The sequence below is a fragment of the Stigmatopora argus genome, chromosome 19 (genome assembly GCF_051989625.1).
Source record: "Stigmatopora argus isolate UIUO_Sarg chromosome 19, RoL_Sarg_1.0, whole genome shotgun sequence".
NCBI lineage: Eukaryota > Metazoa > Chordata > Actinopteri > Syngnathiformes > Syngnathidae > Stigmatopora > Stigmatopora argus.
In genome coordinates this window covers 2,328,095-2,609,670 of record NC_135405.1, presented here as the reverse complement: position 1 = coordinate 2,609,670, position 281,576 = coordinate 2,328,095, and the positions used below count along the sequence as shown (strand labels likewise).

Genomic DNA, 281,576 nt, shown 5'->3' with positions numbered 1-281,576 from the left:
ATCTCATTCCTCTACCACACCTGAATCAAATGATGAACTCATCAGCAAGCTTTCCAGAAGCTTGATTCTGATCCCGTTTATTTGATTTAGGTGTGTTGGTGGAGGGAGATATGGAAAACAGACCGAATACCGGCTCTCGAGGACCGGAGTTGGCAACCCTTGCAATAGAGATTCAACCCAGTTAACTCACTAACCTCAACATGACCTTTGAAAGAATGGACATACTACTGTGACCAAAGCCTTGTCCTCCGATCTCTTACCAACACATCCCTACTTCTATTCTTGAGCAGCAAAATGGCTTCTGGGAAAAAAAAAAGTGCTGTTTCTGTGTTCAATTTTACAGTGTCATCTATATCTGGAGAGTAGTTTCTACCTGTGACTTGAATTGGGATGCTCCTGTTGCCCCATAATTGTTACTTCCCAGACCAGACCAGTAAAATGGCAAAGCTCTGATATAATGTGGCAAGAAAGAAAAATTGAACCCAGCTATTCAATGCACATTACAATCACTGTATTTTCTCGCATATAAGCCATATTTGTCGCTCCAAAAATGATGACTAAGTCTAGGGTAAGGCTTTTATGGTCATAAATTAGACTTGACATGCACGAAATTGCAAGGTGTCAAAGACGAAACACAATAACGCAAGACAATGCAGCCGATACGGTCATCTATTTCTGACTGGCCAGACATGAGTAGATAGATGTGTTCGTAGTGTTTACCATGTCAGCACATCCCAATAGTTGTAAAGGCTGATCGAATGTCTTGTGGTCGATCAATAAATGATCAGCCTTCATACCTGAGTAATGTGGATCTCATGCTATTATTGAACCCACAGACTTGGTCAAAAATAGACCGCTACAGACACACTTCCTGGATGCACTGCTCCTGTGAATTTCTTTTTGAATTTGTCTATGTGCAGGCAACACCCTTTCGGACCACAAAAAGAAAAGATTTGGAAGGTTTAGCTGCATGATTGTACATTTGTTGTTATGAAATAAAACAAAATTCTGCTTTGATTTCTTTTTTCCATTTGATTTCTTGTTCGAAAGTGACAACTATTGCAGTAATATGAACCATTGAAAGAATCAAGATATTTCGACATTAGAAGCAATATGGCTGCCACAACATCTTAAACTTCTGGTAAGAAAATTGTAATTTCTGTCCTCAAAAAGCATCAGGTTCTTATCAATATAGATTTATTTCTTTTTTCAAATTGAATAATTTGCTATTTTTCATTTACAAAGAGAGGCATATTAACTTTTTTATGATATTGACCCGAATAATGTGCAATCCAGCAGAATATCCTTTCGATTAATACAGTATCTCAGAAATACCACGTGCGATGATTTTTCTTCAGATTTTCCCTTCAAAGTAACACATTTGTACTCCCAATTCAAACCATGAATATGGAGGTGAAAATTGTGAATCAGGAGGTGTCTTATACGCGAGAAATTGTAAAATTCAACAATTTTAAGGCAATTTTAATGATGCGGCTTATACGCGGGGTGGCTTATATGTGAGAAAATACGGTGTTATCTTCATCCTTTTTAAGAGTTCGGGAATTCAGTAAGAGTGAGAAAAAATACTTTGTATGTATGTGTATTGGTGTTTACTGAACAATAAATGTTGACGAAAGACAATAGAGCAGTCTGGCACTTCAGCTGATTTATTCTGGACTCAGATTTTAATAATGTACAGCGATAGAACGTGTGACGCAAATTGACATCTCTGGTATGGGCATCTGGACCCGATGCAATAGGCAATGACCTTGATAGGAGACATTTATCAGAAGCTGGAATTCATGTGGCCCTAGTAAAGGACCTTGTGTGGCAACTTGGCATCAACAGGCCTCTCTTTCAAAATGAACGCATAAACTTAAATAGCAAGAAACATTTCATAATAGTTGTACCTCCACTCACGAAATTAATTGGTTCCCCGTACCTTTTTCGTAAATTGAAAATTTCGTAAGTAGAGCAGTACTTTATATGTAAAATCTCTAATTCGTTCCACCGTTCTCACGCAAATACCAACTAAATTCTTTAAAATTGGTCAGTGTCCCAATTTTGTAAGAAAGATGTGAGAAAATTATAATATAATGATTTATTAATGTCTTGAAATGAATAACAAGCATACAAAATATATCCATGTTGAAACGCAGAGGAACAAAAGGAAACTAACGGTATGCAACAGAGAGAGCGAGCATACAAACCCCCTTCCCTTCAAAATATTTTGAAAATGACGCGCACAAATGTCCTCACAATACGATAACGCCCGACCACTTGCCAGCTTGTCAGGGTGCCTCTGTCTTGTGTCTTTGATATCCTTATTAGCCAGGCGGTGCCCCTCTTCCACCTCCTCCTCGCTACTGAGTTCCCGCAACAAATGTTCACTCTCCTGGAGCTCGATTAAATTCTGTGTCATGAGTTCAATTATTTCGCGCTTAATATTGATTGTCAACGTTCGCCTTTTCTTTGCACAACTCTTCATTCCACCTGTTTGCTTTGTATCCATTGTTGTTCACTCTGTATTATGCATTGACTAACGGGGAAAAACACGGGAAAATGCAACGCTCCGCCCAGTGCTCGTAGAAATCTGTTATACACGAAAGAGATGCGGCAAAAAAGACGGTGCGCTACAATGATAAACAGCCTCTCATGTCTTGGCCACCTGGCTTTCACACATCTCGAAATTTTTCTTGTATCTAGAGATAATTATTTGCTAGAAATTTTACTCGTATCTCTAAATGCTCGTATGTAGGGGTGCTCGTATGTAGAGGTACCACTGTAATTTTGTAAGTAGATGTATGACTGTGTTTTTACGAACTGCACCTCCCACAATGATTATCGACCAAACGGCATGATTCCTCTTTACGATGTGGCTCCCGCTGTGAATAAATTATTTTTTTCTGTTTGTAATATAAACATATATTAGTAACTGGAAACCATTGTAATTTTGGCTGTTTTTTTAAATTATCTGGACTGGTTTTCTGTGTGTGATTAGCCTGGAAGCTCTCTCCAATCTGGCAACCTTGACTGTAATTTTATGCGCCTTCAGAGAAAGGCACCTCTCTCAGTGTACAAGAAGGGTATAAATTCATGAGAGCTCCATCTCCTATTGAGTAGATAATCTAACAGGAGACTAACATCACTTTTAACTAACAAGAAAAAAGTTTACATATTCTTCTTTAACCTTCAAGAACAGCACCGGAAGGGGTATGTCAGAAAATTTGATGTCATTGGATGTTTGTTTATTTATTATTTGTAATCATGACTGTCTGTTGTAGTGCCTTGTTGACCATTTTTAAGTTTAATTCATTTCTTAATTTGTGTTTTGCCCTTATGGCGATTTGTCATTTAAAAAAGACAAAACCTTACCACTTATGACGTGTGTCAGTGGGAACTTAAATTGACTAAGTGACTACACTCATGGAGTGTAACGTAATCACGATGGACCATTTTGCATAAGTAACACATTTAGCATTTCCATTGGAAAGTTTTGTGTAACAGTTTCTGCTGTCAAAGTTATTCAATGTATTGTACCGAGATGCAAACTATTGGATAAAATAGCATTATTTGTGGTATCTTGTGGCCCCTACTTGGTCTCACCCTGCAATGCTCTACCTACCCCTAGGACAGCTCCTTTTACAGTAGTATTTATACATCCCCTGAAGCATTGGGAAAGTATTGCCATCTGTTAAGTTTTTCTGACTGTCTCCAAGGAGCTTTTTCAGCTGAATGCGTTTTACTTTTTCCAATTTTAACTGTTGTACTGTTCCGCACAACCATTGATTTCTTCTCTAACACCAGAGGAAGACAGTCGTAGTAAGGCAGGTCCGCCCTTCTTTGAACATTACTCTGCTCACTCCATTTGACCCAAGAGTGCCAAATCCCATGTCTTTTTTTGTAAACAAAATCCCCCTTTGGAAGTTTAAAACAGGAAAATCAACCCTAATTAAAAACGGGAACAAAAAGTCACCAAGCCAAATTCAACGTTTAACGGCACCTCGTCATGTTTCACAAAGATTTAATGTTAAAACTTTTTATTTGACACCTTAAACACTGAAATCGGAAGAGGCAAAATTTAATTTTAGAAACACACCAAATCCCAAGTTTGGAATAAAATAGAGTGCTGGTATTTTTTTGTTTGTTAAATAAAGAAATAAAACATGTTGCCTTTTATCTTTCAAGTTCCTTTTGAATGGAAATCTTTGTTTCACGGGCTAGCACAATAACACAAAATGTATCTGTGTTTTGTGCTGTCACATATTGTACAACATATTTCAAACCCCTTAAAACCTGATCACACATCAGATAACAAAACAAAGAATACAAATCTGCCCACATTTGTCAATCTCTTTATTGGACTCTCATTCATTTCTTTTAAATACACACAATCATGGCATCAATAATTTAAATGCAGTGGATCCATCCAAAAATGAATAAAATAAAAAAGGAGAATTTTGTCGCAGAGACTTAGTTTATGTTAATTGGTAATACCCTTCTCACTGAGGCCTGAGATGAGATGTATTTGTCATTTCACCACTAGTGCGAGTATTACTTCAACAATGACTATTCAGTCTACCATCAACAAAGAAGTCTTCATCCCCTGTAATGAACGGTTGCTGGTGGCTGTTGAAGTACGCAGAAGAAAAAAGAAAAGGATGTCTTTCCTTTCTTCTGGATCCAAAGGAAACTATTCAACATTCATTTGTGTTTCAGGTACAAATATCATTATTCGAGTTGATGTATAAGGTGTGGCATTCGCCAGTTTTGGCTGGATTGATCACAAAAATTTCCAAATCATTCCTAAATAGCAATGTAGGGTTTGAAAATAACCAGACACAAAACAAATGTTGTGTTCGTTCTTAAAAATGGGCACCAAAAATAGACCTGTCTCTCATTAGAGAGAGACTGCTTTATGGACTTGTAGAATTCATGCAAGTTTTTGCCGTGTTTTAATTTTCCCTTTTCAAAACAGTTTGATTGGTTTAGATCAGGTCCGAAGGATACCCAATTCCTCTATCAATATGGATCCTCCCTCCTATGCACAGGGACATTTAACATTTGATTAAGAATGATCTTAATTCTAACAATTAAAGAAATACTACAGTATTAGTACAGTCAATGAATAGTAGTAACATGATAGGCAGCATGAAAGACAAGACAAAGAAACACACACACACACATCACTGGGCAGTATTTACAATACATCTCTTGATGATTTTAAATTACAAAGATCTGTTTGCAGATTTTTATTTTTTAACGGGCTACCATGCCATTGGATTTTTTTTTTAACCAAACTATATTTCAATGTCAAACATATATAAAATATTATATCTGAGACAATATAATGTCATAAAAAGAACATAGGTCCTGCTGCTATATGAATAACAGCAATTAGCAGAAGTTCCAAATTGACGCGACGGTTGCAGTCCCTTGCCGTGAACGTACACATTTGGAGCCATCTTAACAAATGGACATTCATATGAACGCTTTACTCACCAGAGATGTCTTCATCTTTTTTTTGGATAAGTCGTCAACCTCCGGTACCCAGGTGCGGAGCCGAAATCCAGCCCGTTAAAAGGGTCCTTGAATGCAGTGGCCATAGTCTTCCTAAATATTGGCTCAGCCCCTGAATTCCTTGGGTATATTGACTCCCAAGCTCGAAAGACCAATAAATGTTAAGTTCACCAATAAGCATTCCCAAATGCACGCACAAATAGGAGGAAAAGACAGTCTTCTACAATTTTGACTTGCAAGGAGAACGACCGTTGAGGCAACGTCCCAACTGCGTTCTGAACTCATGTCTTTTCTGTTTTTTTTATTAAGGTCAAGGGCCCTGATTATAATGTAGTATGTCTCAACTCTAAGGGGGAGGGGCGGAAACACAAGTGAGACGTAAATAGTCAAAAGTCAAAACAGATGGAGGTCCGGAAGTCTTATGGAGTGTCTGTGGTGGATGCGGCTGTATCTCAAGGTGTTCTGGATCTTCCTTGTTTGTCCACTCCAAGCAGTCCAAGACGTTTTGGATTCTCTTGGTTTAGTCTAACTGAGGTTAGCAGGAGCAAAGCACCTACTTCATTGCAAGCAAATATAGCAAAGTAAGTTTAATGTAAAGCAAATGAATAATTATATGAAATAAAATCCTACTATCCAAATAAATAAGTTGGCTCCAAAGACATCATGAGAATTTTGTACCAAAAAAACTGAAGAAAATTTCGGGTGCGCGTTATACACGAATGCCGGTGAAATCTGCCCTCCGCTGGTGAGAAAGTTCCCTCTGCAACCATTATAATGGGAGTCGTAAAACCTGTCTTTGTCCGGCAGATGGCGATAATCTACCTTCTTTTATAAAAGCCAGCTCTCTCCAAATAGCCTTTGACAAGTTTATAGTGTATTTTTTAAATATTAAAAAAAGGTCCTCCACTAACGTTTCCCTGGAGCAACAAGTCCGCCCAGGGAGCGCTATTCTCGCTCAAGAAGAATGGAATCAATTGTTTGGTGAATCTGATGATGATGAATCAGACTTTGAAAAATTTTAAATATTAAACTTTAAGAATTTGAGAATTGTGTTCATATTGGTAGTAGTTTGTTTTACCAGGTTTCCGTACCATGTGTTGTGAATAAATGTTATGTCATGCTGATGTGTTCAGCATTTGCCAGTTACCAGTACTGGTGCAACCCTTGGTGTGAGCTGAGAAAAACTGAAAAAAAAAATCATACCATTTTTTTAGTTTAAAAATTATGGGTGCACGTAGTACTCGAATAAATATGGTGTATTTATTTGCTTTGTTGAAATTAAAGAAATCAAATTTTTGATATTAGTTTTATTTTGAGGATTCGACCAAAAAAATTCAATGTGCATAATTTGGCCCTTCACCATCTGCGAATGGTTTTCCACATTTTATTATCTCCCGGGTTGCAACCAAACTTGCAGCAGTCGTGGAGTTTTTAGAGGTGCAATCCAGTTCTTAAATCTATTTTTGTGCTCCTCTTATTTCTCCGTAACTAATACGATTGCACTTTTTCTCTTTCGCAACTGAGTACTCAGCTGCAAATGTAGCATGCACTACCTGGAAATGTCTTTCCACATTAATCTTTTTGTTATTTGACTTCTTGCTACAAAGCAAAAATTCAAGCAATTCCTCTCTATTGGGAATGAATGTATAAATGATTCCGTCCAAGTAATGTTGAATCCTGTGTTTTCCTCAGTTATTTTCCTCTTTTCCCGTTGGAATCCATGGCCCATCAGACATTCGCCGATTAGTTTACAACCTGCCTAGAATCCCGCCCTGCTAATAGAAAGGTCTATCGCAGGTTATGTTGGGAGAGAGTCAATGGGAAAGCAACTCAGTCATGACAATTTCAAAATAAAGTAATGGATACAAGAAACGTATTCACGTTTTGTGACGTGACATTTCGTAATTTGAATTTTGTCAAAAGATTTGAGATCAAAGTGTTTCGTATCCTGAATATGTTTATATAAGCATTCGTAAGTAGAGGTATCACTGTATGTTTTTAAATTTCCTAATGTATTGTAATTAGTGGGAGGCCCAGTGGTGGGAGTGGATAGTGCGTCGGCCTCACAGCATGTTGACTGAGGTGCAGATGCTATTTCTGTTATTAGAGCTCAATCAAGTGGATATATAACGCAACAGTCAACATGAATCGGACGTCTACCACCGTCAATGGCATCTTATTGATAACGTGTTTAATTTGGGACAATAATAGTATAAAAGAGGCAGGTTTGTCTATACCAGGGGTGGGCAAACTTTTTGACTTGCGGGTCAGAATGGATACTAAAATTTGACAGCATTTGGACACGCAATGTAATTTATCAAACCTGGGGATCGAAATATAAGAAAAAAGACACAATTGAAGGTGAAAATTTATTTTCAAATCTACTTTCAACATTAAGAACATATTATTATTCAATGAAAGAAAGTAGTCTTTAAATTGAGTGATGAGTCTATCGACGAAACGTCCGGTCGACGAAACGTCCGGACGACGAAACGTCCGGTCGCCGAAACGTCCGGACGACGAAACGTCCGGTCGACGAAACGTCCGGTCGACGAAACGTCCGGTCGACGAAACGTCTGTCGACGAAACGTCTGGTTACGCCGATTCAGGGAGTCCCCTGCCTCTGGCCCGGAGTCAGCTGGGATAGTCTCCAGCACCCTCCACGACCCTAATGAGGATATAGCGGTTCAGAAAATGAGATGAAATGAGATTGTAATTAGTTTTCATCATGAAACGATTGTTTATGCGATCTGTTCAGTGACCAACACGAGGCCAGAGCAGCTTCTCATTTCAAAAGTCAAGCACTTTAGTGGCTCCTTGGCCTTTACAAGGACGTCACAGTGGGTGGTGGAGAAGCTACAGCAGGTCAACGGCATTAATCCCAGCAAGGTCAAAATTTTATTTTGATTTCATGGAGACTTTATAAAATATGACTTTTAAGATCGCCAAGAGTAATTGCTTGTTAACAGGTTGTCTACTTTCCAGGACAGCCCCGAATTTGACCTGGTTTTTATCAATGCTGTGGATCAGTGGGTGGCCAACTCTGCGGCAGAAAAGTGCATCCTTATCCACATTTTACATAGTGCCTGCCAAAACTACTGGAGGAGGAGGACAGGAAGTCTGTACAACGTGAACCGCAAGAGTTCACTCAAGGTTGAGGCTGTCAATCCAAGTCATTCTTCACCAACATCTTCATCAGGAAGGATGCAGACACGATGTAAAAACTTAGTGACACCCAGACCACCAGAGTTCGTGAATTGCGCTGTCAAACTCACAAGAGGTATTAAAACTTCTCTTAACATATCTGTGTGCAAATATTTCAGTCTAACATTACTGCTTTAGGGTAGCCTGGTGGCGCAAGTGTTTAGCGCCTCGGCCTCACAGCTCTGGGGTCGTGGGTTCAAATCCAGGTCATGTCCATCTGTGTTGAGTTTGCATGTTCTCCCCCTGCGATCCTAATGAGGATAAAGCAAATGCGATGAGAAATAATTCAGTCTAGCATTACCTCTTTTATTGTAGCTGTGAACGAAATGGAAAACAGAAAATGCTATAACAATTAGCCAGATTACACATTAAACGCAAAACTAATATCTACAAAACCTGGTTATGGCAGGACCTTGTTAGACTTTGGTGTTGATTTCATGAACGGTGGCGATGATGGAATTTATTTCCAATGCTTGAGTAAAAGTAAGAAGTAGGACTTCAAATTGGTGTCCACAAAAAGAAGAACAACAAAAACCCGAGCAGCTATTTGAAAGGCCTTCAGCTAATAAAATGTGTGACTCCTGAGAAAGTATAATCTAATATCGTGACTTTCAGTTTTTATTTGCAAATTAGTCCACTGAAAAACTGTGAACATATTGTTTGGGACAGGACATCATTTTCTTTACCTTGAGAGCTTTTCATTGCTGGGGTAAGATACTAGTTACCTTGTGATGTTAACCTAAATTATTTCTAAATTCCATCATCAGAGTGGTGGCATTTTTTTTAATCATTAGTAAAATGCCCTAGAAGTAATCTTGTATTCTTAAAAAAATATATATCACGTTGGAAATGCATGGAATTCATTTTTTTAATTATTATACTCTCTTTATTGCCCATAGACAGTCAGTGAAACAATTCAAATACGATGATTTGCCCTTATAGTTATGCTCACTGAATCTCTGGTATTAAACGTGTGTTTTTTTTTGGTTAGATTCCTCCAACATGACTTTGTTCATCTATCGGTGCAAAGCTCTCTTGAAGAATATGAAGAATAAGATGGGTGCAAGCGAGAGGAGGCCAAAGAATAGAGGTAATTTATACACCCACAAAAACAACCAGTTTTTCATTTTATTTTAGACTAGAGGAATTTTTTGGGATGTTTTTTGTTTTGTTTTGTGTCTTGGCTATCGTTTATTCTCCTCTTTCCAGATAAAAGGCACTATTGTGTACTGTGGTAGGGTGATCACATGAGTAGTTGATTGAATCCTTTGTTGATTTTGGGGAGGGTGAAACAACACAATTGAAAACAATAGCTGCCTTTTATTGAGGCAATCATTGTACTGAAATTGAAAGGGAGCTTGGTGCACCATCAACAGCACAAAATAAATAATGGGTATGGTGTCACGGAGTCAAGTCAACCTCAACAACCACCTTCAAAATTTAATCAGTAATTTACTACAGCAGTGTGACTTTTGTTGAAAAGTTAATTATGGATTTCTGATTTTTTTTGTCTTTTATTTTAATTTTGGCTGAATTTTGCCAGTCCAGATAATTGTTTGTGAGTTTTTTCTCCCATTTTTATATCGATTTGGTGATCGGGTAGACATTCAATTTTTTTTTTAAAGAGAAATTAAAAATAAACATTGTAGTTACAACTTTACACCATCATGTAGCGGCAGACCATTAGGCACAACAATTAGCTCATAGGCAAACACCTTAATGATGTGAAAGCTATCTCAAACTAGTATACTATAATGTTGCTCATAAAAACACCAATATCTACAAATAACCAAAAACAAATCTAAGGCTGGAGCAGTGCCTAAAAAATCCATTATTGCATTAAAATAAAGGTTATCCCATCAGCTATGCCAAAATGATGTCATACATCTGACCCCTACCTGAATTGAAGTGTTTGGAAAATAAAAAGTTCTTCTAAAAATTTAATTCACACAACATAACATTTTTCCTAAAATGTTTCATAATTTTTTATTATTTGTTTGCCCTGCGATTGGCTGGCCACCTATTTAGTGTTCCCCAGCTGGTCAGCTGGGATGGGCTCCAGCATCCCCCGCAACCCTTGTGAGTATAAGCGCTTCAGAAAACGAACGAATTATTATTTGTTTTGTAGCCACTCAGCTAAAAATGCTTTTGGGAGAACGTGGGGATAAACAGACTGAAGCTGAAGACAAGACTGTTATGCTGGTCCACACAACCAAGCAGCTTGCTGACATTGCACATAAGGTAATTACTGCATGAGGTTTCAGAAATACATTTATATTAATGTATTTCCATGAACATTTTGATGAGGTCTTTCCAATGTGATATACAAAAGTCTCAATAATTGTCTTAAAATGTATTATTGGGATTCATTGGGATCAAATCGAATCGTGACTTTAATCGTGATACAAATTGTATCGCCAGAAATGAAGCGATACCCCAGGTTGAAACTATACATGAATCGAGTCAATTAACGAGTACGCTAATTAAAGATGGTCATTTAAACCAGAGAAGAACAATTCAGGTTATCCATGAAAACAAGTATGTAAGAGAGAATCTTGAAACATGGATAGTGGTTGTTGTGAGACAGCCAAGTGAATGCTTTTATTGCCAGTATGAGATAGAATGAGAGTGATGAAATGAGAGCCCAGTAGAGGGTAGCAATGTTCGAAAGTGAGAATCAATGCATCCGTGACAATATTTTCAAAATAAAATAATGGATAAGGAAATGCATTTACTTTTGGGGGATTTCGTAACTTGGATCTCTTTCGTATCTCGAGTCACTCATTTGCATATAAAAAAATCTTAACCTCAAAATTTTGTATCTAGAGGCATTCGTAAGTAGAGGTATGACTGTACGCATAGACGCATACACTAATACCTTGAAATATGAGCTTAAGGCGCTCCGGTACCAAGCTCGTATGTCAATTTACTTGTATCTCAAATCAGTTTTTCCCATAGAAAATAACAAAATACAAATGAATCCGTTCCCAACCTCTGAAAAAAACACCCAAAATATGATATCACAATCGAAAAACATGTTTTTAATTGTTGTAATTCTCCACCTATGCTCACAAAGTAACAAATACCGATCTAGTGGTTATGATCTGCAATAAAATGTGACATTTTTCTGTACAGTATTGCATGGAGCTCTTACCTTTGAGACAGGCGGTAGCAGCTTGACACGTTCGATTCGCTACACTTTTGTGACACTACGTAACATGACAAACTTTAAATTTAAATTAAATGAACTTCGGTTACTATACACACGCTTAAAAATGATGTAACCTTGTGCTATAACTGAGGCAAAGGTGTTAATGTATTCCGCCACAGCTTTAGACTGGGAATTTTCCTTGTATCTCAAATTTCTCATATGTTTGGACACTTGTATGTCAAGGTATTACTGTATACGCATATGCATATACATATATACGCATATACATACAGTAAACCCTCGAATATCGCAGTTAATGTAGACCAGACATGAAAGACTGCGAAGTAGTATCACCACCATTATTACTACCACAATACAGTAATACCTTGACATACGAGTGCCCCGACATACGCGGAATTCGAGGTACGAGTAAAATTCCGAGCAAATATTTACCTTGAGATACGAGACACATTTTGAGATAGGAGCATTTGAGACAGCCAGGTGGCCAGGCCGAGAGAGGCTGCTTATTATTTCAGCACACTGTCTTTCTCCCAGCATCTCCCTTGTGCAAAGATCTGTACGAGCACCGGGCGGAGCGTTGCATTTTTTTCGTTTTTTTGCGTTAGTCAGTGCAGAATTAAGTGAAACACAATGGATCCAAAGCAAGCTGGTGCAATGAAGGTGTGAGGTTCACCCTTTAGGCATTCCCAAATGCACACACAAATATAACAGACATCTGACTCATGACCGGTGTCTTGCAAGAGAGAATCGATCCACACGCGCCTTCGGACGATCCTTCTCCCGAATCGACGCCTCTCTTGCTTATTTATTACATAAGATTCACAACATGCATCTCAGTTCTCAAAACAATTGAAGGTCTGCCGGATCTTCCCGAGGGAGCTCGTGTGAGCCAGACATGAAGAAGTCGATGTTTCTCATAGCATTTGGAAGTCCTCCGTATCTTCCCAAGCCAGCTTGATGTGAACCACACTTTCAGAAGTCCAGCTGCAGAGGGGAGTGACCTTCAGGTTGTTTAGGTTCACTTAGGAGCGAGTAGTTGCAGTTGTATTAAAATGACCTTTTTAATGTTAATAACCCTAAATAAAGCAAAGCGTTCTTCATTGCAAGCAAATATATAATAATGTACTATTAATAACCCTAACGAAGGGTAGTGCGAAGAAAAGGCGTATGATGACAATTGATATTTAGCACGAAATAATGGAAAACATGAGTAGTGCACGCGTGACTGTGCTTACTCGTCAATACGTGTGGAGAAGCAGGAAGTTTGCCCCGAAAGCTGCCGTGGAACACATGAACCTCTTTGACTTGGGTATTGCACAAGAAGGTTTAAATTTAGTGTAAAGTAAGATTAAAACTTTTTTTGTGTGTATAGAAATCTAAGTTCATTTAAGTTAAATTTTAAGTTTATGTTACATTACGAGTGCATCCGTCAAGTCTGTCTCTCTCTCTCTCCCTCTATCTTTCTCTCTCCCATCCGCGAACTCCCCGTTGTATTGAATAATGCCTCATTTTATAATTGAATATCATAACCACTAGTTTTTTGTTACTCTGATAGTAGATGGTGAATTACAACCAATAAAAATATGTTTTCCGTTGTAATATCCTGTTTTGGGTGCTTTTTTTCAGAGGTTGGGAACAAATTAATTTTTATTTAGATAATTTCTAAGGGAAACATTGATTTGAGATACGAGTAAATCGACATACAAGCTCAGTCCCGGAACGCATTAAGCTCGTATCTCAAGGTATGACTGTACAGTCGTACCTCTACTTACGAAATTAATTGGTTCCAGTACTTTTTTCATGAGTTGAACATTTTGTAAGTAGAGCAGTACTTTATATGTAAATTCTCTAATTCATTCCACGGTTCTCACACAACTACCAACAAAACCCTTTAACATTGGTCAAAGTGTCCCATTTTTTATGAAAGATGTGAGAAAAACACAAAAATGAGAGAAAATGATAAGAAAATGATTTATTAATGTCTTAAAATGAATAACAAGCATACAAAATCTATCCATGTTGAAACGCAGGTGAACAAGAGGCAGCCAATGGTATGCACCATAGAGGGAGCACACAAATTCACGAACACGTGAACACACATCATAAATGCAACACTAAGAATTCAAACTGCAACATTAACAACATTAATCAACAGCATTAACGTTTTGTGATTTCTTTGAAATTTAATTTTTCACCCATTTTATTAGTGGTTCTTACCTGTTTGGATTTAATTAGCCCTTCTGCAGTGCTTGTTTACAGACATTTTGAGAAAAAATGATCGTAAGACAATTGCCTTTTACGACTTTTAAAAATATTTCTAAAATGCACAAGACAAACATTGTCAAAGTGAGCGATCGCACGACTCGTGAACACTTTTTCAGGGGTTTTTTTTCCACAAAGTCGGAAAGTTCATACAATTTCTCCCCCGTTTTTTTTTCTGATTTGTGCCGTTGGAATGGTGGCTGCTTCTTCCTCAGCCGCCTTCTCGTTGAATTCCTCGTGTATTTCCAAGCATTGCATTTATTCCTGCTCCGTTGAGAGTTTGTTTTGGTGCCCCTCGACCAACACGTCAACGTCCTCCTTACTGAACAAGAGCCTCCACGGCGTAATGTCACCCGGGCTCACATTTCTCCAAAATAATCCCTCTTTGCTGCTCCTCTAAGACATCCAATTCGCCGATTAAGTTTTAGTCTCAAATAAGCGCCACAGCGTAAGGTCGCGCGGGACTCGCATTTCTGATAAAAAATCACCCTCACACTAACTTGCCAAATACTCCCAAAATTTCTTTTATGCGTATACAAGTAGGGGGGCCCGGCTTTGCCGGTCCCACCTGCATGTTTATAACCAAAAGATAGTTGTTGCGCTATAAAAAAAAATCTCTCTTGAAAATTGGGTTAGATGAGAAGGAACGTTTCAGTTACACGGATAGCACAGCAAACATGTATACAATTATGTACAGGTATACAGAAGCAGGAGTTTGCCTTTTAGGAAAAAGTAAGGAAAACTGACAGTCAATTTCAAAAGAAAGGATGACGAATTTTACCTATTTAAGCAATGTTTGGGTGTTCACTGCAGTGTGCACTGAAGAAGATATGGATTTTTCAAATCTGCAGAGTGTAATGCTTAAAACTACCACAAGAGAGTAGCAAGTTAACATATTTCTTCATATCACTTTATCAGTTGTTGCACAAAGGCAGTCCATGGCAATGGAGAAAAATGCAACAGAAAGCATTTCAGCAGGTGAAAGAACTGTTACACTCATCACACCTGCTCGTGCATTTTGACCCAGACAAAGACATCATCTTATCCTGTGATGCTTCACCATATGGTGTGGGAGCTGTCCTTTCCCACCGCATGGAGAATGGAACTGAAAAGCCTATTGGATATGTGTCACATACACTTACAGCAGCTGAAAAAGGCTACTCACAGCTCGAGAAGGAAGAGCTAGCTGTGGTTTTTGCTGTAAAACGTTTTCATCAGTACCTGTATGGCCGTGGTTTTACTATTTTTACAGACCATAAGCCCCTATTATGTCTATTTGGTGAGACGAAAGGTATCTCAGCCATGGCTTCAGCACGTGTACAGCGCTGGGCATTAACATTGTCACCGTACCAGTATCGCATAGTCTACAAGTCAGGGAGTGAAAATTCAAATGCTGATGCTTTCAGCCGTCCGCCCCTTCCTGACACTCCAAGTCTGTGTAGTCTACCCCTAGAGACTGTGTTTCTGTTAGACAGAATGTCAACCTCACCTGTGACAGCCAAACAAATAAAATTGTGGACTGATAGAGACCCAGTTTTGTCACAGGTTAAAGGCTGGTTGACGCAGGGCTGGCCCGCAGCAGTTGAGCAGGAAGAGCTTAAACCTTATGCTAAGTGGCAACAAGAGCTCAGTGTTCAGGATGGCTGCATCCTGTGGGGATCCCGAGTCATTGTCCCGCCCCCAGGAAGAACACAGATCATAGTCCTACATGAAGCTCATCCAGGGGTTTCCCGTATGAAAAGCCTCGCCAGATCTTTTGTGTGGTGGCCTGGTTTGGATGCTGTCTTAGAAGAAAATGTAAAAGCATGGTCACAATATCAGATGAACCAAAAGATGCCAACAGCAGCTCCACTCCACCCATGGGAGTGGCCTCGTCGTCCATGGTCCAGACTCCATCTGGATTTTGGTGGAAAATTTATGGATCACATGTTCCTGGTGTTAGTGGACTCACATTCTAAATGGGTCGAAGCACACATTATGTCAAAAATCACAGCTTCAGAAACTGCTGACACACTCAGAAGCATTTTTGCCACACACGGTCTGCCCGTTACCGTTATCACTGATAATGGGCCTACTTTCACCAGTGATGTTTTCAATGAATTGGTGGAGAAAAATGGAATCCGCCACATTTGTACTGCACCTTATCACCCCGCCTCAAACGGCTTAGCAGAATGTGCAGTTGAGACACTGAAAGCAGGCCTGAAAAAAATGTCAGGACATTCAGTGAAAGTGAAGCTTTCACGTTTCCTGTTCCAGTACCGGCTTACTCCTCACTCAACCACTGGTTTATCCCCAGCTGAGATGCTGATAGGGAGGAGACCCAAATCTCATCTAGATCTGCTTCATCCAGATGTGGGAGCCAGATGATCAGAAAGCTAGGAGCGACCGGCATGCTAGAGAACAGCTGTTTAAACCAGGAGACAGTGTTTATGTGAAAAACTTTGGCAGTGGCTCACCATGTCTGCCAGGTGTAATTCACCTTAGTTCTGGTCCTGTGTCTGTTATTGTGGATCTACAGGATGGCAGACTGATTCAAAGGCACCCTGACCACATGTGTATCCGCACTGAAGGAGAGGGGAAGGAGCCTCAGATTGTTTCACACGACAACAGTAAGAACAATTCTACGGACTGTATGGTTGTACCAGTTGTACCAGAGCACACTGATGAGCTGCCAGTGCAAGCTGGTCCACCTTCACCAGCCCCAAATCCTTCCAACGATCCACTGTCTACTCCCAAAACTGTGAGCACTACTGCAGAACTGAGAAGGTCAAAGAGGCACCACAAGCCTCCTGATAGACTGCGTTTCTAAATTAAGAAATGCCTATGACGTGTTTACAAAAATGTTGTTTTGAGTTTAAAAACACACAAAAATGACAACACAGTCAGTTTAAATGTTTCATATCTTAGAGATATTTGTTCCTGGTGAAGTGGCAATCTGTTGCTAAGAGTAAGAGTTGTATTTAGCACTTTTAAACAATGACTAAAATGCTATATGTTTATGTGAGTTGAGTCTTGTTATATATTTCAACTTTAGGGAGGTTATAGACTGTGATTGTGTCACAGTAAGAATGTACCCCGGAACATTCTGTGTTTGCCACAGTTTCTCCACGTCAACGTTATGATGAAACGCATTGGTAGATTCCCGCCACTGATTGTAAATTACCAAGGGCTTTATTTACTAAAATGTTCAGAAAATGTTACCGTGCATTATTTATTCAGGTCATAACAGTCAGTAACAGAGGGTCAGTCCGAGAACAGTAGATAAATAAATTAGAGTGGTGGCAGGCGTAAGGCAAAATCTAGGAAGCAGGTAGGGGTCATGTAACGGGCGATCGGAGGGCAGGTAGACAAATCAAAGAACAGCAAGCAGGCAGATAAACTGAAAACAGGCAGGTCCGAATAACAGGTAGGCAGTTAGGTGGTAACAGGCTGGAAAGATGGATGTGATTTATGACAATCTGGCAAGTGAGAAGTGGCTGCAGAGGCTTATATATGGAATCTGATGCTTGATGAGGGATTAACACCAGGTGAACAAGGCAGCACAGCTGACTTGCATGACTTGATTGCTGGACAATGGTAGAGCAGTGTAGAGGAATACTTACAGCCCCGCCTCAGGCCGTTACAATGCTTGTGGGGTATTGCAGGGGTTGATAAAATCACAGAAAAATAGGAAAAGTCACAAAGATTACAGCGTGCAATGATCTGAACTACGTGATAAATAGACACTAAATGAGTGCGGAGAGGAGCAAGGTTGAGATGCTGTAAAATGTATTGTAACATCGACAAAGACGTCACTACCTTTGTAAGGATTTTAATCAATTATTTGTAATTCGAAAACACAACACGACCACTGTACGCCGTAGCCGACACAAACATACATTCATTTATATTCTGTATCATCACAAAGGTCGCGGGGAGTGCTGCGTTGGTGGCCAGCCAATCACAGGAGGCAGACGACAATTCTCATACAGTGGTACCTCGACATACGAGTGGCCCGACATACGAGCAATTCGAGATACGAGTAAAATTTCGGGCCAATATTTATCTTGAGATACGAGACAAATTTTGATATGCAAGCAGACAGCGGACGCGAGATGCTGCTCATAAGAACATCATGGGCACTGTCTCTCTCCCCACAACTCCCTCGTGTAATGTCTCTGGTCGCAACTCCCTCTTTGTAATGTCTCTGCGTTGCATTTTTTCAGTGGTTTTTGCCCGTTAGTCAGTGCGAATTGCGTATATACTTCTCGTTGGCAAGTGGTCGTGCGTTATCCTATTGGTTATCCTATTGTGAGGACATTTGTGTGCATCATTTTGGGAATATTTTGAAGGGAATACAAACTCAAACAACCCTCGATATTGACTGAAAGTCAGTGTGGAGGTGTTACACCCTGCATTCGATCTTGACACACAGGGGGAAATAATCAGAACAGCGACATGTTGTTGTTACTTCAATCCAAACTTTTACTGTAATCAATTAACACAAAAACCCATAACATACAATTCAACCCATATATATACATTATCAACACGTTAGAACCCAAAACATAATGTACAATTACACCTATATATATAAATATATATATATTCAACACTTTAGAACCCAAAACACAATGCACACACACACTCGTTCAACACACGGTCATAACTTGTCATATCTTTTCCCATTACAACTTCCAGTAGTCCTACTATTATTCAACAGGGCAAACAATGCAATATCAACAATATAACATCCTTTCTATGACCGTTATAGACACTGTCAACGATAATGGTGGCCGAAGGTAGCGTGCTAAATGCTATTCCATGTGCGTGCCCCGAGACTCTCACATTCACGCCCGTAATTCAAAAGTAAATAAACATTAATAACCATTATCTCTTTTCTCACACGCTAAACAGTGTATATTACAAACCCCAAACTCAAACAGCCTTTACAACAAACAGCATACCTTGACACACAGGGGGAAATAATCAGAACAGCGACATGTTGTTGTTACTTCAATCCAAACTTTTACTGTAATGATTCAACACACCTCCCGTGCTTCAAGCTATTTGCTAAGACATCAATAATCGAATACCGATCTACTTTAACATGCCCCACACTTGCCATGTGGATCCAAGGATCACCAATCGAACACCGATACACACATTCAATCCAAACTCGTCATAGCTTCTTTACATGCAATCGTTAATAAATCAAACACTCTAGCATGTCACACTAATAAATCAAACACTAGTATGTCACACTAATAGATCAAACACTCTAGTATGTCACACTCTCCCCCACAAAAATAAATGTCGTCCCGACATCAGTATATTCCAAATATCTTCCCCTTGTTGGTTGTAATGTTGAACAGTCTAGCGAACTTGTCATTTCACATCCTCTTCTGTAAACTGATACTCATGAAAACTCCAGGCGGCAAGGGCCACAGTTCAAATATAATCCACAACTCGTACGGTTCACGTTCACTGGATGGAAACTGTAATCACAGTCGTAACAGTCCATGTTCGCATAATACATGCCACCCTTGTAGGCTCAAGCCTGTTGGAGTCCATACATAAAGGGTGGTTGAATGTAATATGGCTGCAGGTGTACTAACCAAGGAACCACTCCTGGTGCAGGGTAAGCAGGTACCAGCTGATGTGGTGACTGAGTACTATAACAGGAGGGGACACCAAGCTGATCATAGGTCGTTCGTCGTGGTGGATGTCTCTCCCTTCTTGGCCGTTCATAAGTCAACGCCTCAGGTTCATTCACAGTGGTTGGCGGAGAGGTCTCTGATAAATGATCATCACGAGGATCTTCAACAGCCAGATTTGTTCCCTCACCAGGCAGGTCCTCCCGCTGATAGTCATCTTCTCGTTGTACTGGTCCGGAAGCAGGGCCCTTCACTCCGAGTCTCCGATTCGCTGACAGTGGCCTGTGCTTAGACTCCATCCCTTGGGCATCTCCCTCATTTAGCACCTGGAGGGGCTTGTAGTGAAAGTCATCTTCGTAACCACTGTCTTGGTCTGTCTCTTGAAGATGAGATACCGGCTGCTGTTTATTTCTCTCCATACTCTTGTCAATTTTTCCTCCTTCTGGTGTCAGGTTTTTTATCAGGATGCGCTCTCCTGGTTGTAGCACGGAGCTCCTCACTTTGGTGTCATAGTGCTTTTTACCTCGTTCTGCAGCGTTTCGTACACTCACGGTGGCAATGGTGTACGCCTCCTCCATCCCTTGTCTCCCTTTCTCCACTTTGGCCTTGTATAACTCCAGTTCATCGCGATAGGCGCGGGCTGCACGGGCGTCTACGAGCAGCTTCAAATTCTCCTGCTGGAGCCTCTTTATTTCTTCCTCCATGTTTTCCTGCTGGTGTCTGTTGTCCAGCAGTTGTTCATTCCTCTCTTCTAGCTCTTGTCTAAGTCGTCTGATCTTTGCCTTTGAATCGGCAGGTTCCACCATCAGGTGTTGCTGAGTTCCCACCTGCTGCTGCTGCATGCTGGGAGGATTGACGATGGCCAGTGGACTGGGTGTGCCACAAAGCACACGAACCACACCTTCCCTTTCCTGAGTTAGCTCTGCTATAGTCTCTTCTTTTAGTGGTCTGCCTCCTCGGATTTTACATCCAGCTTGGAAATGTTCTCCACTCCCACACCGATAACAATGTGTGCACTTCACATCTCGCCCTCCCTGCTGACAAGCAAAACACCTTCTTGGGACATAAGCAGGGCGGCTAGTGTTCCAGGGGGGTGCTGGGGGCTTGCTGTAGTAATTTTGTTTTGCAAAAGGTGGCTGGGGCTCCCTAACTGGTCTTCTAACTGAAGGTGGGAGGTAGGACTGAGGCTGAAACATAGCCTGCTGTAGTGTCTTTCTGATCTGAGCTATCTCTGCACTGAGATCTTTAAGAGAAGCAACACTTGCCTTAAGTTCAGTCAACTCCGCTCGTACCTCACGGGACACTTTTGGTTTTTCTTCTCCAGGGCAATTGGTAGGTCGTAGTTCTTCTAAGTGCACCTTGCTAATATGTGTCGCTGCCTGTGGGGTACTAAACTTCTTTTTATTTCTCCTTTCTGTTTCATTAGCACAGGCTACATTTAACCGCTCTAGCAAAAGCTCATCTGAAGTCTTACAGTTCAGCAAGAGAGGCTGCATATCTACTCTAACACTGTCACTCTGGAGACCAGTGAGTATCGTGTGCAAGCACATACGCTGGACTAAACTTGGGTTGTACTGGATTCCTGATTCTGATTCTCGAGATGCAAACAGTACCTTCTGCCTAAGAACTAAGACTCGCATTAAGAAACTTTGAGGAGTCTCTTTGATATGCTGCACTTCTGAAGCTAACTGCACATAGAGGTCGGTAGCACTCCTTTCCTGAAAATGAGCGCGTAGGATGCGTTTGAGTGTGGGAAGAGTGAGGTTAGGTTTCTCTTCCAAATAATTACGTAGCTGCAAACTGGGGGAGATAGCTCTGATAACTGCATCAATAATTTCCACATCTAGGTAACCCCTATTCAGTCCATTTTCAATTTGATGAACAAGGCTGGAGAATGTCAGCTTGTCCCTTTGGCCTGGTTCACCTATCTGGCCAGCAATTTTGAAGTCCTTGCGCCAGTATGAGCTTGGCTGGGGCTGGGGAGACACACCCCCTTGAGGGTCCGCAGCATCTGGTAGCTGGGGCAAAGTTATTGGAGTCTCTTCCAATCTTGATCCTTGCTTTTCGTTTTCATCTATTTTGACTTCATGCTTCATATCTGATATTTTATCTTTCAGTTTCAACAATTCAGACATGCCTTCATCCTCTACTTCCTCTAGTTCTTCTCTTTCTAGGTACTTTACAATGTGAGCCACTAATGATAGACGTGATTTCCGTTTAACACTTCTTAATATGTTAAGAAAATCACATATTTCCAGTAGGTTATTTTCCGTCAGGTTGTTCCATGTTCCTACCACCTCTTCGAGTAACTGTTCCATTTTGTTGACGATCTAGGAGCTCTGTTGACTGTACAGGAGTGAACTCTGAACTGGCACGTCTTTACTGTCCATCTGATGATCTCGTAGGCCTCAGATGACAAGTACTCAACCGCCAACTTCCAGTTCTTCTTAAACAGCAACACCTCCTCTCACTGCCATCGGCCTGGTTTTGTGGGGGGATTTAGCTGGCTCAGAATTCAGTGAGCAGGTCTTGGACACTGGACATCTGAACAGCAATCCCAGCGGTGCCTCCAAAATGTTACACCCTGCATTCGATCTTGACACACAGGGGGAAATAATCAGAACAGCGACATGTTGTTGTTACTTCAATCCAAACTTTTACTGTAATCAATTAACACAAAAACCCATAACATACAATTCAACCCATATATATACATTATCAACACGTTAGAACCCAAAACATAATGTACAATTACACCTATATATATAAATATATATATATTCAACACTTTAGAACCCAAAACACAATGCACACACACACTCGTTCAACACACGGTCATAACTTGTCATATCTTTTCCCATTACAACTTCCAGTAGTCCTACTATTATTCAACAGGGCAAACAATGCAATATCAACAATATAACATCCTTTCTATGACCGTTATAGACACTGTCAACGATAATGGTGGCCGAAGGTAGCGTGCTAAATGCTATTCCATGTGCGTGCCCCGAGACTCTCACATTCACGCCCGTAATTCAAAAGTAAATAAACATTAATAACCATTATCTCTTTTCTCACACGCTAAACAGTGTATATTACAAACCCCAAACTCAAACAGCCTTTACAACAAACAGCATACCTTGACACACAGGGGGAAATAATCAGAACAGCGACATGTTGTTGTTACTTCAATCCAAACTTTTACTGTAATGATTCAACACACCTCCCGTGCTTCAAGCTATTTGCTAAGACATCAATAATCGAATACCGATCTACTTTAACATGCCCCACACTTGCCATGTGGATCCAAGGATCACCAATCGAACACCGATACACACATTCAATCCAAACTCGTCATAGCTTCTTTACATGCAATCGTTAATAAATCAAACACTCTAGCATGTCACACTAATAGATCAAACACTCTAGTATGTCACAGAGGCGGGGCAAAAAGAGCCAACCCGGGAGAAGAAAGGTATCAAAATGTCAAACAAAATTAGAATTAAGTTTAGTGTTAGGTTCGATTAAACTTATTTTTGAGTGTGTCTGCATCGTAATCCAAGTTCATTTAAATTTGTTTATGTTGTGTTACGAGTGCGTTGCCGTGCAAAAAGCCCCCTCCCCTCCATCCCTCTCTCTGTCCGTCTCTCTCTCTCCCCCACTTCGAAATCTGTATAATTGTAGTACTATTAAACACATTTTATTAATATTAAACAACTAGTTATGTGTTACTTTGTTAATAGATGGAGAATTTGAACAAATAAAACATTTTTTCCAATCCGATATCCTGTTTTTGGTGTTTTTTCAGAGGGTTGGAACAAATTAATTTGTCTTTAGTTCATTTCAATGGGAAACGTTCATTTGAGTTACGAGAAAATCGACATACGAGCTCAGTCCCGGAACGAATTAAGGTCGTATCTCGAGGTACCACTGTACTTAGGCGGAATTTAGAGTGCTCAATCAGCCTACCATGCGCTGTGAACCTATAAGAATGACAAAAATTGAGTCAGCTTTATCACTTTGGGTTACAAAGCCATTCCTAAAAAAGGTTTTAAAGTCGCCCATTCAAAGCTAAGACTGTCATCTGATTTGCTGAGGCATGCAATTTTTCAAAAACCATTCAGTGTTGCTGAGTTTTAAAAATCTTTAAAGGAAGAGAGGGTCAACATATATCCACCCAGGTGTGAAAGACTTGTTTTCAATTCAAGTGGTTTATTTCATTTGTTAATGCTGATGAATTTAAACCAGCTATTAAGTTTTGGAAGCAATTAGTTTCCACAGCTAGCCAGGTAGTTTGGAATAGTATCTTTTCTCGGTCTGGAATTTTCACCTGTTTGACGATTTCTTATGTAAATATGGGAAAAATTTGCAAACAAATTAGAATTTGAAAAAGGGCAGTTACTCTTCAGGGCACTATTGTACATGTAATTTCCTTATTCTTCTATTTCAGGTTGGCTTGATACATGCAAAATAGATTCAGATGGACCCTTACAGGATGATATGATGACTTCATAACATATGCCTAATTACCTAATTAAAACATTTAGTTTCTTTATATTTTAACTTTATGTATTAAAAATTACACCTTAAAAACGTGTTGTTTGCACTGAAGGGGTCTATGATCCTCATATATATATATATATATATATATATATATATATATATATATATATATATATATATATAATTATTATCATTATTATTATTTTTATTATTATTTTATTATTTTTTTTTGTCCATCAGATAAACTTGTTGTTGTTGTGTATCGTTGTGGAATTGTCTTCTCTATGAAACATGTCACCCCTGCACACTAATACATCTGTGAAACATTGTGTATTCATGGTGAGTAGTGTTTGTGTCTCTGTGATATATGTCTTGTCTAGTATTTGAGTACAGTATGTTGCACAGTGACCATAAACCAATGGTCCAATTTGACTACATATGAGTGTACAAAGTAAAAAAATAAATATATGTTCTAATAATTGTATGTTTGCAATTATTGATTTTGAAAAGCAAACATACTTCTGATTCACAACATGGTTTTACAGCTAATTGTATGGTAAATGTTTTGTTTGAAATACAGTGCGCGTATATGACATACATCTGACGTATTCAGCATCTGTAACCAGTGCAGTCTGTAAACAATATAAGAACATTTATATGAATTGAGCAGGCATATTTTTCTGCCCCTTATTTTATAATCTTATAGTCAGTTACTAATGAGCGAAATTAGATTAGAAAAAATCAAGTTTACTCATCCCGTACTCGGGAAATTCAATGTCGCAGTAGCAAGAAGGTGAGAGCACAGACACAGGAAAAGACATTGTGTGTGTGTGTATATATATATATATATATATATATATATATATATATATATATATATATATATATATATATATATATATATATATATGTATATGTATATGTATATATATATATGTATATATATGTAGACATATATATGTAGACATGTATATGTAGACATGTATATGTAGACATGTATATGTAGACATGTATATGTAGACATATATATGTAGACAAATATATGTAGACAAATATATGTAGACATATATGTGTATGTATGTGTATGTATGTGTATGTATACGTGTACGTATACGTGTGCGTGTGCGTGTGCATGTGCGTGTGCATATGTATATGTACATATATGGACCGTGCATTTCACACCTGGGCCTTCAGTAGTGCTACGTGTGAATCAATCCAACCCTCAATAAGTATTTTATGTCTATAAAACCTTTACCGCAGCTACAGCTGCGACACATAAAAAGAATCAATAATAACCTCAAAAATTTAAATATTATTTCGGAAAATAGACACATTTTACTCAACAAAAATTCTTTTTTTTTGATACACAAAATTCATCCTCCTTTCTTTCCTCAAGAAGATTTCAATTACTCTGTCGTACAGATTACATGTGCGTTTCAGGTCCATCAAGAAGTTATTTCCTATCGCCATCAAAGCTAATGCTGAAAGTCTAGTCTGTCCTGTTGTATTTCTGGCATAAGTTTTGATTCTATTTAGGGCTGAAAATGTCCGTTCGACAGAAGCAGTGGACACGGGGATGGTCACTGCCAAACACACTAATGTGTACAGCTGCCCCGTGCTCTCACTCAGATTTTTCTGCTGAAGGAAGTCAAGGAGATCAGTGGGAGATTTTCCTGCAAAATCATCAATGGCATACATTACAATCAGTTCTGTTCTTAGCCGAGGCAGATCGAAAAGTGTTCCGTGGCTCTGCGTTAAGGTGGAAAAGGCTGCATGTGGGAAAGTTTCCTGGTATTCCCGAAACATCTGCGAGTCGAGGAGGGAGAGAAACATCAGTCTTTCGTGGTCTTGAAATCTGGTCCACGTCTGGCAAATAATATTGTCCAGAATCCTGTCGTGAAGTTGTTGGTAGTGCACGCGAGAATCTTGCGCTTGACCTCTTCATGCGCTTGGAGCACCCGCACTGCGTTCAGTGGCCTCGTAGATTTCCTCATATCGGCTCCTCTCACGTTCAACTGTGTCACAAAACTCCTTTACTCTTGGAAGACAAAGCTGTAGATCCAGTTTGTTGTTCTGTAGTATTGAAAAAATGCTCAAAAATGCCATTAAATGTGTGAAGCAAAAAACAAAATTCAAAATCATCCAGACGTGCTTTAAATCCATCAGCACACCGCACAAACTCCTCGTCGTACTCGTCATGCATGATGCTCCAGGATGTGATGAAACAGTTCCTTTAGAGCCGCTCTCTTCTCAAATACTGTATTGACCACCCTGGATGCGTACTGCCACTGTGTTGGTGCCACACGGGGCAGACGCCGCTGGCAGATTTCGTCCAGCAGCTGTGTGCGTCGAGGGGATCTCGAAAAAAATGCAGCAAAGCCATTCAGGTGAGCAAAAAATATCTTGCATTTGTTACACCCTGCATTCGATCTTGACACACAGGGGGAAATAATCAGAACAGCGAGATGTTGTTGTTACTTCAATCCAACTTTTACTGTAATCATTAACACAAAAACCCATAACATACAATTAAACCCATATATATACATTATCAACACGTTAGAACCCAAAACATAATGTACAATTACACCTATATATATATAAATATATATATTAGCAACACTTTAGAACCCAAAACACAATGCACACACACACTCGTTCAACTCACGGTCATAACTTGTTATATCTTTTCCCCTTACAACTTCCAGCAGTCCTACTATTATTCAACAGGGCAAACAATGCAATATCAATAATATAAAATCCTTTCTATGACCGTTATAGACACTGTCAACGATAATGGTGGCCGAAGGTAGCGTGCTAAATGCTATTCCATGTGCGTGACCCGAGAATCTCACATTCACGCCCGTAATTCAAAAGTAAATAAACATTAATAACCATTATCTCTTTTCTCACACGCTAAACAGTGTATATTACAAACCCCAAACTCAAACAGCCTTTACAACAAACAGCATACCTTGACACACAGGGGGAAATAATCAGAACAGCGAGATGTTGTTGTTACTTCAATCCAACTTTTACTGTAATGATTCAGCACACCTCCCGTGCCTCAAGCTATTTGCTAAGACATCAATAATCGAATACCGATCTTCTTTAACATGCCCCACACTTGCCATGTGGATCCAAGGATCACCAATCGAACACCGATACACACATTCAATCCAAACTCGTCATAGCTTCTTTACATGCAATCGTTAATAAATCAAACACTCTAGCATGTCACACTAATAAATCAAACACTAGTATGTCACACTAATAGATCAAACACTCTAGTATGTCACACTCTCCCCCACAAAAACAAATGTCGTCCCGACATCAGCATATTCCAAATATCTTCCCCTTGTTGGTTGTAATGCTGAACAGTCTAGCGAACTTGTCATTTCACATCCTCTTCTGTAAGCTGATACTCATGAAAACTCCAGGCGGCAAGGGCCACAGTTCAAATATAATCCACAACTCGTACGGTCCACGTTCACTGGATGGAAACTGTAATCACAGTCGTAACAGTCCATGTTCGCATAATACATGCCACCCTTGTAGGCTCAAGCCTGTTGGAGTCCATACATAAAGGGTGGTTGAATGTAATATGGCTGCAGGTGTACTAACCAAGGAACCACTCCTGGTGCAGGGTAAGCAGGTAGCAGCTGATGTGGTGACTGAGTACTATAACAGGAGGGGACACCAAGCTGATCATAGGTCGTTCGTCGTGGTGGATGTCTCTCCCTTCTTGGCCGTTCATAAGTCAACGCCTCAGGTTCATTCACACCGGTTGGCGGAGAGGTCTCTGATAAATGATCATCACGAGGATCTTCAACAGCCAGATTTGTTCCCTCACCAGGCAGGTCCTCCCGCTGATAGTCATCTTCTCGTTGTACTGGTCCGGAAGCAGGGCCCTTCACTTCGAGTCTCTGATTCGCTAGCAGTGGCCTGTGCTTAGACTCCATCCCTTGGGCATCTCTCTCATTTAGCACCTGGAGGGGCTCATAGTGAAAGTCATCTTCGTAACCACTGTCTTGGTCTGTCTCTTGAAGATGAGATACCGGCTGCTGTTTATTTCTCTCCATACTCTTGTCAATTTTTCCTCCTTCTGGTGTCAGGTTTTTTATCAGGATGCGCTCTCCTGGTTGTAGCACGGAGCTCCTCACTTTGGTGTCATAGTGCTTTTTACCTCGTTCTGCAGCTTTTCGTACACTCACGGTGGCAATGGTGTACGCCTCCTCCATCCCTTGTCTTCCTTTCTCCACTTTGGCCTTGTATAACTCCAGCTTGTCAGCTTTGATTGCGCGTTCTCTCAGCGCATCCAGTTCATCACGATAGGCGCGGGCTGCACGGGCGTCTACGAGCAGCTTCAAATTCTCCTGCTGGAGCCTCTTTATTTCTTCCTCCATGTTTTCCTGCTGGTGTCTGTTGTCCAGCAGTTGTTCATTCCTCTCTTCTAGCTCTTGTCTAAGTCGTCTGATCTTTGCCTTTGAATCGGCAGGATCCACCATCAGGTGTTGCTGAGTTCCCACCTGCTGCTGTTGCATGCTGGGAGGATTGACGATGGCCAGTGGACTGGGTGTGCCACAAAGCACACGAACCACACCTTCCCTTTCCTGAGTTAGCTCTGCTATAGTCTCTTCTTTTAGTGGTCTGCCTCCTCGGATTTTACATCCAGCTTGGAAATGTTCTCCACTCCCACACCGATAACAATGTGTGCACTTCACATCTCGACCTCCCTGCTGACAAGCAAAACACCTTCTTGGGACATAAGCAGGGCGGCTAGTGTTCCAGGGGGGTGCTGGGGGCTTGCTGTAGTAATTTTGTTTTGCAAAAGGTGGCTGGGGCTCCCTAACTGGTCTTCTAACTGAAGGTGGGAGGTAGGACTGAGGCTGAAACATAGCCTGCTGTAGTGTCTCTCTGATCTGAGCTATCTCTGCACTGAGATCTTTAAGAGAAGCAACACTTGCCTTAAGTTCAGTCAACTCCGCTCGTACCTCACGGGACACTTTTGGTTTTTCTTCTCCAGGGCAATTGGTAGGTCGTAGTTCTTCTGAGTGCACCTTGCTAATATGTGTCGCTGCCTGTGGGGTACTAAACTTCTTTTTATTTCTCCTTTCTGTTTCATTAGCACAGGCTACATTTAACCGCTCTAGCAAAAGCTCATCTGAAGTCTTACAGTTCAGCAAGAGAGGCTGCATATCTACTCTAACACTGTCACTCTGGAGACCAGTGAGTATCGTGTGCAAGCACATACGCTGGACTAAACTTGGGTCATACTGGAGTCCTGATTCTGATTCTCGAGATGCAAACAGTACCTTCTGCCTAAGAACTAAGACTCGCATTAAGAAACTTTGAGGAGTCTCTTTGATATGCTGCACTTCTGAAGCTAACTGCACATAGAGGTCGGTAGCACTCCTTTCCTGAAAATGAGCGCGTAGGATGCGTTTGAGTGTGGGAAGAGTGAGGTTAGGTTTCTCTTCCAAATAATTACGTAGCTGCAAACTGGGGGAGATAGCTCTGATAACTGCATCAATAATTTCCACATCTAAGTAACCCCTATTCAGTCCATTTTCAATTTGATGAACAAGGCTGGAGAATGTCAGCTTGTCCCTCTGGCCTGGTTCACCTATTTGGCCGGCAATTTTGAAGTCCTTGCGCCAGTATGAGCTTGGCTGGGGCTGGGGAGACACACCCCCTTGAGGGTCCGCAGCATCTGGTAGCTGGGGCAAAGTTATTGGAGTCTCTTCCAATCTTGATCCTTGCTTTTCGTTTTCATCTCTTTTGACTTCATGCTTCATATCTGATATTTTATCTTTCAGTTTCAACAATTCAGACATGCCTTCATCCTGCAGTTCCTCTAGTTCTTCTCTTTCTAGGTACTTTACAATGTGAGCCACTAATGATAGACGCGATTTCCGTTTAACACTTCTTAATATGTTAAGAAAATCACATATTTCCAGTAGGTTATTTTCCGTCAGGTTGTTCAATGTTCCTACCACCTCTTCGAGTAACTGTTCCATTTTGTTGACGATCTAGGAGCTCTGTTGACTGTACAGGAGTGAACTCTGAACTGGCACGTCTTTACTGTCCCTCTGATGATCTCGTAGGCCTCAGATGACAAGTACTCAACCGCCAACTTCCAGTTCTTCTTAAACAGCAACACCTCCTCTCACTGCCATCTGCCTGGTTTGTAGTGTTTGGGGGGATTTAGCTGGCTCAGAATTCAGTGAGCAGATCTTGGACACTGGACATCTGAACAGCAATCCCAGCGGTGCCTCCAAAATGTTACACCCTGCATTCGATCTTGACACACAGGGGGAAATAATCAGAACATTCTTTAAGCTTTGAGCCCCCCTGAGTCAGTACTAAATTGAGCCGATGGGCATAGCAGTGTATGAATAAAGCTAATGGTGCTCTCTCCCTAACTTTAGCTTGCACCCCATTTAATCCAGAAGACATGACCACTGCACCGTCATAACACTGCCACAACTTTACCCAGACATCCATTTTCCACCAAAAATTGAATGATGAGACCTGCAATGTCATCGGCTCACTTCCCACTGGTAATATTTTCCAATCTGACGAACCGCTCCTTGTCACCTTTGCCCGTGACGTAAAGCAGAACCAGTGCGAGCTGTGCTGCATTACTCGCGTCTGTCGTCTCGTCCATATATATGTATATACAGACGCTCCCCTACTTACGAACATACGACTTACGAACAACGGTACATACGAACATGTCTGCAAATTGCGTTTATGTCGAAAAATGTTCGCAAGTTCGATTTTGTATTTTTTCCGAGTAGTGCTTCTTTCCGCCGCTAATACGCCTGGCGCTGTGAGGGCTCAGCTCACCCAGCATCTACCTTCTTCGTTGCAATGCGGAAGTGCGTGAACGTATCTCCAGTGCGCAAAGAACCTTTTTCATTTGTATCATTAAATATCTCGTGCATCCATTATTGAATATGGTTGGTAAAAAGCGAAAGGCTTTTATTGAGGGAGTTGCAAGGAAGAGGCAAGCCATTTCATTTGAAACGAGTGGCAATAATAACGAAGCTTGATGCGAGTGAGAGTGGTGAGCGTTGCACATATACAACTTGAATCGTTCGACCGTCAGTACCATTTATAAACAGAAAGATCGAGCAGCAGGACCCAAATATTGAACGTTGCACAAAGTTTGCAAATCAATTGAATGATGCCATACAGTGCTACCGCATCATTTATGATGAAAAAAGAAGAAAACTGTGCAATCGTCGTTAGATCGCTTCTTTCGGCCAGTTTCTAATACATAAATCTCTCTCTCTATATATACAGTACTGTACATATTCTCTCCATTTTATTAAATGTTTTTTCAGTACAAACCAATGTGTGTTACTTATACAAGCCTTAAACATACAAATACACTTATATAAACCTTCAATATACTTATATAGGCCTTAAACATAAATTATAATACAAAATATAGCACTGAATCAACTTACAAACAAATTCAACTTATGAACAATCGCTCGGAACCTAACTCGTTCGTAAGTAGGGGAGCGTCTGTATATATATATATATATATATATATATATATATATATATATATATATATATATATATATATATATATATGAAGCTTGAAATGTGGCGAAAGGTGAAAAGTTTAAGGGGGCTAAATACTTTTGCTAAGCAATGCATTAATGCACGTTTCCATCTATCTGTTTTTCACAGAATAAGAAGAAGCAAGCGGTTGAATCACATGATACAGCTTGACATCATCAGTCAGTTTTCCAAAAGAATTGGATTGAGCAAATTTACGTTGTAACTTCTATCTTTCATATAATTTCCCAAAATAGTTAATCTTGATTGAATGTCATTTTATATCTCATGCATCCCTGTTATCGACTAATCATGATAAGGTTTGTTTTTTAAAGCTTCTTCACAAAACAGTGTCTCCTTGATCACTAGTTACTCCTCCAGTTTACAAACAGTTCATTTCTATTGCTGAGGAAAAAAGCCACCACTGGTACAGATTTGGAACCCTCTTACAAATGAGTATGTCAAATATTGTGATTATTTAAGTAATCGTGTGACAAAATACTTACCATTGCTCTTTTAGATGAGGTGATCAAGCTTTTGATAATTTATTACCTATTATTAATAAATATGTAGCTCACAACCAGAGATGTGATGGTTTATTTTTCAATAACTTTGAAACAAAAAAAATACAATTTTGCAATGACCAGTATGTATTTAATCATCTTTATAGGTGAGATTTATACCTCTTAGTATCCCGTCATACTCATGCCAATTATATACAGTAGATTTATCTTCTTCCATATGAAAAAACAATGAACAAAGATAAATCAACACCCAAAATGTGCCTTTCTTCCAGGCACCCACTACCAAGTTCCCTTAGGATTTGACAGGCTCTGGTCCCATCAGTAATGCAAATGCAAAACTTCTTATTCATGTCTGTCCATCAAAATCATTGTAACACACTGGAAGCGGCACAACTCTGTGCTGATGAGCTGCCTAATTAAATCACTCAGAGGGGGAACGTTATCAGACTGCTGTCAGAGCTTCCTGTGGCCAAACCCTCCCGCTACTTCCAGAGAGAAACAGTGTTCAACTTTGTCTGGAGTGTGTAGGGTCAATGATGCCAAATATGATGTCCTAGTGGTCATAAGATAAGGTTGTCAATTCGACTCAGGATCTATGCATGTTCAGGTATGGTCAAATGTTCTTTTTTTCTTTCTTTCTTTCGTCGAATAATAATAATGATGTTTATTCATTCATTCATTTTCTGAAATGTTTATCATCACAAGGGTCACAGGGGGTGCTGGAGCCTATCCCAGCTAACTACGGGCACCAGGAGGGGGGACACCCATATATCTATCTATCCATCCATCCATCCATCTATCCATCCGTCCGTCCGTCCGTCAACTATATTGCCACAGCAATCACTACTACTATTCTGTCGCTAGAGGGCAGTCGCTTGTCAGTTGGGAAACTAATGTTAATACGCCGGCACTAAATCATTATAAAGGCACGTCTTTATTCATATGGTCGTAAAAGGGATATACTAATTTGATGCCCTCTTAATGAATTTTAAAACCAGCACTAAGATAAAGTTTAGCCAAGGAAAAACAAAAAAAATCAAAGGCAAACCAAATCTGACAATGTTAAAGGTCAGAATTTTAGTTCAACGTTGTGTAGACATCTACAGTTGTGAGTATACTGGCCAGACGATGCCTCTATGCTATCAACTTGGTCTTGTCCATCCAATTAATTCTTACCCACGACCAGTCTCATTTCCCCCGACATGGCAGGACAGGGCCAGCCGTGATGGATTTGACATTAACGGGAAATGAAGCTGGGGAGATGTGACGCCCCAGTCCAATAGTGGCATTTGTCACTGGCCTGGTCATGCAGATTGGTCCAGCCCTGCTCAATGACTAAGATTAATGATGACGGTGGCCTTGTCTTTGTCTCCCTGTGTGGCCTCCCTGACTACAGCTCAGTCTCCCTGTACAACCAGTGTCACATTAACTTTTCATCAAAAAAGTATAAAATTCAAGTTGGTATGCAAATATCGGTTAATCTGCAACTTTGTTTTAATTTTAGGATGACACCATGATGTAGGATTAAGTTAATTTATACTAAATATTGGTTCAAGTGAACTATATCGCTAAAAGATGGGTCATATGCGGTATGTTTTGTCTATTTGCTTAGTTGTACGTGTTCTGGTAGGCCAGGTTTGTAATAAAGAAATGGAATAACATTAAGCATCATGCACCAGTGCACAGAAAATGGCTTCTGCCTGATAGATGAGGTAGCTGGGGCATGCTCAGATGGATGTGGGATTGGGCCGCTTGTATAAGACTTCAGGGATGCACCACATTCCCCTGGTCATCCATCATTGGGTGACACATCCACCTACATCTCCACCACACATACATACAGATGTAATCTTCTGATTGATCAGCAATTTACTAATTCAAAAACAGTGCACGCTCAGTCCTTCAGTCTCTCTGTTGGACGTTCTGTTCTATTTAATGTGCATAGATGCATGTGCAATTTAATAGACATTTAGGTGAAAGCTTATAATCTAAATTCAGATGAATTTTCATTCATTTTCTCTACCGCTTTTCCTCAGAAGCGTTGTGGGGGGTGCTTGTGCCTATCCCTGTTAATTATGGTCACTAGGCAGAAGGAGACGAACAACCTATGAGCAATTTTGAGTGTTCAACCAGCCTACCATGCATCTTGGATGTAGGAGGAAACTGACATGACACTTATGAGGATAAGCAGTTCAGAAAAGGAATGAGTGAAAAGTTACTGACAAAAAATTGAAAATTTGAGTTGTTCTTACTTAAGATCTTTATTTAGCACAACTTTTGGGAAGTTTTATTTCTTCACTCCAGGAACAGCTGAACTTCCTTCTACACCATCAAGAAATCATAAGTTTGTTGCAGTTAATCCACAATTCTAAACACTCCTACAAGGCATCACGACCCCTTACAGGCTTACATAATTTGGAATGGTTTGCTGTATGCTTGAAGAACAAGAACCAAGCAGAGTGGGTGGCTTTTAGTTTTTATGCTGCTCACCTCGGGAAAAAAATACCTTAATATGTGACTGGAGTTGCCAACCAATCTGGGATTTCCGGCGTTTACCCGGAAATGCAACGCAAACTCCGGGACTCCGGACAACCTCCATAAACTCCGGAAATCCCAAAAAATTGTTACTTATTTTTTTGGGAAGTAACCATTTCAGAAAAGTACCAAATTTCAAATTTAAATGACTCAAAATTCACACCAGCGCTACGGCTTCCGCCATCTTGATTCAACTGCACTGTAAACCGGAAGAATTCGGTAACACGAGTGCATTGTGAATCATTCGAGTTACAAGTTCGGACGAATGATTCATCTTGTGCGACTTCAGCTTGGCAATTGATTCGGAATTGATTACATAGGTAGCCTCTATCGCGTTAACATTTACATTTTCGTTTTTGTTCATAAGGGAAGTAAATATTATTAAGGCTGACTAATCCAGCAGTCTTTTGTTTCAAAATAAATCCTATAATTTCTGGGGCTGTTCTAAAGGAAATACGCGTACACAGCACTGGTAAGTCTTATGAATATGCCTGCTCGGGTTAAGCACAAAATGGATGGCAATTAGGATGAAACTTCTAATCAGACACTCGCCGAAGTTTATTAGTTCGTATTTGACGAAATATCCCACGTTGAAGCCGTCTCCAAAAGGATCGACATTTTTTTTCTATAGTTTGCAAATGCACAATATTTCAATTAATGTAAAAACATGATAGTAGCAGTTTGATTTAAATTGTCCAATGTTTTTTTAATTTTTTTTTTTTTTACATTTTATATTGATTTTGCGTGAATCACATTCACTCCGGAAAAACTCCGGAAATGGGACAAGGGTAATCCTGAAATGGGGTCGACAGAAGTTGGCAGCTCTGAGTTCTGTGACGTGTGTGGTCAAATGGTTAGCTCCTTAAAATCTAGTTTTAAAAAGCTGTTGCTTACTACTTACTATTCATAACTGTTGCTATTTTCAAATAACCAATGTTTGATTATTGATCATTATACATTTGAATTTAATTCTATTTTATGTTTTGTTTTAAATTCTCTTGCCGATTTTAAAGTTATGTAAAACACATTAAAATACTTGAAGTGTGTTATTCTGCAATGACTTTGTCAAGCTCCTCCAAACGGATATCGAGGTATTCCCAGGCCAGCCAGGAGACGCTCTAACACAGTGTACTTAGGTGAACTCAATGGGCGATCTCAAGGACAAGTCACACAGGGGAAAATCCCCAACAAAACATGACAGAATCCATACCTTACTTACACTTTCATGCATATTTGTAAACCACTCATGCATTTGCCTACATCCCAGATGCTGTTGGAGTCATCTGCTCAGCAAACACCCTACTGCGAGGAGTCAATATCTCTCTCTTGTTAATCCACAACCACCAATCCACACTCACCCACATGCTTGTACCAGAGACCCCAAAAAACAAGTTGGAAGAACAGCGGGAAAGGGGTAAATGTAAACAATGATTCTTGCTATAGATGCCCAAGGGATTGAGTCTTAATGTGGCTGGGGTGGTGGTGTGAAGAATTCCCTCTGCATCCCCCGGGCATATAAATGTTGATTAAACATGTGTTCAGCCATGGATATTAAGTAATTGGACGAAGAGAAAAATGTCAAGTGTTTTTTTAAAACGAGTTTTATACAGTGGGTTATAGTGTGTAATTAGTGGAAGGCAGCATGGCTTCATGATGTGTGACCTCGTCTTGATTATGAGGTATGTTTTTGTTCATTTTCTGTAGCAATACTGTAACAGATATTTTTTTCTTTTTGTGCCTAATCTTGATCCAATGATGTCAAACTCCTTTTGCTTCAAGGGCCAGACTCATGGGAATTAGATCTTATGTGGATCAGACTAATTTATTTAGAGCAAATTAAGTAAAATCACAGGCTGCCATTGACAGCCTTAGACGTCTAATTCATTTCGACCGAGTAGTGACAAATGAACATTCCTTCATTCGTCCCTCCTAGTCAAAAATGACCTTGAAAGATAAGCACTCACAGCCAGTCCACCCTCTTTGAGTGACTAGGATGTCTACTGAATACCGTGTCACTGTTTTAAAATTTTTGGGCATTTTGAGTCGTTTACACTTCCTTGGTAACTTCATGAAATTTTGGAGCATTTTTGGCCCATTCCTTGTTAACATAGTGGCTACCATTGACGTCAGTGGACGTCCAATCCATCTTGGGTGCGAGGGAGTGAATGAATCTGATTGTAGACACAAACGTGAGCTAAATACAGTGGTACACATACTCGATTACGTAATAAATCATAAATCTTCAGTTTTCTGGTGCCAAAGTCTAAATTTGGGCATGTGAATCTCTTTCTACACAGTATGAATGGGCTAAAACCTGCCTGAAGGTCAGAAAAATCTCTGCATGTCTCTCTTTGGATTATCAGTTTCCCTGATTTTTTTTCTTCATGCCTTCTTTAGCTGCTCACAATGTCCTTGTCTACAACTGTCATATCTATTGGTGTTCTCAATTATTTTTTTTTCATTTCAGTATCTGATTGAGACAAATGGACAGGGCAGTGCAACACCTGTGGTCCATTAGGTGCGCGTAGTATTTAAGGACCCCTGTCACCGTCAGCTGGTTTCAGACTGTTCCCTTGTTTTTGTCAGTTTCTTGCCAAACCACATTTCAAAAGCATGCATTTTAGACTGGTTGAACTCTCTAAATCGCCCCTATGTGTGAGTATGTGTGTGAATGGTGGTCTGTCTCCTTGTGCCCTGCTGGCCACCAATTCAGGGTGTTTCCTGCCTGTTGCCTCTAGTTAATTGGGATAGGCTTCAGCACCCCCGCAGTCCTTGTGATAATAATCGGGACAGAAAATAAATGAATGGATGGATGTTTTTTTACTTCCTGGTACCAAAGAATGTAGGGTGGCAGAAGCGGTAGATAAGACAAAAACAGTGGTTGATATTTTCTGGCTAATCTTAAACAGTACTGTGATAATGGGCTGATTTTGCCAGCCTATCGGGACTGAACAAGGAAGATAAATTTGGTTGGGTTGTGGGGGGTGCTGGAGCCCATACCAGCTGACTCCGGACCAGAGGCGGGGGACACCCTGAATCGGTGGCCAGCCGATCGCAGGGCACAAGGATTCGGAGAGCCATGCATAGGGTTGGATAAGGTCACACCCATACCTAGGGGCAATTTAGAGTATCCAATCAGCCTACCATGCATGTATTTTGGAATTTGGGAGGAAACCGGACTACCCGGAGGAAACGCATGCAGGCCCGGGGAGAACATGCAAACTCCACACATATGGACATGACCTGGATTTGAACCCAGGACCCCAGAGCTGTGAGGCCGACGCGCTAACCACTCGCTCCACTGGGCCGCCTACTTTTCACCAATTATGCCAAAAGAGAGGAGTTCTCATTTCGTATCCAGTTGGGAAAGGCGTAAACAATTGAAGCGCACCAAGATGGCAGCACAATCTTCTGCATTCCAAAGTGGTGGCGAGGGTTTGACCTCGGCGGTCATCTATAATCCTTATAAAGCGTGATTTATGGATGGGTGTGTGTGTATGTTAAGATTCTAATACTATGTTTGTCCAAACCGTGCAACGTAGAGAGTTGAATTTTTTTCATGGTGGCCAGAAATGGCTGACGGATTGATGTGATTGAATTTCTTCACCTTCTCTAACTGTGTAAACTCAATCTTTTATTTGTTAAACACCCATTTTTCAAAAGATATTTTTTTTTAATAGCGCAACAATTGTCTTTTGGTTCTAAACAAGCAGGGGGCCCGGCTTCGCCTGCCTGTATTCATTAAAACACATTGTCCTTTTATAAATAAGCAAAACTTACAAAACTTTAGGACCCAACAGCAAACTGGCTATCACAGTGTTACTACCACTTCACCAAAATGACTAGAATAAAATAAGGCCAAAGAAGTGAAAAGGCAACTTTATTGGCAAAGAGGGAAAAAACTAATTTTAGTCCAGCAGATGAACAGTAGCTGCAAATGTGGATCTCTACTCTGAATTCAAAATTATTATGCAAATTGTATTTTTCTATGATCTTTCTATATGTTAATGCAAATGACAGTCAGTATAATTTTCAGTGACTAATCGTTAAAGTATAAATTGAATGCTATTAAACAAACCTCCCAATGATTATGGTATTTTTTTTCAAAAGTATAAAAGGTAAAATGCACTGTTCCAAATTATTAATCACAACCAAGTTTCAAAACATTTTATATATTGTAAAGAACTGAAAGTGGTAATTTGTTGAGTTTCCAACAGTAAAAGGTCATATTTACTGAAATCAAAAGCTATTTTAATCAAAAACATCTTAAGAGGTCAAGTTACACTTTAACATAGGACCCCTTGTTTGACAGCAGTTTCACAATTCTTGCATTCATTGAACTTGTGATTTCTCCTGGAATTTCTTTGCATGATGTCAGACTAGCCACCAGAGCTGCTGTTTTGATGTGAACTGCCTCCCACCCTCTTAGGTAGTTTGCTTGTGGATGCTTCAATGGTTCTCAATACAGTGAAGGTCAGTGGAGGATGAGGGCCACAACATGAGTTTCTTTCCTTTTATGCCTAAAAACAACCAATGCTGCAGAGGTATTCCTTGCAGCATGAAATGGTGCATTGTCATGCATGAAAATGAATTAGTTTCAGAGAGTACGGTTCTTCTTTTAGTACCATGGAAGAAAGTGGTCGGTCAGATACTCCACATACTCCTCAGAGGTCATTTTCACACCTTCAGGGATCCTAAATGGGCCAACCAGCTCTTTCCCAGTGATTCCAGCCCAAAACTTGACTCTGCCAATTCCTTGCTGATGTCACAGCCTTGTTGGGACAGGGTGGCCATCCACCAACTATCCCCTAATCCATGCATCTAAACCATCCAGGGTTGTACAGCTTTCATCAGTGAACATCACTGTTTGAATATTGACTTCATGTATTTCTGGGCTCACTGCAACCTTTACTGCTTGTGTGCATTCTTTTGGGTTGGCCAAATAGGAGGTCTATGCTTAAATGCAAGCCCCTGGAGGATCCTGCAACTTGATGTCGTGGGGCTCCACTGGCACTAACACCTCCAAATATCCGTTTGCTTCTTTGTAATGGCATTTTAGCACCTGCTCTCCCTATCCAATGTATTTGTCAGAAACCTTCCTCATTATGCATTTATCTGCACGAACCCGTGTGTGCCCTGAATAAGATTAATTTTTTTTATCAGTACGGTGATCATTCTTAAGTTTTTGTGAAATTTCTAGGGTTTTCATTCCTTGTCAACGGCATTCAACTATTCTACACTTTTCAGCAGCAGAGAGATCCTTTTTCTTTCTGATGTTGCTTGAAAATATAATCGGACATAGGCCCTGTCGTCACTATCACAACACAAAAAAACACAAAAAGCCTACTTGTCATCACACGCAGAAACTGCGTGTGACGAAATTGATGGTGCTTCTCCATAAGCTACGTTTACTCGGCAAAAGACCTAAATAAGTGTTAGTTACGGACTTGTAATTTGGCATTCTGCTGTTGTGGATACAGGTCGCTTACCTCTCGCTTACCTCTCAAATATTGGACTTCTTCAGTAGTTTTTCCTTTATTTGGGCTCACCTAGCAAACTAATTATTACAAGTGTCTGAGATTGATTTCAGTAATCCAAAGAGGGCTGAAACACAATAAAATCCATTACTAGTTTAATTGAAAAACACAAAAATATATCTTTAAGGCACTTAAATACAATTTGCATAATACGTTGGAACAGTGTATTTAACAAAGCATAATCAGTATATCTAGTTATTCATGTTCAGAACCACTTATCCTGCTGGAGCCTATCCCAGCTAACATCAGGCACCAGGCGGGGGACACCTTGAATTGGTGGACAGTCAATTGAAGGGTGCAAGGAGACAGACAACCATTCACACTCACCCTCATACCTAGGGGCAATTTTGAGTGCTCAACCCGTCAACCCTGCATGATTTTGGGATGTGGGAGGAAACCGGAGTACCTGGAGAAAACCCATGCAAACTCCACACAGTGAGGACCGACCTGCAATCGAACCCTCGACTCCAGAACTGTGAGATCGACGCACTAACCACTCGGTCGCCGGGCCGCCATAAAAAGTATAAATATGGATTTAAAAGTTCAAACAACCTTAACGATATTTATTCACTCCTTTAATCTGATCACGAGTAAACCCTGAAAATTATAGCCGTACCATTCAACTCATACTTTAATATGCAATATATGGTTAAAACGAAACAAAAACAATCAATGCAAGGAAATTATGCCTTTTTTTTACTGGACAGAGCATGAAATGCATTGTCATATTGATAACCTTCATTTGTCATTCATGTATTTCTGACAGTACAGCTTTGCTATAATGCTTTCAATGCGAAGCCTGAGCATTTTGTATTACTCCCAGACAAGACAGTCCAATCTAATGAGCATCATCTCCATCTTGGGAAGCTAACTGAGGCCCCCAGCTCCCTTTTGTGTGGCTGGACATGTGTCCAACTAAATGATGAATGACCCTGCTTCTCCTTATATAATTGGCTCCACGCTGCTTGGACTGGCTGCATGTCTGCTGGTCGGCCACCTCTATCTGTCAATCACCAACCTGCTGCCACCTGCTTGTACCTCTGATAGCTATGCTAATGCACAGCCTCTGAGTCTCATTAGGTGATCCTTTGCTGGTCCAAGCTAATCCATTAAATTTGTGACAGTAATAATCTCTCCACAAACACAGGGTTCCCCGTGTACTAAACGTTATTTGACCGTTCCTGTCAAATTGCTCTTTGCTAGGCACAGAAGTGAGGTGATGGATGAACCCTGTCTGGGTTTATTCATTCATTGGGCAGAGCCTTGTGCCTGTATGCGTGGGAAATGGTGAGGGGATATTTGAAATGTTGGGAAGATATGCTTTAATAATATTTTGAAGTTAATTTTGAGAACTTAAATCTGAATGCATTTTTCAAATCTTTTCATTACAATTTTCCTTTGACATTATTTTCTTTGGTATAAATTACATAAGTATTATAATTTGTTTGTGATGTCACTATAAATATACAGTGCCGTGAAAAAGTATTTGCGCCCTTTCTGATTACTGTGTTTTTTGCATATTTATCAAACACACACACACAGGTTTCAGACAATCAAATCAATTTTTGTATGGCAGAGAGACAACCCAAGGAAAAATTAAATGCAGTTTGAAAAGGATGATTTTATTTACCAAAGCAGAAAAAAATGACAAACGTGGCTGGCCCTCTGTGAAAAAGTAATTGCCCCCCTTTGTTAAATCACAAAATAACTGTGACTAATTACAATTGTAGGAAAGCTGAATTTAATTTCACAGGCCACACCCATATCTGATTACCACCATATGAGTGGAATCAAGAAAACACTTAAATAGAATGTGTTACAAAGCCTCTCCGAAGGCTTTGGGGCTCCAGTGAACCACTGCAAAACTTCCGCGGAGCGGTCGGCCACCTAAAATTACTCTAAGAATGTGATGACGACTCATCTAGGAGGTCACAAAAGAAAAGAAAAACATCAAAAGAACTGCAGGCTTCACTCGCATCAGTTAAGGTCAATCTTCAAGACTCAACTATAAGAAAAACACAGGCCAAAACTCAGTGGCGGTCTGTGCATTTTGGGGTAGCGCCTTCTGCTATCGGAATCAATCCAACCCTCAAAAACTATTTTATGGCTATAAAACCTCTACAGCAGCTACAGCTGTGACACAAAAAATCATCAATAATAACCTCATACAATTGAAATATTATTTAGGAATATAGCCATATTTTACTCACCAAAAATCCTTTTTAACTGTACACAATATCCATCCTCCTTTCTTTCCTCCTTCTTTTCTATCGACATCGAAGCTAATGCCTGTCGTGTTTCTGACATAGTCCGTCTTGAAAATGGCTTTAAATCAACACAACAATATATTTGCTTGTGCAGCTTGCTCCAAATACAGTTTGGTAGCTCTCGTAGTTAGCGCACTGAAAGTGGCGCACACACCCTTTTCCCGGCTGTAACAGGCTTGCTAGCTTCGGAGTTGACCGCCCTTTCTTAATGATGTCCATTTTTTCGGAAAACTCCGTCTGGAAAATAGCTTTGTGAGCAAATCTGCAACCAAATCCATTTGTTTTCCTCCGTCGGCCATTGTGGACGGAGTTTGCAATCTCTGGCTGCCTCACTCTGGCTTTGGCCCGCCTACTCTATAGCTAGCCAATAATAGTTGGTGAAAGCAATGACGTATCCCCAAGCCAGCAAAATGGCAATACCTGCGAAAAAGCATAGTGGTGTTGCCAACTCTGATTGGTTAAAAGCAACAGTCTTGTTTAATGCAGCAGAGCCCGCAGAACTGATTGTGAAGGCTTTGAGGCAGATTTCTGATCCTGGCAACAAATAATGGCTGAAATGTGATTGGTTAAATGCTTCAATATGAAAACACACATCTGGAAGCAGTGCAACCAGGGGGAAAAGCAATGAAAGGAAGCTAACAGACCATTTGGAATAATAAGTATTGATGGACAAAATATAATATATGATTCAGATATTTCTTAGGCCAGCAGAGAAGGCCTTGAAGGCCCCGACGGCCCGCCACTGCCAAAACTCGCATCCATGGCAGAGTTCTAAGGCGAAAACCATTGTTGGCCAAAAAGAATACAAAGGCTTTTCTTACGTTTGCCCCCCCAAAAAATGATGATCCGCCACACTTTTAGAAGAACATTCTGTAGACTGATGAGTCAAAAGTTGAACTTATTGGAAGGTGTGCAGCCCATTACATTTGACAAAAAATGGTCCAACATTCCATCAAAAGAACACTGTACCAACAGTGAAGAATGGTGGAGGCAGTAAGATGGTCTCAGACTACTTTGCTGCCTCAGGACGAGGACGACTTGCTGTAATCGATAGAAGAATGAATTTTGCCTGCTACCAGCAAATTTTGAAGGAGCGCATTCAGCCCTCAGTTTGTGCACTCAAACTCACACACCAGCAGGTCCACCTCTGAATGACTAAAAAATTCTTTACGGTTTTGGAGTGGTCAAAGTCAGTCTGAATTGAAATCTTATTGAAATGCTGTGGTGTGATCTGAAACTAATATTGCAGAATTTATACAATTCTTCACAGAAGAGTGGTGTTGGGTCTGTAAAAACAGCTTCAGGAGCAGGTTAAGAAAGAGAGATACATTTAATAGGAAATAGGTTTATTACAAGACTGCAGGATAGAGAGAGAGCTCTAACAGTGGAGAACCACTCAGCCTGGTGTCCTTTGCAACTCACTCTCTCTCCAATGAACAGTGGGTCAGTCTTTATATAGGAAAACAGAGTATAGTATAGTTTCTATGACAACGACCAAACTCTGGGCAAAGTCTGATTAATCAGTGTCATGTCTCCACGACAACAACCAAACTTTGGGCAAAGTCTGATTAATTAGTGGAAAGTCTCCATGACAACGACCAAACTTTGGGCAAAGTCTGATTAATCAGTGGCAACTCTCCATGACAACAACCAAACTTTGGGAAAAGTCTGATGAATCGTTGTCAAGTTTCTATGATTACGATGTTTCTATACTTACAAAAACTGATACAATATGAACAAGCAATTGCCAAGCGTCTTTGTCATCTTATCTTACAATTCCCTCCTGTTGTGAGTATAAAAACATCGGAACCTCGTTTGTTAGCAACGCTACTTTTGAACGAAATTCTTCACAAATTACTTTGAACTGGAGTTTAGACAGACCAGAAGGGGTCGAAAACCTTCACGCAGTTGAGGGAAAATTGCTCCCTTGACCTCCCACCTGGGATGATCGCCTCATGGTCTGGCGTCTCAGAATAGGAAAGACATATTAATCAGTGTCAGAAAGTAGCGCCACATCAGGGTCAGATTGGGATATGGATTGTTGCATGCATATGAGTTAGCATTAGCTGGGTTTCAACATCCATGGTACGTTCGACTGTGGCATTAATGGTACGTTTGATCAAAGCTGAGAAGCAGGGTAAACAACAGGTTAGGATAACAAGCACGAGAGCAATAACAGTTACAAACGGTACTAGGGATTTCAAAAGAGTCTGTGTCCATGATCCGTGATGAGAATAATGTTGCAGTTCATGACAAAGCTGTTGGTAGCAATCTGAAGTTCCAACTCCATTTTGTGGGTGATGGATCTGGCTTGGTCAAAAAGATATTCGGAAGCGGTGCTCGGTGTGGTTTCTGCCTTAGCTTAGCAGCTAGACCCGCCCGGCATCCACACTTTTGCTTTCTTTCCCTTCGCTGCCTCCGTCGTGCTCTGAGTGGGCTGACTATCCACGGAGATCCCGGAGGTCTGAAGATGTCCTCGGGGATATTGTAGGTCCGTTGGTAGTCTGTTGTGATGGATATATCGCATCTCCCCCCGAGAGTAATTAAATCCTGGCGACTGTAGAAAAAGTTTGCCTCACAGATGTTAGTAAATAACGATAAGATTGAGAAAATAAAACACCAACCTGGAGAGCAAAGAGCCGCTGCACCCGTGCCCGCCGCCATCTTGGAACACATGATAATAAGGCAGGTATCTAAGTTTATATTTTAACGACCGACCGCAAAACCTTCGATCAGGCTTAACTAGTATTGTGAGGTGCTGACATGTAAACGCTATGGTCAGAGCTTGTACCTACGGTAAGATGGCAGCGCCCTGAGCGAGCAATGGCAGACACAAGTATCCGTGTACTCACGTCTGGCCAGTCAGAGCACGTTTAACTACAGTAAGATGGCCGTGCCTCGAGCGAGCAGTGACGGAAACGTGAGTTTTTTCACCTTTTATGCAAGATACGGTTTATTTTTTCCTTGAATTATATTCATAGACGTCAAAATAGCGTTAGCGTTTTATCTGTTTATCTTTTCTTTATATTGAAATAAATTTATTTTGAAATAAAATGTCTTCCATCATTTTGTCGTGATGTCATCATGTCATCGTCGCCAACTTGCAGTTTCATGTATGTCGTGTTTTTATGCGCATATAAGTTGTACCCTCAATTCAGTCATCATTGTTTTGTCCGACAAAAGCGTCTTATATGAGAGTAAATACGGTAAGTCAGGCGAGTGAACCTCTACACCACGAGACAGCTCGTTTCTTTTTCTCTTTTTTTTTTTTTGCACATCTGCAAAGAATGTCCTAGAATAAAGTGCAAATGCAAATCCACTACATTAAGGCAGTGGCGCTCTCATTGACAGAGTGTGTGCAAGGAGCATTCACTCGTTGGATTAGGAGTTTTGTTTGCACTGACCATGCGCACTTTGCACTCAGCACAGAGTTTGAGTATGAAGTGTAGACGCGAAGTGTGGCAGACCCTCAAGTGACACCATGAAAAAATATTTAACAGGGACGAGAAGACAGGTGGAGAGAGACAGAGATAAAGAGACAAACGAAAATCTCCCGAAAGCTAAGACAAGGAAATATGACGAAGCGTATGTAGCGCTTGGCTTCACTACGACTACGGTGGGAGACGAGGAAAGATCGGTGTGCTTACTGTATCTAAAAATGTTGGTAGTGGACAGTATGAAGCCCAATAAATTAAGACGTCATTTAAATACATTAAACCCCAATCACGCTGATAAGCCGCTTGAGTTTCATCCTGCTTCGTGACTGCTACTTCAGTAAACCAGCTAGCGTTGTTTGCATCATATAAGGTGGCGTACCAAATTGCTCTGTGCAAAAAAAAAAAACACCATAGCAAAGGACCTGATACTACCTGAAGCATTAGACAGTTCTCTATCATGCTGGATGATGCAAGGGCTGCAAAAATAAAAACTATCCCTCTGTCCAATGACACTGGCTAGACATGAATGACATTACTGGCCTAACCCTAACCCCCTAACCCCCTAACCCCCTAACACCCTAACCCCTAACCCTAACCCTAACCCTATACCCCCTCTTAAAGAACAGCTAGTAGATAAACTCAAAGACAAACGTTTGGCCTTGCAATTTGATGAAGCAACTGACAGCAACAAAGACTGTTTGTTTATTGCTTATGTACATTTTGACATGACAAATTCCCTGTGTGAGAGAAACAGCCACAGTTGAAGAGCTCTTCAAAATGCTAGACTGCTTCCTGACTGAGAATGGGTTAAAGAGGGAGAACTACCTTGGTGTTTGCAGTGATGGTGCACAGACCATGGCAGGGATGAAAAAAGGACTTCGGGCTCTCATCAAGATGGCCTAATGCTGAGTGGACACTGTGTTATACACAGGGAAGCACTGGCATCAAGGCACTTTTCCTCTGAATTAAGTGAGGTTACGACTGACATTGTAGACGTAGTCAATTTATTAAAGACCAGACCACTAGAAACAAGAGTCTTTTCTGCTATGTGCTGTTTCACAGTGAGGCAAGGTGGCTGTCACGAGGAAAAGTGTTGACCTGAGTTTTTGAGCACAGAGAGGAGATTCAAATGTTTTTAGAGCAGGAGCACGAGTATGAATTTGCAAGCAAGTTTAATGATGAGAACTTTCTAATAAAACTGGCCTACCTGAGTGACATTTTTGGAAAGCGCAAAGAACTAAATCTACAGCTTCAGGGGAAAGATCAACATCTCCCTTGGGTCACAGACAAGATCAGCTCTTTTCACTCAAAAGCTTGCAATGTGACTTGATGAAGGAAATACTGAGTCATTTGAGAACGTGCAGGAATTTGTTAACACTACTGACTATGATTCAACCTCAGTGAGTCCATATTTTAAGCAGAATATTTCATCACTGATGGGATTCTTTGCAAAGTACTTCCCTGAAAACAGTTCCCAGTATGACTGGGTGAGAGATCATTTTAATACCCCAGCTCCAACTGGTTTCAGCTCTGCGGAGGAGATGCAGTTTATAGACATCACATCTGACTCCACATTGAGACTAAGTTTCACATCCCAGACACTGAATGAATTCTGGCTGAATGTGGAGTAGCAATACCCACTCTTAGGACAAAGAGCTGTGCACATTCTTCTTCCATTTTCAACTTCTTACTTGTGTGAGACTGGCTTCTCTGCTGTTGCTGCTCTGAAAAGCAAATACAGGTCCCAGCTACACATTGAGCAGGAGCTGAGAACTGCTGTATTCTGCTTCAAACCCTGCTTCGAAAAGCTGTGGCTTGCATAATGTGCTCATTGTAGCCATTAATTCAGACCTCATCTTTGATTTAAAAGATCAGGAAAAATCAGTATTTTACATATTTTTTGTTTTGCAGGTCAAAGTTTTTTTTAATATTGTGCTCCTAAGTTAATGTTGGTGATCAGTTTGACTGCATTATTATTTATTGACCTTATGTAATTTTATTTTTTAGTATCATATGGTTTGACATGGTCAGTCAAAAAATGTTTGTAGTGTAATTAAGGATTTAATTTAATTTTTGAATATCAGATGTACTTTAAATCTTTTGTGTTACCGTTAATAAAGCTGTTCTTTGTTGTGAGTTGGTCCATATTTGTTTTTTTATTCTCTTATACGTTAATAAGGTTATGTAGAGGTGTACTTATAACAATTTTATAGACAAATGATACTATGCACGAGATGACAGAAAATAATTATGAAGCACTGTCTTAAGGTCATGGTGATGTGCAAAGTATAGTATATGGAGCTGCCAAAAAAAGCTGGACAATAGTGCTACCAAAACTGTCAGGTTAAAAACCTGGGTGGACATGTGTCACTTTAATTCTGAAACAGAGGGAAGTGCGGCAAGTTCTATGTCAAGAGTGCCTGTCAGAATTCTCTTCACTTCCCCTCTAATTTGAAAGAAAATATTTATGTCCAGAGCCAGATTCAGCTGCAGGGGGTGAAGAGGCAGCCTGACCAAAAACACTTCTCTAAGTAAATTCAAGGCAATAGGACACTTTGTGTCTAAGATAGTGAAACACTCACTCAATGAGACAACACTGACATACTAGAATGGCAAAAACAAAAGATTACATTTAGAAATCTTCTAAATAGGGCAATAATCAATGAATTAAAGTAATAGGTATGGAGTACTTTTTGTTTTTGTCTTTTGTAATTTGGAGTTCTGGTGTTTTCAATGGAATATGATATGATGCAGAAGAAAACGGACGAGTTTGGAAGATTTTGTCAAACAAAGTCTAATATTGATGGTAATTCATACAGTCCACACCAGCACTCCATTTACAGTACACTGCCACACTCAGAACACAGGACAAAGAAAATTGCACATACAGTGGTACCTCAACGTAATAATGTGTTCCAGAAGTGGTTTGATCACGTGCATTTTTTATAACTATAGTCACATTTTCCATCTAAATGTCCAGATCTATTGTACAGTCCGAATAATACACCTTTAACCTTTTAAAAATTATTAAATTATATACTAATTTTGAATGAGGGCAGCCCGGCGGCTTGAGTGGTTAGCACGTCAGCCTGACAGCTCTGGGGTCCTGGGTTCAAATCCAGGTCGGTCCACCTATGTGGGGTTTGCATGTTCTCCTCGGGCCTGCATGGGTTTTCTCCGGGCACACCGGTTTCCTCCCACATTCCAAAGACTTGCATGGTAGGTTGATTGGGCACTCTAAATTGCAGCTAGGTACGAATGTGAGTGTGAATGGTTGTCCGTCTCCTTGTGCCCTGCGATCGGTTGTCCACCGATTCACGGTGTCACCCGCCTCTGGCCCGAAGACAGCTGGGATAGGCTCCAGCATCCCCCGCAATCCCAGTGAGGATACTCACTCTAAATAGCCCCGAGGTATAGGTGTGAGTGCGAATGGTTGTCCATCTCCTTGTGCCCTGCGATCGGCTGGCCACCGATTCAGGCTGTACCCTGCCTATGGCCCAAAATTAGCTGGGATAGGCTACAGCACCCCCCGCAATCCCAGTGAGGATATATATATATATATATATATATATATATATATATATATATTGAATATCTATATCTATATCGAGATATCGATATCGATATCTACATCTAGTTTACATAATTCTGATCAAAGTAGCTAGTGTGATTGACTCTGGAAGAGCAAGTGAACGCAGCATTTGCGAAAGGCTTAGGTATCAACATTACACGGCTATATTTAGATTTACAGAGCCCTGTGTGCCAATGTCGCCCTGACACGTTTGCAATGTTGATGTGACTTAAAAGGGACAGGCACACTGCACACAAAACATTTGTGTAGACATTTTTCCGCAAACAAAATAAGGAACTAGGCCGGGGTGTTTTCTTATTTACGACGCTAAGTGATGGACTCTGAGTTTCTGAAGAAAAGGAATGGTTGCGTTTTCTTGTTGTTGGAAAAAAGCTTTTGTGTGAATTGCTGGGATCGGACGAACTTAACTTCATTGTTTGCAGAGAACGCACATTGCACAATAGGACCCTTGGCAACTTTTCTAGTGAAGTCTCTTGAGTTTGTATAGCAACATCAGGGCTTCGGAGGTCATCTGTCCAGTTTGAACAGATGTGACCTCTGTCCATGGTGCTGACTGACCAGTAAAACAATGATTTAGGGAAGCAATAATTCGGTCTATTTCCTATGTAATGCTGATTAATGAATGTTGTTTAATGTCGGCTTTTCTCCAATGAACGTAGTTTCCTATTCAAACAACAATAAATTAACAAACCAATGGTGATAAACACATAACTTTCATGTTGTAGTAGCACCTCTGGTCAGTTTCTTGTGCTGTCCATTGAAAAATCTGCCAGTAGTGAATAGACAAAATTCCACAGAAAAGCTTAGACAAGTCAGTGTGTGAGGTTAACTCATATTCTGCCATTGACGGCAATAGGCGTCTAATCCATTTTCATCGGGCGATTGGCAGTTAAAGAGCCCATTCATTCACTGTGCTTGTCAACAGTACATTTCAATCAGAGGTTCCACTTTAAATGGATTGGTCGTCTGGCAACTGCACTTGAGTTTGAGTTAGATTTATTGGATAAAGGGACTATACAAATTAATGAACATATACGTGTAAATATGTAAGATTATAGCCACAGGTTAATTCCCTAAAGGGACTATACAAATTTATGAACATATACATGTAAATATGTAAGATTATAGCCACAGGTTAATTCCCTTTGTGAAATTAATAGCCCACCCCTGCTTTAATATTAAACCTCTTTTTGAAGTACATTCTTAGACCACAAAATTTTGAGAGGGAGTGAATCCGGCGATGAATTGTCCGTTCAACGAAATGTCCAGCGGCGAATCCGGCGACCAAACGTCCGTTCGATGAAACGTCCGTTCGACGAACTGTCCGTTCGACCAAGTGTCCGTCGACCAAGTGTCCGTCGACCAAGTGTCCGTCGACCAAGTGTCCGTCGACCAAGTGTCCGTCGACCAAGTGTCCGTCGACGAAACGTCCGGTCACGGTTTTCCCTAGTCAGGTTTTATTTTGTGATTTGATTTTTAGGTCCGTGTTATTTTCTAAGATACTGCCTACGTTATTAAGTTTTGGTATGAGCACTATTTCCTTCATCCTCGCCGGCTTGCACACGATTGGGTCCTATTCCTTGTAACCTCGCCTCGACGTCTCCCCAAAGACGTAACAGGTCCAAAACAAAGGTTTGAGATGCGTACTTGTGATAGTGGTCCGTGCTCGTCAGCGTGGTCAAGGTCCTTGGAACAACGCAAGAGGTAGGAGTTCAGGCAAGGCAGACAAGGAGGTAACGCGAGGAGGCATTTAACAGTGAACTGATTACAACGATCCAGTGCCGTGGTCCAGGTCTGGGTGGCTTAACTAGGTCCGTGATTGTGATGAGCCGCACCTGCCACTGCTTAGCTCATCAGGTGCTGGACCTGTAATTTGCTGACAGACGCAACCACCCACCATTCTGGTCCTGAGGCTGACAGTTTCGGTCCTGGTCTATTTTGACTATTGTGGACGTGTTGTGGTACACATGTATTAGCCTCAACGCACATGTACCCTCAGACATCTCGCTTGTGTTCCCACCCATCCTTTTAGAATTGAGACGTCCATGTAATCAGGGCCCTCGAATGTACAATAACAACAGAAAACACGTATAAAGTCAGAACGGAATTGGGAAGCTGTTGCAACAGCCGTTCTCCTTGCAAATTAAAATCCAGAAAACAGTCTTTGTTTCTGTATGAGCGGGAATTTGTGAATGTCTAATGGCGAACCTAACAGTGATCAACACAGCTCAAAAGATCATCAGCTGCCCCCTTCCTCACATGTCCGTCATCTACACTTTCCATTTCACAAGAAGGGAAAAAAGCATCACAAAAGACAATGCACATCCTGGCTTCCACCTCTTCAACCTGCTGCCCTCTGGCAGGCGCTTCCGGAGACCTGGACCGTTTCTTCCCATCACCTTACTCAACTTGAGTTCTGCACCAGGGACCTAATCCAGGCTCAATTAAGGACTGTCACTGCACTATACATAAAGAGCCATAACACTGCCAAATGCATATCGATAAGTAATGTTCTCAGACTTGTACTACAGTCTTAGCAATGCAAATTTATATTTTGCACTTTGATACTTACACTAAAACCCCATAGCTATCACATGTACTGCTAACCACAAAACACAAGTCACTTTTTTCCTCTGTCATATTCTGTTGCCTTCAGTGACACGTGTCACTTCAGCAGCTGATTAAACCAACGAGGTGGGCGGGATCAGCACACCTGCAGCTGATTGACACATCTGGCATTTAAGGACTCCTGCCACAGCCGGTGGATTGTCGAAATATTGCCTGCCTTGCCCTTGCTCACCGCCCTGTTTGTCCAACTCCTCGCTGTGACTTTTGATGTTTGTATTTTGTGTTCTTTTGTATTTTGAAAACGTTAGTTTATTCGCCGACTTGGTCATGCTGTTTTTGTTTAATAAATTTGAGTTTTTTTGTGCATTGACTCCTTCGTTCCGTAGTTGTTGTGGCTCCATCTTAACATCCTCATGTCCTTTTTCGTGCATATATAAATGCTTTTATGACTACTACTTATTTATTTGTGAACTTTATGGTGAATCTTTTATGATTGCATTTGTATAATGACAATAAAGGTATTCAATTCAAGTGTGATCTTGAATGGTTGTCCATCTCCATGTGCCCTGCCCGCGGATGGCTGGCCACCGATTCATGGTTTCCCTCGCCTGGTGCCCCTAGTTAGCTGGGATAGGTGACCCTTGTGAGGATAAGCAGTTCAGAAAATGAATGAATGACTGAAGAGTATATTTTTTTCCAGGTTGCTGTGATAAATCTCATGGTATTATTGAGCTGAATATCATCCATCTATTATCTCACCTCATTTTCTGAAGCGCTTTATCCTCACTAGGGTCGCAGGGGGTGCTGGAGCCTATCCCAGCTGATTCCAGGCCAGAGGCGGGGGACACCCTGAATCGGTGGCCAGCCGATCGCAGGACCCATCTATTTTAATGCATTGTTTATTGGGAGCATTTTCTTTGCAGAGGAACCATGAAAAATTGCATTCGCATAATCAGAAGCAAAAACAGGTATCCACTTACCACAAGTAGATGATCACAACTATGATGAATACAAATATAGGAAAACAGTTGTAACAAAATTTAACCAAGTATCCAAATTGACAGACACGATCAGAAAAAAGCTTTGGTAGCAAAATCTGATCAGGGAGCAAAATTTGACAGAACACTGCATGTTTTTGCTTACTTGAAAGTAAATTTGCAATCCAATACATGACACACAAAATATTTTGGAGGAAAATATAAAATACGTAATCTGTCATTACTAAACTCCGGCAAATTCATTTAAACTCTATTCCTGTTTTCATTTTCAAATGATGATCAAATACAATAAAACTGCCAATTGCATACTTGAGAATGAAACATTACACACAAACTCAACTTCTTTCTATTTTGAATGGTTGTAATTGTAACTGTATATCTTCACCTTTGCATAGGAAAGATATATATATATATATATATATATATATATATATATATATATATATATATATATATATATATATATATATATATATATATATATATATATATCTCAATGTTGATTTTTGCATTGGCCAGTTCAAAGTTTATGGCACCGGGGAATTTCAGTAAAGCATCACGTGGAGGGAACAAAGCATAACAGATGCCTCTTGAGCTTGCAAAGCCAACTATAGAAATTATTCCATATGGCAGAGGGACATACTGGACCTCATATTAACAAAAATCACTGCTTGTTTGTTGTATTTATAGTTAAGTTTCTAAACTTACTTGCTGACGCTGAGATATCATTGGTTTTATGGCAACGTGGCTGGAGAGTGTGAATAAACTTTCTCCTTCCTTACTTCTCGTGTCGTCTTTCCTCTTTTTTTATTTATTTATTTATTTTTGTGTTGAGTTCATTGATGACCTTGGATATAGTCTACTCTTTCCACTCCACTCTGTCACACACGCTGTTTGAATGGCTCAAATGGACTGTTATAATCGAGTTCTAATGGAAACAAACCAATTGTCTCGCCCTCCTCACATGCTTCCGGCTCATGTAGCCTCCGATTGGCCTGGCCTGATGCTGGTAATCAGCACACAGGAAACCTATATTTGCGTGAGGGAAAGGAGGAGCGAGAAGCGTGGGCCAGAACGCCAAATATTTAAGCGTGCCAGAACGCCATACAGTAATCCCTCGAACATCGCGGTTAATGTAGACCAGACATGGCTGCGATAATCCAAAAAATCGCAAAGTAGAGTCACCCCTATTATAGCTACCTTTTTTTCTTCTTCAGTGCTGAGTCCTAATAGCAAGCGGAAGACAAGGGAGTGGCTTCCACTTATGAGTTTCAGCAAGGATTTTCACATTTTTATGAGTTAAAAAAATCAAAAAAATCTTCAATGCTTAGTCATTTTAATGTACTTTAAAAATATATTATTATTAAAAATAATTATTTGCAGAAAAAAATCACGAAGAAGTGAATTTGCGATAAGTGAAGTCGCGATAATCGTTGGAAGACTGTATATTCGAGTGGGCCAGGTAAGGCAAGGTGGGATTCTCCTTATGCTCCCTCTGGCCAGTCTGGGCATGAATGATGGGGTAGCTTTCATGTTTTACAAAGTATACACGTCTTCATAGTTTGTGTTAGGTTCATCCAATTGTACGTTTATCCTTAGGTTTTTTCAATTCAGCTTTCAATAAAAAAGGCATCTGTAGTCACATCCCATTTAATTCTTGCAAGAAGAGAATACATCCGGCAGCTCGCCCCACCCAAGATTATTCTAAAGAGCGGCATTATGTCCTGCCCATTTAAGGCTTCAAATCAAAACAATTACAAGGTTATCGATTCCATTTGCGTAAGCAAGAAACAAAACAATTCTATAATCAAACAAACCTAGCGTCATACTAGCGTCACAAATTAAAACAATATGCTTGATAGCCATCCGCTGACCCAACAACAATTTAAGCGTCCTTCACCGATCTTCATTGCGAACTCGCATCTTCCAGTAATCAGTCCTCGGAGCAAGAACTCAGTGGATTGTTTTATGTCCTTTCGAACTTGTATCTCTCGCTGGACCCAGCTGTCCTGGAGAGCGACCTTGGCGTAAGCGTTTGTCTTCGTTGAAAGCGATCAACACATATAACTATATTGTTTAATATAGTTACACATTTAGGATGAGCATTACTATTCCTAATAAGCAAATATATTGATTAATATAGTAAGCATGTATATTATAAGGCTTTATATTCATTGCAAACACATTTATAATAATGATTACCCCAACAGTTTGGAATATAAATATCGTATAACTAATGAATGAGCACCAGTCATTTCTAAATGTGTTGATTCCTGGAATAGCAGTGTTTTACTACTCTTCCGACTTGGCTTGCACATGCGGACGTGAAAATGCCTTTTTACAGTTGAGCTTGAATTTGTTTCACAATTTTTTTTTTCCCAGATAACAAATAACCAAGTGAATGTTTCTACCCATGTCTTGTTCCTTCCCCAGTCAAGTACAGTGGTAACTTGACTTTTTGCACGGCAACGCGCTCGTAACATAACAAACTAATTGAAATGAACTTGTATTACGATGCAGACACACTAAAAAATAAGTTTAATCTAACCTTATACTAAACTTAATTCTAATTTTGTTTTCAATTTTATACCTTTCTTCTCCCGTATTGGCTCTATTTGCCCCGCCTCCACCCTGAGTTTCAGATGCAACCTATCGAGGGTTTATTGCTTTTGTCTTCCCTTGAAAATATTCCGAAAATGATCCACACAAATGTCCTCACAATAGGATAACGCACGACCACTTGCCAACGAGAAGTAGCATAATACTCCTCTCGAATTAGCGATCGCTCCGCCATTCGCACTGGCTAACGGAAAAAAACCACTGAAAAAATGCAACGCTCCGCCAAGTGCTCGTAGAGACATTACACGAGGGAGTTGTGACCAGAGAGACATTACACGAGGGAGTTGCGACCAGAAAGACAGTGCCCATGATGTTCTTATTAGCAGCCTCTCGCGTCCGCTGTATGCTTGTATATCAAAATGTGTCTCGTATGTGAAGATAAATATTTTCCAGAAATTTTACTCGTATCTCAAATTGCTCGTATGTTGGGGCACTCGTATGCTGAGGTACTACTGTAAGGTGAAATAACTGTCCTACATATCAACCAGGATGTTAGCCGTGACTCGGACAAAGGAAGGGAGAATGAAAACAGCAATAATTCATTCATTCATTTTCAGAACTGCTTTATCCTCATTAGGGTCGCGGGGGATGCTGGAGCCTATCCCAGCTGTCTTCGGGCCAGAGGCGGGTGACACCGTGAATCAGTGGACAACCGATCGCAGGGCACAAGGAGACGGACAACCATTCACACTCACATTCGTACCTAGCTGCAATTTAGAGTGCCCAATCAACCTACCATGCATGTTTTTGGAATGTGGGAAGAAACCGTAGTTCCCGGAGAAAATCCACGCAGGCCTAGGGAAAACATGCAAACTCAACACAGTTGGGCCGACCTGGATTCGAAACCAGGACCCCAGACCTGTGAGGCCGACGTGCTAACACTCAGCCGCCGGGCCATAACAGCAATAATACAAGTCTAAAACGGAAAAGAAATTGTATGATTGTTCAAAATTAGTCATACACGGAACGTTACAGCTCGAATAAGAACGTTTTGCCATGGTTAATAAACTAGAGCATATCAACAAAGGATGACAACAACATTAATCATGTAGTTATGTCCTCTTTACAAACTATGGTAATAATATTAGTGGTAATACTAAAATATATATATCTATCATATGATGTTTTTTGGCGGGGAGAAAAAAATATGGTCTGAATATATTTCTTCTCTTTTTAAAACGTTATGCTGTATGCATGCATTGCCTTCATTGAAATGGACAAGTAAATAGATTTTTATCTTGATTTTAAAAAGTACAAATTTCCCTAGCCGTGTAATTTTTATTACTGACAAAATAGACACACAAGCAGCCAAAATAACGCAATATGATTCCATTTCAGAGAAAAGTATACACTTTGGGAATCACGTGATGCTTCTGCGTTCAGCTCTGACCTATATATCATGAAGACAGGAGCACGTTTCCGGCACCTTTCAGAACGCATTTATCTTGTGCAGAAGCGTACCAATTAGTCTTGCTGGCGCAAAAGATATGAGAAACACAGGGAAGTGTTACGTGGCATTTGTCCTTTAATAATGCTGCCTTTATGATAATTCGACAGTGTCTAGCTATTCGTTTTCATTCAAACATTTACTGCAAGAATTACGTTTTACCTATATAACTGACATTTTAACCCTGAGATTATTTAGTTCGAATATGCGAGCAATAAGGTATTTAAAGCCTACGTAGCCTACATATATTTATATATTTGGTGAATATGATGATTTGTAGTAGTATTTTTTTCAGTTGGTTAGTGGTGCAGTTTGTATGATATAAACTGTATAATCGACACAACAATATGAAAACAAAAATAATTGTAGATGGATCTCAGAGCAATGCAGCCCGTTTATAAAACTATAGTGATAGTAATATCTCACAGCCCTAATTTATTTTGCTTGATTCAACGTTATACAGATGAAAAATAAATACCAACCATTGCGACTACTAAATATGTCAGTATCGACAATACAAGTTAGAATATTGAAACATTAATAATAATTAGAACAATAATTAAGTTTGTCAATACAATATAATATAACATTATTAATATGATATATGATATATGATATGATATGATAATTATAATATAATATATTTAATGTTCTTGTTCATTTGTTTTGGAAATCCAATAAAACTATCCTTCCTTTAAATGTATAATCGTGGTGATTTATTTGGATTATGCTTAATTAAATAGCTATGCATTCAAATTTATATGGACATATATACTGTATAATTGCAGAGCCTTGATGGAAGGTTCTGGGTTTCGCTCTCTTTGCCAATACAAACCACAGATGTTTGTTACAGTTTGAAAGCCATGAATTAGCTCCTTCGTGCATTTTAAGCATTTACTATTTATTTATTTATTTATTTATATTTCCGTCCTGTAAACTGGGAGCCATACAACGACGAATAAAAAAAGCACGTATACTAAAGGGCAAAAACAAAGTGAAAACGAAATATTTTATTCCGTGCAAAAACACCATATACTTGCATTCATTCACACGCGCACATTCACGCGCACACACACACACACGCACGCACGCACACACGCACGCACACACGCATGCACACACGCATGCACACACGCACGCACGCACACACGCACACACACACGCATGCACACACGCATGCACACACGCACGCACGCACACACGCACACACACACGCACACACACGCACACAGACACGCACACACACACGCACACACACACACACAGACACGCACACACACACGCACACACACACACACACACACACACACACACACACACACACACACACACACACACACACACACACACACACACACACACACACACTGGCCGCCCCATCCATCATTGCTGTCACGATCAATCTAATAGCAGACAACAGCAATTCCGTCTACTATCGAACCGAAGGTGGATACGTGACCTGCTCCGACAACTAATTTTGTTTTCCCCCTTTACAATACTCCCACACGACACCTCTATCTTAAACTCTTTCCAAAGTTCTCCGTCACATCAACACACAATGCGTTTGTCATTTTTTCTTTATTTTGTGTCCATTTGGTTTAGCTTCCAACTTTACACTTTGTGTTTTCGGCAATAAAAAATCAGTTACATATTATCCAAATTGAATGATCATTTTATGAATTTATTTCGGTGGCTCATACACAGAAAATCATGATAAGAAAATAAAAATAAAACGCTGCGATTGGCTGGCCACCAATTCAAGGTGTCCCCCATCTGTCGCCCCTAGATAGCTGGGGATAAGCGGTAAGGAAAAACAATGAATGAATGAAAAATACACGTCTTGAAAATTTCATTAGTCAAGGTTGGTGGGTGATGCATGGTGAAGTCACAAGAGCAGTCATTGTAAAAAACGCCAGGAAAAAGCACAAATATGGAGCACAACAAATATTATACATATTTTCAAATATATTCCACAGTGTTTTTAATTTGTGTGGGTGCGTTGTGTACTACTGTATGCCTTGATATTAATTGTTTGGACGGATGTTGCAAATATTTTGGGATCAAAGCTTCACATATTCGATTAAGAAAAAAAAATAAAAAGGTGCCTGTGATCCACGGCGGTATAAAACTAAATACATGAATAAATAAATAATTTAAAATGAAATTAAGGGGGGAATGTGTAACCGCGTATGTTCTAAATGTCTTGATCCCGCCCATATAAAGCAGCCAAAAAGCCACGTGTTTTTGCGCTCCTGCGTATCCCGTCATTTCATACTAAAGTCTCTTAACTGCATTCAAAGAAAGTAGCAGTAACAGGTTTTCCCACACGCAATCCTCTTCATCCGCGTGCGTGGCTGTCACAGGGCAACAATGATGAAGTTGGGGCGCCAGGGGTGTTCAAGTGGATATGCACCGACGGCCTTGAGCTCCACAGGCTGAATGAAGAAGATCCCTGAGCCAATCATATAGGCCTGGACGGACAAAAAACCAAACAAACAAACAAACAAACAACTAGATGAAGTAAGACACGCCATAGTTAAAAATTGGAATCACAATAAAATGAAAACGAATATGTGGACAAATACTGTGTGTGAGTGTGTGTGTGTATACACAGTAATACCTTGACAAACAGGTGTCCCAACATGTGAGAAATTTGAGATACGAGGAAATTTTGCCTTGAGTTACGAGACATATTTGAGATAGGGGCATAGAGATGGTTCCCGATGCGATGAGTATGCGACAGGCTGCAAGTTCCGACTCGAAAGCCACAGTGGAATACATTGACATCTTTTCCTCGGTTATTGCACAAGAAGGTTTAATTAAGTGTAATGTAAAATTAAAACATTTTTCAAGTGTGTGTGTGTGTGTGTTTGTGTGTGTATAGTTATCATTTAAGGTAAATTTAAAGCGCTTTGCCGTCTGTCAAGCCTCTCTCCTGTCCTTGCTCTCTCTCATCCGTCCACTCCGCTACCATCTGTCTGTACTGAATAATGTCACATTTTAGTATTGTAGATCATAACCACTAGATAGGTATATATTACTTTGTGTGTAGGTGGTGAATTAGTATAAATAAAAATATGTTTTACAATTGTAATATCTTGTTTTTGGAGTTTTTTTTCTGTGGGTGGGAACTGATCAATTTGTATTTATAATTATTTTCTATGGGCAAATTTGTTAATTGACATACTATATATATATACATAACATTTAACCAGTATGGCAATATATGATTGAGTCTGCATTATAGCCTCTTGTCTTATGAACAGCACTGACATATGAGCTGCAAAAGACATATATATATATATATATATATATATATATATATATATATATATATATATATATATATATATATATACACACCAAATTCGGCAACATGAGAGCACATTCAATGAAAGTTTATTTGAAATGGATTGTCGATGCTATGGATCAGGTGCCGAAGGATCTAATCATCCAGTCGTTTAAGGGATGCAGACTGACCAACGCTCTCGACGGCTCCGAGTATTGCCAGATCCATTGTTTCAGGTAGGACGATTAGCAACTTCTCCAGCAAGCACGAGCCAATGCCGGCGACAATGAACGTGGACTCACTCAGAAACTCTACGCTGAGGCAGATGGTGATGTGACTGATGAGGACAGCTACAACAGTGATGTGTCACTTGATTTTCACCAGTGAATTTGTAATTACTTACCAGTAATCACGTTGTATTTGTGCCTTTTCTATAATCCTAATAAAGCGTGATTTATGGGTGTATGAGTGTGTGTGTATGTTAAGATTCTCTCGCTACGTTTGTCCAAACCGTACAACGTAGAGTTGAAATTTTTGTTATATATATATTGCAGCTCATGTGTCAGTGCTGTTCATAAGACAAGAGGCTATTATGCAGACTCAATCATATATTGCTGGTTAAATGTTATGGATTTGGTTCTATTACACAAGTGTACTATATTTTGCAGTCTTAAGGAAATGGTGGTATGTGCTCTCACTGCAGATGAAATTGGGGGAGGAAATTATACCAGGCTTTATTGAACTACATTGTAACTACCCACTCATCATTGAATAGTAATAGTAATTAAATTAAATTTCCACCAAATACATATCATACCATATTTATTCTGGCTGAAATGCCATGTCGATCTTTCTTTATTCTTTTGTCCCCTACGTAAAACATAATGATACTGTTTGAGCTCAATTAGAAACATTCGTGGGATTATCAAACACGGAATGAGGCAGCTGGCAAAAATTGGTCTACTGGATAAATAATGAAGCAAATGAATCTTCTATTTACATATAAAGAGCTCTATTAATCAAGGTAAGTGTCATTACAGCATGGCTCATTGAGCAGAGGAGTGTGGGTGTTAAATAAAATTCTCTGTGCATGGATGCCTTTGGCAGCCAATATGTCTTGATTTGAGAGCTGTCAGCAGCAGTAGGAAGCTGATAGGGGGTGAAGGAACAGGGAAGTGGGGGCGGATTAGCCTTTTTCTTAATCAGATTGTAGGATGAGAAAGATGGATAGAAAGAGGGATGTGGATGAAGGCGTGGTAGTGAAGGAATGTATTGCAATCACATTGCTTTAATTTATCAGTCACAAAGATCATTCCTAAGGTGGTGTTTAAAAAAAGGCATAAAAATTACTTTTAGGTAACCTGCTTTCATGCTATCACCTTTACCTGATAAAAAAAAACTCCATAAAACACCTATTAAAAAAACAAAGAAGTATCTGTTCCAATCACTCTATCAGAGAAAAATCTGAGTTGTAGAAAAAACTGGAAACTCAAGAGAGCCATGACATTATGTTCTTCACAAGTGTATGTAAACTTTTGACCACAACTGTAATAACGTTGTGGGAAGTTCCATTCCAAATTATCTTACAAATTTGGCAAAGACACTTTGATGAGTATTCTTCAAAACTGCTTGCCACAATTCTTAAAAAGTATTACAGGAATACTCAGTAAAGAAAGAGAAATTATGTAGAGTAGTGTACCTATCTCACCTTGTTGTTTGGACTGGCCTTAGTGGTATGGCTTTACATGTAGTGCCACTGTCCATCCATTCCCATGTTCACACCCATGCCGCCCATTGGACCTGAAAAAAGGGTGTGTGAAGTATTAATTTCCTCCAAAATAAATAAAAAAACACGCAGGGCAGGCTGATAGAACACTCTAATATGAGCGTGAATGGTTGTCCGACTCCCCGTGCCCTGTGATTGGCTAGCCACCAATTCAGGGTGTCCCCTGCCTTGTGCCTGAAGTCAGCTGGGATAGGCTCCAGCACCCTCTGCGACCCTTGTGGGGATAAGTACCTATGATAAGTGGTTGGGCAAATGAATGAATGAACATTCTTTGGTTACAGGAAGGTAACTTACCTCCCGGTCGGAGACTCATGTGCTGTTGTCCATCAAGGACAAAGCCTCCCATTGGCTGGCCGTCTGGACTGTAAGGTGTACCCTGACTCACTGAAAAAGGAATCAAGTAAAATAAACAAGTGAAACGGGAGTCACTGTTGGCTGTTTTGTACATTAATATACATAGCCACCATAACTTTCTATGATTCTACTCCAACTCCAGGAGTGTTCTATTGGTGTTTTGAGTCACACAGTCTCTGCAGCTGTCTGCAATCAGCCAATAATCCTCTAATAATATATTTAGGTTTTATCAGTAACCTTGTTACACACAGCAATTAACTCATTTAAAAAATGAATATTCCTATATTTTCGTTATTAATAACACAATTGTTACCCATGTGTTAACCCTTATATAATCCAAATATCTTGAGTTTGAGTTTGATTTATTTAATAAGGGACAACACATATTAATGAGCATATTCATGTCAATGAACATATATTATATGTAAGATTGTAGCCGAGGGTTAATTTCTATCTTTAGTCCCTTATGTAGGCTGAAGATAAACAATGACACATTCTAGACATACACACACACAGTCACACACACACAGTCACACACACACACACACACACACACACACGCACACACACGCACACACACGCACACACACGCACACACACACACACGCACACACACGCACGCACGCACGCACGCACGCACGCACGCGCGCACGCGCAAGTAGCACAGTTTTAGACACCATTGTGATCGCATTTTTTTTCGTCTAAAAGCTAGGGTTTAAAATGATTGGCGAATAGGTTCACAGAAGGGAGTTAACATATGTTAATTTGTATTGAGTTCCAGGTATGTGCGACGTGGACAGAGAAGGTCCTTTGGCTGAAAGCATTATCTTTGACGGGAACTACACAATCACCTCTAGAACCAGCCCTTGGATTTTTTGGGGACAAAAGCTTGCAGTGGAGGAGGATTGTGATGGAAGTTTTTGTAAACTAAGGTGGCATCTGCATATTTAACGGTAGTGTCGCAGTTCAGACGTTTGTGTTTTTTTAACATCTGACAGTAAATAAAACTTTGATGAGAACGACTTTATAGTTGTAATATAGGTGACGTAGTTTTAAATTAGAAGATTTTCAGCTAGTGTGCCTTGAGATTTTCTCAATGCAAAATGGTAGGCTGATTGGACACTCTAAATTGCCCCTAGGTATGGGTGTGAGTGTGCATGGTTGTCAGTCTCCTTGTGCCCTGCGATCGGCTGGCCACCGATTCAGGGTGTCCCCCGCCTCTGGCCCGGAGTCAGCTGGGATAAAGGATAAGGATAAGGCGGTTCAGAAAATGAGATGAGATGAGATAAGAAAACAGAAAATATTTTATTTTCAACCCTTGTTTTTGATTCAATTAATTTGTTATATTTCATGCACTCATTTTAATTGCCTTCCTATAATTTGTATTTAGCTGGAAGGCATTTTGAACTGCTTTGTGTACAAAATGTCCTGCCAAGCTTGTCTTTGCCTTTTAATCCAATTTAACTACAATAAAACGTATCAAACGTCTTATTTGATATCAATTTTAATACAGTTATTTTCCTTTATGATTAAATTTAAAATAAGATTCAATTTCACCTGCTCTATTGGACTGGTCAATCATAGGCTGGACTATTCTCCTCCTTGCATTGATGAACCTGGAAATGAAAGATATGCCATGTAAATAACAAAGGCACATTTTTTTCTGTCCATAAACATTACCAAATTAAATTTATGAGAACATCGAACAGAATCAGAGTCAATTCCTCATTTACAGGTTTACTGTAATCAAAGCTATCAGAATTAGAATTTTTCAGGATAATTCAGGATCTCCCTTAACATGTCACCATTTTAGAATATTTGCAAAGCCATGCCGGCGGCCCAGCGGTTGAGTGGTTAGCGCGTCTGCCTCACAGTTCTGGGATCCTGGGTTAAAATCCAGGTCGGTCCACCTGTGTGGAGTTTGCCTGTTCTCCCCGGGCCTGTGTGGGTTTTCTCCATGTACTCCGGTTTCCTCCCACATTCCAAAAACATCTATGGTAGGTATGAATGCTTGTTTGTCTCCTTGTGGCTTGCAATTGGCTGGCCACAAATTCAGGGTGTCCCCTGCCTCGTGCCCGAAGTCTGCTTGAATAGGCTCCAGCACCCCCTGTGCCCCTTGTGAGGATAAAGCAGTTAACAAAATGAATGAATGAATGAATGAATGCAAACCCATGTCAGAAATAAAATAATTGACTTCCCAAGATAGCATCAAGTGCTTATGAAGAGTGTATTGCTTAAAAAAATCTATTGATTCAGCTCTGTAGCCACAGGCTACAATGAGACTAACTGGTATGCCAATATTTTGTCATGAAGAGCCTAAGGCAAAATAGTGAGCCTGAATCAGTGACATCTCCATTACATCTTTCAAAGTATGTATGTTAGTATTCAAGTCAGTGGTCACAAAACAAACAGTTCTACAAAACTATATAGAAAATAAAATAACAAAACAATTAAATAGATTGTAAATGCAAGCAATGTATGCACGGTCCTTAACATGAAACAACAAATTATAAATACGGTAATATGGCATTTTATCTTCTGAGCTACTTATGGTCGCGTGTGTACTTGGAGACTAACCCAGCTATCTATCGGCAGTCGGAAGGGTAGAACCTGAATCGGTTGCAAACCAATTGCAAGGCTCCAACAAACAACCATTGACATACTACACACTCAGACCTCAGACTATTTGAAGTGTTCAATCAACCTACCATGGATGTTTTGGGATATGGGGAGAAACTATAGTATGTGGAGAAAACCCATAGTCATGGAAAAAAACAAACTCCACACAAGAAGAAAACCTTTGAACTCAGAACTGAGAGGCGGCCGTGCAAAGCACTCCTCCACAATGCTTCAAAGTCGGGCTGGACGATATGACAAAAATGATTATCACGATACAAAAAAACTATCAGTCGATATTGATAATTATCACAATAACTAACACATCTTTTTTGCTTCAAATTTGAAACTTCAAACATCTATGAATAAATAAATAAATTACTTTCCTCCTTATTTAAATATGAAAGTAACTACCGTATTTTCTCGCATATAAGCCGCTCCCGCACCCTTAAAATTGCCTTAAAATCGTTGAATTTTACAATTTCTCGCGTATAAGCCGCCCCTGGATACATAATTTTCACCTCCATATTCATGGTTTTAATAGGGAGTACAAATGTGTTATTTTGAAGGGAAAATCTTAAGAAATATCATCGCACGTGGTATTTCTAAAAATAGTGTCTGAATCGAAAGCACATTATTAGAGTCAATATCATAAGGAAGTTAGTAATTCATCTAGTAATGGTTGTTTTCTTACTGCAAAACAGAAACTCTCTCATCTCAATTTTTGAACCGCTTTTTCCTCCCTCATTAGGCTCCCGGGGGGTGCTGAAGCCTATCCCAGCTGACTCCGGTGGGGGACACCCTGAATCGGTGGCCAGCCGATTGCAGGACACAAGGAGACGGACAACCATGCACACTCACCCAAACTTAGGGGCGATTTAGAGTGTCCAATCAGCCTACCATGCATGTTTTTGGAATGTGGGAGGAAACCGAAGTACCCGGAGGAAACCCACGCAGGCCCGGGGAGAACATGCAAACTCCACACAGATGGACATGACCTGGATTTGAACCAAGGACCCCGGAGCTGTGAGGCCGACACGCTAACCACTCGCCCCACCGGGCCGACCCCAAAACACAAAATCTCCAAACAAATATTAAATGTTAATTTGCCGAAATCCACTGGTGAAAAAGAGTATAGCAACTGTAAGTCTTGTGCGCTGTAAGATATGCTGACTCACTACAGACGCTCCCCTACTTACGAACGCAATTGGTTCCGAGCGATTGTTCATAAGTTGAATTTGTTTGTAAGTTGATTCAGTGCTATATTTTGTATTATAATTTATGTTTAAGGCCGATATAAGTATATTGAAGGTTTATATAAGTGCATTTGTATGTTTAAGGCTTGTATAAGTAACACGCATTGGTTTGTACTGAAAAAAAAAACATTTAATAAAATGGAGAGAATATGTACAGTACTGTAGAGAGAGAGATTTATGTATTAGAAACTGGCCAAAAGAAGCGACCTAATGACGATTGCACAGTTTTCCTCTTTTTTTCATCATAAATGATGCGGTAGCACTGTATGGCATCATTCAATTGATTTGCAAACTTTGTGCAACGTTCAATATTTGGGTCCTGCTGCTCGATCTTTCTGTTTATAAATGGTACTGACGGTCGAACGATTCAATGCCCGTGAAACGCTCACCACTCTCACGCGCATCAAGCTTCGTTATTATTGCCACTCGTTTCAAATGAAATGGCTTGCCTCTTCCTTGCAACTCCCTCAATAGAAAGCCTTTAGCTTTTTACCAACCATATTCAGTATTGGATGCATGAGATATTTAATGATACAAATGAAAAAGGTTCTTTGCACACTGGAGATACATTCACGCACTTCCGCATTGCAACGAAGAAGAAGGTAGATGCTGGGTGAGCTGAGCTCTCACAGCGCCATGCGTCGGTATTAGCGGCGGAAAGAAGTACTACTCCGAAAAAGGCGCGAAATACAAAATTGGACTTGCGAACATTTTTGGACTTAAACGCAATTTGCAGACATGTTCGTATGTACCGTTGTTCGTAAGTTGAATGTTCGTAAGTAGGGGAGCGTCTGTATTTGCAATTGCTTGTTAGTATTGCATCAGTTTGGTGTGAGTAATGAAAAATGTCGTGTCATGTTGAGACATCAGCTCTACAGTTGTTTGGGCGTATCAGCCCACACCCTGTTTCTGTTATCTTCTCTGTACAGCATCATGTTTTCACATATAAATAGATGCACAAATCTTTCGGAGAGAGTTGCCGCGAATAGGCTGTGCGTTCGCAGCCGTTCGAGCTCTCCCCATCCTGTAGTCTGGTAATAAACTTATCTCCTTGAAATTGGTCTCCCTCTTTCTTAACCTGCTCCTGAAGTTGTTTTACAGATCTATCATGCGCATATAAGCCATACCCTTCATTCTGTCATCATTTTTTTAAAGTTAGAAATACGGTATGTTGCCTTACTTTATAAGAAAAGAGAATCTATTCATATTACTATTTCTGAGAATGTGTGTGCCTTAGTGTGTTTGTCCAATAACATCGGACAAAATGGATACAACACCGTACATCCGATTTGAATGTGGTTTTAAACAAACAATTGCAAAAGTACGGCTCTAGGATGTATCCGTGCTCGACTTTTTAATTTGGGCCCCAGTTTAAAAAAAAATCTATTATTTCTGTGAATGTGTGTGCGTTAGTATGTTTGTTCGTTAACATCGGACAAAATGGAGACAACACTGTACATCCGATTTGAATGCGGTTTTGAACAAACAATTGCAAATGTACGGCTCTAGGATGTTACCATGCTCGATTTTTGAATATGGGCCCGTTTTTAAAAAAATTGATTTTTCGCAATGAGGAGAAACCGGAAGCGTTCATCAATTGCATCGCAGACGTGCCCAAGAGACGGTCTGTGAAAGCCGCTATAGCTAACATGCTAAAACACGTTTCCTCGTCATCCTCTTCTTCTCATGAGCGTTGGTCCGGAACTAGTGTTCATCTTGAAACAGCGCCCCTGTTCTCTGTGGTGGTCGGGTGGTTTAATTACAGTTAAAAATTATGGAATTTTTATTGAATGTTTTTAATATTATCGTTGACAAAGAAATTTCACGATAATTATCGTTATTGTTTTATCGCCTAGCGCTACTTCAATGATAAGTAATATCTATAAAAAAATAAGGCAGTAGTGTGTTTTGTTTTAAATACATTTCATTAAGATAAATAATTTATACTGTGGGCGACCTGGTGGTCTAGTAGTTAACACGTCAGCCTCACAGTTCTGGGGTGGAGGGTTCGAGCCTAGGTCAGTCCTCACTGTTTGAAGTTTGCATGTGCTCCTCGGGCTCGCGTGGGTTTTCTGTGGGTACTCCGGTTTCCTCCCTCATCCCAAAAACATGCATGCTAGTCTGGTTGAACACTCTAAATTACTTCTAGGTTTGAGTGTGAGCGTGTATGGTTGTTTGTCTCCTTGTGCCCTGTGATTGGCTGGGCACCAATTCTGGGTGTCTCCAACTGGTGCCCATCGTCAGCTGGGATAGGCTCCAGCACACCCCACAACCCTTGTGATGATAAGTGGTTCGGAAATGTATGAACAATTTATTGTTGTGCACTAAAGCCGCTTTGTGAACGCCCAATTCCATAGTACGTGTTTTAACGTGCTCATGTTAGCCGCGGTCGTACAGCTAGATTTTCTTAGTGTTTGCATATTGTCCATGTCTTGTTTACTTTGGTCTATCACCAAAAATGTTGGCCCATAAATGATTTAAAGGTTACAAGGACATTTGCAACACTAATATACTAAAACCTACTATTGGGAAACACCCTTTGAAAGAAGCTTGTAGGCCTGGTCAATAAAATAGAAAACAAGTGTCTGTCTACATATAATTGGTACATTTAATTGGTCTGGATAATGTGAATTTGGCAAACATGCTAATTCATTCATTCATCTTCCATACCACCCATCCTCAAAAGGATTGCGGGGGTTGCTGGAGCTTAACCCAGCGGTCATCGGGCGAAAGGCAGACTACACCCTAGACTGGTCACCAGTCAGTCCTAGGGCACACAGAGAGACAAACGACCATCCGTACTCCCAATCAAACGGTCACAGGCCAGAATCGAGCCCGCGCCTGCCCGCACCCAAGTCAAGCTAGTGAACCTCTATGTCACGAGCTCCAAACATGGAAATCTGTTTTGAATATTGTTCTCTTCAAAGTAGGTAATAACAATAAATATGGGTAGCACAAAACTGACTTTAGAGGTTATTACCAGTTGTTGACTTGGAGAATGGTGAGGCCTGTGTCTTGTGCAAGTTGTTTCTTCTGTTCCTCTGATGGATACGGATGCTGTGGGAATTAAGAAAAAGACCGATGGAACTTGGAATTTTTTCAGGAGTGGTAAAACTCCCTAATTCAAGATGCGATTGTGCAAATGAATCATCCCACCAAAACCATGGACTGCCGATATATATTTGGCCCCATTAACACTTCAGGGTAAAAGCGTGTGGCTTTCTGTGACATTATTTGACATTGCTTGACAAATGATCTGGTGGGATGTAAAGAGACACAATAGTATCTTTTGTTTGGGACCCTGGTAAGCCCAGCCCCCCTGTATCTCTTACCCCACCTCTCCCCCAAATTCTAGCCTGGTCGTTTTTGTCGTTATTCTGTGTGTGTATGGTGTGTGGGCGTGTGTTATTAAGGGAGGAGGGTGGCAGATGGCAGACAGAGGTGACCCATGTACTGGGAACAGGGTCGTGGGCTAGTTGTCATTCTGCTGATGTCAGACCATCAGCTGGCTCCTGTTGTCATCAGTGAAGGATGACCTTCCAAAAACTAAATTTTCAATTACTTTTAAGGTAAGGGGCCTAAGGCATTGGAGGAATTGGTCAGCAAATCAATGTTTTTTTGTGCTCCATAAGGCTGATGTTGACAAATCAAATGTATTTGGAATCTTGTTTTTTTTAGCAATAATAAAAAGGACATTCAACTTACATGCCTGCTGCCATCAACAGAATAGAACATTGTGTGGGAAATGAAATGTCTAGACAACGCCACTAACAGGCTTCTGCATGTGCCTGACAATATGAAAATACTGTACCTCTTAACTTGATAGTGGATGAGTGTGGGTAAAAATATCGATAAATCAATGCATTGCAATTACAGTGGACCCCCTATTTGCAATTCAGCATTCGCATATTTTTAAATAAAAAATAACTCATACATGCGCTTAAGCCAAATGCTCACTCTCATTTTTCGGAATTATTCACCCGCGGATGTAGGGCTAGAGTTCCAGGGTAATGTTGTATCTGAGGGAAACCCTCCAGGCCCATAGCATGACGACCAGTGTGTATTTTGGCTTTATGGGTTCATTATATATGTAGTATGCCACGGAAACCGCCCTCCCTGTTGCAGTGTGCCGCGCAGGTTCAAGTCCTGAGGTGTTAGAGGGGAACAGATCAGGCCCTCACGGGTTGCAACCGTTTTGCCGCTGGCGACAAGATCTGGTATACATTAAAAGCCCAGGCTAGCAGCCTAGTCTATACTATCCTGTCTGAAGGCGTCAGAAGGAAGGTTTCCTAAGCTTATAATCCATCAGTAGTGGACCGTCAGGGCCTGCAAGGCCTTCTCTGCTGGCCTAAAAAAATATCTGAATCACAGACTGATGTTAATTATGTTTTGTCCATGAATCCTTAAATAATTCAAAATTGTCTGTCAGCTTCCTTTCATTGCTTTTCCCCTGGTTGCACTGCTTCCAGATGTGTGTTTTCATATTTAAGCATCTAACCAATCACATTTCAGTTATTATTTGTTGCCAGGGTCAGAAATCTGCCTTGAGGCCTTCAAAATCAGTTCTGCAGGCTCTGCTGCATAAAACAAGCTGCCATTGTTGGCTTTTATTGATGCGTAGACCGTGTTGTTTTACCTTGTTTTGTCGCCGGACTTTTGGTCGCCGGACGTTTGGTCGCCGGTTGTTTGGGTCCAGGCGACCAAACGTCCACGACCAAACGTCCACGACCAAACGTCCGGCGACCAAAAGTCCGGCGACCAAACATCCGGTCACGAGCCCACTCTGAGTACGACGCAGGCGGCGAAGGGAAAGAAAGCAAAAGCGCGGATGCCGGGCGGGCCTAGCTGCTAAGCTACGGAAACAACCGCACAGAGCACTGCTTCCGAGTATCTTCTTGACCAACGCCAGATCCATCACCCAGAATATGGACGATTTGGAACTTCAGCTTGCTACCAACAGCTTTGTCAGGAACTGCAACATTATTCTCATCACTGAAACGTGGCTACACCCGCAAATCCATGACTCTGCGGTATCGCTAGCTAGCCGCACGCTACACCGACACAATCAATCAACAGAATCTGGGAAAAGCAGGGGGGGTATCATTGCGTGTACATACACGACTCGTGCTGCAACAGTAGGATCATTAACACTCACTGTTCCCCTGATTTAGAGCTCTTGGCAGTACGGTGCAGGCCCTTCTTTCTACCAAAAGAGCTAACGATTGTCATTGTAATGGCTGTTTACATCCCACCGGATGCTAACGTTAGCACGGCACTTAGCCTCCTGCTCACAACTGTAAACAAACAGCAGCTTGACCACCCCGATGGAGTCTTTATTGTCGCCGGTGACTTCAACAAAGCATGTTTAAAGACTGTTCTGCCTAAGTTTATCCAGTACGCAGTGTCACACCAGAGGAGATAAAAGTCTCTTATTCTAACATCAAACATGCTTATAGAGCCACACCTCTCCCTCACCTTGCTGGATCCGACCATCTCTGCCTGTCCCTCACCTCCTAATGCACCCCATTCCGGAGGCTAACAAGGCCACAAATAAAGATAATAAAAACATGGCCTGAGGACGCCCTTTCTCAGCTGCAGGACTGCTTTTCCCGCACCATTTGGGAACTTTTTGAACACCACAACCTCCAGGACTACACAGACACAAAAACTGCACGGAGACTGTCACTGTTAATAAACATATCCGGGTTTTTCCAAACCAAAAACCCTGGATGACCAGTGAGACACAGGCACTCATCAAATGCCGTAACACCGACTTCAGGTCAGGGGACAAGGTACAATACAGGGCTGCCAGAGCAGACTTGAAGAGAGGCATTAAAAAGGCCAAGGCAGCATATACAAGGAAAATTGAGGAGCACTTCACAGAAAATAACCCAAAGAAGATGTGGCAGGGAATACGACACATTACCAATTACAATGACAATAATGTGTCTGTTAACACAGATGCCTCACTAGCGGAGGAACTGAACCGTTTCTTTGCCCTCTTTGAGACTGACAAATCAGATTCAGTCTCAACACATCCACCACCACCCTGCAGCAGTACACTGAAGCTTCAGGAACATGAAGTGAGACAGGTACTGCGGACTTTGAACACCAGGAAGGCTGCTGGCCCTGACGGAGTACCTGGGAAGGTGCTCAAAGCCTGTGCTGACCAGCTAACTGGGGTTTTTACAAATATTTTCAATTGTTCTCTGCAACAATTCATCATCCCATCCTGCCTGAAATCTGCCACCATTATCCCTGTCCTTAAAAAGCCAACCATTGACAGCCTGAATGATTATCGGCCTGTTGCACTTACGCCTGTGATCATGAGGTGCTTTGAAAAGTTGGTCTCCAGCCACATCAGGGATACAATCCCTCCCTCAGTTGACCCTCACCAGTTTGCTTATAGAGCAAATAGGTCCACTGAGGACGCCATCGCCGTAGCTCTACACATAGCACTGAGCCACCTGGAGCACCATGGGAACTACGTGAGGATGCTTTTCATTGACTATAGCTCAGCCTTCAACACTATAATACCGTCATTCCAGCTAACAAATTCTCCCACCTTGGACTATCCTCTTCCATCTGCTGCTGGATTAAGAACTTCTTAACCAACTGTCCTCAAACTGTTAGACTTGGTCCCCACCTCTCTTCCTCTATCACACTGAGCACTGGCTCCCCTCAAGGCTGAGCAAATATAGTATTTGTAAACTAATATTGTATTGTAATATACTAGTATTTGTATATACAATACTAGTATTTGTATTTAATCATTAAACGCTGTTTTCGGCTGGATTTGACCGAATTTGAGAGCATTTTGAGCCGTTTGGCGAATGGACGTATATAGACGTTTTTTTGCCTTATCGCGACATAATCGCGACATTCTACTGAGGAATTCACTTCCCTGGGCTCAGTTCTAATGTCCAAAGAGCTCCAGTATTTGTATTTAATCATTAAACGCTGTTTTCGGCTGGATTTGACCGAATTTGAGAGCATTTTAAGCCGTTTGGCGAATGGACATATATAGACGTTTTTTTGCCTTATTGCGACATCATCGCGACGTTTTACCAAGGAATTCACTTCCCTGGGCTCGGTTCTAATGTCCAAAGAGCTCCAGTATTTGTATTTAATCATTAAATGCTGTTTTAGGATGGATTTGACCCGATTGGTGTCATTTCACGGCTCAGTTCTGCTACATCTGCCCGCCCAAGAGTGCTTATTCCCGGGCTGACATGCCCGCCCAAGAGTGCTTATTCCCGGGGTGCCATGCACGCCCAAGAGTGCTTATTCCCAGGCTGCCATTGACGGTAGACTAATAAATTGAGAGTGATGAGCGGCAAAGGGAAATGAATCATTGATTTTTACTATAATTTGGACAACGCTGGCGGCGGGCCGGATTAAAAATCCTAACGGGCCGTATATGGCCCGCGGGCCAAGGTTGAAAAACTTGTACACACACGATCCGGGGGCGAGGCGAGCGCGCGAATCCCGTTTCGGCGAAACCTCCGTTCGGCAGAACGTCCATTCGGCGACCTGTCCGTCTGTCAAACATCCGTCGGCGAAACGTCTTTAGGCGAATCATCCGAGTACCGATTTTTTTACTGGGAAAACGCACTTTGTGGAGTAGCACCACCAATATCGTTATGTGCAGCTCTGTATGATGACAATAAAGGCTTTTGATTTTATTTTATTTGAAAATGAATTGTCCTCCACTTGCAGTCCAGTAACTACGTAGCGGTATAACTACGAAGCGGTATCCCTGGCTCTGAGGAACACAGCAAATTGTATTGCTGGGGAGTGCTTGTTATTTGCCAAAGATCCATATGGTATTTGGATAAATACTGGATTTGTACATCTGACTTGCCTAACCAAGTCAGAAAAGCGACACCAAAGCACTGGCATACAAGCAACGGTGGTTTCCAAAACTTTTGGGGAAACCAGAGTGGATCTACAGTTAAGCGAGCAAGTACATGGGAATAACCATAACCTGACGGAAAATTGGGAAATATCAATAACACTAATAGACTGTCATTTTTGGGGGGCAAGCAGGAACTTTCATTTCGGGGAATGACTGAAACGCACGGCTAATCTGTGCGACAGAGTGCAGTTGAAATCTTCTTGAGGAACAAAAATTGGATGAAATGAGTACCGCTGGACGAGGGTGTCTTATACAACACCTACTTTCAGATATCTTGTAAAGAAGTTGGGGTTAGTACGCCTGAGCCACCCATTTGTAATTTGTTTTGACTTTTCTGAGCCGCTATGGGCCATTGATTGCAGGCTTCATATTTGATTAGCCTTTGGATCAGGAGACTTGTTTTTCTGGTTATTGCCAGGTTATTACAGCCGGTTACTCAGACTATCATGTTAAAACGCTATCTATGCCAGAGCCAGCTCAACGCCATACAAGAACCATCGGATTTGTTTTAGGACTAACCTGTGCTGAAGAGAAATAAGGTTTGCACACGAGAATCCTTTTGTCTGGCAAACGGGTTTTGCCGCTCACCATGAAAGGCAACAGCACAACAATATTTAGTGATATTAATATTCATTCATCCATTAATGTTTTGAGGCGCATATCATCACAGATAAAACCCATGCTGGCCCAGGGAGAACATGCAAACTCCTCACAGTGAGGACCCACCTGGGATCAAACCCTCGACCCCAGAACTTTGAGGCCGATGCACTAACCACTCATCCGCCAGGCTGCCCGAAGTAAAACTTAATGATTTGATATTATATAATAAATATTTTAGGACCCACTTCTCTCTGTAAGAGAGCACAGAAAATTGACAACTCTAGCAGGTTGACAGTCCTTAAATGTGTCTGCTTAGAGCATTGAGAACTTATGTGAATTATTTTCAAGTCTCATCTTGCCAAGTGTAAAATAGTACATACCGTATTTTCCCACATAAGCCGCCCCCGCGTATAAGCCGCACCCTTACAACTGCTTTCTCAATAGCTTCCTTTAAGGATCTTCAGAATGGGTGACAAAAGCATCAGACTATAGCAGAGGACCTCCTCCTACCTTGTTACCGACCAGAGGACTCACACAGCAACATCTGACAAAACATCATCCAACTCCATTCACAACCTCAACAACTCATGAATGCTTGAACGCTTTGGTGTTGCAATGGGCTTTTCAAGAACCAAAGTCTCCTCACACACTATTCATTGGCACATCCTACCAATGGCACACACTTTTGCTTAACAAATCACCGATGAAGGAGGATGGAGGATAGCAAGAGGATAATTCAATTAAGTTCTTATCTTTTTTCATCTGTAAAATCTAATGGCAGACTTTGGAAAGGAAGGGATTTTCTGAGTACAGGATCTTTGTAGGCCTGTTATAAACCACAAAAATTAGGAGTTTATGACACAATTGTAAGTGTGAAGTATAAAGAAAGATGTAAGAAGAAAGCATTTGCTCTATCTTATACCTTAAAAAGTAAAAAAGAAAGACATTGTGCTTTATTCTTTCTCTCAGGTTGTTATATCTGCACAAAGTACGCACATTTTCCAAACTACTTATCCTCACGAGGTTTGCGGCCGGTGCTGGAGCCTATCCCAGCTAACTACAGGCAAAAGGCGGGGGAGAACCCTGAATTGGTGGCCACCCAATTGCAGGGCACAGGAAGACAGACAACCATATATGCTCACACTCTACCTAGAGGCAATTGAGAGTGTTCAACCAGCCTACCGTGAATGTTGTTGTTGATGTTGTTCATTCATGCATTTTCCATACTGCTTATCCTTACAAGGCTCGTGGGGGCAATGGTGCCTATCCTACTCTGGACCAGGTGAGGTACACCATGAATTGGTGGCCAGCCAATCGCAGGGCACAATCATTCACTCTTACATTTGTACATAGGGGCAATTCAGAGTGTTTAACCAGTGTGAACATGCAAACTCCCTACAGGAAGGTTTGGACCTGAGATGAAACTCTTGATCTCAGAATTGTGGGGCCGACACGCTAACCACACACCCATCAGAGTCAAGTATACAATCGTGCTCCGAAATACACACAGACCTTTTCTTTAACCTAGAATGGATCAAAGATGAACAACAAATGAAATATGTCCAGAGCCCACGACTAACTACCTTTACATAGAAATAATTTCACTGCATAACAAAATAGTCATGACTCAATAGTAATCAATACTGAACTTTTATCATTAACTCTAACCATTAGCTTGGTGGGTACAGTAGCTCACTCATTTATGTTAATGGATTTTAAAGATTCTATACTTTATTTTAGTGTCTATCATAGTTCTATATTGACTATCAATTTTAGCCAGGGTATTCTTAACTTTGGAAAAGATTGACAAGCAGGCACTTTTGCTGTGTGAAGTATGACCCATCACTGTGAAAAGGTATGCAGCTCAATCTGTGCATGAGCCATGTCCATTGGCTGAAGGACGAATCATTTTGATGATTTTTTTTTAATGAACATGAAATCTTGGAGGGAGTGCAGCTGAGACGGCTCTCATCACCACTGAAGGGTGTCAAATTGAAGCATATATGCGGCACATGTTTGAAGTGTCCAAGCTCAGTGTATAACTGAATGAGAAGCTATCACAGCTCACTTATGTTTGTCAAGGCTGTCATCTTCACACATGAAAAGAACCTGATGAGCCTGATGATCATTAAAATAATCAGATTTGCGTGTACTAAATAACTAAATAAATAAATAAAGTAGCACACATCCTACGATGTCAGTATTGCGCTGGGCACATTGCAATGTCACGGAGCAAACAAGAAATCCTTCAGGCCCAAAGGAAACCGACAAATCTTACTGTCATGCGAGCTACCAATTGTATCCTAGCGATCACACCCTTGGAAGCCTGAGAGTTTTCTCATGAAAGATAATGAAGGGATGAGGTTTACTTGGCTTGCTACAGTATTCATTGGACCTAACTAAAACATGGAAATACAGATAAAATTCTTACTGTAAGGTGCTGAAACAGCCATGCTCTCATTATATTTGTAGCAACTTTAGGGAAGATGCCTCTTTTCTTCTGCCTCTTCTTGTCCTGGTCATCTTCATCTCCTGTGCCTGGTGATGCAAGGCTGTTGTCAAGGCCGTCGCCTAGGATTAAAGAAATAAAAAAGGAGTCACATTATGAAAAGAAAAAATATAATAATTTGCCCCCTATACCTTTATTCCTATACATCGAGTTATCCTGGTTTAGCAACAAATATACAAATATAGGCTGGGGCTGTATTCCTGTGTGGAATGGTAAAGCACAAGATTCTTCCTCTCACCTCTGTTTGATTCCCGCGGACATTGGATAATGAAGAGAAGTTTGTAGTGTGGGAACTCAATAAGACCAAGAGCTATTAATACAATCTGAGTCACTCATATGACATGAACTAATGACTGCAGGAGTTGTGTGCCCAATGTGAAATAATGAATGCCCATTCAGCCAATGTGCTACATGTAAGGTTATTTATTAGCGACCTCTATTTGAAATGCATACCTATCAACTTTTTTTTTAACGTTTTCCCGTATTTCATACGTTTTTTGTGTACGCCGTATAACAACTTTTGGTACGGGATTTTTTTCCAAGTATGTTATTTGTAAAACCATTTTACCCATTTCGGCTTTAATCCGCATCATCTCGATCACTGGTAGCAGACAAAAACGTCATTGTTGACTGCTAATATTGTCATGCTTTTAGCATAATATGCGCACGGGCATTCCCCCTTCACACGTCCGCCTTTTCACTGTATAAATATAGCGCGTCAGCAAGCCGACAGTCAAGCGTCATACAGCAACAGCGACAGAATTTAGTGCATACAAAAGGTGCACCGACTGATATTGCCCCCCCGTCCACAATTTTTGACTTTTAAGTGAACCTTATGTGACTACATATGTGCCGCGTTGCATTTGTACATTTTTTTTATCACTTAATAAGGGGAATTGCAATCATTAATAAGGGGACCAATTGGCCGAGGTTGACAGCTATGGAAATGAGAATAATGATTCTCTTGGAAGAGTAGAAGTAAATCACAATAACAAAACCTTACTCTGACCTGTGTATGATACAGACCCAATAACATCAAATCATGTGTTGTTAAAAGTTGGACATGAGCTGCACTTTTGGTTGCTGATGCAAAATGAAGCAGGATGAGTTGGCAGGGCAGTGAGTTCAGCACTCTTGTATTCCCATGTGTCCATTGAGCAACAAATCCCATCCCCCAATCCTCACCCAGAGCATTACATATGTCTTGTCAGTATAGCCTGTGGCTCAGAATCCCGCCATTAGCAGCATTCTTGTTTGATTTCAGAAGAAAGCTGGCACAAATAAAGGCAGGAGGCATCCTTAAACAGAAATTTCCGCCCCTGTTTGCTAATGCTCTCTAGCTTGCAAGCGCAAGGGGGACTCTGTTCCCTCTCTGCCATTAATTGTGCATCAGTTGAGATGATTTACTTTTAACAGTGGTGGTTATTTTTTTTCTCGCCCTCGGGGCAGAGTAGCCTTGAAAGCCTGCCTGGAGGGCATGTGAATAATGAATCTGAGAGACTCCTCCCCTGAGGCGGGACAGGAACCCTTCTTTTCTTAAAATTTGCCCAAGCATGTCTTTTTGTTTTTAGGGATGCATCAATCAAGCACCTCTATTTGAGCCATATTCATGAATAAATATTTAAGCTAATGAATATTGACATTAAAAGGGATGTGTTCCATGGATGGGGGGAGTTTTGACGGATGGTATCCACGTCTGAATCACGCACAGTTGTCCTTCGTTAGACGTTAGTCTTCCTTTATTAAAAAAATATATATTTTCAATAAATGAATGCAGAATTCTTTGTTGTTGGATTACCTCTCTCGATTCAAGCTTTTTAAATTTTACCTATGCTCCATCAATTCTGTCTTTTGTATTTAAAGAAATTACCATATGAGTTGCAGTCGTGAGTTTCTACTAATCATGTAGTATACTTTCATAATCTTAAATGAATAATGAAATGTGAAAAAGGTAAAGGAAGAAAGAGGCTCAGACTAATTATATCTATGTATGACATCCCACCCTCCCCAACACACACACTTCACCCGGGTCTACTGCCTCTTCTCTGTTCGCCTCCTGCTTTCTTGTGATGTAGAAAGGGAAAGCCGCAGGGCAGATCTTCTGATACAGTAATCGCTTCTGACTGCGCCGCAGCAACTCATCCAATCTAAGCAGTGTATGACGGTCCAGTCTCAAAGTCGTACACCCGTGCAATTTTGCCATGGCTCTGCTCTCGCCCCCATCTCCAATGACTCTATCTCCACCCCCACACATCAGGCTCTGCTTCCCACTGCCTGCCACTGTCTGCACGCGTGACACTTGAGAGTGGAGGGGGAGAGATAGGCATTACTGCAGGGATGGCGGGAGTATGGCCCCGGGGCAAAGAAGCAAAACACACACAAAAACGCACCCTAAGACATGAAAAAGACTCTTACCTTTTTGCACCCTCCTTTCAAGTGATACAGATGAATAAATGAATGATTTAATTAACAATAACAATAATGATGAAAGAAAAATAATAATACTGAAAAAGATATATAAATATCATTGTTTATGAATAAATTCAAATTATATCTCAACACAGCCTAATATAATTTAAACTTATATATATATATATATATAAACATATATATATATATATATATATACATATATATATATATATATATATATATATATATACATATATATATATACATATATATATATATACATATATATATACATAATTTGTGATTTCAAATTTTTCATTGTACATAGTGTTAAATTTTCAACCCATTTTTGCTTGTATGATGGCTGCTGTTATGGCATGACAGGCAGTCAGTGGATGGAGTGTCAAAAAGACAAAGTAGAGAACACTAAGCAAAACTGATTTCTGTACTCCATTTGCATCATTGATGCAAAGCCAGCATGGCTATCTAATGGGCTCAGCTGGTACCTGATCCATCATCAGTGACACCTCACAACTCTTCCCCTTATTAGGCAAAATAAACTATTCCAAATAAGCACTCTGGATTGTTTCAAAGTCTTGGGAAATATTTTTGTGCTTATATTTGAACAAAATGCATGCAAGAATTCTTGCAAATTGGAAATCATTTTTAATTTAGACCAGAGGTCTCCAAACCGGTCCTCGAGGGCCGTTGTGGGTGCAGGATTTTGTTTCAACCGATCCAACACAAACAGTTTAACCAATGAGGAAGCTGAAAAAGGAAGCACCTGACTGCAATCCACTGATTGCACTTCTAGGATACCAGATTGGTGGAAAGGTTTCCTTTTACGGGTTGGAACGAAAACCTGCACCCAGTGCGGCCTTTTCCGGAATAGTTTGGGGACCACTGATTTAGACCGAAAATATAATAATCATTGGTGACTTATATATATATATATATATATATATATATATATATATATATATATATATATGTATATATATATATATATGCTTCCAGATGAGTGTTTTCATATTTAAGCATCTAACCAATCACATTTCAGCCTTTATTTGTTGCTAGGGTCTAAAATCTGCTTTGAGGCCTTCACAATCAGTTCTGCGGGCTCTGCTGCATAAAACAAGCGTCGATAAAACTGTTGCTTTAACCAATCATATTTTGACTTGGCGACACCAAGGTCTTCTCATAGACGTAGAGATACGTCATCACTTTCACCTACTATGATTGGCTAGTGATAGAGTGGACTAGCCAGAGCTACCAAACTGTATCTGGAGTAAGCTGCACAAGCAAATATAATGTTGTGTTGATGTAATAGCGGTTTTGTCAAATCGCGATCGCTGAAGGAGGAGAAGAAATGGATTTGTTTGCAGATTTACTGTCAAAGCCATTTTCAAGACAGACTTTTCAAGAAAAGCTGGACATCATTAAGAAAGGTCGGACAACTCCGAAGCAAGAAAGCCTGTCACAACCGGGAACGTACATTTTCAGCACTAAATCGAATAAAAACTTATGCCAGAAATAGCACAGGACAGGCTCAACTTTCAGCATTAGCTTCGATGGCAATAGAAAAGAAGGAGGAAAGAAAGGAGGATGGATTTTGTGTACAGATAAAAAGGATTTTTGGTGAGTGAAATATGGCTATATTGCTAAATAATATTTCAATTGTATGAGGTTATTATTGATGTTTTTCTTTTACATGTGTCGCAGCTGTAGCTGCAGTAGAGGATTTATAGCCATAAAATAGTTTTTGAGGGTTGGACTGATTCAGACATAGCACTGAAGGCGTCGGTTTGAAATTCACGGCTCGCCACTGATATATATATATATATATATATATATATATATATATATATATATATATATATATATATATATATATATATATATATATACAGTTGTGGTCAAAAGTTTATATACACTTGTGAAGAACATAATGTCATGCCTCTCTTGAGTTTCCAGTTATTTCTGCAACTCTGTTTTTTCTCTGATATAGTGATTGGAACAGATACTTCTTTGTCACAAAATATATTCATGAATTTTGGTTCTTTTATGACTTTATTATGGGTTAACAGAAAAAGTGATCAAATCTGCTGGGTCAAAAATATACATACACGAATTAGCAATTTTGGTGACTTAGAAAGTTGTGTCAGTGAAATGAATTTCATAGCATGGCCTCTTAACTTATTGTGAGTGATTATGAGTGACTACAGCTGGTGACTTCTCTGAGGCCATTTAAATAGGACTCATTGGATGCAAATGCCCACAAACGCTACAATGGGAAAGTCAAAGGAGCTCAGCATGGATCTGAAAAAGCGAATCCTTGACTTGAACAAGTCAGGAAAGTCACTTGGAGCCATTTCAAAGCAGCTGCAGGTCCCAAGAGCAACAGTGCAAACAATTGTCTGTAAGTATAAAGGGCATGGCACTGTTTTGTCACTGCCACGATCAGGAAGAAAACGCAAGCAATCACCTTTACCTCAGTTTACATTACCTTCAAATTCTTCAAGATAACCTAAAGTCATCAGCCCGAAGATTGGGTCTTGGGCGCAGTTGGGTGTTCCAACAGGACAATGACCCCAAACACACATCAAAAGTGGTAATGGAATGGCTTAATCAGGCTAGAATTAAGGTTTTCGGATGGCCTTCTCAAAGTCCTGACTTAAACCCCATTGAGAACTTGTGGACAATGCTGAAGAAACAAGTCCAAGTCAGAAAGCCATCAAATTTAACTGAACTGCACCAATTCTGTCAAGAGGAGTGGTCAAAGATTCAACCAGAAGCTTGCCAGAAGCTTGTGGATGGCTACCAAAAGCGCCTAATTGAAGTGAAAATGGCCAAGGGACATGTTACCAAATATTAGCACTGCTGTATGTATATTTTTGACCCAGCTGATCACTTTTTTTCTGTTCACTCGTAATAAAGTCATAAAAGAACCAAACTTCATCAATGTTTTTTGTGACAAAGAAGTATCTGTTCTAACCACTCTATCAGAGAAAAATCAGAGTTGTAGAAATAACTGGAAACTCTCGAGAGCCATGACATTATGTTCTTCACAAGTTTATGTACACTTTTGACCACAACTGTATATATATATATATATATATATATATATATATATATATATATATATATATATATATATATATATATATATATATATATATATATATATATATATATATATATATATATATATATATATATGGAAAGCACAGTGGCACGAGTGGTTAGCGTGTCGGCCTCATAGCTCTGGGGTCCTGGGTTCAAATCCAAGTCACGTCCACCTGTGTGGAGTTTGAATGTTGTTCGTGGGCCTCCTTGGGGCACTCCATTTTCCTCTCACATTCCAAAAACATGCATGGTAGGCCGATTGGACACCCTAAATTGCCCCTAGGTATGGGTGTGAGTGTGCATGGTTGTCCGTCTCCCTGTGCCCTGCGATTGGCTGGCCACCGATTCAGGATGACCCCCAAATGGGAGACAGGGGATGACAAATGGTAGAAGTCAGGGCACCGCTTCTTCTTCGGCGCTGAAATGGTTGGCACTCACCTTACATTTCACCGTATGATGCATCGATAATACAAACAGCATCGTGCCTTTTCTTGGATTACATTACATACATTTCGCTTCGTGCACAGAAAGATGACAGCGAGCCTCTTCCAGCATTGTATGGATTCGTATCGCGTTGAAAATGCCTCTTAAATGTCCTGCGGAATGTCAAAATGTCACGCTGAAACTTGCAAGCAGAAGAAGAGATGAAAAATGGCGGTGAAAATGGCAGAAATCATGGCAGCACTTCTTCGGTGCTGAAATGGGTGGCACTGAAGGCTGGGTGCGTATCCAAATAGAACAAACGAGACGGGCGCCGTGCCTATTCTTCGGATTCCATTTCCATTACAATACCCTATGAGGAGAAGATCATTATTCTGGATACCAAAATGATTAGAACCAAAGACCTTTTCCGATAGCTTAGCTCCTGACAAAGCCAATGACTATGAACCTCAGCCTCGTTCCAGTGCCCGAGTGAGCCTCCACAGCTCGCAGACCAGGAGGCACTGAAACGCCTCGTCGAGGAAGAGTTCCCTCACATAATTTAAGACAATGGTTGGTTATCTCCCTGAGCAAGTTTTTAAACATGGATGAGACTGGGATTTATGGTAAGAGGATGCCTTCACAGACATTCTTATTCAAACGTGAACTGAACTTGCACACGGATCACCTGATGTTCGTATGCCTGGTTTAATGGTAAAGCCAGCTTTAATTTACAAATTCGACCGTGCTCATGCTTTAAAAAACAAGAACAAAGCCTTGCTGCTTGTCTACTGGATGAGCAACCGGAAACCCTTCACAAACTGTTTCATCCTGAACGCGAAGCTGTACCTCACTGAAAGGGCGCTGCAAGATCTGGACTGTGCAGGAGCACTTAGACTAAATTGAATTGAATTGAATGCTTTTATTGTCATTATACAAGAGTAATGAGATTTAAACACTTTTTAATGGAATATTTGCCCTCTGTTGGAACTCCCATTAACCTGTTTTTTTATTTATATATCAAGTGGAGAGGAACTATTTTTGCTATGAGTACAGTATTAAAATTATTTTAAAATTTTATACATATATTTAGATATTAATACATTACAGTCTTTTCATATGCTTATAACTGTAGTATTTGATAAATCCACTTCATGATAATTGTGCTTGTGTACTTGTATTTGTATTTGTGCATACGAAAATATGTAGCATTGTCGTAATAATAGGGGTGATCCTAATTTGTGGCTATGTCTTGTCTACATTAATGGTCTACTGATTATTGTATGCATTATTAACTGCAGTTTCTTCCTTCTGCTGTGTCTTACTGCTCTGTAGCCAGAAAACAAGGCCAAGGACCAGGGAGCCTCAGCAGATAGCATAAAGCCAGCCCTGCTGAAGCACTCACACTTCTGATCAGTCTGTTCTCCTACCTTCCTTTGTTTCGTATACATAAAATGTTCTGTCCTTACATCCCCACGGGGGGTATTCGTCACCCCCATACCCAATATATTCTTGTCAAGGTCGAAGGGGCATGGGCCTGGAGGTTTCCTCCACTGTTGTTTGACAAAATCCTGTAAGGAATGACACTAAATTTGTACTCAGGTTGACCTTATTTTAAAATGAGACATATGTTTCTCTTAGGATTCAGGATCTCAAGATCCTCAAGATGGCGGCGCACACGGATGCAGCGGCTTTTGGCTTTCCAGTTTGGTGTATTCTTTTCTCAATCCTATCGTTATTTACCAACATCTGCGAGGCAAACTTTTCCTACAGTCGCCACGACTTAATTGCTATCGGAAGGAGATGCGATATATCCGATGTCACAACGAACTACCAACGAACCTACGATATCCCCGAGGACATCTCGAGACCTCCGGGAGCTCCGTGGATAGTCAGCCCACTCAAAGCACGACGAAGGAGGCGAAGGCGGCGGAGAGAAAGGAAGCAAAAGCGCGGTTGTCGGGCGGGTCTTGCTGCTAAGCTAAGTCAACAACCACACCGAGCACCGCTCCCGAGTATCTTTTTGACCAACGCCAGATCCATCACCCACAAAATGGACGAGTTGGAACTTCGAATTGCCACCAACAGCTTTGTTAAGAACTGTAACATTATCCTCATCACGGAAACGTGGCTACACCAGCAAATCCCGGACGCTGCGGTTTCGCTAGCTAGCCGAACGCTTTTTCGGAACGATCGTTCAAAGGAACTAACAGGCAAAAGCAGAGGAGGAGGACTTTGCTTGTTCATACATAATGAATGGTGTGGTGACAGTAGGATTATTGACACTCACTGTTCTCCGGACTTAGAGCTATTGGCAGTACGGTGTAGGCCCTTCTACCTACCGAGAGAGCTAGCCGTCGTCATAGTAACGGCGGTTTATATTCCTCCTGATGCTAACGTCAACACGGCATTAAACCTCCTGCTAATGGCTGTAAACAAACAACAGCTTGACCATCCCGATGGAGTCTGTATTGTTGCTGGTGACTTCAACAGAGCATGTTTAAAGACTGTTCTACCCAAGTTTATCCAATACGTAAAATGTCACACGAGGGGAGACAAAACTCTTGACCATGTTTATTCTAACATTAAACATGCTTACAAAGCCACTTCCCTCCCTCACCTAGCTGGATCAGATCACCTCTGTCTAGCCCTCACCCCAGCATACACTCCATTCCGGAGGCAAACAAGACCACAAATAAAGACAATTAAAACTTGGCCCGAGGATGCCCTTTCTCAGCTGCAGGACTGTTTTTTCCGCACCAAGTGGGAACTCTTTGAACACGACAACCTCCAGGACTATACGGACGCTGTACTCTCCTATATCAAAAACTGCATGGACAATGTCACTAGGAATAAACAAATACGGGTTTTTCCCAAATCAAAAACCCTGGATGACCAAGGAGACTCAGGCACTTATCAAATGCCGTAACACCGCTTTCAGATCAGGGGACAAGATGAAATATAGAGCTGCCAGAGCTGATCTGAAAAGAGGCATTAAAAAGGCCAAGGCAGAATATACTAAGAAAATTGAGGAGCACTTCACAGACAATAACCCAAAGAAGATGTGGCAGGGAATACGACATATTACCAACTACAATAACAATAATATGTCTGTTAACGCAGATGCCTCACTAGCGGAGGAACTGAACCGTTTCTTTGCCCGCTTTGAGACTGACAAATCAGACCCAGTCTCAACACCCCCGCCACTATCCTGTAGCAATACACTGAAGTTCCAGGAAGAGGAAGTGAGACTGGAAATGCGGTCTGTGAATACCAGGAAGGCTGCTGGACCTGATGGAGTACCTGGGAAGGTGCTCAAAGCCTGTGCTGACCAGCTGGCTGGAGTCTTCACAAAAATCTTCAATTGTTCCCTGCAACAATCCATCATTCCATCCTGCCTGAAATCTGCCACCATTATTCCTGTCCCCAAAAAGCCAACCATCGACAGCATGAATGATTATAGGCCTGTTGCTCTCACACCTGTGATCATGAAGTGCTTTGAAAAGTTGATAGCCCGCCATATCAGGAATACAATCTCTCCCTCAGTTGACCCTCACCAGTTTGCTTATAGAGCTAACAGGTCCACTGAGGATGCTATCACCATTGCTCTACATACAGCATTGAGACACCTGGAACACCATGGGAATTACGTGAGGATGCTTTTCATTGACTATAGCTCAGCCTTCAACACCATGAAACCGGACATTCTGACTAACAAACTCTCCCACCTCGGACTATCCTCCTCCATCTGCTGTTGGATAAAGAACTTCCTAACCAACCGACCACAAACTGTTAGACTTGGTTCCCACCTTTCTTCCTCCATTACACTGAGCACTGGCTCCCCTCAAGGCTGTGTACTGAGTCCTCTTTTGTACTCCCTGTACACTTATGACTGTACACCAACCCACCAGTCCAACTACATCATCAAATTTGCTGATGACACCACTGTGGTCGGACTCATCTCAGAAGGGGATGAGGCGGCCTATAGAGACGAGGTCAACAAACTGTCTTCGTGGTGCTTGATGAACAACCTCACACTGAACAACACAAAAACTAAAGAAATAATCCTGGACTTCCGCAAACAGAGCACAGATCTGTCCCCACTCCTCATAAATGGAGTTCGTGTAGACAGGGTCCAGTCCTTTAAATTCCTGGGGGTCCACGTCACGGACAAGCTCTCCTGGTCCACAAACACCACGGCAGTAGTGAAGAAGGCCCAGAAAAGACTCCATTTCCTGAGGGTACTCAGGAGGAATAACTTGGACACTAAGCTTCTGGTAACCTTCTATAAAGTCACTGTGGAGAGCATCCTGGCATACGGCATCACAGTGTGGTACGCTGGAAGCACGGCAGCAGACAAAAAGGCCATGCAGAGAGTGATCAACACTGCCCAGAGGATCGTCGGCTGCTCTCTGCCCTCACTGGAAGATATTGCCAGCCCTCGTTACATCAGCAGAGCTCGGAACATTGCTGGGGACCCGGACCACCCTGGTCACGACCTGTTCCAGCTGCTTCCCTCTGGCAGGCGCTACCGGTCTCACAAGGCACGGACAAAGAGGCTTAAGGACAGCTTCTTCCCCACAGCCATCAGGACTCTAAACTGCAGCAGCACGACACACAATCCCCTCGGTGTAACAACTTCGGGGTGAGGATAGATGAAGGACGTTGGGCGGCGATCTGCCTCCTGCTGGCTGACTAGGTAAGTAAGGAAGACAGTGGGAGGTAAGTGATCCATTTTATTCTTGTTGGCATCGGTGAGGCAATCCTTCGCAGTCGCCGGGAGCTGGTTGCGCTCGGGAGGTGATGCGATGTATCCATCACGGCAAAATTGCCAGCAAGTCTGAACTCTTGCCTGAGAAAAGTGCACTTCGTGGAGAAGCACCTTCAATTTCGTCATACGCAGCTGGGTATGATGACAATTAGGTTTTTGTCTAGTCAATGATGATGACAAGCCTAAGTCTGATTTTATTTTATTTATTTATTTTATTTATGGTGAACTGAATAAAAAATATATTTTTTAAAGTGTTGTAATATCAAATGAAAGACAACACTAAAACCAGTTGAAACTGTTTATAAGCAAGCTCTGAAAGTATTGGACAAAAAAAACATAACGTACTATCACTGTCTGATATTTAAAAAAAACATGAACATCTGAACTCGGACAAAACGGTTAAATATGCTAATGTCATCTTGGTTAACAAAATCTTCCACCACAAAGCTCCTCCTCCAGTGCAAGAAATTGTAAAAATAAATCCCAACAAATCAACAATAGCTAGTTCTAGCGGGGACTGTGTAGTTCCCTTCAGAAAGAGTGCATTTAGCCAAACCACCTTCTCTGTTCATGCCTCACATACCTGGAAGTCAATACCAAATACTACAAGTGAACTCCCATCTCTGATCCTCTTTATCAACCACCTTAAAGCCTGGCTGCTAGATGAACAACATTGTTATCACATCACTTCCCAGACCCGTGCTATTTGTGTATGTCTCATCGTTTCTATGCTGCTTTGTAGTCTTTGTCCAGTTTATATTTATTTATATATATATATATATATATATATATATATATATATATATATATATATATATATATATATATATATATATATATGATGATTCAGATATTTCTTAGGCCAGCAGAGAAGGCCTTGAAGGCCCTGACGGCCCGCCACTGATATATATATATATATATATATATATATATATATATATATATATATATATATATATATATATATATATATCAGTGGCGGGCCGTCAGGGCCTTCAAGGCCTTCTCTGCTGGCCTAAGAAATATCTGAATCATATTATATTTTGTCCATCAATACTTATTATTCCAAATGGTCTGTTAGCTTCCTTTCATTGCTTTCCCCCCTGGTTGCAATGCTTCCAGATGTGTTTTCATATTGTAGCATTTAACCAATCACATTTCAGCCATTATTTGTTGCCAAGATCAGATCTGCCTCAAAGCCTTCAAAATCAGTTCTGCGGGGTCTGCTGCATTAAACAAGACTGCTGCTTTTAACCAATCAGATTTCGACTTGGCAACCCCACAATGATTTTTCATAGGCGTTGGCATTTTGCTGGCTGGGACATGTCATTGCTTTCAGCAACTATGATTGGCTAGGAGGCGGGGCAAAGCAGCCAGAGATCGCAAACTCCACCCACAATGGCCGACAGTGGCAAAAACAAATGGATTCTGTTGCAGATTTCTCTCACAAAGCTATTTTCCAGACGGACTTTTCCAGAAAAAAATGGACATCATTAAGAAAGGGCGGTCAACTCCGAAGCTAGCAAGCCTGTTACAGCCGGGAAAATGGTGTGTGCGGCTCTTTCAGTGCGCTAACTTAGCTCCACGATAGAAAAGAAGAAAGAAAGAAAGGATGATGGATATTGTGTAGAGTTAAAAAGGATTTTTGGTGAGTAAAATATGGCTATATTCCTAAATAATATTTCAATTGTAGGCCCGGTTCTCATATCTGAAAAGCTCCAGTGTTTGTATTTAAGCTCCAGTGTTTGTATTTAATCACTTAATGCTGCTAGGATGTGGATATTATCCCAGTTTAATTTTTGCCATTTCGCCATTGACGTCCATCGCTGTCTTTTCCCGAGGAAATCACCCCCTGGCCTGGTTGTAATGTCTCAAAAGCTCCAGTATTTGTATTCAGTCAATAAATGCTGCTAGGAAGTGGATTCGACCTAATTTTAGTGCACTTTTTGTCATTTCACGTATGGACGTATCGACGTTCATCGCTGTCTTTTTACCGGGGAAATGATACTCTGGGCCCGGTTCTGATGTCTAAAAAGCTCCAGTATTTGTATTTAATCAATAAATGCTGTTTTCGGCTGGATTTTACCCCATTTTCGGGCAATGTTTGCCCGTACACCATTGACGTTTATCGCTGTCGTTTCCTGGGAAAATCGCCCCACTGGCCTGGTTTTAATGTGTGAAAAGCTCCAGTATTTGTATTTAATCATGAAATGCTGCTAGGAAGTGGATTTTGCCCCATTTTTGTGCATTATTTTATTGATTATTTTTTGTGTCGCAGCTGTAGCTGTAGTAGAGGTTTTATAGCCATAAAATAGTTTTTGAGGGTTGGATTGATACGTTGAAGGCGCTAGTTTGATGTATTTAATGAAGGGAAAATACTTACTATATATATATATATATATATATATATATATATATATATATATATATATATATATATATATATATATATAGTAAGTATTTTCCCTTCATTAAATACATCAAACCCAATGATCTTTATCTGTTTCTGATTGTCTACTTAATCTTCTTTGTTTCTCTTGCAAAGCATTCTACTGTTGTCACTGTCAATGTATTGCCAATTGAGGCATAGGGTGGAAAGTTGCTCTAAAGACCATTGTTTTTTTCACTCTGGCCAAAGGGGAGATAAACAAAAACAAGTCATAAAACTTTTATCACCTCCAATTAGCATATCAGAACTCACACAAAACTGCTGGCAATGCAAGGGCCACAGACTGAAAGAAATTACATTGTTAAGAGATCTGTATGTCACTTCTAAATGAGTGGTACCGAAGACACCATTGTCAGGGGTCTTCATTAATAAAGCAAGTTTTAGCTTGAAGACACTCCTATTAGATTCTATTTGTAAACGATTACGGCTTACCAGCAAAAACAAAAGAAAAATGTCTTTTTTATTTCATTGGTAATGCTAAATTTGAAAAGGTGAACCGCATGGGATGTATGACAAACAATTGTGATAAAACACAAAGACACATACAGTAATACTTTGACATTCGAGGGCCCCAACATATGAGAAATTTGAGATAAGAGTGAAATTCCGAGCAAATATTTGCCCTGAGGTACAAGACAAATTTAGAGATATGAGCATACGAGAGCCAGGTGGTCAAGATGCGAAAGGCTTCTTATGATAAAACCGCACTGTCTTTCTCGCTGCATCTCCGTCGTTCATTTTTACCATGTTTTTTTGCGTTAGTCAGTGAAGAAAAACAATGGGTCCAAAGCAAGCAGGTGCAATGAATGGTAGTACGAAGAAAAGGCGTGTGATGCCAATCGATATTAAGCATGAAATAATCGAAAAACATGAGAGTGGTGTACGCGTGACGAAGCTTGCTTGTCAATACGAGAGGAGCACCCGGATAAGTTGCCAAGTGGTCGGTTATCCTATTGTGAGGACATTTGTGTGTATCAATTTCGTAATATTTTGACGGGGAGACAAAAGCAAACATCCCTAAATAGGTTCCTTTTAAAAATTCTGGCTAAAAGTGAAGGTGGAAGCAAGGCAAAAAAAGCCAAGCCGGAAAAAAAAAGAACAATTAAAACAAAATTAGAATTAAGTTTAGTGCAAGGTAAGATTAAAACGTATATTTAAGTGTCTTTATCGTAATCTAAGTTCATTTAAGTGAAATTTGTGTTTATGTTGTTACGAGCGCGTTGCCATCCAAAAAGTGACTATTTCTCGATCCCCTCCATTGTCACATTTTTAGTATTGAACACCATAACACTAGATAGTTATATGTTACTCTGTTAGTAGAGGATGAACCAATAAAAATGTTTTTCCAGTGTAATATTCTGTTTTTTGGTGTTTTTTTCAGAGCGGGAACAAATTAATTTGTATTTAGTTAATTTCTATGAGAACAGTTGATTTGAGATACCAGGAAATCGATATACAAGCTCGGTCCGTAATGCATTAAGATCGTATCTCAAGGCATTACTCTGTTTAATTAAAGTTCAGGACTGAAATTGATGGATATTACAAATGTTTTCAAAGGAAACATCTTTGTAGGTATGTGTACATAAATTCTCATGGAATATTCCTACTGAACCACCTTCATATCTGCTTATGAAGGGTAACTGTCAATGCAAAGCTTTGATATGGAGGACAGATTTGGGCTCCCTTACCGAGTTCACTGGTGTTGTCTCCACTCTGGGAGACGTGTCCCCCACTGGATGGTCCCGGGGTTCCTACTGAGGGTGTGGAGTGGGCGTCATCCAAGTCTCTCCAGGATGCTGGGTTCTGAGAGGTCACGATAAGGTCCACACACCAGGGAACAGGAGATAAGAAAATAAGAGTAAAGAAGAGAGAGGAGAGAGGAAAACAGATGAGGAAGGTCCAGTAGGTCCAATAATAGGTCCATTATGTAGTTTTACAAAAACAGTTGCAAAGTTAAGTTAGCATTGTTAGGCAAAAACTAAATTAAATAATACAAAACAAAAATGTTACCATTCTGCTGGCAGTGGATATTAAATCAAAACTGTCCAAAATAGTCAAATTCAAAGGATAGCTGGCTAACACTGCAGCACACAAGCCTGATTCTGTAAGCAGATTTAAGGAAGAACCCTGTATTTATTGGACCCCTCGGTCAGGACCCAGACAGCTATATGCCCAAGCCCAAGAGCACAGTTCCCTCTTCAGCCTCTTTGCGTCAGCTGTTTGCCTGATGGTGATCAGATGAAGAGCTCAGCAGATGACAACAAGAAGCACGGGAACAAAAGCACAGTGTAAAGGAGGCCTCTCAATGATGGCCTTTCTTTTCTAAGCTATCCAAATAATTACAACTCCTCTCTGAATGCAGTTACTCAAAGGAACACCATGTGTTTTGACATTCATCAATCTAACGAAGGCTTAATTTCCTCACTTCCTATCTATTAAAAGGCAATCCAAAAAACAGGAACAGGAAGAAGAAACTATTAAAAACAGCTCTGGCCTAAATCTGCAAGATACGGAATGACATTATTGTTACCATCAAGCAGTGGACCTCAAACTAAGCCAAAGAGTACGGTTTGGAGAAAGCAGGTCTCTAATGTCACAAAAAAAATTGTTCTTCCAGAATAAATCAAACAACAACATCATAGGCGGCCCGGTGTGCGAGCGGTTACCGCGTAAGCCTCACAGTTCTGATATCGAGGGTTCAATCCCAGATCCGGACCTTCCTGTGTCGAGTTTTCACTTTCTCCCTGGGCGTGCGTGGGGTTTCTCCAGGTACTCCGGTCTCCTCCCACATCCCAAAAACATGCAGGGATGCAGGTTAGGCTGGTGGAACACTCTAAATGGTCCTAGGTACGAATGAAAGTGTGATAAATTGTGCCCTGCGATTGGCTTACCACCAATTCAGGCTGTACCCTACCTAGTCCATAGTTGGTTAAGATAGACACCACTGCCCCCTGCGAGCCTTGTGAGGATAAGCAGTACAGAACATGAATGAATGACCAATGCCTTCACATGCGTTCCATTACATAGCAAAACCACTTTTTTTGCTGTAACTTCTAATGTTACACCTTAAATTTTTCAACTTGTAGTGGCCTGAAAGTTAATGTTCAAGTTTTACTTACGTGATCCTAATTGAACATCTTTATTTGTACTAATGAATGAACATGAGATACAGGGTGAGCAAACACGAGTGACGTTTATTCAACTGAACATCGTCCCCAAACTTCATTGGTCCCCAGCCTGCACGGAATGTTCAAGAGAACGTGAGTCTATTTGTATTTGTCATTTACAGATGTCTTTGCTGCTCTCTCTCTCTCTCTCTCTCTCTCTCTCTCTCTCTCTCTCTCTCTCTCTCTCTCTCTCTCTCTCTCTCTCTCTCTCTCTCTCTCTCTCTCTCTCATTCTCCCTCCCCCCCCCCCCTCTCTCTCTCTCTCTCTCTCTCTCTCTCTGTCTCTCTCTCGCTCTCTCTCTTGTGCTCTCTCTCTCTTGTCTCTCTCTCTCTCTCTCCTCTCTCTCTCTCTCTCTCATCTCTCTCTCTCTCTCTCTCTCTCTCCTCTCTCTCTCTCTCTCTCTCTCTCTCTCTGTGGTGTCTCAGTTGGCAGCATTCAGCATTGGGTTCTAAAACAACCCTCTAGATTCCACATGGCTCTTCTCATTTTAACATGAATGAAGCATGTCTCTGAAGAAGTGATTGATTGGCTAACATAGACCAAGATGTCAGAGTAAGCCAATCAGAGACAATTTGACAGAGTAGGGTGTGTCACACACAAAAACTTTTTAAACAAAAGTACACTGCAAAGGTAAGTGCGGATCACACCGAGAGTGGAGGCTTTTCAGATTGGAAATGCAAACATGACTGGGACTGCCTACCGCAGTCAACAATAAGCACCATGCGGGGAACAAAAATTTATATATACAGACGCTCCCCTACTTACGAACATTCAACTTACGAACAACGGTACATACGAACATGTCTGCAAATTGCGTTTAAGTCCAAAAATGTTCGCAAGTCCAATTTTGTATTTCGCGTCTTTTTCGGAGTAGTACTTCTTTCCGCCGCTAATACCGACGCCTGGCGCTGTGAGAGCTCAGCTCACCCAGCATCTACCTTCTTCGTTGCAATGCGGAAGTGCGTGAATGTATCTCCAGTGTGCAAAGAACCTTTTTCATTTGTATCATTAAATATCTCATGCATCCAATATTGAATATGGTTGGTAAAAAGCTAAAGGCTTCTATTGAGGGAGTTGCAAGGAAGAGGCAAGCCATTTCATTTGAAACGAGTGGCAATAATAACGAAGCTTGATGCGCGTGAGAGTGGTGAGCGTTGCACGGGCATACAACTTGAATCGTTCGACTGTCAGTACCATTTATAAACAGAAAGATCGAGCAGCAGGACCCAAATATTGAACGTTGCACAAAGTTTGCAAATCAATTGAATGATGCCATACAGTGCTACTGCATCATTTATGATGAAAAAAAGAAGAAAACTGTGCAATCGTCATTAGGTCGCTTCTTTTGGCCAGTTTCTAATACATAAATCTATCTCTCTCTACAGTACTGTACATATTCTCTCCATTTTATTAATTTTTTTTTTTTCAGTACAAACCAATGCGTGTTACTTATACAAGCCTTAAACATACAAATGCACTTATATAAACCTTCAATATACTTATATAGGCCTTAAACATAAATTATAATACAAAATATAGCACTAAATCAACTTACAAACAAATTCAACTTATGAACAATCGCTCGGAACCAATTGCGTTCGTAAGTTGAGGAGTGTCTGTACTGATATTTTTAAAGTAAAGTGAAGAGAAATATTTATTATAATCACATATTCTTTCATTGCTTTAAAATAATGTGTATCTATATGTAGGTTCTTAGCTATCTTTTGGTTTGGAGACAGAACGTCTGTGGAATTTACGCTTTTACATGACTAATTCAGTTACCCAAGCATGAGGGCCCAATAGGAGACGGAATTGTTGCTCTGTTCCTGGCTATTGTGATGAGCAAGGGGAGTTCACACTTCTTGTTCTCAACTCATCTCCTTGGACCAGGCCATGACCTGAGTTACACCCAATTGTTCATTTGCATATAGTCTTAAAAGTGAGAGCAGGGCCCTCTCTGAGACCTGGAAGACACTGAAGGGTGGAAGGAGAAGAGGCCCAGACTGGTCTGTATTTGTCTAAATCTTCTGTCAATGTGTGTATTAATTTGTGTTATTGTTCTATGTTCTGTTTTCACTTCATCAGCGCTACCTAGCATGTTTTTGGAATGTGGGAAGAAACCGGAGTACCCGAAGGAAACCCATGCAGGCCCGGGGAGAACATGCAAACTCCACACAGATGGACATGACCTGGATTCAAACCCAGGGCCCCAGTGACCCAAAATGTAATGCTTTTTTAATGATTTAATGATTTTGTGTTAATTTTGGATGACCAACTGATTCGATCAGATATCTGTTCATAAAGCTGGAGATTCGAACGTGTTGACTGGGTACACGACCCTACTTCAGTTTTACTTCCAATAGCAAAGTGAGAAAGGGCACAGTATGTTTTTGTCAAGTTTTAGTGATATATAGTGGTGCCGGTGTTTTGACAAGTTGGGCTCCCTCATCGAAGTAAGCTCCAAAGCGCTACTGAGCATTCGCATTGGAAAAGTGCGCACTCAAAAAGTGTTATCAGGATATATTTCTGCTTTATAACTCATTATTATGTCAATTTAGAATGTGTGAGATTGTTCATTTGATTTAAAAAAAGATATAAACTGGGCGGACCGGTGGAGCGAGTGGTTAGCGCGTCGGCCTCCAGGTCATGTCCATCTGTGTGGAGTTTGCATGTTCTCCCCGGGCCTGCGTGGGTTTCCTCCGGATACTCCGGTTTCCTCCCACATTCTAAAAACATGCACGGTAGGCTGATTAGACACTCTAATGCCCAGCAATCGGCTGGCCACCAATTCAGGGTGTCCCCCGCCTCTGGCCCGGAGACAGCTGGGATTGGCTCCAGCACCCCCCGCAACCCTAATGACCTAAATTGCTCATGTATTTACTGCCAGTGAATAATATTCTTAAAGTTTATTTACGTATTTTTGTACGTTTCCACCACTAACTTCCACAAGCAATTACGTTTTTACGAAACAATTTAAATGGAAAATTAACGACAATCTGAGATAAGGGCTGCGCTTGAATTAGGCTGCTCTCAACAAGGACCTTACTTCGATGAGTTAGACCAGGGGTCGGCAACCCGCGGCTCCAGAGCCTCATGCGGCTCTTTCATCCTTATACTGGGGCTCTGAGTGGCTTGGGAAAATAAATGACTTAAAAAAAGTTGTTAGGTTTGGGTTGTTATTTCATTTTCTCCTCCGTGTGTGTATGTTCGCTTTTTACCATTGTTTGATCCTCCTCACTTGCCCTTCCCCCTCGTTTCCAGCTGCGCGTCATCGACAATTATTTCCGGTCCTGTCTGTTTAAACCTCACGGATTGTTTGTTATTTGTCGGACCGTCTGATTTACGCTACCTTGTTTCCACGCTTCCTCGTTCCTTGTTTCTAAGTCCCCTTGTGTTTTCTCCGTCAGGTTTGACTTTACTATTTGACGCCAAGTCTTATGTTATTTTCTTAGGCTCCAGTTTAAGTTATTAAAGTTTAATTTGAGCACTCATTCCCTTGTCCACTCCCTGCTTCTCTGCACTCGGGTCCGCTCCACATTTCCAAGCAAAGACGTGACATAAGTATTTCATTGAAGTGTATTTTATTTGTGCTAGTAGTAGTTCTTTAATATTTTAGTTCTAACTTGGAAGATTATTGTGATCTTGACATATATTTTAATGTTTTTCGTCGCTCAAAATAAACGTCATACGTACTGGCGAAAGCCAGTCTACCTGCCAAAACGCCGTCCATTTGTCGCGACTCTCAACCCCATCAAGGCCAAATATGGTGAAATGGATGAAAAGAAAAATATCTGAAGAAAATAGAACATTCAATAATGCCAGGGCAGATTCATTTGCATTTTACTTTGAGAGTGGCCAACCAGTAAGCCTAATTCATGGAGAAAAACTGTCTAACAATAAACATTAATAAACAATAATAAGTGTACGGCTGGGGTGAACCCCAAAGCATGAAAAGGAAGTTCTTATTGTTTTATATATTTTTTATTTCCATTTAATAAATGCATACATTAATCCATTCATTTTAGATGTCAAAAAATGTTTACGGCTACCATTCTTTTCTTTTCCGTGAAAACAAGATCGATCATCTCTTTCGGTGTTAAAGGTTGCCGACCCCTCAGTTAGCCCAACTGATCAGAACAATGGCTTGCATTCTGTTGTATTGGTTTTGCAAGCATTTTGGTAACACTATGAAGGAGCTTCAATTTGTCATTAATGTATTGTCTTTCACAAGTTTGGCCTATTGGAACAACGCAGGTAAGATTCTATCATGGTCCGAAAAGTGCGAGACAGGGCAGTTTACTTGTCTGCCGAAGTAATATTGCAGCGATACAGCAATACAAGCAGGAGTGAAATCTTTTTTTTTTAAATACTAGTTATGTTCATTGAAAGGCGGCTTGAGTGGTTAGCACGTCGGCCTCATAGGTCTGGGGTCCTGGGTTCAAATCCAGGTCGGTCGGTCCACGTGTGTGGAGTTTGCGTGTTCTCCCCGGACCTGAGTGGGTTTTTTCATTCCAAAGACAGGCATGGTAGGCTGATTGGACACTCTAAATTGTCCCTAAGAATGAGCGTGAGTGTGAAAGGTTGTCCGTCTGCTTGTGCCCTGAGATCGGCCGGCCACCGATACAGGGTGTCCCCTGCCTCTGGCCCGAAGTCAAAGCGGTACACAAAATCAAGGAATTAATGAATTATGTTCACTGACAAAGGCCAAAACGTTGCACTTTGTGACTGCACTAATACCTAGCACTAAACTAAGGGGCCATGCACATGGCAATGGTAACCGGAGTGAAAACGCTAAAACCTTTCCAGAGAGCACTATCTATCTATTTTGGGGTCTCAAAATGCCAAAAAAAATGAGAACAAGTTTGTGAGAGTAAACTTGTTGTCACCATTTAAACTGTTGACAATGTAAAAGTGAGTTTTGGGTGAAATCTGACTTCCCTGCTCCAGAACAGTAGGTGGTGATAATGCTCCAATATAGTGGGCTGTCTTGGTTCACAATCAAAACAACTTAAAAGTTCCCGTTACCAAAAAGCATATGTATAGCAATTAATTATGACACTGACAGAGATAATTACAGCAAACACCTTGACATACGAGTGCCCCGACATACAAGGAATTTGAGATACCAGTAAAATTCTGAGCAAATGTTTGCCTTAAGATAGGAGACAAATTTTGAGATAGGAGTATACGAGACAGCCAGGTGGCCGAGACGCGAGAGACTGCTTATGATTTCTCGCCGCATCTCCCTCATGCAAAGATATCTACGAGTACTGGGCATTCTTTTCAGGTTTTTGGGGGGTTAGTTGGTGCAGAATTAAAGGAAAAACAATGGGTCCAAAGCAAGCCGGTGCAATGAAGGGTATTGCGAGGAAAACGAGTATGATAACAATCTATATTAAGCACGAAATAATCAAAAAACATGAGTAGTGTACGCGTGACTGAACGGGCTCGCCAATACGTATGGAGTTCGGCTCAAAAGCCGCGGTGGAATACATTAACCTCTTTGCCTTGGTTATTGCACAAGAAGGTTTCAATTTAGTGTAACGTAAGATTAAAACTTTTTTTTAAGTTTGTGTGTATAGGACTCTAAGTTAATTTAAGTTGAATTTAAAGTTTATGTTATGTTACGAGGGCATCCGTCAAGTCTCTCTCTCCACGTTGTACTGAATAATGTCTCATTTTAGTATTAAACATCATAACCACTAGTTATTTGTTATTCTGTTAGTAGATGGTGAATTACAACTAATAAAAATATGTTTTTCCATCGTAATATCCTGTTTTTGGTGTTGTTTATAGAGGGTGGGAACAAATTAATTTGTATTTATTTCATTTCTATGGGAAACGTTGATCGACATACGAACTCGGTCCCGGAACGTTCGTATCATAAAGTATTTTCGCACCTATAGGACGCACTTAAAAGTCTAAAATTTTCTCTAAAATGGTCGATGCGCCCAATCGGTCGGTGCGTCTTGTCTGTGCACTAAATTCAATTTTTGTATGACCCTGATCGCTTGAGTGACTGGTTTTATTTCTTGCCGTCACGCTACTTATTGCGATCAACCCAGCGGACATTCACCCTAAAAATAGCCTCCCCGCGCATTCCAAGCAATACGGTAAATCCATTCAAAACATCCCAGGGGAATGGCAAGGCATTTGACTTCCGTGTGCTTGCAGCGCTTTTAACCCTCAAAAATACTCTCAATACTCAAAGAAACAGCATATTAGAGCTATACAGAGGAAATGCCTGACGTGAATGAAAACACAATGCGGGTGTGAACGGTTGGAAAATGGACTGAAGCCATTGATCGAACACAATTTAACAGCTTTGCTAACAGATTGCTAACGTATTGCTAACGGATGGCCAACATTATAGTTCGGGCAGGCACCGTTGCATGAGTTACGTGACGATTTGGAATGAATTATTGATAGCAATATAACAGCGAGGAGAATCAAAGGCTTGGGAGTGATGCATGTCGCGAGTTAAAATGGATTGTGGATGACTGGGCTCGAGTGTCGGCCAGCACTGTTCGAGCTTTCGCCAAAGCTGCAATCAACTTCCCGGAATACACAACTCTGACTGACAGTGGAGCCTAGCATGTTAAATGCCAAACTCTTTATATAGGAGTGTACCTTTTACCTCAATAAAGCATTATCAAACTTAGTTTTGCCCATGCTGTCTTTTAAAAAACACGCTAGTGCCTAGCCTAACATACGCTAGCAGCTAGCATAACATAGGCTAGCATAACATAGGTACGCTAGCGGCTAGCATAACATAGGTACGCTAGCGGCCAGCATAACATAGGTACGCTAGGGGCTAGCATAACATACGCTAGCCTAGTGTCATGCTAGCGCCTTATCGGACAAAGCGTCCAATGTGTTGACAAAAAACAGAAAATATACCCGCAAATGAGACTTTCGCCCTATCACACGATGCATTTTATAGGTGTGAAAATACGGTATATATATCTCATCTCATTTTCTATGCTGGAGTCAATCTCAGTGTCTCCGGGCCAGAGGCGGGGAACACCCTGAATCGGTGGTCAGCCGATCGCAGGGCACGAGGAGATGGACAACCATGCACACACACATACACATACCTAGGGGCAATTTAGAGTGTCCAATCAGCCTACCATGCATGTTTTTGGAATGTGGGAGGAAACCGGAGTGCCCGGATGAAACCTACACAGGCCCGGGGAGAACATGCAAACTCCAAACAGGTGGGCGTGTCCTGGATTTGAACCCAGGAACCCAGAGCTGTGAGGCTAACATGCTTATTTATTAATGAATAAGAAAATCAATGCTGTGCATTACAGTCCAAGAGATACTCAGAAGAAGAAAAAAGAAACAAGAATATAAAAAAACAAAATAAAGGAGCCATACTGTAATACTTGTACAGAGGAAATACCGATGGCGTCGATGGATGGATGAGGAAACAGCAGAGCAGAAAGATAATCTGCAGGAGACAAGTTTTGTTGGTCTTGCCACTTGGAATGCAGACTACATCGACAAATTGGAGATTTCATGCAATTTTGCTGTACCGTGTGCGCGCAGATTCCCCCGCACAAAACAGCTATGAAAATATGGAATTAAAGTAAAGAAAACATTAGGTTTACTGTGTTTACTCTGAAGTTCGTTGTTGTGCAAACACAACGCAGCCTATGTTTTTGTTGTAATATGCAAATATGTTTTACTTTTTCTTTTTTTTTAGATTTCCGTGATACTAATTGCCATGCAGCAAGTAATTTTTGTATGTATATATATATATATATATATATATATATATATATATATATATATATATATATATAATATATAAATTAACCACTATGGTCGCGGCGGGTGCTGGAGCCTATCCCAGCTGACTTCGGGCCAGAGGCCGTGGCCAGTCGATCGCAGGGCATGAGGAGGCGGACGACCATTCATGCTCACACTCAGTCCAGAGGCTGGAAAATATTAACTTTTGTGTCACAAATATACTTGCCTCGCAAAATAAATATATTTTAATTTAGGCCGCAGAAAATAAATCTTTAAATTTTCGCCGCAGAAAACATTAATAGAAAATTATTGCAATAAATTTCTAAATCCAGTTTTTAATATTTTGCAAATTAACAAAAGAAAATCGGTGTGTAACTCGCTACGTTTCAAGGACATTTATCACATTTGGCTACCTTTATGAGTTCTGACATTGAGGGGGCGCACTGCCTAGAACTTGCTCCGGTGCTCAAAATTCCTCGGTACGCCACTGTAAGGAATTAACGTATTGACTCGCATATAAACCGCATGCACATTTAATCCGCACCCTTAAAATTGCCCGAAAAATTGTTTAATTTTGCAATTTCTCGCATATAAGGCGCCCCCGGATTCTCAATTTTAACCTCCATATTTATGATTTTAATAGCTCCCGTACCTACAAATGTGAAAATGAAAATCATAACACGTGGTATTTCCGAGATACTGTATGAATCAAAAGCACATTATTAGGGTCAATATCATAAGTTAATATGCCTGTCTTTTTAAATGCAAAATATCTAATTATTCAATTTGAAATAATTCTATTTTGATGAGAACCCGATACTTTTTTATGACATAAATTACAATTTTCTTACCAGAATTTTAAGATGTGGTGGCCAAATTGCTTCTAATGTCAAAATATCTAGATTTTTTTCAATGGATCATATTACTGCAATAGTTGTCACTTTCGAACAAGACATAAAAAGAAAAAAATCAAAGCATAATTTGGTTTTATTTATCACAATTATTTTGTTTTATAATCACAAATGTACAATGATTTCCTTTCTGTGCTCCAAAAGTGAGGGTGTTGTTTGCATGTAGACAAATTCAAAAAGGAAGTACGTAAGCATGACCCGGAAATATGCCCATAGCACTATACGTATTGTTCACCAAGTCTCTGGGTGCAATAATAGCATACACATTACGTAGGTATCAAGGTTTATATTTTAACGATCGACTGCAAGACCTTCGATCAGCCTTAACTATTTTGATGTGCTGACATGGTAAAATCTACGGTCAGAGCACGTTTAACCACAGTAAGATGGCGGTGCCTCGAGCGAGCAATAGCAGACACAAGTAAGTGTACTCATGTCTGGCCAGTCTGAGCACGTTTAACTACAGTAAGATGGCCGTGCCCCGAGCGAGCAGTGAGGCGAACGTGAGTTTTCTCACGTTTTATGCAAGATACAGTTTAATCTTTCCTTGAATTAATAATAATAATCATAATAATTGGACATTGGCTTTGTCATCATCATTGACTCGACAAAAGCCTATTTGTCATATACCCAGAAACTGCGTATGACGACATTGGTAGTGCTTCTCCATAAGGTGCGTTTTCCCGGCAAAAGACCGGCAAAATTATAGTCATAGATGTCAAAATACATTTTGTTTAGCGTTTTAGCGAAATAAATGACCGTATATTGCCGCATTGTCTTGCGTCGTGATGTCACGAAGGCGCCATTTTTTTCTCATGATGTCATCGTGTCATCATCGTCAACTTGCAGTTTCGTGCATGTCGTGTTTTTATCCGCATAGAAAACTGTGGGCAACCTTTTGATCGAGCATTGGATGATATGAGAGATGAACTCGCGATCCCAAAAACGTTGGTTATTGTGCAAAAAAAAGTTGCATTTCCATGCACCCGGGGGATATTCTGTGTCTGCGGTCGTCAAAAACAATCGAAGCTGTACTGACAAAACGTTCAATAATATTGGAAGTGGGCAAAATGAACGATGTGTTCGTAAACTGGCACAATAAGACGACGTCTCTTTATTAGACTTTGGCCAAAGGACATCTTTCTAGACGCAAATTGTCTGTGCACAGCGCACACAGCATTTGACCTTGAAAGCAGGGAGAAATGCAAGCAATGTGCGTGCAGGCGTGTTTTTTTGCGCCCATGCATTTGCGAATTTCGCGCACGCTATGGAAAATGGCCGAAGAAAATTATTGGAAATAATTTTGATTCGGGACCAATAATTGATCATTTTTTTAGCATAAACATACTTATATTTACATCGAGGGCGCCCCGGTGGCGCGAGTGGTTAGGGCTTTGGCCTCACAGTGGGAGACCTGGGTTCAAATCCAGGTCGGTCCACCTGTGTTGAGTTTGCATGTTCCCCCTAGGCCTGCGTGGGTTTTCTCCGGGTACTTCGGTTTCCTCCCACATTCCAAAGACATGCATGGTAGGCTGATTGGACACTCTAAATTGCCTATAGGTACGAGTGTGAGCGTGAATGGTTGTTTGTCTCCTTGTGCCCTGCGATTGGCTGGCTGCCAATTCAGGGTGTCCCCGTCCTCTGGCCCGAAGTCTGCTGGGATAGGCTCCAGCACCCCCCGGCCCCCCATCACCGCGACCCTAGTGAGGATAAAGCGGTTCAGAAAATGACAATAAGATATTTACATCGTGAAAGCCCAATTGAAGATATACAGACACTCCTCAACTTACGAACGCAATTGGTTCCGAGCGATTGTTCATAAGTTGAATTTGTTTGTAAGTTGATTTAGTGCTATATTTTGTATTATAATTTATGTTTAAGGCCTATATAAGTATATTGAAGGTTTATATAAGTGCATTTGTATGTTTAAGGCTTGTATAAGTAACACGCATTGGTTTGTACTGAAAAAAAAAACATTTAATAAAATGGAGAGAATATGTACAGTACTGTAGAGAGAGAGATAGATTTATGTATTAGAAACTGGCCAAAAGAAGCGACCTAATGACGATTGCACAGTTTTCTTCTTTTTTTCATCATAAATGATGCAGTAGCACTGTATGGCATCATTCAATTGATTTGCAAACTTTGTGCAACGTTCAATATTTGGGTCCTGCTGCTCGATCTTTCTGTTTATAAATGGTACTGAATGTGCAACGCTCACCACTTTCTGACGCGCATCAAGCTTCGTTATTATTGCCACTCGTTTCAAATGAAATGGCTTGCCTCTTCCTTGCAACTCCCTCAATAGAAGCCTTTAGCTTTTTACCAACCATATTCAATATTGGATGCATGAGATATTTAATGATACAAATGAAAAAGGTTCTTTGCACACTGGAGATACATTCACGCACTTCCGCATTGCAACGAAGAAGGTAGATGCTGGGTGAGCTGAGCTCTCACAGCGCCAGGCGTCGGTATTAGCGGCGGAAAGAAGTACTACTCCGAAAAAGACGCGAAATACAAAATTGGACTTGCGAACATTTTTGGACTTAAACGCAATTTGCAGACATGTTCGTATGTACCGTTGTTCGTAAGTTGAATGTTCGTAAGTAGGGGAGCGTCTGTATTTGTAGCAATATACTGCAATGATTTTCTACCAATTATTTATTGCCTACCAATTAAGAGTGTTCAACTAGCCTACCATGAAAGTTTTGGGGATGTGGGAGGAAAACGGAGTTCCTGGAGAAAATCCCATGCAAGTCCGGGTGGGAAGATGCAAACTCCACACAGAAAGGTCCCAACCCTCACTAACCACTGGGTTGCCAACAATCATTCATATTAAAAATAATAAAAATAAGTAAATAATAACTTCGGCACACTGAAACTACCTTTTTGAGACCCTTTACAGCAGTGATGCCCAACCTTTTTTGCACGGACTTAATGTTCCCATTTTTGCAGAGACACCCAATCAGGTCATGACAGAAAAATACAAAGGAAATATATGAAAACAAATGCATCAAACTGCACACAAAAAAAAAAAATCATATCTGCAACAATCGGAATCATCAACTGGGATTTTAGAATGAACCATGGTTACTTTTAAATCCTTTCCAAGAAGTCTCACTATTCTTACTTCAGGGTTTGATGGTTAAGAAACACTCTTTTACTTTTGTGAACATAAGTGTTATGGAAAATGAATGAATTTGATTTTTTTTTTTAAAGTCGAGCCAAAGAGATGTAGAAATAGTTTCTAGTCAACACAAAATCACACTGGTTTTGAAAACCTCATGTCGAGGCTTCTCAACATGGGGGTGCACCCCTGTTCATATTTTGTACATCTTAAGATTGCCAGGCAGATTTTTATCCCAAGCGAGTATGGGCAGGAGGCGCCATATGCACTGACCTGGTTACCAACCGATTAGAGCCCGCACATAGAAAAACAATCTTTACTGCTCAAAATTGCACATACAGAGAATTGGTGGTTCAATAGACCTCTCCGGCATATTGAGATGTGGGGGGAAACTGAGGTACTGAACTGAATCAACTAATCAACCCCACACAGGCACAGGGAGAAGATGCAGAATCCACAAGGGAATGCTGGAGCACGGCATAGAACCCTTGATCTCAGAACTGTGAGAGGGGCGGGGCTGGAGCCTACCCTAGGTGACTTTCAGGTACGAGTCAGGGGGACCCCCTGAATTGGTGGCCAGGCAATTGCAGGGCACGAGGAGACGGACAACCATTCACGTTTACACTCATACAATTCAGAGTGTTTAACCAGCCTACCATGCATGTCTTTGGAATTTGGGAGGAAACCGGAGTACCCAGGAAGAACATGCAAACTCCACACATGTGGACAGACCTGGATTTGAACCCAGGACCCAGAACTGCGAGGCAGGCGCGCTAACCAATCAACTGCCGGGTCACCCCACAAAATGTGATATGATGTAAAAATCTAAATCCAGTAACAGTATTGCACGAAAGGCCGTATTCTATTAGAATTATTATTTGAGGACCATAGTTTATACTCAAAATACAGACACAGTTTATAACTAAACCAAAATATACTAGAGCAGCTCTTACAAACAAAGTTAATGTCACATTATTCATCCGATTATTACAATACTCTTATAAAGACATAATCAAATTCTGATAAATAACATTTAAGTGATAGTATTGTTCATCCAGGTTCACAATGCCATAAACTTACATGGTCTGCAATGTTGGTAGAAGATCCTGATAGGTCGTCAAAGTCCGATTTACAAACGTCTCGGTCCTCAATGACCAAGTCGATGGGCATTTTGCCTTTCAGGCAGCTGATGTACCGATGGCAGAAGTTATCACACAACTCATGGACCTAAACAATGAAATCCTGTCATTTAAATCCATTAAATAATTTTCCCCCAGGACAAATAAATATATATATATATATATATATATATATATATATATATATATATATATATATATATATATATATATATATATATATATATATATATATATATATATATATATATATACATATATAAAAACTCTCTTTTGACCGCCGTTCATCGGCACAGAATTCTAACAGGGTTGTTTATTTGTTGTTCTTGTTGCTGTTGTTTTTTCTCTGAGTGTGGTTAAAGCAACTTTGTTCTCTATCCAAAATTACTGGGGCAAATGAAATGAAGAGGTGGGCCCTGTTCTCCATCCTTTTCAAGGCAATATGCCTGTAACCAGCCAACCATCGCTACGCTATTGAAAAGTGACGACTTTTATTAAAACGTGGTAGGGGTATAAAAAAATAACAATGACTTGGATCAAATAACAAAATCAAACCTGAAATGGAAGACAATGTGGACACAAGTAACATGAAACATCGAGCATTGCATCGCAACGTGGCAAGAAGCCAAACAAAGCAGACGATCCGACAATGACTCACAAACACACATGGTTTAAATAGGCAGACAAGGGCTGATCACCAATCACGTGCAACTGATTACAAGAGGAAGGTAAGCCAGGAGGGACACAAGAAGTGAAAAGCACACTAACACACACACACACACACACACACACATACACACACACATACACATACACATACACATCAACATACACATACACAGACACATACACACATGCACACATGCACATACACACATACACACATACACACATACACACATACACACATACACACATACACATACACACATACACACATACACACATACACACATACACACATACACACATACACACATACACACATACACACATACACACGTACACGTACACACATACACACGCATCACACGCACGCACACAGACCTCCAAGATAAAACCCTAACAAGACGTGCCATGCACAAGTAGGAATTAATTTTGCATGCTTGTTATTCATTTTCTTGTTATTCATTTTGATACGTTAATCTCAAATTTTAATATCAAATTTGCTCAGAAACTATTCTACTCTTATATCATCCCAATATTGTCACTGGAATACACATTGGGGCACAGTCATGCTCTAACGGATGAACATTTCTTAAAATTAAAAAATAGATGTATTGTTGTTGGATCCATCATTCCTAATGGATTTTATTGTTATTATCATTTATTGATTGATGTAACGACTAGTAAACCTACATAGTTTAAGATTAGTTTTAAATTCATTTAATTTTATTTGAACAAAAGGTAAAAACATTACATTACAAACATATATATATATATATATATATATATATATATATATATATATATATATATATATATACTAGTAAACCTACATAGTTTAAGATTGGTTTTAAATTCATTTAATTTTATTTGAACAAAAGGTAAAAACATTACATTACAAACCTATACATTCATATATATATGAATGTATAGGTTTGTAATGTAATGTTTTTACCTTTTGTTCAAATAAAATTAAATGAATTTAAAACCAATCTTAAACTATGTAGGTTTACTAGTATATATATATATATATATATATATATATATATATATATATATATATATATATATATATATATATATATATATATATATATAGGTTTGTAATGTAATGTTTTTACCTTTTGTTCAAATAAAATTAAATGAATTTAAAACTAATCTTAAACTATGTAATTTTATTTGAACAAAAGGTAAAAACATTACATTACAAACCTATACATTCATATATATATATGAATGTATAGGCTTGTAATGTAATGTTTTTACCTTTTGTTCAAATAAAATTAAATGAATTTAAAACCAATCTTAAACTATGTAGGTTTACTAGTCGTAATGAAGTTACATCAATCAATAAATGATCAATAAAATCCATTAAGAATGATGGATCCAACAATAATACATCTATTTTTTTAATTTTAAGAAATGTTCATCCGTTTGAGCATGACTGTGCCCCAATGTGTATTCCAGTGACAATATTGGGATGATATAAGAGTAGAACAGTTTCTGAGTTTAAGATTGGTTTTAAATTCATTTCATTTTATTTGATTAAAAGATACAAATATTACATTACAAACCTATACATTCATATATATATATATATATATATATATATATATATATATATATATAATATCCCTTAGCAACAATGTACCCTAACAAAATTCTGTTTAAAAAGAGCGTAGGAAGAACTTAAATAACTTCCCACCCCTTTATCTTGACCTCACCATGATGTGTCATTTAAATTCACCCTGAATCCCTGTTCATTTTTAACCAGTTTTAGGTAAATTCTTCAGCAATAGCAGTATCAGACAAATCACGTGAAATCCAAAAGCGATTTAAAAAACTATAATGGTGCCACTAATGGGACTTTAAAATAATACTGACCTTCTCTAATTCGAGAAGATGAAAGCGCAGCACTTGGATGGCTTGGATCATCTAAAAACAACAACAATAAAAATAAACGGAGCCATCAATTATTATGGTGCGCAGAGCCTTCAGGCACTTTATGTGTGCTATAAGTAAAACGATGATTTTAATAACTGCGCCCTAAAGGAATGTGATTGCTCCAGGCTCCAACCATGCGCTTTAGTTTAAAGAAGCAGGGGAATGCATAATGTACTCACCAAGTTGTCCAGTTCTGGGTTTGAAGAAAATAAAGGTTTCTCTGCGCGAATCTGAGAGTAGACAACAAGAAAATGTCAGACAGTTGTCGAATCATGTGACTTATTATACTGCATTGTCTTGGAGAAAAAATAAAAATAACATTGGTAAAATTACATTCATTCAAATGATATTTAAGAGCAACTACAAACTCAAACCTGTTTCGCAAACACCGCTATGTCTTCATTGAAAGAGTCAGAGGAACAAACGTCTCCGCCCGCCACTCCTGGTTCTCTGGGTGTGCACGTCGCCAGCTCGCACTTCTCGAACACGAGAGCAAGAAGCGGGAATAAAGGGTGGCTACAACACAATAAAAATAAATGCCCGTTAAGTGAAGAAGTTGATCAAAATAAAAATCTAAAATATATATATATTTCTATATTTGTTCTATGGCCGCCGGACGTTTATAGTTTATAGTTTCCTTGTAGTGCCACGATGATAATTTTCTTTAAATACCCATAAATCTGGTCCTTGTCTCTTTTCAGCGCGTCGTTGACTGCACCACCCATACTGCCTGGCATAATACTGTGCGGCGCGTGGGCCCCGTAGTGTTGCGCGGGATGCGGAGGTGGCCCGTGGTTCAAGTGGTGGACCTGGGGTAGGGGCCGCGGGGCGTGCGGGTCTCCATACATGGATGTTGGGACTCCAACTCCATCCATGGCACCTCCGTAATGGGCCAACTCATCGTACTTGAGTGAGAGAAATTTAAGATGAGCAGTTTCATCATAAATATGGAATATATACGGTTTTAATACGCGGTGGAATTATTGTTGAAAATCAACAAATATTTTATTTAAAATGACAGTCTATAATTTAAGAAAAAAAAAACAACAACTACTACTTATTAAATCTGGGTGTGCATGTGTGTTACTTACCCTTTGCGCCATCCTAGCACGAAATTGCGTGTTAAGGAAAGCAACGCCTGAGAGTAGTGATGACTTTAAGATCCAACAGTCAGAAAAGTATATTCCTTTTTATACCTAATTAATCCCGTTGGTCAGTGCAATGACAAATAATGAAAAGTGACAAAAGGGTCGAAGGTATCATCATCGGTCCGATAGGAAAAAAACTTTCTTTGGATCCTCGGTGAGGTGATTGATTCGTGAGGATTTGTGATGATTCAGTTCAATGTATTTTTGATTTTTGGTCCGAGCTTCATATGTAAGCCTTGAACGGAAAAAAAACCCTGACTTCTCTGCTGGTCAGCCCTTTACTCATTTGGAGCGGGCGCTCGTGTTCGTGCGGCCCGACACGCTCTCTGAAAGCAGATTGGCTGAGGAGCCTCTTATAAAATGGAAAAACTGCAGAGTATGCTAATGATTGAACTTGGTGAAGGTTCAATTCAGCCAGCCCACGTTTACTATTGGACTAGCTTGGAAAATAATTGCGATTTCTGGTGATAGCTTTCACAATAAAGTAACATACACCACACAGGGTATATAAATATGAAGTCGATCCTTTTACTAGTGGTCGTCTGCTGCATGCTCCAATTTATATATTGCAAGATGATCAATCACAATGCATCTTCCTTCAGTGGATAGGATGCATTTCTACTTAACTGATGATCCCAAAAGGTAGTCCCCATTTGCCGCTGTCTTTATGCATTTTTATGTTCAATTAAATGTAGGAATGATTTGTCTTTAACAGTGCATGGCTATGCTCAAATTACAACGTTATGGGGGAGCTTTCCAATTATAGGCATCAAAATATACTGCCATATTTAGAACTGAGCATTTAATAAATTCATTTTTATTGAAACATCCAAACTTTTTATTATCAACTCAATAGTAGTTAAGCATCAGAACACATTTTAAATAGCGGGATAGGCACATGTGCCCATTTTATATGATTTAAAAAAATAATAATAACAAATATCGGATTTATTTTACCCATTTATTGAATAAGTGTTTTCATTTAAATAGCAATAACCAATTTTGAGTGATAGTTTTCACAATCTTAATGCAAAAGTGTCTTTACCATTGTTTGTCATGAATAAAAATTACCTCATTTGTAACCTGTTTCCTGAACACAAAGAGGGATCTGGGATGTAATATGCCAGGATGTAGTAGCAATTTTGCATGACAAAATAACAGCTAAATGCAGTTATTTATAGTATGTGAATTTGTAAATGTTTCAGAACAATTGCATAGGTTTCTTGTAAAATATATAAAAATATTTTTGATTATTTTAAAGGATAGTTACGGTACCTAATGCAGTTTACTGTTTCAGTTGCTCAAAGGATCACTATTCACCAAGTGAGATAATAAACTAAGTAGTTGATTGAGAAACTGCCCTGCACATCAACATCATAAAAGGTAGATGCCGTGATCAACCACTAGACATATTGGTGCTGTCATGCTTCTTAATTCACATTCACACAAATCATTCATTCTTTTTTTATTTTCTGAAAAGCTTATCCTCACAATGGTCGCGGGGGGTGCCGGAGCCTGTGCCAGCCAACAACGGGCACCAGGAGGGGACACTGTGAATCGGTGGCCAGCCAATCGCAGGACACACAGAGACGGACAACCATTCACGTTCACACTCAATTGAGAATATTCAACCAGCCTACCAAGCATGTTTTTGGGATGTGGGCGGAAATTGGAGAACCGGGGAAAACCCACACAAGTGAGGACCCACGCCCTCAAAACTGTGATGGTGACGAATATGACAATGACAATACGAAATTCCACTCATTGGTTGAGGTACTGTCGTTTGTCATGAAAAAAAAACGGTAGTTAACATGTCACCATTGATCACTAAAAAAAAAATTCTTTACGAGTTAATCTCAGAGTTTATGTTAGTACTTTTTTGCTGCACAAATCTTCTGCTTTAGAATATTAACCCTCTCGTGTCATACATATATCAAGCGTGCATGATCGATCACGCTGCATCTTTAAAACGCTGTAAAAAAATAATAAAATAAAATAAAATTAATAAAAAATAAATAAATAAAAAATAAAAAAATAAATAAAAAATAAATAAACTATTCACACAAAACGCTGTTGTAAAAAAAAAGAAAGGTAAGCCTTCGGAACTCTCTCCCGGTTTTCATTTGGCGCCGTTATACCACAGAAAAGTGGAAATATGTTGTTTAAAATTGATGCTAGATTGACTCTTTATCCATGAGTGGCACCAGACACCAGAGGGCAACCATGCTCTTGCCACTGACCGCTCCACTTAATAAATATTTTTGGACTACAATAATAACATAATAGCTTATATAGTGCAATAATAGTTCATATAAACTGTTTGACTGGGTTTTGTTCTTTTTTTAAGACAATAATTTTAGGTCGTTTTGGCGAATTATTACTTCCGCCTTCATCAGAGTGTCCCTGGTGTAGGTCTGACACATCTTTATCATCTGATATTCCATGAAGCCTGTGTGGTTTCCACGCCGGCCTCACAGTTCTGGGGTCATGGGTTCGAATCCAGGTCAGTCCACCTGTGTGGAGTTTGCATGTTCTCCCTGGGCCTGCGTGGGTTTTCTGTGGGTACTCCGGTTTCCTCCCACATTCCAAAAACAGTCATGCTAGGCTGGTTGGACACTCTAAATTGGCCCTAGTTATGAGCGTGACCATGAATGGTAGTCTGTCTCCTCGTCCCCTGTGATTGGATTGCCACCATTTCAGGGTGTCCCCTGCCTCTTGCTCGAAGTCAGCTGGGATAGGCTCCAGCACCCCTGCGACCCTTGTGATGATAAAGCGGTTCAGAAAATGAAAATGTCAATCTCGGCCAATTGCTCCCTTTATTAATGATTGCAATTTCCCTTATTAAGCGATAATAAACCATACAAACACAACGCAGCACATATTCACTCACATAGGGCGCAATTAAAAGTCTAAAAAAATTCCACCAAATGGACGGGGTGCCCAATCAGTCAATTTGTATGCACTAATTTCAAGATTCTGTGTTGTGTTGCTGACAGCTCGAGTGTCTGGGTACATTGCTTGCTGATGCGCTATATTTATGTAATGAAAAGGCAGACGTGTCAGACTAAAACTATACTGAAACAGAAACGTGTGCATATTGTGCTCAAAGCATGACAATATTATGTGATTTTTTTGTCTCCCACCAGTGACCGAGACGATCCTGATTAGAGCTGAAGATTTTGATATATTTTTTCCCCGTACAAAAGTTGTTATACGGTGTACACAATTTGAAATGATCAAAAAACATAACATACAGGAAATAGGTATGGAATTTACAAGGAAGTCACGCCCCCTGTTGTCCGTGCACCCCTCCTGCTCCAGGTGGTAGAGAGCATGAAAGCTCCCTCGTCTCTGTCGATGGCTCTATGGCCCCACTAGTGGATCTCAATTGCCTCTCTGATCCTAATGTTTATTTTCTACGGTGTAGATGACTTGATTTTTTCCAATCCAAAATGTGATTTTCCCTATATTTATATATATATATATATATATATATATATATATATATATATATATATATATATATATATAAATATATATATATATATATATATATATATATATATATATATATATATAAATATATATATATATATATATATATATAAACATATATATATAAATATATATGTATATATAAATATATATGTATATATAAATATATATATATATGTATATATATATATATATATATATATTTATATACATATGTGCTTTCAATTGAACAGAGAAAAGTATTCCACTAAACTCTTTCATATGCCATGTGTGAATTATTTAAAGCATATATTTGAATAAGAAATACACTAACGATAAGGCAAAACATGCACCATGCCCAGGGGCTATATCATTCTCATTGCATGTTATTTCCATGCTGTATTTAGATCCCTATATTCTTTTCTTCAGGTTTACCTCATTGTACCTTCAACCCCATATAACCAATATGAATGAATGTTGAATGAATGTTAATTCAGGGTGTCAGGCCCTGTCTTACATGTAATAAATTACCATTTAGTCAGGGAAATATGCATTTTTACCAGAATTGGGCCAGTGAGCAGCCATTCTTGACCTCTTCCTCTACCCCACCCCTTAGATACAGATTACCCCTCAACATACACTGCGCCCCCTTTCCCTCCATTGTAAGACAGTCTCAGTCTGGTTGCCTCTATCACCCGTCATCCTGAACCCCAGTGAGAATCATTTGCATTGTCAGAACTGAGAAAGGAGGCCAACCGAGAGCTGGTTGGACAAGCAGCTGAGGTGGGGGTTGAATTGGATTGGTTGTTGTGGAAGTGGTCTCCTCTGTTGAGAAACGGTGCTTGGGTTAGGTTACAAGCATGCAGTGCAGTAAACAATAAGATTTATTGTAGTTTAACAATGACAGCAAAAATATGCCTTAGTGCAAATGTAATACTGCAACAATAGATACATAGTACTGGTGGCCCGGCGGAAGAGTGGCTAGCGCATTGGCCTCACAGTTCTGGGATCCTGGGTTCGAATCCAGGTCACTCAACCTCTGTGGAGTTTGCATATTCTCCCCGGACCTAGGTGGGTTTTCTCCAGGTACTCCGGTTTCCTCCCACATTCAAAAAAGATACTTGGTAGGCTGGTTGGACACTTTAAATTGGGCCTAGGTATGAGTGTGAGCATGAATGGTAGTCTGTCTCCTCGTGCCGTGATTGGCTTTCCACCAATTCAGGGTGTCCGAAGTCAGCTGTCATAGCCTCCAGCACCCTCTGCGACCCTAGTGAGGATAAAGCGGTTCAGAAAATTAATGAATGAATAGATACACACTGCTATGCAGACATAAATGGATAATACACGGGCATACAACCTCCAAATTTCAAGGAGACATTCATGTATCTGACAACAGTTGAGGAAAGGTTGTCGCCTTGCCTTTGAAACCCCCGGTAGTCGCTCAAACAGGTTTGATTATGATGGTGTTTGCTCTCCTGAGGCAGAAGGCACCAAGAAAGTCCTTCTACGTGGAAAGGTAGAAAACCAGTCACATTCTCATCTTTTGTGTTGACCCTATTGCAAACTACATACAGAGGGAGTAGAAAATGATGCTCTTCATATTTGCACAGTACATAATCAAATTCTGAAAAAATGTGCTTCCTTGAATGGATGGTGTATTTTGGGTAAGGTTTGATAGGAGTCTGCAATAGAGCAAGGGTCAGGAACCTTTTTGACAGAGAGAGCCACAAATAATTTATATTTGTAATTTCTTGAGAGCCATATTCAGAATTTAAAAGTCAAATAAATTAAAATGTGTCTTTTGTTTGTCATTTCAATCCTTTAAGTACAAATCGTCTCAGAATTCTTTTAACATTATTACGCTGTTGCTAATCAATGGGAGTATGCATGCACAAGGGAGTCTAATGAAAAAAATGATTACAGCAGCGCTAGAGGTATAGTTTTGCTTACATGTTAGTGGAGAGCCAAATGCACTCATCAAGAGACACACACATGGCCAAAGGTTCCTTACCTCTGCATTAGAGTGTATTAGAAGTGGTAAACTTTCAAAGGTAAGTGAGATGCACCCTCGGTGATGTCTGGGGTATGATAAGAAAGTTTTGCAAAACAAACAATTGGGGCAGGTTTTGTGAAATACTGCCACCAGCCAATGTGGGGGACAATGGCCATGGAAAGATTGGTCAAGGCCAACCATGGCTTCTCTGGGATGCGGACGCAGCAGATGGGGATCCACTAAAGTCTCTAAACTGAATTGATCATTTGAATTTGGAGTATTCCTTACTTATGTTATCAAATTACCAGTGTTAACTGGAATACAATTTGCTAGACATTTAACTAGCCCCTTAACAGCTGGCCATACTCATCAACCACCGAAGGAAGGACCTCGCAGTGCTGCTCACGGCCGGCCGTCTGCTATGCCCTGCATAAATCCACAAAGACAGGATTACATTAAACTAATGCTGTCAGTAATGCAAACGCAAATGAAAACTGTCGTGATGCTGACAATATTTTTTAATGTGCGATAAATGTTGGCTTTTTTGGCACTGCGTAGGTTCTGAATTCATTCATTTTTTATTCTGTTTATTTGCTCTTGATATATATTAGTTTTGGATTTTAATGGGCAAAATGGGTATATTGAGGCAGCAGTGAACCTGCTTGCTTACAGTTGTTTTTTAGCATGTTTGTACAGTAATGCACCTAGGTGATGCCATCAATTTTTTTAGGGCACAGTACATTTAGGGCTTTCTCACACCGTCCATGGCTTCCACCAGACGAAGGATCAGGGTGATCGTGCAAAAAGGGAATTTTGGCTTTTTCATCCAAAATGTGCACTTTAAATTGGATTAACTGGTGCAGAAATGTACAGATTAACTGTAAAGCTGCTCTGGGAGACAGCCGCTTTGCTAAATTCAATAGATTTTTTTTTCATTTGAAATTTATTTAATAAATAATATTAAATTAATGATAACAAATGATATATTTAACCATCTCTGGCCAAATGTATCATATTCCCCCTTATGATATAAACTGATGTTGCATATAAAATGTTTAGTCTTTTTGTTCCAAGGGACCATTAAAGGCTCAGAGTTTAAATAATTCTAATTTGCTGTCAATTATTTCACAGTTTGGACTTTTAAGTGTTCATTAAAGCATTCATCGTCCATACCGCACATCCTCGCAAGGCTTGAAGGGGTCGATGGAGACTTGGATGTCCACCCAGATCGTTCTATTGGGCAGGCAGTGTCCTTACTTGTCCTGCCCTGTGCTCATTAAGTTGTGTGTTGACATACATGTGTACGCATGTTTATTCTGCTGCCACTCTCAATTCCCGCCCATTGAAAATGTCTTAGCATTTGTTATTCGTTTTAATGGTTCAATATTTTTTTTTTTGCATACACGCATACAACGTTTATCTGGTTAGCTGAACTACTAAAGAGGGGTCCCTGATATTTTTCAGGGATTTGGCAACCCACCACCACCTAACAGGTCACTAAACATAGAATTATCTAACTGTTGCCACCTATTGATATGGAAGTGTATTACATGATTACGCTGCCAACCATTGGATATCACAGACACTCAGCAATGGCACATTCAAGGATGCATTTTAAAAATGTATAGTATATATTTTTACTAATAAGTTAGGTGAAATTGATGACTTTATGTGGCACACTAGACACTATACCTAGCACTATAGAGTACCACAGCGCACTGGTTGAAAAACATTGGTTTCTGTCTTTTGTAGGTTTCCTTTAACCATGCAAAATCACATACAATCAAAAAGGTAATTTTTCTTCCCACCATGTAGTAGATATGATTTTTTTTAATGAGCAACAATATTCTCCTGTGTCCAGCGTAGGAGATTGCATATTTTTCCTGTGTTTTTTTGTGAGGCTGACTGCTACTAGATGATTAATGTGTTCATTTCCCTTTATTAAAGAGTAGAGCAGTGCTGCAGGCTACAGATATAGGACCTCGTCATAAATCTTAACCAAATGAACAGTCAAATAATCGTTCATCGGAAATGAAATCTGGGCTCATTAATACTGACACCCAGACGGGGGAAGAGAACACACATAATCCCCCGCCCTGCCAACACACACACACACACACACATACACACACACACACACACACAGACACACACACACACACACACACACACACACACACACACACACACACACGCGTTTGTCCATTGTCCGTTCTGGGTTTCACTCAAGAAAGCAGTGAACCATTAGTTGGAGACAAAAGACCACAGTCCACAATTAAAACCGTAAATAATAACCCAGGAACACTGAAACTGCCTTTTTGAAACCCTTTACAGCAGTGGTCCAAAACCTTTTTTTTCCCACCAATTTAATGTTTCCATTTTTGCAATCAAAATTGCAATGTATGCAGAGTATGACAGAAAAAAACGGTAAAAGAAATGAAAACAAACGCATCAAACAGCAAAAAACAACAACAAAAACATGTTGAGTCATTTTGAGTTTTTTCTGCAAGGATCAGACTCATCAACTGGGATTTATAGTGAACTATGGTTACTTTTCAATCCTCTCCAAGATTTACCACCCACTGTCCTTAATTGAATTGAATTAAATGCCTTTATTGTCACTATACAAGTATGATGACATTTAAAGCTTCACCATGAAGTGCACACATAAATAATCAATAAATAAGTAATAAATAAATAAGTAGTCAACATAATAAGTAGTCAACATAATAAGTTGTCAACATAAAAAAGTAGTCAACGTAAAAAAGTAGTCAACATAGATAAGTAGTCAGCATGAATGACTGGTCACATCAATAAGTAGAGGCCCCCTCGTGGTGTAGAGGTTCACCAGTCCAGGATGTAGTCTGCCTTTTGCCCGATGACAGCTGGGTTAGGCTCCAGCAATCCCCGGAACTCTTTCGAGGATGGGCGGTATGGAAGATGAATGAATGACTGAATAAGTAGTCAGGTACAAAAAGTGACTAAAGTGGTTAGCAGCTATGGAGTTTTGGTGCAAGTACTACACGATAAAAAAATAGTCGAGATTAGGTCCTCCGAGGTGTAGAACTTGAATTGTGTATGCTGAGTATAGCTGCGTCGATCACCCGCTGCCATCTTTTCCTGTCTGCTTCTACGCAGCTGAGTGCCACACTGACACAGCGTATGTCAGCATGCTCTCAATGTATTTGGTTGCTCCTTCCTGAGTACTCTCAGTAAATGTAGGCTTTCCTGCGCCTTGTTGACAAATACTGTGATGTTTGCTGCCCAAATGAGGTCAGCAGAGATAAGGGCCCCAGAAATGTGAAAGTCTCTACTTACTCCACACATTCCCCATTGATAAAGAGGGGGGCAGGAGCGGCCTTGCTCCGTAGTAAGTTCAGGATGCGTACTCTGGTTTTGGAAACATTCAGCGCCAAGTGTCTCAACGAGTCTAAGGAGCTCATCTCTGTAGTCCATCTCATTCCCCTCTGTGACCACCCCCACGATCGTTGTAGGTGGGTCTAAAGTGGTGTGTGTAGAGTGAATAAAGTAGTGGACACAGCACACAGCTTTGGAGCAAGCTGGTGCTAGATGGGAAAATCCACACAAACCCAGCCAGACCATACAACCACACAGGTAGATCCTGACCTAGGACCGAACCTTCAATCTCAGAATTCTGAGGCCAACGCACTAACCACACGGCCACCAGGGTTTGAAATGTTAACCTCAGAACTGTGAGGCAGATGTGCTCACCATCCACCCACCCGAAAATGTTAGGGGGCCGCCCGGCGGCACGAGTGGTTAGCGCGTCGGCCTCACAGCTCTGAGGTTCTGGTTCAAATCCAGGTCAGTCCACTTGTGTGGAGTTTGCATGTTCTCCCTGGGCCTGCGTCGGGTTTTCTCCGGGTACTCCGGTTTCCTCCCACATTCTAAAGACATGCATGGTAGGCTGATTGGACACTCTAAATTGGTATGACTGTGACCGTGAATGGTTGTTTGTCTCCTTGTGGCCTGCAAATTCAGGGTGTCCCCTGCCTCTGCCCCGAAGTCAGTTGGATTAGATTTTTTGCCTTTTATTTGATTTGACCATTTGAGTTACCCTATTTGATTAAGCTGTTTTATAATACTTAAAAAAACGGAAAAAATATAATGAAAAAAGTTATACTGTATTTATATCCTACTGTTTCTGTTTCTTCATTTTATGAAAGATTTTTTCAAGGACCACTTGGGCCCAAAAATATCCGGGCACCTGCCAATGTAATTGGTACAGAGCTGGGCATGAATTCAGTGCTACTTTACCCTGCATTTAAATGCAATAGCGATAAAGACAGGCGTAGTCGAAATGCGCACCCTGTTGGCTGCTTTTAAAAAGGAATGTGTGCGTCAACGTGTGATCAAATTGCCTCATCTACCGGCCAGATTTTATAGTACATCAAACTTGCTCAGTTAAAAAAATTAAAAAAATACATTTATTGTTTGTACTTTACTCTATGGCCTGGTTATAATGGGTTGACCAGATTATTTTTAAACTGGATAATTAAGATTTAACAGGAAAGTCACAACAAAATATTCTAGACCTCACCTTTCTAAAATTAGGTACAGCACAAGGCCAATGTTGTGTTATTAAAAGCTTTGTAAAAATAATAATAATAATAATAATAGAAATAGATGATTTGTTATCAAAATTTTGAAAAACACCCAAAACAGGATATTACAATGGAAAAACAATTTTATTTGTTCTAATTGCGTCTGCCTCACAGCTCTGGGGTCCTGGGTCCGTGTCCTGGGAGGCGTGGGAGAGGAGGGAGAGGAGGGAGAGGGAGGGAGAGGGAGGGAGAAGGAGGGAAGGAGAGGAGAGGGAGGGGGAGGGAGAGGGTGGGAGGGATGGGGAGGGAGAGGGGGAGGGAGAGGGGACAGAGAAGGAGAGAGGGGGAGAGAGGGGGAGAGAGTGGGAGAGAGGGTGAGAGAGCGGGTGAGAGGGGGAGAGAGGGGGAGAGAGCGGGAGAGAGGGGGATAGAGGGGTGTACAGGGGGAGAGGGGGAGAGAGTGGGGTAGAGAGAGAGGGAAAGAGAGAGCGGGAGAGATGGGGAGAGGGGAGAGAGGGGGAGAGAGAGGGGAGAGAGAGGGGGGAGAGAGGGGGAGAGAGGGGGGAGAGAGGAGGGAGGGAGAGGGAGAGAGGGGGAGAGAGGGGGAGTAAGAGAGTGGGGAGAGAGGGGGAGAGAGGGGGGAGAGAGAGGGGAGAGAGAGGGGGAGAGAGGTGGAGAGGTGTGGAGAGGGGGGAGAGAGGAGGGAGAGAGGGGAAGAGAGAGGGAGAGAGGAGGAGAGGGGTGGATAGGGGGGAGAGAGGAGGGAGAGAGAGGGAGGGAGAGAGAGAAAGGAAGAGAGAGGGAGAGAGATGGGAAGAGAGTGGGGGATAGGGTGGGAGAGGGGGAGCGGGGTGGAGAGGGGGAGAGAGGGGGAGAGAGGGGGACTCGCTGAGTCTATGGACGTAACAACAAACAAGCAGACACAATCAATATATAGTAGAGAAAAATAATCATTAAATAATCAATAAATAAGAAATAAATAAGTAGACCAAGTGAGGTCAGCAGAGCGGAGCAGGCTTGTTCTATCAGAAGTCCAGGATGGGTCCCACGGTTTTGGAGACATTCAGCACCTAGTTGCACCACTCGCTGAGTTTATGGACGCATCAACAAACAGGCAAACACATAGAAATCAAAATATAGTAATGATAAATAATTACTAAATAGTCATGATAAATAAATAATCACGAAATGGTAATAGATAAATAAGTGGTCAAAATAATAAATAAGTAGTTTAAGTAGTAGTAGTAATAAGTCTTGATTAGGTCCTAGGTGCAGAACTTGAGTTGAGTATGGCGACAGCTCTTGGGAAGAAACTGTCATTGAGTCTGTTTGTCTTTGCTGTTATAGCTCTGTAGCGCCTTCCAGAGGGCAGCAGGTTGAAGTGGTGGAAGCCGGGATGCGTATTGTCTTTTATAATTCTCTCTGCCCTTCTAAGGCACCGTGATTCGTAGATGATGAACGGGATGGTAGGGGGCGGTTGATGATCTTAAATGAATATAAAGTACTGCTCTACTTACAAAATTTTCAAGTCAGGTAAAAAGTTCTGGAACCAATTAATTTCATAATTAGAGGTATGACTGTATCATCTTGTATGCATGGACCAAGCTAAATCTGTTCAACTTTTCTTAGGCAAACATTGCAACATCTAGCAGATATGAATGGCCTTTTTTTCTTGAAGACACGCATATGCACAAGTTGTCTGCGAAAGGTCGACAATCTATAATAACAATCCTATTAATTTTATATAATGACTGGATTATCTCTCACTGTATTTTCTCCCATATCTATGTAAAATGTGATCGCACTAAATAGACTGAATGGGAGTGTGTGTACACGAGCAGAGATCCCCTGTCTAAAACCTTGTGAGACTTCCAAGCAGTGGCGGTCCGTGCATTTTCTCGTAGCGCCTTCAACGGGTAAAATCCACTTTCTAACAGCATTTAATGTTTAAATACAAATACTGGAGCTTTTCAGACATTACAACCGGGCCGGGGGGTGATTTTCCCGGGAAAAGACAGCGATGAACGTCAATGGCGTACCGGCAAACATTGCCCGAAAATGGGGTACAATCCAACCGAAAACAGCATTTATTGATTAATTACAAATACTGGAGCCTTTTAGACATCATAACCGGTCCTCGAGTATCATTTCTCCGGGAAAAAGACAGCGATGAACGTCGATACGTCCATATACGTCCATACGCGAAACGGCAAAAATTGCACTAAAATGGGGTAAAATCCACTTCCTAGCAGCATTTAGTGATTGAATACAAACACTGGAGATTAAATACAAACACTGGAGCTTTTCAGATATCAGAACTTGGCCCACAGTTGAAATATTATTTAGGAATATAGCCATATTTTACTCACCAAAAATCCTTTTTAACTGTACACAATATCCGTCCTCCTTTCTTTCTTCCTTCTTTTATATCGCCAGCGAAGCTAATGCTGAAAGTCGAGCCTGTACTGTCGTATTTCTGGCATAGTCTGTCTTGAAAATGGCTTTAAATCAAAACAACAATATATTTGCTTGTGCATCCCGCTCCAAATACAGTTTGGTAGCTCTGGCTAATGACTAGCTAGTTGGTGAAAGCGATGACGTATCCCTACGCCTGCGACAAGGCAACGACGTATCCCTACGCCTGCGACAAGGCAACGACGTATCCCTACGCCTGCAACAAGGCATTGTGGTGTTGCCAACTTGAAATCTGAATGGTTAAAGCAACAGTCTCATCGACGCTTGTTTAACGCGGCAGAACCCGCAGAACTGATTGTGAAGGCCTTGAGGCAGATTTCTGACCCTGGCAACAAATAATGGCTGAAATGTGATTGGTTAAATGCTTCAATATGAAAACACACATCTGGAAGCAGTGCAACCAGGGGGAAAAGCAATGAAAGGAAGCTAACAGACAATTTGGAATTATTTAATAAGTATTGATGGACAATATATAATACAGTGGTACCTCGTCATACGACCGTTCGTCATATGGAATGCTCGTCTTACGGGGGAAATTTCGATCGAATAATTCGCCCGTGATGCGGTCAAAGTTTCGTGATGCGACCAAGCCAGGTTGCCATGGCATTTTTTTTGGCATATCTTTCGTGTATAACAATATTTACGAGCACCGGATGAGCTATTCAGACCAGGAAACGCACAACGCGCATGCGCGGTGAAAAGAGGGCTTTCTGGGTAATGAAGTATACTCGTGCGCACAACGCCGACAGGCAATGGCATTAGGCGCCGTTCGAGGGGATGCGAACACAGATGCTACAAGCTAAAAGGAGCCGCTAGCCAGCGGCCCCGAAGCTCCCATGCGAATCCAACAAAACCACCCAGAGCTGCCACCCAGGAACGTGGCGCCCTACGTTTTTCATCCAGCCGGAGATATTCGCACTGCCCCACACCTCCGGCTACCCCCTGGATGAACTAATCCGCGTTCCAGTGACAGCTCTAGCGCTGCTGAGGGTAATCCTCAAGCGCCTGAGGTGGCCCAACAACAACAACAACATGAGCAGCGGCGCGATCGCTGATAAAAGACTGCTGCTCGTCGTGCGTTATTCGATTGTGAGGACATTTGTGTGCATCATTTTCGGAATATTTTGAAGGGAATAGTACGACAGCAAACAGCCCATCGATAGCGAACGTGAGGGTGGAGTGTTTGTTCCGTTTACGAGTGCGTTTTGTGGAAGAAAAAAAACGAAGCCCCCCGCCCCTTTTGTGCCCCTCTCCCCTCGGCGAAATCTGCCCAATTTTAGTTAGATTAAACACTTTATTTCTATTAAACCACTCGTTATTTATTACTTTGTCAATATATGGCGAATTATAAGAAATAAAACTTTTTTTTCAATCCAATATCCTGTTTCTGGTGTTTTTTTCAGAGAGTTGGAACGAATTAATTTGTTTCCCATTCATTTCAATGGGAAACTTTACCTCGAGTTACGAGTAACTTGTCATACGAGCTCAGTCACGGAACGGATTAAGCTCGTATCTCGAGGTACCACTGTATATGATTCAGACATTTCTTAGGCCAGCAGAGAAGGCCTTGAAGGCCCAGACGGCCCGCCACTGCTTCCAAGTATCTCGAAAACTGTCGGTTTCTCATTTTTGAATTATTTTTCTTCCCTGAACCTGGCTGCCAGCGGGATTTTTTTTTCAAAAAAGGAGCAAACAAGTTATCGAGATACAGTAATACGTTGACATACGAGTGCCCCGTATACGAGCAATTTGAGATATGGGTAAAATTCCGAGCAAATATTTCCCTTAAGATATGAGACTAATTTTGAGATACGAGCATTTGAGACAGCCAGTTGGCCAGGCCGCAAGAGGCTGCTCTATGATTTCACCGCACTGTCTCTCTCGCCACATCTCCCTCGTGCAAAGATGTCTACGAGCACTGGGCGGAGTGTTGCATTTTTCCCCGTTTTTTTTTTTGCATTAGTCAGTGCAGAATTAAGGGAAACACAATGTATCCACAGCAAGCCGGTGCAATGAAGGGTAGTGCGAATAAAAGGCGTACGTTGACAATCAATATTAAGCACGAAATAATAAAAAAAAAAAAATGAGTAGTGTCCACGTGACTGAGCTGGCTCGCCAAAACGTATATAGAAGCAGGAAGTTCGCTGAAAGCCGCAGTTGAATACATTAACCTCTTTGCCTTGGTTATTGCACAAGAAGGTTTAAAGTTAGTGTAATGTAAGATTAAAACTTTTTTAAGTGTGTGTATATATGAATATAAGTTAATTTAAGTTAAATTTAAAGTTTGCCCCTAGGTATGGGCCTGGGTGTGCATGGTTGTCCGTCTCCTTGTGCCCTGCGATCGAATGGCCATCGATTCAGGGTGTCCCCTGCCTCTGGGTTAGGGTTCCCCTAAGGAGGATAAAGCGGTTCAGAAAATGAGATGAGATGAGATGAGAAAAATAAAGAACAAAAATTAATTTAAAAAAACAACCACCAAAAATAAAATAATTTGAAAAAAAGAAGAAAAAATATTTGAAAAACTAAGAAGAAAGAAAAATAATTTGAACAACGGAGTTTTTAAAATATAATTAATAAAAAAACTACCCGAAAATAATAATGATAATAATTTGAAAAACAGACAGGGCTTTTTTCCCAGGTGAATTGAATAAGCTTCCGTACAATATATTAATTTCAAATGAACTTTTAATTTTGTTGACAGCACAATAAAAACGCATTTTAAAACGTTTTTTTGTATTTTCTTTCCTATGGTGTTACGGGCGAAGATTGCACGCTTGCACACAAGAGCACGTACACACGCAAACACGCACATCTCTGACGCAAAGTATTGATGATGGTCTGCGCAATTCAATTTTGAATCATTGTTGTTTACATTTCTTCCTCCCTTCAAATCTAATCTATTTCTTTAAATATCTGTTTTATGAACCCAAATCTCTCAAGGGGAGGTATGTTTTCACGAGCTGATATATCTGGTGGCGTCCTCTTTAAGCGCCGCTGCGACGCTAGACTGTTTGTTCGTGAAAACTGTATGCAGCCATACCGTCACGATGCAGTGCAGTAAGTGCATGGGCACTACACGACGTAAAAACATTCAGCGAAAAATGTGAGCCTCGAAGTACCGTCTCTCTTTTCAAGCACCTGCAACATGCATCTTATTTACTACTGACTCCCACTGATTGGAGTGGGTGTGCACCTTTATGTATAGGGTAGTCCCATTTCAGAAGGCTCCTTTTCACCTCACCAGATGCCCTGGCTGTTAAATGCTGTGTTTTTATTCGCTGCCCTGCTCCATCCTCTCTCGGTTGAAGGCAAAGGCGAAGATTGCAAGAACACCAAGGGTTTAAGGAAATATACATTTTGCTTTTAGAAACGTGAATAGCCTGTGCAGCCAAAATGAAATTTCCAAGCGAGAATCCAAGAAAACCAGGGAAGTGCCCATCACCAGGTTAGACTGTCAATTAATTGCAGTTTTACCTTATGCTGACAAAAAGTAAAAAATAAATAAAAAAGTGGCTTTTATTATCATATCATTTAATTTCAGTTTTTGCTTTGAGCTTCTCTGACCTTCCATTGAATTGCTATTTTCAATTTGATGCATTGTACAGGTGCCATTATGCAATCTTGATGGTCAGTCTCATATGCAGCTCCTATTTGTTTTTGTACCGTGGCTCTATGAGGATTGTTAATGAAAAATTAAGATAGAAATACAGCAGTGAAGGCTATTTCTGCTTGGTGGAATTTATGGCCAATAGCTGCATCATGTCAAATCCACTGTGAAAAACAAAAAGCTATTCATTTCGTAAGGGATGCTTGCAAATATTACATTTGGGAGAAAACAATTGCTCTTGGCAAACCCCTGGCTTGAATCGGGTGCAACGACTGTTGTTCTGTATTAAGCATGACCTCATCCATTACGGGAAGATTATCTTCAAATTGTGCTTGTGTATCACCATCAGCCCATCACATGTTCATCCATTTCTGGATGTATTTAATGTATTGTAGTGATAGAATAATAATGCACATCATCTTGGGGGGGTTGTAATTTTGATTCATTTCCAACTATTTTGTCTCTCAATTTTTGGAACCAGTTATTCTGCAGTTATTCTGTTTGTAAAAAAACAAACATTGATGCTCTGACACCATTCTAATCACATTACAACTGTTTGGTTACATAACTTAAAGTACTCAAAGAGTAATGGTCAGTGTCAGTGATTTATGTCAAAGTGATCACAATTCACAACATAATTAGCAAACTGTGAATACATACAAAAATGAAAATCAACAAAATATGCTGCTATTGATTTGTCTGAGATGCATGGGTAAAATCAACGTGCTGCAGTTCTGACAATGTCATCATGAGTTAATAAGGAGTCTTTTAAGGTTAAAAAAATGCAACTGTCAGTAGTCATAAAGACTCAGAATCAGATGGGTGCACAAATATAAGAACACCCATTCCAGTGTCTTTGCCAGTGCTCCTGCCCATTTATTTAGCATTTGATTTGATACAGGTAAGTGTTTGCAGTGAATGGTTTTTTTTTAAAATTGTTTAGGGTTTTTTTCCACATTATTTTCACATGTACTGCCCCGTATTGCAAAGGAATATGAAATAAACCATTTACTTGCAGAAGACTAATATCTTATACAGTAATACCTTGACATACAAGTGCCACAACATACGAGAAAATTTAAAATATGAGGAAAATTCCGAGCGAATATTTCCCTTGAGATACGAGACAAATTTGAGATGCAAGCATACGAGACAGGCTGGAGGCCGAGCCCGTGAGAGGCTGCTTATGATAACAGCGCTCTGTCTTTTTCGGCGCATCTCCGTCGCGAAAAGATATCTACGAGGACTGGACGTACAGGTTGCATTTTTACGTTGTTTTTTTTGCCTTAATTAGTCCAGCCGGTGCAATGAAGGGTAGTGAGGAGAAGCGAATGATGACAATCGATATGAAGCACAAAACTTAATAATAAAAAAACTTGAGAGTTGTGTAAACGGGACTGAGCTGGCTTGCCAAAACGAGAGGAGTACTTGGACAATATGTACCATTCTTAAACAGAAGGTTGGTATAAAGGATATCAAGCCCTCCAAAGGACTAACCATAATTTCCAAGCTGCGCAGTGACATTCATAATGACATGGAGAGCCTTTTTTTAATATGGATAATAGATACACAGTTAGCGGGAGATAGCATGACCGAGTCGATAATATGAGGAAAAGCTAGCGGAATCGTCATGGACTTGAAAGCACAGCAAGCATCTGAAAAAGACACCAGCAAAACCCTTCAAAGAGAATCATGGCTGGTTCGATAATTTTAAAAACGAACTGGACGAAACGAACACTCAGTTCTGAGACATGGAGAAGCACGAAGTCCCGCCTCGAAAGTCGTGGTGGAATACATTAACATCTTTGCCTCGGTTATAGCAAAAGAAGGTTTCAATTTAGTGTAGCGTAAGATTAAAACTTATTTTTAAGTGTGTGTATGGTAATCTAAGTTTGTTTAATTTAAATTTAAAGTTTATGTTACAAAGCCATCTTATGGTGTAGAGGTTCACTCGCCTGACTTCGGGGCGGGCAGACGTGGGCTCAATTCCCGCTGGTGCCAGTATGATTGGGAGTGCAGATGGTCGTTTGTGTGCCCTACGACTGACTGGCGACCAGTCTAGAGTGTAGTCTGCCTTTCGTCCGAAGACAGCTGGGTTAGGCTCCAGCAACCCCTGCAACTCTTTCGGGCGGTATGGAAGATGAATGAATGTTTAGAACCAAAAGACAGTTGTTGCGCTATTAAAAAATTCTCTTTTGAAAAATGGTTGTTTAACAATTAAAAGATTGAGTTTACACACTTAGAGAAGGTGAAGAAATTCAAATACTTGTCTATTAGGATCCGACAGCTGTTTCTGGCCACCATAAAACATTTCAACTCTCTACGTTGCACGGCTTGGACAAACATAGCGAAAGAATCTTAACATACACACACACACACACACACACACACACAAACCCATAAGTCACGTTTTATAAGGATTATAGATTAATTTATTATTGTTATTAGCATCAGCATTTGACAGATTGACACGAAATTTACAGAAGAGATAGGTAATTACTTTCTGTTTAACGCACACCTTTTACTTTTTCAACAACCCACTCCATTTATTAATTATTAATTTATTATTGTTATTAGCACCTAATATCTTCAATAGCTCCCAAGCAATTTGATGTATTACCACCAAATTTACAGAAAAGATAGGTAATTACTTTCTGTTTAACGAACACTTTTTAGTTTTTCAATAACACACTCCATTTATTAATTATTAAATTATTATTGTTATTAGAACCTAATATCGTCAATAGCTCCCAAGTCATTTAACTTATTGACACCAAATTTACAGAAAATATAGGTAATTATCTTCTGTTTAACGAAGACCTTTTGGTTTTTCAATAACACATTCCATTTATTAATTATTAATTCATTACTGTTATTAGCACCTATTTTGTTCAATAGCTCCCAAGCCAATGGACGTATTGAAACAAAATATCCAGAAAAGATAGGTAATTACCTTGTGTTTAACGAACACCTTTTAGTTTTTCAATAAAACATTCCATTTATTAATTATTAATTTATTACTATTATTCCAACCTAATATCTAGCTCAAGAGAGCAGCAAGCTAACATATTTCAGGTCAGGCATACTCATCGATAGTACTTGCAAATGCTCAAAGCTTGAGTTTACACACAGAGAAGGTAAAGAAATTCAATCACTCGTCTATTAGGATCCGACAGCCGTTTCTGGTCACCATAATGTCAACTCTCTACGATGCAGGGTTTGGACAAAAGTAGCGTGAGCATGTTAACATAAAACATCCACCCATAAATCACGCTTCATCTATTCCTGCTCCCTGAAACAAGACTCGGCGAGACACGATGGTGCTGGACGCGCTGACCCAAGACGCCTTTCCACGTCATTTCCAAACATCATTTTGGGGAGAATTACCACCAACGAGTTTCCAGGTGCACACACACACACTCACATCCATCCGTACATCACGCATAATAAGGATTGGAGAATAGATAAAGCGTGATTTATGGACAGGTGGACGTTTTATAACTCTCGTCCCGACAGAAAAGTCGTTGCGGGGAGCACCTAGAAACTTGCTGGCGGAACAATCAGCCACGGGTGCGTTTAGCGCACATCATGTAAAAACAACGATTCATACATCAACTCTGCTTTCAGCTGTAACAAATAAAAGTTGAGTTTACACACTAAGAGAAGGTGAAGAAATTCAATCTTGTCTATTAGGATCCGACAGCCGTTTCTGACCACCCCAAAAAAATTCAACTCTCTACATTGCACGGTTTGGACAAACGTAGCGAGAGAATCTTAACACACTGTTAGGTTCATCCAATTGTAGGTTTATCCTTAGGTTTTTCCCAATTCAGCTTTCAATAAAAAAGGCATCGGAAGTCATATCTTTGTTTAATTCTTGCAAGAAGAGAATACATCCATCCGCGACTCCCGTCAGGATAATTCTAACAACTCAAAGTCCGTTTCGCTAATTTATTCACAAGGTTTTAACGCCATGCCCCACAGAAGTCTAAACATTCGTAGAGTCTCACAACAATTTTGCACAGTTATCAAAACAATTGTACGTCCTGTCGAATCTTCCCGAAACAGTCCTTGGTTCCCAAGAGCGCTTGTTGTGAGACCATCTTCCGAAGCCGTAAACAGTCCTCAGTTCCCAAGAGCACCTGTCGTGAGTCCTCCGAAGCCGAAAACAGTTCGCAGTTCCCAAGCGCAATTGTTGTGAGACCTCTCCATGCCCATGGCCATTCCCTGTCCTCTTGATGTGAACCAGTCCTTACTTTAGCAAGGCATGCATTAAAATGGCTTTTATTAATACAAATAACTCTAACATAAAAGCACAGCGTTCAACACATATATATATATTGTTTAATATTGTTACACATTCAGGATGAGCATTACTATTCCTAATAAGCAAATATATTGATTAATATAGTAAGCATGTTTATAATAAGGCTTTCTATTCCTAAGTAAGCATTGCAAACACATTTATAATAATGATTATTCCAACACACACACACACACACATACTCACACACCCATAAATTACGTTTTATAAGGATTATAGATTAATTTATTATTGTTATTAGCACCTATTTTGTTCATAGGCTCCCAATCCATTTGACAGATTGACACAAAATTTACAGAAAGGATAGGTAATTACTTTCTGTTTAACAAACACCTTTTAGTTTTTCAACAACCCACTCCATAAATTAATTATTAATTTATTACTGTTATTAGCACCTAATATCTTCAATAGCTTCCGATTTATAAGGATTATAGATCATAACCACTAGATAGGTATTTGTTACTTTGTGAGTTGGTGGTGAATTAGAACCAATAAAAAGATGTTGTTCCATTGTAATATCCAGGTTTTTTTCAGAGGATGGGAACGAATTAATTTGTATTTAGTTTATTTCTATTGGAAAATTTATTTGAGATATGAGTAAATTGACATACAAGCTCGGTCTTGGAACGCATTATGCTAGTATCTCAAGGTATTACTGTATGACAAAATAGTTACTGTATGTTACATGTTAGGGCAGTTAAAAGCATTTTGTGTGTTGTGTGTGAGATGGAAATGAGCACAAGAGTAGACGGAAAGGGTAGAGGTGTGAATATAATCTTAATAAAACAGTGAGTTGTAATCATCCTTTTTATCCCTAAAAAGATCAACGAAGTAGGGGTGAAGCCTAACCCATTTTACAATGGGCACGGGCCAGGGGGCACTGTGAACTTGTTGCCATCCAATTGCAGAAAACATGGATACAAACAATCTTTTACAATTACATCTATAGGCAATTGGTAGTTTCCAGCAAGCCTAACATGCATGTTGTTTGAGATGTGGGAGGAAACCGAAGTACCTGGAGAAAACCCACACAGACACAAGGAGAACATGTAAGCTCCACACAGGATGACCGGACCCTTGGATCAAACCCTTTACTACAGGTCTCACAAAACACGGACAAATAGACTTCGGGACAGTTTTTTCCCAGAGCCATCAGGGCTCTGAAGTTGGATTAGCACAACACACATTTTCCTCGTTAGTATAGTGGACAGTATCTCCGCCTGTCACGCGGAAGACTGGGGTTTGATTCCCTGACAGGGAGACTCTTCTTTTGTGCAATAACTTCGTGGTGTGCAATAACAACGTGCAATATCTTAGATTGTGCAATATTTTAGAATTTATCTTGACTTTTTATATTTTTATTTTATTTTTTTATGTTTTTACTGTGAAAACGCACTTTGTGGTTTAGTACCACCAATTTTGCTATACGCAGCTGTGTATAATGACAATTAAGGCTTTTGATTTTGATTTATCTCTGAGGAGATATGAGGCAGATCTGCTCCCCTGGTATCCATCTGTTGCCCTAAATTATTCATATACATGAAAACATATTCAATATTTTGCCAATGTAGACAATTTGATGTTTATTTTTTGTATTTAACTTTTTCTTCTTTGTTTTTTTCCCCTGTAGTGGGAGTTAAGAGTAAACTGGTTTCACCTAAAAAGATGCATCCAGGTATGCTTCAATCTAGCCTCGTTCAAGCCAGTGTGGCTACAATGCAGAACCCAATGGGCTGCTCTTTGCCCCGACTGTCTATCTCCCGGCCTGCGAGCATGGTGGCCAGCATTGAGGGAACATCTGATGTTGCCTATCCTTTCATGATGATGAAACTGAAGACTGTGCTGGCAGTTTTTGTGGTGGTCGTAGCCTACTTGGTGACCGGAGGACTGGTGTTCCAAGCTCTCGAACAGCCGTTTGAAGACAACCAAAAGATCACCATTACAGTGGAGAAGGCAGCATTCCTGCAGAAACACCCTTGCGTGTCCCCAGATGAGCTGGAGGCTCTTATCAAAGTAAGACCAGACTCTGATCAATTTTCCAGCTTTACTTTCACACTGTAGAGTGTCCCAAAAGGGATTTAAACCAACTGAAACTTGAACTTTGTATCAATCTGACCCCATTCTCTTCAACACATTTAAAAACCCAACTTAACGTTCTAGAAAATACTATGAACAAAAGCCTCTTCTTTTGGGGATTTATTGACCTAAAGTCAGTGCATAAATTTGTGAGTCAAAGAAGGGCATATTTGAGTTTTAAATGGAAATTACTCAATGGATTCAAAATTTAGTAAAGTATAGCTTGTTGAAAAACATCATCAAGTTGAGATTGTATTTGAATTTTTTGAAAAATAATTGAATTATTTTTTAAGCATTATTACTAGCGTGTCGGCCTCACAGTTCTGGGTTGGTCCACCTGTATGGAGTTTGCATGTTACCTGGGTACTCCGGTTTCCTCCCACATTCCAAAACCCTGCATGATAGGCTGGTTGGATACTCTAAATTGCCCCTAGGTATGAGTGTGAGTGTGAATGGTTATTTGTCTCCTCGTGCCCTGCGTTTGGCTGGCCACCAATTCAGGGTGTTCACCGCCTCATGCCCGAAGTCATCTGGAATAGGCTCCGGCACCCCCATGAACCTAGTGAGGATAAAGCAGAAGAAAATGAATGAATGAATCACTGCTCTGGAGATTTCAAAAGGCTTTTAAAAAAATATATAGGTAAATTGATAACAGATCGCTGTGATTTGGTGCTACAAACTGGGTGCTTGTTGTTGTATCTCTATCATATCTGCCTAGAGGTGATATTATGATAGATGTAATGACTTCAGCCGCCTCATGGTGTAGAGGTTCCCTCGCCTGACTTCGGTGCAGGCAGGCACGGGCTCAGTTTCCGCTGGTGGCGGTATCATTGGGAGTGAGCATGGTCGTTTGTCTCTCTGTGTGCCCTACGACTGACTGGCGACCAGTCTAGCACAAATATGCCTTGAAGGCAATTTCTATAGAAATGATGAAGTGGCATACAGTGATGCTTGGCATAAGCTTGACCAATGGTACGGGCAGCCATTTATGCTTCAGCGTGGTTTTAGGGACAAACTTTCAAGGTGGCTTAAAATACAGCCCAAAGATTTGGAGGGACTAAGAACATTCTCTGATTTCCTAATGCCTGCTTACAAGCGATGGCTCATGTGGGAGGCCTAGAGATATTAAATGATTGTCAAGAGAATCAGAAGGTGATGCTTAAAATCCCTGATTGGCTGGCTTTACGTTGGAATCGCCAGGTCACCATAGCCTTCATGAATGGCAGAGACTTTCCTGACTTCAGAGAGTTTGCTCATTTTGTGTCTCTTGAAGCAGAGATAGCCTGCAGTCCTGTCACTTCATTATACACACTGCACTCCAGCACATCCAACGAAAGGTAAGGCACAAGAGAACTAAAGAGAAACAAAGCAAAGATATTGATTACACAAATTATTTCTGCGGACTTTGACAATCCAGCAAGTAATAGCAAATTAAAAAAAAAACATCCACATGCTGCAAAAGTGATAAACATCAGCTACCCAAATGCTCAGACTTCAAAGAGAAAACATTAGAGGAAAAACAGAAACATGTAAAAGAGAACAAGCTATCTTTTGGGCATCTCAAGCCTAATTACCAAGCCAAAGACTGCCGTCGTCGACTAACTTGTGATGTAAGCAAGGGGAGACCCACCTGTCTCCATGATGAGAACTACAAACCTTGCAAAGGAAGAGAAGTACCAGTGATCACTCCAGATGACTCCACACCAGCCATGGCGCTCAATGTCACAACAGGAGACCAAACAAACATCAACTCTATGATTGTTCCTGTTTGGGTGTCTGTGAATAGCGAGCAATCAAATGAGCAGCTTGTTTATGCTCTGTTGGAGACGCAAAGTGACAGCACATATATAGACAATAAGATAAGCAATGATCTGCAAGCAAATAAACAGCTGGTGAAATTGAAACTTATCACTATGCTGGGGGAGAACATGATTGTACAGTGTGAAAGGGCCTCAGGACTGCAAGTGAGAGCTAAAATTCAGGTATGTACATCAACCTCACTCCTGTGTACACAAAACACTGCATTCCAGGGAACCGCGGTCATATACCCACCAACAATACTGCAAAAGGATGGCCTCACCTGAAATACATCTCTGACAAGGTACCTCCTCTCCTGTGATATTGGACTGTTGATTGGCTACAACTGTCCCAGAGCATTAACACCCAGACAGATGCTGACAGGAAAAGACAACAAGCCCTACACCGTTCTCACTGATGTAGGATGGAGTGTGGTAGGCAGCTCAGCACCAAGCCTAAAAGGAACAGACACCAGCCTGTGTCATAAGGTGGATGTAAAGGAACTTCCTCCAGTTACACCCATGGATTTGATTAGCATCCTTGAGTCAGACTTCAAAGACATGAAAAGAGACGTCAAGACAGTGTCACAACAAGACCTCATCTTCTTAGACAGACTTAAGGAAGGAATAAAGTTAAATGAAGAGGGTCACTATGAAATGCCGCTGGCTTTCAGACAACGACTACACTTACCTGACAACAGACGTCTCTCCTAAATCAGACTCGATCACCTGAGAAGGAAGTTCAACAGAAATTAGAAGTATAATAGAGAACGGTGGTGCATACCCCACCACGGCGTATATCACCCTAAAAAAACTGATAAACTGCACGTTGTGTTAGACTGCTCTGCCAAGTGTAGGGGCCCAAGCCTGAATGAAGACCCCCTTCCAGGGCCAGACATGATCAACAACCTCACGGACGTGCTCCTGCGATTTAGGCTGCACTCTATCGAACTCATGTGCGATATAGAGAAAACGTTTATTCAATTTCACGTGCCAGAGCAGGATCGAGACTACTTAAAATTGTGACTGCACAACCTACAGTTTTAAATATATCTAGTCAATAAGAGAAAACTGTCCCACCCAGTTGGATCACAGTTTTTCGCAAGAGACTTCTATGTGGGTGATCAGCGCCGACACCATAGAAAGAGCAATTCAGTTGGTCAAAAAAGCTAGAGAGATATGTGCCAAAGGGGACCTCCGTCTGCACAAATTCGTCTCCAACAAAGAAGCTGTTGTACAGAATATATCGGCATCAGAATGAACAACAGACACAAAAACAAAGGACCTGACCTTCTGAGACACACAACTTGACAGATCCCTGGGCATCCACTGGAGCATAGTCGGTGACACATTTCAATTCAGTAACACTTTGGCCAACCAACCAGGCACGCGCAAAGGGATACTCACCACTGGCACCGCCTACATTTATGACCCCCTGGGCTTTCTTGCTCCATATGTTCTCACTGGAAAAAAGATCCAACAGGAGATGCGTCATCAAAGTGTTGGCTGGGATGACCCCCTGCCTGCCTCCCTGAGACCACCGTGGGTGAGCTGCAGGCAAGACTTTGTCAATTTGGAAGGGATAAAGATACCTCACTGCTACACGCCCAGAAAGTTTGGAAAGGTGGTGGTATCAGAGCTACACCACTTCTCTGACGTGAGCAGCAGTGAATATGGGCAGTGCTCTTACCTGAGACTCCAAAATAAGAAAGGTGAGATTCACTGCACCTTGGTGATTGGAAAAGCCTGTGTTCCCCCAACAAAGTTGACAACAATACCAAGGCTTTAACAGACCGCGGCAGGAGTGTCAGTCGCCATCAGCAATATGATCATAGAAGAGCTCAGTAGTGTCAATCCAAAACAGTACTTCTGGACTGACTCGAAAGTAGTTTTGAATTATTTCAACAACTACTCAAAATGCTTTCACACATTTGTTGCAAACCGGGTCCAGGAGAGTCGAAACACCACTGATCCTCAACAATGGCATTACATGTCTACGGAAAAAAACCTGGCAGATGGAGCATCCAGGGGAAGAACGGTGAAGGAGCTACTTGACTCAGATTGGCTCTCCGGTCCTTCGTTTCTGTAGGAGGACAAAATACACACATCAGCAGATATGGTCCTGCACTCCAGAGATCAGAAAGGTCCAAACATTCCAGACATCTGCGTTACAGATTGCAGAGCCATTCAGCATCGCAGATCGTCTACTCAGATTCTCATCATGGCCCTGCACTCTCAAAGTAGTCGCTCGCCTGATGAGATGGGCTACGCATATCAAGTCAAATACGCCCGCCACAGTAAATGAACAGAAACATGCACAATGTCCCAAAATCAGAGACCTACAGAAACAAGCATATGGAAATGAAATTGAACAGTTAAAGAAGGGAAATCAACTAACAAAGGGCAACAAACTCTGTTGGCTGGATGTTTACATCGATGCAGGGACATTGTGAAGGTGGGAAGGTTGACTTCAACACTCGTCTCTTTGCGACCCCCTTAAACATCCCATAGCCATACCTAAAGAGCATCATGTCACTAAGCTGATAATAGCGCCCAGCCATGTAAAGACCAAACACCAGGACAAGGGCTTTACAGCCAACAAAATCAGATCTGGTGACTACTGGATACCAAGTATGAGTATAGCTGTATCTTCATTCATTCGTCAGTGCATCACCTGTCGCAGAATTAGTGGCAGCCAGAAAGACAGCGAATGAGCGACTTACCAGAAGAGCAGACTAAAGCCTCTCCTCCATTCTCATATTGCGGGAAGGACTGCGTTGGTACTTTCATCACGACGGAAGGAAGAAAATAGAACAAACGCCACTGGCTGCTCCTCACCTGCTTTTGCTCAAGGGCTATTCATCTGGAAATTTTAGAAGATATGTCTACTGACTCCTTTATAAATGATTTGAGATGCTTCATCTCCATCCAATTTTGTTGGTGCCAAGAATGAATTCAAGGCTGTCCTGCAAGAACTCAAAGTGACAGACTGAGCGCATTTCTGTCTCAAAGACATTGTGACTTTATGATGAATGTCCCCCATTCAAGTCATGCAGGCGGTGTGTGGAAGCGCCAGATCAAAACCGTTAGAAGTGTCCTCAGCTCCACGCTGTCACTGGCCCACGGCAGACTCAATGACTTGGCACTACGAACCCCGTTGTATGACGTTATGGCCATAGTCAACAGCAGACCCCTCACCGTGGACACCCTGCACAGTCCCGACAGCCTAGAACTATTGACATCAAATCACCTTGTGCAAATGGAGACTGGCCCAGCATTACCTCCGCCTGGCACCTTCCCAAGAGAAGATCTGTATGGAGCCAGGAGATGACGACGGGTTCAACATCTGGTGGAGCAGTTCTGGAGCCGTTGGAAGCTAGATACCTGCACAGCATCATCGCAAGACAGAAGTGGCATGCTACGAAGAGGAACCTGCAAATAGGTGACATTGTAATGGACATTGATGATCTGTCACCTAGAGGTGAGTGGAAACTGGCAAGGGTGTTAGAGACTGCCAAAGGATAGGATGAACTAGTGAAAAGGGTGAAGATATCAATAGGAGATCAGAGACTGAATTAGAAGGGATAGTGTTTGAGTAAATCTTCTGTATTAGAGCGACCAGTACAGAAGTTGGTGTCTTAAGCCCAAGAGACATTTCAAGTTCATTTGACTGTCATTTCTATTTTGAAAATGATTTCCAAATTGCAGATTAGTCATAATTTTGGTGGGAGTGTAAATGACCTAATTCAGAAATTATCATAATTATTTTTGTTACTTGCTTGAACAATGTTTTGATTATATCAGTAAGATTTCTGTACGATCAAATAAATGTTCGTATGACACAGAGACAACTCAAGGAGTTGTCAGTTTCTAAATGATGATTTTTATTTACCAATACAGAAAAAAAATACAAACTTGTCTGGCCCTCTGTGAAAAAGTAATTGCCCTCCTTGGTTAAATCACAAAAAACGGTAACTAATCATAATTGTAGGAACACTGAGGTCAATTTCACAGGCCACACCCACTCCCGATTACCACCACATGTAGTGAATCAAGAAAACACTTAAATAGAATGTGTTACAAATCCATTCCCAAGGCTTTGGGGCCCCAGTGAACCACTGTCAGCGCCATTATCCACAGATGGAAAGAACTGGGAACAGTGGCAAACCTTCCCCGGAGTGGTCGGCCTGCTAAATTTACTCCAAGAGTGTGCTGACGACTCATCCAGGAGGTCACAAAAAACCTAGAAAAACATCGAAAAAACTGCTGGCCTCGCTGCCCTCAGTTAAGGTCATGACTACTATTAGAAAAAAACTGGCCAAAGCTGGCATCCATTGTGGAGTTTTGTGAAAGACTTATCGCAAATCGTAAACGCTTGATTACAGTTTTTGCTGCCAAAGGTGGCACAACCCATTATTTGGTTCATGAGGCAATTACTTTTTCACAGAGGGCCAGACAAGTATGTAAATTTTCTGCCTTGGTAAATAAAATCTTCATCTCGGTGTCATACTAAAACTGGTTTGATGATCTGAAACATTTGTGTGTGATCTCTAATTTTCTGAACCGCTTTATCCTCAGTAGGGTCGCGGGGGGTGCTGGAGCCTATCCCAGCTGACTTCGGGCCAGAGGCGGGGATACCCTGAATCGGTGGCCAGCCGATCGCAGCGCACAAGGAGACGGACAACCATGCACACTCACTCCTTGTTGGATTTATTATGGGATGTTTCTATGTTTTGTAAGCATTTTTAATAAGTAATAAGGCTATAAATTAATTCATGATTTATGTTGGGACCACGAGGACACTTTCCCCCACAGGTCAAGGCCACTTCATTGTTTTCAGGACTATGAACCGTGTTTGGACTGGACTCTGGCAGATGGTGATAATCACATTATTGTTTAAAAATACAGCTGCTTTGTTTACCTTATAATGCTTTGTTTACCTTATAATGAAAATATTATGCAATTCCTTACACCGTTGTTTTGGCTCGGGTCAACTTGTATGCTTACTTCTGCAATTCTTACACAGTTGTTTATCATCTTATGCAATTGTTTTGAATCAGATTACATGAAATGTTTTCCGTTTGTCGCGACTTAATATGATGAAAAATATACTGCACGTCAGAAATGCTCAGGAACGAAGGCACGTTATGAGTGTATCTCCTTACAAGTTGTAACCAGATATATTGTAAGATGTCTTCCAATTTTAATTAAATATTACTAATAATGATTTAAGGGTATTAATCATTATTCCAACACTCCCATACTTACAGGCAATTTAGAGTGTCCATTCAGCCTACCATGCATGATTTTGGAATGTGGGAGAAAACCATAGTGCCTGGAGGAAACCCACGCAGGCCTGGGCAGAAGATGAAAACTCCACACAGGTGGACCAACCTGGAATTCAACCCAGGACCCCAAAGCTGTGAGGCCGACGCACTAACCACTCGCTCCACCGGGCCGCCTTGTGTGTGATAAATATGCAAAAACAGAATACTTTTTCTTTGCTAAATCCTTTTGCAGCAGTTCAACTTCAAAGAAAAATGATCAGCCCATTGCTCTTTTTGGCTGAGGAGCGGAGGCAGAGGCCAACGCATTCCGGAGCTTCGAGCACATGGGCTAAGAAGGGGGCAAGGCCTCCAAAGCGTACGCATCCCCAAGTCCGACTCAGACATACTGCAGAATTTCCCCATACCAAATGAGACAAACACTCACTGGCAAGCTAAGCTTCGTTCTCGGTCTGGGGTCAACAACCCAAAGTGTTGAAAGCACCATATTGGACCAAAAAAAAAATGTCTGGAGCCGATGGATTTACCTCTCTCTCTCTCTCACTCTCTCTCTCTCTCTCTCTCTCTCTCTCTCTCTCTCTCTCTCTCTCTCTCTCTCTGTGTCTCTCTCTCTCTCTCGCTCTCTTTCTCTCTATCACTCTATCACTCTCTCACTCTCTCACTCTATTACACTCTCTCTCACTCTATCACTCTCTCTCTCTCTATCTCTCACTCTATCACTCTCACTCTCTCTCTCTCTCGCTCTCTCTCTCTTGCAAGCAAATGTAATAAGAATATGAAATAAAGACCCTGACTTTCCCCCATTTATTACATATTTCCTTCTTCCCCTTCCTTGCAGCTTTATTTTATTAATTCATTTTTCATGACAACACAAATACAGTTAGGGGAAATCTGTGGGCCTCTCTTTACTCAAATTCACCTTACTCTCTTGTCATCTATAATCCTTATGAAGCATGATTTATGGATGGATGTGTGGGTGTGTCGGGGTGTGTGTGTCTGTGTGTATGTTAAGATTCTCTCACTACATCTGTCCAAACCGTGCAATGTAGAGAGTTGAATTTTTTTATGGTGGCCAGAAACGGCTGTCGGATCCTAATAGACGAGTGATTGAATTTCTTCTCCTTCTCTAAGTGTGTAAACTACTTTTATTTGTTAAAGCTGAAAGCAGAGTTGATGTATGAATCGTTGTTTTTACATAATGTGCCCTAACCGCACCGTGTGGATGATTGGTCTTAAGGTAGGACGCCTTTCCACGTCATTTACAAACGTCATTTTCGGAAGAATTTCCGCCACCGAGTTTCCAGGTGCTCCCTGGAACTCTTTTTTTTTCTGTCGTGACGGGCGTTATAATACATATACACATCCATAATCACGCATTATCTATTCTATAATCCATATAAAGCGTGATTATGGATGGATGTATGGGTGCACCTGGAAACTTGCTGGCGGAAATTTTTATGGTGGCCAGAAACGGCATGTCGGATCCTAATAGACGAGTGATTGAATTTCTTTACCTTCTGTGTGTAAACTCATGCTTTGAGCATGCCTGACAGAAATATGTTAACTTGCTGCTTTCTTGTGGTAGTTTTAAGCATTACACTCGGCAGATTTAAAAAATCCATACCTTCTTCAGTGCACACTGCAGTGCTTCCGCTTAATCATTTACGCTTGAAGTTAGTTGCCTGAACTATGCACTATTACTACTGAACTATTTTGTTAGTTTTTATTTTCATCATATTTTCACTTTGGTTTACAATTATTTAACAAAAATAACACCCAAACATTTCTTAAAAAGGTCAAATTCATCATCCTTTCTTTGAAATTGACCGTCAGTTTTCCTTACTTTTTCCTAAAATGCATACTCCTGCTTCTGAATACCTGTACATAATTGTATACACGTTTTCTGTGCCATGCGTGTAACTGAAATTTTCCTTTCTCATCCAACCCATTTTTCAAAAGAGATTTTTTTTATAGCGCAACAACTGTCTTTTGGTTCTAAACAAGCAGGGGGCAAAGCCGGCCTGCATGTGTCTGAAAAAGGAAAACCCAAAATGATTCTCATCCAATTCACTTTCATATTGATCATAGATATGGACATCAATGCTCTCACCAGTAGGATGTATAATAAGAGGATACAATTCTTGCAATTTGGAATTTTTAGGGGAAATTGCAGTACAGCTTAATATGTTCCGGGACGTATTTATATCGTGTAGGTATGCATTTTGCCAAACAATATCGGCTTGCATGCACACAATTCTGAGGGTTTATCCCATCTCCAGACCTCCCTGTGTGGAGTTTCTATGTACTATTTTTTTGTTTAATTTTCAGAGCCGGTCAAGTCCCACTTCTGACCCATTTTTCCAAAGGAAGGGAAGTTTCTTAATAATTATGCACACCTGATGTCGGGTGTTTATGTCATTAGACTACACACCTCATTACAGAGATGCACATCACCTAATATGCTTAATTGGTAGTGGGCTTGGATACAACGTGAATAAAGAGGATATGGTCAAAATTCTGCACTCCCTGTTTCAATAAATTCAATACCTTGGCAGGAATATTCCTACCTCAAGTTCACATTGCTTATACACACCCACACGAATCGGTACATTTCCTATACAAACAAAAGTGCCCCCCTCCATGCCCCTCACACACACATCATGACTTATATGATATATAGCATAAACTCAACATGAATAATGAATTTAATCTTGTCTGACTCTCTCGACTTCTTTTCCTAGCACTCCCTTGATGCTGTGAATGCTGGTGTGAATCCTGTTGGTGATACAACTTATAACTCCAGTCACTGGGATCTTGGCAGTGCCTTCTTCTTTGCTGGAACCGTAATTACAACCATAGGTACACTGATAGATTCCAAAATGTTTTTGTGACATTTAAAATAGAATATTCTACATGTACAAAGATCAAACATTCAACAAAATGCATCCTGACTTTATTTGACATCATTTATTTATAGGATATGGTAACATTGCTCCAAGCACTGAGGGAGGAAAGATTTTCTGCATTTTATATGCAATATTTGGCATCCCACTCTTTGGATTCCTCTTGGCAGGGGTTGGTGACCAGCTAGGGACCATATTTGTCAAAAGTATTGCCAAAGTGGAGAAGATGTTTCGGGTGAGTTTCTAATTTAATATTCATAGGATCTCGAAGTCAAAACTCAACTGTTCAAATCCAGTTATTGGTGATAGATAAATGAGACCAAGAAAAGTAATTTAACACTCATGTAACTTCAAATATTGAGACAAAAACTACTGTTATTTTCAAGCTAGAAGGTTTGAAACATTAAATAAATATTTTAAAAAGTGAGGAAGACATCCATGATAAAAAACAAGGAAACATTTGACTTGGCAAAATATTCTAAAATATGTGATACTAATATAGCACGAGTGTTATGAGTATCTCCATGGCGAAATGGAGTTGGACCCAGATGCAGGAAAAACGGTAAACACAAGGGAGTGCATGTACCCAAACCGTGACCGGACGATTCGCCGAAAGACGTTTGGCCGACGGACGTTTCGCCGAAACGGAATTCGCGCGCTCGCCCCACCCCCGGATCGCGTGTGTACATGTTTCTCAACCTCGGCCCGTGGGCCATATACGGCCCTTTACAGATAACATTCATTTAGGAATAACAAGGGCATTTATTCACGGCCAAACACACGCAGAACAGTATGTGACAGAATAAATAGTTGAAAATAGTAGTGGTGAAGAAAGTAGTAGTAACAGTAAGTACTGTAATGAAATTGTAAATCCAGAAATCCTACTCCAGAAAACTTACAACAGCATAGAAAACGTTGAGATTAATCTTTGAATTAAGGTTCTCAGCAAATCATTTTGAATATATATTTCCTAAAATAATGGGAAATTATTTAAAATTAAAATATTGTTCTTATTGGCACACATCACTAGCAGTAAAAGTGTGTTCCATGGCATTTTCAGGTATTGTTCTCTAAGCCATATACATACATATACATACAAATACATACATATACATACATATACATACATATACATACATATACATACATATACATACATATACATACATATACATACATATGCATACATATACATACATATACATACATATACATACATATACATACATATACATACATATACATACATATACATACATATACATACATATACATACATATACATACATACACATACATATACATACATATACATACATATACATACATATACATACATATACATACATATACATACATATACATACATATACATACATATACATACATATACATACATATACATACATATACATACATATACATACATATACATACATATACATACATATACATACATATACATACATATACATACATATACATACATATACATACATATACATACATATACATACATATACATACATATACATACATATACATACATATACATACATATACATACATATACATACATATACATACATATACATACATATACATACATATACATACATATACATACATATACATACATATACATACATATACATACATATACATACATATACATACATATACATACATATACATACATATACATACATATACATACATATACATACATATACATACATATACATACATATACATACATATACATACATATACATACATATACATACATATACATACATATACATACATATACATACATATACATACATATACATACATATACATACATACATATACAGTGGTACCTCGACATACGAGCGTAATCTGTTCCGAGACTGAGATCGTATGACGAGGTTCTCGTAACTCGAGCGGACGTTTCCCATTGAAATGAATGGAAAAAAAATTAATTCGTTCCAGCCCTCTGAAAAAACACAAAAAACAGGATATTGGACTGGAAAAATGTTTTATTTCTTCTAATTCCCCATCTATTAACAAAGTAACACATAACTAGTGGTTTAATAGAAATAAAGTGTTTAATCTAACTAAAATTGGGCGGATTTCGCCGAGGGGAGAGGGGCACAAAAGGGGAGAGGGGGCTTCGTTTATTTTCCCACACAACGCACTCGTAAACGGAACAAACACTCCACCCTCACGTTCGCTATTGATGGGCTGTTTGCTGTCGTACTATTCCCTTCAAAATATTCCGAAAATGATGCACACAAATGTCCTCACAATCGGATAATGCACGGCCACTTGCCAACGAGCAGCAGTCTTTTATCAGCGATCGCTCCGCTGCTCATGGGAGCCTCGGGGGCGCTGGCTAGCGGCTCCTTTTAGCTTGTAGCATCTGTGTTCGCATCCCCTCGAACGGCGCCTATGATAGAGTTGCTACCGGGGATGCTGTTGCGAGCCAGTGCCCCTGATGTTTTTATGAGCAGCCAACGAGAAGTAATATAATACTCCTCGTATTAATAATTAATTGTGGGTAAAGTTTTATTCTGAGTGCCATTGCCTGTCGGCGTTGTGTGCACGAGTATACTTCATTACCCAGAAAGCCCTCTTTTCCCCGCGCATGCGCGTTGTGCGTTTCCTGGTCTGAATAACTCATCCGGTGCTCGTAAATATTGTTATACACGAAAGATATGCAAAAAAAATGCCATGGCCACCTGGCTTGGTCGCATCACGAAATTTTGACCGCATCACGGGCGAATTATTCGATCGAAATTTCCCTCGTAAGACGAGCATTTTGTATGACGAGCGGTCGTATGACGAGGTACCACTGTACATACATACATATACATACATACATACATACATACATACATACATACATACATACATACATACATACATACATACATACGTACGTACGTACGTACGTACGTACATGCATACATACATACATACATACACATACATACACATACATACACATACATACATACACATACATACATGTACATACATATACGTACATATACGTACATATACATACATATACATACATACACATACATACACATACATACACATACATACACATACATACACATACATACACATACATACACATACATACACATACATACACATACATACACACACATACATATACATACACATACATACACATACATACACATACATACACATACATACACATACATACACATACATACACATACATACACATACATACACATACATACATACACATACATACACATACATACATATACATACATATACATACATATACATACATATACATACATATACATACATATACATACGTATACATACATATACATACATATACATACATATACATACATATACATACATATACATACATACATATACATACATACACACTCAAATTGTCCCCTCGGTGGGTAAACCTGCGATTTGCGGGCCATTAATTCAGGGTGTCCCCCATCTGGTGTCCATTGCTTTTATTGCTTCTTTCTGCTTCAATACTGTAGCGATGGTATGTGGGTTATGACTGTATTGTTTTGCAATACCAGTCCTGGATGGAAAACAAGTTGCACTTTTTCATTTCATTCGCACCAGTAATGTCAAAAAATGAAAAAAAGTTTCTTTAACCACACTAAAAAAAACTTTTTTTAAAAAATCTGGTTAGAACTCCGGCAGTCAATCATCCAGGTTTCTTAACAGAAAAACAAATATATACCCATTTCAATTAGTATGTGTTTTAACCAGGGTAACCAATATAACACCTTCCTTTTGATTGTTTGATGATCACGCTTCACAAGATTGACAATTTTAAGAGTTCTGCATCCCTCTGCAGGATTTTTCACTATTTTTGACTTTTCGGCGCCTGTCAAGTCCCTCTTCTGGCCCATTTTGCCAAAGGAAAGGACATTTCCTCATAATTATGCACTCCTGCTCTAGGATGTTTATATCATTCAACCACACCCCTTCTCATTCCAGCCTATATTATACGTATACTTGGAATAAGCTAATGTGCATAATACTTATTTGCTCCCTGTATTTTCTGGAAGATCATTTTTATTATTCAGTCGCAGTCATGAAATTTCCGCTCCAAACATCTTACTCGGACAGTGAGGTAAAATGACTAACTCCCATCGGGTGACATGAAATTCTAACAAAAAAATAAATAAAAAAAATAAACAAAAAGCTAACAAATATGTACCAAACCAAAAACACAGATCATGAAATACAGTAAGTACCTAGGTAAGTAAATCCACATTAAAAATGTTTAAAATGTCCACTGTGAAAAATGATGGGTTACCTTACAAGCACTTATTAATTTTGTAAGTGATGCTTTATTGTATTTAAATCAATTACTATTTATTTGTGTTTGTGTGTATTTGCCTGGTTGACTTCTTCGGGATAGAACAAACACAACCAGATCAGTCAAACAAAAATCAGAATAGCATCCACCCTCCTCTTCATTCTGGCTGGCTGCATCCTGTTTGTGACCATCCCAGTTGTGATCTTCAAACACATCGAAGGTTGGACAGCTCTGGAGTCAACATATTTTGTTGTCATCACATTGACCACAGTTGGAATTGGCGACTATGTAGCAGGTGAAGCATTTTCTTCTTTTTGTGGCAATGCTTGTGTCTGAATTACTTTTTAATCATACCGTAGACGTGTTCAAAATGTTACGTATCTCTCTGAAAGAAGCTTTTGACCACAGAAATAACTTGAATCTGACAAAAGTAAAATGAATAATTTCTGAAAAGCAGCGATCGATTTCTGTTTGGAATAGCACATGGATGGATGGTCTCTGTGATGGTGTTGCTGTAAGAGCACTCAATTTACCCTTCAGAGTGCCCAGTATCAGAACGCTTACAAGTCATACACTTACAAATAGGCTCTATTAGACATACTCTATCAGATTTTACCTGCTGTAATGACACAGCTTATTTGACATCCACTCTCCAAATTTTACAGGTGACTTGCCTTAATATGAGTTTCATATAAAACATCAGTGGATGTGCTGGACACTAATCCTGGTCTGTTCTCTCTTCTTTATTTCCGTTACCTCGCTGGCTTGCAATGAGTGATGTCACCCCGGAAAATAAATTGTGACTACCAAGTTCTTAGTAATTATTGAATTGTATATTCAATTATGATTCTGTCGTAAATGTGTTAGCATGTATGATTGTTCCTCTCAGTGTGCCCTGTGATTGACTAGCAACCAATTCAAGGTCTCCCAAATGCTCCCAGTTGGCTGGGATAGGCTCCAGCACCCCTTTTTCTTATAGTAGAGTCCTGAACATTGACTTTAACTGAGGCCAGCAAAGCCTGCTGTTCTTTCGATGTTTTTCTAGGTTCTTTTGGGACCTCCTGGATGAGTCGTTGTCACACTCTTGGAGTAATTTTAACTGTCCGACCACTGTTCCCAGTTATCTCCATTTGTGGATAATGGCTCTGACAGTAGTTCACTGGAGCCCCAAAGCCTTGGAAATGGCTTTGTAACCTGTCTGATAGATGTTCATCACTTTTTTTCGGATTTCTTCTTGAAATTCTTTGAATCATGGCATGATGCTCTGATCTTGTACCCTACTTCACTTTTTCTTGATTCAACACGTCGTAGAAATCAGGTGTGGGTGTGGCCTGTGAAATTGAACTCAGCTTTCCTACAAATATGATTAGTCAGTTATTTTGTGATTTAACAAAGGGCCAGACAAGTTTGTAAATTTTTTGGCCTTAGGAAATAAAATCATCATTTAGAAACTGCATTTTATCTTTCCCTGGGTTGTCTTTGTGTCATACGAAAATTGATTTGATGGTCTGTGATAAATATGCAAAAAATACAGAAATCAGGATGGGACAAATACTTTTTCTTGACACTGTTTATATGTACAGGTATGCTAGTTACTTCCTATTTTAAGGATGGAAAAAAAATGTGGTAACCCAAATGTGGGATGTCCAAGAGAATATTGCCTACCCAGAGTTTCTGTGCTTAAAATGTGGAATTATCATGAATTACCATGAATTACATTTAATGTCAGGTTATTCTCATTTGAACTTTTATGTAAAGTTAAGAATGAAATGGGTTTCATTTGAACTTTCACTTGTGCATGGTCAAACTGGCATGGGCTCAAATTATACACAGATCTTTAGAGCGCAAATGGTATTGGAAATGGAATGTATCAAGAAACACTATATTTCGATCCCATTTTTTTCCCCATCTCAGGCGGAAATCGGAGGATTGAGTACCGGAAGTGGTACAGACCGCTAGTGTGGTTTTGGATCTTGGGTGGTCTGGCCTATTTTGCGGCAGTACTAAACATGATTAGCGACTGGTTGAGGGTGCTATCCAAAAAGACCAAAGAAGAGGTAATCACACATCTTTTGCATCATTCAATACTGTTTTACTTTGGTTTAGAATTATTTTTGCAACACATGAATGTATGTTATTCTTGAACTACAGAGTCAAGATTTAATTCAATTCCCATGATCTCACAAGCTATGGAAGAGCCATTGGGTGCAATGTGAGGCATTTGGCACCACTGGCAGGGGGCGGCCTGAGTGCAATGTGGAAAGTTTCTGACAGGATATGACTCATTCCTTTTGATGAATCAAACAGTCTTGTTAATTTGGGCATTTCAAACAATGAGTATGGATTTGATTTGTGCAAAAAAAAAAAAACTTTTGTCATTCAAAAATGTTTCTATGTTGCAACCAAATTAGACTCACTACTAAATTATTGTAAATTATACTTTTGGCCTACACTTTCAAATGGGGAGAAAACACTTACAACATTTATTTAATGAAGTGGTCGACTTATGTGGCATCAGAAGATTGCTGTATATATATATATATATATATATATATATATATATATATATATATATATATATATATATATATATATATATTTAATTTTCTTTTTCTTTTTTTCTTCTTCTTGATTGAACCATTTTTCCCCACATAAATCTGATTCCAACAGGTGACTGGCCTAAAATTTGCCATGGTGAATTATTTTATGTTTATGGTTAGTTGAGTTTTAAGTATAGCTGAGTTTGAAGAATTGAGTGTCAAATTTCGATGACATACACACTGAAGTATTTTGTGTATTTTTCCAAGGTTGGGGAAATCAAGGCTCATGCAGCAGAGTGGAAAGCAAATGTAAGAGCAGAACTGAGAGAAACGAGGCGGCGTATGAGTGTTGAGGTCAGTGACAAACTACAGCGAGCGGCAACTATCCGCAGTATGGAAAGACGACAGCTTGGCTTAGATCAGCGTGCAGTGTCTATGGATATGCTTTCTCCAGAGCGTCAAGCCATCTTTAACACGCTGGACAAAAACAGCTATAAAACCTCCTCCCAGGAGAGTATTGATAGTAAGATGAACAATTTCCGACTAAGGGGTGCTGAGCAAAGCGACCGTCAGTCCAACCACCAAACCACATCGGAGGACAACATTTTTAACCGATTGGGTTCTGTCACCAAGCTTGCAAAACGAACGAGAAATCGGGACTTGAAGAAGAACATCACAGATGAACCTCGCTGTCCTCATAGTGAAGCCTATGGTTGGGCCATGATCACCTTTGATTGTAACAAACATGATATGAATGAAAGTAAGAGTAAAGATGAAGAACATGAAGAGACTGAAGTCAAACAGTGTAACACCAGCTTGTCTGAATTTCCAATGTTTGTGGAGGGGTACAAGTCACATAATGAGATGATTCTTGAGCAAACCAAAGAAAACAACAATGGTGAAATATTTGAAATGAAAGAGATGCATGGTAAAATGGACCCATAGCAAGAAGTCTGTAAAAAAATGAATATGACACCATTTGTGCCTTGCGTTTTCTCTTTCACCACTATGTGCTTAAGCAGCAGCAATGCCTGTTTCTCTGTGCTACAATGTATACCTTACATACAATATCCTCAGTGTCCCACAGATGATACACATAAAGTATTGGCTTAGCCATGATCCAATGTAATAATGCAAAGTAACGTAATAGATTTGACAATTCTATGCCAACTTATGACCACAGGGAGAGTATTCTTTCAGCCAATGCAACAAAAAAATACACTGCTGAGTGCGTTTTAGTGGTGTTGTCCAGTTCTTGATAAGCATTTATTAAATGTAGTGACTTTTATTGAAAAATGTTGCTTATTCATTCATTCATTTTCTGAACAGGTCACAAGACTCGCGGGGGGTGCTGGAGCCTATCACAGCTTACTTTGGGCACGAGGCAGAGGACACCTTGAATTGGTGACCAGCCAATCGCAGGGCACAAGGAGACAGACCAACATACACGCTCACACTCATACCTAGGGGCAATTTAGAGTGTTCAACCAGTCTGCCATGCATGTTTTTGGAATGTGGGAGAAAACCGGAGTACCTGGAGAAAACCCACGCAACCCCAGTGGGAACATGCAAACTCCACACAGCAGGACCGTCCTGGGATCTTACCCAGAACCCCAGAACTGTGAGGCTCTCCCACCAGAACACCTTAACAGAGAGGCATCCAGAAGCCATCTTTGTCAAGGACCCGAGTTTCCTGATCTGGCTCCTAAAGCAGAGGAGCAGCAGTTCAACTCTGAATTCTTGCCAGATTATCCAGCTTTAGGGAGAAGCCTAGTCACCCTGCAAAAAAAACGTATTTCATTTTCTTTTATCCAGTGACCAATAGGTGAGGAAGGGAGCAATGATCGACTTATAAATCGAGAGTTTTGTCTTCTGGCTCAACTTATTCTCGACAATGGAGTTATATAAAGTTTGCATCAAATCCACTACAGCGGGAATTGGAAGTTCATGGCTTGATGAAGCCAAGTACAAGAGGGAGAAAATACGATATGTACAGAAACAGTTATAAAGGCAGCCGTGGAGGACATTAACAGAAAATCAAGCCACATTTCTGCCGGGATCGCAGACTGAACGCTGACACCGATTAGACAGTAGGTGAAAAGCCTGCATTATGATTAAAAGGACACATTAGAAGCCAATCTATTCCACAAAGAGTTTGTGTGGTTTTTGTTCCAACCCATCAAAAGGACACCTTTTTTCACCAATCTGATACTATATTAGAATTGCAATTAGTGGTTTACATTGAGGTGCTTTTGTTTTCAGCAGAAACCTCATTGGCTAAACTGCATGTGCTGGATAATAGACCAGGACCCACTGCGGCCCCTTAAGACAGGTTTGCCCACCCCTTGTATAATGCATTCCTCACGTCCAAAGAAAACATGTAGAGTGGTGCCAGGAATTTACTCACAAGGACCTAGGTCAGGGGTGGGCAAACCGGTCCTCGAGGGCCGTTGTGGGTGCAGATTTTTGTTCCAACCGATCCAGCACAGATACTTTAACCAATGAGATTTCTGCAGAAAAAAGAAGCACCTGACTACAATCCACTGATTGCACTTGTCCTCTCTACGGGTTCGAATGAAAACCTGCACCCACTGCGGCCCTTTGTGGAATAGTTTGCCCACCCCTGACTTAGGTGAAAGTGTAGAGATGGTCCACCATTCTACGGAAAAAGCGAAAATCACCCATCTTCTCCTTATTCTGAGATTAGTTTTTCCGACAGTGCTTTTCTCAATTTTCCCTGAATAGACCTTACCAGGTAGCGTGAGAATTTGATCCCTCTGTAGTTTAAATAAAACCTTCTTCCTCCTTATCCAGAGACAATGGATGTCCTCGCGCCATGCATAGGCATGTAATATTAGGCAACTCCACATTACCCACAGCCTTTACGAACTATGAGTATGTCTCATCCGCCAACAGGGCTCTGTCCCTGGGGAGCTTTTGAACCACCTTGGTGTCTTCTACCCCAGAGATTCAATTGAAATGAATTGTAAGCCTTTATTGTCGTTATATACAAGTACAATGAGATTTAGAGCTTCACCATGAAGTGCACAAATAAGTGTAGGGCTTATACATTTTCGTACACCGATGTATAAGCATCACCATCTTTTAATATCTTGCCAATGAAGGACATTTTGTTCATCCTTATTCAAAACAAGTTGTGGTGAGGCGTCTTGGAGTGGTTGTGCCTTGTTGTTCTGACTTTAGTGTTGAGACTCTGAGCGTATTTTGGATTGTCTGATGTCCCCAATGTGTTATCCACCCCTCCCTTGAGAGTTGTAATCAGGGCCGCCAAATGTAATGAAAATGGGCAAAAGAAAAGAAAGGGCAGAACGGCACCTCAGAACCTTTTACAGGACTGGGCTTCGGCTCAGCACCTCGGGGCCAAGGTTTGATGACTTACCGAAAGAGTGAAAAAAATTCTGGTGAGTGTATATTGATAAAAGGATTATGAATGTTTGCGTTTGCATCAAGTTACCAGCGACAGTCACCTCAAGGATAAAACCCTAAAATACTAATCACTATCACAAGAAAGACACAAATTGCCAAGTTGTTCAGGGAAAGTCATCTTAGACACTCTAAAGCAGGGGTGGGCAATCCGGTTGCTGTGGGTGCAGGTTTTTTTCCATCGACCCAACGAACGTGTCTGCTTGCACGGTTGTTAAAAGCACTAACAAAAGATGCTTGAAACTCGCTGGACACCGGCATCAACACAGCTTTACGAAGGGTGGCAGGCAGCGCCGGGCTAGTTATGCTAGCTACTATTTGCGAATAGATTGTGGCCACCTGGATGAACGTGTCTGCTTTCACGGTTGTTCGAGCTTTTGCCAAAGCCGGCATCATTTCTGTGGAGCCAAATGGCAATGACAGTGACAACAAAGAGAGAGAACCCGGCGTTTTCGATGACTCATTTGGACAATTGTTCAATTCGGACACAGAAAATGACGACCTTGATGGATTTGTGGGTGATGATGACGTGAGTACATTGTAAAATGGCTAAATAAAGTACAAACCGAACTCAGTTTTGCGTCTGTTGCCTTTTTAAAAACGTGTTTTTAGCGTGTGTCTGTATGTTTAAGATAGTGTATGTTTAAGCTAGTGTATGTTTAAGATGGTGTGTGTTTAAGATGGTGTATGTTTAAGCTGGTGTATGTTTAAGCTGGTGTATGTTTAAGATGGTGTATGTTTTGCCATGCCTGGCTGCGCCTTTAAATGCAGTGTGTCCTGTGTGTGTCAAACACAGAAATAGCACTCATTACTGACACTGCGCCTTTAAATGCGGTGCGCCATATAGTCGTGAAAATACGGTAGATTTCTGCTGACTGCAATCCACTGATTGTATATCTAACATACCAAATTGGTGGAAAGGTTTCCTCTTATGGGTTGGAACGAAAACCTGCACCCACATTGTGGAATTACGTACTCTGAAAAATGGGGAAATCAAAGTCAAAACATCGTTCGAGGCTTGGGCACGGGGACACTGGTTCATGGTTTCGGCACGGGGCCACTCAGCACGGGCGAAGGCGAGCGGGGACATCGGATGGGCGAAGGCGAGCTCGGACGGGCAAAGGCGAGCGGGGAGCTTGGAGGGGAGGACGGCGACGCACGCCGGCTGCCAAGTGGTGGTCCATTGTAGATGGCAAGCCGACACGGGGCGAAATCTCACTGCTGCACCTCGCCACAAAGACAAGGTGGGCGGTGTTCGAAACGCCTACCTGAGCCTCCCCGTCAGCCCCTATGTGGTGGTCCATTGCTTCTTCTTCTGGAGAAGAAGGCAGGGTCATGATCCTCCGGAGGGGTGTGTCGATGTCCAAATCAGCTGAGGGAGTTACAGTCCGAGTCCGAATCTGAAGCCCACAAATCAATTAGCTCATGACCGTCCTCACAATCAGAAAAATCGGAGTCCAAATACAGATAGCTGGGGTGATGGAAGTCGAGTATTCTCCCATAGTCGAGTGAGTAGCCAGGAGCGACAGAGTGAGGGATTGGGCCAATAATCGGGGAAGTGTGAGCTAGATGGCGGGCGTTGATGAGAGCGTCGGTGGCTTCCCGCTGGGTCCATGCTGGTTGGATCATTGTTACATCTTTGGCAAGATGTCGAGGCGAGGACACGGGTAAAAGGACCCAATCGCAGGAAGCAGGCGAGGACGAGGGAAGTGGTGCTCAAACAAAAACTTTAATAACTTAGGCACGAGGCAAGGAAAGTAACAGGGGACTTGGCGATAAATAACTAAAATCAAACCTGACTGTGGAAAACACGGGGAAGCGAGGTACGAGACAACGTAGACACATGGCATGGTAAATATAGCAGACGATCCGACGAATTAAATAACTATCAGTGGGGTTTAAATAGACAAAACAGGAACTAATTCTAAACGAGGCACAGCTGCGCGAGAGCAACGGCAAGACAGCAGGGACAAACAAGAGTAGGGCAACGAACGTGAGGACACAGGGAGAAAGCAATGGAAAAACAATGACAAGCCAATCCTAACAAAACCGCTCTGAAAATGAGCAGATTTGGCCATCATGCGTGGCTATGTAATTTCACTTTGCATCTGATTGTGCAACCACTTATTTAGATATACTTTGTGCTATACACCCCTTCGCCAATCGCCAATCAAGGCAAAAGGTTTACATTTTGAGATCAAATATTCAAGTTTGACCCACATATTATTGTATATTAATATTCATGATAAAATGACATAATAGTTTCTAAAAGGTCACATTTAAGCAAACATGAACCAATACTAAATACAAAAATTAGAAGGGATTGGCTTTGGATTGGATTGGATAACTTTATTCATCCCGTGTTCGGGAAATTTCGTTGTCACAGTAGGAAGAGGGTGAGGATGCAGAAATAGGAAAGGCATTTTAGACATAAATAGATAGGTAATAAGTAAGTTAATAAATAAATACATGAATAAAAGCGTGTTGCTGATATATATTTTATATATATATATATATATATATATATATATATATATATATATATATATATATATATATATATATATATATATATATATATCAGTGGCGGGCCGTCAGGGCCTTCAAGGCCTTCTCTGCTGGACTAACAAATATCTGAATCATATTATATTTTGTCCATCAATACGTACTTATTATTCCAAATGGTCTGTTAGCTTCCTTTCATTGCTTTTCCCCCTGGTTGCACTGCTTCCAGATGTGTGTTTTAATATTGAAGCATTTAACCAATCACATTTCAGCCATGAGTTCGAGTTGGCAACCCCGCAATGATTTTTCATAGGCTTTAGCATTTTGCTGGCTGGGACATGTCATTGCTTTCACAAACTATGATTGGCTAGTAGGCGGGCCAAAGCAGTACCGAGGCAGCCGAGATCGCAAACTCCACCCACTATGGCCGACAGAAGCAAAAACAAATAGATTCTGTTTGCTCACAAAGCTATTTTCTAGACGGACTTTTTCAGAAAAAAAATGGACATCATTAAGAAAGGGCGGTCAACTCCGAAGCTAGCAAGCCTGTTACAGCCGGGAAAATGGTGTGTGGGGCACTTTCAGCGCGCTAACTTAGCTCCACAAGCAAATAGTATATTGTTGTGTTGATTTAATGCCATTTTCAAAACGGACTATGCCGGAAATATGACAGGACAGGCTCGACTTTCATCATTAGCTTCGATGGCAATAGGAAAGAAGGAAGAAAGAAAGGAGGATGGATATTGTGTAAAAAGGATATTTGGTGAGTAAAATTACAAATATGGCTATATTCCTAAATAATATTTCAATTGTGGGCCAAGTTCGGATATCTGAAAAGCTCCAGTGTTTGTATTTAAGCTCCAGTGTTTGTATTCAGTCAATAAATGCTGCTAGGAAGTGGATTTTACCTAATTTTAGTGCATTTTTTGTCATTTCACGTATGGACGTATCGACGTTCATCGCTGTCTTTTTACCGGGGAAATGATACTCTGGGCCCGATTCTGATGTCTAAAAAGCTCCAGTATTTGTATTTAATCAATAAATGCTGTTTTCAGCTGGTTTTACCCCATTTTCAGGCAATGTTTGTCCGTACGCCATTGACGTTCAACGCTGTCTTTTCCCGGGAAAATCACCCCCTGGCCTGGTTTTAATGTCTGAAAAGCTCCAGTATTTGTATTTAATCATGAAATGCTGCTAGGAAGTGGATTTTACCCCATTTTTGTGCATTAATTTATTGATTATTGTTTGTGTCGCAGCTGTAGCTGCAGTAGAGGTTTTATAGCCATAAAATAGTTTTTGAGGGTTGGATTGATACGTTGAAGGCGCTACCAGAAAATGCACCGCCCGCCACTGGTGGTTATACTATATGATGACATAGGGAAAGGAGAATTTCAAAATGATATATATATATATATATATATATATATATATATATATATATACGTGGCCGGATGATTCGCCTAAAGACGTTTCGCCGTCGGACGTTTGACAGATGGACAGGCCGCCGAATGGACGTTCCACCGAATTGTCAATCGGCCGAACGGCTGTTCGGCCAAACGGAGTTTCGGCCGAGTGGAGTTTTCGCCGGCGCGCTCGCCCCGGCCCCGGATCGTGTGTGTACATGTTTTTCAACCTCGGCCCGCGGGCCATATACGGCCGTTACAGATAACATTCATTGAGGAATAACAAGGCCATGTACTGCCCCCCCGCAATAACAAGGGCATGTACTGCTCCCCGCTGGGCATATTTCTAAAAACAAGTACAAGGCATATAATGACAGCAATCATGTTAAATCCATCCTAAAACAGCATTTAATGATCAAATACAAATACTGGAGCTCTTTGGACATTAGAACCGAGCCCAGGGAAATGAATTCATCGGTAAAATGTCGCGATGGTGTCGCGATAAGGCAAAAAAAACGTCTATATACGACCAGTCGCCAAACGGCTCAAAATGCGTTAAATGATTAAATACAAATCTTAGTATTATATATACAAATACTAGTATTTGTATTTCATCATTAAACGCTGTTTTCGGCTGGATTTGACCAAATTTGAGAGCATTTTGAGCCGTTTGGCCCTGTTCTTAAAATGGCTGACAAACGACGACGTCTAGCTCCGTTGCTTCACAACGCGCATCAGATATCTAGTCTGTATACACCAGGGGTCTCAAACTCAATTTACCTGGGGGCCGCTAGAGGCCGAGTCTGGGTGAGACTGGGCCGCATCAGGATTTCCACAAGAAAAGCACTGATAAAACATTCCAACGTTATCAAATATCTTTATTTTTTAACAAAAAATAATGAATTAAATAAATTAACTTAAAGATGAATTTGTGGCGCATGTGCACTTTCGCTCTCCGTTTCAATCGCGGAGATGGCTGCAGACACTGACACAGGCTGGATCACGGATCATAGCGCCTCATTCAGTTCTATGCTGAGAGCAGCGGAGGAGTGTGCGCGCCGAGCGGAGTGATCGGCCTCACGGCTTCTCCTCCGCCCAGCTGATTGGAGGAATGAATGAGTGAGCGAGTGAGGCACTGGACAGCCCGGCCGATGTCCCGCCCTCCAGAGCCGTATACCTCACCGTGATTGGTTCATTCAGCTCCGAACCAAAGTTCCCTCTATTTTTTTGTTGGTCTGAGCAGAAAGACAACCTCCCTGAGCGCACTGAGTACCAGTGTGAGCGACATCATCGGTACTCGGATGATTCGCCTAAAGACGTTTCGCCGACGGACGTTTGACAGACGGGCAGGTCGCCGAATGGACGTTCCACCAAACGTTCATTCGGCCGAACGGAGGTTTCGCCGAAACGGGATTCGAACGCTCGCCCCGCCGGATCGTGTGTGTACAAGTTTTTCAACCTCGGCCCGCGGGCCATATACGGCCCGTTAGGATTTTTAATCCGGCCCGCCGCCGGTGTTGTCCAAATTATAGTAAAAATCAATGTTCGTCTACCATCAATGGCAGCCCGGGAATAAGCACTCTTGGGCGGGCATGGCAGTCCGGGAATAAGCACTCTTGGGCAGACAGATGTAGCAGAACCGAGCCGTAAAATGACAGCAATCGGGTCAAATCCATCCTAAAACAGCATTTAATGATTAAATACAAATACTGGATGATATCGCGATGGAGACAAAAAAACGTCTATAGACGTCCATTCGCCAAACGGCTCAAAATGCTCTCAAATTCGGTCAAATCCAGCTGAAAACAGCGTTTAATGATTAAATACAAATACTAGTATTTGTATTTAATCATTAAACTAACAAATACTAGTACGACCTGTCCGTCTGTCAAACGTCCGTCGGCGAAACGTCTTTAGGCGAATCATCCGGTCACGACATCATCATTGCTCGCTATCGGCACACCAGTATCACACCTGCCACAAGCAGGTGCATGTCAATGTTCCCTCTAATTTTTCATGTAAAACATGCTGTAAAACAAGAAAAACATGAGTGGACAGAGCTACTGCCACTGGCTGCCACTTAAACGGCGCCGTCATGGGGAAAGGGGTAAAAAAATAAATAAATAAAATAAAATAATAAAAAAATTTAAAAAAATAAAAAAAATAAAAAAAAAAATCGATCTTTCATATTAAGACGGGGGCCGCAAATTATCGTCCCGAGGGCCGCAGTTGGCCCGCGGGCCGCAAGTTTGAGACCCCTGGTATACACGATACCTATGGGAATACCAAGAAAAAAAAGGAAAACGACGAAGAATATGTGAATTTCCTTTGTCTTCTTTTAAATAAAATACTAGTATAAAATACAATACTAGTATAAAATACAATACTAGTATTGTATATACGATACTAGTATTGTATATACAATACTAGTATTTGTATTTAATCATTAAACGCATTTTGAGCCGTTTGGCGAATGGTCGTATATAGACGTTTTTTTTGCCTTATCGCGACACCATCGCGACATTTTACCGAGGAATTCACTTCCCTGGGCTCGGTTCTAATGTCCAAAGAGCTCCAGTATTTGTATTTGATCATTAAATGCTGTTTTAGGATGGATTTAACATGATTGCTGTCATTATATGCTGTGTACTTGTATTTAGAAATATGCCAGCGGGGGGCAGTACATGCCCTTGTTATTGAGGGGGGGGGCAGTACATGCCCTTGTTATTGCGGGGGGCAGTACATGCCCTTGTTATTGCGGGGGGCAGTACATGCCCTTGTTATTCCTAAATGAATGTTATCTGTAACGGCCATATATCGTCCGCGGGCCGAGGTTGAAAAACTTGTACACACACAATCCGGGGACGAGGCGAGCGCGCCGGCGAAACCTCCGCTCGGCCGAAACTCCGTTCGGCCGATTGACCGTTCGGTGGAACGTCCATTCGGCGACCTGTCCGTCTGTCAAACGTCCGTCGGCGAAACGTCTTTAGGCGAATCATCCGAGCACCATATATACATATATATATATATATATATATATATATATATATATATATATATATATATATATACACATACGTGTACATAGATGTACATGCATGCATACGGTAGGTCTTAACACTTGTTTTGTTAAAGAGCCTGACAGCTGATGGGAGGAAGGATCAGCGGAATTTTTAATGTTTAATGAAATAACACATTAACACAATTCTTTTGCCAAAACAAACCTGTTTTTATTATATGGGAAATGTTAACATACACTGGATTAGAGACACATAGACCATTATTAGTATACTTTATAAAATGTAACAAATTTATACTTTTCATGTTTTAGTTTTGTTATTGGCATTGAGATTTTGTTGTAGCAAAAAGGCATTGAGGATATAAAGAGGGTGTGATGTGATTTGATATTCGTATTTTTAAGCATTAGGATTTGCTGTCATATTTACTTTTGTTACTACTCAGCTGGACAGGATCCTATGCTGACTGATCCATGGACTAGAGCCGCTTCACTGAAGTTCAAGTAGCTGTTGTTAAACATCATCTCCCTCATACAACCCACATAGGGCTCCTTGGTTACATGGTAATCACCAAGGGAGAGATCTAAGGGGAAGAATGTTTGGAAATACATGTATTACAAGATAAATTACTACTAATGCTTGTGTCTTACTGACCTGGCACACCACCAATGAACATTTTTCCGGTGATTGTCGGATAAAGATTCTGCGAGCCATCCACACTGTGGACCTTCTGGTCTACTTGTAACTTGAGAATGTCCACACGTCTCATCACTGCGACAGCATAGTAATGACAGAAATGTCAGAAAATTAGAATAAAATGAACGATATATTTTGATTAAAAGTTATATGCATTATATACTGTTATGGTTATTAGTCTTACATTATTACATATTTGCTCGCAATGAAGAACGCTTTGCTTTACTTAGCTTATTAACATTAGAAAAGTTATTATAGTACATCTGCTTGCAACGGAGTTGTTACGATCGCGCCGAGACGTCGTGGCGCGATCGGAGGGATTTGGACCCAGTAGCGGGGAAGCAGGAGGAGGCGAGACGAACTGTGCTCATGATCGTAACTTTAATGACTCAAAACGCCTTACAAAATAACAAGGACTTGTACATCCCAAAACGAAACAAAACCGGTGCATGGAGAACAGTACCTTTGCAGCGATGTATGCTGTAACGCGCAGGGTGTCACGCAGGAATGATCCGACAATGACTAACCACTTCCGTGGTGCTTAAATACACACATCCGGAGTAATCCTGAATCACTCGCAGCTGCTCTAACCTGACGGTAAGCCAGGAGGGACAAACGAGCTGCTCCTGACAGGAGTAAATGCTGTACTCCTTAGTTAAACCAGACAACAGGAAGGTCGAATCCTCCTGGACTGCTGGAATGTGGAGGAAAAATCTTCGGCTCTACATGACCTTCATTTGTTTTTAGAGCTAAAACGTCTATTGTAACTAGGGTCCTTGACTATTGACGTCTCACTCCTGTTTCCCACCCCTTCCTTGAGAGGTGAGACGTCCATTGTAACTAGGGTCCTTGAAGCTAATAAACAGGGAAAAGATGCGTGTGACTGCAGAATGAACCAGGGCAGAGACCTGAAAGGTTCGATTCTCTCTTGCAAGAAAACCCAGAAGATTGTCTTGTCTCTTTATTTGTGCGTGCATTTGGGAATGCCTATTGGTGAACCTAATATATACCTACAGTTGTGGTAAATATTTTACATACACTTGTGAAGAACATAATCCATTTCCAGTTATTTCTACAACTCTGATTTTTCTCCGATAGAGTGATTGGAACAGATACTTCTTTGTCACAAAAAACATTCATGAAGTTTGGTTCTTTTATGACTTTATTATGGGTTAACAGAAAAAGTGATCAAATCTGCTGGGTCAAAAATATACATACAGCAACACGAACTAGCAATTTTGGTGACTTAGAAAGTTGTGTCAGTGAAATGAGCTTCATAGCATAGCCTCTTAACTTATTGTGAGTAATTATGAGTGACTACAGCTGGTGACTTCTCTGAGGCCAGTTAAATAGGGCTCATTGGATGCAAACGCCCACAAACGCTACAATGGGAAAGTCAAAGGAGCTCAGCATGGATCTGAAAAAGTGAATCCTTGACTTGAACAAGTCAGGAAAGTCACTTGGAGCCATTTCAAAGCAGCTGCAGGTCCCAAGAGCAACAGTGCAAACTATTGTTTGTAAATATAAAGTGCATGGCACTGTTTTGGTCAGGATGGTGAAGATTCAACCGAGAATTACCAAAAACCAGATCTGCCAAGAATTAGAAGCTGCTGGAACACAGGTGTCAGTGTCCACAGTCAAGTGTGTTTTGCATCTCCATGGACTGAGAGGCTGCCGTGCAAGAAGGAAGCTCTTGCTCCAAAAGCGGCACCTTAAGGCTTGACTGAAGTTTGCTGCTGATCACATGGACAAAGATAAGACCTTCTGGAGGAAAGTTCTGTGGTCAGAGAGATAAAACAAAAATTGAGCTGTTTGGCCACAATGCCCAGCAATATGTTTGGAGGAGAAAAGGTTAGGCCTTTAACCCCAAGTACACCATGCCTACCATCAAGCACGGTGGTGGTAGTATTATGCTGTGGGGCTGTTCAGCTGCCAATGGAACTGGTGCTTTACAGAGAGTAAATGGGATAATGAAGAAGGAGGATTACCTTCAAATTCTTCAAGATAACCTAAAGTCATCAGCCCGAAGATTGGGTCTTGGGCGCAGTTGGGTGTTCCAACAGGACAATGACCCCAAACACACATCAAAAGTGGTAATGGTAAGGCTAAATCAGGCTAGAATTAAGGTTTTCGAATGGCCTTCCCAAAGTCCTGACTTAAACCCCATTGAGAACTTGTGGACAATGCTGAAGAAACAAGTCCATGTCAGAAAGCCATCAAATTTAACTGAACTGCACCAATTCTGTCAAGAGGACTGGTCAAAGGTTCAACCAGAAGCTTGTGGATGGCTAAGAAAAGCCCCTAATTGGAGTGAAAATGGCCAAGGGACATGTTACCAAATATTAGGGCTGCTGTATGTATATTTTTGACCCAGCAGATTTGATCACTTTTTTCTGTTCACCCATAATAAAGTCATAAAAGAACAAAAATTCATGAATGTTTTTTGTCACAAAGAAGTATCTGTTCCAACCACTCCATCAGAGAAAAATCAGAGTTGTAGAAATAACTGGAAACTCAAGAGAGCCATGACATTATTTATGTTCTTCACAAGTGTATGTAAACTTTTGACCACAACTGTACGTGAAAAAAAATCATTTGATTGTCACCGAAATAGTTGTACCTTTATTAGAGTTATAGTTTTTGTTACTTCTCTGAAAATGTTTTCTAAAATAAAAAACATTGAAATATTTTTAATGCTTTTTTAAAAACTTAATCCAGTTTGTCAATAATAATAATAATAATAATAATCGGACATCGGCCCTCTCGTCATTATCAACAACACAAAAAGCCTACTTGTCATCACACGCAGAAACTGCGTGTGACGAAATTGGTGGTGCTTCTCCATAAGCTGCGTTTACTCGGCAACTCGACAATTGTGTATTATTGGTTTATTAGCTACATACAACATTCAGTAGTCCCCTTTATTACCTACATACAGTGTTCACATTTGACAACAATAAAATTATATACTGACCTGAAATTCTATGCCAATGGCCAGAGCAGAAGTCTTGTTCTAGAGTAACTTTTGCCAATAACACGTGTGCCCCATCAGTCAAAACAACCAACACCTGGAAAAGACGTTATTTTCATTTCAACAACATTCCTAAGGTTTTGAACAATGATAATAAAGGGTTTCAAATGAGTTGCAAGGTTGTGGCAGGCATTTTTATCAGATGCCAGCTCTTATGGTAATACAAAAATAAATAAGTGAAGATAGTACATTAGCAATGATATTTTAAGCCAGTGGTTCTGATTGAACCCTAGGAGTTCGGTGATTTGCTCTCGGGGGTTCGGTGGACCCCCTGCAGCGGAGGTCAAGAAACACTGACTCATCAGTTTATACCCGATGACATGCTCCGCTTGGCCATCACTGGTTTTAGAGTTTTTTGCATTTAGGCAGTGTCGGGTCATGCTTTTCACACCTAGGCCTTCAGTAGTGCTATGTCTGAATCAATCTAATGCTCAATAACTATTTAATGGCTATAAAACTTTTACTGCATATATATATATATATATATATATATATATATATATATATATATATATATATATATATATATATTTTAATCCATGCTCCTTTCTTTCTTCCTTCTTTTTTATCGCCATCGAAACTAATGCTGAAAATCGAGCCTGTCCTGTCGTATATATTCATATACGTGTATATATATATATATATATATATATATATATATATGTGTGTGTGTGTATATATATTATATATATATATATATATATATATATATAGGAAGAAAGAATGGAGCATGGATATTGTGTACAGTTAAAAAGGATTTTGGTGAGTAAAATATGGCTTTATTCCTAAATAATATTTCAATTGCATGAGGTTATTATTGATTATTTTTTATGTGTCGTAGCTGTAGCTGCAGTAGAGGTTTTATAGCCATAAAATAGTTTTTGAGGGTTGGATTGATTCGCTGAAGGCGTCGCTAGAAAATGCACGGACCGCCGCTGATATATATAGGCATACCGTATTTTCACGACTATAAGGCGCACTAAAAAGTCTTAAATTTTCTCCAAAAGAGACAGGGCGCCTTATAATGCGGAGCACCGTGTGTAAGCTCTAAAGCCTGACTGAGATCACTTCTTGCCGACACGCTTCTTATATAGAGAGAAGGCGGATGTGGGTGGGGTCAGACGCTAAAGGCACGCCCCTACAAGGTACCCTTATATAGTGTGGGCATGTGTTTATTGCAAAACAATTTCGGTTTGGTTTGTAAATGAATATGAATAATACAAATAGACAGGCTTACGAAGCTCAGTTCAAACTTCAAGCCATCAATTATGCAGGGGAACATGGGAATAGAGCAGCCGCGAGGGAATTTTAGATCAACGAATCCATGGTTAGCAAATGGAGGAAGCAGGAGAACGAGCTTCGCCAAGTCAAGAAGAAGCTGAGTTGATTTGCGCGTGCCCATCTCGCAGCAGCGGTGAAAAACCAAGTCACGAAAATGAACTCTGAGCTTGCCGTCATTCCCATTTAACTAAAGAACTCCAACCGCTGGACATCGGCATCAACTGGGCGTTCAAAGCAAAGTTGCGAGCGACATGGGAACAATGGATGATAGGTGGCGTACACAGCTTTACGAAGGGTGGCAGGCAGCGCCGGGCTAGTTACGCCACTATTTGCGAATGGATTGTGGCCGCTTGGACGAACGTGTCTGCTTTGGATTGGATTGGATTGGATAACTTTATTCATCCCGTATTCGGGAAATTTCGTTGTTCCAGTGGCAAGAGGGTGAGGATGCAGGAATAGGAAAGGCATTTTAGACATAAATAGCTTGCAGGAATAGGAAAGGCATTTTAGACATAAATAAATTGCTTGCACTGTTGTTCGAGCTTTTGCCAAAGCCGGCATCATTTCTGTCGAGCCACATGGCAATGTGAGTGACTCTGACAACGAAGAGAGGGAACCCGGCGTTTTTTATTAATCATTTGGACAATTGTTCAATTCGGACACAGAAAATGAGGACTTTGATGGATTTCTGGGTGATGATTGATCAAAAAACGTGAGTACATTGTAAATTGGCTAAATAAAGTACGACTGAACTCATTTTTGCTTCTGTTGCCTTTTTAAAAATGTGTTTTTAGCGTGTGTCCGTATGTTTTAGCTGGTGTATGTTTAAGCTGGTGTATGTTTTGCCATGCCTGACCGCGCCTTTAAATGCGGTGCGTCTTGTGTGTGTGTCAAATACAGAAATAGCACTCGTTACTGACAATGCGCCTTTAAATGCGGTGCGCCATATAGTCGGGAAAATACAGTATATATATATAAAATATATATATATATATATATATATATATATATATATATATATATATATATATATAAATATATATATATAAAATATATATATATATATAAATATATATATATATATATATATATATATATATATATATATATATATATATATATATATATAAATATATATATACATATATATATATATATATATATATATATATATATATATATATATATATATTTATATAGGCATATATAGGCAAAAATGTCAAGACAACCCTCCTGTAAGGCAGTGATGTGATCTGTGCATACTTACTGAATTTTCATGAATGTAAATTGAGAAATGGCCCTCTGCTAAGGGCAGATGCACAAGAACCGCTGATGTAACACGGGGCCGCACCTCCACTTTTAGTTCAAATTGATGTCCCAAGTTAAGTGTGTCTGAAATTGGGAAGGAAAAAAATTGTTTATGCAATTGTAATCTTTCTGAGTCAATATCAATAATTAACTCGATAACTATCACAACTATTTTGTTTCAAATTTGAAATTTCAAACTTCTGTGAATAAGTAAATAAATTACTTTCCTCCTTGTTCAAATATGAAAGTAACTGTTACCTTACTTTATAATAAAAGAGAATATGAAATATAATTTTTAAAAGTATTTTTGTTGTTTTGTGCAATAAAGATAAGACAATTCCCTCCGTACACTATGAAAAGTAAAGAATAAAACCTGAAGAAGGTTTGATTGGCATCTTTATTTTTATAAATTTACCTTCAAACCAAAAGTTGCTGTTTAATATGAAATAAATAAAATAATCAACTGAAAACATCATCAACGTTGGCAAGCAGACTCTTTTCAGCCTCACAAAAAGAAACAGTGTAAATTTACCTCACATAATGCCATTTAAAAAAATCAAATTAATAGAGTTGGATGAACTGAACCAAGACAAGAAGTTTTTAGATTTTTGCAATGTTTTTAGAACATTTACAATATATAGGAAAACACCTTGATATCAAGTATTCAAGTAAATATTACAGGCTGTCCTCAAATGAGGACAGTGGGTTAAGGACATTTTCAAAAAGGCTACTCTTTGCGCACAGGTATGTATTTACGAGGCATTAAAAAAATCTGAAATAAAACTTCAGGGAGAATTCCCTTGGATCTTTTAGTGGGTCATCTGTGTGTTGTCCTGCATTTCATAATTGCTCATTTTGGCTTTGTTATTGACCTTTTGCGTTCATGCTTCATGTTAGTCTCTATTGCTCGCATACTTAAAACACGTTTCCTCATCATCCTCTTCTTCTCCGAGCGTTGTCTGGGACTAGCTGTTAGGAGTCGCTTGTTTTTGTTTTTCCCATTGCCTACTCCCTGTGTTCTGACATTCGTTTCCCCACTCTTGTTTGTCCCTCCTGCCTTGCCGTTGTGCTCGCGCAGCTGCACGTGATACAAAATTATTTCCTGTTGTGTCTATTTAAACCCCACTGATTATAATGTCATTGTCGGATCATCTGCCTTATTTCCTTTGCCATGTGTTTACATTACCTCGTTCCTTAATTCCCCGTGTTTTCCCTAGTCCGGTTTGGTTTTGTGTTTCGATTCCTAGGTCTTTGTTATTTTGTAAGATCCTGCCTAAGTTATTAAAGTTTGGGTATGAGCACTATTTCCCTCGCCCTCGCCTGCTTCCCCGCGATTGGGTCCTATTCCTAGTAACCTCGCCTCGACGTAACACTAGCGTTCATCTCACCACGCTGTCCCCGTTCCCTGTGGTGGTCAGGTGGTGTAATTGCAGTTTACCACCTCACCTCGGACCAGTTTGCCATGGGTAACCCTACCAGGGGCACAATGCCTCAGACAACATAGTTCTTAGGCTCATTGGGACACACAAACCCCACCACCTCGATAAAGTGATGACTCATCAGGAGTTCTTTATCATATTTTCATATTTATTTAATATGTAAATCTAATTGTATTCCTATTTGAAAGTTCGTGGACCCTGAACACATTCAAGTAAGCTAAAAGTGGTTAGTACCAAGACTTTAATATCGTTTTTTTCTCTCTCAATTTTACGCCGAAGTCATTTTCCCGCTTACACAAAACTTGACTTGTTGGCAGATAATATCCCGTGGCACACTGGTCTACCCCTTGCGGCACAGCACAGTGGTAGGGAAACATGGAAAAAAATATGGCATGTCACGTTATAATATAAAGTAAGGAAGGCTTTACCCAAAAGTAGATATCCTCCCTCCTCTGCAAAGAATATTCCTTCCTCAGTCAGTCCCTCAAAACATGGGGTCACCCCAAATGTTTCATCCATAGAAGAAAACAAATGTCCATCGAGCTGAATATTCTTCAAACAGCCAGAAAAGCTGTTCAATGAGTTTCTCTAAAAACAATTAGGGAATATAAAAATTATACACATGAATATCTACAGTTGATACAAACAATCACCAGGCCCATTTTGCCAGGTTTTGTTGCAAATAAAGCAAGATGAATAATTGAAACACTTTTTTTCATCCTAAAATTGACATATCACCTCTTTAACTCAACTGGGAAAGCATATTATTATTAAATTAAAAAAATAAATGTCTTACATAATAATAATAGTATTACAGTGGTGCCTCTACTTATGAAATTGTTTCCAGAAGTGATTTCATAACTTGGATTTAAAAATGCTTGCCACAACCTTGCAACTTATTAAAAAGCCTTTATTATCATTGTTCAAAACCTTAGGAATGTTGTTAAAATGAAAATAACGTATTTTCCAGGTGTTGGTTGTTTTGACTGATGGGGCACACGTGTTATTGGCAAAAGTTACTTTAGAACAGGACTTCTGCTCTGGCCATTGGCATAGAATTTCAGGTCAGTATATAATTTTATTGTTGTTAAATGTGAACACTGTATGTAGGTAATAAACAGGAGTAGTGAATGTTGAATGTAGCTAATAAACCAATAATACACAATTGACAAAGTGGATTAAGTTTTTAAAAAAGCATTAAAGAGCATATTTTATATTGAATCAGCATGATTCATTCCATGTTTTGGAGCTGATCAGCCATGGTCCCTGAAAATGGTTTTAAAATGGGCCCTGTAAAGAGACTTTTGGCCGGATGATCATTCTCAAACTCTGAGAATGGCCGCAAGCCCATTTTGGGCCAGCTCTGTTGTCTGTCTGAAGAGCCCGCTAACCCGCATATGGACCGGGGTTTTCTTTTTTAGCTCGGAACAAATGGTTTCCGATTGAGGCTTTTCATAACCTGAATATTTTGTAGAAGCATTCTTAAGTGGAGGTACCACTGTCATATGTTTTATTCATGATTTTCTAAAGCAGGGGTGGACAAGTCCAGTCCTCGAGAGCCCATTTCCGGTCTGTTTTCCATATCTGCCTCCACCAACACACCTGAAGCTGACAATCACCAAACTAATGTTGTGGTATGTCAGGGTTGACATGCCTGTGCCACATCACGTGGACAGTGCTACTGGATTGGTGGACAAGAGGCTGTGTTACAAATACACAGGGAATCCCTGTGTATTTGGCACACTTGCCAACATCCCCATAAAGGTTTAATTCAGGGGAACTGGAATAGAGGGTTCATCAGAAGGTTGAAGCTCAGATTCAGGAGGAACATTGTGGTGTGGTGGACATGCTTTCAATCTGGTACTGAAGGGGGTACAGAGTTTGCTTTCCATGTCATATGTGTTGCGTGGACTTGTCCAAGGATTCAACGCATCCCTTGAGAACTCCTGTGACTATGGCGACCAAACCACCTGATACAAGCAGTTTAGTTCATCTACGATCAGTGTCAGCACTTGTTCCGATTTCCTGGCAGTATGTGTTAACAGTGAGGGTTGGAGTCCGCCAATAGTGCCTGTTCACAACTTTTATGGACAAAATATCAACGTAAAGCTGAGACTCTAAGGTGGTTTGGTTTGGTGGTCTCAATATTCCATCCGTTTAAGCTTCTTGGGGATTTGCTACAATATCATGTGACATTCCTTGACTCAGTTTACATGGTTACACATTCCATAATTAAATTAATAACTACACATTTATTACTAACAACCCTACTTGTCAGATTTTGGCGAATGCATAGACCTCTCACCATCTTTTTGACAAGGCCAACTTTTCTGAAATGTCATTCCCTCAATTTGGAACAAGAATCTTTGCTTTGCTCCTTCTGTGTCCAAGTTTCAGAGAAAAATATTGCAGAAACTTTGTTGGGATTTGTTGTGAGGTGATTCACAAATTGAGAAAATCATTAATTTATAATTTTAAAAATAATATAAAATAATGTGTTTATATTAAATGAGAATGGTTCAGTATAATAGTCACACTGCTTCTGTATCTTATTGTAGAAGTTATTTTGTTCTCTATTTAGTTTTCTGATGTACATTTTTTCACTATGAATCATCCCTCCAACCATTATCCACCTGCCCCATCTATTACCATTTTAAATATTTTTATTGTCTCTAATCCCCTCATTTATCCTAATTGCCCCCACTCATACAAAGTCTCTACATTCCTTGCTGCACCTGTCCATCTATGATCATTCTCACATATTTGAGTGAAGAAAGGTGTCTTAAAATCATTCTTGCCGCATTTGCATGTTTGTATGATCCCAGAAATATGGTATTTTTATATTACAAAACATGACATCATCTTCATCTCTACTAATGATGATTGGTATGTAGATTTAAACATCAAACCTGAACATTTTTTTGTCCACGCTGTGGTGGTACGCCTCCAAAATACAGAGGACTGCTGACATACCATGGCGCATCTTTGCCATTCACACTTTCTCCTTGCATTGTGAGCCCATCGATGATTAATTTTCCCAGATGTCCATCACGTGTGAAAGTGACCTTTGCACAGAAAGCACAAGTTCTTTTAACCTTTTAGTGGTGTTATTCAGCCTCCTTTCTATTAGTTATTTTCCTTACAGTACACAATACATGTCAAAAGCAAATTGTCAAATACTAAACTCTCTTATTTCTATAGATAGCTTACTGTATCAAGAAATTTGGCAACAGACACAAAACCAACGCTCAACGACGTCTATTATTAAAAAAATAGAAACATTATTTCCATCACGGAACCAACAAAACTACCCTTTATTAATTTAAACATTTAGAAATTCTAAGAGTGCATTTAAAAATGTACAGATAATGTACAAAATACAAAATGATTTACTTTACCAGAGTTCTCAATGTGGTCTATTCAGTTAATTACTGCCCAAATAGGGGAATGATTGACCAAATTTTTAACAATAATACATTATTGAATAAGCGCTCCACTCGCATTACAATAACATACTGTATTGCTTTTAGCACATATTGATACTAAAGGGGAAGACGCATGATTTACTAAGGTTTGTTAAAAGTGTAAGTGTTTAATGATACACGTTATTATCATTACAAATGTATTCTTTGCTCAACTTAAATAAAAGAGTTTTTGATTTTAATGAATTTGTTTAGTAGAATCAGATTAAAATTGCAACATGTCTGTGTTTTCCCTCTCTTCATTTTTGGGTAGAATAGACCCAAATATAAAATCTATACTTTGCACCAAAAAATTTTATTCACAATTTATTGATTGACTATATTTTATTTCAAATTGCTTAACATACGCCTAGTTGCTGCTTGAGAATGTAAGGAGTAATGTGTCTCTTCATCTTACACTAATAATATGTTTCTATCATTATGTTATAGTATAACAATGAATGTGACATGCTTACTCGTCAAAAAGAGTTTGTATATAATAGCAGCTTTAGAAATGACAGGTATTACATGATGAACTAACATTATGCCATGCTCCATCATTGCAGCTGTCCTTGGTCGAGATTTCAACTCGCTGATCACCTACGTCGAAAGTGTAAATAAGCCGACCTTTGGCCAAGAAAAGAGTCATGAAGTTTTTCTCTTGGATGTCAGATACATAAAAAATTAGGCCAAATGACATCTTGGTCTTTAGTGATAGGGAAATGTTGGACCTGGAAAGGAAACATTGTCAAACTACTCAAAGAAGGCTTTCAAAATTCTTGGCATTGTAAATTGTTTATCATGACACTTACATTTGGGAAAATGATTCCGGGAGCCCATTAAAGTGATGCCTACTGTTTGCAAAGCTGCCATATTGATAGGAATGCTCTATTCCTTGGTCACTTGAGGAGGTATGGCAGGGAGCAACAGTCATTATATTGTCAGATTCAGTTTCTCTTTTAACCTGTAGCAGCATAAGAATAATTGATTTTAAATTTGCAATACAATATAACCTCGAAAGAAGCACATCAAATTGTTGCCAAATAAAATCTTTAAATCTATTATACATTTTATTAATATGATGTTGTGTTTTTTCTTACCTTTTGCGATCGCTTTTGTTTAGCTATAAGTTTGTCATCACTGAGTCTTAATGAAAAAGCAGCAGGAGGGCTTTTCACTGGACAGTCCTCCAGGAAAGTCTGGATATTCTCTGTGTAACGCTGAAAGTCCTCAGGCTCAATGTCTCGGTCTTGTCTACATAAATAGGTTAAAGGTAAAATATGTACAATTAAATCCAGCAACAATTTCAGTATTTCAAGCAACTCATATGCTATCATACCAATATGCACACTTTCTGATGGCTGTTATCTACAAGCACTAATTACTAATTAAAATATCCCCCTGTCTCATTCAGATAGTTCCATATTTAGCTCTACACAACGGTATGGGGATTGACATCAGCGGATGCCATAATTGATCAATTTTAATAACGATGATGATTTTTTTAATTTTCATTTTCATGTTAAACATCGGTTATGCTGGTCCTGGTCACTGGGTGCTGGTGGCTATCCCAGTTGACTTTGGCCGAATGGCGGACTCAACCATAAACTGGTTGCCAGTCGAACGAATGAAACACTAAACCATCAGGTGGCTTCTAAGTGCATCCATTCTAGTTTATCAGAAATGAATTAATCACCATTTGTCTACCTGAAAACCCCATATTTCTTTTTGTTACAGAATTGAGTCTGAGTATCAATTGAAGCTGCTTTGTTAAATGGACTCCTGACCATTCCTATATATCCTGTTTCCTTTCCAACATACAATACCTGTGTGAAATGCAGTGGCGGGCCGTCAGGGCCTTCAAGGCCTTCTCTGCTGGCCTAAGAAATATCTGAATCATATATTATATTTTGTCCATCAATACTTATTAAATAATTCCAAATTGTCTGTTAGCTTCCTTTCATTGCTTTCCCCCCTGGTTGCACTGCTTCCAGATGTGTGTTTTCATATTGAAGCATTTAACCAATCACATTTCAGCTATTATTTGTTGCCGGGGTCAGAAATCTGCCTCAAGGCCTTCACAATCAGTTCTGCGGGCTCTGACGCTTTAAACAAGCATCGATAAGACTGTTGCTTTAACCAATCAGATTTCAAGTTGGCAACACCACAATGCATTGTCGCAGGCGGAGGGATACGTCATTGCCTTGCCCACCCGGTTGTAATGTCTGAAAAGCTCCAGTATTTGTATTTAATCATTAAATGCTGCAAGGAAGTCGATTTTACCCGTTGAAGGCGCTCCGAGAAAATGCACGGACAGCCACTGGTGATATGGTTTCATTTGTTTCTAAATACATGCTACAGGTTTAAACATAAGTGCTGAAAACAGGTGAACAGACCAAGAGTGATTCAGTGTTGAACTGTTGAGTGAAAGGAAGGAACAGTTTTTCAGCTCCTCAGACGCAACCATTTTTTGGGTGGGCCTAGGTGACATGACTTAGAACTCTGTTTTCTCTAGGCTGTAGCACCCCACTAGATGAACATCAACATTACCCTCAACTCAGGTAAGCGTTTCAGCTTGGCCTTTTTCAACTGTTCCTGGTTCTCAAATGGCGCCATGTGATTGAATTGCCCTTTCCTGCAAAAAGTGTACTTTTGACAGTAGGAGTTATCTCTGTCCATGTATCATATTTGTACACTATCAAATAGCAATAAATGTTACTAAACTAAATTATTGGCCCGGTGCTGCGAGTGGTTAGCACGTCGGCCTCACGGCTCTGGGGTCCTGGGTTCAAATCCAGGTCATGTCCACCTGTGTGGAGTTGCATGTTCTGCGTGAGTTTCCTCCGGGTACTCCGGTTTCCTCCCACATTCCAAAGACATGCATGGTAGGCTGATTGGACACTCTAAATTGCCACTAGGTTTGGGTATGAGTGTGCATGGTTGTCCGTCTCCTTGTGCCCTGCGATTGGCTGGCCACCGATTCAGGGTGTCCCCCGCCTTCTGCCTGGAGTCAGCTGGGATAGGCTCCAGCACCCCCGTCCCCCTAATGAGGATAAAGCGTTTCAGAAAATGAGAATAGATGAGATGAGAAACTAAATTACTCAACTAAATCTGATTTCTCTCTTTACAACAATAATTGAAAAATAGACTACAGCCCTGGGCAGCAGAGATTCCACATTATCTGTGTGCAAACTCTGTAACAAACTGCTTTTATCACCGTTATAAATGTTCATTTTCAGAAGCAATTTACCTGTTAATATAAGCATAGGTAATGCAGCCAGTAAAATTTTTTAGGCTGCTGCTTGGTGATCCCCCAAAGTAGAAATTCGTCCCTGAAGAAACAGAAGAGGGTCTTGTGGCTGACTGTGGGCGTTTCCTCTCCTGCTTGTCTTTATCATCCACAACTAATAAATACCTTGGGTGAAAGGAAGATCACAGTATATGAATGACACCTAAATAATGACACTAAATAATGGTACTGAATAATACATTTGTAAACACAATCAAATAGCCATGAAGCAAATTTTAATTCCTGGCAGTGTTTATCAATGGACAGGTGACTGCAGGTTATTGACATCCACGTTGTGTCAAGGCACAATGTTAGATCAAAACCTTGTTTTTTTTTAAAGAAAGCATGAAAGTAATATAACTGATGGTCGCAGAATATGCATCACAACATAGCGTTTTGTCACAATTAAATCAAATGCTTACTTCTGATTATTCACTGAGGCCAATAGAAAGTGTGTCCTTCCATCATTATAATGTTTCTTATGTGTTTTAACTCTTGTTCCAAGTATGTTCATCACCACTGCGCCGTTCTCAAGGGAGATGCTGAATTCATCATTCTGCAGTGATAACAATTCAGGTAAATACACAAATTGTGATGGTTACATTTTTAAAGATTTTTTTAACAAGAAATTTCTAGAGCAATTTATGATTGTAATTGGTTTTAAAAAACTCAAAACTTTATAAATTATGCTGATTAAGTTTCTTTGACATTCAATTTGAATGTGTTTCCACAATCTTTTTCAGAAGTGTGATAATACCTCTTCAGTATGGTAGAATAGGAGTCCATTGGAGTCGTATGTTTTAAAGTTAAGGCCTCCTTCAAAATTTCCAAATGGTGAAATCTTTGCCGATGACCGCAAGTAGCTCTCACCAATGAAATGGGCTTCATGAGATGCCTATAAAACAAGTGTAGAATTTTTATGCAACTGAGTGTATTACTGTATGAACTCTATTTGGGACACTTACAAAAGACTCCTCGGGGCAGCCACTAGTGATGCCAATTGTGCCAGGCTCTTCCAAGAGGTTGAAGTCTTTCTTTTGGAACAAGAAGCCTTTGACACAACCTTTGAGGCCAACCACGGCTGAAAGTTCGGACCTGGTGACAGACAAATTAATACAGTTAATTGTATTATGTGGTCAACCGCAATCCTGTGGTTTCTTGGTTAGCTATTCAATTTACCAAGCACACTTAAATCAGCTGTCTTACCAATTATAACCTGCTAAAAAAGGCACAACAGCAATAATATACAATTTACATACGTTAACTGTTTAGGAGTTCTCCTTGTTTCTTAATCCATGTAAGATTATCTGCTCTATTACAGTCCAAAAGCAGTTTAGAGACTAATTTTCACCCATTTATTCACCAGTTAGCAGTGATGCTGCCATTACCACTGGGAACAATGTATTATTCAGTATTATGCTGAATGTTTATGTCACAAAAATATTTAAAAAATAAATAAATAAATATTGATTTTCACCATATTCATCCTAAATGCGATATATGGCATAGTCAACGAACGGGAACACTTTAAAGGCCAAGAAAAAAACAAGGAAAATAGGCCATGAATTATGTATTTCGGCTCTTTTTTGAAAAACGGGTTAAAACAACCGGTTTTGAACCGTAAGTTTTCTACGTCCTATAACTGAACTTCCATGTCCAACGTAAAGGTCCCGAAGGTGTGGTGGTTCTTCTGCCTGAGTTTGGTGCGGGGGGTCTGGGTTCACTTCCCACTCATTGGCACTGTGATTGTGGAAGTGAGTGGTCGTCCGTCTTTCTATGCGCCCTACGACTGACTGGTGACCGGCCTTTCACCCAAAGATGGCTGGGTTGGCTTCAGCAACCCCTGCAACCTCTTTCGAAGATGCGCGGTATGGAGGATGAATGACCATACATATACATATATACATATATATGTATATATAGTATATATATATATATATATATATATATATATATATATATATATATATATATATATATATATATACAGACGCTCCCCTACTTACGAACGAATTAGGTTCCGAGTGATTGTTCATAAATTGAATTTGTTCGTAAGTTGATTCAGTGCTATATTTTGTATTATAATTCATGTTTAAGGCCTATATAAGTATATTGAAGGTTTCTATAAGTGCATTTGTATGTTTAAGGCTTGTATAAGTAACCTGCATTAATTTGTACTGAAAAAAACATTTAACGAACGATCGTCGAACAATTCAAGTTGTATGCCCGTGCAACGCTCACCATTTTCTCACCCGCATCAAGCTTCTGTATTATTGCCACTTTCGTTTCAAATGAAATGGCTTGCCTCTTCCTTGCACTACCACCCTCACTAGAAGCCTTTCGCTTTTCACCAACCATATTGAATAATGGATGCACGAGATATTTAATGATAAAAATGTTCTTTACGCACTGGAGATACGTTCACGCACTTACGCACTGCAACGAACTGGGCAGAGGAAGGTGGATGCTGGGTGAGCTCTCACAGTGCCAGGCATCGGTATTAGCCGCGGAAAGAAGCACTGCAAGAAGTAGCCGAAAGAAGCCAGGCTCACAGAACAAAGAAAGTTGTAAAAACATTAAAGTAAAAAGTATAAAGTACAAAATAAAGTAAAGAGGAAAGTATTAAGAAATATTAAAATGTAATTTAAAAAAAGATAGAAGGGCTGTAAAACACGAAAAACATAAGAATATACAGAGCTACTGTCACTGGCTTCCGCGTGACGGCACCATCTTGGAAAAAAAAAACCTATGCGCAGACATGTTCGTATGTACCGTTGTTCGTAATTCTAATGTTCGTAAGTAGGGGAGCGTCTGTATATGTATATATATATATATATATATATATATATATATATATATATATATATATATATGTCAGGAGTGGCCTGTTTTGTCCCTCCTGACGTGCCGTCAGGGAAGCAGATTGACTGCAGCTGCTTCCCTGACGGCACGTCAGGAGGGACAAAACAGGCCACTCTTGACAATATATATATACAGTCATGCCTTAACTTACGAATGCCTCTAGGTACAACATTTTCAGGTTACAAAAGCTTTTTATTTGGAAATGAGTGCCTCGAGATATGAAAAAGATCCAAGTTCCGAAATCCTTCCAAAAGTAAATGCATTTCCTTATCCGTTATTTTATTTTGAAATATATATATATATATATATATATATATATATATATATATATATATATATATATATAATTTATTATTTCTTTATTTTTAATAGGGGTGACCCTACTTCGCGGATTTTCACTTTTCGCGAGGGGGGTTCGACCCCCCCCATTAACAGCGGTAATCGAGGTATTACTGTCTATAAATTTCAAAATAAAATAACGGATATAGGAAATGTATTGACATTTTTGCAACTTGGATCTTTTTTCCTATTTTGAGGCACTCATTTGGATCTCAAAAGGTTTCGTAACCTGAAAATTTCGTGCCTCGAGGCATTCGTAAGTAGAGGTATGACTGTGTGTGAGGCATCCTCAATAAACGCCACAGTACCGTCTGCTACCATAATTCATTTGAAATGTGACTACCAATTATCATCATAATATTTTTATACAAATGAAAAGAAATGGAAGCTACACATTTCTCCATGTTTTTCCTCATTCTCTTCACTAAGGTCTGTACACAATATCCACATGAATATTCAGTAATGGGTGGTCCGGCAGATGAGTGGTTAGTGCGTCGGCCTCACAGTTCTGAGGTCCTGGGTTCAATCCCATGCCGGTCCTCCTCTGTTGCGATTGCACGATCTCCGCGGGCTTCCAAAAACATTAATGGTAGGCCGATTAAACACTAAATTGCCCCATGGTATGAGTGTGAGCGTAAATGTTTGTCCGTCTCCTCATGCCCTGCGATTGGCTGGCCACCAATTCACGGTATCCCCGGCCACGTGCCTGAAGTCAGCTGGGATAGGCTCCAGCACCCCATGACCCTTGTAAGAATAAGCGGTTCAGAAAATGAATGAATGAATGAATATTCAGCAGTGTAAATTCAAAGGTTTCAAAAGCAGTTATTAGATTTTACAGCGAGCATGCTCGGACCTCGATTGGAGTATATGTGAGGGGGCCCCTCCTATGTAGATGTCTGAGAATGGCAGAGTGGTTTTCGGATTCTCCATAGATTTGACATGGCTCTTATCCACCAGAAGGATAATCTTCTTTGACTGATGATAGATTACTGATATCTTTGCCATGAAACAAAAAACAGGTGATATATTATGATGAGTAAAAGCATTAAATTTGGGAAATTTTATTAAACAAAAAAAGACATACCTCGTGATATCTTGCATCATTTATTTTTAACTTTGGTGTGTTATCCTCCAAAAGCTTCGGACCATCATTGAAGCCAAAGTCATACATTAGGCGCAAATATCCATTTTTAATTTCTAAGAGAAAGAATTTTTCCTGGATAAAGTGAAACAAAAATGTAAATGATGTGGTTGTTATTTCATCTAGCCCGTAATTTCGATTTGATTGAGCAATCAGGTAATAATTACCCAGAAGAATTAAGATAATAATAAATACGGCACTGTGTATATTATACTGTTTGAGTGCACAAAACTCAGACCATGCTTATTTTTCACAAAATCAAGCCAAACAAATATACATCATAGATTGCATTAAATCATCGGAAACATTAACAGTACTGAAGAAAAAACCCTATCAACAAGAACAACCGACCACCCCCCGCCACCAACCCCTCTTAACTATTTGGCTTAGCAGAAGAGTCCCTGCCCCCTGTAGTAATCATAGTTTAACTTACAGCGTTGACCATGATGAAAAGCACCCCATTGTTCGCAACTGTTCGGGCTGAAATATCAAATCTTGTGACATAACCATATTTCGATCTCCGTTCTATATTACTGATCAGTGCATAGCCCTTTCCATCAAACAAATAACTTGCAATACGACTCTGGGAGAATGCCAGTTTGTACCTGCAAATACAAAAAAATAGATATTAGATTAGAATGTTATATATTCAGGACCCACAATACACTGTATAGTATTGACAAAAGAATTAATAATCATGAACCCAGAAATCCTCGTGTTTATCCTCCTGTTGGTTAGATTAAGAACATCAACAGGACTCATGCTATATATATATATATATATATATATATATATATATATATATATATATATATATATATATATATATATATACAGGGTGTCCCAAAAAATGTATGCACACTAAAAATAATTGTAAACGTGGTGTTTAATTTGAATTTTATTATTTCAAAAAAGTGTGAGAATATTTACAAGTATCATTTTTCTGTTTTTTCACTGCTTGTTCTTAAACTGGCGCCCACTTTGATCCAGGCACTGCTGACATTGCCAAACAATAGAATCGCACACATTATGAAACAATTCTTTTGGTCTTTGGGTGCATTCATATTCAATCACATCTCTATATTCAGCAATTGTTGCGGGTTTCGTAGCGTAAACTTTGTCTTTTAGGTATCCCCTCAGGAAAAAAATTGAGTGGTGTGAGGTCAGGTGAACGGGGAGGATATTCAACAAAACCTCTTCGTCCAATCCACCTGTTTGGCAAAACCTCATCAAGAAAGGACCTAACATCGCGATGGTAATGTGGGGGTGCACCATCTTGCTGAAAATAAACCTCTTCATCTTCAAAATCGTCTCTAATGCATGGCATAACATATTGTTGCAGCAAGTTCAAGTAAATGGGACCGGTTACAGTTGCATCAAAAAAGAACGGTCCAATTACTCCTCTTGATGATAAAACACACCATACAGTAATTCCCGGTAAATTGACATGATGGTCGACAGTAACATGTGGATTCTCAGGTGCCCAATAGGTACAATATTATGGCGGTTAAGCGGTTAATACACAAAAACTGATACTTGTAAATATTATATATATATATATATATATATATATATATATATATATATATATATATATATATATATATATATATATATATATATACACCCCGCAACCCTTGTGAGGATAAGCGGTACAGAAAATGAATGAGTGAATGAAAAGCTAAAAGTCAGTAGAAGTACATTTTTATAGGCCTGAGCAGAAATTCATTTAAAGTAGGTGTAGGTGAAGTAGGTGATTGGATAGGATAACTTTATTCATCCCGTATTCGGGAAATTTTGTTGTCACAGTAGCAAGAGGGTGAGGATGCAAGAATAGGAAAGGCATTTTAGACATAAATAGATAGGATCCAATCGGATGAAATAGGATTCAATCATCCGGCAACGTACAGCTTAAAAAAATACAGTAATACCTATATATATATATGAGTGCCCCGACATACGAGGAATTTGAGATACGAGTAAAATTCAGAGCAAATATTTACCTTTAGATACGAGGCAAATTTTGAGATACAAGCATACGAGACAGCCAGGTGGGCGCGAGACATTGCTTATGATTTCTTTCTCGCCGCATCTCCCTCGTGCAAAGATCTCTACGGGTTGCATTTTTTCCATGTTTTTTTTTTGCGTTAGTGAGTGCAGAATTAAGGGAAACACAATGGGTCCAAAACAAGCCGGTGCAATGAAGGGTAGTGTGAAGAAAAAGCGTATGATGACAATCTATATTAAGCATGAAATAATAAAAAAAACACGAGTAGTGTATGCATGACTGAGCTGGCTCGCCAATACATTTGGAGAAGCAGGAAGTTTGCCTCGAAAGCCGCGGTGGAATAACCTCTTTGTCTTGGTTATTGCACAAGAAGGTTTATATTTAGTGTAACGCAAGAGTGAAACTTTTGTAAGTGTGTGTGTATAGGAATCTCAGTTCATTTAAGTTAAATTTAAAGTTTGTTACATTACAAGCGCATCCGTCAAGTCTCTCTCTCTCTCTCCCTCCCATCCGCGAACTCCTCGTTGTATTGAATTATGTCTCATTTTACTATAAAACATCATTGTGGGATAGACTGGCCAACTGGCTTAATAATTGTTTGTTAAGATCGCGGAATGTAAGATAGGCTAACTAGCTGGAGTTGTATTTTCAGATCTATCAATCATAACCACTATTTATTTGTTACTCTGTTAGTAGATGGTGAATTACAACCAATAAAAATGTATTTTTCCATTGTAATATCCTGTTTTTGGTGTATTTTTCAGAGGGTGGGAATAAATGCATTTAGCTCATATCTCAAGGTATGACTGTAACTCATACTTATGTGTATCCCTTCTCTGTCCCCTTCTTTGGACACTTATTAAAGAGCTGTTCTCAATTTTTCAATTCATAATTTTCCTTGCAGAGCCTGCAGCTTTTAATCCAACTTTTGTCAAACATTTATTAAAAAGACTCAACCTTGACTTTGTGAATCTTTTCTTCGATCTTCAATTACAGGCCTGTCTCAAATCTCACATTTACCTTAAAAATCCTTGAAAAAAAATGCAGTAAAACGGATCCCATGGTCTCGGATAATGTGTTCCATCAATCGTGTTTTAGGGAAAATCACTCCTTTGAGACGGCTCTCGCGAGAGAAACTAATACCCTTTTATTAGCAATGGATTCTGACTAACAGAATATGTTCATCCTAATGTTGCTCCCAATGCCAAACTCCAAGAGTTACTAAGAATGTTTTCAACGGAATATACCTGGAACATGGTGTTGATTCAACCACATCCATCTTGTGTGTGTTTTTGAAATTATATAGACTGATCACCTCATAGTTTAGAGAGGCCAACTCGATGCAGCCCACAAATGGAGCAAGAGTCAAAGGTGGTGGGAGCTGAAATTGACAAAATTGACAATTTTCAATGCAGAATAATTTGTTGATCATTACAAATAATGATAATTACCTTGGCATCCGGTGGGACACCCCCAACAAAGAACACCATGTCTTTTGGGTCAATGTCAAAAAGTGACTCGGTTCCTGGAGCTTCACCTTTCTGAATGAACTTTTGTTCGTCTGTGGATTTCTGACTGGGGATGATTAGGTACACTTTTCCGTGCCTGCCCAACCTGAAAGAAATATTTTAACATGAAAGATGCAAACATATATTAGCCATACTACTGTTTTATTTGAATTAAATATGTTTGGCAATAGCGGAACTTATGATTGTACCTCTCTACTTTAATGTAGTTGAAGACAGCAGGCCATTGGCTGACAGGTTTTGAACTCAGTGGGATTTCAACATATTCACCACCAAGATTATACATGTACACAAGGTTGTCATTCTTGATGGCAAGTCCCATGTAGTCTTTCTTACCCTAAGGCAACAGTAAGCAATAATAAATACATCATATTCATGTTCTGAATAGTGAGAATAATTTCAACATTTCCTATAAGCGAACTCAGTTCTACTATCATGAGGCCTATTTGGTTGATGTCCCTGAGGTGGTATAAAAGTTCCTTATTATTTATTGGGTACTAGAAAGACTTTTGAATGCTTTCATCTAGAGTCTAGAGTTTAAAGCGAGTCATGGCTGGTTCGAAAAATTTAAAAAAAGATCTGGAATACACTCGGTAATCAGACACGGGGAAGTGGCAAGTTCCAAACAACTCTTGATGCGTTCGTTTTGAAGACTCCGGCGGAACGTCCGGGTGGGGTCAACACGTAGAACTAAGGTAAAAAAGATTAAAACAAAATTAGAATTCAGTTTTGTGTGAAGTTACATTAAACGTTGAGTGTCTGTATGTAGTTATCCAAGTTAATTTAGATTTGTTTGTTCGTTTACGAGTGCGTTGTGGATAAAGTCCCACCGAACACCGCCTCTGTGTATGCCGCTGTGTCTCCCCTCCGCGAAATGCGTCTAATTTTACTTCTATTAAACACATTTCATTACTATTAAACCACGCATTATTTATTACTTTGTCAATATATGGCGAATTAGAAGAAATAAAACATTTTTTCCAATCCAATATCCTGTTTTTGGTGTTTTTTTTCAGAGGGTTGGAACGAATTAATTTGTTTTCAATTCATTTCAATGGGAAACGTCCGCTCGAGTTACGAAAAGCTCGTCATACGATCTCAGTCTCGGAACGGATTACGATCATATGTCAAGGTACCACTGTATATATAAATTTCTTTAGGATTTATTTTTTTTTAATCTGTGTTAACCTACCTTGTTAAAAAATGTTTTTTATGTACCACCTTAACCCTCGTGAAATTTGAAAACCTCAGTAGATGTTGTGAAGCTGTCCTGGTCGACACCCATCTACAACATTTCATGAGAATGTAGCCTTATGGGTATGGATTGGTGGTTGTAAGGATCTTTAATTGCAGGAAAATCCAATTAATCAACATGTGCTTGTAAATTGGAGAAGGGTGTTACATGTGCAGGGTATGGAGCGTGGTTGGACTCAAGAGCAGGGAAGCATTCAGAGACAGGGACTGAAGGGGTAATAAAAGCAACTTTAATAACGAATGAAGGATCTGAAAAATAATGAGGACTTAACAACTAAGAGAACCAAACCAAACCTTACTGGGAAAAACAGGGGGAGACCAGGACCACTGGACATGTGAACACGGTTTGACACAAGTGACACGTAAACGGCGATCCGACAAAGACTGACAAATACACAGGGTATAAATCGACGCACATTGTTGAGAAGACAATCGGAAACACCTGAGTCACATGAGTGGTAGCACGCAGAAAATACACCAGGAGTGGGGAAATGACAGGTGAAATGAATGGAAAATCACAAGGACAGGTCACAAAGGGACAAAAAACAAAACATGACCAACCCAATGTGTAACAAAGAGGTTCAACCAGGTGCCAGAGACCCTAATAAATTTCAAACAAATTAATTCTACTCCAGGTCTTAAAAGATGGTTGTTTGCAGATAGTCAGATTCGTCTTCAATTGGGGTTGAACTTTCCCTTTGTCACAGATTCAATTTATAAGCCTTTAGAGACATAGAGTTGTGGTCAAAAGTTTACATACACTTGTGAAGAACATAATGTCATGGCTCTCTTGAGTTTCCAATTATTTCTACAACTTTGATTTTTCTCTGATAGAGTGATTGGAACAGATACTTATTTGTCACAAAAAACATTCATGAAGTTTTGTTCTTTTATGACTTTATTATGGGTTAACAGAAAAAGTGATCAAATCTGCTGGGTCAAAAATATACATACAGCAACACGAATTAGCAATTTTGGTGACTTAGAAAGTTGTCAGTGGAATGAGCTTCATAGCATGGCCTCTTAACTTCTTGAGAGTGATTATGAGTGACTACAGCTGGTGACTTCGCGCTGTTAGGATTATTAGTCTTACATTATATTATATATTTGCTTGCAAAGAAGAACGCTTTGCTTCACTTAGGATTATTAGTCTTACATTAATATATATTTGCTTGCAATGAAGAATGCTTTGCTTCACTTAAAATGTTAGGATTGTTAGTCTTGCAATATTATATATTTGCTTGCAATGAAGAATGCTTTGCTTCACTTGGCCTAAGCAGCGGGAATGTCACTCCTCTCTCCAGCTGGACATCTCACACTGTTGTTCACACTGCTCCTTGGGAAGATCCGGTAGACCTTCATTTGTTTTGAGAAACATCGACTTCTCACAGTGTTGTTCACACCGCTCCCTTGGGAAGGTCCGGTAGACCTTCAATTGTTTTGAGAACTGAGATCCATGTTGTTTAATCTGATGTAATAAACAGCAAGAGAGATGCGTCGAACGGCAGAATGAATCTTGGACGAAGGCGAGTCAGGTTCGATTCTCTTGCAAGAACACCACAGTTGAGTCTCATGTCTCTTTTATTTGTGCGTGCATCCGGGAATACATATTGGTGAACCTATCAGGCGCAGTTGGGTGTTCCAACAGGACAATGACCGCAAACACACATCAAAAGTGGTAATGGAATGGCTAAATCAGGCTAGAATTAAGGTTTTCGTATGGCCTTCCCAAATCCTGACTTAAACCTCATTGAGAACTTGTGGACAATGCTGAAGAAACAAGTCCATGTCGGAAAGCCATTAAATTTAACTGAACTGCACCATTTCTGTCAAGAGGAGTGGTCAAAGATTCAACCAGAAGCTTGCCAGAAGCTTGTGGATGGCTACCAAAAGCACCTAATTGAAGTGAAAATGGCCAAGGGACATGTTACCAAATATTAGTGCTGCTGTATGTATATTTTTGACCCAGCAGATTTGATCACTTTTTTCTGTTCACCCGTAATAAAGTCATAATAGAACCAAACTTCATGAATGTTTTTTGTGACAAAGAAGTATCTGTTCCAATCACTCTATCAGAGAAAAATCAGAGTTGTAGAAATAACTGGAAACTCAAGAGAGCCATGACATTATGTTCTTCACAAATGTATGTAAACTTTTGACCATAACTGTACAGTAATAAGTGAAGGTGACACACTAGGCGATTCCTGTTAGGTGTCATCACTTTTGGATTGGATTGGATTGGATAACTTTATTCATCCCGTATTCGGGAAATTTCATTGTCACAGTAGCAAGAGAGTGAGAATGCAGAACAGGAAAGGCATTTTAGACATAAATAGATAGGTAATAAGCAAGTTAGTTCTTTAGTCTGCTTTTTGCAAATGATTATACTGCAGTTCCAAAGCTATATCAATCTATAGCTTGCTTAAATCTCGCTGTTGCAGTTTGTAGCAGAGCATCAGTCATCTGAGATAATAATCATTCGCTACAAATCTAAACCAAATATCCTCAAGTCAATGGGAGGAATGCCCTCTCTGAATCAAAGAATACATCCGGCCCCAAGTGGAAGAGTTAACCCTTTGAGTCCTACGATCACACCAGTGTGATGACTCACGTGACGTCTATAGAGCACTGAATAAAAAAAAATAAAAGAAAAGTTAAACATACTTACATTCCTGTCTCCGAGATATAAAATGAAACGATCCTCTATTGGATCCTTGTCTGGGTCAACTTTCATAAATAAGCTGATGGACGTCATTGCCTTTAGGTTTTCTAGGTTGGTATCAGCATGAATCTCTACTGAAGATTGACCATTGAACTTCATTGAAACTTGAGCCTAGGGCAGAAAAACATTTAACTTCTTTTTAAAAAGGTGCTATATGGAAGAATTGCATTTCAATTATTCAATAAATTACCTCAATATTTCAACATTTTTGGGGGAAATACTCTCACATGATCCTCAACGGTTAAGACAAGATTTTCCCATATTTGTTTCTCTAGTTGTTATTGTTTTGATTCTGTGTTTACAATGGATGCCCCGCAGTCCACCAATCAGGCAATTACAAGATCTGTACCTTGTTTTAGTGTATGTTGCCATAGCTCAGTAATTTGAAGACTACTTAAATGAAGACTGCTACTTCTACAAATTGTCTGGATTAATGATTCTGACTCTCACTAAAGCAATAAAAAAGTTTGAAGTGTAAAATAAATCATGATAACATCAGAAGCAAAACAAATATATACTCTCGAGATGCGTTCGATTAATGTGGACAACTGAAAAGAAGGAAAAGAATGACGACAGATGCCAAAATCTCACGACGTCTCGTTGAGAGCTGATGTACTATTCACTATATTACGCTTATGTGCAGTAAAATGACATGGGATGAGGAAACAATATTGTGCTTCTATTCGGGCTCTTTTATATATATATATATATAACGGTTATCATAGTAATGGCTGTCTATATCCCACCGGATGCTAACGTTAGCACGGCACTTAGCCTCCTGCTAACGGCTGTAAACAAACAGCAGCTTGACCACCCCAATGGAGTCTTTATTGTCGCTGGTGACTTCAACAACGCGTGTTTAAAGACTGTTCTGCCTAAGTTTATCCAGTATGTGAAGTGTCACACCAGAGGAGACAAAACTCTAGACCAGGGGTCACCAAACTACGTCCCGCGGGCCGGATACGGCCCGCCGGCACATTTGGACCGGCCCTCTGAACAATACCAGAGACGCTATCGGATCTTTTTTCCTATTTGGCCTTGAATACTGGGACGTTTTAATCTTGTGTTTGGTTCATTGCACCCCTGCTGAGCCCACAAATCATCCCAGTGAAGCGGGGCTTCGCATTGCTTCTTTGGTGACACGCGCGGGGAGAGTGTTTCCCTTTGATGCATGCGGGCACGTCCACCGTTGCATGCACGAGCAGTGTTACCGAGACATCTGGACGATCGCAGGTGAGGGCGGAGCCCTGGGACCATCGCGGACTATTCAAGCATATTAAAACTGCAACCTGTTTGAGAACGGAATAATGGCGAAAAAGTTAGGTGAGAGAAAAATTGATTCAGAATGCAGGGTATTTAACCTGGAGTGGACAAACGATTATTTTTTTGTTCAATGCAAAGAAAAGGCTGTTTGTCTCATTTGTCAAGAGACGGTGGCGGTATTCAAAGAATACAATCTTTGCCGACACTATGAATCCCGTCACAAAGACAAGTACGATAGATTGCAAGGCCAAATACGAGCAGACAAACTCTCAAAGCGAAAAAGTGGACTACTATCTCAGCAGAACCAGGCATCCGTTCGGGCCAGCTTTTGGGTTGCTAAATTGATAGCAAGCAGCGGTAAGCCTTTCACTGACGGAGAGTTTGTTAAGAAATGTATGGATACTGTCGCGGAGGAGGTGTGTCCCGAGAAGAAAGATGCATTTAATGCCGTAAGTCTGTCGGTGAGTACAATGACCAGACGCGTTGAAGAAATCGGGAGTAATGTATATGCCCAGCTGCAGCAGAAGACGAAATAATTTGACTTTTTTTCATTAGCACTGGATGAAAGCACGGACGTGCAAGACACAGCGCAACTGCTCATTTTTATTCGTGGAGTTAGCGCAAACTTTGAGATTTGCGAGGATCTGGCAGCCCTCCAAAGTCTCAAAGGGACTACAACGGGAGAGGATATTTTTGACAAAGTGTGCCAAACCATGGAGAAGTTGGACCTGGACTGGTCAAAGCTAGCTAGCATCACGACTGACGGGGCTCCTAGCATGGTGGCCGAAACTCGCGGTCTAATAATGGGACGCATGAACCGGGAGTTGGAAAAAAGGGGTCTCACCGCCCCGCTACGAGTACACTGCCAAATTCACCACCAAGCACTGTGCTGCAAAATGTTGACGTGGGATTCTGTAATGACGGTTGTGGTGTCGTGCATAAACTACAGAGCAAAGGGAGAAGATTGTGCATGGCACAACAGAAAGTTAATGTTCCATGGCTTTTTTTTCTATGAAGAACCCAGAGAGAGTTATTTAGTTATTATTTATTTCATAAATAGTGTTATTTATTTTCTGTTTTTTCTGTGAAGAACTCAGAGAGGGTTATTTAGTTATTATTTATTTCATTAATAGTGTTATTATATGTTTCCTGACTTTTTTTCTGTAAAGAACCTGGAAAGGGTTATTTGGTTATGTGTGGCTTTCTGGAAAACAATAAAAAAAAATTAAGCTCCCCTACGATCGTCACACTTTTTCTGTTACAAACTGACACCGGCCCCCCATCAGAGAAGGGAAAAGTTATGTGGCCCTCACAAGAAAAAGTTTGGGGACCCCTGCTCTAGACCATGTTTATTCTAACATAAAACATGCTTATAGAGCCACTTCCCTCCCTCACCTGGCTGGATAATACCATCTCTGCCTGTCCCTCACCCCAGCATACACTCCGCTCCGGAGGCTAACAAGGCCACAAATAAAGATAATAAAAACTTGGCCCGAGGACGCCCTTTCTCAGCTGCAGGACTGTTTTTCCCGCACCAACTGGGAACTTTTCGAACACCACAACCTCCAGGACTACACGGACACTTTACTTTCCTACATCAAAAACTGCACGGACAACGTCACTGTTAATAAACAGATACAGGTTTTTCCTAACCAAAAACCCTGGATGACCAAGGAGACACAGGCACTCATCAAATGCCGTGACAAGGTACAATACAGCGCTGCCAGAGCAGAGCTGAAGAGAGGCATTAAAAAGGCCAAGGCAGCATATACAAGGAAAATTGAGGAGCACTTCACAGAAAATAACCCAAAGAAGATGTGGCAGGGAATACGACATATTACCAATTACAATGACAATAATATATCTGTTAATGCAGATTCCTCACTAGCTGAGGAACTGAACCGTTTCTTTGCTCGCTTTGAGACTGACAAATCAGACCCAGTCTCAACACCCCCACCACCCTGCAGCAGTACACTGAAGTTTCAGGAACATGAAGTGAGACTGGTAATGCGGTCTGTGAACACCAGGAAGGCAGCTGGCCCCGACGGAGTACCTGGGAAGGTGCTCAAAGCCTGTGCTGACCAGCTAGCTGGTGTTTTCACCAAAAAAATCAATTGTTCCCTGCAACAATCCATCATTCCAACCTGCCTGAAATCTGCCGCCATTATCCCTGTCCCTAAAAAGCCAACCATTGACAGCCTGAATGACTATAGGCCTGTTGCACTCACGCCTGTGATCATGAAGTGCTTTGAAAAGTTGGTTGCCCGCCATATCAGGAATACAATCCCTCCCTCAGTTGACCCTCACTAGTTTGCTTATAGAGCAAACAGGTCCACTGAGGACGCTATCGCCATAGCTCTACACACAGCACTGAGCCACCTGGAGCACCATGGGAATTACGTGAGGATGCTTTTCATTGACTATAGCTCAGCCTTCAACACTACAATAACGGGGTACTCGGGCGTTTGGGCGAAAGACGTTTGGTCGACAGACGTTTGGGTGACGGACAGTTCGCTGAACGGACGTTCCGCCGACCGGACGTTTGGTCGAACGGACGTTTCGCCGACCGGACATTTGGTCGAACGGACGTTTCGCCGTCACGGGATTCGCGCGCTCGCCCCGCCCCCGGATCATGTGTGTACATGTTAATAATAGGATAAAAGAGGCAAGTTTGTCTATACCAGGGGTGGGCAAACTTTTTGACTTAGGGTCAGAGTGGATACTAAAATTTGACAGCATTTGGACATGCAATGTAATTTATCAAACCTGGGGATTGAAATATAAGAAAAAAGACACAATTGAAGGTGAAAATTTATTTTCAAATTTACTTTCAACATTAAGAACATATTATTATTCAACAAAAGAGAACAGTCTTTAAATTGAGAGTGATGAGCGGTATTGCAGGGCAAAGGGAAATGAATGAGGTCATTGATTTTTACTATAATTTGGACAACGCCGGCGGCGGGCCAGATTAAAAAGCCTAACCGTATATGGCCCGCAGGCCGAGGTTGAAATACATGTACACACACGATCTGGGGTCGGGGCGAGCGCGCGAATCCCGCGACGGCGAAACGTCCGGTCGACCAACCGTCCGTTCTTCCAAACGTCCTTTCGACCAAACGTCCGGTCGGCGAAACGTCCGGTCGGCGAAACGTCCGGTCGACCAAACGTCCGGTCGACCAAACGTCCGGTCGACCAAACGTCCGGTCGGGGAAACGTCTGTTCGACCAAACGTCCGGTCGGCAAAATGTCAGTTTGGGGAACTATCCGTCGCCCAAACGTCTTTCAGCGAAACGTCCGGTCACGTAATACCGAACATTCTGGCTGACAAACTCTCCCACCTTGAACTATCCTCTTCCATCTGCTGCTGGATAAAGAACTTCTTAACCAACCGACCACAAACTGTTAGACTTGGTCCCCACCTCTCTTCCCACACTACACAGAGCACTGGCTCCCCTCCGGGCTGTGTACTGAGTACTCTTCTGTACTCCCTGTACACATACGACTGTACACCAACCCACCAGTCTAACTCCATCATCAAATTTGCCGATGACACCACTGTGGTCGGACTCATCTCAGGAGGGCCTACAGAGGTGAGGTCAACAAACTGTCTTTGTGGTGCTCGGTGTACAATCTCACACTGAACACCACGAAAACTAAAGAAATAATCCTAATACTCATATATGGAGTATGTGTAGACAGGGTCCAGTCCTTTAAATTCCTGGGGGTCCACGTCACGGATAAGCTCTCCTGGTCTACATACACCACGGCAGTAGTGAAGAAGGCCCAGAAACGACTCCATTTCCTCTGGGTACTCAGGAGGAACAACTTGGACACTAAGCTTCTGGTGACCTTCTATAGAGCCACTGTGGAGAGCATCCTGGCATACTGCATTACAGTGTGGTATGCTGGAAGCACGGCAGCAGACAAAAAGGCCATGCAGAGAGTGATTAACACTCCCTAGAGGATCGTCGGCCCTCGGTACCTAAACATTGTCGGGGACACATACCACCCTGGTCACAACCTGTTCCAGCCGCTACAGGTCTCACAAAGTACGGACAAATAGGCTTAAGGACAGTTTTTTCCCACAGCCATCAGGACTCTCAACTTGCGGTACCACGACACACAATCCCTTCTATGTAACAACTTCAGGGTGAGGTAACCTGAAGGACGTTGGGCGGTGATCTGCCTCCTACTAGCTGACTGAAGGTAAGTGAGGAGACAGTGGGAGGTAAGTGATCCGTTTTTTCTTTCTTTGTTGGCATCTGCGAGGCAAACTTTTCTACAGTCGCCGGGATTTGGTTGCGCTCGAGGGGTAATGCGATGTATCCATCACGGCAGAATGCCAACAAGTCTGAAATTATCACTTATTTGGGCCTTTTGCCGGGAAAGCGCACTTTGTGGAGAAGCACTACCAATTTCATCATATGCAGCTCGGTATGATGACAATTAGGCTTTTGTCGAGTCAATGATGATGACAAAGCCTATGTCCGATTATTATTATTATTAAGAAGAGAAGTAAAAAAATTAAAACAAAATTAGAATTAAGTTTAGTGTAAGGTAAGATTAAAACTTATTTTAAAGTGTGTCGTACGTTAAATTTGTTAAGTTTGTTATGTCACGGGTGTGTTTTCTCTCTCTCCTCTCCGCACACTCCACGTTATATTGAATAATGTCTCATTTTACTATTGAACATCATAACCACTAGTTATTTGTTTCTCTGTTAGTAGACAGTGAATTAGAACTAATAAAATATGTTTTTCCATTGTAATATCCTGTTTTTTGGTGTTTTTTCAGAGGGTGGGGATGAATTAATTTGTATTTAGTTCGTATCTATGGGAAACGTTGATTTGAGATATCGACATACAAGGTTAGTCCCGGAACACATTAAGCTCGTATCTCAAGGTATTTATTACTGTACACTGATTTTGAATGGGAAAAAATGCCATAAGGAAAAGGAGAATCCGTAATTGATATCCCATAGTGTCTCAGTTTCAGCTGCACAAACAGGATGTTGAGAAAAGCTGCATGATGTAAGGAGATCCAACATGTGATACAGCATTTGTTTATGTTCTAGATGGGGACAGGTTTACAGTAACTATAAAGACTGTTTATATTATTGTACTTTGTTTATAAAAGCGTTTGAGCCTATCAGTGTTTCAAACTGCAAAAATTGCAATCATAAGCAATGTCATTTTGTGTGTTTCAATATAATTTTCTCCATTATCAACGGATCTAAGAAAATTGTGATTTAAATATCCTTTAAAGGACCATCTTTTCTTTGAAGGTTATTTATAATATATATTTCTTCCTTTAAGATATTATTTGTAAACTAATTACCTTGAGTATAAATTTATTGCAAGTAGTCATTTCTAACACACAACATAATGCATTATTACAAATAAAGTTAAGGGTGTTATTATCGCACTCAAATATTCTGTAAGAACCGTTTGAAAATGTGATGTTTGAGAGGCAGCTAAAGGCTAATATTCATATATTGTATGTGAACTCACCTTCTTTGCCACACTCCTGGCCTGAGCTATGAGTTCTCTGATTCTCATGACATTCGTAGTTATGTTATTGACAGGCTTTTTCTGTTCAACAACCTTGAGCTTTTCCAGAAGTTCAGGAACAAGAAAATGAAGGTTATCAACTGGAAAGTATTGGGGGAAAAAAACGAAGCATGTAAGAAGTAACTCACATTAATATCAAAGAGGTTTTACCAGAGAATCTGCATTTCATACATTCATTTAGTGTACCGGTTATCCACACAAAGGTCGCACTGGTGGTGGAGCCTATCACAGCCAACTATAGGTAGTAGACGAGGGACATCCCGAATTTGTTACGAGCCAATTGCAGGGCACAAGGACCATTCACGCTCACACTCACACCTAGGGTCAATTTAGAGAGTTCAACTAGCCTACTATGCATGTTTTTGGGATGTGTGAAGAAACCGGAGTACCTGGGGAAAATCTACGCGAGCAAGAACATGCAAACTCCACACAACAAGACTCTCAGACATTTCCCGGTGAGTACATTGAATACCTGAGAGACAGTTTAAAGATTTTTGTTTCTTTCAATACGCATAATCCACATAATAACATACCTGATTCTTTTGCAGAAACAACAGCTTTTTCATAGGCAGCTGTGGAATATTTGTTGGTTTTCATGTTATTCGCCCACTCCTCTACTTTGGAACTCAGGGGTGTAATGGTCTCAAGCACTAGTGCTGAGCGGTTAAGAGTTCCCTCAGCCACCTTGAGTGTATATTCCAGTCGCTGGTTAGTTCGCGCTAGAAAGGTGAAGAGATGTGGTAAGGTTATTTATATTTCCTGGTTAAAATAATAAAAAATATATGTCAAGAAAATGAAAGGAATATGAGGGTAAAAGAATCCATGATCAGGCTGTGACCAGAAATTTTGTGCTTGTTTCTGCAATCAAGCTAGACAAACACCCCGCCAACCTCAAAATAATAGCCCAACAATTAAGATGGGAATCTCAGTGCAATACCCTGTTATTCTGAAGTTGGAAGCAAACACTGAACTGTCTTATACCTGTATCTGTTTCCATATTCTTGACCATTTCTTCAAGTTTTACAGTGTTTTTATCCAAGGTCTCTTTTGTTTCTTCAATGTATTTCAGCTTGTCAAGCACTGCAGCTTCTACCTCTGGAATCAGAAGGATGGAAATATTGGGATAACTGGCTTACACAATATGGTGAGATGGCCAATGTTTGAGTGTGGCCTACCTATTTGTTCTGAATGCAACGAAACAGATTCCTTAAAAACATTGTCACATTTTACCATTAGGTCATTAAGCTGCATGTTGATCCTAGTGACAGACTGAATGAAGTATGGAAGACAGAATGACACGGTAACTTAATGACAACAAGAATACAAAATATATTTCCTGTTTTTTTCTGTGTGAATTTACATCATCTGCCGTGTGGGATAGGTTCAGGGTAGTTTGCGAGGTGATATTGGCATTGTTGATGTACTTCACAATATTGGTGTAGACATTGGCTGCACTTATGGCCTTCTGTACAATGCCATTAGTATTGCTCTCTCGCAGATTCCTGTAGAAAATAAGATAGTATATTGTTAGTGTTATTAATTTTTCCAGGGGACAACCCTATGGGTGGTTATCAGTGGCGGGCCGTCAGGGCCTTCAAGGCTTTCTCTGCTGGCCTAAGAAATATCTGAATCATATTATATTTTGTCCATCAATACTTATTATTCCAAATGGTCTGTTAGCTTCCTTTCATTGCTTTTCCCCCTGGTTGCACTGCTTCCAGATGTGTGTTTTCATATTGAAGCATTTAACCAATCACATTTCAGCCATTATTTGTTGCCAGATCAGATCTGCCTCAAAGCCTTCACAATCAGTTCTTGCGGACTCTGCTGCATTAAACTATACTGTTGCTTTTAACCAATCAGATTTCGAGTTGGCAACCCCACAATGATTTTTCATAGGCGTTAGCATTTAGCTGGCTGGGACATGTCATTGCTTTCACAAACTATGATTGGCTAGTAGGCGGGCCAAAGCAGTACCCGAGGCAGCCGAGATCGCAAACTCCACCCACTATGGCCGACAGAAGCAGAAGCAAAAACAGATTGATTCTGTTTGCTCACAAAGCTATTTAACAGACGGACTTTTCCAGAAAAAAAATGGACATAATTAAGAAAGGGCGGTCAACTCCGAAGCTAGCAAGCCTGTTACAGCCGGGAAAATGGTGTGTGGGGCACTTTCAGCGCGCCAACTTAGCTCCACAAGCAAATAGTATATTGTTGTGTTCATTTAATGCTATTTTCAAAACGGACTATGCCGGAAATATGACAGGACAGGCTCGACTTTCATCATTAGCTGATGGCGATAGGAAAGAAGGAAGAAAGAAAGGAGGATGGATATTGTGTAAAAAGGATTTTTGGTGAGTAAAATTACAAATATGGCTTTATTCCTAAATAATATTTCAATTGTGGGCCAAGTTCTGATATCTGAAAAGCTCCAGTGTTTGTATTTAATCACAAAATGCTGCTAGGAAGTGGATTTTACCCCAGTTTAATTTTTGGCGTTTCACCATTGACGTCATCGCTGTCTTTTCCCGGGAAAAATCACCCCCTGGCCTGGTTGTAATGTCTCAAAAGCTCCAGTATTTGTATTCAATCAATAAATGATGCTAGGAAGTGGATTTTACCTAATTTTAGTATTTTAGTGCATTTTTTGTCATTTCACGTATGGACGTATCGACGTTCATCGCTGTCTTTTTACCGGGGAAATGATACTCCGGGCCCGGTTCTGATGTCTAAAAAGCTCCAGTATTTGTATTTAATCAATAAATGCTGTTTTCGGCTGGATTTTACCCCATTTTCGGGCAATGTTTGCCCGTACGCCATTGACGTTCATCGCTGTCTTTTCCCGGGAAAATCACCCCCTGGCCTGGTTTTAATGTCTGAAAAGCTCCAGTATTTGTATTTAATCATGAAATGCTGCTAGGAAGTGGATTTTACCCCATTTTTGTGCATTAATTTATTGATTATTGTTTGTGTCGCAGCTGTAGCTGCAGTAGAGGTTTTATAGCCATAAAATAGTTTTTGAGGGTTGGATTGATACGTTGAAGGCGCTACCAGAAAATGCACCGCCCGCCACTGGTGGTTATACTATATGATGACATAGGGAAAGGAGAATTTCAAAATGACTCTTATTTTGCACATTGCTAGAATTGCCCCCAATTTGGATGCCCAGAGCAACTCCGTGCATATGTGACATGCTAAAGTGTTTACTTTATTAACGATCGCATGTTGGGGATGTGCAACTAGTTTGGATTGGATGTACATCCATATTCGATTATTGATGCCTTGATGCCTATACCACTAGTTTGGATTGGATGTATATCGGTATTCGATTATTGATGCCTTGATGAGCACATAGCTTGGCCAACACGGGAGATTTCCTTCATACCAGTAAAGTTGGATTGAGGAAGCAACAACGAATCACTTTGTGATTATTTCCCCCTGTGTTTCAAGGTATGCTGGTTGTTGTAGAGGCCGGTTGAGTTTGTGGTTTGCAATATACACTGTTTAGCGTGTGAGAGAGAAGATAATGTTTAGTAATGTTTATTTACTTTTGAATTGCGAGCGTGAATGTGCGAGTCCCGGGTCATGCACATGTATGTAACATTCAGTATGCTACCTTCGGCCGCCATTACCCTGTAGAGCAGGTGTCTCAAACCGATTCCGCCGAGGGCCGCAATGGGTCCTGGTTTTTGTTCCAACCGATCCAGTGCCGACATTTTAACCAATCAGGTGTCTTCTAAAATAAGTAGCACCTGGCTGCAATCAACTGATTAACTGATTACACTTGCAAAAGGTATCCTCGTGTTGAGTTGGAATGAAAACCTGCACCCACTGCGGCCCTTTGAGGACCGGTTTGAGACCACTGCTGTAGAGTGTCAATGACAGTTATAGCAAGGAATTTATGTTATTGATATTTCATTGTTTACCCTTTTGAATAGTTGAGAAGGACTTCTCGAAGTTGTGAAAAGATAAAACAAGTTATGACCATATATTGAACGGGTGAAATTGTACATTATGTTTTGGGTTCTAACGTGTTGCTAATATATATATATATATATATATATATATATATATATATATATATATATATATATCAGTGGCGGGCCGTCGTCAGGGCCTTCAAGGCCTTCTCTGCTGGCCTAACAAATATCTGAATCATATTATATTTTGTCCATCAATACGTAGTTATTATTCCAAATGGTCTGTTAGCTTCCTTTCATTGCTTTCCCCCCTGGTTGCACTGCTTCCAGATGTGTGTTTTCATATTGAAGCATTTAACCAAACCAATCACATTTCAGCCATTATTTGTTGCCAGATCAGATCTGCCTCAAAGCCGGCACAATCAGTTCTTGCGGGCTCTGCTGCATTAAACTAGACTGTTGCTTTTAACCAATCAGATTTCGAGTTGGCAACCCCACAATGATTTTTCATAGGCGTTAGCATTTTGCTGACTGGGACATGTCATTGCTTTCACAAACTATGATTGGCTAGTAGGCGGGCCAAAGCAGTACCGAGGCAGCCGAGATCGCAAACTCCACCCACTATGGCCGACAGAAGCAAAAACAAATATATTCTGTTTGCTCACAAAGCTATTTTCTAGACGGACTTTTTCAGGAAAAAAATGGACATCATTAAGAAAGGGCGGTCAACTCCGAAGCTAGCAAGCCTGTTACAGCCGGGAAAATGGTGTGTGGGGCACTTTCAGCGCGCTAACTTAGCTCCACAAGCAAATAGTATATTGTTGTGTTGATTTAATGCCATTTTCAAAACGGACTATGCCGGAAATATGACAGGACAGGCTCGACTTTCATCATTAGCTTCGATGGCGATAGGAAAGAAGGAAGAAAGAAAGGAGGATGGATATTGTGTAAAAAGGATATTTGGTGGGTAAAATTACAAATATGGCTATATTCCTAAATAATATTTCAATTGTGGGCCAAGTTCGGATATCTGAAAAGCTCCAGTGTTTGTATTTAAGCTCCAGTGTTTGTATTCAGTCAATAAATGCTGCTAGGAAGTGGATTTTACCTAATTTTAGTGCATTTTTTGTCATTTCACGTATGGACGTATCGACGTTCATCGCTGTCTTTTTACCAGGGAAATGATACTCTGGGCCCGATTCTGATGTCTAAAAAGCTCCAGTATTTGTATTTAATCAATAAATGCTGTTTTCGGCTGGTTTTACCCCAGGTAAATTTTACCTCGGGTAATGTTTGTCCTTACGCCATTGACGTTCAACGCTGTCTTTTCCCGGGAAAATCACCCCCTGGCCTGGTTTTAATGTCTGAAAAGCTCCAGTATTTGTATTTAATCATGAAATGCTGCTAGGAAGTGGATTTTACCCCAATTTGTGCATTAATTTATTGATTATTTTTTATGTGTCGCAGCTGTAGCTGCAGTAGAGGTTTTATAGCCATTAAATAGTTTTTGAGGGTTGGATTGATACGTTGAAGGCGCTACCAGAAAATGCACCGCCCGCCACTGATTATATATATATATATATATATATATATATATATATATATATATATATATATATATATATATATATATATATATATATATATATATATATATATGGGTGTAATTGTATATTATGGGTTTTTGTGTTGATATATACCAGTAAAGTTGGATTGAGGAAGCAACAACGAATCACTATTGTGATTATTTCTCCCTGTGTTTCAAGCGAATATACAGGGTACAACACATACCTCCCTCCAGAACATGCTGTCAACTCCAAAATTGTCTTTGTACTAATATTTACAGTGATTGTGTGATTATGTGTCATTATGCTTTATCCAGACTCTTTTCATACTCCAGTTTGGTAGCCTGTTTCTCTAGCTCTTGAGCGTGCTCATCTGCCCTTCGAATCAAGTCTGAATCAGCAGATGAGAGCTGTTCCATCTTCTCTATCAGCTTTTGACTGGCACCATCAATTGCAGCATGGTATTGTGTTGCATTCTGTTAAGAAAATGAAAGAAAAAGTGACCATCATAAAAGCATGAGCACACATTGCTACTATGCTATCCGAACCTACTATCCCTTCATGTTTATATACTTAGGGGTAACTTCCCAAATACGATTGCCTGTGGGAATGTGTGCAATTCAGAGGTTGTACAATTAGCAAAAAATGGAGAGTAGGAAAAGGCAGAAGAGAGGAAACATTTTTGTACCGGTTGCTTGAAGCTAAAATTGTTGCACTGCATTAATTGAATTTGTCTTGTTTATGATTTGATTTCTTATTTACTTCTGCCTCTCTAGTAACTTTTGGCATCGCTTTTCAACTATTGTGTGCTATTTCCGGAGTTCCTTCAGTGAGAGTGACTGAATGAAAAAAAATCATTTTATGAAGCTAGGCAAAGCTTCAGTGGACAATACCAAGAGGGTGTCAGGCCCAGGGCCAGACAGGTGGGTGGTTGCTCCTCTCACCCAATCACAGGTCCAGCACCTGATGGGCTAAGCAATGGCAGGTGTGGCTCATCAGACACCAAGGAACTATTTAAGCCACCCAGAGTGTGACTAAGAAACAAACTGGCCAAGGTCTTGTGGGACTTTCTTTATACCTCCAACCTGGTCAGTAAAATGGAGGGTGTACTACCCCAGAAAAGTTTGAAATTAAGCAGAACTGACCAATCAGATGCCCTCGCGCCTTCCCACTCACCAGTCGCTTCTGTTGAGAGGGCGGCCAAAAGGCGCCTACATCAAATGTCAGCAACTTGTCATTTCTAAATATTGACATTGATTTTCTTAGGTCCTAACGTGCTGGATTGTTTTTAAATTTGTTTTGCCATAGTCGGATGTACCACACTAAGAGGTTAGTGAAACCGTCTCTTGGGCACGTATGCAATGCAATTGATTAACGCTTCCCATTTCTCCTCGTCGCAAAAAAAAGTTTTTTTTAAAACTGGGGCCCAAATTCAAAAATCGAGCACAGTAACATCCTAGAGCCGAACATTTGCAATTGTTTGTTCGAAACCGCATTCAAATCGGATGTACGGTCTTGTCTCCCTTTTGTCCGATGTTAACGGACAAACACACTAACACACACACACATTCTCAGAAATAGTCATATGTATAGATTTACATTAACAAGTGTGTCCACGTCATCCCAATGCAGCAGAATTCACTCATGTCTCTGAAGCTGAAACTATAAACCTTTTTATTAAGAAAAAAATGAAGTGATCTTACCTGGACCAACATGTCCACTTGAGCTACGTTATTTTCTGATTCCAAGAGTATATGTTTGGCTTTTTCCATACTGTTGTAAATAGCTGTAACCTCTGCTGCCATCCTCTGCTGTGTTTCCTGAATGAAAAGTACAAACAAACAGAGAATAATGTTTTTTTTCCAGAGTATAAGGGCTATAAAGCTCATTGAATGGGTTTACATTCATACCTAAGGTGCATCAATGTATTGAATTTGTCATTCATTCTTTGTTTATTTATTGCCGTAAAAACAATTATTGTTTTACTTTTTAAATTTATTTATTCCCAGTTTCGGACCATCCAGCGTGGAGTTTACATGTTCTACCTGGGCTTGCATTGGTTTTCTACTGGTACACCGGTTTCTTCTCACATCTCAAAAACATGCCCCTAGGTACAGTGGGGCAAATAAGTATTTAGCCAACCACCAATTAGGCAAGTTCTCCTACTTGAAAAGATTACAGAGGCCTGTAATTGTCAACATGGGTAAACCTCAACCATGAGAGACAGAATGTGGAAAAAAGTGAAAATTACATTGTTTGATTTTTAAAGAATTTATTTCCAAATTAGAGTGGCAAATAAGTATTTGGTCACCTCCAAACAAGCAAGATTTCTGGCTGTCAAAGAGGTCTAACTTCTTCTAATGAGGTCTAACGAGGTCTCCACTCTACTCTCTTACCCGTATTAATAGCATCTGTTTTAACTCATTATCGGTATAAAAGACACCTGCCCAAAACCTCAGTCTCTCACACTCCAAACTCCACTATGGCCAAGACCAAAGAGCTGTCGAAGGACACCAGAGACCTACAGAGAGCTGGGACCACAGTAACAAAGGCTATTATCAGTAATACAATGCACCGCCAGGGACTCAAATCCTGCATTGCCAGACGTGTCCCCCTGCTGAAGCCAGTACACATCCAGGCCCGTCCGCGGTTCGCTAGAGAGCATTTGGACGATCCAGAAGAGGACTGGGAGAATGTCTCAGATGAAACCAAAATAGGACTTTTTTTGTAGAAACACAGGTTCTCGTGTTTGGAGGAGAAAAAATACTGAATTGCATCCAAAGAACACCATTCCCACTATGAAGCATGGGGGTGGAAACATCATGCTTTGGGACTGTTTTTCTGCAAAGGGACCAGGACGGCTGATCTGTGTAAAAGAAAGAATAAATGGGGCCATGTATCGAGAGATTTTGAGTGAAAATCTCCTTCCATCATCCAGGACTTTGAAGATGAGACGTGGCTGGGTCTTTCAGCATGACAATGATCCCAAACACACAGCCAGGGCAACAAAGGAGTGGCTTCGTAAGAAGCATTTCAAGGTCTTGGAGTGGCCTAGCTAGTCTCCAGATCTCAACCCCATAGAAAATCTGTGGCGGGAGTTGAAAGTCCGTGTTTCCCAACGACAGCCCCAATTATCACTGCTCTAGAAGAGATCTGCATGGAGGAATGCGCCAAAATACCAGCAACAGTGTGTGAAAAGCTTGTGAAGAGTTACAGAAAACATTTGGCCTCTGTTATTGCCAACAAAGGGTACATAATAAAGTATTGAGATGAACTTTTGGTATTGCCCAAATACTTATTTTCCACTATGATTTGCAAATAAATTCTTTAAAAATCAAACAATTTGATTTTCTTTTTTTTCCACATTCTGTCTCTCATGGTTGAGGTTTACCCATATTGACAATTACAGGCCTCTCTAATCTTTTCATGTAGGATAACTTGCACAATTGGAGATAGATATTTCTGTTTAAGGATTTTTTTGGGTTTTTCATTACACATTCCATTTATTAAGTATTAATTTATTACTGTTATTAGCACCTAATATCTTCAATAGGTCCCAAGCAATTTGATGTATTGGCACAAAATTTACAGAAAAGATAGGTAATTACCTTCTGTTTAACCAACACATTTTATTTTTTCAATAACACACTCCATTTATTAATTATTAATTTATTATTGTTATTAGAACCTAATAACTTCAATAGCTCCCAAGCCTTTTGACAGATTGACACGAAATCAACAGAAAAGATAGGTAATTCCCATGTGTTTAATGCACACATTTTAGTTTTTCAATAACGAACACGGTTGAAAAAGCTAACAGATGACTATGAAAACCCGAATCGATTTGCAAACAAAGTACAGTACCTACAAGCCATTGCATATAATTTGTAAGTTTTACTGTTTTAATAAAAACTCCCATCATTGAATTCCCTTTGTACATAATTTGTAAGTTTGTATTGTATATGTAATTTTTGTACATAATTTGTAAGTTTTGTACTGCTTTAATAAAACCACCATATGTGAATTTGCTTTTGTAAGTTTTACTGCTTTAAAAAAAATACCATCTGTGAATTTGCTTTTGTAAGTTTAACTGCTTTAATAAAAACACCATCTATGAATTTGCTTTGTCTTCTTTTTAATAAAAATAAATAAAAATAATTTTACTTATTGCCTTTTATTAATGTCAAAGTTCCGGGCTAAAAGTATACTAAGACTTTTATTTAGCCGGGCGTCCGGCTGCTATTGACGGCGGTAGACTAATAACAGAAATAGCACCTCAGTCAACATGAATCGGGCGTCTACCGCAGTCAATGGCAGCTTATTGATAATGTGTTTAATTTGGGACAATAATTGTATAAAAGAGGCAAGTTTGCCTATACCAGGGGTAGGCAAACTTTTTGAATGACAGCTTATTGATAATGTAATTAATTTGGGACAATAATAGTATAAAAGAGGCAAGTTTGTCTATACTAGGGGTGGGCAAACTTTTTGACTTGAGGGCCAGAATGGATACTAAAATTTGACAGCATTTGGACACGCAATGTAATTTATCAAACCTGGGGATTGAAATAAAAGAAAAAAAAGACACAATTGAAGGTGAAAATTTATTTTCAAATTGACTTTCAACATTAAGAACATATTATTCAACGAAAGAGAGCAGTCTTTAAATTGAGAGTGATGAGTGCTATTGCAGGGCAAAGGGAAATGAATGAGGTAATTAATTTTTACTATAATTTGGTCCTGGATTAAAAAGCCTAACGGCTGGCCGAGGTTGAAAAACATGTACACACACGAATCCGGGGGCGGGGCGAGCGCGCGAATCGGCGACGGCGAAACGACCGTTCGACGAAAAGTCCGGTCGACCAAAAGTCCGGTCGACCAAACGTCCGGGGACCAAACTTCTTTCGATGAAACGTCCGGTCATGGCTCCAGACGTATTTCATTTTGTGTCCAATATGGCTCTTTCAACATTTTGTGTTGCCGACCCCTGCACTAGGTAAAAGGGTCACAAAATCTGAAAATTCTCTTGATCCATTACAAAATGTGATTTTTGAGGTTTGGCAGATCTGTTTTTATATAATTTTTTTCATCTATAATTTTTTGGATAGTTTAAATAATGCCATCATTTTTTAGAGCATCGCGAATCCAGGAAATGCACATATTTAGGGGATTGTGCTATACCTAGTGGTCCTCGTAAAAAATGAAAACCAACTGACTTACATATATAGTTTTAGGGGTGGGCCAGAAACCAGTGACAACACTGGGCTTCGGCTCCTGGCGGCAACAGCTGGCGTATTAAAGCCATTTCCAACAAAAAAAATCAGACCAAAATAGTTTCTGCCTAAAACTAAGAAATTTAGAATACACGTTCTCAGATTGTGTCCATGTTTTCAGCACTTATCTTCAAACAGGTTTCATGTATTTAGAAGGCAATCATCAAATTGACCTTACAGCATCTATTAAAAACTGTTCATAGTTTAGTGAGCTTTGGGGGATTTGCCACCAAAAAATAGCTTGAAATAATTGTTGTACATAGTCTATGGTGTTATATTAAAGTATATTAAATGCAACACAAAATAATCAGTAAACAATAAATAGAATACAAGACAGAAAACATTGAAGCAACCCTGTGGGTCATGGGAAATTACCTCATTACGCTGGAATTTGAGGAGGGTATTGCCTCTGTTCATTTCCTTTGTCTCATCAATTGTGTTGGTTGCATTCTGGAGGAAAGACTCCGTTTCGGACAGCTTGGTAGTGAAGCGCGACAAAGCCATCTTAATTGTGGAGAGATTGCCATTTGAAATAACTGACTTCTTTTCCAACTGACGAATACGCCTTAGCACTGTAAATACAGCCATCATGTAGAATTCAGTAAATAAATGCTGATATTCTATATAAGTTTACTGTATAAAAATGGATCCATCTATTCTGTGGAGATAGAGATAACAGCAGATAGCATACATCTGCGAATAATTAATAATACAACTTTGAAATTAGCACAGGCTCATTTATCCATGCCCCCTCTGTCCAAAAAAACCCAACAACAATTAAAATAAAAAGAAAAAAATATAAAACTACAAGTCATTCCAGAATTGGAATTTGTGTCCAACCTCTGTCAGATTTTAAATAATCAACAAAGAAAAGACTAACAAATGCAGTTCCTGTGTAAATCTACATGCCATTAAACCAAATATTTAACAAGTAAGATAAAGGAATGCTTGAAACATCAAATAAGTATAGAGTAATCTCTAAAATGAAATTTTTCTGTTGGCCCATTTCTCATCTCATCTCATCTTCTTCCGCTTCATCCGAGGTCGGGTCGCGGGGGAAGCAGCTTCAACAGGGAAGCCCAGACTTTCCTCTTCCCAGCTATTAAATCCAGCTCTTCCGGGAGACCCAATGGCGTTCCAGGGCCACCCGAGAGACATAGTCTCCCCAGTGTGTCGGAGGTCGGCCCCGTGGCCTCCTCCTGGTGGGACGTGCCCGGAACACCTCCCGAGGGAGGCATCCAGGGGGCATCCTGATAAGATGCTCGAGCCAACTCATCTGGCTCCTCTCTATCCGGAGGAGCAGCGGCTTTACTCTGAGCCCCTCGCGGACATGTGCGGTCGATTGGTCGCCGGTCTTTTGGTCGCCGGTCTTTTGGTTGCGGTCTTTTGGTTGCGGTCTTTTGGTTGCCCCGACAACTTATCAAGTAAATAAATAAATAAATATATAAATAAATAAATATGCGTGATATATATATATATATATATATATAAATATATATATATATATATATATATATATATATATATATACATATATACATATATATATACATATATATACATATATATATACATATATATACATATATATATACATATATACATACATATACGTATATATACGTATACATACATATACGTATATATACGTATACATACATATACGTATATATACGTATACATACATATACGTGTATATATATATAGACACACTGTAACACCTTGATTTCACCGGCATGCCGATCTATTTTTCAAACTTTCTCCGTAGTGCCGTTCAATTGGAGGTGCCGTTCAATTAGAAGGTGCCGCTCTAGGTGCCGCTCTATTTTTCGACTAGCTGGTCAGAATTTTGAAAGGATGCGGTAAATTTTATGGGTAAAAAGAGAAACCAGGTAACATATGCATATTTATTTAACAAAATGTAAAAATACAAGGTGATTACTGGTAAGTAATTAAAAATTCACTGGTGAAAATCAAGTGACACGTCGCTATTTTAGCGGTCCTCGTCATTCACATCACCTTCCGCATCAGCGTCGAGTTTCTGAGCGAGTTCACGTTTATCGTCGCCGGCATTGGCTCGCGCTTGCTGGAGAAGTTACAAACCAGTCTGAATCTGGCCGTCTGACCTGAAACAATGGATCTGGCAATCCTCCGAGCCGTCGAGAGCGTTGGTCAGTACGCATCCCTTGAACGACTTGATGATTAGATACTTCGGCAGCTGATCCCGAGCATCGACAATCCATTTCAAATAAACTTCCATTGATGGTGCTGGCATTTTGCCGGATTTGGTGTAGCTCTTTTCGCCGTGCAACATCCAGTTCTCGTAGAACTGTCAGACTTTGGCCTTGAATGGGGCGTTCCAATAGATGTCGGGGGCCTGTATAAATTTGGTGGAATCATGGCCACATCAATCTGGAGCTTCTTCAATTGCTTCTTGGTGGCATCGCTAATGTGACAACGGTATGAATCCCAGGCAAGAAGGCGCTTGCAAAACATAGAAGAACCGATGATCCGTAAAACCTCTATTTCACCGGCATCCCACTCTATTTTTTCTTGGGAGAAACATAGCCATTCATCACTGCTGGTAGCAATCAGCTCCAGCTCATAGTTGGGTAGTAAACTACACTCCAGATAGGGGAAAAAAAGCAAGCATTTCACCACAGCTGGTTCCAAAAGCACAAGTGATTGGACTATTCAGTCAGTGAGAGAGCCGCCTCGTGGTGTAGAGTTTCACTCGCCTGACTTTGGTGTGGGCAGGGGCCGGCTCGATTCCCGCTGGTGGCAATATGATTGTGAGGGCGTATAGTTGTTTGTCTCCATGTGCTCTACGGCTGACTGGCGACCAGTGTATGGTGTAGTTTGCCTTTCACCCGAAGTCAGCTGGGTTAGGAACCAGCAACCCCCACAAACCTTTCGAGGATGTGCGGTATGGAAGCTGAAAGAATGAATGAGTCGACCAGGATGCAGCTTTCTGCTTTCCATGTAGGGTGTTTGGCAAAAATGTCAAACATGATAATTTGAAAAGGAGGGGTTGCAAGAACTGGAAAAGGCTTTATGTATCCTGCTTGAATAAATTGTTACCGTAATTACTCGAATATAACGTGCACTCGAAAATAACACGCAGGTAATTTTGGGCCAAAAAAATCTGGAAAAATGCAGTACTCGAATATAGTGCGCACCTAAAATTTCCCGCTGACGAAAATCAGAAATCTTACCTTTTTTTCTTCGTTTCACGATTGTTTTGTTCAAACAAATTTATTCATTAGAATCCTTCAAATGAAGAGTTCCTCTCTCTCTTTGTCTGTCCTCTCATACATCTCTTCGTTGAGAATCCTATCAACGTCCACGCTTCCTTCATCCACTTCCTCTTCCTCCCACAACACATCATCCGATTGGCTTTACGAGATGACGTAAAATCCGTGCGTCAAAGTGAGTTTGACAATGCTTTTTTCGATCGAAAATTTGTAATTTATTTTAGTTATTGATTATAACACTGAACTGAGAGAGGGTGAACTGAGACGGGTACGAGGCTAGAGGGGGGCAGTGGTGGTCTCGGCTTTACGAGATGACGTAAAATCCGTGCGTAGGCTTCACGAGATGACGTAAAATCCGTGCGTCGGCTCTACGAGATGACGTAAAATCCGTGCGTCAAAGTGAGTTTGACAATGCTTTTTTCGATCGAAAATTTGTAATTTATTTTATTCAATTCAATTTCAATTCAATTTATTTGGCAAGAAAAAGCACCAGGCTAAGGGCCATGTAACAAGACACAAAAAAAAAAAAAAAAAAAAATTAGTTCTTGATTATAACACGCACCCCCAACTATTGGAATTAATTATATAGCTAAAATCTGCGTGTTATATTCGAGTAATTACGGTAATTTTATAACATGAGTTTTTTTATTACTTTCTTTATTTTTCTGTTCTAAATAAAGTATATCTGTTAACTCCATTCACACTGGTAATCAGTTTTGTTTTCTCAGAATAGCCCTATATGTGTTCAATGATTAAGAAAAAAAAAGTGTTTATTCGCTCTGCCTTCCTGCCCCAGATACCTCATCATGTGTGTTTCTCTGCAAACGTTCCTGTTTGTTTCTTGATCAAATCTACTTACAGTCATGGGCCTCTGTTGACTCTTCAATGGTTATTGGCCCTTGTGTGGACAAATCACGATTCCTCATGTTGTTTAAAGTGCTCAAGGCATCATCTGTCTTTCTCCTGATCACCTCGGGGTCCGTTTCCTGATCAACACTATACAACTCCCATTCATGGATCATTTCTGCAGACAATAACAAAAATATCGGATGTTTATCATGTGCAGGGTCATAGAATAAACTCAAGCATTAGCTACTTAAGAAAATAAAGATATGTTCTGTTGAATGCAGATTCTCAAAGATTTTAAATGTGCATTGAAAACTGCAATCAAGTGTACGGTATGTGTTATCATAACATACTACATTTTACATTATAATGTGTAAAAATGGCACAATTTCATTTTTTCAGCTGTGACACCAAGTCATTTCCTGTTTTTGTCTTTACCTAGCTTTTGATTTTCTCAATGACAACAACTCAGACTAGCTTTCCTGCCTTTGTTTGACTCTTATAACAGTTCTGTTTTTAGTATAGGGTTAAGTAATGTGTCTCATGCTTAATGTAATCTGCCACCACTTAAAGTCCATTGAGTTCAATGGCTGTTATGAATCGTAACAGTGCCTGGGGAAATGAAGTATGGCGTTAAATGGCAATGAAACAATCAATAAACAAAATTTTCATATTAAATGCTGCATTGATTGGCAAGAAAAGGGTTTTGGCTGAAATCAAAATCAGTGTGCAAACCACCCAGTTTAAAATACTGCGGCTTTCATAATGTGCTGTTTCAATTTGTAATGCAATGCCTAAAATGCCAAATTGTATCTTGGGCAAGTTTTATGTATTTCATCTCTGCTGACTGCCAGAAGCAATGCTGAAAGATCTGAATGAGCCCTTCACACATGTCGAATGTGAGTAACACCAATAAAGTCAATTGTGACCCCAGATTGACTTCTGGCAAAGGTATAAATTCCATTGATCAGTTCTTATTTCCTTCTCACATGGCAGTTTCTATGGTGTTGCAATAGTCTTGTGACTATGTCAAAGCTGCCATTTTTCTCTCCTAATAAGCATGCGTTCAATTCATTATCTACGGAACTAGAGCGACAAGGCGAAAAATGCTTCCTCTCGTGGCTAAGCGACACATGACAAAAAGTGTATTACACACAAACCTGTGACTCGAGATAAGAAAAGCCTGTCAGAACAACCAATCAACAGTGGGTTCATTGGTCGACAAATTCCCTGTGTGGACACTGGCCAACCTAGATCTCATGTCCATGCTCCACATTTTGTCAACATAGAGGAGCGCCTCATTTTTGTAATTGTATACATAAATTTGGATATATGCGGGGCTGAAAAGTACAGCCTTTTATTTTTCCAAAGTGAAGAACGGAGTGTACAGTTCAATTAATAAATACCGTATTTTATTATGTAACTATTTAAGGGTATGTACAATATGCATGGTCAAGCAAAGAAACTTGTTTTTCCTTTCATGAAGCTTGAAGCAAAATAATTGCATATAGTCTCCATATATATCTGTTGCACTCAGAGGGAGTTGGTACCTTCAATGCACACGTTGAGGTCTGTGAGGTTTTTGCTGAAATGCTCAGCTAGAATTAATGTTTGCTGTGTATCCTCATCAAGCTGGTTGCGTAGACTGTTCACTACAGTTTCCTGTCAGTTAAAAGAAAATAATGAATGTGGAGTCAAGTTTATGTCCAAGATCTATTTGTTTTGCAGTTGTGCAACCTCCAAAACATAAATAAAGCTTGAAAAGTAAATAATTCAAATGACCACTGGACAGTATTGACTTAAATTTTAACAATATATATATTAAAAAATCGGCCCAGCAGCTTGAGTGGTTAGCACGTCGGCCTGACAGCTCCGGGGTCCTGGGTTCAAATTCAGGTCGGTCCACCTGTGTGGAGTTTGCATGTTCTCCGTGGGCCTGCGTGTTTTTTCTCCGGGTACTCTGGTTTCTTCCCACTTTCCAAAGCAAAGACATGCACGGTAGGCTGATTGGACACTCTAAATTGCCCCTTGGTATGGGGGTGAGTGCAAATTGTTGTATGTCTGCTTGTACCCTGCGATCGGCTGTCCCCCGCCTCTGGCCCAAGGTCAGCTGGGATAGGCTCCAGCACCCCCCACAACCCTAGTGAGGATAAAGCAGTTCCGAAAATGAATGAATGAATGAATATATAAAACTTGCAGGCCCAGAAGCTGAGATTGTTCACTGTGTGAAGTTTGTATGTTTTTCTCGGGCTTGTGTGGGTTTTCTCCAGGTACTCCGTTTCCTACCACTTCCCAAAAACATGCATGCAGGCTGGTTGAACACTCTAAATTGTGTGGGAATGGTTGACTGTCGCCTTGTGCGCTGCGGTTGGCTGCCCACCAATTAAGGGTGTCCCCGCCTCGTGACCTAAGTCAGCTGGGATGGACTCCAGAACCCCCCCCCCCCGACAATTGTGAGCATAAGCGGTACAGAATATGTATGAATGAATATATATATATATATATATATATATATATATAAGTTTTCTGACCGATTCACTGAGCTTTGTGATATATGATACCAAATCCTGTGTGGAGTCTTCCAAACTCTCAGTTTCTCCATTTAGTTCAAACTCTTTGTTTTTCCAGGAATTCAATTGATTCTGAAAGACAGAAAGCAAAACATTATATCGTCTGCATTCCAAAATGTCAGAATATAATTTAGTAAAATTGCCAGTATATATTTTTTTATTACAATCACATTTTATCAGTGTATGTACCCGCAACAGATGAGCAGTGTAGTTATAATACTTGACTCTGTCATTTGCTGCAGCCCCAGTAGAAATGTTCAACACAACAACCCTCAGATGGTCCAGTGTTTTATTAGACAGCTGTAGGTCTCCAATAACATGCCAGATGCATTCATCACAACCTGCAAAGTATTTAGATAGTATGCGTGATTAGGATAAGACTTATTTGGAGTGAATTGTATGGATTTATCTGATTTATTTATTAATAGACTTACTGATATTGCAAAGGTTAACTGTTGCAGGTGCTGCTAGGCATTCTCCTGTTTGTATGTCACAGTGACTGCTCTCACAGTTACACTCTGTAAAACAATACAAAACACAAATTCCTTATTATGTAGCTTTGTAGTTTTTGTCATTAAAATGGAAAAAACTGTTGTTCTCCCCGGGCCTGCGTGGGTTTCCTCCGGGTACTCCGCTTTCCTCCCACATTCCAAAAACATGCATGCTAGGGTGATTGGACACTCTAAATTGCCCCTAGGTATGGGTGTGAGTCTGCATGTGCCCTACGATTGGCAGGGTGTCCCCCGCCTCTGGCCCGGACACAGCTGGGATTGGCTCCAGCACCCCCATGACCCTAATGAGGATGAAGCGGTTCAGAAAATTAGATGAGGTGAGATGAGGATATACCGTACATCATGCTGCATGTAATGGCTTTAGAACATCACAGGGGGACAAGGCAATTATAGAAAATATGTCCATCAAACAATTAGGGCTTCCGGGAAATGTTGGGATGTCATTAGACCATCATGATCGACATCACAATCAGAATCAATCTTTTTGGAAATAAAATTGTTTGTGTGAAGATGGGCAAAATGTCTGAACAAACACACTACTCCGATAATGAAAAAAAATACATGACCTGACGTAACAGTTGCTCGCACACTACAAAATGTAAACCCTGGTTAAGGAAATTTGGTTATATAGCACAATTGAATGCAAGTGACTTCAATGTACTTTACATTGAGATCAGCAAGACATCATTTAAAAAAAAAAAAAATGTTGTATTTAACAAAATATTTAATTTATGCTGTCATGTCTTGAAGGCAGGGGCTTCCTAGCGGCTGAGTGGTTAACGCATCGGCATTGAACACTCTAAATGGCCCCTAGGTATGAGTGTGAGCGTGAATGCTTGTCTGTCTCTTTGTGTCCTGCGATTGTGTGGCCACCGATGTAGGGTGTCCCCCCGCTTGATGCCCCAGCACTGGCCCTATGCCTAAATGGTAAAAGAGTATATAGAGGGGTTCTTATAGGTTTTATCATGGAATACCAAATTAAAAGTGGGAAATTAGGTCCCGAAGAATATGAGATTGTACCCTACTGTCAGGGCCAGACAAGTGGGCGGTTGCGCCTGTCATCCAATTACAGGTCCAGCACCTAATGGGCTAAGCAGCAGCAGGTGTGCCTCATCACAGCGACGGAGCTATTTAAACCACCCAGAGCTGGACCACAGTGCTGGATCGTCTTTATCAATTCACTGTAAAGTACCCTCTCGCGTTGCCTCCTTGTTTCTGCCTTCTCTGATCTTCGACCTCTTGTTTTTGCCCAAGGACCACAAGTATGATCCCGACCACGACCACGTTTCTGGCCTCACGGATCCCGTACCACAGCCTTGGACCTTCCCCACGGACATCACGGCTCTCGACCCTCGCATCAGCCTCCTCGGCCTGCCTAGACTACTCCCTCGTGCCTTCGCTCTGTCAGAGCGAATTGCAAGAAAGAGACATCATCAACAGTAAAGCTGTCTTTATGCCTGCTTCTGGGTCCTTCGCCTAAAACCCATAACACCCACATGGTGAAACCAAAGGCTGAAGTACCATAACACAGCCTCCATGACTCAGAAATGCAGAGATGCAGTCCTGGCACAGATGCATATTGAGCTTTGTTAACATATGATCTACTGAAAGGTAATCGCACATTCACGAACCTCGACCCTACAAACATACTTGGCGTTTGAAAGTCTAATAATTTATCATCTGAAATTGAAATCAGGATTTTTTTAAATGGTGCACTTTTGACGATGCTGGTCCACTCTATTTATCTTGCTTCTTCTGACCAAACTCATTCTTAGTTGAGGTATCATTAGGAAACTCGTGTAGTTTTCTCAAGCGAGGCTCCAATAATTTCATCCCATCGTGACAGTGTAAACACCATGGGTAGGCACTATTCCCAATGGAACTATGTCAAAACCAATGCACAGACTTGGGCTTGGTTTCGAATGTTTCAAGTAATACTGAAAAAAAGTTAAGACTATGGCAAAAGGGTAAATTAAAACTAAAATGATTTCCTAAAACTAGACATATTTGCTAAGGTATACAGTATGCAATTTGTGGGGGTGTACAGACAACTTACTTTTGCAGCCAGATGAGCTATAGTCCCAAAAGCCTGGGAGACAATTCTCACAGTAGCGACCGCCAGCACCCGGGCGGCACAGACAGCTGTGAGTAAGAGAATGGCAGGTGGAACGAAGTGAAGCTGGTCTGCATTCACATCTCTGACAACCCTGGCAGCTGGAGAAACCTGAGTAACTTTCCTAAATTACAAATACAATGAAGTGTTAGCGCCCAATAACTAAACAGAACGTGATTTTACATCTGGGGTCCTTTTTCACCTCAAACCACAAGTTTTGCTGTCCTAGGTATACCAGGACAAATACTAGTTCACTAAATTAAACTTTAATTTTATGAGTATTCTGTAACTTTGTTGAACCCACTTTCAGTTCCGTCCTCTAATGTTACTGGACGAATTGGTTCATTTTGAATTTCGAAAATCTAGGAAATATAGTTAAAAATATTAATTTAATCATGAAACTACTTCTGCTTCCTTTGATTAGCAGAAATAATTAGGGTGGGGGGGGCACCCTGAATCTAATATAGATATATAGTATATATATATATATATATTTATATATATATATATATATATATATATATATATATATATATATTTATCTCTCTATATATCTCTCTCTATATATATATATATACAGTTGTGGTCAAAAGTTTACATACACTTGTGAAGAACATAATGTCATTACATAAACGTTTGACCACAACTGTATATATATAGACACACACACACTGTAACACCTTGATTTCACCGGCATGCCGCTCTATTTTTCAAACTTTCCCCGTAGTGTCGTTCAATTGGAGGTGCCGTTCAATTAGAGGGTGCCGCTCTATTTTTCGATTAGCTGGTCAGAATTTTGAAAGGATGCGGTACATTTTATGGGTAAAAAGAGAAACCAGGTAACATATGCATATTTATTTAACAAAAGGCAAAAATACAAGGCGATTACTGGTAAGTAATTACAAATTCACTGGTGAAAATCAAGTGACACGCCGCTATTTTAGCTGTCCTCATCATTCACATCACCTTCCGCATCAGCGTCGAGTTTCTGAGTGAGTTCACGTTCATCGTCGCCGGCATTGGCTCGCGCTTGCTGGAGAATTTGCAAACCAGTCTGAATCGGGCCGTCTGACCTGAAACAATTGATCTGGCAATCCTCCGAGCCGTCGAGAGCGTTGGTCAGTAAGCATCCCTTTATTCAATCGTGAAGTATTATTCAATACTGGAGCTTTTGAGACATTACAACCAGGCCAGGGGGGTGATATTTCCCGGGAAAAGACAGCGATGGACGTCAATGGTGAAACGCCAAAAATTAAACTGGGGTAAAATCCACTTCCTAGCAGCATTTTGTGATTAAATACAAACACTGGAGCTTAAATACAAACACTGGAGCTTTTCAGATATTAGAACTTGGCCCACAATTGAAATATTATTTAGGAATAATATTTTACTCACCAAAAATCCTTTTTACACAATATCCATCCTCCTTTCTTTCTTCCTTCTTTCCTATCGCCATCGAAGCTAATGATGAAAGTCGAGCCTGTCCTGTCATATTTCTGGCATAGTCCGTTTTGAAAATGGCTTTAAATCAAAACAACAATATACTATTTGCTTGTGGAGCTGAGTTAGTACACTGAAAGTGCCGCACACACCATTTTCCCGGCTGTAACAGGCTTGCTAGCTTCGGAGTTGACCGCCCTTTCTTAATGATGTCCATTTTTTTTCTGCAAAAGTCTGTCTGGAAAATAGCTTTGTGAGAGAAATCTGCAACAGAATCCATTTGTTTTTGCCACTGTCGGCCATGTGGGTGGAGTTTGCGATCTCTGGCTGCTTTGGCCCGCCTACTAGCCAATCATAGTTTGTGAAAGCAATGACATGTCCCAGCCAGCAAAATGCTAACGCCTATGAAAAATCATTGTGGGGTTGCCAAGTCGAAATCTGATTGGTTAAAAGCAACAGTCTAGTTTAATGCAGCAGAGCCTGCAAGAACTGATTGTGAAGGCTTTGAGGCAGATCGCATCTGGCAACAAATAATGGCTGAAATGTGATTGGTTAAATGCTTCAATATGAAAACACACATCTGGAAGCAGTGCAACCAGGGGGAAAAGCAATGAAAGGAAGCTAACAGACCATTTCGAATAATAAGTATTGATGGACAAAATATAATATTCAGATATTTCTTAGGCCAGCAGAGAAGGCCTTGAAGTCCCTGACGGCCCGCCACTGATATATATATATATATATATATATATATATATATATATATATATATATATATATATATATATATATATATATATATATATATATATATATATATATATATATAATTTTTTTTTATTTATTATTAGAAGTAATTGTGACAAGACAAATCTCGCTGACTTTCCGGCACATTTCCGACAACAACTTGCCTGACAAAAACGAGTGGTGACAGCTGTATGTTAAGTGATACAATGATCTGCTGCCCACCTCAGTGATGACGAACTCACCAACCCCCCCACCACACCTCACCATACTAGTGCCTCTGTCTCTCCCCACTTCTCTCCATGTGTCACCTTAAGAGACAAAAATTTGTAGCTAAGAATTTGTGTAAATAGTTGCACTTTTAAGTGAACCATTTTACATATTTATTGCACCATTTTAAAATAAAATATTTGGTGTTTAGTTTTTACATTACCGAAGTATCAAAGTTCATTTCATTTTATGTTTATCTTCATCACACATTTTGATTAAATTTGCACTACTACAATAAACCAGTTAGGATAGTTTATTTGGCTTAAAATGTCCTTTTTCTTCAAGGATTTTACAGACATTTTAAATATGTATAATGCTGTAAATTAATTAGCATTAATAACAGCCTATCACCCACCTGCCGGCAGCTCTCTTCCTCGCCCGCTCATGCTATCCTCCTTTCACTTTCCACCAAAAGTTTAACCTCCGTCGCCCTCCGTCCATCCATGCTTTTCCCTCAGCTTTGGACTTCTCAGATTGTAAGGAGCTGTTTAACCTGCTGGACTCGGATAGTGACTTCCTGGCCCCATTTTGTTTGCGACGCCCTCCACCAGGGAGTTTTGCCTGGGCACTTTTTCCATTGACCCCTACTTAGGTTACCGTTTGGCCATCTATAGTGGACCTCCACTTGTTGGCCGGAGGACAATCAGGCTGCACTGTCCGTCTGGACGTGGCAGAAAACACCACGGCAAGGAAGGAGGAGTGGGGCAATTATCGACGCCCAAGCTCCCAAGTCACTGCATTTGCCAACGCCGCTTCCTGCCTCTCCCTCGCCAGTTCATGCTCCCAGCTCGCCAGCGCCAGTTCCTGCCCCCAGCTCGCCAGCGCCAGTTCCTGCCTCCTGCTTGCCAGCGCCAGTTCCTGAATCCGCTCGCCAACACCAGTTCCTTACCTCCAATCACCAGTCCAAATTTTCTCCCTGAATATTCCAATATATGATTTCTTGTGAAACAAAAGAATTGTATTGAAATCAAGTGTGATTTTATTTGTAAAATAATCAGAATATATTATTTTTGCCATATTGTGCACTCCTACCCTTTAGCCTGGATTAAATGGTATTATGTGAATACAAGTGTGGTCAGGGTGAGTCAACCAACATGTTCACAAACACAGCTAATAAAGTTATCTGGTGAAAATCTTACATTTGTAATATCGCAATATCTTGCAAAAAAAAACAAAATTTAAATGTCCGTTTTTCCTCATATCGATCAGCCCTAATATATACTATTATTGTGAATCACTGTAAGGTTGTGCTTGTTTTCAGATTCACCACTGCTCAATGCAGTCAATCAATACAATTTCTGCAGTAGTCTATTTTAGTTCCTAAGCTAAAACTTTAACTACCTCTGACTGTGTGTCATTTAATTTATTTCATTTCTTTTTCCCTCCATCAATTCAAAAAAAAGAAATGTAATAATTGAGTAAAGATTATTTTTCAATATAATAGGTCTCCCAACTTTGTTTTACCTCACAGCGGTCGCACAGTCGCCCGGTGACACCAGGTTTACAGTGGCACACTCCTGTTCTGTCATCACACGAGGATGTGCCACATTTATTGCACTCACACTCTGTGATAGGTAAACGACACATAACATTGTATCAGAGTTCAAATGATGTCACAGGCATTGTGAAGTACAAAGAACATGTCCTCTAGATAAAAATCTTGTTTGTGGGGTAGTTGGGCCATTGAACGAAAAAAGGACAATATTGCTTAAGAGTCCATTGTCTACTTAGTATATGATCAACGGGAATAGAACACACTACCTCCATTCGTCCTCTGCTAAAGGCTAATGCTGTTTTTCAGAAAAACAACTGAAGTAATGGGGGGCTCGGTGACCAAGTGGTTAGCTCATTGGCCTCACAGTTTTTCTGATTGAAATTTCATCATCCTGTGTAAAGTTTGCATGTTCTCCCCGCGCTTGCGTGGGTGTTCTCCAGGTACTCTGATTTTCTCCCACATCCAAAAACATAAAGGGTAGGGGGGTTGAACACTCTGAATTGCCTATATGTATGGGTGAGTGTGAAAGGTTGTCTCGTTGTGCCCTGCGATTGGCTGGCCACCAATTCAGGGTGTCCCCCGTCTGGTACCCATAGTCAGCTGGGATAGGCTCCAGCACCCTCCATAACCCTTGTGAGGATAGGTGGTTCAGAAAATGAATGAATGTCTAGAAGGCAAACTCACAGATTTTTACACCCCAATTTAATGATAGAGTATTCAAAAATAAATGATCAAGACTCACAAATATCCATAAGTAATGGGTCGTGCCCACAGTTGGCACCCCCCATGACCCTTGCAAGGATAAGCAGTACAGAAAATGAATGAATGAACTGAGGCAATCTTTTAAAGTTCTCAAACATTTCTCTCAGTTCTATTTTTGCGACATCAAGATACTTAATCACTGTGTAATAATTGCATTGACCCAAACCAATCCAACCCACCATTGCCACATACAAATACACGCACACACATACCTCTGCAGTTCTTCGCACCAATTGCATCACCATAGAAACCCTGTGCACACTTCTCACAATTCGGCCCGGCAGTATTGTCCCAGCAATGTTGGCAGTGGCCTGTGACGTTGTGGCACCAATTAAAGATTAAATTTGGATCAGAGTTCCCATTACAGTCACATTGCCTGCAGGAACCACCAATTGTCATTGGCATGCCATAGTAACCAGGAGCACACCTGGATAGAGAAAAATCAAATTATATCAATAAAGCAAAATAGAACGTTTTGGTAATACACAGTTCTCTGGTTTATTTTTCTGTGGCTACCCAAACTGTTTTAAATACAGGATTTTGTTTCCTGTCAAGTCCATACAACTTGATTAAGGAACAAAAATAAATAGGATAACCACTGAGAGCAGAATCTCATCTCATCTTCTGCTGATTCAAGATCGGGTCGCTGCTGGGGGACTTCAATGCTCACGCGGGCAATGACAGTGAGACATGGAGGGGAGTGATTGGGAAGAACGGCCCCCCTGATCGAAACCCGAGTGGTGTTCTATTGTTGGATTTCCGAGCTCATCGTGGATTGACAATAATGAAGACCCTGTTCAAGCATAAGGGTGTCCATATTCAATGATGGACTTTGTGGTTGTGTCATTGGACTTGCGAACGCATGTCTTTGACACTCAAGTAAAGAGAGGGGCGGAGCTGTCAACTGATTACCACCTGGTGGTGAATTCGCTCCGATGGTGGGGAAGGATACCGGTGCGGCCAGGCAGACCCACCCTATTTTCTCGCATATAGCTTATATATACATATATAGTGCAGCCTGGGAGACCCAAATGTTTCGTGAGGGTCTGCTGGGAACCCTTGGTGGTCCCATGTCAGAAAGAGTTTGAATTCCCACCTCCGACAGAGCTTCTCTCATATCCGGGAAGAAGCGAGGGACATTGAGTCTGAGTGGACCATGTTCTGCGCTTCTATTGCTGAAGTGGCAGACCGGAGCTGCGGCTGCAAGGTGGTCGGTGCCTGTCGTGGCGGCAACCCCAGAACCTGCTGGTGGACACCGGCGGTAAGGGAGTCCTACTGGGCCCTGTTGGCCCATGGGACTCCGGAGGCAGCTGACGGGTACCGGGTGGCCAAGCGGCACGTGGCTCTGGTCGTCTCTGAGGGAACAACCCGGGCATGGCAGGTGTTCGGTGAGGCCACAGAGAATGACTTCGGTTAGGCTTCAAGGAAATTTTGGTCCACTATCCGACGTCTCCCAAGGGGGAAGCAGTGCACTGTCAACACAGTGTATAGTGGGGATGGGGAGCTGCTGACCTCGACTCGGGATGTTGTGAATTGGTGGGCCAAATAACATGAAGACCTCCTCAATTCCACCCATGAGCAAGCAGAGCCTGGGGACTCTGGGGCGGACTCTCTTATCTCTGGGTGTCAAGTTCTCTCTACTTTCTTCAAATTTTGCCCCAAACTTGAAAAGGGGCCCCGATCTTTTCACAGCAGGAACAACTCAAATCCTTCCAGTTTACAATTTTATTGAAGTTTTCCAGTGAGAGGAAAGAAGTTGTTGAAAGGGTTAGCATTTGCTGCAAGGATTAGGTTGAAAACCTTAAAAAGGGAAAGAAGGAAGCAAGCATGTGACATTTTTCAAACGAAAGGAAGGTACAAAGAATGCAACTTATGGTTGTGAGAAAGCAAACTAAGCATTAATCAGCTGGCATCTAAGTGGTACTTATATTTGATCCCACCAGTTGCGTGTGATCGGGTCTGAAGGGTTATTTCTTGTTCCTTTTTTGCCTGTCTTCTTTCAAGGCTGGACTACTGAATTTATATCCTGGTTCATGACCTATGACCTCAGGCAGGAAATGAGGTGAGGTGACTTTGATTTGGGTTTTCTTTTCTGCCCCCTGTTGGCCCGGAGGAGGGGCAGACATATCTTCTCCAAAGTTGACTTGACACTGGGGTTGAAGTCACTGAGGTGATTAAAAAGCTCCTTGGTGGCAAGGCCCCGGGGGTGGATGAGATCCACCCGGAGTTTCTAAAGGCTCTGGATGTTGCGGGGCTGTCTTGGTTGACACGCCTCTGCAACATCGCATGGACATTGAGGACAGTGCCTCTGGATTGGCAGACCGGGGTGGTGGTTCCCCTTTTTAAAAAAGGGGGACCGGAGGGTGTGTTCATATTACCAGGGATTCACACTCCTCAGTCTCCCCGGGAAGGTCTATTCTGGGGTACTGGAGAGGAGTGTCCACCGGGAGGTCGAATCTCAGATTCAGGAGGAGCAGTGTGGTTTTCGTCCTAGCCAGGAAACAGTGAATAAGATATACACCCTCAGTAGGGTCCTTGGGGAGTAATGGGAGTTTGTCAACCAGTCTTGATGTGCTTTGTGGAATTGGAGAAGGTGTCCTCCAGGCAGTCTTGTGAGGGCTACTCTGCGAGTATGGGGTTCCCCCTGTTACGCGCAGTCTGGTCCCTTTATGAGTGGTGTCAGAATCTGGTCCGCGTAGCCGGCAGTAAGTCGGATCCATTTTCAGTGTGGGTTGGACTCCGCTAGGGCTGCCCTATGTCACCGATTCTGTTCATCACATTTATGGACAGAATATCTAGGCGCAGCCGTTGCGTTGAGGGGGTCAGGTTTGGTGGCCTCAGTATTGCATCCCTGCTTTTTGCAGATGATGTGGTTCTGTTGACTTCATCAGGCCGTGACCTCCAACTGAGTGTGAAGCTTTCGGGATGAGAATCAGCACCTCCAAATCTGAGATCATGGTCCTCAGTCGGAAAAATGTGGCATGTACTCTCTGGGTTAGGGATCAGGTCCTTACCCAGGTGGAGGAGTTTAAGTATTTGGGGGTCTTGTCCACAAGTGAGGGAAGAATGTAGCGGGAGATCGACAGGCGGAGTGGGGCAGCATCTGCAGTGATGCGGACTCTGCAACGATCTGTCGTAGTGAAGAAGGAGCTGAGCCAAAAGGCGAGGCTCTCTATTTACTAGTCGATCTACGTTCCCACCCTCATCTATGGTCATGAGCTGTAGGTCATGAACGAAAGAACGAGATCAAGCAGCTGAAAATGAGTTTCCTCCACAGAATGTCCGGACTCTCCCTTAGAGATAAGGTGAGAAGCTCGGTCATCCGGGAAGGTCTCGGAGTAGAGCCGCTGCTCCTCCGGATCAAGAGGAGCCAGATGAGTTGGCTCTGGCATCTGATCAGGATGCCCCCGGACGCCTCCCTTGGGAGGTGTTCTTGGCACGTCCCACCGGGAGGAGGCCACAGGGCCGACTTCGGACACACTGAACAGACTGTCTCCCGGCTGGCCTGAGAATGCCTTGGGATACTCCCGGAAGAGCTGGATGAAGTGGCTGGGGAGAGAGAGGTCTGGGCTTCCCTGCTGAAGCTGCTGCCCCCGCAACCTGACTTCAGATAAGTGGAAGAAGATGAGATGAGATTTTGACTGCCATTTGTTGTCACAGAGTACTTTATTTAAAATTATTGGTTCAGATGAAATGAATAAGCGGGTCCTGTTATTCATCAGACATAGATGAGAAAGTGTTGTGCAGTTGACTGATATTGCAAGCCAATACATGCCAGCTGTACCACTGTGACCGGACGATTTGCCGAAAGACGTTTCGCTGACGGACGTTTGGTCGACGGACAGTTCGCCGAATGGACGTTTCGCCAAAATGGGATTCGCGCGCTCGCCCCGCCCCCGGATCGTGTGAGTAAATGTTTTTCAACCTCGGCCCGCGGGCCATATACGGCCCGTTACAGATAACATTCATTTAGGAATAACAAGGACATGTACAGCCCCCCGCTGGACATATTTCTAAATACAAGTACGTGCTACAATGTGCTGCCAATTTTTTATATTTTTTATTTTATCCTTGCGTTTAAAATAGTAGCCATTTGGACACGCAATGTAATTTATCAAAGCTGGGGATTGATGTCTGACACTGAGAAAAAACAACACTAGAAGACTTATGTGAAATTCTAAGTGCCTTGGACAGACTAGAGGGCTTAGAGAACAATACCTGAAAATGCCATGGAACACACTTCTAGTTTAATTTTAAATAATTTCCCATTAGGAAATATATATTCAAAATGATTTGCTGAGAGCCTTAATTCAAAGATTAATCTCAACGTTTTCTATGCTGGTGTAAATTTTCTGGAGTAGGATTTCTGGATTTACAATTTCATTACAGTACTACTTACTGTTACTACTACCGTATTTTCTCGATTTTAACGCGCACTCGAAAATAACACGCAGGTAATTTTGGGCCAAAAACATCTGGAAAAACGCAGTAATCGAATATAGTGCGCACCTAAACCAGAAATCTTACCTTTTTTTCTTCGTTTCACGATTGTTTTGTTCAAAACCGGATAGAGAAATCTTCAGGTACGAGCGTGTCGAGTGTCGTGCATTACTTTCTCTTAACGAGGGTATGGGGACTTAAAAGACTTCAAAGGGACAATCAATTATGTGCGTTGAACTTGCGTAAAGGATCAAAGGTAGTAGGGGGTAGAAAGTAAGTCGGGTGCTAAATATACTGATTGATAGGAATTGGGTGATGGGTATGGTATTAAAGGACAATACTGATGAAGGGTGGAGTTATGCGTTTGAATTTTAGGACAATAGATGAAAGGTTATATGGAGGGGGTTTGGTGAGGGGTATTGATTTTTAGGACAATAGATGAAGGGTTATATGAAGGGGGTTGGGTGAGGGGTATTGGTTTTTAGGACAATACTGTGAAAGTTTTAGTTGATTATTATGTGAAAAGGGATACACAGAGTGGACAAACATATCATGTAGCTGGAATGCAATACAAAATGGACGCTTCCATTTTGCGCTACTGACGGTAAGTTCATGGTGTTTTTATGCTGTTACAGGAAAAATATTGGCGTTGACCATTTGTCTCTATCGCCATTCTACTTTCCAGCTTATTAATGCAGGATTGTGATGTTTGTGAGGCTTGACGATCTTTAATATGCGTGTATTTTGAATTCAAAGTTGGAAATTGCACAATGTCCGTGCGTCAAAGTGAGTTTGACAATGCTTTTTTCGATCGAAAATTTGTAATTTATTTTAGTTATTGATTATAACACGCACCCCATCTATTGGAATTAATTATATAACAAAAATCTGCGTGTTATAATCGAGAAAATACAGTACTTTATTTTCTCTATTTCTTCTGTCACGTACTGTTCTGCGTGATCTCCAAATGGCTACTACTTTAAACGCAAGGATAAAATAAAAAAATATAAAAAATTGGCAGCACATTGTAGTACGTACTTGTATTTAGAAATATGTCCAGCGGGGGGCACTACATGCCCTTGTTATTCCTAAATGAATGTTATCTGTAATGGGCCGTATATGGCCCGCGGGCTGAGGTTGAAAAACATGTACACACACGATCCGGGGGCGGGGCGAGCGCGCGAATCCCGTTTCGGCGAAACGTCCGTTCGGCGAACTGTCCGTCGGCCAGACGTTCGTTGGCAAATCGTCCGAGTACCGCTGTAACACAGCTACTAGCATTGCTACGCTATTGAAGCAGAAGGCGGTATTAAAATGACAAGCACTTGGCATGCTCTTTCTGTACTGAACGACAAAATAGAGAGATTGTTGGTGCTTTGGTGTTTTATTTAATGCTACTAAGTTGTTTTGACTTCATAATTTGAAGTACTAGTTTAGGTGTGAGTGTTCGTATGCTAATATTATTTTTTTCCTTACTGTATTGTGCTACTGCAAGAATAGAACATGTTTTGCATGGTTGTTATTCATTTAATTACACTAATAAATAATTTTCTTTCATTTTTGTCTGTTTCTCAAATCTTTCACAAAAAAGCGAGACACTCATCATTTTCAAAGGTTTAGTTGGTATTTTATTTTATTTTTTTGGAGGACCGTGGGACGAATTACAGAATTCACATATAAAGTACTGCTCTACTTATGAAAAAAGTTCTGGAACCAATTAATTTTGTAAGTAGAGGTACGACTGTATTTCTTGTAAAATGTTGCACTTTGTGTCCTAATTTTTTATAGATTTTGCGTCTCCTTACTTTTGTCTTTTTCAGGTCATTTCCCCTTCTCCTTGGTTTTCTTGCCAACTGGGTTTGTGCTATTTTTGTTGTACTTTGTTAAACTCATGTTTTCTGGTGTGGTCCCCATATTTAATAAATATTACTATGCATAAGATTTCCTGCTTTTGAATCTGCGTTGGGATCCACTTTCAACAGTCCGCTATTTCATAACAGGGAGTAAGAGGGGTGTGCATTACTATCGTGAAACTTCTTTTTGATCCAGGACTCACCTCTCACAGGTATGTCCAGCATAACCTTCTTTGCACTTGCACCATTGAGTGTCACCTTGCCTGTCGCAATAGAGTGCAAAACTGTCCAGAGAAACAAAAGCAACATTATTGTAAATGTTAAACTCTTCTGAACAATAGAGAACATTCAGTTTTAAGAAAGAGACCAGGCATACTTGTTTGATGGGACAGAGAGAGGACAGGCACAGGGTTGGCAGCTGTGGGTTCCAACCAGGTTAAGTGTTGGCAAGTAGCCATCTTCACACATTTCACAGAAATTACCCAAACTATGATCCGTGCAATTCTGAAAGAGGCCAAGCGCAATATAATAGCTTATTTCAGATATACAATTAACATCTATGAACTCGTTACGTCTCAAAAACAGCATTTGAGGACTTTTCTGGACCAATTTTAATGTCATGGACAAGACCTTTAATAAGTCATTTTTTTCCTCTGAAGATGGGGTGAGATATTTGTGTTCTGATGAAAACAAATGGGAAGGAGGGGGGCAGTCTAACAATTGATCCTGCCAGGACTTGACTCGAGGCAGGACTCAGATGCAGAATATATTCTATCCAAATAAAAATGTCATTATTTACAAGCCTTCATTCAGAGGGGAGAAACAGGAATGACAAAAAAATAAAATAAAAATCTCTCCAAGGAGATGTAACCAACAAAAGGCTCACTCCAAGGAATATAAAGTCACTACCAAAAGGCTCACTCCAAGGAGGAAAAAGTCACAAACAAAAATTCACTAGAAACGGTAAGGACGAAAAGTATATCACAAAACAAAGTAGCAAACAAACTTAGGTTTCTTACAAAGGCATTGCCTGTGATGACGCGTCATCGAACGAAGATACTCTAGCACAAGACAAAAGGAACACAGACGATATTTACACAAAAGGTAATGAGCAACACAGGTGAAAACAATAGGTAATCAGGAAATTCATGATTTTAAAATGAAACAGGAACTAAAGCCAACAACCTCACAATGGTGTGACTGAATCACCCCCTAGGACTGGCAATTAGGCGGCCATGACAGAATACATAGAAACCTCATTCAAGGCCGGGCTTATTCAGCCTTCTTCATCAGAAGCCGGAACCAGGTTCTTTTTTGTGGCCATGCCATCGCTAGAAAGAATCAGAACCCATTGCCTCTCATGCCGATCCTATTTGATCAGCCAAAGTCTTCACCAAACTAGGGCACCATAATGCCTACCATCTTATTCAAGTCAGAGTGCAGGATAATTTGGAAGATGGGTTTTTTATACCGCCAATGGCCTTTATGAGTATTTGGTTATGCCATTTGGGCTCACTAACGCCCCAGCAGTTTTTCACGCTACTAAATGATGTGCTGAGAGACTATCTTGATCATTTCATTTATGTATATTTGGACGACATCCTCATTTACTCACATGACCTGGATACTCATAAGACACATGTGGCAGCTGTTCTCCAGCGACTCCTGTGAAAGAACCTCTATTTCAAGGCAGAGAGTAAGGTTCATGCCACGACCATCTCATTCCTGGGCTTCATTGTAGCCCCTGGAAAGGTGCAGTTGGACCCGGCTTAAGTTAGTGCTGTGGCTAAAATGCCCAGTCCAGACAGCACTCAGCAAGAACACACAGCAATTCCTTGGGTTTGCCATCCACATGTGGTTTATCAGAGTAGGAGGTAGCCTTCCAGGACTTCAACACCCGCTTCACGACGACGCCAATCCTGACCATGCCAATCACTAAGGGACAGTTTGTGGTAGAGGTGGACGCCTCCAACAAGGGCGTCGAAGCCGTTCTCTCCCAATGGTCGGCGCAAGATGGGAAGATGCAACCCTGCAGCTTCCTATCATGGTGGCTTCCAAGGCAGAGTGGAATTACTATTATGTAAGCAATTGGGATCTACTATCTGTCAACGTGGCACTGGAGGAGTGGAGGCGCTGGTTGGAAGGAGGTGAACACTCATTCATCGTCTGGACAGATCATAGGAACCTTGAATACATTCGCATGGCAAAACGTCTAAACCTCTCGGCAGGTGGCCACTGTTTTTTAATCGATTGTCCTTTTCCTTTTCTTACAGGCTGGAGTCCCGAAACACCAAGCCCAGTGTCGTGTCACGGCTTTTTGACTCTTTGCCTGTTGCAATGGATCCAGAACTTATCCTTCCACTGACCTGAGTAGTTGGAGCGGTGACTTGGCAGATAGAAAATCAGGTTACGCAACCCAATGTTGCGATTGTGGTGCGCCGCCTGATCTGTGTCTGAAGAATCGATTGTTTGTCAGGTGATTCCAACCTCGCTGCTCTCCTGTCACCCGGGAGTTAGGCAAACTATGCATCCCATCTTCATGCATCTTCAGGAATATGTTGGGAATATGTCGGTGCTTGTTTGGTCTGTGCCAGGAATAACACTTGAGCCAGGCCTCAAATGGGCCTCCTGCAACCACTGCCCATTTGTGGGTCAAAATATCCATAGACTTTGTTTTTTTGCTTCTGGTTATGATTCCCCTGTATTTGTAGCCCACGAATCTGAGATGTCTCCACCCTCTCCTCATGCCATGAGCCACCATAGTCGGTGTACTTGGGCGGCTTCCCAAAAGGTGCTGCTTTGTGAAGTGTGACAGGGTCAAGAAAGCAGCAGACCATAAGCGACGTCCAGTCCCACCATACCATCCAGTTCAGAGGGTCTAACCTGATGCAAGGGAACTGCCCCTCGAGCTGCACTCCAAGAAGCTGGCACCTTGTTTTTTGGGGGGTCCTTCCCAATATCCAAGCTCGTCTGCCCTGCAGCTGTCCGTCTCCACCTGCCTCGCTCCCTGATAGTTTATCCCACCTTCCATGTCAGCAAAGTTAAACCTGTTGTGGAGAGTCCATTGGTTCCATCTCTCCCTCCTCCTCCGCCTCCCCTGACCATAGACAGGCATCCTGCCTACAAAATGAAGCGGATGCTGGTGGCTATGTCCAAAGGCCAGGGTCTCCAGTATCTGGCAGACTGGGAGGGCTACGGTCCCAAGGAGAGACAGTGGTTCCCATCCCGGTTCATCTTGGACCCTAGCTTGATTGCCAGTTTTCACCGGGATCATCTGTGGCCGTGGCTGTGATCAAGGATGGGGTGAGACATCAGTGGACAAAGACACTGGCACAGACAGAATTGCTTCGATTCAACAATATTTTTAAACATGTAGCCTCACAGAAGTTAATCTGGTGCCAAATTTCAACAATATGAACTAGCCACATGGAAGCATTGATGCAAAATAAGCAGACATGTGTTTGAAACCTGTGAAAATATTTGTTTTTCATTCTAGTAATGACATAATTTATTGAAGTACAAATTACTCACTCATTCATTTTCTAAACTGTTTATCCTCACAATAGTCACGGGAGGTGCTGGAGCCTATGCCAGCTGACTATGGACACCAGGTATGGGACACCCTGAATTGATGGCCAGCCAATCGCAGGGCAGAAGAAGGACAACCATTCTCGCTCACACTCATATCTAGGGGCAATTTAGAGTATTTAACCAGCCTGTCATGCATGTTTTTGGCCGGAATATGTGGAGAAAACCCATGGAAGACCAGGGAGATCATGCAAACTTCACACAGTATCGTGTCTTCGTTCATTTTAGTGGGGAAAAGATTCATGGGATTGTTGAGGTACAGCACCCATGTTCTGAGTTTTTAGCATGTACATTTATCAACAATAAATCACTATAACCAGGTTAGATTGCATAAGTCTTTGTAAAGGTTTATGTTGGGTGTTCGATCCCAGGTCAGTCCACCTGGACTTTGGAAGTTCTCCCCGGGATTGTCTGGGTTTCCTCCCCCAAGCCAAAAACATGCATTGTAGGCTGGTTGAACACTCTAAATTCCCCTTAAGCATGAGTGTGAGCATGAATGGTTGTCCGTCTGTTTGTGCCCTTCGATTGGCTGGCCACCAATTCAGGGTGTTCCCCCCTAGTGCCTGAAGTCAGATGGGATTGTCTAAAGCACCCCTCCCCTCACACGACCCTTGTGAGGATAAGCGGTACAGAAAATGAATATTTCTTTTAAGAAAACTACTACTACTGCGATGAAGTAAAACCCCAAAACACAAAGCAGCGAAGGATTACTTTAGTTTGTGTGACACCAATTTGAAGCTGTGAGGGTTTTTTGTTCTTGTTGTTTTTATATTTTTTGACCTAATCATTAGAAAGAATCTTAAAAATAAATGTCTCGTTTAAAGCATTCCGTTAAAATACCATTTTTCAAAAATATATCAAAATAACTTACAAAGCAAATGCCAGTGATGTCCTCACAGTGATCTGCATGGCCTTTGCAGTTACAGGGCAGGCATTTATTTTGCTCACTTAGGAAAAATCCCTTAGAACAAACCTGTATAGTATACAAGACAATTAGAATAATATTTTTCACCATGTAGTTTAGAAACAAACTTACAATGTGTCTATGGTATCTGGAGTACTACAACAAATACACTGCCTTGATGAAAGTACATTTATAGGGTTCTTGCAAGTTTCAACAAGATTTTCGACACTAGACCAGTGGTTTTTAACCTGGGTTCGATCGAACCCCCCTAGAGGATCGGTGAGTCGGTCTCAGGGGTTCGGTGGAGCCTCTTCCGGGGAGGTCAAGACACATCGACTCATCATGTCTATACACGATAACATGCCCCACTTGGCCATCACTGTCTGCATATGATCACTTGACATTGCTTGACCAATCAGTGCTGTGCGGAATTTACATATATATCTCGAATTTGAAAAAAAATGTTTTATTTACACTAAAGCAGGGTTCGGTGAATACGCAAATGAAACTGGTGTGGTTTGGTAGATCCAACAAGGTTAAAAACCATTGCTCTAGACTTATATTTGTGTGATTGGGTTGAAATGTCTTTAAATGATGTCCAAATTTATTTGGATTTCTACTATCCGCTGGCAGCCCTTTTTGGCATAGCAAACACACAAGTCTGCCCAGTCTCTCACCGAAATAACAGTAAAGCCAAGTGGTACATACGCTTTGTCATATTTCCTCCTCTTCGCATTCAAGTGACTTACCTTATTTTCTCGCATATAAGCCGTATTTGTAACTAAAAAAAATGATGACTGAATCAAGGGTACAGCTTATATGTGTACAAATTAGACTTGACATGCACAAAACTCCAAGGTGACAAAGACGAAATGCCATAATGCAAGACAATGGGGCCGATACGGTCATTTATTTCAAAATAGAGAAAAGATAAACAAATAAAACGCCCCCAAAAAATGTGGACGTCTATGAATGAAATTCAAGAAGAAGAAAAACGTATCTTGCATAAAACCGGAATAAACTCACTTACTTGTGCCTGGCATTGCTCGCTCAGGGCGCCGCCATCTTACCTTTTACCAGTAGTTAAATGTGCTTAGACTGGTCAGATGCGAGTAGCCTTGATACATGTGTACGTAGTGTGTACCACGTCAACACATCCCAATAGTTCTTAAGGCTGATCCAAGATCTTGCGGTTGATCATTAAAATATCAGCTTTGATACCAGCGTAATGTGTATCTCATGCTATTAATTCATCCAAAGATTCAGACACACCACCTTGTTGTACTGCTTACAAGACTTTTTGAATTCGTCCACGTGCAGGCAACACCCTTTCGAAATGTGCAATCCAACAGACGATCCTTTCGATTGATACAGTATCTCAGAAATACCATGTATGATGATTTTTCTTAAGATTTTCCCTTCAAAGTAACACATTTGTACTCCCTATAAAAACCATGAATATGTAGGTGAAAATTGTGATTTTATGTTTATTAAAGAAGGTTAATACATTTATAAATTAATTACATTACTACAAATTTTGAGCTGTAAATACAGTTTCACCAATTTTCAAGAACGTTCTTGTATGAGGAAGTTTAAATGTGAACTGCAAATATCTAATGCCTCATTTCCACCCAAGCATTCATTCATTAATCAATTTTCTGAACTGCTTTATCCTCATTAAGGTCGCGGGGGGTGCTGGAGCCTATCCCAGCTGACTTTGGGCCAGAGGCGTGGGACACCCTGAATCGATGGCAAGGCGATCGCAGGGCACGAGGGTAGGGACAACCATTTAGAGTGTCCAATCAGCCTACCATGCATATTTTTGGAACGAGTGAGGAAACTGGAGTACCCGGAGAAAACCCACACAGGCCCAGGGAGAACATCCAAGCATTAAACAAATATATAATTGTTTTCCAAAAAACTGTCCAAAACTAAACTAACCATGAGTCATATTTGGAATAGAGTATCTCTTGTTTAGCATTTCTATAGTCCATCTGGCTCAGACTTTGGCTCTTTGACCACAGTATGACGTGTCAAACAGCTGCATTGCTTACATCTTAAAGAATGCATGGGAAGAGGGTTTAAGTGCTCATGAGCGATACAGCAGATGTTCAACTATGCTCCAACATGAGCCAAAACTAGAATTTAAGTTACATTGGAAACGTACCAGAACTTCCCAAAAAATTGTAAATTCATTCAGGATTCAATTAAATTTAAAATTAAGGTTCATTTGGAAATACTGTGTTGTATGAAAATAGTCTTATACATATAGAAAACAAAACTAAACATATAAATACATTGTAAAAGTCACTTCACTTGGTCTGGAGTGACAGCAGGCCAGTCTTGTGCCCACAGACATCTACCACAAAGTCTCACAAGTGTAACACATGCAGAATGTAGCTTGACATCGTCTTGCTGAAATCAGCAGGTACGCCACGGCAAAAAATGGCAGCAATGTTACTCCAACACCAGGAGTAAATTTTTATCAATGCCTTCACAGGATTAATGTCAAAGTCACGAACAAATCTGCATACCATCACAGATGGTACTAAACGTGAGTTTAGAATTATCTGAATTGTACATTTCGTCTTTGAGCTCATGGCGCTATTTCATTTCATTCAATCATCAATCTTTTTCAATACTGCTTGTCCACATCTGGGTCGTGGGGTGCGACCCAGCCTATCCCAGCTGATTTCGGGCGAAAAGCAGACTACACCCTCCGAGACTGGTCTCGAGTCAGTCATAGGGCACACGTAGATTAAACAACCATCTGCACTCACTATTGGAAATTTATTCCACACTGCCAGCACCAAAGTTAGGCAAATGAATCAATACACCATCTGGTCGCATGCCAGTATTGCAAAAGTTAATTTGAAATAATGACTAATCACAACACAGCACACATTTCTACTTAACAAAAAAGGTTATTGAATTGTTGCCTTTTTGTTGTTGTTCTGTTCATGGTGCTGAGAGTTGCTCAATCGTTGTATGTGATCAGCTGAGCCTTTCAAAGATTCTCCTTTTATACACAATCACAATGTAATCATTTCACAAACATTCTAAATATGGGCGGCCCGGCGGTTAGCCCGTCAGCCTCACAGTGGGGGACCTGGGTTCATATCCAGGTCGGTCCACCTGTGTGGAGTTTGCATGTTCTCTGCGTGGGTTTTCTCCTGGTACTCTGTTAGTTAGGGGTTAATGCACGCTATGAATACCCATTAGTTAACCTCCCTGTCCCAGCTTTTTTGGAATGTGGTACAGGAATCAAATTCAAAATTTTAGTTTTTTCTTACAGGGACAAAAAACATTTTCAGTGTGAAAAAAATAAATATTTTGTCTTCAACTGATAAATGTTTGTAAAACTAACAAATTGTTGTACTCTGTTTTATCAATTTTTAACAACATTCAAATTTTGCTTCATTTGGGTTTTTGTAAAAGATTTGGCATTGTGAGTGGAGTCAGTAACGACGTATAGAGTATTTGAAATCTGAGTGTCCTTCCCACTATTCTCTTTATAGACAAAGATGACATTCAGCAAGTCATAAGTCTTTCAATTGTTCAAATTCCTAAACAGCCTGTGTGTTGCCTTAATTTGGCTTTGGTATTTCCTCAAGCCACAGTCAAAATGGAATTAAACACAAAAACATGTTTTATTTCCACAATTGAGTCCTTCTCTTTGTTTTGGAAAGATAACGTAATCTCTGTTTAGTTGCATGAATGTTCATAATGTCTGTATATCTAACATGTACATGTACATATTTCAAGATAAAGTCTTATATTTAAATCATCATGTTTGAATGACAATCTTGATAAACATATGGAGTTGAATCCTGTGAAATTTGCAGCAGGGCATAAATCTAATTTAGTCATGGTAACTCCCCTGATAGGCCCTTAAAATGGAAAAAAAATGTGGGGTCATGAGAAAGTCATACTAACTGCCCATGGTATGTCTATGGAAGTGAACTGTTCACTCAGAAGACTATGAGACATATGGAATGCGAGGAAATTGAAATTTTTCTTCTTCATTATCTTTTGAAACTTGTTGATTTGTAAAATCTTTTACACATTATACTCTGTTAAAATACTTATAATTCCAGACAAAAGTCAACACTTAGTACAGAATATACACTGTATGAGTCAACAAAATAGAAACTATTTTTGAAGTCTCAAATTTCAATACAATAGAACAAAATATAAATATTTAAGTGCTGTTTATCATCCAAAAAAATATGGTAATTAAATGTATACTTATATAGACCAAATAATTCTGTCAGTGGAAGCACAATTTGAATTTGTGTGCAAAAATGTATTTGGCCATCCATTCACCATGACTAACATGGGGTTAAGATTCAAATAAAACTTTCAGAAAAACGTATATCAAAATAATATCAGGATTGGCATGAATATGATACTGAGTAATATTTTATGATGAAAATGGAAAAAGAGTAAACTGTATTTTGCTTTCCCTAAATCAGGGTGGGGCAAAGGCATCATGAAATAGATGAGGGAGGAACAAGAGAATATCAAAGTTACCCAAATGAAATGCTAATATATAATAGATTTCAAGGGTGAACAATGAGGAGATCTCGAAAACAAAGCAATAAACCTTTAAAAAAGCATCACATTCATAAATTTGGCAACGTACATCCGACAAATGGCAAATAGCGGTTTCAAAAGTCAGAAAGTCAAACCAGGCAAGGACATAGAAGAACATGTAACACAAGATTTCTTACTTGCAATGATGTCTGTTGTCCTGATCCAATTCTGATGGCAGAAGATAAACAGGCAATCCCAGAGAGAATACCAAAAACGCAGAGGTATCGCATAGTCGTCATATTCTGGCTTCGCTTTGTGTTCTCTTTCCTATCTGCCTCTGTCAGTACAGCCAGAAGGCGAGACAATCTCTGCGTAGCTCTTGATACTCCCCTCTTCACTGCTCTAATGTCTTTATTTGTCAGTCTGCTTAGTACTGGCCCATTCTGAGTACAATAAACAAAGTTGTGTGAACTTCCTCCCACTCTCTCCTCTACTGCCAGCTCTATTTCTTGTCACATGTTGAAACTGCCCTCCCCCACAGCCTGACCCAGTGTGCCTAAATCACATGCAGATGGAAAGCTTGGACAGGGAAGAGCAGAAGAAGGTTTGAAAACTGCCATTACCCTGTCGCTGCAATGATATCAAAAAACAAGCACATACCACATACTGTAGGTATGAAGAACACTTCCAAAAAACTCCCAAAGTGTTTAAGTAGTTTAGGCTCAAGCGGGCCGGAACCCTGAACAAGATAAATGGCCTAAAGGGGGGGGATCAACATACGGAAAGTAACAAGGCCTGACTGTGCATTCTAGTTTGCTGGAATCTTTACGAGTATTTTCAACCTAACACTGACACAGTCTGCAGCTTGAAAATCTGTGCCATCATCCCCATCAGACACTGCTTTTTCGTCAGGCCAACCAGGCGACTGCAGTAGGCAGGGTGCCAGGGTTACTGTCACGGTCGTGGGTGGAAGGTCCCGGAGCAGGGAAACACATCAGCCAGACGTGGAGCTTTCTGTTTATTATGAGTGTCCGTCGTGTAGGGCCAGGCAAAGGTACAGGAGATGGCGAGAGGAGTCGTCCTGCGTAGCGTGCAGGTCGATAGCCGAGAGGTCTGTAGAGGGATCCAAAGCAAAGTTACAAGGTGCGTGGTCGAGACCGTGGTCGTAATTGTGGTCATGGTCCTAGGGCAAAAACACGAGGTCGTAGATCAGGCAAGATGAAGCAAGGAGGTAACGCGAGAAGGTACTTAACAATGAACTGATTAAAACGATCCAGTGACGAGGTCATGCTCGCGTTTCAATGGGCTCGTCTCAACCTGCTTGACCTGGGAAACGTCAAAGGTGGGATGTTTGCGGAGGGCTGTTGGAAGCTTGAGGCGCACAACGCATGGGTTTACCACACGTTCAATCTCGTAGGGACCGCTGAATTGGGGAAACAGCTTCCAGGACTCGGTACTAAGGGGGAGGTCTCAGGAGGATAGCCTTACCTTCTGGCCGACAACTTAGGTCGGTGCTGGGTCGTGGTGGCGATTTGCCTGTCTTTGAGTGCACATGGAGGAGCGTTGTAGCGCAGCACGGGCTTGGTCCCAGACACGTCCGCACTTGGTAAGATGTGCCGGGACGAACAGCAAGGCAATCTCTGCCTCCAGGGACGGAAAAAAGGTAGGTTGATATCCAAGGGAACATTCGAATGGGAACAGATTGGACGGGGTATTAGGGTGTGAATTGGGGGCGTATTCAATCCAAGGCAGCTGGGCGCTCTAGGTGGCTGGGTGGGCCTGGGTGGTGCAGCGAAGTGCGCTCACACTGACCATTTGTTTGAGGGTGATATCCAGAGGAGAGGCTCACAGAGATGTCCAGCAGTGAGCAGAAAGCAGACCAGACATGAGAGGTGTGTATTCCATGCAGAGGGAACACAGGCCACACAACTAAATCTGCAGTCTCACAGGCTGAAGGCAGCTTGAGAAGTGCGACAAAGTGTGGAAAATTGGTCGACTGCAGCCAGAATGACTGTGTTGTCCTGGGATGTAAGGAGACATGTGACGAAGTCGACAGCAATGTGGGACCAGGGATGGCTGCAGTGTATGGAGTAAATCAGAAGCTGGCTTGTTGGAGGACTTGTTGCGGGCACAGATGTAGTAGGCAGATACAAATGTGTGCGAATCCTCCCTCATTGTCATTGCCACCAGAAGCGTTGGCGCAAGATGAAGATCATGGTGTCATGGCTCTCTTGAGTTTCCAGTTATTTCTACAACTCTGATTTTTCTCTGATAGAGTGATTAGAACAGATACTTCTTTGTCACAAAAAACATTCATGAAGTTTGGTTCTTTTATGACTTTATTATGGGTGAACAGAAAAAAAGTGATCAAATCTGCTAGGTCAAAAATATACATACAGCAACAGGAATTTGCAATTTTGGTGACTTAGAAAGTTGTGTCAGTGAAATGAGCTTCATAGCATGGCCTCTTAACTTCTTGTGAGTGATTATTGAAAGAAGAAAGATTGGTCAGGAGGGTGAAGATTCAATCGAGAATCACCAAGCATATCTGCCAAGAATTAGAAGCTGCTGGAACACAGGTGTCAGTGTCCACAACCCTCAAGAGAGCCATAACATTATGTTCTTCAAAAGTGTATGTAAACTTTTGACCACAACTGTATATATATTCAATTCAATTCAATTCAATTTATTGGCAAGAAAAAGCACAAGGCTAAGGGCCATGTAACAAAGATACAAGAAATGTGCAAACAAAACGCGGTGTTGTCACTGGTTCACGGCCAAAACGTCATCCAGAGCCCTCTTGAACTGGGCGACCGTCGGCTTCTCGACCACACTGGTATATATACTATATCCATCCATCCGTCCGTCCGTCCGTCCGTGCATCCGTGCATCCGCGTATCCGTTCATCCGTTCATCCGTTCATCCGTTCATCCGTTCATCCGTTCATCCGTTCATCCGTTCATCCGTTCATCCGTTCATCCGTTCATCCGTTCATCCGTTCATCCGTTCATCCGTTCATCCGTTCATCCGTTCATCCGTTCATCCGTTCATCCGTTCATCCGTTCATCCGTTCATCCGTTCATCCGTTCATCCGTTCATCCGTTCATCCGTTCATCCGTTCATCCATTCATCCATTCATTCATTTATGTATGTATTTATTTATTTATATATACATATTACTATTTCTGAGTGATAGGCTCACCAACACTGAGAATGTGTGTGCGCGTGTGTATGCGTGTCCATAAGGTCTGAGTCAAATGGAGCCAAAACAGCCATTTCATACGGATTGGACGCCATTTCCACATTTTATGGCCGATTTCAATGCGGTTTTTGACTTTGGTTAGCTTCAATAGTAAACTGTGTCATGACAGGGCCCGATTTTTGAATTTCCCCTTTAGTTCTTCAAAAAATCGATTAAAATCGACCCCAAGGTCGCATTTTTACCTTTGACAGTTTTTTAACATATGCAAAACTTTCAGACCACAAACGATTACAGTTTTTGCAGCACTACGCGGGCGCACATGCGGCATATATCTCCTTTTTAAAGTGGCTTCTACCGTCAAGCTACGGAACGACAAAAACCCTTAATTCTGGACATTCTTAAAACCTGCTTCATGTTTTCTTTCACTTTTCAGGGTCCCCATGAAAGACAATTCCATTTCGACATCTCAACCGCTTTATCCTCATTAGGGTCGCGGGGGGTGCTGGAGCCTATCCCAGCTGACTCAAGGCAGAAGGTGGGGGACACCCTGAATCGGTGGCCAGCTGATCGTAGGGCACAAGGAGACAGACAACCATACATAAACACACCCATACGTAGGGGCAATTTAGAGTGTTCATTCAGCCTACCATGCATGTTTTTGGAATGTGGGAGGAACCCGGAGTACCCCGAGGAAACCCACGCACACCCGGGGAGAAAATTCAAACTCCACACAGGTGGCCGTGACTTGGATTTGAACCCAGGACCCCAGAGCTGTGAGGTCGACGCGCTAACCACTCGCCTCACCGGGCCGCCCTAATTATTAATTTATTACTGTTATTAGTCCTTTTTTATTTCCATCAAATTAACAGAGGTGATTGCATTGGATTGGATAACTTTATTCATCCCGTATTCGGGAAATTTCATTGTGACAATAGCAAGAGGGTGAGAATGCAGATACAGGAAAGGCATAGTTACACATAGTTACAAGTTAGACAATACAGTCGCAACGACCGCAGAACAACAAAGCAAAAGCACAAAGTACAAAGCAAAGCAAAGTATATGGGATCATTAAGAATCACCATATCAAATCATTAAGACAGAAAAGCAGCAAAAACACAAAACGAGCAAGAGCGGACGGAGCTACTGCCACTGGCTGCCAATTGAGCGGCGCCATCTTGGTTCCGGTAGCAAAAACAGATACAGACTCAAGAAAAATATGTTGTAGAGTTGGATAAAGCTGGAGCCACACACAGGATGTCTTCCACAAGATGGGGAACTTCTGCAGACTGTGACCGAGGTAGAGAATATGCAGAGTCACTCTTCCAAGCTTATCCGCACAGTTCCTCAGTAGTCTGGAGCTGAAGAATCAACAGTAGCAGAGTAGAACCCCTCGCCTCCGTTTCCGGCCTGGTAAGCACCGACAGCTCTTCCATCTTATCCCATGATGGAATGGTTGGTCTGAACCATCGCTTTTGTCCAGCTCCGAATTTCCAGCGGCATTGATGTGTTGCTCCTTCTGCTGCGTATTGTAACAGCTAGTCCCATGTGTATGACAGCGTAGGCATGGCTGAATGGTTCCAAAAAAGAAGTAGCAGAAAGAAGCCAGGCTAATGGAACAAAGAACGTTTTAAAAACATTAAAGTAAAAAGTATAAAGTACAAAGTAAAGTAAAAAGGAATGTATTAAGAAATATTAAAATGTAATTAAAAATAGATAGAATGGCTGTAAAACACGAAAACAAATAAGAGTGGACAGAGCTGGCTGCCGCGTGACGGCGTCATCTTGGAAAAAAAAGAGTGATTATATTTTGTTTATCGTACACCTTTTAGTTTTTCAACAACAAACTCATTTTATTAATTACTCTGTGCTGGATCTGCGTGGTGGCGTCATCGTCGGGCTTTCTTCCATAGTACTGAAAAAATCAATGGCGTAATTTTTATTTCTTTATTTAAAGAGTGATGTTTATTTGTCAATATAGCATCTTCTTTATTTAATTAAATAATTTATATTTTAAATTGCAATTCGAGAGGGAGCAGAAATCCACTGCCCGAAGCGCTCGACTGGGATTCGGTGGTGACGTCGTCCTCTTCTTTTTTCTCTGTTCATGCGCGCGTCTCCCTCTGCCGTAAAACCTGAAGGAAGAGAGAAACCGAAAATGAAGCGCGGCTGACTTGACTACGTAAAGAAAAAGGCGACTGACTTGACTACGTAAAGAGAAAGGCGGCTCACTTGGCCGCAGTCAGGCTTCATCAAGTGCAGATGAGTTGTCACTTTTGATTTTAGAAGTAGCAATCGTGGGCTTTTCAACAATTTTACTTTTAAAAAAAATGCTCCTGAATTCAGAAAATTGAATCGATATGCGGAGACAACCCGACTGGACAAAATTCTCAAAATGAACTGCTGCTTTGATTGACTAAAACCATGGATTTTAAAACGACGTTCTCAGGTTGTTGGGAGAGAGTTCTCACCTGTTTTAAAAAAGCAAACCCAAGAAGAACTACGAAAAGCAATCCGAAAAAAGATGAGGTCGTGTTGGAAAAGCCAGAAACTGTCCGCAAAAGTCAGCCGCCCTTGATGAGCCAAGAAAACAATGTCGAGAATCGTTTTGTCGCACTTTATGATTACTCTGCGCGAACCGAGGAGGATTTAAGCTTCAATGCAGGTGACATTTTGGAAGCTTTGAATAAAAATGGAGGAGACTGGTGGCTCGCACAAGCGCACACTGGAATTTCAACGTCCAAAAAGGGTTATATCCCCGCAAATTATGTGGCGCCTGTGGAAAGTATCGACGCAGAACCGTGAGTAATAATGAGTATTCGTTATTTCTAGATTTGTAATCCCGGGTCAGATTTTGTTCTGTAATTTGGTGTTAATTGTATCGCAGCGCTCATATATTTCACCATGTCCGTACCCTTAAAACGTATAAACTAATGTAACAAGAATTCCCTATCAAAGGAATGTCAGACAATTTAGCCTTAATAATGGTCAGAAATTAATATTTTACGATTTAGTATGACAGTCTATTAGATGATCCTTACCGCAGCGTTCTATAGTTTACATCTTATATTAATTTATGCTGTAAAATAAAAACACATTTTACGTCAAATTCCATTGATTATGTCATCTTTATAAGTGCTTGGTTAAAATTTAGTCATGCTATGGTTATAACGTCTAATGTAAAAGTAGATATAAGGGTAAACTTTGCTTACTTTAAGAATGTTGGTAAAGCATGACGATACAGTGAATGTACAGGTTTATCCAGTTTTGTTTACATATCAAAATACTTTTAGACAATGACGGAATCTGATGTCATGTTCTCTGTTCTCTGTCTCTCAACAAATCAGGATTGTTAGTTTGAAACGAAAAAATAATAAGAATTGTATTTTTATTTTATTTTCACTGGTCTTTCAACTGTTGTGTGCCATGAGTTTAAAAAACATGGAACCTACAAGAAGAAATATTAGACTGTTTCTTTTATCTGGACAAATGAGCCCATTCAACTCTTTTCTCTTCGAGTTATATACATTACAATGTATTTGCTAGAAAGTATTGGACAGAAAACCAAAAATGCACCAGCACTGTCAGATATAAAAAAAAAACGCCTGAACAGGGACAATACTGTTAAATATGCAGATGCCACCTTAGTTTATAAAATCATCCATCACAAAGCTCCTCCTCCACTGCAAGATTTTGTACAACAACAAAAAACTCTCAAAAACACATCAACAAGGGCTGGCTCTAGAGTTGACTGTGTAGTTCCCTTCAAAAAGATTGCATTCAGCCAAAGCACCTTCTCTGTTAACATACGTGAACTCCCGTCCCTGAACCTCTTTATCAATCATCTTAAAGCCTGGCTGTTAGACGGACAAAATTGTGATCACAACGCTGTCTAAAACAGTGCTACTTACGTGTGTGTGTGTGTGTGTGTGTATGTGTGTATGTATGTATGTTGGGTCGCTTGGTCTGTGCTTGCTATTGTCTTGCTACTGCAACCAAGGAATTTCCCGAATACGGGATGAAATAAAGTTCCAATCCAATCCAATGTATGTATGTACGTACGTACATACATAAATACACACACATACACACACACGTAAGTAGCACAGTTTTAGACAGCGTTGTGATCACAATTTTGTTCGTCTAACAGCCAAACTTAAGGATGATTGGGAAAGAGGTTCAGAGACGGAAGTTCACAAATGTTAATTGGTATTTAGTTCTATGTATGTGCGGCACGGACAGAGAACGTGCTTTGGCTGAGTGCACTCTTTTTGAAGGGAACTACACAGTCAACTCTAGAGCCAGCCCTTGTTGATGTGTTGGAGTTTTTTGTCCAAAATCTTGCTTACGTACATATGTATATGACTGGAAAAAGAATCCACTGCCATTACATTGTAGCTTTAGTCTCAAATTTGCGAAGCTACAAGAAAACCTCAGTTTTCTGTTTTCAGGGATATAACAAAATATCATTTGATTAATCAACAATCAAATTGATTTAGATCCAAACCAGCAAGCATCGTCCTCTTTTATATATGCTGTTTTGCAGAAAAAAGGTTTTCAATCAAATGACTAAAATGTCAAAATATGGTAGTGGCAAAAATACGTCAAAATGACTGTACTTTTCCTTGCTTGAGGTGAACTGCAACAGATTGCATTAAACGTGTTCAATACATCTTGTATTGTCGCATCTCATCTCATTTTCTGAACCCCTTTATCCTCACTAGTGTCACGGAGGGTGCTGGAGCCTATCCCAGCTGACTTCAGGCCAGAGGCGGGGGACATCCCGAATTGGTGGCCAGCCAATCGCAGGGCACACAGAGATAAACAGCCATTTACTCTCACCTACCATGCATGTCTTTGGAATGTGGGAGGAAACCGGAGTATCGATCAAATATATTACACCCTTTTCCAAAGAATCGAGATTCGTCATAAAGCCATGTAAGCAGATTTATTTTGCCTGACTCAACATGCCTGATAAATACTTTCTGTACAGTGGTACCTCGTCATACGACCGTTCGTCATACGGAATGCTCGTCTTACGGGGGAAATTTCGATCGAATAATTCGCCCGTGATGCGGTCAAAGTTTCGTGATGCGACCAAGCCAGGTTGCCATGGCATTTTTTTTGGCATATCTTTCGTGTATAACAATATTTACGAGCACCGGATGAGCTATTCAGACCAGGAAACGCACAACGCGCATGCGCGGTGAAAAGAGGGCTTTCTGGGTAATGAAGTATACTCGTGCTCGCAAAAGTATCCCCGGTAGCAACTCTATCATAGGCGCCGTTCGAGGGGATGCGAACACAGATGCTACAAGCTAAAAGGAGCCACTAGCCAGCGCCCCTGAAGCTCCCATGAGCAGCGGGGCGATCGCTGATAAAAGACTCTGCTCGTTGGCTGCTCATAAGAACATCGGGGGCACTGGCTCGCAACAGCATCCCCGGTAGCAACTCTATCATAGTCGCCGTTCGAGGGGATGCGAACACAGATGCTACAAGCTAAAATGAGCCGCTAGCCAGTGCCCCCGAAGCTCCCATGAGCAGCGGTGCGATCGCTGATAAGACTGCTTGCTGCTCGTTGGCAAGTGGTCGTGCGTTCTCCGATTGTGAGGACATTTGTGTGCATCATTTTCGGAATATTTTGAAGGGAATAGTACGACAGCAAACAGCCCATCGATAGCGAACGTGAGGGTGGAGTGTTTGTTCTGTTTACGAGTGCGTTGTGTGGAAGAAAAAAAAAAACGAAGCCCCTCTCCCCTCGGCGAAATCCGGCCAATTTTAGTTAGATTAAACACTTTATTTCTATTAAACCACTCGTTATTTATTACTTTGTCAATATATGGCAAATTATAAGAAATAAAACATTTTTTTTCAATCCAATATCCTGTTTCTGGTGTTTTTTTCAGAGAGTTGGAACGAATTAATTTGTTTCCCATTCATTTCAATGGGAAACTTTACCTCGAGTTACGAGTAACTTGTCATACGAGCTCAGTCCCGGAACGGATTAAGCTCGTATCTCGAGGTACCACTGTATTTGCTTTTATGCGGCCCGGTGGGGAAAGTGGTTAGCGCGTCGGCCTCACAGCTCTGGGGTCCTGGGTTAAAATCCAGGTCACGTCCACCTGTGTGAAGTTTGGATGTTCTCCCCAGCCCTGCGTCAGTTTCCTCTGGGTACTCCGGTTTCCTCCCACATTCCAAAAACATGCATGGTAGGCTGATTGGACACTCTAAATTGCCCCTAGGTATGGGTGTGAGCGTGAATGGTTGTTTGTCTCCTTGTGCCCTGCGATCGGCTCTGAGCATGAATGGTTGTTTGTCTCCTTGTGCCCTGCGATCGGCTGGCCACCGATTCAGGGTCTCCCCCGCCTCTGGCCCGGAGACAGCTGGGATAGGCTCCAGCACCCCCCACGACCCTAATGAGGATAAAGTGGTTCAGAATATGAGATGAGAGATGATAGATTTGCTTTTATTTGTAGTTGGTATTTTCCGGAGACAAAAAGGCTGGATGCAGAGAAGATGCTGTTAACAGGAAAGAACACGAATGGAGCTTTCCTAATCAGGAACTGTGAAAGCCAGAAAGGGGAGCTGTCCCTTTCAGGTAAAAAAATACTGCATTCTGTTTTATCCATTTTTAGCCTAAATGCATCCATTACTTATTGCACATTTATCTGAAAGTCCCCCTCTGCCCTGCATTTTAAGGAGATGGGCTGTATGGATATCAACAAAGTTGCCCCTTTTGTGCACCTTTTATGTATTGGTATGGTGTATGCCATATCCATCAAATGCATATAATTTTAAAGTAAGAACAGAAATTGGTGGGCCCTAGCGATGGTTGCTGGGGCATGTGTGTAAGTTTATACAGTGGTACATCTACTTGAGAATGCCTCTAAATACACATTTTTCAGGTTACGAAATATTTTTTAAGTGCAAATGAGCATTCCAATATATGAAAACAAGATCCAAGTTAAAAAATCCTCCATAATATGTCCTGTACCCCCCGATGAGTCATTACCTTATCGTGGTGGCGTGGTTTGTGTGTCCCAGTGATCCTTTGAGCAATGTGTCTGGGGCCTTGTACCCCTGGTAGGGTCACCCATGGCAAACTGGTCTGAGGTAAGGGACCAGACAAAGCATGACTCAGAAGACCTTTTATGATGAGCAACATTATTGAATAACGTCTTCATTATTGAACAACGTCTTCCCTTGGCTGGACGCGGGTCACCGGGTCACCACTCTGGAGCCAGGCCAGGAGGGGCGCGATGACGAGCGCCTGGTGGCCGGGCCTACACCCATGGAGCCCTGCCGGGCACAGCCCGAAGTGACGACGTGGGTTCCCTATCACATGGGCTCACCACCTGTGAGCGTGGCCAAAGAGGTCAGGTGCGTCGACAGTTGGGCAGCAGCCAAATGAGGGATCCTTGGCGGTCTGATCCCCGGCTGCAGAAACTGGCTCTTGGGACGTGGAAGATCACCTCTCTGTTTGGGAAATAGCCTGAGCTACTGCATGAGGTTGAGAAATTCCGGCTCACCTCTATGCCACCTCTCGAGGGGGGTCGGACACTCTTCCACTCTGGAGTTGCCCGTGGTGAGGCGCCGAGCGGGTATGGGCATACTCGTTGCCCTCCCGGCTTGGTGCCTGTCTGTTGGGGTTTACCCCGGTAGGCGAGTGGGTAGTATCCCTCCTTCTTCGCATGGGGGGACGTGACCTAACTGTTGTTTGTGCGTATGCACCAAACAGCAGTTCAGATTACCCAACCTTTTTGGAGTCCTTGGAGGGGGTGCTAGAGAGTACTCCTTTGCGGTACTCCCTTGTTCTGCTCAGGGACTTCAATGCTCACATGGGCAATGACAGTGAGACCTCGAGGGGAGTGATTGGGAAGTACGGCCCCCCTGATCGGAACCCGAGTGGTGTTCTATTGTTGGACTTCTGCGCTCGTCGTGGAATGACAATATTGAACACCATGTTAAGCATGAGGGTGTCCATGTGTGCAATTGGCACCAGGACACCCTAGGCTGCAGTTCGATGAACAACTTTATGGTTGTGTCATCGGACCTGTGGCCGCATGTCTTGGACACTCGGGTAAAGAGAGAGGCGGAGCTGTCAACCAATCACCACCTGGCGGTGAGTTGTCTCTGATGGTGGGGACGGAGGCCCGTGCGGCCCAGGAGACCCAAACGTTTTGTGAGGGTCTGCTGGGAACACCTGCCGGAGTCCCCTGTCAGAAGGAGTTATAATTCCCACCTCCGACAGAGTTTCTTGCGTGTCCGGAAAGAGGCGGGGAAATTTTAGTCCACCATCCGACGTCTCAGGGCAGGCAGTGCACCATCAACACAGTGTAAAGTGGGGATGGGGCACTGCTGACCTCGACTTGGGGTGTTGTGAATCGGTGGGCCGAATACTTTGAAGACCTCCTCAATTCCACTGACATTTCTTTCCATGAGGAAACAGAGCAGGGGGACTCTGGGGCGGACCCTCTTATCTCTGGGATTAAAGTCACCATACAAGGTCAGTCCTGGAACGCATTAATTTTTCAGCTGTATTTCCTGGAATTCCTTCCTCTATCCAAAGAATTAACTCCATTTTGTTGTTCAGTGGAAAATTATTTTTCTTTAATCCCGTGATTTATGGGTGTGTGAGTTTGTGTGTGTATGTTAAGTTTCTAAGTGCTCCCCGGACCACTCGTGGCGGGAGTTATAAAACATCCACCCACCCATAAATCACGCTTTATCTATTCTCTAATCTTTATAAAGCGTGATGTATGGATGGATGTGTGTGTGTGCACCTGGAAACTCGCTGGCAGAAATCATTCCCAAAATGACGTTTATAAATGACGTGGAAAGGCCTCTTGGGTCAGCGCATCCAGCACCACCGTGTTTTGTCGAGTTCCATCACGACAGGAAAAAAATGTGTTTCGGGGAGCAGGAGTAGATAAAGCGTGATTTATGGATGGGTGGATGTTTTATGTTAACATTATCACGCTACGTTTGTCCAAACCCTTCATCGTAGAGAGTTGACATTATGGTGGCCAGAAACGGCTGTCGAATCCAAACAGTGCATCATACAGAGTTGAATTTATTTTTATGGTGGCCAGAAACGGCTGTCGAATCCGAATAGACGAGTGATTTAATTTCTTTACCTTCTCTAAGTGTGTAAACTCAAGCTTTGAGCATTTGCAAGTATTATCGATGAGTATGCCTGACTTGAAATATGTTAGCTTGCTCCTCTCTTGTGGTGGTTTAAATTAGTTGCATGAACTACGTAACAGCACCGCTATTGTGTGAGTATTTATTTTCATCATATTTTCACTTTGGTTTACAATGTTTTAACAAAAATAACACCCAAACATTGCTTAAATAGGTAAAATTCGTCAGTCTTTCTTTTGAAATTGACCGTCACTTTTCCACACTTATTAAAGGCATACTCCTTCTTCTGTATATATTATACATTCCTTTTTGCACCGTCATTTTCACCAATTACGCCAAAAAAGAGGAGTTCTCGTTTCGTATCGAGTTGGGAAAGGTGTAAACCAGGGGTCCCCAAACTTTTTCCTGTGAGGGCCACATAACTTTTCCCTTCTCTGATGGGGGGCCGGTGTCAGTTTGTAACAGAAAAAGTGTGACGATCGTAGGGGAGCTTAATTTTTTTTAATTGTTTTCCAGAAAGCCACACATAACCAAATAACCCTTTCCAGGTTCTTTACAGAAAAAAAGTCAGGAAACATATAATAACACTATTAATGAAATAAATAATAACTAAATAACCCTCTCTGAGTTCTTCACAGAAAAAACAGGAAATAAATAACATTATTTATGAAATAAATAATAACTAAATAACTCTCTCTGGGTTCTTCATAGAAAAAAAAGCCATGGAACATTAACTTTCTGTTGTGCCATGCACAATCTTCTCCCTTTGCTCTGAAGTTTATGCACGACACCACAACCGTCATTACAGAATCCCACGTCAACATTTTGCAGCACAGTGCTTGCTGGTGAATTTGGCAGTGGACTCGTAGCGGGGCGGTGAGACCCCTTTTTTCCAACTCCCGGTTCATGCGTCCCATTATTAGACCGCGAGTTTCGGCCACCATGCTAGGAGCCCCGTCAGTCGTGATGCTAGCTAGCTTTGACCAGTCCAGGTCCAACTTCTCCATGGTTTGGCACACTTTGTCAAAAATATCCTCTCCCGTTGTAGTCCCTTTGAGACTTTGGAGGGCTGCCAGATCCTCGCAAATCTCAAAGTTTGCGCTAACTCCACGAATAAAAATGAGCAGTTGCGCTGTCTTGCACGTCCGTGCTTTCATCCAGTGCTAATGAAAAAAAGTCAAATTATTTCGTCTTCTGCTGCAGCTGGGCATATACATTACTCCCGATTTCTTCAACGCGTCTGGTCATTGTACTCACCGACAGACTTACGGCATTAAATGCATCTTTCTTCTCGGGACACACCTCCTCCGCGACAGTATCCATACATTTCTTAACAAACTCTCCGTCAGTGAAAGGCTTACCGCTGCTTGCTATCAATTTAGCAACCCAAAAGCTGGCCCGAACGGATGCCTGGTTCTGCTGAGATAGTAGTCCACTTTTTCGCTTTGAGAGTTTGTCTGCTCGTATTTGGCCTTGCAAGCTATCGTACTTGTCTTTGTGACGGCATTCATAGTGTCGGCAAAGATTGTATTCTTTGAATACCGCCACTGTCTCTTGACAAATGAGACAAACAGCCTTTTCTTTGCATTGAACAAAAAAATAATCGTTTGTCCACTCCAGGTTAAATACCCTGCATTCTGAATCAATTTTTCTCTCACCTAACTTTTTCGCCATTATTCCGTTCTCAAACTGGTTGCAGTTTTTATATGCTTGAATAGTCCGCGATGGTCCCAGGGCTCCGCCCTCACCTGCGATCGTCCAGATGTCTCGGTAACACTGCTCGTGCATGCAACGGTGGACGTGCCCGCATGCATCAAAGGGAAACAGAAGCAATGCGAAGCCCCGCTTCACTGGGATGATTTGTGGGCTCAGCAGGGGTGCAATGAACCAAACACAAGATTAAAACGTCCCAGTCTTCAAGGCCAAATAGGAAAAAAAATCCGATAGTGTCTCTGGTATTGTTCAGAGGGCCGGTCCAAATGTGCCGGCGGGCCGCATCCCAAAAAAAAAATAAATAAATAAAAAATCCGATAGCGTCTCTGGTATTGTTCAGAGGGCCGGTCCAAATGTGCCGGCGGGCCGTATCCGGCCCGCGGGCCGCAGTTTGGTGACCCCTGGTGTAAACAATTGAAGCGCACCAAGATGGTAGCACAATCTTCTGCATTCCAAATTGGTGGCTTCCACCTCGGCGGGAGCTCATGATTCTGCATCTATATCATGGATACATAGCCCCGACCATGCTCAGATGCCTATTACTGAGAGTGTGGATTTAGCAGGGGCAATATCAGCTGTGTACCGGCATGCGTGTAACTGAAATTTTCCTTTCTCATCTAACCCATTTTACAAAAGAGAATTTTTTAATACCGCAACAATTGTCTTTTGGTTCTAAACAAGCAGGTGGGACCCCCTGCTTGTTTTAAATAAAAGAGAGGCCATACCAAGGAGTAATCACTTTTAATTCTTCCTTCTGCTTCAATATCATAGCGAAGGTAGGTGGTTTACGGCCATATTGCCTTGCAATATTAGATTAGATTAAATTGGATTAAACTTTATTCATCCCGCACTCGGGAAATTCACTTTGTTGCAGTAGCAAGAAGGTGTGAAAACACAGACACAGGAAAAGACATTGTAGACCTAAATAAAATAGATAATAAATAAATAAGCGTGTTACACAAAATATGTATATATATATGTATATGCATATGTATATGTATATATATATATGTATATATATATACACATACATATACATATATATATATATATATATATATATATATATATATATATATATATATATATATATATATATATATATATATACACATATTTCGTGTAACACGCTTATTTATTTATTATCTATTTTATTTAGTAAATGACGTGGAAAGGCCTCTCGGTATGTATGTGTATATATGTATGTGTATATATATATATATATACATACACACATATATACATATACATATTTCGTGTAACACGCTTATTTATTTATTATCTATTTTATTTAGGATAATAACGGATACAGGAAATTTATTTATATTTTGGGATATTTTGTAACTTGATTCTTGTTTTCGTATATTAGAACAGCAATTTGCATTTTAATGGGTTTCGTAACCTGAAAACTTTGTATTTTGAAGCATTTGTAACGAGAGGTACCGTTGTATATTTAATTGTTTTTTTTTTTTTTTCAGTGTTGGACAATGAGAGGGTGAAGCATTACAAACTAAAGAAAACAGAACTTGGTTTCTACTATGTCTCAAGGAGCAAAGTTTTCGAAACATTGAAGAAGTTAGTGCATCACTACTCGACACAAGCGGATGGGCTCTGTGTGTGTCTGGGAGAGCCATGCAAAAAGGTACAAATTTTTGGTCCTACCATGTTTTAGACACATTTGTTCTTTCATTCTCAGAAAAATGTCCCACTGCATACACATCTCTTACTGTTCCCGTTTGTGCAGATTGAGGCTCCACAGACTAATGGCCTATCTTATAACACTGTGGACCAATGGGAGATTGACCGAAATTCCATCAAGCTCCTCCATAAACTGGGAGCAGGTCAGTTTGGAGAAGTTTATGAAGGCATATGGAATGACACCACGGCAGTTGCAGTGAAGACTCTCAAACCTGGTATGGAGGGCTATATCAATATCTGCATATCTTTATCACAGAATTCAATCAGATGGTACAATTATCATCTCATATGATTATCACAATTTTAGTATAACTTTCATCTTTCATCACTCCGCAGCTTCAGTACATCACATTTTTTATATTAGGGATTTAAAAAAACATTCATTAAAATGTCAAAATTCACGCTGAAAAATGGCGGAAGTCAGGGCTGAAGACCTCGTCGAAATGACCCCATTGGGAAGAAGAGGCAGCGGATAACGACGAGAATGAGGATGAAGAACGTGGTCTTCCGTTACTAGCGTCATCTGCAGGAGATCTTTAATATGGCACGCAGTTTGTAACAACGGGTCTTGTGCCATAACCGAGGAAAATGTGTTAATGTATTCCACGGCGGCTCTCGAGTCGGAACTTCCTGCTTCTCTGTGCCTCAGAACCAAGTGCATCCCGGTTCGTTTTTTAAAATTATCGAACCAGCCACCAGCTCACTTTGAAGGGTTCAGCTGGTGTCCAAGACTCCCCTTTTTCAGTTTCTTGCTTTGCTTTCAAGTTCATGCTTTTTGCAGATTATCGACTCGGTCACGCTATCTCCTGCCAACTGTTTATCTTCTTCTTTTTTTTATTAAACAAAGCCTCTCTATCTTGTTATGAATGTTAGTGCGCAGCTTGGAAATAGTGGCTAGTTCTTTGGAAGGCCTGGTACCCTTTATAGCAGGGGTCTCGAACTCAATTTACCTGGGGGCCGCTAGAGGCCGAGTCTGGGTGAGACTGGGCCGCATCAGGATTTCCACAAGAAAAGCACTGATAAAACATTCCAACGTTATCAAATATCTTTATTTTTTAACAAAAAATAATGAATTAAATAAATTAACTTAAAGATGAATAAAAAATAAATAAATCAGTAATACAAAACCAAATAATACTAATGAGCATACAGTAGATATACACTGGCTGGCTAAGTAGAGAAAATGAATTATTTTTATTCCATTTCAAATGTCTGTATTAACAGCTCTTTAACCTTTAACTTTCTGAACTTGAATGGAACATTGAACATGAAATATTCTGAACACGGCTTCTCTTGCCTACTCCTTGCTGCTAGAGACCTGGCAGCGCTTCTTCTCACATAGTCACATTTGGCTTGAGGGAGGAAGCAGTGGAGACCCTCAGTAGAGCTTGAAGATGCTCATCAGTAAGTCTGGACCTGTACTTGGACTTATTGAAGTTCAAGGTGGAGAAGAGCTTCTCACACAAGTATGTGCTCCCAAAAAGGCACATGGTCCGCTTGAACCTTCGGGAAAGTTCAGGGAAGCTGGGGGTCAACTCTCTCAAAAATTGCCCAAGCTTGTCTGCTTCTCCACTCACCTCCCTGAACTTGGCTTTGAGTGCAGAGTTGCACTGCAGGTCAATGAGCTCCATTTGAAGCTCAGGAGGGGCATCTTGCACATCAAAGGAGAAGGGGTCCGCAAAAATTTGAAATGTGGCTTTGTGTGTCTTGAAGTCTGCAAATCTGTGATCAAATTCCTCCTGTAGCTTCGAAATGGCCTCAACATACTTCTCACCACTGAATGGTTTGCCTGCATCCACGAGAGCCTTGCATGCTGGGAAATGGCAAAGGTTTGTCTGAGAGAGCTGGGCTTTCCATAACACAAGTTTAGTGCAGAATGCTCTCACGTTGTCATAGGCAGCACTGACAAGTTGCCCCTGGCCTTGTAGCTTCTTGTTCAGTACATTAAGCTCATGTGTGATATCAACAAGAAAAGCCAAGTCCATGAGCCATTTGGGATCACTTAGCACAGGATCAATCAACTCAAACGGCGTAGCTAGCTTTGACTGCTGCATTACTGTCTTTGGTAGCCTTCTTGAAGAAATCCTGTTGCCTCAGAAGACGTGTTTTAAGACTGGCAACCTGGTTGGCTCTTTCATCTCCCTGGTATTTTTCGTACTCCTCAGCATGTCTCGTAGTACAATTACGTTTCAAATTGTATTCCTTGTGCACCGCAACTTTTTCAGTGTAAATGAGACACGTCGGGGTGCCCCTGTGTTCAACAAAGAAATATTGCACTCCCCACTTTTCTTGAAACTCTCTGTGCTCATCACCGGCCTTTCTCTTCACGGCAGGCTTTGAAGAGACATCTCTGGGGCTCTGTAATATGTTTTTCCACTTGGAATGAGTCTCGGGTTGATCTTTCACATTCAGTCGCGCGGGTTTGTGGCGCATGTGCACTTTCACTCTCCGTTTCAATCGCGGAGATGGCTACAGACACTGACACAGGCTGGATCACGGATCATAGCGCCTCATTCAGTTCTATGCTGAGAGCAGCGGAGGAGTGTGCGCGCCGAGCGGAGTGATCGGCCTCACGGCTTCTCCTCCGCCCAGCTGATTGGAGGAATGAATGAGTGAGTGAGCGAGGCACTGGACAGCCCGGCCGATGTCCCGCCCTCCAGAGCCGTATACCTCACCGTGATTGGTTCATTCAGCTCCGAACCAAAGTTCCCTCTAATTTTTTTGTTGGTCTGAGCAGAAAGACAACCTCCCTGAGCGCACTGAGTACCAGTGTGAGCGACATCATCGGTACTCGGATGATTCGCCTAAAGACGTTTCGCCGACGGACGTTTGACAGACGGGCAGGTCGCCGAATGGACGTTCCACCGAACGTGTGTGTACAAGTTTTTCAACCTCGGCCCGCGGGCCATATACGGCCCGTTAGGATTTTTAATCCGGCCCGCCGCCGGTGTTGTCCAAATTATAATAAAAATCAATGTTCGTCTACCATCAATGGCAGCCCGGGAATAAGCACTCTTGGGCGGGCATGGCAGTCCGGGAATAAGCACTCTTGGGCAGGCAGATGTAGCAGAACCGAGCCGTAAAATGACAGCAATCGGGTCAAATCCATCCTAAAACAGCATTTAATGATTAAATACAAATACTGGATGATATCGCGATGGAGGCAAAAAAACGTCTATAGACGTCCATTCGCCAAACGGCTCAAAATGCTCTCAAATTCGGTCAAATCCAGCTGAAAACAGCGTTTAATGATTAAATACAAATACTAGTATTTGTATTTAATCATTAAACTAACAAATACTAGTACGACCTGTCCGTCTGTCAAACGTCCGTCGGCGAAACGTCTTTAGGCGAATCATCCGGTCACGACATCATCATTGCTCGCTATGGGCACACCAGTATCACACCTGCCACAAGCAGGTGCATGTCAATGTTCCCTCTAATTTTTCATGTAAAACATGCTGTAAAACACGAAAAACATGAGTGGACAGAGCTACTGCCATTGGCTGCCACTTAAACGGCGCCATCATGGGGAAAGGGGTAAAAAAAAATAAAAAAAAAATAAAAATAAAAAAAGATTTTTTTTTTACTGCGCGCCATATGATTGCTAGTGCGCAGAGAAGACGAGAGTAGTGCGCAATTGCGCACGCGCGCAGCTTAGAGGGAACATTGCTCCGAACACAAGTGTCATTCATATCAATTTTGCGGGCCGCACGAACATTAATCTTTCATATTAAGACGGGGGCCGCAAATTATCGTCCCGAGGGCCGCAGTTGGCCCGCGGGCCGCAAGTTTGAGACCCCTGCTTTATAGCATCCTTGTGCTTGGGAATGGTAAAAATTGTTGAGGTACTCCTCAGCAAGTTCAGTCACGCGTACACGACTCATGTTTTTCTATTATTTCGTGCTTAAATCGATTGCTATCATACACTTTTCTTCTCACGACCCCTCATTGCACCGGCTTGCTTTGGATTCATTGTTTTTCCCTTAATTCTGCACTGATTAACGCAAAAAACACGTAAAAAATCAACATGTATGGCCGGTCCTCGTAGACATCTTTACGCGAGGCAGATGCGGCGAGAAAGACAGAACGATGCTGTTCTCATAAGGAGCCTCTTGCATACTCGCCCACCCAGATGGCCGCATCGGGGACCATCTTGTATGCTCCTATCTCAGACATACATTTTCTCAGAATTTTCCTGTTGGGACACTTGTATGTCAAGATATTATTTTATGCGCTTCTTGATAATTGTACTTGTGTAGTACATGTATTTTTACATAGGTGGAAAACGTTTTTTTTCAATTATCACGGCCATGTCTGGTCTACATTATCTGCGATATTTGAGGGATTACTCTATTAGTATTATGGATCTGCACCATGAACATCTGTTTTCATTTTCACAGTTAAATCGTCATAGCCATCCAAAGCCCTTGTTCAATAACGTGGAGTACATCCGCTAATTAATATTAGCACCAGGGGGCTACAAGACAAACTAAGGAGGTCATCTGTGTCATGGCTCGTTGTATTGGCAAACTTGGTGAAAAACAGATATTAGCTGTTTTTAGTTTTCTGTCTTCTGTTCAATATACTGATATTGGTATGAACAAATTTAGGACCAACTTTTATTCAGGAAACGGCAGTGGTTTTGTTTCTCGCTTTTTGTTGACTTGCATACGGAAATGAGCACAAAAAAAAGAATAGCCAAAAGGTACACAGACCCTCATTGCCTGGACATTGGGGATGGTGCTTCGACAGACAGACCGGGATGGTGGTCCCCTTTAAATTAAAAAATAAATCATAATAAAAAATAAAAAAAAGTTTGGCCCGGATAGCCAAGGGGAAGTGGGTGGCTGGATGGATGGATGGACATATGGATAGATAAGCCATTGCAGACTTTTAAATGATGTTTATAATCTGGCACTTTTTTTCTTAGCACTTAATGGTTTTGAACTTTAATTTCTTAATATTTTGGTTTATCTTTACAAGGTACCATGGATGCCCTCGACTTTCTAAGAGAGGCTCAAATCATGAAGAGATTAAGGCATACCAAATTAATCCAACTTTATGCTGTCTGCACCATGGAGGAGCCCATCTATATTATTACAGAACTGATGAAGAATGGCAGCTTGTTGGAATACCTCCAAAGTAAATGCTTCCATTTATTATATTTTCATTGCAGTGTGTTTTCTATCGTTCTATAACATTATTGTATTAAAATGATGCCGTTATTTTATTCTTTCCCTTTTGAGAATGCGTGTACCGTATTTACTCGCATATAAGCCGCCCACGTGTATAAGCCGCACCCTTAAAATTGTTGAATTTTACAATTTCTCACATATAAGCCGCCCCTGAGTCCCAATTTTCACCTCCATATTCATGGTTTTAATAGGGAGTACAAATGTGTTACTTTGAAGGGAAAATCTTAAGAAAAATCATCACACGTGGTATTTCTGAGATACTGTATGAATCAAAAGTACATTATTAGGGTCGATATCATAAGGAAGTTAATATGCCTGTCTTTGTAAATGCAAAATATCAAATTATTCATTTTGCAAAAAGAAATAAGTCTATATTGATGAGAACCTGATGCTTTCTAATTACAGAAATTACAAATTTCTTATCAGAAGTTTAAGATGTTGTGGCAGCCATATTGCTTCCAATGTCAAAATATCTCAATTCTTTCGATGGTTCATATTGCTCCAATAGTTGTCACTTTCGAAGAAGAAATAAAACAAAAAAAAATCAAAGTGGAATTTTGTTTTATTTCAAAATCAAGGCTACTCGCGTCTGGCCAGTCAGAGCATGTTTAAATAGGTTTAGACGGCAGCGCCCTAGGTAAGATCCGTTTATCTTTTCTCTATTTTGAAATAAATGACCATATTGGCCGCATTGTCTTGCGTCATTACATCACGGTGCCATTGCGTCGTGGCGTAATTGTGTCATGGCGTTGTCAACTTGCACTTCCGTGCATGTCGTGTTTTTATGCGCATATCAGCCATATTCAAACATCATTATTTTGCGCATATAAGCCGCCGTATTCAGTCATCATTTTTTTGTCTGACAAAAGCGGCTTATATGCGAGTAAATACTGTAGTTAAATTCACAAAAACTGCACAAAAGGTCCAGTCAGACCTTCAAACTGCACAAAAATTATGGATTTCAAAATTCCAGTTTGTATTTAGGGAATTTGAGCAACGATTTAAATGGTAATTATCACTTACCTTCCGGGTGACCAAAAGACCGGCGACCAAAAGACCGGCGACCAATCGACCGTGTACCGTCATTGCCATGTGGCTCCACAGAGATGATGCCGGCTTTGGCAAAAGCTCAAACAACCGTGCAAGCAGACACGTTTGCCCAGGCAGCCACAATCCATTCACAAATAGTAGCTAGCTAGTAGCTAGCGTAACTAGCCCAACGCTGCCTGCCACCCTTCGGAAAGCTGTGTTGATGTCGATGTCCAGGCCACAATCCATTCGCAAATAGTAGCTAGCTAGTAGCTAGCGTAACTAGCCCAACGCTGCCTGCCACCCTTCATAAAGCTGTGTTGATGTCGATGTCCACGCCACAATCCATTCGCAAATAGTAGCTAGCTAGTAGCTAGCGGCAGGAGTTCTTTTGTAAATCCAGCCGGAATGACGCGAGCACCAAATTAGTGTGCTCACTGTCATACTGGGTGTATTGACAAAAGAACTATATATCCCAGCAGTCACTGCGCAGTACTTTTTCTACGGCGGCTGCTTGACGTAGTTGTGAGAGCTGAAGAGAATGATGTACCCTATCGACTGATTTATTTTATTTTATCGTGCTAACAATTTTAGTATTGGTCCATATATAAAGCGCACTGAATTATAAGGCGCCCTGTCTATTTTGGAGAAAATTTAATACTTTTAAGTGCGCCTTATAGTCGTGAAAATACGGTACCCGCAAATGAGACTGCGCCCTATCACACGGTGCGTTTCATAGGTGTGAAAATACGGTACTTTGATGAACACTCTTTTTCACATTTTTTCTGCACTGCACAATTTTGTAAAATGTGGAGAGCTTTGACATAAGTGTTCAACCAGTCGATTGCGGACCGCAAACTGATTCCAAGTTGTAGGGGAAAAATATGAATATGACAGGAAGTCAGTGCTGCCAATTCAGCATCTTTGATGCTACATTCAGCCAGTTGTTAAGCCTGTTCTCAATGAGCAGCGCCTGGTGCTGTCCTATTGGCTGTCCGAAGTTATTGAATAGCCACTTTCTAGCGATTACAGTGGTTACATTACCCTTAAATGTCAACATGGCTGAGGAGAAGCAAACAATCTATCATTGTCACCCAGAGTGGGAGCAAGCTCATTTTCTGTTTATTCTCATTAAAAGCCTGTTAGTTTGTCCAGTTCAAGACAAGAGTCTGCAGAGAAGTGCTCACTTGGAGGAGAGTGATGCTTAGCACACAGACCTGCTGCTTCACACGGATGCTGGGTGCTTAAGCAGAGGTACATTTTTGGCCAGATTTACTGAGCTATTGCGTGAAATCAAAGACTTCCTGGAGCTTTCAAAAGACAAGGATTTCTATATAAAGCTGGAGGACCAAGAGTGGCTTTAAGATGTATCTTTCCTCACTGATCTCACCGTTAAACTCAACGATTTGAATTTAGAGCTGCAGGGTAAGGGTAAAGATGTAGTCAACATGATGAGTTCAGTGAACATGTTTAAAAGCAAGCTAAATTATCATGCAAGTAGAACTTCAAGGTCAAGGTGTGACACAGCTTGACATTGCACATTATGAGGAGCATGCTAGTCCTAGACGTCTTTGGAGCCGTTCAGCCGTGCCTCCGCTGTCATGCACGTGGGATCAGCTGTGAGCAGTGGATGATAGTGCTGTTAGAAGAGGCGACGCTCCAGACCGAGCATTCCATCATTGTTATGGGAGCGTGAGATCTCTCCCTGGTCAGATGGAGGAGCTGTAGATGCTTGCTGGGCTGCAACGGGAGAGTTGTGTGCTTGTGTGCTTTGAAGCCCCCCACTGGCCTCTCCGCTGCTGCTGATCAGGTGATAGGACAGTTTAGGAGGATTTAGGCAAGGAAGATGATCACTTCCAAAATACTAAGGGACTGTGCGGATCACCTTGAAAGAGTGATTTTGCATATTTAACCTCAGTCTCAGTCCGCAGAAGGTCCCTACCTTGTGGACTTCCTGTGTGTGGCTCCAGTTTTTTTTACCTAGGTCTACAATGTCTTCTGTGCCTGTCTTGCTACTGCAACCAAGGAAATTTCACGCTTACGGGATGAAATAAAGTTCTAATCTAATCTAATCCAATGTTCAGATAATCTCAGCAGTGTTTTTGAGAGGCATTTTATCGACTTTGCATCCTTCGAACCTTTAGCCAGGTGCAAGTATTAACGTTGGGGACATTACTCCCGAAATCAAATCACTTCGACCTTGAAAGCTCCACTTTTGAGGATGAAATTCTGACACTCCAAAATGACATTGAGCTCCAAGACAGACCAAAATTCACTAAACCTGGAGAGCATGTAGTGTTCTGGAAACTCCCGGTGGCAGAAAAGTATCCCAATCTCAGAAGATATGCTTTGAACCTGACAGCTCTTTTTGGATCAATTTATTTGTGCAAGTCTGGTTTTGTTGCACATGATCATCATCAAGTCCAAGTGCAGAGCAACAATGACTGATGGTCACTTTGCAGCCTGCCTATGCATTGGAACCAGTTACTATGCTCCTAACTATGAAGAGCTAGCCTTCTCCTCCCAGTGTCAGGTCTCCCACTATGGTAGGAAGTGATATTTTTTTTCCAAACAGAGACCTGTTTAGTATCTGGTTAATTTTTCTGTTTGGTTCATATTAAGGTCAGGTATGGCCATTGGTTATCGTGCGTGTGTGTGTGTGTGTGCGTATGTGCGTGTGTGCGTGTGTGTGTGTGTGTGTGTTTGAGAGATGGCAGTTTTCTGATATGATGTCTAATGTGTGTCTGACAACAACAAAACATGATCTGAGCGTAGTTATTGCAGGCTGAAAATGATCTCTGGGGCTTTACAATGTTGACACTGGACAGGTAGATCGCAGGAGGTTGACTACTTGTAAACCAGCTCTTTGAGCAAATATGATTGGGAATTACTACTGTACCTGTTCAACCAGTGTTTTTTAAAATAATTGTTGTTGAATTTTTTTTTTCTTAAAACAAAAAGCTGGTAAAGTATTTATTATATATTGAACTATATTTAATATCTTAACATAGTTTCTTTTATGAGCTGAGCATGCAATATACATTTTTCTGTAACCTTGGTTTTTATAAACACATTTATACTTTCACAAAATGACTGTAAACTTATTTTATTGCTCTAAATATTTTTAGAGGACAAGGGTGACAAACTCCATCTCTCCGACCAGATTGAGATGGCTGCTCAGGTGGCATCTGGTATGGCTTTTCTGGAGTTGCACAACTATATTCACAGAGATCTTGCTGCCAGGAATGTATTGGTAGGAGAGAACAACATCTGCAAGGTGGCAGACTTTGGTCTCGCCAGGGTCTTTCAGGTATGTCTCACGTGTATGAAGAGTGTATGCCGTCTAAAAAAAGATCCATACTGCGCCTTGCTTTTGGGTAGCCTCCTTGTACAGTTGTGGTCAAATGTTTACATACACTTGTGAAGAACATGATGTCATGGCTCTCTTGAGTTTCCAATTATTTCTACAACTCTGATTTTTCTCTGATAGAGTGATTGGAACAGATACTTCTTTGTCACAAAAAACATTCATGAAGTTTGGTTCTTTTATGACTTTATTATTGGTTAACAGAAAAAGTGATCAAATCTGCTAATTAGCAATTTTGGTGAGTTAGAAAGTTGTGAAATGAGCTTCATAGCATGGCCTCTTAACTTCTTGTGAGTGATTATGAGTGACAAAAGCTGGTGACTTCTCTAAGGCCATTTAAATAGGGCTCATTGGATGCAAACGCCCACATACGCTACAATGGGAAAGTCAAAGGAGCTCAGCATGGATCTGAAAAAGCGAATCCTATGCCCCTGAGCACTTGCTTGGGGTTTTTGAGTGACAGCGGGGTGTGCAAATGAATGGGAGGTTGTGGGCACTCTATACATATTCTGTACATATTTAGTGTATACTTGTAGTGCTGAATGAAAAATTGGGACAAAAATGTCTGGATTATCTGAGGTTAAACCTGCACATAGACACAGGTGGTAAAATAGACGACAAACAAACTGCAATTGTACTAAGGTCAAACTGGATATTCCCTCAAGCATGTGGGACATCAAAGGGCAAAGTCAAAATTTACTGAACTTTACTCCAGACACCAAGGTGTGGTTGTGGTGGGAGCTTTTGAGGGAACATCAAACAAAAATGGAAATATTTTAAGACATGGTTTCAAGAACAGAAATGTTCCAATATCAATATTTTCAATGAACAACTCTAACATTATGCAAATAAAATGTCCTGGCAGGATATGCCCTGTAGATAGTTGTTTTCCACCTAAAAGGCACGTAAAGTGCTTGGACAATACTTTGTCATTTACCTACTGACAAAAGACCATCGAGAGCAATCAAGCATTCGGTATCATGCTCAAATATATTTAGACAAGTTCACCAGGACAATGGAATTTAACTGACATCCTCTGGGTTGGGGAAAGCCCACTCTAACACTGAGCCACGCCACCCGCAGTGTGGACTCTGATCTTTCCCATTGATTTTACGTGTGTAGAGCAGCATTCTACATTTGAATTAGCGTAATTCGTTCCACAATCTGTAATACTAACCACTATGAACTCTTTAAAAATGATAAAAGTATACATTTGTATGAAATATTTATGTATGCAAAAATATAAGAATCTATTAAGCCATTAAAATGACATCCCAACACCGAACCAAACGAAAACAAAACAACCCCAGTTCTTTCTGCACTGTCACTATCTCTTTATCATGCTCACTCGCTCTCTTTCTCTGTCACATCACTCGCTCGGAGCAGTAAGAATAGCATTTAAATAAATACCAGAACCCACTTCATTATGATTTGTAAACAAATAATATAGTATAGGCGGCCTGGTGGAGCGAGTGGATAGCGCGTCGGCCTCACAGCTCTGGGGTCCTGGGTTCAAGTAAAGGTCGGTCCACCTGTGTGGAGTTTGCATGTTCTCTCCGGGCCTGCGTGGGTTTTCTCCAGGTATTCCAGTTTCCTCCCACATTCCAAAGACATGCATGGTAGGCTGATTGGACACTCTAAATTGACCCTAGGTATGAGTTTGAGCATGAATGGTTTTTTGTCTCTTTGTGCCCTGCGATTGGCTGGCCACCAATTCAGGGTGTCCACCGCCTCTGGCCCAAAGTCAGCTGGGATAGGCTCCAGAATCCCCCGCAACCCTAGTGAGGATAAAGCGGTTTAGAAAATGAGATGAGATGTACAGTTGTGGTTAAAGGTTTACATACACTCGTGAAGAACATAATGTCATGGCTCTCTTGAGTTTCCAGTTATTTCCACAACTCAGATTTTTCTCTGATAGAGTGATTGGAACAGATACTTCTTTGTCACAAAAACATTCATGAAGTTTGGTTTTTTTATGACTTTATCATTGGTGAACAGAAAAAAAGTGATCAAATCTGCTCGGTCAAAAATATACATGCTTTGAAAATGTCTCTAAGTGACTTTCCTGACTTGTTCAAGTCAAGGATTCGCTTTTTCAGATCCATGCTAAGCTCCTTTGACTTTCCCATTGTAGCATTTGTGGGCGTTTGCATCCAATGAGCCCTATTCAATGAGCCTCAGAAGTCACCAGCTGTAGTCACTCATAATCACTCACAAGAAGTTAAGAGGCCATGCTATGAAGCTCATTTCACTGACAACTTTCTAAGTCACCAAAATTGCTCATTCGTGTTACTGTATGTATATTTTTGACCCAGCAGATTTGATCACTTTTTCTGTTAACCCATAATAAAGTCATAAAAGAACAAAACTTCATGAATGTTTTTTGTGACAAAGAAGTATCTGTTCCAATCACTATCAGAGAAAAATCAGAGTTGTGGAAATAACTGGAAACTCAAGAGAGCCATGACATTATGTTCTTCACAAGTGCATGTAAACTTTTGACCACAACTCTATATACAGTGGGGCAAATAAATATTTAGCCAACCACCAAGTTGTTGTGCAAGTTCTCCTACTTGAAAAGATTAGAGAGGCCTGTAATTGTCTACATGGGTAAACCTCAACCATGAGAGACACTGTGTCACAATTTTGATTTTTAAAGAATTTATTTCCAAATTAGAGTGGAAAATAAGTATTTGGTCACCTACAAACAAGCAAGATTTCTGGCTGTCAAAGAGGTCTAACTTCTAACGAGGTCTCCACTCGTTACCTGTATTAATAGCATCTGTTTTAACTGATTATCGGTATAAAAGACACCTGTCCACAACCTCAGTCTCTCACACTCCAAACTCCACTAAGGCCAAGACCAAATAGCTGTTGAAGGACACCAGAGACAAAATTGTAGACCTGCACCAGGCTGGGAAGACTGAATCTGCAATAGGTAAAATGCTTGGTGTAAAGAATCAACTGCGGGAGCAATTATTAGAAAATGGAAGACATACAAGACCACTGATAATCTCCCTCGATCTGGGGCTCCATGCAAGATCTCACCCCGTGGCGTCAAAATGATAACAAGAACAATAATCCCAGAATCACACGGGGGGACATAGTGAATTACCTACAATGAGCTGGGACCACAGTAACAAAGGCTACTATCAGTAACACAATGGGCCGCCAGGGACTCAAATCCTGCACTGCCAGACGTGTCGCCCTGCTGAAGCCAGTACACATCCAGGCCCATCTGCGGTTTGCTAGAGAGCATTTGGATAATGCAGAAGAAGACTGGGAGAATGTGTTATGGTCAGATGAAACCAAAATATAATTTTTTTGTAGAAGCACAGGTTTTGTGTTTGGAGGAAAAATAATACTGAATTGTATCCGAAGAACACCATACCCACTGTGAAGCATGGGGGTGGAAACATCATGCTTTTGGGCTGTTTTTCTGCAAAGGGACCAGGATGACTGATCTGTGTAAAGGAAGGAATGGATGGGGCCATGTATCGAGAGATTTTGAGTGAAAATCTCCTTCCATCAGCAAGGACGTTGAAGATGAGACGTGGCTGGGTCTTTCAGCATGACAGTGATCCCAAACACACAGCCAGGGAAACAAAGGAGTGGCTTGATAAGAACCTGATGCTTTCTAATTACAGAAATTACAATTTTCTTCCCAGAAGTTAAAGATGTTGTGGCAACCATATTGCTTCTAATGTCAAAATATCAATTATTTTGATGGTTCATATTACTCCAATAGTTGTCACTTTCGAACGAGAAATAAAACGAAAAAAAATGTGGAATTTTGTTTTATTTAAAAATCAAGGATACTTGCGTCTGGCCAGTCAGAGCACGTTTAACTAGGTTTAAACGGCAGCGCCTTAGGTAAGATGGCCGCCCCCCACCTAGATAAGATGCCTTGCCCCGAGCGAGCACTGACGGCGAAACGTGAGTTTTTTTCATGTTTTATGCCAGATACGTGCGTTTTTTTTCTTGAATTTCATTCATAGGCGTCAAAATAAATTTAGTTTGGCGTTTTATCTGCCTTTCTTTTCTCAATTTTGAAATAAATGACTGTATCGGCCGCAATGTCTTGCGTCACGGTGCCATTGCGTCATGACGTCATCGTGTCATGAAGTCATCAAGTTGCAGTTTCATGCATGTCATATTTTTATGCGCATATAAGTCGTACCCTCGATTCAATCATCATTTTTTTTGTCCGACAAAAGCGGTTTTATGCGAGTAAATACGGTAATTGGAAGCTAGACTAGCTCAAGCGACCCATTCAGCAGAAAAGTCATTTGAATGAGAACAGACGGGAACAATAACGTAAAATGTAAGTCAGATTTGTGCATATTCTAGTGACATTTATTAAGAAATTTTATTTATGGATATGAATTATTAATTTATATGATGATTAGATCATTTATGGATAGTAGAAATGCACCCACTGATGGCAGGACTGATACTGACGTGTGGCCATAGCAAGCACATCTGATGTTGCTCACATTGGTCCTTAGTGTGCTGAGGAAACTTGTGTGTATGCCCAGACAACAATGTTCCCTCTAATTTTTTGTTTGTCTGGGCAGAAAGACAACCTCCCTGAGCACACTGAGTACCGGTGTGAGCAACATCATCATTGCTCGCAATGGGCACACACTAGTATCACACCTGCCATAAGCAGGTGCATGTCTACCACACATAAATGATTTAGTAATAATAAAATGCAATGATTGATATCTATGAGTGGTTCGCGCGTCGTCCTCACAGCTAAAAAAAATTACAACAAATAAAAAAATTAAAAAATAAAATAAAAATGGGATTTTATTTTGTGCGCTCCATATGATTTGCTGTGCGCAGTGAACACGAGAGTAGTGCGCAATTGCGCACCCGCGCAGCTTAGAGGGAACATTGCCAGACATATGAAAAATTAGAGGAAACATTGGTTACATATGTTTTGAATCAAATCTGTCTTGTCTGTCCAGAATGAAAACGTGTATGAGGCAAAAGAAGGGACCAAATTCCCAGTTAAATGGACTGCTCCCGAGGCCATCCACAACAACATTTTCAAAATTAAATCAGATGTCTGGTCATTTGGTATTCTCTTATATGAAATAATGACATTCGGCAAAATGCCGTATCCAGGTAAGATATATATATATATATATATAGATAGATAGATAAATATGTATGTGTGTATATATATTTTTATTTTTTTCATTATATATATATATATATATATATATATATATATATATATATATATATATATATATATATATATATATATATATATATATATAGTTTTCCTGTTTTTTTCCTCTATTTAGTACAAACATTTTGTCCTTGTTTTTGTCTCAGACATGAACAACTTCCAGGTTGTTCAACAAGTACCCCAAGGCTACAGAATGCCATGTCCCCACAAGTGCCCCCAAATCATGTATGGAATTATGATGGACTGCTGGAAAGAGAATGAACATGACCGTCCCACATTTGAGACATTGCAGTGGAAGTTGGAGGAGTTTTTTGAGTTGAACGCTACATCCTATGATGACGCTGCCCAATATTAGCACTCTAAGCATGCAAAGGCTACTCAATTAAAATATAAAACCTAATCCACTTGAAACCGTACAGGCATTTGGCATACATTTTGATTATCCACATTTAGAACGATGATTGACTTTTTGAAAACCGACTGTTAAGAAACTGTCGCTGTAGTGCTGGATTTGCATTTTGTCAACTGAATGGGCTCAAATGCTGCTTTCAGAAAAGTAATAACTGTAGTCTTTAAGTATCTTGATGAACCAGTTTTACATGCCATTCTTCTTTTGTGCACATTGTTTCCGCTTGAAACCTGCTGTCCTTTATAACAAGATATAACAATGAAGTAAATCAAACAACATTTTACCTCAGTTAAATACATAAAGGTTTTATGTTCTTATATCTAAAAGCTGCTCTAACTCAAGAGTTCTTGGGACTTTTAACCTCCACATAATTTGAAATCATGTGAACATTCTATTTGGGATTTTATTTGTGTATGGTGATATATTGGTGTCATTCATTTGCTGTACTCGTAAGCTTAATTGTTCAGGTTTTGTTGAAAATATTCTCTCAGTTGTATGATTTGATTATACATATACTGATTATACATACTATATGATTTTGACCAACGAGTATGTTTTTTGTGTACTTTAACAAAAGCTCACTTTATCAGAATAAATTAATCATACAAGCAATAAGTGTTTACTATTTTATGATGACTAATAAAAGCTTTAAGTATGAATAAAAACTTTTTTCAGAAATCAACCATCTGAATCAATCATGTGGCACAATAAGAATATCTTTGGAAAAGAAGTCAATTTCTGATGTGCTAGGACTTTTAGAGTTTTAATTTTTTGTATAAACAAGGAATTATTTTGAGTTGATTAGGGTGGCTGGGTAGCCAAGTATTTAGTGTGCCGACTTCATATTTCTGAGATCAACATCCCCGTGTGGAGTTTGCATTTTCTCCCCGGGCTTACACACGATTTTCCGGGTACTCCATCCCAAAAACATACATGATAGGCTGGTTGAACACTTTAAATTGCCCCTAGGTGTGAGTGTGAATAAATGCTTCTTCGTCTCCTTGTGCTGGCCGTCAATTCAGGGTGGCCCCACCTAGTTCCCATAGTTTGCTGGAAAAGGCTCCTGCACCACTGCAAACTTGTGAAGAACATAATGTCATGGCTCTCTTGAGTTTCCAGTTATTTCTACAACTCTGATTTTTCTCTGATAGAGTGATTGGAACAGATAATTTGTCACAAAAAACATTCATGAAGTTTGGTTCTTTTATTACTTTATTATGGGTGAACAGAAAAAAGTGATCAAATCTGCTGGGTCAAAAGTATACATACAGCAGCGCTAATATTTGGTAACATGTCCCTTGGCCATTTTGACTTCAATTGGGCGCTTTTGGTAGCCATCCACAAGCTTCTGGTTGAATCTTTGACCACTCCTCTTGACAGAATTGGTGCAGTTCAGTTAAATTTGATGGCTTTCTGACATGGACTTGTTTCTTCAGCATTGTCCACAAGTTCTCAATGGGGTTTAAGTCAGGACTTTGGGAAGGCCATTCGAAAACCTTAATTCTAGACTGATTTAGCCATTCCATTACCACTTTTGATGTGTTTGGGGTCATTGTCCTGTTGGAACACCCAACTGCGCCCAAGACCCAATCTTCGGGCTGATGACTTTAGGTTATCTTGAGGAATTTGAAGGTAATCCTCCTTGTTCATCATCCCATTTACTCTCTAAAGCACCAGTTCCATTGGCAGCAAAACAGCGCCACAGCATAATACTACCACCGCCGTGCTTGACGGTAGGCATGGTGTACTTGGGGTTAAAGGCCTCACCTTTTCTCCTCCAAACATATATTGCTGCATTAACCTCTCACCTGATCAAGACATTGGAGAGAATCATCCTCAATCACCTCAGCCCCCTGATGAATGCAGAGCTGGACCCTCTGCAGTTCGCCTATCGTCCAGGCATTGGTGTGGAAGATGCTACCACCTACCTGATGCACAGGTCTCTTTCACACCTGGAGAACACGGGAAGCACGCTGAGAATGATGTTTTTTGACCTCTCCAGTGCGTTCAACACCATTCAGCCGGTCCTACTGAGAGGGAAACTGGAAGAGGCTGGAGTAAGGAACCACCTAGCCGCATGGATCATCGACTTCCTCACGGACAGACCACAATATGTGAGACTCCGGGACTGTACGTCTGATGTGGTAGCTTGCAGCACGGGGGCCCCACAAGGCACAGTGCTCTCCCCACTCCTCTTCTCCCTCTACACATCAGACTTCAAACATAATACAGACACCTGCCACCTCCAGAAGTTCTCTGACGACACCGCTATTGTTGGACGAGTGACGGACGGGAACGACCTGGAGTACAGGGGAGTCATCACAGCCTTTGTTGACTGGTGTAGGCAAAACCACCTCTACATCAACACCAGTAAGACAAAGGAAATGGTCATCGGTTTTCGGAGGAATCCTCAACAGACCACTCAGGTGAATATCCAGGCTACAGACATTGAAATCGTGGAGAATTTTAAGTACCTGGGTGTTCACCTCAACAACAAACTAGACTGGTCCACAAACATAGATGCCCTGTACAAAAAGGGCCAGAGCCGCCTCTACCTACTGAGGAGTCTACGGTTCTTTGGAGTGTGCAGGACACTGCTGAGGACTTTCTACGACACTGTGGTGGCATCTACAGTGTTTTATGCAGTGCTCTGTTGGGGATGCGGGAGCACGGAGAGGGACAGGAACAGGCTGAATAAGCTGGCCAGGAGGGCCAGCTCTGTTCTGGGCTGTCCTTTGGACTCTGTGGAGGAAGTGGGAGAGCGGAGAATGCTGACCAGGATGATGTCCATCATGGACAGCACCTCCCACTCCCTGCATGAGTCTGTGGAGTGCCTCCGAAGCTCCTTTAGCAATAGACTGCGGCACCCTCATTGCAGGAAGGAGCGCTTCCGCGGATCCTTCCTCCCATCAGCTGTCAGGCTCTTTAACAAAAAAATGGCTGTGTTAAGACCTACCGTATGCATGCATGTACATTTATGTGTATGTATGTATGTGTGTGCTAATATGTGTGTGTGTATGTACAGTGGTACCTCGTCATACGACCGTTCGTCATACGGAATGCTCGTCTTACGGAATGCTCGTCTTACGGGGGAAATTTCGATCGAATAATTCACCCGTGATGCGGTCAAAATTTCGTGATGCGACCAAGCCAGGTTGCCATGGCATTTTTTTGGCATATCTTTCGTGTATAACAATATTTACGAGCACCGGATGAGCTATTCAGACCAGGAAACGCACAACGCGCATGCGCGGTGAAAAGAGGGCTTTCTGGGTAATGAAGTACTCGTGCTCGCAAAAGCATCCCCGGTAGCAACTCTATCATAGGCGCCGTTCGAGGGGATGCGAACACAGATGCTACAAGCTAAAAGGAGCCGCTAGCCAGCGCCCCCGAAGCTCCCATAAGCAACGGGGCGATCGCTGATAAAAGACTCTGCTCGTTGGCTGCTCATAAGAACATCGGGGGCACTGGCTCGCTACAGCATCCCCGGTAGCAACTCTATCATAGGCGCCGTTCGAGGGGATGCGAACACAGATGCTACAAGCTAAAAGGGAGCCGCTAGCCAGCGCCCCCGAAGCTCCCATGAGCAGCGGGGCGATCGCTGATAAGACTGCTGCTCGTTGGCAAGTGGTCGTGCGTTCTCCGATTGTGAGGACATTTGTGTGCATCATTTTCGGAATATTTTGAAGGGAATAGTACGACAGCAAACAGCCCATGGATAGCAAACGTGAGGGTGGAGTGTTTGTTCTGTTTACGAGTGCGTCGTGTGGAAAACAAACCGAAGCCCCCCGCCCCTTTTGTGCGTCTCTCTCTCCCCTCGGCGAAATCCGCCCAATTTTAGTTAGATTAAACACTTTATTTCTATTAAACCACTCGTTATTTATTACTTTGTCAATATATGGCGAATTATAAGAAATCAAACATTTTTTTCAATCCAATATCCTGTTTTTGGTGTTTTTTTCAGAGAGTTGGAACGAATTAATTTGTTTCCCATTCATTTCAATGGGAAACTTTACCTCGAGTTACGAGTATCTTGTCATACGAGCTCAGTCCCGGAATGGATTAAGCTCGTATCTCGAGGTACCACTGTATATGTATGGGTGTATGTAAACATATGTGTATGCATATGATATCATCATAGGCGCCGTTCAAAGCGGCTGCTAGTTGCAGTGGCTCCCTAAACCCTCACTCGTATTCTGTGTTTTTAGGGCTTTTTTAGAGCTTTTTAATCCTTTATTTTTACATTTTATTGTCTCTTAAGATTTTACTTGTTACTTTGCTTTATATATTATATTCCAAACTTTAATGTTTTAAAACTTTACTTTCAAGACTCTACTCCGAGACTCAAGTTGTGCGAGAGGCAGTCTTTGAGCTATTAGTTTAGTTTATCTTTGGGAATTCTGGACATTATATTTTGACCCACTCAGCCATGCCTCCGCTGTCTTACACAAAGGATCAGCTGTTAGCGCTACGCATCACCTGGATTCCCCTGGACCTGGACCTCCCCGCGGAGTTAAAGAGGAAGAGAAGAGGATGCAGAGCTGGACGAAAATGTCAGGAGAGAAAGCGACGGTTCAGACCCAGCATTCCATCTATTATTATGGGGAACGTAAGATCTCCCCAATAAGATGGAAGAGCTAACGGCGCTGACCAAACAACAACGACAATATCGGAATATCTGCATTATGTGCTTCACGGAGACCTGGCTGAATGAACTAATTCCGGACTCTCTCGTCTCCTTGGACGGTTTTCAGCTGGTGAGGGCGGACAGAGATGCTGAGGAGAGCGGTAGGAAGAAAGGGGGGGGACTAGCTGTTTTTATTAATAGTAGATGGTGCAGCCCCGGGCACATTACTGTGAAGGAGCGACTCTGCACTCGAGATATCGAGCTAGTAGCTGTTAGCATCAGGCCGTTTTACATCCCCGGGAATTCTCGCACGTTATCATAATAACTGCGTATATACGTCCCTCGGCCGATGCGACAGTCGCCCGCGAGCTGCTTCACGCCACTGTGTCCCGGCTGCAAACGTCACACCCCCAGTCTCTCCTTATCTCTGGTGATTTTAACCATGCTCCCTTGGCTTCTACTCTCCCCACCTTCACTCAGTTTGTGAAGTGCCACACCAGGGAACAAAAAACTCTGGACCTGCTGTATGCCAACACAAAGGAGGCATACAGCTCAGTCCCCCTCCCCCCACTGGGCCGCTCAGACCACAACCTGGTCCATCTGATCCCCACCTACATCCCTATGGTGAGGAAAATAAAACCTACCACGAGGATCATACAAAGATGGACCGAGGAGACCAGCAAGGTACTGAGGGACTGTTTTGAGACCACTGACTGGGAGGTGCTGTGCAATTCACATGGTAATGACATTGACAGCTTGACCCACTGCATCACAGATTATATTAACTTCTGTTTTGAGAACATTGTACCCTCCAAGAAGGTCCGTTGTTTCTCCAACAATAAGCCGTGGGTCACCAGGGATCTAAGGGCCCTCCTGAACAAGAAGAAGAGGGCTTTTAGGTCTGGGGAGAAAGAGAGCCTGAAAATGGTCCAGAAGGAGCTGAAGAGAGAGATAAGGAAGGGTAAGACCATCTACAGGAGGAAGCTGGAGAACCAACTCCAGAGAGGCAACACCAAAGAGGTCTGGAGGAGCTTGAGGACTATTTCGGGCCATGGAGGCAACAGCGAGAGAGACCCGGAGTCTGGCGGCAGGGAGTGGGCCAATGAACTGAATCAGTTCTTTAACAGATTCAGTCCTGCCCCCACTCCCCTGACCCCCCAGACCAGAAGCAACGCTCCCCCCTCGTTCTCCTCCTCCTCCTCTTCCACCGGTCTCTGCATTACTGTCGATCAGGTGATAAAACAGCTCAAGAAGATCAAGGCAAGGAAGGCTACCGGTCCAGACGGCCTCAGCTCCAGACTACTGAGAGTGTGCGGATCAGCTTGGTATAGTGATTCTGCATATTTTCAACCTCAGCCTCAGTCTGCAGAAGGTCCCCACCTTGTGGAAAACAACCTGCGTGGTCCCAGTTCCTAAGACGGCGTACCCCAGGGAGCCAAACCACTTCAGGCCGGTAGCATTAACCTCTCACCTGATCAAGACATTGGAGAGAATCATCCTCAATCACCTCAGCCCCCTGATGAATGCAGAGCTGGACCCTCTGCAGTTCGCCTATCGTCCAGGCATTGGTGTGGAAGATGCTACCACCTACCTGATGCACAGGTCTCTTTCACACCTGGAGAACGCGGGAAGCACGCTGAGAATGATGTTTTTTGACCTCTCCAGTGCGTTCAACACCATTCAGCCGGTTCTACTGAGAGGGAAACTGGAAGAGGCTGGAGTAAGGAACCACCTAGCCGCATGGATCATCGACTTCCTCACTGACAGACCACAATATGTGAGACTCCAGGACTGTACGTCTGATGTGGTAGCTTGCAGCACGGGGGCCTCACAAGGCATAGTGCTCTCTCCACTCCTCTTCTCCCTCTACACATCGGACTTTAAACATAATACAGACACCTGCCACCTCCAGAAGTTCTCTGACGACACCGCTATTGTTGGACGAGTGACGGACGGGAACGACCTGGAGTACAGGGGAGTCATCACAGCCTTTGTTGACTGGTGTAGGCAAAACCACCTCTACATCAACACCAGTAAGACAAAGGAAATGGTCATCGATTTTCGGAGGAATCCTCAACAGACCACTCAGGTGAACATCCAGGGTACAGACATTGAAATCGTGGAGAATTTTAAGTACCTGGGTGTTCACCTCAACAACAAACTAGACTGGTCCACAAACACAGATGCCCTGTACAAAAGGGGCCAGAGCCGCCTCTACCTACTGAGGAGTCTACGGTCCTTTGGAGTGTGCAGGACACTGCTGAGGACTTTCTACGACACTGTGGTGGCATCTACAGTGTTTTATGCAGTGCTTTGTTGGGGATGCGGGAGCATGGAGAGGGACAGGAACAGGCTGAATAAGCTGGTCAGGAGGGCCAGCTCTGTTCTGGGCTGTCCTTTGGACTCTGTGGAGGAAGTGGGAGAGCGGAGGATGCTGACAAGGATGATGTCCATCATGGACAGCACCTCCCACCCCCTGCATGAGTCTGTGGAGTCCCTCCGAAGCTCCTTTAGCAATAGACTGCGGCACCCTCATTGCAGGAAGGAGCGCTTCCGCAGATCCTTCCTCCCATCACCTGTCAGGCTCTTTAACAAAAAAAATGGCTGTGTTAAGACCTACCGTATGCATGCATGTACATTTATGTGTATGTATGTATGTATGTATATATGTGCTAAGCAACACGCTTATTTAATTATATATTTATTCATGTATTTATTTCTTGACCTACTTATTACCTATCTATTTATGTCTAAAATGCCTTTCCTATTCCTGCATCCTCACCCTCTTGCCACTGGAACAACGAAATTTCCCGAATACGGGATGAATAAAGTTATCCAATCCAATGTGTATATATATATATATATATATATATATATATATATATATATATATATATATATATATATATATATATGTATGTATGTGGTGCTCAGGATTCCAGCGGGGCATGGGTCACCCCTGTCCGCCCACAGAGCACTGTGCTCGGTGAAAAACCCCTCCAATGTGTGTGGGGCTCAAATTTGAAAAATTTCTGGAGCTGCAGAAATTCAGCGGGGCGTCGTCCAACCCAGTCCGCTCACGGCGCACTATTGTCGGATTAGGCTCGGGGGGAACCCCCGCCGATTTTTAAAGTGCTCAAACTCGGGAAATATATGGAGCTCGATAATGAAACTCAGCATGTGTGATTAAAATCCGCCCACGAAGCACTGTTCCCGGGGAGAAACCCCTCCGATGACCGTAAGGATATGATTTACCTACTCGGCGGGCCGGATTAAAAATCCTAACGGGCCGTATATGGCCCGCGGGCCAAGTTTGCAAAACTTGTACACACACGATCCGGGGGCGGGGCGAGCGCGCCGGTGAAACCTCCGCTCGGCCGAAGCTCCGTTCGGCCGAACAGCCGTTCGGCCGATTGACCGTTCTGTGGAACGTCCATTCGGCGACCTGTCCGTCTGTCAAACGTCCGTCGGCGAAACGTCTTTAGGCGAATCATCCGGCCACGTTTACTTTGTACTTTATACTTTTTACTTTAATGTTTTTACAACTTTCTTTGTTCTGTTAGCCTGGCTTCTTTCTGCCACTTCTTTATGGAACCATCAGCCATGCCTACGCTGTCACACACATGGGACTAGCTGTTACAATACGCAGCAGAAGGAGCAACACCTCAATCCCGCTGGAAATTCGGAGCCGGACAAAAGTGCCGGGAGAAGAAGTAACGCTTCTGACCAACCATTCCATCATGGGATAAGATGGAAGAGCTGAGTCCTGCTCTGCTGCTGTTGTCTTCAGCTCCAGACTACTGAGGAACTGTGCGGATAAGCTTGAAAGAGTGACTCTCCATATTCTCTACCTCGGTCACAGTCTGCAGAAGTTCCCCATCTTGTGGAAGACTTCCTGTGTATATCCAGTTTTTGTCCAACTTTACAACGTCTTTTGGAGTCTGTATCCGTTTTAGCTACCGCAACCAAGATGGCGCCGTTCAAGTGGCAGCCGGCGGCGGTAGCTCCGTCCACTCTTGCTCGTTTTGTGTTTTTGCTGCTTTTCTGTCTTAATGATCTGATTTGGTGATTCTTAATGATCCCATTTACTTTGATTTGCTTTGTACTTTGTGCTTTTGCTTTGTTCTTCTGTCTAATCACCCTCTGCTACTGTCACAATGAAATTTCCCGAATACGGGATGATTAAAGTTATCCAATCCAATCCAATGCCCTCATTTACCCGATAGATGGCGCACTAGCCTAGTAAAAGTATGTAAATGTGTGTGGGAGCTATTTGAGAACACTGACACATTTGTGAACATTTAACTTTTACTGTGGACAACCTGACACACATAAACGAGCTGAATGTGAAGCTACAAGAGAAAAAAACAGTTTGTGCATGAAATGCAAGCAAACCTTCTGTGAAATAATCTTGAAAGTAATCAAATAATGTTTCAATCTATGACATCACCTTCAATCCGTGTCATGGCTGTAATATATTGATAATGATATTTGCCTCGGGTTATAAAAGTGTGTTTAACCACGCCACCTGGAACCGTGGGGTAGCACAGCGTGACCCGGACGTAGTACTGTTGTGTGTCCGGTCTGTGTGTGTGTGTGTGTGTTGGAGGGTTGCAATAAAGAGCTACACGTGTGTTAACCCTGGCTCCGCCGTCTATTGCTGTTAGGGATATATTAACAGTTATACCAAGTGCAAAGTTATCACAGTGGCGACGAGGATGGGATCCCTTTCCAGGCGGTAGGGATTAAAAGTTTCGGACGAGGAAATTAAGGCGTTACAAGGAGGTAACGTGACTTTGCAAACTAGCATTAGCAAGAGTTGCTAAGCTAACGGCGGCGCTGCATCATGGCCAGATTCTTTGGAAATCTCGGCGAATACGAAGAAGTTAAAGAAGATTTTGAATCTTACTTGGAACGTTTTGAGCAATGGATGATCATCAACGAAGTGGAGGAAGGTAAAAAAACCAACGTGTTCCTGTCTATAATAGGTGCAGAGGCCTACGGACTGTTAAAAAACCTTTGCATACCAGAGAAGCCTAGTAGCCTCTCATATGAGGTGCTAAGTGGAAGATTAGCATCTCATTACAACCCGAAACCGCTGGTGATCGCGGAGCGATTCAAGTTTCAAAAAAGGAATCAGCAGGAAAAGACAAGCAGAGGTGCGTGGAAGTACCGACCAGCCACCGGCGATTGGAGGGGTAGAACCACAAGTGGAGATTTCAGACCACAGAGAAAAGAGAATCACCAACCCTGTTACAGATGTGGACTGAGCAACCACGCCCCTCAGGAATGCAGGTATAAAGGAGAGACATGTTACAAGTGTTCAAAAGGAGGACACATAGCAAGGATGTGTAAAACGAAAAGTTGGCAAGGACACACACAGTATGTAAAAGGAAATCAAAATGAGACAACAGGAAGTGCGGATGATGAACTGTGGGAGTCATATCCCTTGAATGCCGTGTATCCCACAAATGCTGTCGGGAATTGGAAGAAGGGAATGACAGTACAGGTCATATTAGAGGGAACTCCTCTAGAGATGCAACTGGACACAGGAGCGGCTGTAACACTTGTTTCGGAAATAGTGTATAAGAAGCATCTCTCTCATCTGCCTTTGGAAGTAAGTAAAGTGCAGCTATCAACTTTTTCCGGAGAGAACGTTCCTTTGATGGGACAAGTGACGGCCAAGGTAAAATATGGGACCCAGGGTGGGGAGCTACCATTAGTGATCGTAAAAGGTGACAGACCAGCCCTACTTGGCCGTAACTGGCTCAAAAACTTCAAACTGGACTGGGCACGCATCTTCTCAGTTATACCAGCAAGGGGCGGTAACGACGCAGATGTGGATACAGTGTTGCAGAGACACAAAGCAGTGTTTGCTGAGGAGTTGGGCACTATTTGGAATTTTAAGGCCAACATTACAGTAAAGCCAAATACCAAACCGATCTTCAGGAAGGCCAGACCAGTGCCATATGCATTAAAGAATGCAGTTGCGACTGAGTTAAATCGCCTAGAGAAAGCTGGCATTATCTCAAAGAAAGAACATAGTCAGTGGGCCGCGCCCATAGTAGTGGTACCCAAAGCAGACAAGTCAATTCGTATCTGTGGAGACTATAAGGTCACAGTAAATCAAAGTGTGGAAGAGGAGACCTATCCACTACCAAACGTTGAAGACCTTTTTGCCACCCTAGCTGGAGGCATTCTTTTCAGCAAGTTAGACTTGTCACAGGCTTACCAACAGCTGGAGTTAGGAAAAGACTCAGAAAAGTATTTGACAATAAATACTTACAAAGGACTGTATGTGTATCATAGACTTTCATACGGAGTGTCCAGTGCTCCTTCCATATTTCAGAATGTGATGGACCAGATACTCCAAGGCTTGGAGCATGTCACCTGTTTTTTAGACGACATTTTGGTCACAGGAAAGACAAGAGCTGAACACCTGAGGAATCTGGAGGAGGTACTGAGCCGCCTGGAGAGCTACGGGGTAAGAGTGAAAAGAGCAAAATGTGATTTCATGCAGGAGAAAGTAGAATACCTGGGGCATCTGATAGATAAGGAGGGACTGCACCCCACTGCGACAAAAGTTGCAGCCATCGTTAATGCACCCCAGCCTACAAACGTCACAGAGCTACGGTCTTTTCTAGGACTATTAAACTATTATGGTCGGTTCATGAAAGACCTGTCGACGGTGCTGCAGCCGCTACATCAACTACTGAAGAAGGAAGTTGATTGGCAATGGACTACTAAATGTGCAGCAGCATTCAAAGATGCAAAAGAACAGTTAGTAAAAAGCTCAGTAGTAGTGCACTATGACACCAAGAAACCCCTGAGATTAGCTTCCGATGCATCCCCTTATGGAATCGGGGCTGTCCTGTCTCACATAATGGAAAATGGAGATGAGAAACCGATCGCATTTGCATCGTGTACATTGACAGAGGCAGAAAGCAAATATAGTCAGATAGAGAAAGAGGCTTTGGCCATAATTTTTGGCGTGACCAAATTTCATAAATATTTATATGGCCGCAAGTTCAGTTTAATAACGGACCACAGGCCCCTTCTTGCTATTTTGGGACCCAAGTCTGAAATTCCCACTTTAGCGGCTCTGCGAATGCAGCGCTGGGCGCTGAGACTGATGGCTTATGACTACAGTATAGAGTACAGATCGTCAGCAGAAAATGCCAACGCAGATGCGTTATCTAGACTGCCGGGGAAGGGGAAGGATAACACCGCGGAGGAAAACAGCATCTTCTATTTCTCAGTAGTAGATGAGCTTCCCGTGCAAGCTACAGAGATTGCACAGAGCACTCTCAAGGACCCAGTCCTATGCAAAGTACTGGAGCTGACTCGGTCTGGATGGCCAAGTCAAAACAAGGACGAGAGACTGAAACCATACTTTTCCAGGAAAAATGAACTGTCGGTGGAACAAGGTTGCATATTGTGGGGAATTCGAGTTATCATTGCACCAGCACACAGAGAGCGACTACTGCATGATCTTCACCTAGGACACCCGGGAGGGTGCAGGATGAAGGCCTTGGCCAGGAGCTATTTGTGGTGGCCGCAGTTGGACAGTGACATAGAACATACAGTACAACAATGTGACGCCTGTCAGAGTGTGAGGAAACTACCTGCAACCGCACCTCTACACTTCTGGAAATGGCCGACTAGAGTTTGGCAGAGAATACATATTGACTTTGCAGAGAAAGACCAACACCACTTTTTAGTACTAGTGGACAGTCATTCAAAATGGCTGGAGGTCATCGCCATGGCAACAACCACAGCAGCCAAAATGATTGAGGTGCTGCGGAACATTTTTTCTTCCTACGGGCTTCCGGAGGAGATTGTTTCTGACAACGGACCTCAATTCACTTCGCAGGAGTACAAGACATTCCTGCTGAGCAACGGAATAACACAGACTTTAGTACCAGCTTACCATCCCGCTTCCAATGGAGCGGCAGAGCGAGCAGTTCAGACAGTGAAAGCATCACTGCTGAAACAAGTACTCGAGGAGAAGAAACAAAAGGTCACAATAACTATGCAGCACAGGCTAGCTAACTTCCTGATGGCATACAGGAGTACACCGCACACTGTTACAGGATGTGCACCAGCGGAACTGTTTTTAAAAGGTCAAATCAGGACCAGGTTCAGCTTACTGAAACCAGATCTCGCTCGAGTGGTGGAAGCAAAACAAGAGAAGCAAAAACACTATCATGATAGAACCACCTCCAAGCTGAGACATCTGTCTGAGGGTGACTCAGTTCTGATCCGGAATTTCCGTGGAGGGAAGGAGAGGTGGACAAAAGGAACAGTGGAAAAGAGACTCGGACCAGTCACCTACCTGGTGTGGAATGGTGTGAGCCGACGCTCGATCCACATTGATCATCTGCTATACAACCAACCGTCCAGACCAGAGACATTGGAGCTTCCGGATGAGCAGCTGGACATCACAAACAAGTACCCGGTGGTGGTTCACGCAGATGTGGGGGGGAAAGGCACACCTGGAGCAGTAGGTGGTAGCCCGTACTCACCTGAAGAGACACGTGTAACATCTTCACCAGGCTCAGTGGCCTGTGACAAGACAGTTACACCTTACAACCGAGCAGTCAGTTCCCCAGAGGTGTGTGGGCGCAGGTACCCAGTGAGAGATAGAGCACCTCCGAAGCGACTGAATTTGTGATCGGTCAGTTGTGAGGAACGTCGTTCCTAAAATAAAAGAGTTCCTGTTCATACAAAAATGTGAAAAGAGTTCCTGAGATTGGAATGTCAAAGACTGGAATATTGAGTCTAATGGTTGTGTTAGCAGTAATTATTTAGTTACAAGTTGAGAAGTAAAATTATAAAAAGTTAATGAGGCAAAGATAATTGTTGGAGTTGAGTGCTAAGTCTAAATAGGAACTTCATAGTTAAAAGGGGAGGAGTGTAATATATTGATAATGATATTTGCCTCGGGTTATAAAAGTGTGTTTAACCACGCCACCTGGAACCGTGGGGTAGCACAGCGTGACCCGGACGTAGTAGTGTTGTGTGTCCGGTCTGTGTGTGTGTGTGTGTTGGAGGGTTGCAATAAAGAGCTACACGTGTGTTAACCCTGGCTCCACCGTCTATTGCTGTTAGGGATATATTAACAGTTATACCAAGTGCAAAGTTATCACAATGGCCATGTCATAGAGACCTTCCATCCACATCACAACCATCGGTTTCAAAACTATGCATCTTTGTAATAGGGTATGTCCTTTGTTTATATGTTTATATGTAGCCTTTAACATCATCAGTGTCGCCACCATCATCGGTGTCACTGTCCCGATGCATCTTTGTATGTCCCTTGTCATAGAGAATTTGTATGTCATGAAATCTGCCCTAAGTAAAATATCGGCTGTGGAAGTAGAGTCGTCGGACCCACCACCTCCGTACTCTCCTTCTGCAGAAGCTTCAAAATCTCACTCATCTTTCTCAGTGTGCTTTACTTGTGTTTGATCTTGTGAATGTTCATAGTGGATCGGACATTTTGGTGCCGAAACCTGGGATTCAAGATCTGTGGCATCGGGACGACGGGGAATCGAGAGGCCAAGATAACGTCAGCCATCCCCCATTAAGCGAAGGGGCCATTGGGGATTGGTCCCCCGTCACCCCGAGGTCCAGTGACGAATCTCATCGAACCAGGACGAGCACCTGAGACAGTAAGGCGCGGTTAAAATTAATTTGTAAAATCAATCTAGCATAAGGCACCGTTTCCCTATGAGAAATACGACTCATGTCTGGGACGTGATAATTACTCAAGTCGGGGACTTCAGACTACAGAGGGGGGCAGTCCGGGACTGCCCAGAAACTTCTTCGGCGACTTCTTAAAACAGGCCTGAAATCAACTAAAGGTGAGCAGGATTCCTGTTTCTATAATGTCAAAATTCTGCTATTGGATTGTTTAAATTATTGAGAAGTCACAGTAGAAATTTCACTTCATATAGTCCGAGTAATTGTTCAGGGAACATTTTCGTGATTATATATGAAATCAGGGATTTCATGATACTTGTAGTAGGTAAAGGACTCTGGGATTCTTAAGATCGTATTGAGGGGGGAGGGGGGGTTCGCAACCACCGTCAGGGATTTCGAAGATTGTGTTAAAATAGAGTAAAAGTATAGAAATACTGTGCCAAGAGAGTGAGTAAAACAGAGCTCAATATAAGAAAAATAGAATAATAACTGATAGCATGCATAATCCTCATACCTTTACTTGTGTTCGACCTTGTGAATGTTCATAGTTGACCGGACACCTTCCGCCTTCAAAATCAAGCTGGTTTTATTTTTCAAGCAAATATCAGACAAGTCATTTGCTCATTTCCCCACACTGGTTGCGTTAAAAGAGGCCCCCGCATGTGAAAAAATACAGGAAATTATTGGATGACCTGCATGAGCAATTATGCCGTCGGTTTTGTGATTTTGGAAAAATTAACAGCTGGTGTCATGTCCTTTCTCACAAGACCCAGAAACGGTTCCACAAGAGTTGCAGTTGGAACTGATTGATCGCCAATGGGACCAGTTCAACTCTCTGAAAGTCTGAGTTTTAGGCTTCATTAAGTGCAGCCAAATTTCCAAACATCCAGAAGATGGCACAGAGGATTCTGGTGTTATTTGGCTCTACATATGTGTGTAAACAGACCTTTAGTCTGATGAAAACCAAGAAAGCACCCCATAAATCCCAGATGAGTGATGAGTATGTTCTTACTTTAGTCCTTTTTTCTGTTTAGGTTTCATATGTACTGTTAACGGATGCAATTTTTTGTATGTATCGTATCTTGTGCTGACCCGGCCCGTCTGTCAAATGTTTAAAGTCAATGTGGCCCCCGGGCCGAAAAGTTTGCCCACCCCTGGTGTAGGGGTACACTCGCTTGGCCCCAAGCTGGTGGTGGTATGATTGTTTGTGCAAATGGTCATCTATCTCTCTGTGTTTCCTATGGCTGCCTCGCGACCAGTCTACGGTGTAGTCTGGCTATCTCCTTTTACTCATTTCGGCTCTTATCCAGATCGTCTCGGTCACTGATAGCAGATGAAAACGTCATCGTTGACTGCTAATACTGTCATGCCTTAAGCATGAGATGCAAACGGGGATTTCCCTTTCAAACTTCCGCCTTTTCACTACATAGCACGTCAGCAAGCAAGAATTTGGTGCATACATAAGGTTCACTATGTCCACTTTGGGGAATTTTTTTAGACTTTTAAGTGTGCCCGATGTGAGTAAATATGTGCTTTGTTGCATTTGTACAGTTTATTATCATTAATAAGGGAAATTGCAATCATTAATAATGGCAGCACTTGGCCGAGGTTGACAGGTATGGGTATATTATCTTAGATTGTGCAATATTTTAGAATTTACCTTGCCCGGATGTGACTTTTTATATTTTTATATTACTTATTTATGTTTTTACTGGGAAAACGCACTTTGTGGAGTAGTACCACCAATTTCATTATACGCAGCTGTGTATAATGACAATAAAGGCTTTTGATTTGATTTGGTAGTGAATGAGTATAAGACTTTAATCTCATTGTATTATATTTGAATCTTTTAATAATACATACAGTCTAAGATTTGATGTTAGTCATATTTTGATTTCATTCTAATAATAGTTAAATTCAATCTTGGAATATTGAAATGTATGACTTCTTGTAATTTCCCACGGTACAGTAATTGGGAAACATTGGGATAAGCAACCATAGATATTACATAAAAGAAGAGCTGTTTAATGCACGCTGTGAATTTTTCAATTTTCTTATTTTTTGTTGTTTTCTTAAATGCCAGGGATTGAGTAATTATACTATCTAAAAATACATCTCATCTCATCTTATTTTCTGAACCACTTCATCCTCACTAGGGTCGCTGGGTCATTGGAGCCCATCCCACCTGACTTCGGGCCAGAGGCGGGTGACACCCCGAATTGGTGGCCAGCCAATTGCAAGGAACAAGGAGACCAACAACCATCCACGCTCACACTAATACCTAGGGGCAATTTAGAGTGTCCAATCAGCCTACCACACATGTCTTTGGAATGTGGGAGGAAACCGGAGTACCCGGAGAAGACCCACACAGACCCGGGGAGAACATGCAAACTCCACACTGGTTGACCGACCTGGATTTGAATGCAGGTCCCCCACTGTGAGGCCGACGCGGTAACCACTCATTCGCCAGGCTGCCCATCTGAAAATATACTACT

The 281,576-nt window shown here is 40.9% G+C and overlaps 5 protein-coding genes and 1 long non-coding RNA gene across 9 annotated transcripts; 3 read left to right on the top strand and 3 right to left on the bottom strand.

Moving 5' to 3' along the window:
* The first annotated feature begins 2,918 nt into the window (after positions 1-2,918).
* On the top strand, positions 2,919-24,776 carry stxbp6l (syntaxin binding protein 6 (amisyn), like). 2 transcript variants are annotated; one of them, XM_077587916.1, is made up of 8 exons: positions 2,919-3,213; positions 3,802-3,827; positions 4,547-4,719; positions 8,279-8,409; positions 8,506-8,800; positions 9,716-9,814; positions 10,853-10,965; positions 24,245-24,776. In XM_077587916.1, the coding sequence occupies exons 3-8, from the start codon at positions 4,566-4,568 to the stop codon at positions 24,266-24,268; spliced, it is 816 nt and encodes a 271-aa protein (XP_077444042.1). In that variant the 5' UTR covers positions 2,919-3,213; positions 3,802-3,827; positions 4,547-4,565; the 3' UTR covers positions 24,269-24,776. The 2 variants fall into 2 exon arrangements, with proteins under 2 accessions (XP_077444042.1, XP_077444041.1); XM_077587915.1 differs by lacking the exon at positions 3,802-3,827 and having other exon boundaries at positions 2,927-3,213.
* A 34,182-nt stretch (positions 24,777-58,958) lies between these two features.
* On the bottom strand, positions 58,959-111,110 carry meis2b (Meis homeobox 2b). 2 transcript variants are annotated; one of them, XM_077587272.1, is made up of 13 exons: positions 110,709-111,109; positions 110,290-110,522; positions 109,992-110,133; positions 109,797-109,847; positions 109,558-109,608; positions 106,949-107,095; positions 92,594-92,708; positions 77,650-77,789; positions 69,681-69,757; positions 64,386-64,444; positions 62,769-62,858; positions 62,397-62,488; positions 58,959-59,870 (listed from the first exon to the last, which is right to left on the bottom strand). In XM_077587272.1, exons 1-12 carry the CDS (start codon positions 110,718-110,720, stop codon positions 62,430-62,432), a joined length of 1,176 nt encoding a protein of 391 aa, XP_077443398.1. In that variant the 5' UTR covers positions 110,721-111,109; the 3' UTR covers positions 58,959-59,870; positions 62,397-62,429. The 2 variants fall into 2 exon arrangements, with proteins under 2 accessions (XP_077443398.1, XP_077443399.1); XM_077587273.1 differs by lacking the exons at positions 58,959-59,870; positions 62,397-62,488; positions 62,769-62,858 and adding an exon at positions 63,451-64,063 and having other exon boundaries at positions 110,709-111,110.
* A 15,008-nt stretch (positions 111,111-126,118) lies between these two features.
* On the top strand, positions 126,119-151,374 carry kcnk10a (potassium channel, subfamily K, member 10a). 2 transcript variants are annotated; one of them, XM_077587473.1, is made up of 7 exons: positions 126,119-126,375; positions 132,834-133,216; positions 143,102-143,219; positions 143,338-143,498; positions 147,705-147,897; positions 149,517-149,659; positions 150,410-151,374. In XM_077587473.1, the coding sequence occupies exons 2-7, from the start codon at positions 132,869-132,871 to the stop codon at positions 151,085-151,087; spliced, it is 1,641 nt and encodes a 546-aa protein (XP_077443599.1). In that variant the 5' UTR covers positions 126,119-126,375; positions 132,834-132,868; the 3' UTR covers positions 151,088-151,374. The 2 variants fall into 2 exon arrangements, with proteins under 2 accessions (XP_077443599.1, XP_077443597.1); XM_077587471.1 differs by having other exon boundaries at positions 126,119-126,717.
* Positions 151,375-160,705: 9,331 nt separating this feature from the next.
* On the bottom strand, positions 160,706-234,221 carry lama4 (laminin, alpha 4). Its single transcript, XM_077586855.1, has 40 exons — positions 233,987-234,221; positions 229,221-229,322; positions 225,138-225,265; positions 224,965-225,045; positions 218,681-218,895; positions 217,676-217,776; positions 213,701-213,881; positions 211,567-211,650; positions 211,322-211,473; positions 211,094-211,204; positions 210,113-210,224; positions 208,576-208,740; positions 204,838-205,034; positions 200,893-201,009; positions 199,520-199,665; positions 195,065-195,206; positions 194,880-194,973; positions 194,686-194,799; positions 194,238-194,423; positions 193,645-193,784; positions 186,815-186,979; positions 183,084-183,229; positions 182,818-182,980; positions 182,614-182,747; positions 179,792-179,963; positions 179,302-179,433; positions 179,071-179,213; positions 175,982-176,111; positions 175,774-175,911; positions 175,439-175,572; positions 174,978-175,142; positions 172,828-172,981; positions 172,540-172,691; positions 172,269-172,458; positions 171,176-171,331; positions 168,695-168,854; positions 166,787-166,911; positions 164,182-164,275; positions 161,166-161,282; positions 160,706-161,094 (listed from the first exon to the last, which is right to left on the bottom strand). The coding sequence occupies exons 1-40, from the start codon at positions 234,086-234,088 to the stop codon at positions 160,949-160,951; spliced, it is 5,586 nt and encodes a 1,861-aa protein (XP_077442981.1). The 5' UTR covers positions 234,089-234,221; the 3' UTR covers positions 160,706-160,948.
* A 3,650-nt stretch (positions 234,222-237,871) lies between these two features.
* On the bottom strand, positions 237,872-240,181 carry LOC144064377 (uncharacterized). Its single transcript, XR_013296784.1, has 2 exons — positions 239,200-240,181; positions 237,872-239,123 (listed from the first exon to the last, which is right to left on the bottom strand). It is a non-coding gene; the product is annotated as an uncharacterized LOC144064377 (long non-coding RNA).
* Positions 239,154-265,431, top strand: frk (fyn-related Src family tyrosine kinase). The gene is made up of 8 exons (XM_077586856.1): positions 239,154-239,789; positions 243,465-243,586; positions 249,324-249,487; positions 249,590-249,758; positions 254,530-254,688; positions 258,899-259,080; positions 264,111-264,270; positions 264,487-265,431. Exons 1-8 carry the CDS (start codon positions 239,413-239,415, stop codon positions 264,693-264,695), a joined length of 1,542 nt encoding a protein of 513 aa, XP_077442982.1. The 5' UTR covers positions 239,154-239,412; the 3' UTR covers positions 264,696-265,431.
* The last annotated feature ends 16,145 nt before the right edge of the window (positions 265,432-281,576 follow it).

Bases quoted from the DNA above. Each gene is read 5' to 3' on its own strand.
- stxbp6l (XM_077587916.1), top strand. From the start codon at position 4,566: ATGACTATTCAGTCTACCATCAACAAAGAAGTCTTCATCCCCTGTAAT. The intron at 8,801-9,715 runs GTATTAAAACTT...TTTTTTGGTTAG, and splicing joins CGCTGTCAAACTCACAAGAG to ATTCCTCCAACATGACTTTG. The intron at 9,815-10,852 runs GTAATTTATACA...TTTGTTTTGTAG, and splicing joins GAGGAGGCCAAAGAATAGAG to CCACTCAGCTAAAAATGCTT.
- meis2b (XM_077587272.1), bottom strand. The intron at 62,859-64,385 runs GTGAAATTGAAT...TTCCTTTTTCAG, and splicing joins TGACCAGTCCAATAGAGCAG to TGAGTCAGGGTACACCTTAC. The intron at 62,489-62,768 runs GTAAGTTACCTT...CCCTTTTTTCAG, and splicing joins CATGAGTCTCCGACCGGGAG to GTCCAATGGGCGGCATGGGT.
- kcnk10a (XM_077587471.1), top strand. From the start codon at position 126,666: ATGAAATTTCCAAGCGAGAATCCAAGAAAACCAGGGAAGTGCCCATCA. The intron at 143,220-143,337 runs GTACACTGATAG...ATTTATTTATAG, and splicing joins AACCGTAATTACAACCATAG to GATATGGTAACATTGCTCCA. The intron at 149,660-150,409 runs GTAATCACACAT...TATTTTTCCAAG, and splicing joins CCAAAAAGACCAAAGAAGAG to GTTGGGGAAATCAAGGCTCA.
- lama4 (XM_077586855.1), bottom strand. From the start codon at position 234,088: ATGACGACTATGCGATACCTCTGCGTTTTTGGTATTCTCTCTGGGATT. The intron at 211,205-211,321 runs GTACATACACTG...TCTGTCTTTCAG, and splicing joins ACACTGCTCATCTGTTGCGG to AATCAATTGAATTCCTGGAA. The intron at 171,332-172,268 runs GTTAGTTCATCA...TTCTGTGCAAAG, and splicing joins ATGATGGAGCATGGCATAAT to GTCACTTTCACACGTGATGG.
- frk (XM_077586856.1), top strand. From the start codon at position 239,413: ATGGATTTTAAAACGACGTTCTCAGGTTGTTGGGAGAGAGTTCTCACC. The intron at 249,759-254,529 runs GTATGGAGGGCT...TATCTTTACAAG, and splicing joins AGTGAAGACTCTCAAACCTG to GTACCATGGATGCCCTCGAC. The intron at 259,081-264,110 runs GTATGTCTCACG...TTGTCTGTCCAG, and splicing joins GTCTCGCCAGGGTCTTTCAG to AATGAAAACGTGTATGAGGC.